Source organism: Drosophila takahashii, chromosome 3R (assembly GCF_030179915.1).
Source record: "Drosophila takahashii strain IR98-3 E-12201 chromosome 3R, DtakHiC1v2, whole genome shotgun sequence".
Classification (NCBI taxonomy): Eukaryota; Metazoa; Arthropoda; class Insecta; order Diptera; family Drosophilidae; genus Drosophila; species Drosophila takahashii.
In genome coordinates this window covers 15967501-16183372 of record NC_091681.1, presented here as the reverse complement: position 1 = coordinate 16183372, position 215872 = coordinate 15967501, and the positions used below count along the sequence as shown (strand labels likewise).

General features: G+C 38.9%; 14 protein-coding genes and 2 long non-coding RNA genes across 34 annotated transcripts; 6 read left to right on the top strand and 10 right to left on the bottom strand.

Annotated features, from left to right (window-relative positions):
• The first annotated feature begins 29079 nt into the window (after positions 1–29079).
• LOC108055553 (uncharacterized) lies at positions 29080–30869 on the top strand. Of its 3 annotated transcripts, none has more exons than XR_006412368.2 (3): positions 29080–29475; positions 29546–29627; positions 29962–30869. It is a non-coding gene; the product is annotated as an uncharacterized lncRNA (long non-coding RNA). The 3 variants fall into 3 exon arrangements; XR_011419452.1 differs by having other exon boundaries at positions 29546–29909; XR_011419451.1 differs by lacking the exon at positions 29080–29475 and having other exon boundaries at positions 29489–29627; positions 29962–30068; positions 30129–30869.
• A 1739-nt stretch (positions 30870–32608) lies between these two features.
• LOC108057546 (myophilin) lies at positions 32609–39520 on the top strand. Its single transcript, XM_017141844.2, has 3 exons — positions 32609–32721; positions 37632–37952; positions 39117–39520. The coding sequence occupies exons 1-3, from the start codon at positions 32716–32718 to the stop codon at positions 39297–39299; spliced, it is 510 nt and encodes a 169-aa protein (XP_016997333.1). The 5' UTR covers positions 32609–32715; the 3' UTR covers positions 39300–39520.
• Positions 39521–74071: 34551 nt separating this feature from the next.
• On the top strand, positions 74072–119313 carry Nlg4 (Neuroligin 4). 6 transcript variants are annotated; one of them, XM_070216404.1, is made up of 14 exons: positions 74072–74140; positions 75671–76104; positions 81312–81742; positions 82153–82370; positions 82876–83025; positions 83139–83572; positions 84076–84453; positions 87157–87593; positions 89192–89310; positions 92132–92449; positions 99467–99976; positions 100661–101236; positions 111875–112385; positions 117698–117837. In XM_070216404.1, exons 3-13 carry the CDS (start codon positions 81492–81494, stop codon positions 112342–112344), a joined length of 3861 nt encoding a protein of 1286 aa, XP_070072505.1. In that variant the 5' UTR covers positions 74072–74140; positions 75671–76104; positions 81312–81491; the 3' UTR covers positions 112345–112385; positions 117698–117837. The 6 variants fall into 6 exon arrangements, with proteins under 6 accessions (XP_070072505.1, XP_070072508.1, XP_070072503.1 ...); XM_070216407.1 differs by having other exon boundaries at positions 74077–74183; positions 75792–76104; XM_070216402.1 differs by having other exon boundaries at positions 74077–74183.
• LOC108057545 (uncharacterized oxidoreductase YjmC) lies at positions 78286–79926 on the bottom strand. Its single transcript, XM_017141843.3, has one exon. The coding sequence runs from the start codon at positions 79843–79845 to the stop codon at positions 78505–78507; it is 1341 nt and encodes a 446-aa protein (XP_016997332.2). The 5' UTR covers positions 79846–79926; the 3' UTR covers positions 78286–78504.
• A 4605-nt stretch (positions 119314–123918) lies between the features above and the next one.
• Positions 123919–171331, top strand: cic (Putative transcription factor capicua). Of its 10 annotated transcripts, none has more exons than XM_070216397.1 (19): positions 123919–123988; positions 124812–125030; positions 154810–156027; positions 156097–156237; positions 156894–157585; positions 157738–157962; positions 158744–158868; positions 161796–162539; positions 162851–164145; positions 164847–165063; positions 165140–165442; positions 167554–167705; positions 168074–168473; positions 168541–168865; positions 168925–169091; positions 169161–169253; positions 169393–169592; positions 169658–169853; positions 170281–171331. In XM_070216397.1, exons 3-19 carry the CDS (start codon positions 154954–154956, stop codon positions 170298–170300), a joined length of 6369 nt encoding a protein of 2122 aa, XP_070072498.1. In that variant the 5' UTR covers positions 123919–123988; positions 124812–125030; positions 154810–154953; the 3' UTR covers positions 170301–171331. The 10 variants fall into 10 exon arrangements, with proteins under 10 accessions (XP_070072498.1, XP_016993502.2, XP_070072500.1 ...); XM_017138013.3 differs by having other exon boundaries at positions 123955–124095; positions 157750–157962; positions 169408–169592; XM_070216399.1 differs by having other exon boundaries at positions 123955–124095; positions 157750–157962.
• Positions 129301–131049, bottom strand: LOC138913284 (uncharacterized). Of its 2 annotated transcripts, none has more exons than XR_011418954.1 (3): positions 130955–131049; positions 130114–130355; positions 129301–130034 (listed from the first exon to the last, which is right to left on the bottom strand). It is a non-coding gene; the product is annotated as an uncharacterized lncRNA (long non-coding RNA). The 2 variants fall into 2 exon arrangements; XR_011418955.1 differs by having other exon boundaries at positions 130114–130321; positions 130955–131031.
• A 2468-nt stretch (positions 171332–173799) lies between the features above and the next one.
• LOC108054904 (uncharacterized) lies at positions 173800–174626 on the bottom strand. The gene is made up of 2 exons (XM_017138006.3): positions 174444–174626; positions 173800–174381 (listed from the first exon to the last, which is right to left on the bottom strand). The coding sequence occupies exons 1-2, from the start codon at positions 174615–174617 to the stop codon at positions 173863–173865; spliced, it is 693 nt and encodes a 230-aa protein (XP_016993495.2). The 5' UTR covers positions 174618–174626; the 3' UTR covers positions 173800–173862.
• Positions 174627–175361: 735 nt separating this feature from the next.
• Positions 175362–182381, bottom strand: CCHa2 (neuropeptide CCHamide-2). 2 transcript variants are annotated; one of them, XM_070216882.1, is made up of 4 exons: positions 182246–182381; positions 178396–178476; positions 176275–176531; positions 175362–176099 (listed from the first exon to the last, which is right to left on the bottom strand). In XM_070216882.1, exons 2-4 carry the CDS (start codon positions 178469–178471, stop codon positions 176013–176015), a joined length of 420 nt encoding a protein of 139 aa, XP_070072983.1. In that variant the 5' UTR covers positions 178472–178476; positions 182246–182381; the 3' UTR covers positions 175362–176012. The 2 variants fall into 2 exon arrangements, with proteins under 2 accessions (XP_070072983.1, XP_016993506.2); XM_017138017.3 differs by lacking the exon at positions 182246–182381 and adding an exon at positions 179817–180052.
• Positions 182382–184022: 1641 nt separating this feature from the next.
• On the bottom strand, positions 184023–184367 carry LOC108054334 (vitelline membrane protein Vm26Ab-like). Its single transcript, XM_017137632.3, has one exon. It carries the CDS (start codon positions 184365–184367, stop codon positions 184023–184025), a length of 345 nt encoding a protein of 114 aa, XP_016993121.2.
• Positions 184368–186012: 1645 nt separating this feature from the next.
• LOC108055159 (cuticle protein 16.5-like) lies at positions 186013–186374 on the top strand. Its single transcript, XM_017138792.2, has one exon. It carries the CDS (start codon positions 186030–186032, stop codon positions 186372–186374), a length of 345 nt encoding a protein of 114 aa, XP_016994281.2. The 5' UTR covers positions 186013–186029.
• A 368-nt stretch (positions 186375–186742) lies between these two features.
• On the bottom strand, positions 186743–190640 carry GILT1 (Gamma-interferon-inducible lysosomal thiol reductase 1). The gene is made up of 4 exons (XM_017143581.3): positions 190437–190640; positions 187975–188109; positions 187535–187894; positions 186743–187151 (listed from the first exon to the last, which is right to left on the bottom strand). The coding sequence occupies exons 1-4, from the start codon at positions 190506–190508 to the stop codon at positions 186966–186968; spliced, it is 753 nt and encodes a 250-aa protein (XP_016999070.2). The 5' UTR covers positions 190509–190640; the 3' UTR covers positions 186743–186965.
• Positions 190641–191455: 815 nt separating this feature from the next.
• On the bottom strand, positions 191456–191980 carry Dpm3 (Dolichyl-phosphate mannosyltransferase subunit 3). The gene is made up of 2 exons (XM_017144793.3): positions 191747–191980; positions 191456–191669 (listed from the first exon to the last, which is right to left on the bottom strand). The coding sequence occupies exons 1-2, from the start codon at positions 191894–191896 to the stop codon at positions 191535–191537; spliced, it is 285 nt and encodes a 94-aa protein (XP_017000282.2). The 5' UTR covers positions 191897–191980; the 3' UTR covers positions 191456–191534.
• A 183-nt stretch (positions 191981–192163) lies between these two features.
• Positions 192164–194062, bottom strand: yellow-e3 (L-dopachrome tautomerase yellow-e3). Its single transcript, XM_017142361.3, has 3 exons — positions 193700–194062; positions 192961–193357; positions 192164–192682 (listed from the first exon to the last, which is right to left on the bottom strand). The coding sequence occupies exons 1-3, from the start codon at positions 194045–194047 to the stop codon at positions 192195–192197; spliced, it is 1233 nt and encodes a 410-aa protein (XP_016997850.2). The 5' UTR covers positions 194048–194062; the 3' UTR covers positions 192164–192194.
• An 839-nt stretch (positions 194063–194901) lies between these two features.
• On the bottom strand, positions 194902–196688 carry yellow-e2 (L-dopachrome tautomerase yellow-e2). The gene is made up of 3 exons (XM_044394118.1): positions 196672–196688; positions 196314–196567; positions 194902–195956 (listed from the first exon to the last, which is right to left on the bottom strand). Exons 1-3 carry the CDS (start codon positions 196686–196688, stop codon positions 194902–194904), a joined length of 1326 nt encoding a protein of 441 aa, XP_044250053.1.
• Positions 196689–200394: 3706 nt separating this feature from the next.
• On the bottom strand, positions 200395–206467 carry yellow-e (L-dopachrome tautomerase yellow-e). The gene is made up of 3 exons (XM_017139975.2): positions 206348–206467; positions 201725–202548; positions 200395–201259 (listed from the first exon to the last, which is right to left on the bottom strand). The coding sequence occupies exons 2-3, from the start codon at positions 202534–202536 to the stop codon at positions 200479–200481; spliced, it is 1593 nt and encodes a 530-aa protein (XP_016995464.1). The 5' UTR covers positions 202537–202548; positions 206348–206467; the 3' UTR covers positions 200395–200478.
• A 5563-nt stretch (positions 206468–212030) lies between these two features.
• Positions 212031–215021, top strand: Ir87a (Ionotropic receptor 87a). The gene is made up of 3 exons (XM_044394117.1): positions 212031–213859; positions 213929–214451; positions 214521–215021. The coding sequence occupies exons 1-3, from the start codon at positions 212031–212033 to the stop codon at positions 215019–215021; spliced, it is 2853 nt and encodes a 950-aa protein (XP_044250052.1).
• The last annotated feature ends 851 nt before the right edge of the window (positions 215022–215872 follow it).

Here is a 215872-nt window from a genome sequence, read left to right as displayed (position 1 = left end):
TCTTCATCATGGTCAACAACTTGACTCCGGCAGGAAACAAGCCAAACAGAATGCAGTGAGAAGGGGAGTTAAGAATAAGAGCCTGACACTAGCTGTTCATAATCTATGCTAATTTTCGCCTTCTCTATGGCCAAGAGATTGTCGGACAGTTTTCATTTCTTTATGCAACACACAAAAAAGACGGCGAAAAAGAAGTGGCATTAAAATTAATGAAGTTGAGACGGCAACAACAATGTTATAAAAGGTATAAGAAAGTTGTTGAATAAAAAATACCTCACAAGCTAAATTTAAAAAAAATAAATAAAAAACAACAAAAAAAATGTAAATTTAAAAATAAAATAATAATATTAAATAGATTGAGCAATATATTTAAAAATTTGGCGTCAGAAAATGTTGTAAATTGTTTAGAAATAAAATTTATATTATATTATTTTTCTGGTATATGTTTAGAATCTAAACTTTGGATCACTGATCATAGAAAACTAACATTATTTTAAAAGACTATGCTAACCTATCCTTCTTATAGTTTGATTGATGATATTCACATTTTAAATCACCGAAGGCTTCAATTCACCTTATTTTTATTTTATTTTATTTATTTTATAAGTCATCCCAACGCGCTAGTCACAAAATTATTATCTTAACTTTACCTCCGAAGGCTTGGCATACTCCTAGATTCGACGATTACCTGGAATACAAACAACAACAGATGAGGACAACAGTGGCCAGGACTTTAGTCCTTTGGCGAGCGTGTTTCCACTGCTGGCTGAGGGGAAAATCTTAATCGTGATCTTATTACGCGCGTTAATTACGAAATACAGCAAAACCGAGACAAAAAAAATGTGGAGAAGTAGTAGAATAGCGAAACTTGGCAGGATTCCGCTCTGGTTTATGGCCAAAGCGGCAAAATTAAGATGCCAGTCGTTGGAGTCCAGTGATGAAGAATCTCAGGGATGAGGAATATTTCCCCGGCGCCGAGGGATGGTAAGAAAAATTAAGAAAATAGACGGCGCATAGATAAGCAAGTGCAATCTAGCACATTTTGCGGGCTGTTCATTTATCCATTGTTGTTGCTGCTGCCGCCACTGCTGTTCCGGTTGTTGCTGCACAAGTTTTATGACCCGCCGAGCAACATTGTTGCCACTGGCCATTTTTCATTAGAACAATGCAATGGAGCTGCAGCAATATTCCATGCACAGCGATGGCAAGATGGCAAAGGGCAAACAAGAAAAACAACACACACACACAAACTGCGAGTAACTTTAATCAAAGTGGAGAAATGCCCGGGAAATGGAGAGAAAAGAAGCAGCAAAATTCAGATTGAAGGCATTGGAATGCAATGATCAATGAACCGAACCGTTTATTTCTTACAAATTATGAATGAGAAAACTATGAGCAGTGGGTCTTGTTAATAAACTTCTTAGAGTCCTTGGAATTAACTGAGAAAATTATTTATAAAACTAGGTATATTTTTAGTTTGGATAATAAGTATATTTAATGTGCACTCTATTTACAGATTTAATTATTTTCAACTCTGTGGTTTCTATAACTTTATTTGGGCAAAGCTCATTATCTAGAAACTATTATTTAGTTTGAGTGAATTGGGATGGACATGCATTATTTATGCTGAACAAAAAATACACGCCATTAAAAAAACAATGTAAATGCGAATCAAAAACTCAAGCAAAGGCAAACAATTTGGCAAAAAAGTAAAATAGTATTTCGTTGACCAGGCCAGTAGTCAAATAAGCAGGAAGGTGGGACAATTCAAATAAACCACTGGTCGGGATTACACATATAAGCGGCTTGGCTGTCACCGCTAAAACAAGCGATGCCACAATAAACAGGACAACTGAACGCAAATAAAAAAGTGGGTTAAGCCTTCCCAGCCAGCCAGGCAGCGGTTTGAAATATTTATATGGACCGTTACTGGAGCGAAACGGATAGATCCAAAGCCAGCGAATAACTCACCCGACCGGGCCACTTAAAGACCGGGGCCAAGGATATAAGGATATAATTATAAATCACGGGCCGTCGTCCTTAGTCGCAGGCTCCAGGCCGATCCGCTTGGCCACACTCAAATAACTTAACGCCAAGTTGATGCATTCAACGCAGGATTTAATGCCAAACAGAGTTTGAAAAGCCATCATCAAGTGCATGTAACCGAGCAGGACATGGACGGCCAGGACGAGGAGGAAGCGAAGCAGATATTCGAACCAAAGATATACATTGCCTGGACATTGAACGACAAGTATAAATGCTTGACCATCAATACCAGATACCAGGGTGGACGTGGTGGAGCTGGAGATGGAGCAATGGCAAAGGGCCCAGCACCGAAATGAAATTGGCGTTGACACAACACATCCACAAACATACAGATACACCGAGAAAAAAAATACAATGAGCAATATATTTTTTTTTAAATAACAAAGGTTTATGTATATGGTAATAATTAAGTTTTCATTAGCAGAAAAAAATTATCCCTTTTACATAGGGTAATTTCTACCTTATTTCATATTAATGAATAGCCGATGTGATTAATGTCAAATTTATGACTCACACATACCAACTTGATATTTTATAATTTCATTGAAGCTATAAATATACTATTTTTGACCAAAAATTTTAAAATTAGATGAACATAATCTTTATTTATATCAAAATAATGTGACTTGATCTTTAAAAAATATTAAATATTTTTTGTCTACTGTCTGTCTACTGTTGTTAATATCAAGAAACCAGTTTAACCTCTTACTCTATTTTTTTGCGGTGTACTGGGAACATTGGGATCCTGATAGGATAAATGGTCACAAAAAGCGCAACAAATGGACCTGCCATGCAAGGCAATGCGATGATGTGTATCGCCAGCTCTTTTAATGTTTGCGGCTGCGGTCGAGAAATGTTCTTGCGGCCAGGACAACTGGGGATAGGGATAGGGTTATTTCCCATCAAACTCCACCTCAACACACATTTCCGGAGCGGACAAAAGTTCATTTTACGTTGATCAAGGAATTCAATTAGCATTTGCTTTATGCATGAAACTGAAAACCAAAAACATTTCTTTCTTAAAACGAAATACCCCGACTTCGGTTTACCCCCGCACCACCAATTCTCACCGCTTTCTCTCTCTGGTTTACTGTAATTGCCCTACAAAACTTTGCTATTTGTATTTATCTTTTGGCAACTTTGAGACGCACGTGGAGCACGAAGGCAAAAGGGGGTCCGACGACTCCATACATATGTGCCAGATGCTGCACTCCACGGGGCGTATGCGTAATTTTGTGCCACACTCTTTTTTTTCGTGCTTTTCCGAGAGTTTTTCTCTCTCTTCACTGCGGGTTTTTCTTTTCCCCAGCATTTTAAGTGTGGGTGTGGCCACATTGTAACGAAACGTGGCGAGAGTGAAGGATGGGATAGTGAAAAGCATCCTTTATTTCCTTGACGCGCATAAAAATGTCTCTTATTTTAATTGTCAGCCATCTGCAGGTTTTTCCCTATAATGAGTTTCGCCATGATTAAAAGCGTAACAAGAATAAAATTTAAAAACAAATAAAGGAAAAAACATTTAAAATTAATTAATAAGTATTTATTTTGCATGGCAACTGAACTATTTAAAATTTGTAGGTACATCTCGATAGGCAGGAAAAACACTCCAATCATGGGAACTCATAACTATTGAGGCTCATGTTGAAAAACCTCTGCAAAAACATAATCACAGTTCCGTTTTTGCTGCCAATGTCCTGCTTTTAAATTGATGAATGCGTCGCCATCGACAGAGGCGGTGAAAACGCGTCTATGTTTTTTATGTGGAAAATTGTGGAAAAAAATTGCCTTGCATGCGATTTGATAATCAAAGATGGAGGCACAACAAATCTGTTTGTCTGTGTTGGTGCTTTGCCGTTGACAGCAAAAAACAGAAAGCAGCAAATGGAAAACAGAAAACAGGAAACTTTTCCATGTTCTGTGGGGTTTGGGGGTGTGGCCGACAATTGTGATGCATGTAAACAATAAAATGAACAAATCAACATTTTATGGATTATTGACAAGTGATATCAATCATCGTGGCTGCTTTTGCCGCCCCCTTGCCGAACCGCCCCCCTATATTGACCATCTCTCGTTTCCAGTTTGATTTTAGCTGTTTGTGAATTGCATTTTTTTCTGTAGCATTTTGATGCTTGTTTTGCACGATTCGCTTGATTAGCTGCGAAGTTGTTTATAGCCTTTAGGACTCACACTGCTGTTATGACCGTTTGTGCGGCCTTAAATTCGGGCTATTAAAATGGACCCAATCAAATTAATGACATGTGCCATTCTAGGGTTATAAATAACATAGAACTTTCCATAGATAAAGAAAAAGTTTTCAGAGGTTAAAGACCCCAACACAGGTGCTTAGAATTGGGAATATTACAATTTTAAAAGGCAACAGTTGGGGATATAGAAAACTAACGAAACTCAAACCAACAAGCCAAACTACCGGAACACATTGAGCATGTGTGCAAGCTGGAAAAGTAATTGGAAAAATAAGTGCAAAGCTAGTGCAATAATAAGAATGAGGAACTTTGGCAGCTGCGGCGACGGTAAAATGTTATTATGGCCCGAAACTAAAACCAAAAGGGCAACGAAAATATTTCCATAAAACTAAAATTAAACACAAGTACGATTTGCAATGAGAGGAGAACTCTTTTGCCAAATGTTTTTTGGCTAATTAAATGGCAGTACACAGAATCTAATCAAATTTAAATACATAAGCACTCGCACACACCGGCACTAAAAAGTTTGGCAAGCATTTTCCCCGAAAATATAATTGGCAAAAATCATATTTCGAATGGATGGAGAATATGCACCGCAATTTTGGGCTCATTTGGCACGCACCGAGCAATTTTATGCCACAATGCGCAATTTGAAATTAAAAATACTTTGGTTTCCAACAGCTACACACAAATATTCCGTTCACACGAGTTGTATCTTAATAAAATTAAATGAATTTCGCCAAACAAAATTTACCTCGCTGGCAATATTTGGTTAATTATAATTGCGGGTAAATAATTGCTGGTTAATTAAGTTTCATGGTCACAAGTGCGGCATTTGTTGTTTGCTAGTCCACATAAATAACAGAGAAGTGAGCAAAGGCTTTCTATTACTTTGGTTAACTTTACACCGCCTGCACAGAAAAATATTGTGTGTGTGTTTATTTGCCTGGCGGGACTTTATAAATTTCTGGCTAATTTGTATATTTGTAATATTTAAATTAAGGAGAACGTCTTACCTCAACCAACGGCCCATCGAAACTGAATGTCGAAAAATAAATTTTTCTGAAAACCAAGGAAAAATATGTTGTTAAGGTTTATTTTGCAAGTCTTATTTAAGCAGTTTTCTAATATTTTGTTTAGTTTTGTTTCAAATTAAATGTAAATGAAAATTTTCCCCAAAAAGTGTTTGAAAATATTTCAGGTATTCCAACATTATTCCCGGTTCTTCAAGGTGGCAAATATTATGTTATTCTGTGGAAATTAAACTCAATTCCAACAATTTCATTCCTTAAATTTTTGGGTTAAATTAAAGATGTTGTGCCAGTTAAAAATTTGGTGTAGATGTTGTGCAAATTGCTATTTCGAATTTACATAGCACTAAGTTAAAGTACATATACACACACGGGGCATATATACAAATGAATTGCTTCCGCCTGCGCTTTGTTTCCGTTTCCCTGCCGAAAATGGCCAAATTCTGCCGCAGTCTCTGGCCCCACATCCTTGGCTACTACCGCCCAAAACACAGCCCACAACCCACAACCCACCACCCGCCGCCCAACGCCCTCTCCAGTGCACTTCGCCCCTCGAAAGCCCCTTGTCTGTCCCTCACGTTCGCTTCGCTGTCACTTTTGTTTAATTTTATTTGTTTTGGCCGACGGCGCGTATACGCAACGCACTGCAATATTGAAAAATTCCTTTGTTGTCATTTGCCTTACCCTTCTTCCCCGATTTCCACCCTAGAATTTCGTTTGCGCTCCTTGTAACTGGCACCGTTCTCAGTTTGCGACACTGTCGTTGGCTTTGTTTGCACTTGCTTTCATTGTACAAGTTTTTGTGTCAATGCAATACAGCCATTTGGTCTGGCATAGTTCAAATACATTTTTCAAATATATATTTCAGATTGTTGATGGCAAATATTGACACTTAAAGCTATAATTAGTAGTGACTAAGCTATCTAAGATGAAGGAAAAAATATTTCTGGACTTTAAATTTTCTAGTTGCGATTATTTAAGAACATTAAAAAAATTGTACTTGTAAGACATTACTTAGGGTGCTCAATCACAAGCGCATTAAAGCAATTAAATTTAATTGTCGCGGTGGCCACTGTCATGCAATTTCGAGACGATTCCCCAATTCCCCCAAAAGCTGGCCCAGAAAACTTCTATAAATACCTGTGAGCGAAAGCAAAGTTCATGGGGACACAAGGACAGTGGCCCATTTGCGATCATTAATCATGCGGACTTGTAATTTATCTTGGCACTGGCTTTTTATTTTCCCTCGACTTGATGAGTTCGCAGCGCAACCGCTCCCACCTGCGGGGAATGAAAAACTTTGTTCCCCCAGGCGGCTGCCTCGAAAATACTTTCTAAATACTTTTTTAATAGCTTAAGCGCATTTCCTGTTTTTATTAAAATGAAACCGAGACGGAGACCCTACCCGAAACATATGCCCAACAATTTTTTGTCGCCTTAAGTAGGGAACTTTGTCACCGCGCAAAGTTTCATCCTGAGGCGTTTCATACCGCGCGGCGATGGGGACTTGCACCTGCAGCCACATGCCTCGATAGGCAAGTTTTGGCTGCTTGGCTGGGCACTTTTATGTAAATCTGCTAAATTAAGTGCCAGCCGCTTGTCATCTCCCCCCAGGTGATTGTCGGGCGTCCTTGTGAGTTCCTCTCTGTTCTTTGCCTTTTGCTTCCATTTCATTCCCTTCTCGCTGTAATTTTTTTCATTAAGGTAGAAAAATTTAAATGAAATATTTTGATGGTCTCCGTCGACTGTGCAAATAGAGAGCAAGGGAGAGGGCGGAACGAACTAAAAAGAAATTTAATATTACATTTCAAAAATATTTTACCTACGGGCAAACCATTTCTCTAAGGGAATACTCATGAGGGGTAATAATCCCTGGAAATGTACTGGCCATTCAACCTAGCAACCGGCTCTCAATTAACTCTGTTTGATTACCTTAATCTTGGGTTTTGTGTTAACCAAATTTCCTTTACTTCGCACTAAGCCCCTTTACAAATTTAGGAGCCGCTTAAATACCCTTCACAATGCCGCCGGGCTAATGACTAAGCCCGGCCAAAGGCAGAGAGCGGAAATGCAACAAATAAATACAAAAAGGCGACTTAATGCCACCAGCCGCAGTGGAAACTGAACTGAAATAAAGTTGTCACAGAGCCGGCGAAGCCTTTGGGCCAGAGGCAGAGGACCTCGTCCTGGCCACATGCTCATTTAGTTGGAGGGTCCAACCACCCAACAAGGCAAAAAAATTAAAAAAATAAGAAACAAAAACAAAATAGAGAACAAAACAAACCAGAAGTGAAATAAAATTCTCGGCCAAGAGGAGGAACAGGAACAGCAGGCGTTGCACGTCATTAGGGCAACATGCACGGCTGAGTTGCAAGGCCAGCTGAGGGCCACCCACAACCCACCGCCCATCGCTCCACCCACTCCCCCCCCTTCCCCCGCAAACATGAAACTGTTTGGCTAAAGTGAAAATTTTATTTTGCAATTTTCTGTTTAAGGATTTCTATTTCCGCCGGGCCCTTCGGCCAGACAGGCTAGCATCTCCCTCTCGACGAACTTAAAAAAAAGCTAACAAAAATAACAGAAAAGCCATAAACAAATAAGAGGGGAGATGCGGAGAGTTGGAGTTGCAAAAAAGAAATAAATAATGTATGGTGTCGCCGGCATTTTAATAGTTTTGTTAGCCTTTTTTCTCGACCGCCGCCAAGCAACGGAAGTAACTTTTATGCGCGGCCTTAAAAAGGGTTTTCGCCCATGGGGGCGGTATCGTGATGCAGTGGGTGGCAGGATGAAGACGGGGATGGGGCGCTGCCACTGCCGCTGGCTGTGTCTTAATGGATTTTGCGGTTCTTTTTATTTGGCACCATGCAGAGAGCTTGAATTTCCTGCGGCCATCCGCCGGCTTAAGGCCTGTCCTACGATATTTCTCTTTAAAGTAGGCTCAAGGGTTGGGCTTATTCCAATCTGATTGGGACTTTATGGTTGGTTAGTGAACTCGTTGATGGCACATTGAAAAATAGGAAAATCAGAATGTGAGTTTACTTTTTTAAAATTTACTTTATTCTAAAAAAAACTGGACGGTTCTCTTTTAACTTTTAAATTCTGTACCTAAGTTATTTTCCTGTTTCTCTTTTACATAAAATATTGCTATTAAAATAAGGATTTTTTCATAGTCCGTCGATCTACATAAAATACTCTTATTAAAATAAAGATATTTCCAGATTCCACCCTTTTACAGAAAAAAAATCTTATTAAAGTAAATATATTTCAAAATTTAAAATCTATTTTATGGTTGTAAAATATGGTACAAATTCATCCATACTTTGGTTTAAAAAATTAGTTATATTATTCTCCAAAAAAAAGTTCATGGTTAGTTAGTAAAATCTTATGGCTTGGATATTTCACATTGGTGATGCTGGTGATCTTCATCCAATTCGGCATCGAAATCCCGTTGCAGCGACTGAAAGGCGTCCGTGGGATGAGAGTAAATCTCAGATCTGGACCGTTCCAAGCTAGGACTCTCCGATTGGAGCGGCTCTCCTGGTCGAATTCTGCGTATTTTCTTGCTCCAGTAAATACGGACCTTTGCCAGAAGCCCCATTTTGAAAGCAATTTTCGAAGCAAGAAATTATGAGTCCAAAGGCAAGGCCAAGGTTGAATTTGGAATTTGGGAATCAAAGCCTTGGCACTCTGAGCCGCTTTTCTGTTTCGAAAACACCATGAATAAATAAATGTGCGTATACATAGAATTCCCAATGGTCGGAATACACGAAAGGAATGTGTCAACTCGCATGTTTTCGCTTTAATGGCGGAAAATTCTCTGGGCGCCAATTGAAGTGACTGACACAACTTTTTCAGATGATTCTTTTTTTCTTGTTTTTTGGTTTTGCTAACTTTCTTGTCAACGGCGAATAACATGTAAGTTGTATCTGCTGCGCTGCGAGCCAACAAAAGTCAACTCTCATAATTTCGAGTAGGTGTTGCCTGGGTCTGAATGGCCACGGAGGGAGGCTTTTGTGTGTGCGTCGGGTTTGTCGAGTGGTGGCGATAAGATTTCCATTTGAAATGCATAAGAACCTGATGCCACTTAAAAGTTGGCAAGTGCCAAGCGGTTCTGTAACGCATTTTGTCACATTGCGCGGCGACAACTTTTCTAAGCGTCTTTTAATTAACAGCCATCAAGTGCAAGGATTTCAAGGATCTTGCAAGGCATCAGCCACCGCACTCAAAGGCGGAAACACCCGGACATACACACACACACACATTGAGTTACGACGCCATATTGAAATTCATTAACATGGCGTCCTTTTCGTCCTCGTCTCCTTGTCTCGGCTTCTCATTAATATGGCAAGTTAAATATTTATAGCATAATTCTAGGAGCTGCTACATCACCAGCGCATTGTCTCATTCATTGTTGTGGCGTGGCTGTGTGTGTGGATGTGGATGGCGCGGAGAGCGTGTTAAAGAAATTAATTAATATTCCGTTCGCCACACTCACACACACACAGAGACGACGGGTTTAATAATGGCGCATGTGTGACGCGATTTCCTCTCGCCATTTTCCTCATCTCGTGCGGTTCGCCGAGGTTTCATTGCCGCGTCCCCTTTTTGCGGATTACTTGCCATTTTTCGTTATAGCGCCTCAAGTCTGACGTCGCTCATTGTGTTTGTCACTATATGGAGGGCACACAGATAGGCAGCCAAGGGTGTACCTTGGGGTTTAAAAAAATTTAAGATCAAACACACAAAACTCTTAAAAGATTAGGTCCTAAAAATTATTTTAAAAATTGGCATTTTAAAAAAAATTGAAACCTTATAAATGGTATTTTTCCTAAATTACTTACAGGGGCTCTTTCGATTTTTAAAAACAAATTTACAATTTTTAAGCAACATGTAAGCTACAAAGATATTTTTAGAAAAGTTTCTTGTGATATTATTTTAACATTTCCGTATACCATCGAATATTTGATTTCTTAAAAACTAAATATTAATTAATGAAAAATGTAGCAAAAACTCTCAGAAAAGTAAATTCGTATTTTAAATTCGTATTTATTAAAAAAATTCAAACCTTTCATAAAAAGAATCTATTTATTTTATAGGGTTGCATTGAGTCCTAAGCTGTGTTACATGTATGTTTTACTGGTTCACCCTAATAATGCCCATAAACAGACATGTGTGTGCATACAGCTTAAGGCGCTTTCGTGCTGTTCGGCTTGTTTTAATCGTGACATGCCCGCAATCCATTTTTATATATCTCATGGCTTCCAAATTAAGTTATAAATTAAAAAAGCACTTTGTCTTGCGTTTGCTTTTGCTTTTGAAGCGAATTAGACGTCGACCTCAAAAGGTGGCAGGGAAGGGATTAGCAATTCCGGAAATGGCTTTCTCTTAATGAGCATCATTTCCAGCGAAGATTAAGATGAGAAATCTCTGTGACTTGTGTGTGCCTAATGTGTTTTATTTTGCCCTCAGCTTCATTCCCAGTCCCTATCGAGTCAAATAAACCCATTTGGAGTCTGAAATTGACTTTGCCACGTATGCAGTACTTATGTATGTATCTTCAAGTGCAACCCAACCTACTTGAGGGCTGATCTAGCCTGAAGTCCTTCTGAACAGCCGGCACTCGACTCCCTTTCCCACTCGGCAGCTCTTTGGAGAGTCCAACCCTCGCTAAGCAGACAGTTTAACTTAATTACAGCCTCCGCTAACTGGCGCTTTCCACCGTGCTAGCTGACACATCAGGCGTAAATGAACGGAAATGAATTCATAAAATGTGAGGCGCAAAACGCGTTGCAAACTGAAAACGAGAAAAAAACTCAACGTGACGCAACGTTGCGCGTTTAAAAGTGTAAATAATACGTATGTGTCACGTCGTTTGCTTTGTCGCCTTGCCACAAAGGTACATATAAACACAAACTACTAGGGGTGGCCCAAAAGGGCGCAGAGTTACGTGGCTGCAACTGCAACTGCTGGTTAGGTATTGAAGTTGCTCCGAGTTGGCAGCCTAAAAAGCCCAATCACATTTGGAATAAAGGCAATGAACAAAAAATGCCGCAAAATGGCAGCAGACGGGGTGACGAGCGAAATGGCAGGTCACACGGTGTCACCAAATTAAAACCGAAATAGAAATGGAAACCTCCCCCGCAGGAAGTTGCATTCAAATGCGTTGACATTAAACCATTGCAGTGCAGTGTAAATAGGAAAATTTTCACACAGTTAACTTTGTGTGCAGTTTGGGCGGGTGGTAAATGGCAAACCAATTGCCTACGGGCAGCTGAGACCAGTTTATAGCAGTTGGGATTTATTTTACTTAATTTTAAACTTTAGAAATTTCAGACTATATTAACGAAAATTTTGGAAAATATTTTAGAAAATTGTTTGAGCTTGATTAACTGTGACTTCAAGCTACAGCTTTAAATTATTTACTACTATCTAAACACCAAAAAAAATTGATCGATTGGACGTCATGTGGTATTAATTTCGACTTGATATGCGTGCAACTCAATTCGATATGCTTTAAATGTAAAAAATAAAGACAATTCGTAATTTTAGTTTATTTTAAAGCAGCAGAGAATGTAACTAAGCTTAGATGAAAATAGGACTCAGTCCAAAGCTTAATTCATTCAAATTCCTTTCGCATAGCACAGTGGCTACAATCTTTCATCATTACTTACTACACTGTAAGCCGTTGGAGAAAAGGTTTAGCAGTGAAACTTGCAGTTTGCTTATCTCTCGCTTGTTGCCTGTCGTTACGTGAGCCTGTCATCCCGGATTAAGTGCGTATCCTCGAATGCTCATTTGGCCTTTTGTTTGGCATTGGGCGCCGAGCCGAGCAAGTTGCTGGCGAACTTTGGCCCCCAAAAAAGTTACCTTTCTCGCAGAAACACACACACTCGTTCATATATACAACGGCTTTTCACACATGTGGGGCGACGACGCGTGTAAAAGTTTTTGTTGCATAAAATTAGGCGCGGCAGCAGGATTCAAAAAGGACCCCGGGATGGGAGCAGCTGCCTCATCGTCTTTAATCAGCGGCGTGCGCTCGTTTAACGCAAATTAAATTTCTGTTGTGCAGGAAAACTCCACTCCACGCTGCTCATGATTAACGCATTTTCCTTTTAATTTCCCTCAAGCCCACACACACACACAGAGCCGCCTGCATTTGTTGATAAGATTTTAACACGCCGCGTAGGTTTCTCGCAACAAGCCCGAAAAAGTTTTCCCGTCCGCCGCTGGCTGTTTTCCTCCTGACAACTTTCCGAGCCGGGTCCTAATGCGCGTGGAAAGGCACCGGAAGGAAGGTGAGCGGAGGACGGGGTCCCGAAACCGTCTAAAGCCTTTGGCGCACTCTCCAACCCGCAACAGAAACTGAGAGTGCCCTCGAATGATACCCTTTGAGACAAGGAGTAGCTGGAATGCAACTAAATGGAAATCGGGAGGACCAATTTCGGAAAACTTTAAAACCCATTAAAACTCTTTGATTGACTTACATAGATGTTGTAAATTGACTTTGCTAGTTTTCGATATTTTTGGGTCTTTCTCCACAGTTGTAACGAAATAAAAAGGCTTTAATTCATGTTTTATAATAATAAAACAAATAGCAAAAATAAATAAATAATAAATTTCCAGTTAATGCATTTTTTTTTTTAATGTTAGGTATAAAACAGAATTTAAAAAAAAACAGATTACCATCATCAATTGTATTTTACCTTTATTATTTTAATTTGTTTTAAATTCATTTGAATAAGAAAATCTTTTTTAAAAACAGGTTAACATAAATAAATGATTAAAAATTAATGATATAAGCTTAAAATGAATTTAATAACCCCTTTAGACTCATGTCCTCATAAAGAGTATTCTCCATGTCACAGCCCTTAAATATTATAAACTTTTCTGCTCTTTTGCCCAGCTTACTTGTGACTTCTTTTTTGCTTGTTTCGGAGGCTTGTGTGGAAAAATCTCAAAGCTGTCTTAAAATTTCAGCAGAAAAGTTGTGTGAAAGTGGGAAAAAAGTTCCTGGTCTCCTTTGGACCTGGCCTGTCACACGAGCAGATCAACAGATTAAATGAAAGTTTCTCTGTTTTTTTTTACCCCCTATCTGTTGTTCTGTTCTGGTTGCTGTTAATTCCCCTGGCAATATTTAGGTATGCACACAAGGCATAAAGCATTTTATATTGTTGCTGTCATTTGGCATAAAATGTTCGCTGATTGCGGTTAATGATGACACCGAAGATAACCCGTAACCGTAACCGTAAGCGAAGCGGCAACAATGGCGATGGGGATCCGGACAGGTGGGTTCGGATTTTGCTGGGGGAATATTGCGGCCGATAAGACCTTTGACAAATGTGCACTTTTTAACACCTCGCGGCTCCTGGGAGTTTCGGTTGATGTGAGCTGCAGATTGCTCTCAGAGCTTTGCAGCATGCAATTAAGATTTGCTAAATTGCCTCGGGCACTTTGCATGGGCTAGATAGCTAAAAGCCTTGATGGGATTCTTTATTTCTCTGTACATAAAGTGTTTTTGTAAATGGAATTATTTTTGTTTTAATTTTTAAAAAATTTTAATGGATTAGTTTACTAAAAAAAATACAATTTTTAATGCATAAAATTATATTTAACGTTCTTTTAATAATGTAGATTTTAAAAGTTTCTTATTAGTACTCCGACTTTAATGCATTTTTAAAGATTTACGAATTAGAAGTGTTTGCTGAAAGTAAACAAGAGTGAATCGATTACCAGTTTGTTCCGGTTTCATTTAATTATGCATGACAAATATTTGATCTTCCGAATAGCATGAATTGCAGCTCAACTCATCATCTGTCGAAATGAGAGCTGCTAATAGCAGAAGCTGGGGAAATGGAGCTACACCTATGGTAGTAGTACCACCAACATGTGTATGTATAGAGCACAGAGGCCGACAAGTGCACTTTGACACCGGCAAAAGGGGCGGCTGCGGGGGCGTGGCACGTTCAACTGTGTGTGGCGGCAACATGTGAGTTGCGTTTAGCTAACGCCAACTGTCAGTGGCGTGAACAAGTGCCATTGAAGTATCCCGTTCACGTTCATCGCCCCTTTCCCATTTCCCTAGTCCACTTTCCCCTTTCACCGGACTACGTGAAATTGTTTCGTTGCTGTTTGTGTGATTGTGTGCGTGGAGTGGATTATAATGTTAATGGAGGGATGAGAGTGCAAATGTCTGCTCATGACATTCATTTGAGCAACAAACACACACACACTGTGTACTTTCAGGACTCTATATCTATCCGCATGTTCAACAAGCAACATTATTGTCATTATCATACGGATTCAAGGACGCAGCCAAATGGAATAAAGAAAAAATCCACGAAATCGTGCACATAAAAAAAGGGGAAAAAATGATCTGATATTTCTTTTATATTATTTTGTTTATAATATTCTCAATATTTTTTATTATTACTTAATCTTGTAACTAACAAGTAGCTGATTTACAAATAATTCTGATATTAAAAATAAATGTGGCATTTTTTGTTTCATAGTTACAATAAAAATTAGTCTAATATATATAAAAATTTAATTTAACTAACTAACTAACTTGTTTTTATACTGAAACACATTTTTTCAGTGCACACACATAAGCGTATATAATTAAGGAGCCGCTCAAATCCCGAAACCGCAGGAACCGCACAATCAATCTCAAGTTGTCTGAGTGGGTAAGCCTCCCACAACCCCGTCCTATAGAGCACGCAAATAGAATTATCAAGAAAGTGTTTCTGACTCGGTCCAAATATAATAACTTCAAAGGCAGCCGAATGGTAGAGAGTCCTTTGGATTTGAAGCGACAGCTGTGGCAGCCGCCTGAAATCACGTATACGCCGCGTGCACACCGAAGTTGTCCTGTAATTGAAACTATTTACTTTCTGGCGTTTTCATTAAGGGCAATTTTCGTTAAATTTAACGCACTTCCTTGCAAATGTTGCCCTGAAATTGGCAGCATCGGCAGAAGCCGAAGTGCCTGAGGTGCGGGGTTGCTAATTACTTGGAAATCAATTGTCGCAATTCATTTTGAGCTCGGGTTTCCGTTGCCCCATGGGTGTACGCTCGCCCTTGGTATTGGTGAGTGTGCTGTGTAAAATTAAGTATGTTAATTTAAATTTATCGTTCCAATGATTTTCATTTCCTTTTCGCCGTTTCCCTTTTACCCAATCCAACTTGCATATTTCTTCAAACGGACTTTTCACCCACCCCCAAACCACCCACCTTTCGCTGTGTGGATGGCAATGATTTTTGCAAATGGCCTTAATGAAGGCGTAGGCAGCTGCTGCCTTACCCTTTCCACTTGCCATCCTACCGTGTAATCAACGGCGGCGAAGCCATGGCCATCAAATTAGCAAACGTCGCTAAATTAGTGGGCCGAAAAAAAAAACGGAAATACCAAAGAAGAAATGTCTACTCCTCTAAGAGCTGCTGGCCTTGTATAGGGTTACAAATGAAGCCATAATTTGTGGACGAAAAGGAGTATAATTGGATGTGATATGTGAGAGATTGGGTGGTAATCAGCCAAATCACTCGAATCGTTTGCTTTACTTCCCTCTTCCGCCTCTCTCCTCATAGATACCCCCAAAAGTGTTGCCATCCCCATAAATAAACTTTTTGCACAACTTTTATTTCCATTTGCTAAATGCTTTTCCTCTTTCTATTATATTCTAGAGGACTTTTTTTTCGTGTCCTGGCCAACAGCCCATGGGACTCACACACAAACACATGAATTTAGTTTGATTTTATTTTCCTAAAGCATTTTTCGTTTATCAATTCCTTTGTGAATGGCTAGAAATTTACGTTTTATTTGCCCGAGTGTTGCGATTTATTCGGTTTTTATTTTTTGCAAATTTAATTTACCGAAATGCTTGTATTTTTACGGCTATAATGAACAGTTTTTGCTATCACTGGGGAAATCATAAACAGTTTTGCTTTTGATTGTTTGAAAATAAGACTCAAATTGTGGTTTAATGTAAATTGGGAAAAAATCTAATTCATTTTACGATTTCATTTCAGTTTTATTCAATTCATTTGCCGGTTTTGACACGATTTAAATTTCACATACAATTGAACAATTTAGCCAGCCATTTCCTAATGCATTTGACACCTAGTTTCCGCAAACAAAAAAGAGGGAAAATGGCTTTAAACAAGTTAATGACTGGATGGAAAATCAATTTTTAATATTTTATGAGTCTACTTTCTAAGGGGTGTCACATTTTCACGCATAAAAAGACAAAGGAGGGTAACGACGCCAAAGGAAATTGCTGCGAAAGTGAAAGCTGTGCTAAGTGCTTAAGTTGCTGAAGAGGGAAAATAAAGAAAGGGGACTTGTGGTTGCTTATTCTCACCACATATGCTCCACCCCAAGTTGCTTGGGTTTGTGCGGCCATATAAATGCAAATGGCTTATGAAAATAATTTGACAGTAAATTACAAATTTATGGTAAATTGCATATTGAGGGATTTTTCTTGTTGCCATCTGCTGTCGCTTCCTCATCTTCTTTTTTCTCACTTAAGCGCCTTCATTATTGTGGCGTAATAAAGGGCGCCTCTTACCTGTCGTTACTACCTGTACCTTTGCCTATGCCTTCTGGCAGCTGGGAAATTCTCCTCTGCCTTCTTATCAACTTGATTGCGTTAAATGGAACATTTTCATTTTCTTTCTTTTTGATATAATTGGGTGTTTAAGGTGAACAATTTGCGTTCTTCTTTATGTCTTCAGGAAACCATTACAAAGAAAAGGGAGATTCCAGGGAATGGGTCTGGATGGTAGGTAGTAAGCAGTAGGCAGAAAAGGCTTAAGTGCCACGCCCCTGCTGCCAGTGTCGCCCCATAATAAGGGGGACTGTGCACTCGACTGATTACTGCAAAAATGTGACGGCATTTTTATTGAAAAGCTGAAGAGAAAATCCATTAAACCCATTCTCAACAAAGGCTTTAGGTGGAGTGGTGGCAATGAATAAGATAATGAGTGTATTGGGGAGATTAAAATATTGAATATATAAAAATCCATTGGTTTTTGAAAGTATTTAAATTGTCGAAAAATAGTTAACACAGGAAATATAATTTATTTAACAACATTTTTATTATAATATTAGATTGTAATATAATTTGTTAAAATATTTATTTAGTACATTTATCAAAGACTAATAGAACTTAAAAAATAAATATAAATTCAATATTATATAACAAAACAAAAAAACTTCGTTAAAGTCAACTTATAATAATCAAGGACATTAAAGGCATCCTTGGTGTTGAGACCACTGTTGTTTGCTTTTCCCCGCTTGTTTTTGCCAGCTCCAAAAGCCAGAAAGAAAAGTCAATTTCCATTTGAAAAATCCAATTTCTTACGCTCGAATCTGTGCTCGGAAACGTTTCTCGTGTATCAACAACCGCCAGCTTGCAGGATGCAGGATGGAGGACTCAGCTCATCTGTCTTGGCCAATTCCATTGAAAAGCAGCTGCATCGGTCACTTGGTCTGTTTGTCTATCAATCCGGGTGGCCAACATCTGTTGCCAAGGCTAACTGAATGTCTGGCTGGCTGGAAGCTGCAAACCTCGGATCCTCGGAACCCCAGAACCTGGGGCTCCTCCTCATTGCCCTGATTTATCCAATCCATGGAAGCACCTTTAACTTTCCGTTTTTGCTGGTCAAAGTTTGGTGCAATTTTCCATGCTGTTTACAGAATGAGCGAAGCAAGAAGCAAACAAAACAAATTGCAAAAGAAAACTTTGTACGTTTGGCTCGTTTTTGTTTCGTCGTCGAAAAAACAGAAGGGGAGCGGAGGGGCACAGCGAGAGAAATGCAATTTTGTGCAGGCGCTTGGGGTTCGCAGAAAGATGTTGCAGCTGACTTGGCATTGTTTCCCCCATTTCACTCTGGCCAGGTGAAAGTATTCCTTTGTTGGTCATTAAATTACACTTTTCCTCTGCTTTTATTCGGGTTTCATTTCGGCTAAACCACGTCCGCGCTGCCTTTCAATTGTAGTTTTCAAAGTTGTTTAAGATTCAGGACATCTCACTTTGGTCCTCTCTCTCACTCGCCCGGCATTTTCAATTGCAGTCGTCAAGTGTGTACTTAGTTCGGGCAAAGAATATTCCGAGAGCTGAAATTACTTTCACAGCTATCTGTCTAAGGGCAGAGTCTGACACTCTGAACCTTCTACCACAATGCACTGGAAATTGCAGGCGGAAGTGCAACAGCAGGTGCGAAAATAAAACGCAGAGCTAACCAGGCGTATTAGCGATCCATTGATGTGCAAATATATATGTGAGTGCTTTTCTGACAAAAAAAACTGCAACTTCATTGGCCAGATGTTTCCACATAATCGGAAACAGCTGGCGGTTTAAAAAAAAACCATGTTTAATTTTTAAATTTATCTACTTTCTGGTCAAATGTTAGAGACAATAAATCCAAAAAAAAACTTTATATAAAACGATGATCAATTTGATATTACGTTGAATTATGTAATTATGTATTTTTAATCTCGCTCCCACTCACGTAATTTAAGTCGCCATATTGCTTCTCTTTTTCGAAGTCGGAAAATCTCCGAGAGATAGAGAAATCGTCAATATGATATTGTTTGATATCATACTAGTAGTTTAGGGTAAAAACGATATTCGTTTAAATGCCAGAAATCTACCATGCGCATATCGAATTATTACCGGCGTGTTTTTGGTGTGTATCAAGAAAGTCTGAGCAACTCTTAAAATCTAAACCAACAACAAAAAAAAGAATATTTTTAATAATTGATGATATTAAGAGCCGAACTAAATTACGCATACGCACTGTAAAAACGACACATTCGGAAAAAAAACCAAAATGGAATTGGTTCGACTTCTTTCTGGCTTTTCTTTTTCCCATTGTAGACGGCCAACAGGTATAGGATTAAAACCATTCCCAGGCTAAAAGGAATCAGATACCAAAATAAGAGTAACTGGAATGCTGGACATATGGCAAGAAGAGCCAACCGAAATGGCCAGACGTGGCATTCAAATGCGATTGGAATGCTTTTTGTTCCCTGCTCCAAACATCGTCTGCCGGAGCAATTGAAGCACCGAATGGCCTCCATTGAGGCGTTAAACTTGGAGGAACGATTCCGATTCAACAGAAGATGTGAGGGAAAGGAAAGCCAGCCGATGGGGAAAAATCCAGTTGAGCTCCGAATTGTGATTCAAAAAGTTTGACACACGCGCCGTTACCGGCACTCGATTCTTAATTGAATTCGTACAGAAATGATTAATTTACCTGGATCTGGATTCGCCACGGAAGCCGCCACCTGCCACTGTCACCACTTGATGTATCGATGCCGGCAAAAGGTTATTAAGCGAAATATCCCCCGAAGCGAACGCCTTTTAACTGCTGAAGATCAACTTTATTATTTCCCCAACAAATTTCAGCTAATGAAATACGTCAAAGACTTTACTTTGTGCGCCACGTTTTATTACACAGCTTGCATTTCGCCGGAGACGCAGTAGTCGAAAGTAAACAGCGCAGGATAAAGAGCCAACAAAGAAAAAAAACTCAGTTTCTTGGCTCGAAGCGACAAAAGACGTCGTCGCATCGTGTCGTTCCGTTTGTTTACCTGTTTCCCTGACTTTTTAATGTTTTCTTTATATAGCGTATTTTCGTTTTTCTGTTCAGCTTGGCTGCTCTTTATTATTATATCCGGTTTACGTGGCGTATGATGAACACGTCTATCGGTTGCCAGGCATTTCTCTTACCATTCCCATTTCCTGGGCCACATTGCCATCCAAAGTGTTTGCCTAACCTCGAGGTGTCGGCAAGTGTGTGCGAGTGTTGGCTTATTGAGTTTCGGGAGGCGAAAAGCACATACACAAAGCCAAACGCACACGTGTGCCGAGGACTGTTGTTATTATTAAAATACCTTATTATATTCGACTCCGTTTTAAAGTGGCATTAAAATCGCACAAAGGCCATGCGAAAACGGAAACGCCAGTCGGCATAGTTACAAATTGATTGGTACTAATTCCCCCATAGGTCCCGGCCATTTTCGACCAGCTTTTTGTGTCACGGTGCTGAAAAAATGTAAACTGACATTTTAAGACTCGAATAAAAAAATGTAAGCCTCATTACCTTTTATAGTAATTGTTTTTATGAATGCATTTAAGTACAAAGTTTTATTTGGTTTGTTCGTCAACATTTTTGATATTCACTAAGAAGAGAGTGGTGCTTTTGTGCTGAGAGGATCCACTACGTTTCGTGACAAGAGAACCGACAAATTAATTTCTTTTTTGGTAGAGACAATTACTCTGATTTAATTTTCCTCAAAAACATATAAAATCAAACAAATCAAAATCAAATAAAATTTTAAATAAATTTAGCAATAATTTTGCATTTTGGATATATACTAATCAATATTTGTTTATAAAAATAAAAACCATAAAAAAATTAAAATACATTTCAAAAGAGGAAAAACGACACTTGTTCCAGAAACAACTACGGTCTATTCTACCTCCCACATGCCACATATAAAGTCTGGAGAAGCTTTATGGCCACCAGGTTGTGGTGTTGAATTTCTGAATTGCGGCTGGTAACTTGTCTTTGGCCCCTTTGGGAAATGTTAAGCCCGCTTCGACAGTCTGCAAGACATGCCTATCTATCGCGTTAACAGCATAGACAAACACGAGGCTTAACTGCAAAGTGTCAGGGGTCACACGGATGAACCCGCGATAAAACCGGGAACCCTAAGGAGGGAGCTAAGAAAAATCCTAGCTGACATTGCCATTAATGACACGGCGATAACTTTAATTTTTCATTTTGGGCTGCAGGGCACATTGCTGCCATTTCCGTTTCCGGCTGATGGTGACACACGTACACTTCCGCGTTGACACTCGACAATTACAACACGTGCTGAGGGATTTTTTCCAGGGTGCCCTTCGCCTTTTCTTGCCTTTCTTATTTTTTCCCTCTCTTTGAGATTTTAGGCACAATTCAGTCGACAAGTTTTCTTCAATGGCGTCTTAAATCTCACACAAGCACATGAATTGGCGAACACCTTGATGTGTGTGTGTGTGTGAGTGCTCGTTTGGGGGGAAAGAAGAAGGATGACAGGGAAGGGGAAAGGAAGGGGGGCACCTAAGTTGCCACCGTAAAATATTCAAATTAAAAGGACTTATGTAGGCACTCAATGTTACCGCCATTATGTTACATTGTTGTCTGCTGTCAGGAGGGTGAGCAACGACCAGGAGCCAAGACCAGGACCTCGACCTCCGCCTGCTTCCTGTCTTCAGCCCCTCGACCCCACCTACACCCCCTGCTCCCGCTTCTCCGTCCCCTGGCATCTGCTCCACTTGCATTGTGGGGACGGCTTCCGCTGCTTTCAGCGCTCAACTTGCCATTTTTTTACACTTTAGTTGACAGCGGGAGCCATTTGTGGCAACAGCCACACCCCAAATTTACCCCACCATCGCCCATCCTTTCTTGTTTTTTCCACACCGAGAAACAAGTTATGGAAATTTTAAACACCTACTCAATCACAATCTGTAAATTATTATGCCAAAAAGCTGAGTTTTTATGAATTTTGTATAAAAGATTAGGATGATAAAATATTTTAAGGACATTAAAAATTTGTTCTTCTTAAAAAAAAATATTTTATGTGGTATTTCAGTAAAATTTGTATTTAATTAATACTCCCTGTACTTTTTTTTAAAGCGATATATATTTTGTTAAAATTATTTTGTACGACATAAAATCTAAGAGCTGTTTATATAAGTATATATATTCGAATATAACAATTTTTTTTAATTTTCAAAACACTTATTTAAAATGAGTATAATTTGTTGGGATATTTTATATTTTACAAGTGTATCCTTGCTAGTTGTCCTTGCCGATGCTCTTGTTGTTGCTGTTGCTCTTGCTGTAAACGTATATATGTCGCATTTTCCGGGTAATTTACATTCTCATCACAACATTGCGGGGGAGGCGGGAGCAGGGGGCGTGGCGCACAGTTCACCTATACAAGAGCAGCGGGCAACAACAAATGACAGCGGAGAAATTTCTCCTTCGTTGCTCCCAGTGACTCAGAAGGTTTTAAAATAATAAAACAAGCATAAAGTATGTCAATGTATGCGCGCAACGACGAGGAGATGCCCTGTAAGCGGAGATGATGGATGGAACTTTGGCGCATTTCAGACACCTAGAAATAAAGATAAACACCTAACCGATTCTATGAGAAAGTGAGTCCAAAATAAGAGCTCACTCTAGCCTGCGATGCAGGGTAGCAAAATGTAATCGCTTTTTATACGAAGCCCCACGTTATTTGCTTTTATTATTAGTTGCTGTAGTTTCGCATTTGACATCTTTATGATTTTATTACATCTGCTCCGGCTATGCATTTTATTACCGTAAAATTAAGCGCATCAATTCGGGTGCCCCGTCCAGGGAATTTGATGAGTTTATTGAAATGGTTTGCATAAATTGCAGCCAGCCGACGGCAAAAGTTTAAATTGAAGTCTAGGAATTCCGGGGCAATTTTCGTGTTTCATTTCCACGAATGTCAAGTGTAAGTCAGAGAAATGGAAAATCGGCATATCACATTGGATTCATTATAAATACAATTTCACAGCGCGTAGTCTGTCCTCCTCGCAATACAGAAACTGAATGAAAATTCAGGAGAAAAAAAGGGAATCGGCTGGATGGGAATATATACATACTAAAAGGCGATTCTCAAGCGGTTGGTCTGCACTCTGTTTCGACATTTCGTTCGGTTACTTTTTGCGCTTCTTTTCATGCTTTTTGCCCCGGCAAGTGAAGCGCACTCAAAAATTTATTGTCTGCAACTCGAAGTTCGACATGAATTTTATTTATTTGCATGTAAATCGGATTTGTGTGACCCCAAAGACGTTCGAGCGTGAAATATACGAGCAAACAGCCGCTGACCGCCTCTCTGGCTTTTCCTTTTGCTATCTGTCCATGAAGGTGAAAGGTGCAGCAGCATTCGACGCCTGAATGAGCCCGAGAATCAGAGGCCTGCTTTTCGTTTTCCTCAGCTTTTGTTTTCCATTCGGACTCTTGGCTTTGGCTTTATTGTTGAAGCATGGCAACCTTTTTGTTCGGTTTCTTCGTTCCTCTTTTTTTTATTATTATTTATTCCCCCACACCGCCTGTCTGCCTCGGCCTGCCTTTATCATTTTAAATGTAGTCGGACATGGACACGTCGTTTCGGTTAGGCTTGCATGATTCCCAGGCATTCTCGGACTTGGACTGCTACGTAGTATTTCCTCCTCGGTCGACTGGCCACTTTGGTGTGTGTTTTATTAGCTATTATGCCTAAAATATGGCTTACGTCCCGTTTATTGTTATTTATAATGATTCATTTTGCACGTTTTTATGGCTGTCAGGGGCTGAGTAGGGATCCCACCGAAGGCCCATTGGATAATGTTGTGCGGTTTGTCTGCCATCCGCATTCACTCCAAGAAAGTTTATTTGCTTAATGGCTTTCTCCTCTGCCGCCCCAAAAAAGTAGGTGAACTCCGGAGTCTGCTCAGGAGGGTTATTGATATGTTCTCAAATTATCTCCGTAATTGTTTTAATGGCTCTTCAAAATGTTTTTAACTAAATAAGCCGAAGGTTGATAGCCTGATGACACCTTTGGCTGGAACCGTTTATAAAAGTTTAACATTATTCGATTTTTTTCTATGCTAAATAACACAATGAATCGGATTCTGAGAAAATGGGCCTCAGAGTTGGGAAAAAAAGAGCTTAAGACCTTAAAATGTGTCTAGCTCCTACATCATTAAAGATTTCGGAAAATATACAGTACAATTTTCTTTGCTTTATTAATACCTATCGAAATGTAGAATTCATTTTTTAAATCGTACTATTCATAGTTATAGTTCATAGTTATGAGCAAATAATGAAATTCAAATTCAAGAAATTCAGCTGAGCAATGGGTGTCTAATAGTCGGGTTATTTAAATACTTATTTTAAAATTAAACTGGATTAAGGATGATACCTTATTTTAGTATTTTGGCGTTAATTCAAATATTAGTTTTAAGTTATTTCAATTAACAAAATAAATATTTAAGACTACAAACACTTGCTTCTTCTACGCCAACGCGTTGCAAGGCAGCGATCAAAATTGTTTCAAGTGCCTGAAAGTATGCAAGCAATTTGAAAGTCAATCAAGCTGTATTTGCCGTGACTGCCATTTGCAATCATTTTCCTCCTGGCTAAAGTTTAATCCTGCACAATCAATTAGGGGAATAATGTAATCTGCCAGGGACACTCCGTACTCCGATCTTCCCATACCCTGCAGCAATTTCGCTCTTAGTTTCCCGTCTTGTGCCATACATCATGGCTTGCTTATGTTTTGAATAATTTAGTTGGATATCCTCGTATGTGTTTTTTGTGCTATTTTGTTGGATTTTTTGCATTTTGAAAGCGATTTTGCCAATGTAAAACGTGAAATGCAAAACTGCCAGCTCCAACACATGAGCTGCGTTCGCATGTTGCAGCTGCTGCTGCTGGATGCCAGGATGTTGCTCCAACAGGAGCAGCCTCAGCTGCAGGACATCGAGGAGCGTGGGCGTAAGCTGGAGAAATTGTCGCATAATGATGTCTACGATAAATTTTACAAATCCTTGAGCAAGTTTATGCCGCTCAACGTCTTGTCCCCGACTTTTCCCCAATTCCCCGTCGCTCTGCTTTAGTTTTATTTCATTTACTGACAGCCCACCCATCTCTAGGTACACTGCGTTGCCCAGAGAATCTGGGAGCGACGTGGCTGTGGCAACCTTTAAAATATTTTGGCAATTTATTTACTCGCACACATGTGCTCCTCCCTCTCTCATACACTTAGCTCAGTTCACATATGCAAAATAAAGTGATTACAAAGATACACACTCTGGCACACAAGACGCTGGGAGGTGGAAAAGATGGCTCATGCATGTTTTAATGCACTTGCTTGCAGGAAGACAAGAAAATTTCATTTGCATTTACATACAAACAAACGCATTACTTTCCGGCGTTTGTGTGAGAGTCCTTTTCGATTTGTTTGCTTGCGCTCGTCGTGCTGCCTGATTTTCCACCCAAATATTTATACACTCTGCTCTAAACACAAACCATCCACATACCATCAGATATATATTTTACGCAAAATTAAACGTTTTCGGAATTAAGAAAAACACTTAAGCATAAATCTTGAAGTGAATTTCAGGAAATTTCCATTAATTTCACTATAAACATTACTATTTTTAGTATTATGAGGTCATTATAAATTTACACAGAAATAAAAATGTATTTGGGTTTATGATAGAAATATATGAGTTCCTAAAATCATTAAGCCAAATCCCAAACACATAAATTTAAAGACAAGTCAGTTTGTTTATGCATAAACACAAGCGAAAGTTTATGCTTAACCGCAAGTAGTAAACAAAAAAAGTGTAATCCAATATGTAAGCAGAAAAATAAATATTACAAAAATCAGAGAAAACAAAGCTTTAAATTTACAAATTATATTATTTTAAATTGTCGGAAAACCATTTTCACAATTTACAAATTAGCGAACACAAAACGTTTTTGCTTTAAATTTTTAAGGCTTATTTTCTTTGGATCAACACCAGTAAAATAATAAATAAACCACCTCTTAAAAATGTCATGTAGACAGTTCAGCACAATAAATGTCAGAAATCGTAAAACGCCAGCAAACAAAGCGAACAGTGGAAAAATTAGCTACATATGAAATATGCACACGAAAAAACATCTTATACACCCCCACTTTTATTCAGAAATAGAAGGCATTCAATGAGCCCAAACTCGATGCGCAACACATGCTGCCTGTCATTAAATTTGTGCCAGAATACCAGGCAAAAAAATAAGTCCTAGAAGACTTTGCGGATCCCACACAAAAACGGCTCCCGGAAATGAGTGGCAAATTCGGTGGGAAAACACAGAACTGAGTATAGAGAAATACAAATGTTTACTAATAGGCGAAATAGATATCCAGAAACTGTTTACACGCTGCACACGTTGCACACCAAGTGTGAGCTGAATCTACAATTCAAATCGAGGCAATTGGTGGGTTGGTGGGCTGGCTTATTAGTAAACAGGCCTGGGGTAAAATATGCTACGTAAAGATAGCAACCGAATGGCAAAAAATAATATTAGGCGAGAGCACTGCATATAGAGGAAATAAACTCCGACTTTTTTGTATACTTCATATATACACAAATTCGTGCATTTTTATGAGTTTATATCGCAAATTGTTTGCGTGTTGCCTTTTAATGCCAGCGGCTAGAATATTTTTTCGCGTTTCCTTTCGCCCGTTACCATATTTTTCCTTCTGTTTTTTTTTTCTCTTTGCATTTTAATATCTATTCAACTATTCTAGAAGAAAAGATGTGGCAAACAGTGTTCAAGATATGCAGAAGGAATTATTTAAATTGAAAATTGTTTGTTTAGCATTTGTTGGCGCCGGCCAAAGATAAATTTTCTATCTGGGAATATTTAGTTGTAGCATAAACAATAAAAAATGCACAAGAATAAATGCTGGGACCCTAGAACTAGGACATTCAACCTTCGTACAAAGGAATTTATTCCTATTTTACAGCTACCAACCGGGCGAAATTCATTTATGGCTTAACCATGGAGCTCCGACTTGAAACTTCAATCTTTTAATGGCCTCTGTGGCACATAAAGCAGAAATAATCGTTTCTACATGTCTGTTGACTCCTTGTAAACAGCAATCTTTGTGGAATAATGGATATGGATAACGGGGAGACCAAAAAACCAGCTAAACTCAAACTGCGTAAGCAAAAAAGAAAACCTGCTAAACCAAATGTACATTTCACTTATTTTGCATACAAAATTCATTTACGACCCTGTTCGGAGATAAAGCGAATGGAAAATGTTGAGCGTTGGGGTTTCAGTTGGCATTTCCAGAGACAAAGAAAAAGCATTCCTTATATATCAGATGCGAATGCAGATAAGTGGGAACTTTATTTTATTTCGTTGCCACTAAGCATCGTTGCACCCTCGATGGCAATATGCATAATGAATTACTTCATTTTACGCACTCCATGTTTGTTTCTAATTAACGTTAAATTGTTTTCACTTTGTTCAACCGAAACTAAAGCTAATGGCGGACTAACAACTACTGTCAGTCCTCACAGTGCACCAATCAATTTAATTAAATTGCTCGTTTTCCCGTAATTCAATTTAAAAGTGTAATATATTGAGCGCAAAGCTTTAAATTCCTGGCAGTTAAATTGCCTGATGAAAAATACCATATTTAATATTGGCCTTTAATTCAAAGGAATCCCTATCCCCATGTAAAAGTATCACAAATTTCCGCGAATCAATAAAGAAATTCAGACCAAGCCAAGCACAAAGAATTAATTAGCACAGATAAGTGGTTAGAGAAGCATGGAAGGGCAAGGATGGTAACTGAAATCCAATCTGTGGCTACTAAAAATTGCTGGATGTGTCCAGAAATACAAAATTGACCTCGATTTGCTCAGCCTTCGTCTGCCTTGAACATAATTATCGGCAAGTGTTCCTCCGGCCACAAAGCTGCTTAGCTCTGTTTCTCTCTATCCGATTCGACTGTTGTTCTTTAAAGCCCATTTTCTGTTGCTTATTTATGCGCAACAGTTGGCCTGTTGTCTTGGCTAAAAAACAAAAGTGAGCCGCCTTGTCTTTGATGCTCTCTGCGGCCGCCAGAAGTATTTCATTTTATTGACTTGCGACCGCGATGAAAGAATAATAATAACACGATGATGGGGAATATTCAAATGAAAATCGTAAACAATTTTCTATACAAAATAGGAAAAATATTTGCACTCGAATAATATTTTCAATGAATTTTTTTTTCTGTTGCTTTGATAGGTATTTTAAACCAAGATGATTAAAATTATATATAGATAATATTTACATAAAAACTAATAAGTATGAAAATAAAATTATTAACTGTATATTTAGTTTATTAACTTAGCTCTTAAGAATTGCTTTTAAATTAAATTTTTCTCTTGGTTCAAAAGGTATTTTAAATCCAGTTGATTGAGATGATATATGGACAATATTTATATAAAAGCTTTAAAGAATGAAAATTATTTTATAAATGGGTTATAAATTTCATACTTTATTTCATCATTTAATTATTAAGTTAAAATTTAATTTAAGTTAAATTTAATAAATGTTTTTCAGTATTTAATAGAGCATTTTCAGTTCGTTATTTGCTACTTATAATGGAGAGTGCCCACCCCCCTCCAGTTCTCATAATTCAGATGCTTTTTACACAAAACGATTTCGAATGCCAGATCTTGGCTGAGCAAATGCTGAGTCTTTGGGCCATTTTTTGTAGGTCGCTGTGTTTTGGTGGACGGTCGCCCACGCCAACGCCTTCACTTTGACATAGACTCGCAGCCTCATAGACTCATTCCCAAATAAATAGATGTCCACAATCACATTTACAATCACAAAACACAAACACACGCACATTCTGCCGACACTGAGCTCCGAGCTGCTCAATTAATTTTGATTGCAGCCTTGGCAGCTGTTTTTGCTTATTTTCCGTACACTCATAGAAATTTTTACCTAAATACTAGAAAAGTCGCCCTAAAACCGAGGTCGCCCTAAAACTACGAAAAATTTTCTTATTATACGGGTGGCTAGCCCTAAAGTTACGAAAAATCGCCATGGAAAATATTTTTTAGGGTTAGTTTTTCCAAAAAGGCCAATTTGCCCTGTTTTTTAGGGCGAATTTTCATGAGTCGACTCCAAAAGTAATTCCTTATTTTTAGGGCGAAATCGCCTTAAAACGTTGAACAAAATAGCAAAAAAAATGTTCTGAAATTGCCCTAAAAACAAGGAAGAGTCAAACGAAATTTTAAGACGCAATTAATGGATACATATGTAATACATGTGTGTATGTGTGTGTGGTTGACAGGTCAAAACAAGTGAATGTGTGTGTATATTAGGGCGGACCTTTTTCTATGAATTTTGATGCTGAGCGCATTTGACTTTAGAGAAGTCCACCCTTTTTCTTCTTCTTTGCTACTTTTCGTCCGCTGCAGTGGCAAGGGTGGGGGTAGAAAGAGTTGCATTGTCTAGACTTTGTCATAATTTTTCGGGCGCTTGGCGGCGAAAGACGTGTTTGTGAAAAAGTGAAAAATGTAAACGCTATTAAAGGACTTGGGAGGCGATTCCTTCTCTGTTTTCTGGTGAGTACATACATATATAATTGTGCAATTTGGATATTAATAACTAATTGAATTTACATATCTGTAACAGAGGAAAATGCAGCTGAAACTTAAAAAGATTTGACTGGAAGCAGCGGTCCAGATGTAGAGTTTTGGAAGTGTGGCAGAACAAAGTAAGAACATTAATAAGAGTATACATATATGTATGTGTATATGTAAATAATGCTTGAGGTAAAAAAATGATGCAACAGAATATACACATGTATACAGATGTATATATTTACCAGAAATCTGTATTTATGCACCGGACAAACCGCATTCACAAGTGCATATGCCAAAATAACCCCCAAATTTCTATTGCGTCATTTCGTCAGTAACCGAAATTTGCTTTTGTTGCTTCTTTTTTTCCAGAAGTAGCAGCAAACGCAATCGCAGGCTAAATGAAAATTCTGACTGTTAGTAGTGCATTTTTATATTAATTTCTAACAATTTTATTTCTTGTTTTAGATTGAGAACGTCTTTGAGATCCAGCTTCCGCAAACCACTTTTCGCACTTTTTAAAAGCGAAAGTAAGGGAATAAAACTGGTCAAATCTTTGGAAAGCCACGCTGAAGGTATGTGCTTTTTCTCTTTTTCTTTTCTCATTCAATAAATAGACTGTTTTTATTTAATAGAGATACAATCAACTTTAATTTGGCTTGCGATCCATTCAGTGTTGGTGCGACAGCAATGACAAAAAAGGACGGCGGGAGCAAGAACGCGAAGCACACCATTGCGGACCCGCGAAGCCGTTTCTTGGTTTGGAAGGCTACTGTTGGGGAACTGCAAACACATCTAAAGGCATTGACGGAAAATTGCTAATCCGGAAAGCCGAAACTGCAACCATTCAGCTGCAACGTGGGAACAAGTCCTTTTTGACCTTGGTGAATTTCCAGTTTACCTATCAGAGGTTTATTTATAGAATGCCAACCTTATTGAAAAGTATTGATGTGTGCTTCAAAATATTTTTTGTTTTAAACCACGACATTTATCCAAAAAATGTTTTATGAAATTCATTTAGAGTCTGATAAGAAAGGTAAAGCTTTATCCGAACTCTTGAAGGATTATAAAACCTTAAAACTGTAACTATTTTAAAGAAACAATCTGTTCATTCCAAAAAAAAATATTATTTCTATGCATTCAATTAGAAGTCAAATTTGATAATCAGTACTTATTGTAATAAACCTTAAAAGACCTAAAATTCCCTCCGGCGGAAGCACAAAACCTAAGGACCAAAAAATACATTAAGCCAAAACATTATTTTTAAGATCGATGTAATTCTTTTAGCAATAAGAATAAGTAGAAAAGTATGTAAATGTATATAATTAGAAATTGTGTAAATAACAACAAACAAAAATATAAAAAAAACAAAAAAAATATAATGAAATCGTATTTTTATTTATGAAAAAAAGCCGGGAAATTTTGGGGAGCACTTTGCTTTTTTTAGGGCAATTCGCCTATAAATCCAGAAAAACGCCCTAAATCTATAAAAATCTTCCTTTAGTTTCAGGATATTTTTTCATATTTCTAGGGCAATTTGCCATAAAATCCAGAAAAACACCCTAGATTTATGAAAATCTGCCTTTAGTTTAAAGGTATTCTTCCGATTTCCAGGGCAATTCGCCTATAAGTCCAGAAAAATCGCCCTGGATTTAAAGGAAACTGCCTTTAGTGTAAGGGTCTCATTTCCTATTTTTAGGGCAATTAGCTTTGAAAATAGAAAAATCGCCCTAGATCTACGAAAAATCGCCCTAAATGTGTGACAAATTCACCCGTATTTTTAGGGCAATTTGCCCTAATTTTGTTGCCTAGTCGCCATTGACCCCCGTTTTAGGGCGATTTTCCTTGTTTTTAGGGCGATTTTACCGGAAAATTTCTATGAGTGTAGGTGTTTTGTTTGTGCTGCCGCCTTCACACTTTTCATCGAGGACTTTCCACAGCCACAGTTCATGGTGAAGTTCGTGTTCGCTTATCCATAAATTTTCATATTCGAGCATTTTGTTTTCGTTGTGTGTGAAATAAATAAATAAGAAAATTATTCATTCGGTTGGGTGAGAAAAATTCATTGAGCGATCTTAGATGATGCGTACATATACCACAAGGTTGAGGTTTATCAAAGATTCCGTTTTTCATTTGATATACGTAGAAAATGCAATTAATTAAACCAAAGTGAATTTATGATGTGAAGCGAATGATTTGGTAAACTGTGCATTTACGAGATCAATAAAATGGACACTGCTGTCTTGAATTTTCTAAATAACTTAATAAACTCAGAGGGTCACGCCCAGCTAGAAACGTCAGAAATTCACAGATTTATGAGCTTCAGGTGTGAAAAGATATATGTACACATTCACGCACCATGCAATTTGTTTATGTTTATTTCGAAGAGATTTTATGGGGCACCTTGCCTTTAAACTTAAACTTGAACTTGGCCGTGCTTTTGGCTAGATAATTTAATTACACTTTCGCATGATGCAGCGAAATAAACAAATGGAAGCTTCAACTTTGTTGTGTTGCGGCGTTTGCTTTTAGCCAAATTATTTGCTGCCAAAAGTTTGTCATACGAGCAAAAGTTTTAATGTAATTACAAATTGATTTTAGTTTCAATCTACCAAAAAAAAGGAATGAAAACCTCCATGGAAAATCTAAGAATAGCAAGTTATCGGCACTAATTACCCAATGGAATTAGTTTCGAGGTATGCAAACAGCCCACGCAAATATGTATCTTTGAGATACAAGTATGAGCTTTTGACTTAGCATAATTGCTGGCAAATTGCTTGAAATTTGTTCTGCCAAGCATGAAAGCGAAAGGGAAAAGACTTCAATACCAGATATCTGGCACACTTCTGTCTGAGATAATTTTCAATCTTTCTTCGCTGCCCCCTCTGATTTTCCCGAGGTGACGTCACAGAGAGTTTCCGCCGTCGCTGTTGGCATCTAAATTTGTTTTTCCCGCCCCTTATCCGCCATCCTCCTCCCACACTGGCTTTATTTCGGGCGATTTTGGCATCGGGGCAAATCTATATCTGCCTGCTGACGTCGACAGAGGCAGCGGCAGCGGCATTAGCCTAACCTAAAAACATTTTCCGAATTTTCGTATATTATCTTGCGGCTCTTAGGCTAAATGGAAAACTGTTTCAACAAACCTGCGTCAGTTGAAATTTGTGTTTCAAACGCGCCACACACTAATTTGCATTTCACATTCAAATCCAATAAAACACAATGGCTGTAAGTCTCTTAAAACTTTGCAAAGGATAATCAAGTATCCTGGGTGGATTAAATAGGAATTAATAGAAAATAATACAGTTAAATATTTTTCTACAAAGCTCAGAATGCAAGAGTATTTTTATAATTTGATTTATTCAATCTCGATTGCATTTTTAAAGTGAGAATAGCATAAACATAGCTGCAAGCAAGCTACAATTGTTTATAAAATAAAATTATTAAGTTCCTGAAAATATGAAAGTCACGTTCCGAATAAATATACTCAATCAATTAATTTACACACTCGTACACTCGTAGAGGTATCAAATGAAAACGGCGTAAAAAATTAAATCAACAAATTAAAGTGAAGCGAAAAAAGTGCCAAATAATTATAAAATATATTTTTGAAAAAGTGCAAAATAGCAGCGTATTCATTTAATGTGAAACTGCTTATTAAAACAATAAATTGCCCGTTGGTTTATGCCTGTACATACTCTTGATTGTATGTATATGCAAAAATCAGCACAGAGAAATATATACATAAAGCAATCAATATTTGTATGTATTTATAATTAAATAAGCAATTAAAAGACAAAATATTTAATTGCAAACAGCGCGGGCGATTTAATTAAAAATTTCTTAAATTGATTAAATATTTAAATAGTCAATTAACAGTTGGCAGATGCAAGTAGTGTGTGGACATACTACCATAATCGCCAGATCCTGCCCGAGGGCCTTAGTAGAATTTTCTGGCCGCCTTTTTTTCGGCTACATACGCCCCCTCACAGCAGCTGCCAGATCATAATTCATTCTCATATATCGCGTATTTGTGCCATTAATTTTCCCAGTTTTGTTGTTTCGGTATATTAAAATAAAAAATCACTTAGTTGACAGGCTGGCCGAGGGATGACAAAAAATGCCCTTGGGCCCAGCTACTGCCCACTAGTTAACCAGCCATAAATTTGTACCGAATCGATGGGAAAAAGAGCGGCCTCAATTCGGTTGCAAATCACTCAGCAGAACAGGACTTCGCAAAAAAACACTTTTCATGCATAAGTTATTTGGCAGATTCGGAATTCCTTTTACACTTTCGATTCATAATTCATTTGCAAATTTTCCGCCGTTGACATTTGTCTCTCAATAATGCTGACAAGTTTTTCCGACAGACATTCACAGCCGCCGGGGCATAACTTTGTTCTTAATTGAAGGGAATTATTTTCTGAATTATGGCGAGCGATGGCACAGATGCATAAAAAACATTTGCTGAACTCTGTCTTTGGGGGCCATGGGTTTTTCTCTTTGCCTTTGATATATTTTTGTTTTCATAATTAATTCCCGGTGACTTGATGACAATTTGTGCCATAAAAACTTTTCAATTTGTGCATACAAATTAACATGTGATAAATTTCTTTAATGGCACTGTGCATTTGTTATGAACAGTTGGTTTTTTTGTTCTTTAAATAAACGCCATATGTTTATAATATATTTAAAACCAAATGTATCCACTTTTTGTATGACCCTTTTTTGTCAGTAGGAGCATGACATATTTTAAATAATGCCTTTCTATTTGCGGGCTTTGATTTATTGCATTTTTAATGGAAAAATCTGTAAGGATGACTTCATGCTGAAAACAGAATTTGGAATATTTCAAACAATTTCAATGTTTATAGCTGCGGAAAAACAAACTGTTGAGCCAAAATATCGCCGCAAATAATCAGCCAGAAACCCAAACAAATTTTTGACGCTCGTCTGCCGTCCTTTCTTGGCAACAATGCAAAGGCCATAACCATAAAGTCCAAGGGAAGACGCAAAATTTTAATGCACTTTTGCATTGCTTAGCTCGCCTTTTACAATCCACTCAAGGCCAGAAGGCGGCGCCTGTAAAAAATAAACTTTTCATAAGAAACGAATGATATAAAAAACACCAAACAAAAAAGCCCAACTGATTGTCAGCCCCCTTGTGTTTGGGCACAATGTTCATTTCACTTGCTTTTTGGTTAATGTTGGCCAGCATCCGCCAATTGGCAGCCGGCCAAATGACAAATTGAAATAACAGCAGCAAAAATGAGCGTTTATCTTTATGTGCAAATGAAAATTTTTATTTGTGCCAGCAGCCGGAAAAAGGCAAAACAAACTAAAAAGAGGGCGCCTTTCAGGCAAACAAAAAAATATACCCACCAAAGCTGAGGGTTATTTGAAGGTCAGGGGAAAGCAAAAAATATGTTTTGAATAATTCTGATTTAATGAAATATGAATACTTACTTAGGGATACTTGAACTCAGCGTAAAATCTTAAGTCAATGCTAAAGAGTTTGGGATCATTTTACCGAATTCTCTTTCGGAGAATCTTTGACTTCGAAAAAGAGACGAAAAAGCAATATGGCGACTTAAAGTTACTTAAGTGGAAGCGATAAAGACACATTCGAAATTCTATATAGCCTACTTAGAACTTGTTCTTTACGTTTCAAGAATATCTAATTGAGATGCCGCATATCAAGTCAATAGTTTAAGTGGATATTTTTTTTGGGTGTATATTTTATAATGAGTATATATTGGTTATCATAATCAACCAAGGACAAAAGATTAAATATTTTCATCAGTAGCAGTTTAAAGAAATAATAAAATATTTTTTTAATGAATTTTAATTTTGACCAGCTCTGATTTAAAGTTTCAAAGAACGCGAAATTATTTCCCTTGGCTGACTTTCATTTCCAGAGCGTCAGGTTGAAATTAACTGCCAGTATTGGTAGTGGCTGACCACAATCGATATCACTTAGCTGTTCATCACCTATAAAATGATTTTTTAATGCAGCGAACTGGGAACGGCCGTTCATACAGAGAGTAAAACCAACTGTCAAGCGGCCAGCCAGATAAACCAATTAATAATGAGAAAACAGTGCCAAGAGCCAAACGTGAAATGCAATTCTATCAGAAGATCAACAACAACAACAATTCCTGGTTTGTTTGTACATTCAATTAAAAAAAACACCTGAAAATAATATAAAAAACGAGAAATAAACTCGGCTTCGGAATCGAATTGGAATTGAAGCAATTGCGAATGCAAATTGACGTACAATTCATTAAAATCCCCTCGGCTCATTGGTTGCCATTAAAGCGTGCCGATGGCTCGGTTGCAGCTCCAAGCTCAATTTTTATCCATAAATATATACACACAAATTTACGCATAAATACATACCTTAAATAAATAAATAATTTCCCTTCTCGAAATATGAAAATGTGGCGGCTTTTATGCCATCGCCGCGAGTGTGAGTGTGCAACAGACTGTTGTGTTGCACTCAAACAATACCAATAAATAAACAGCGAATAAAATTGCAAAAGTAACAAAAATATCAAGCCCAAAAAGCGCAAGTCAATTGGATTATACCCTGTGAACACGATTAGAATTAGAAAATGTTCAACAAGGTTTTTTAATAATTTTCTTAACAAAAACACTTCTTTTCGCTTTTTACGCTACACAGAAAAACAATTAACAAATGATATTCATATGCGCAGGTAAATTGTATATTCTTTAGAGAAGTTCTTCGTATAATTTTGATATAAATCTTTATATAGTATTTTATATGATAGTTTGAGTCATAAATTAGATATTGATCATATCGGCTTTTTATTGATATGAAATAAGGTAGAATTGACTCTATTTCATATAAAATTTATTTCTATGTAACTTGAAGGTGAAAATGTTGTACTTTTATTTAAAAATGAACTTAAATGTTTTTCACTTTGTCCCTCTATTATTTCTTTTTTGTCTTATTTTAAATTTAGATTCAGAATCTTATAAATTGAAACTGATTTGATTTGTATTAAAAGTAATCCTTATATACCCCGGCAGACCTGAGGTGAAAAGGCAAACACAATGTTGTTAAAATTAAATTGTTAAAAATTATATGTTCGGCTACAAAATATGGCCACCCCTTCTTTATGTTGATGCTATTGAATGTTATTATTTTTTAATGTTTGCACTTTGTGTGCAATTTGACATTTTGCGGGCATTTCGGTTTTTGGCCCAAAAAATTTATTCGATCCTGAACGCCGAACGCTCGGCCACAAATCAAATGACAGCTTAAAATGTACAAACAAAAAGCCGCAATTGGCCAGCAAAGCAATAAAAATAAAATGAAAATAAAAATGAGAATAAAAATGAAAATCACCATGAACAATGCACGATAAATTAGCAGAAATGCGCGAAATATTAATGAGCCTAGATGCATATAAGCATCGGATTTCAATTACGAAAATATTTCAGTCGGGGTAATTGTTGCACATAAGCACTGGCTGGACACGGGATAAATATTTAATGCGCAGATTTAGCATTGTTTTTAATTAGCAATACTTGTTCGGGGGTCAATTCGATTTGTGTGCGCCGCAAAGAGGGGTCGACATTTCTTTGCCCCTAATCAAATTTAAAGCACGCCATTCAGTTTGGCTGAATGAACTGCGTGCGATGGCAATTGACCCAAGAGTGAATTTATTGCCTTCACGTAAATTCCAATTAAACAGTTAGTGGCTTTCGCTGTCAACTGTCCCATAAAATGGTCGACTGCCCGGACAGAACTCGCGGTGTCGGAATCAAAATTAATTAATTGGAAAATGAATCTATTTCTGGGCCAGACCGGGCTCCTTCAGGAGCTTCTGCTTCTGCTTTGATTTGGGCAATTTCCAAGTGGAATCACACGGCCCCCACACGCAGGACACTAAGCCCCCTTGCTGACCTTTGAACTGCGGGGCAATCTGTGCCGGGGATTTAGCCTGTTTGTTTTCTGAGACAATTTCATGACCCTCGGCTCGGCTTGGCTCGGCTGGCCTTGTTTGTCCTGCAATTGTCTACGATTACAGCAAATTGATTTGCCTGGCACTTAGCAGCAGCTATCTTGTTTCAACCGCCTACATCCACTTTTCCACTCGAATCTCTCGTAGCCACGCAACAAGGAACAGGAACAGGAAGTGCTCAACTGGGTGTTCGCCGTCATCGGTGAGAAGGTGCCCAGCGGCCAGTACGAGGACATCCTCAAGGACGGCATCTGGCTGTGCAAGCTGGCCAACAAGCTGGCCCCCGGTTCGGTGAAGAAGATCCAGGAGCGTGGCACCAACTTCCAGCTGATGGAGAACATCCAGCGCTTCCAGGCGGCGGTCAAGAAGTACGGCGTGCCCGAGGAGGAAATCTTCCAGACGGCCGATCTCTTCGAGCGCCGCAACATCCCCCAGGTCACCCTCTCCCTCTACGCCCTTGGACGCATCGTAAGTTTTATTGTAGAGATGGTAAAGATACTCAACAGGAGATTTCTTATTTGTATTAAATTTTATTTTTAGTAAAATTAAATTAATTTAATTCGAAAAAAACTAAAATTTTACTTTATAAACCAAATACCCCATTCATTTAAATTTATCAATTTGATTTTGATAAGTCAAGATAATTTCATAGCAATTGCACATCAAATATTAAAATATATATATTTAATTAAATTAAAAAAAAAACAAGAAAGGAAGCTAGCTTCGGCCAGCCGAAGCTTATATACCCTTGCAGATCATTCCTATTAATTAACAAATCGCAAAAATGTTCAATTTTCTAATATTTCTCATTAATTTTCCGATTGTTCCTATGGCAGCTATATGATATAGTCGTCCGATTTTGATTAAATTAAAATTGAAATTCGGAAATATTTAAAAAGAGTCATATCCTAGAGTAGAACATAATACAATAAAAACCAAAGAAGCTAGAATTTATTTCCTATTACTTTTCCATTAATTTTCCGATCGTTCCTATGGCAGCTATATGATATAGTAGTCCGATTTTTTAAATAATTAATTCGAAATTCAGAAATATTTAAAAAATAACATCCCCAAAAGTAGAAGGTAATATTTCAAAAAACACCGAAGCTAGAATTTTTTAAAGTTTTTTTTTCCGATTGTTCCTATGGGAGCTGTAAGATATAGTTGTCCGATCCGGTCGGCTCCGACATATATACTACCTGCAATAGAAAGAAGACTTTTGCGAAAGTTTCGTCCCGATAGCTCAAAAACTGAGAGACTAGTTTGCGTAGAAACAGACAGACGGACAGACGGACGGACAGACGGACATGGCTAGATCGACTCGTCTTGTGATGCTGATCAAGAATATATATACTTTATGGGGTCGGAAACGTCTCCTTCACTGCGTTGCAAACTTCTGACTGAAATCATAATACCCTCTGCAAGGGTATAAAAAGTATTGGCTTTATAATTGGTATAAAATTGTATGACACTTTGGTAAAACTGAACTTTACCTAATAAATTAGATTATTTAAAAAATTTGTATGCAACATTTTGAAAGAGAAAACCACTCAAAGGTTTGCAAAGTTATCTCCCAGACTAGGATTTTTTCTTCAAAATAGCCTCCTCAATATTTGTTTCCTTCCCCTGCAGACGCAAAAGCACCCCGAGTTCACCGGCCCCGCCCTGGGACCCAAGATGGCCGACAAGAACGAGCGTACCTTCACCGAGGAGCAGCTGCGCGCCCACGAGGGTGAGCTCAACCTGCAGATGGGCTTCAACAAGGGCGCCTCCCAGGCCGGACACGGTGGCTTCAGCAACACCCGTCACATGTAAGACGGTGGAATCTTATACCAACCACCAACCCAGCCGAAATCCAAAAGGAAAACACAACAACACTCTCAACACCACACACAAACAAACACCGGAATCTAATTAGTTCAAACAAAAAATGGATTTTGTATCTCGTGCGTTCTGGCGTATGATTTAAGCAGTGCCAAGCTCTAAATGTAATTTATATAATATGAAACAAATAAATTAATTAATTTTAATATAAATGTCAAGTTGTTGTGTTCCGCCCGCCTGCCTGGATTAGCATTATGTTGTTGTTAATTAGCGGACGGAGCTGTGCGACTGTCGGCAGTTAGTCGAGCGGTTTAAGTGGTTTTCCCCCCTTTCCCAACCAAATGGGGCCATTTCCAGCTCACCTCGCATGAGACACCTTTATTTCTCTGTCAGTGGATCTGCTAGCTCCTTCGAATGCCGAGGCTGTTGCTTTTCCGTTGCCTGGTCCACCTGAGATTACACAAATTACAATTTCAACGCCTGCACTGACAGCGATAAGCATAAGAAATGTCAAGGCCATTTGTATTTCTATCTGTGCGAGTGTGTGTGTCCATAGAGACTGAGAGACAAAGAATCAGGTGAGCTGGGAAAAAGCCTTGGAAGTCTGCTTGATTTTCTGCACACTCTGGAAAACTGGGGGGAAAATCTGCTGAAAGATTTTATATCAAGGGTTATTTTAAGAATATTGTTTTTGCCCGAAGAAAAAAATAATTTAGAATTCCTTACACATTTTAGCTTCTGATCTTAAAACGAAGAGTATTTTATTAAGAACTGTGTATTCTTAGATTTTTGCTTGAATATTTGAATTTTAAGATATTTTAAGACGTAATTTAAAAACATTTATTTACCAAATTAAGTTAAAAGATAATTTAAAAACATTATTATATATTTCATAAATTACTAAGTATTTCTTCTATGACATATTTAAAAGTTTCAATTTTAAACGTTTCAATACTACAACTATTATTTTTTATATTTTATTTATTTCATTTTAATTTTTTTTATTATTTTTACTTTTGGAATGTGACCTGTTTAAAGAACTTTCTAACTGTATTAATACTTAAAAACAAATGAATATATACATACTTACAAGAAAGGTTTCCCAGTGTAATCGTTACGTTCAGCACCTTTGAGCTGCAACCGGGAAAAACGTTTATCTTTTCTTGCCTACGCTTCGGACAAAAGAGCAGCACAAAATAAAGAAGAAATAAAAGAGGCAGACGAAAATCGGGGAAAACCACAAGCAACGAACTGCGAATATAATGATGGCCACCGAGCAAACATTCGAAGGAAGAATAAGACGAAGGGAAAACTTATCAGACAGACAGTCAAAATGGCGAATGGCTTACTGTGCATGTGTGTGTTTGCTTATGCCAATGATCAGCCAAAACGGAAATGGAATGTAGGATGGTGTGGGTGTTTGGATGTGTGGGTGTATTGGGGTATTGGGTGCGTGTTTAATTTCCACTTGTCGAGGGCGCAAAAACAAAAACACAAAAGGGCAGACAAAGCGAATGTGCCAGTGTGTTTGTATTAAATGGTCACTTTGACAGTCAACTGACAGCCAGACTGAGCTTGTTCGTGTGTGTGTGTGTATGTGAGTGTATGGTGTTTATGCGTGTGCGTTCCTTACTCCATTAATTTAATTTTATTTATGTTGACAATTGCTGTAACAAACACGCATGTCAGCATGCCCACAGTGAACTAGGGGCCATGGTCATAGATATACAGGGGGACATTCCCTTTCAGCAATGCTGATTGTATTACAAATACTTTTGCAACCCCCTCCACAATGCTCACACATGCTGACACGCTTCAGCAGAAAAGTATACTCTAATAATGCAATTTATTGGCAAGCATACAAGCACAGTTGACAATGACAATTGTTGACTTTCCCTTTTTAGTCGTCTCTTTATTTCATTTGGGTTTTTTCCTGCAGCTTATGCATTCCATTGCCCTATTTGAGTTGTAGTTGTTTCATTGAATTTATTTAATTTATATTTATTGTGGTCAAAAATGACAATTTATTGTCATTTGTATTTATAGCTGGCTGAATGCCTTTCCATTCCCGCCATTTCGACATTCTCTATTTTTATTTTTCTTTCAGCCGCGATTTCCGTCGAATAGGTACTAGGATTATTATTTATTTTGTGGCTCTATAGAATTGATTTCTATGTTTTCTCTCATTTTTTGCCCACTAATTTGTGTAATTGCTCGTAAACGGAATGCGATTATATTTCATAATGTCAATTATGTTGTGCACGCTTCGGGACTTTGTGATTCATTGTACCTATTAATTCTTTTGATTGTGCAATGATTTATTTTCTTGGGAAATCTAAGCAAACAAAAGCATTTAGGCTTCTTAAAATATTTTATTTATTTATGTGTTTAAAATTGTAATTTAAATTTCTTAAAATCGATTTTATTTGTAGGCCATTTGCCTTTGCCTAATTAAGCCAGGAAATAATACAAAGGCTTGCTTCAAAACTGAAAGCCATGGGGATGGAGGGCATTTCAACAGTGGTAACTACGACTTTCTTTATTATTATTTGGCCTGAACATGCAAGCGCATTTATTTTACTGCTAACCAAGATTCCTTGCCGCGCAGCAGTTCGGTTTAGTTTCGTTTCGGTTCGGTTTCAACGGGCCAAGTTGTACAACATATTTCTACCTAATTGCTGAAACTTTGCAACAATTTATAGCTGCATTGCAGTGGCTGGATTTCCACAGGCTCTCGTCCCTTCACTGACTACTGCGGTTAAGTAACTAAATGAAAGAGTTGATATTGGGCATAAATTTTGCCAATGGCAGAAGGTGAACCCGAACCCGAACATTCAAGGTGTGCCGGGGCTCTTGAGCGGCTTCCGCCCATCTGTAGTCCAACTTTTCGGTCACTTTAAGCATATTTCATGCTCAACTGCACACAGAGCACGACTGTAAACAAAGCATCGTGGCAAATGACACTAAAACCAAGCGCATTAGGTTGTCCTTTCTCTTTCTGAGTGCCGGTTTCCCGTCTCTCTCTCTCTCTCTCTCTCTATCTCTCTATTCCTCTTGCAACAATAATTGCTGCCGAACCGCTTGCTGCAATCATAAACAAGCCAAAGCAGAAACGGGTTCCCAAATCCGAATCCGAATCCGTAAACCAAACGAAACAAACCGAAGCACGGCAGAGCAGACTCCGACAAATGCCAGTTGAGAGGCGTAATAACAAAGCCCCAAAAACCGGACAGCAGCTAACCGAATAACAAGTGTTGGATAGATTAGATAGATTTTTTGATGCTCAGCAATTTTTAAAAAAAACCTAAAGTTGAAAAAAATATATATATAATATTAAACTAAAAATTTAATATTATTCATATTAAACTAAAAATTTAATATTATTAACAAAAAAATAAACACGCCGGGATCAAATCGATATGTGCATGGTAAATTTCTGGTATTTACACGCATATATATTATACTGAAAATGTAATATTATTTACAAAAAAAAAACACGCCAGGATCAAATTGTTATGCGCATGGTAAATTTCTGGTATTTACACGGAATAGTGCGGAATAGTGCTATTTTTACGGAATAGTGCTTAAGTGCTTAAAGTTAAATGGAAGCGAGAAAGACATTCTTCACATTTCGAGCATATCAAATTGACATGCCCCATATTAACTATTTTAAAAAAAGACAAAAAAAAAAATGCTACAATTCTAGAACTTTAATATAAACTGAGAGAAATCTTGTTTAACAAGATTGCTAGTCAAATTAACCAAAATATGTCCGTGCCCAGATATGCATAGAAATTTGCCGAAAAAGGCTCTACATAACTATAAACCAGCCATTCTTTATATTTACGTGTCCTTTACAGGGTATTTAAGTCCTGAATTACAAACAAGCTAACAGACTTAGTGCAGCTGCTCGATTGCTTGCGCTAAACACACACACGCGCGCTGCTCGGAAGCTTACTTCATATTTATGCGGATAGTTCCTCCGGGCGGCGGTCATTAAGATGCAGGCTCCTTGCCGCTTTGCTCCTCTGTCCCTCCGTTTGGCCGCCCGAGGATGCAGTGGAAAATGATTTGTGCCGGGCATAAACTGCGTGAACTCACAGTACAAATTGACTTGTTACAAAGCGCACAAAAATTCACCTGCCACTGCGGGAATACGTAGCTTTTGCCCGGGGAATGGAATTGGGGCGAAGAGAGAGTGTGCCTGTGCGGGTTTGTAATCAGCTTTTGGCTCGGGGCTCTGGGTTCTGGGTACTGGGCTCCTCCACCTGCAACACTTAGCCGCAGCTAATCCGAGTTCGAGTTTGGGGCTTTGGTTTCCCAGACCTGCCGCCGGCCATAAATCATGAAATACTTTTGGTCGGGCATATTAATAACCGAAAGACAGTTGGCTGGCTTGATTTATGCACGGCGTGGGATTTTTTTTCAATAACCACACGCTAAGATGCTTACCGCTTTTATCGTTTATCGCTGGCATTTCTCTGTCTCCCACATGTGTCAGTTTCGGTGGGAATTTATTCTTTATACCGGGGATCAGTAATATCTAAGGATTATGCAATTGACCACCGAATAATTGATGTGGTGCCCCTTGGTTATTGGAGCATTTTTGCCTTGCTGGTAATATTTATGAGCAAATTAAAAAACCAATTATAATTAATTACCATACAGAACTAGGACTCTGCACAAAATTTTTAGCAAAAATAATTTACATATATTTGGCGAGGGAAAATCAACTAATTACATTCTGAAGACCCCAACTGAACGCAACTATGAACTATGGCGCACTTTTCCGCCGAGAACCCCCTCGCCCATTTAGCAGCCATGCGAACCGACGCAACGCGGCGTATACGTAATCTGCATTTTGCGACGCTTGCCTGCACAAAAAGTTATCGATTTAATTGGTGTTAAAATTTATGCGCACCAAAAATTGTGGCAGCCAATCCCTTTTCTCCTCATCCTTGGGAAAAAAGTTTGTGAAATCCCCGCAAATCACCCTACCAAAAGCCATCAAAGAGCGCTGCGCCAACATTTTTCAAATTATAAAGCCAAATGGTCTTTCATGGCAGCGCAAAATGTGATAGCCCGGTAGGTTATGCTCTTTAATTAGAGTGCATGTAAGATGCATATGATAGTATCATTTACAATTTGCAGGCATTTAAGGGTTTTATTTTACACATCATTTTGAACATATCAATTATCTTAATCTAATCGTAATATTACTTAAGTGTCAAAATTACAATTTTGCAACACTACTTAGAAATATATTTGTATTTAAAGTCCAATCTTTGAACAAGGAACCAGAATATTAGTAAACTTTTTTATATTTATTGAGTGGTCCAAATGAAAAGTAGTGGTTGCCAACATCGTTTTTAGTTAAATTACTATTTGGTGAGTTTCGTAAACGTTCATAAATTTGCGCCCAATTAACTGGGATTTTTATTTCTGCTAGGCCATTGCAAAAAAAGTTTCCAACTAAAATATTTTTCCTTTTCATTTTTCAGAATTTCTCATTGTTTCATTTCCAAATATTGGTGTTGCTGATGGGTTGGCATTTATGGTTGGGCCTTTTTTAATGAATTCTCACGCATGTTATTCAACATTTACTACGAAATTTATACGTTTGATTTTTATGTGTTTATAAAATCAATAAAATTAAATTTTGTTAAATTAAGAGTTGAGAATTGAATTAAGAAATTCCAAACTTAGAGAATTATCAATATTAACATAAGAAAATTATATTAATTAGATTAAAAAAATAATATTTTTATAAACTATCCAATATAATAATTTTTTAACAAATTACAAGCCTTGTCACACAGTTTTCCTGTCATTTACGGGGTAATTCGAAATCATGTTGTCAATTTGAATGGCAAATACCTTTGGGACATTTTAGGGATTGCTGCCAAGATTATGACTGATCAATCAATGGGCAAGGCAAACACGGCTACGGCTCTGTTCGCATACAAATTGAATCCCCGACCAGACGGCTGTAAACGGCTGGTAATCCCCGTAACTGCATCATTTTAATGCAGCCTGAAACTGTGCTGACATTTATTGCAGTCAATAAATTTGCAATTAGCGCTCGAGCCGTGCTGGCCCATTCGCCATTTGTGTGGGCGTGGCCGCACTCCCGATATACATATATTCTAATTGTAATTGCATTTGCGACATTCGAGGATGTCGCTTGGCTGTATGTGTGTCTGTAGAGAGTGCGGATTTAAGTGGGGCTTTCGAAAGGGATTCCCATTGAATGTCAATGCGCCAACGGCTTTCGTCGCCTGTCAACACAGCGCCAAGTGCCAAGGTGCAGCTGTATTAGTCGGTAATTGCAAATGTGTGAGTGCGCGGGGGGGAGAGCATTTCAAATATATCGCCCTGCATCTAATGAATATTTAAGTATCATTTGCCATGGAAGCTGATGGAATTTCCATGCCAAGTCCCTCGAAATGAGCATTTCCGTGCTTCAGTTCAGTTCAGCTCTCTTTCTTTCTAATGGATTCCACTATATTTTGGATAATTAAATTTCCATTCGTTTGCCTATTTATTTAGCGTCGCTTTGTTTGCAGTCTCCTGCAGCTGAAAAGCCTGAATAGAATGGCTTTGTTAATTGAATTGTCGTTTATTTGATTAAATGCTAAATGCAAATTTTGAATAGCAATGCGCGCCCGCAAGCGTTTGTGCCCATATTTCAATTTTTTCTGAATAATTTCAAATTTGAATAAGTGACACTTTGACTTTAAATATCACCACAGATTTTTAAATATCTAACAAATAAATTTCCATTGCTGATTTAAGAAAAAAATAAATTTTATACAACTCATACAATTTGACCCAATAACGTACTCAATTTCGCTCTCGAAACGGAAAAAATCCAGGGAGCTTTAGAATTGCAAATTGATACTAAGTTCGATTACTTTTCTGTGTAGTCATAGTCTAAATTATTTGTGCCATCTGGTTGGAAGCACAATAATCACCTTAAATCGCATCTGAAAGTATGCTGAAGTTTTAGCCAGAACCTCCACCACTGGATTTTACTTTTATGCATTCGTTTTTGTTTTTTTTGCCACTACTTGTGAAACTATTTTCGAACGCCAGGCGCATACCAAAGGCGGCGATAATGATTCCGTTAAAGATATTTTCGCACCATCGTTCGCCCGATGGCCCAGGAGAATGTTTTCTAATGTGTTTGCCACGGTTTATATAGCTCTGTGTGGTGCTGTGGTGTGTGTGTTTGTGTGTCTGTGTGAGTCTGTTCGATTGCACTGCTGAGGTCAAAACTTTGCCAGGTGCAAACGCGCAAAATCAGCGAAAATATTCGCGCTCAGAAAATGAAATGAGTTCCCCAAGCACTCGGCCCCTGAAAATCCCCACTCCACCTCCGTGAAATTTTCCCCAGCGAGTTGAAGGGAGTTGTGGCTGCCATTATGCGGTCTTCAGGCGAAGAACACTTTCGCTCGCGTTTCACCAGCTTTTGATCATAATTGCGATGCGCGTTGATGATGCAGCGCGATTATTGAGTTGGCAATGCAGGGGTGGCCGTGGGTTGCCGTCGGGCTATGCAGATTGCTGCAACCCCAACTCCCAAAGAACCCAATGAAAGCCAACCTAACTAGCAGCACCTTTTTGTCCTGATACTCTCCGGTACATTACAAAAAATACTAGGTATTATATATTTCTAAAATTTAGAAATCTCGCCTTTGAATTGCCAGCCTTTGGAAATGGGCAAAAAATTATCTTGTTTTTAGTAAAATTACCTTTAAAAATAGAAAAGTTCTTGATTTATAGACAAATTTTCTAAACAGAAGAAAGTTTTTTGTATATTGTATATTTTCTTTTTATCGATTATTTGTCAAGTCTTTTTAAGTCTTTGCGAACTATTAAAAGAATATGTTCAGTGTTGATAGCCCCCGTCTGAGTTGATGGCCTGGCTTTAAGGTAACCTATAAAAGGGGATCTTTGGCGCTGATTCACAAAAGCACTTTATGAAAGTCATAATCATGGCGCAACCAATGGCCAGAATAAATTGCAATTAGCTTTAAGTTCCTTTAGCTTATGGACAATTTTGTCAGACATTTACTACTGGCTTACTAAGTGAGTAAAATAAGTTGAATTTTAAAGTCACTGGGGAGACTGCCGGGCTTGTCAGGCATTCTCCCCTTATCACAGACTCACACGCACACACACTCGAACCGCGTCGAGTGGAAGATGAATGGACATGGACTTAAATGAATTGTCTGAGTCTTGAGACAGGGGCAACAACACGGCGGCGGCAGCAGCAACACATCGCAGTGGCAGGACACAGCAGCAACACATCAGCAGGGGACTTGCCACGCCACGCAGACGTCTCGGGCAATGACAGCTGTCAAAAATGCTGGGAATAAGTCGTTTGGCATGCCAAAAATTCCACCACCTATGTAGAAATGTATGCATGCTGCTAACTGCATGAATAAGTGGCCATATGTATGTATATAGGTGTTGTATGAGAATTGTCTCTAGTTTCGTATTCACACCCATATCCAATTTGCATGTTGACTGTCAAGGCGAAGCGAGTTTTATTTTTCGGCAGAGAGGTGTGGGCATGAAAGCCTGACATTGATTGCTGATGGGGGCGGAGGTTTTTTCGGGGGCTTTTTCGGACTAAAACCCAAAATCGAAATGGAACACAAAAGACTGGACCTGCGGTTCAATCTGTTCGATGGAAAATACCCGCAGTGTCCATCAGCATTTTGCAATTACTTAAGAATATGCAAAACATTTCAAAATTGCATTCCGCAAACAAAACATATATGTACATGCACGTACGCCATCGCCTGACCAGCTCACGTGCCAAGGTCCTGGTTTCCAGGCATCCTGGCATTCGGATTCAGGATCGCAGGCGAGCTGCATGCCAAGTGCCAAGTGCCAGAGCCCCACCACCAGGCAAAAGTCAATTCAATGTCTCCGCCTTGAGAGATGCCACAGGACACATGCTTCGTTGGCCGCAAGTCTCAGTTTTAAACAGGACCGAAAAGGACGAGATACTCGTACAGGAAACGAAAGCGCAGTTCCCCCTCTCGCTATATATCAAAAACCAGAACAATGTCCATTGTCGTAAAATGGGATTTTGTCGTGGAGAGCTTTGAGGGTTATTGCGATTGAAGAGGATCTGTAAATGATAGTACCTATTAAATGAATTTGGATCTCCATAAGGTAACAAAGTAATCAATTGAGAATGTGGTAAGGAAAGAGTGTGGGATGGCTGTCACATCGAGTATTTAAACAAATTAAACTTTGAATTCTTTCTATGCTACAGGGGAAGCTAAAAAAACACAGAAATAATTACATATCAATAAAAAGATATATCAAATTTATAATTCAAACATATCATATCATATCATTAAACATATCAATTATATCAGTTATTTTATAATAATTATATAAATACTATTTTAGAATACCAAACGCAGTACATTTTAAACAATTATTCATATCGAAATGAATGAAATAACGTGATCTTTAAAAAATATATCATTGACCTGCAAATATTAATCTGATCTTATATTAATTTTGTTTCTGTGTAAACTACTTTATTGTATTTCCAAAGGTCCCTTAGAGGGCTAGAAATAAAAAACTAAATAAAACAAAATACCTGAATTTATATATGCAATTTTGAATACAATTTTACCTCTATTTTATAGTATTGGCATTTAAGGCATGTACACATTTATGTGCAATATCGATGTGCATTTTTTCCAGCGCCTCCGCAAATATTTAAATAATCCATAGACCACAAAATGCAAATTGAATGAAATTTAAGCAGACATCGCTGCTTTAGGATTGCGCAAGGGCATGCTTGAGTCCTGGAGTCCTAGAGTCCTGAGTCCTGGAACAGGATGCTGGCTGGCTGTCTGTGCAAGGTAGTGTGTTGGCCGCAAAACAAATTACGCTGCAAATAGACAACATTTACATTGGCATGGCGACGGGAGGGCTCTACACCGATGGTGGCAAGAAAAATTGGCATCAAATATTTCACGCTAGCCGGTTTTTTTTTATTTTTTGTGGACCACCACATACATTTATCTTAATTTAGGACCCGCTTGCAGGTTCAGGTGGGAATTTTGTGATACGGGGGAGGAGACCAGGCGAAGGCAAACCAGGCAACCAGTTGAGGCTTATAGGCAAGACTGCTAATGGCGTTCGCCATCGAATCCTTCACGTGTCCTTGGCATGTGCCTCAGACCCTGCTAACGGCCTTTATGTCGGCCAAAACTGGAGTGTATTTACCCCGAAAATTTGTCTCGTGTGTGTATTTTACACGCACACCCTCCAAAACCCCCAACCCCACGACATTCCCACCTTCCCGCCACCTGGCCTAAGGTCTCACCTGCATTTATAATAGAGTTTGAGCAGCTCGGGGCACGAAATACGAAAGGAGCCGCAGAAAGTTCGTTGCCTTTGTCAGCCGCAGGCAAGCCGATGTCGATGCCTTACCATGTGTGCCATATGACGCACCGAAAAATAAAGATTTTTTAAAATTCCATCTTTTTAAAAAACATAAAAAAAATTAAATAAATGTTACCAGTTATACAATCGGTTGAAATCTTTGGTAGTATCTAAAAAATGTATTATTATTGATTTATTAAATGTTAAAACTTTTTGAATAGTCTTTCAAAAATTGATTTTTTTTATTCTTTTGGACCGCTACAAAAATTACTAAATATAAATATTTCCTAAAAATACAAATTACTAAAATAAATTTATGGCAAATTAATGAACCAATATCCAGCTACTATAAGTTAAAATAGTTTATAGCAAATAAGTGTTTTGATTGTAAGTTCTTATTAAATTAAATAAAAAAGACAATTAATAATTCCGATTTTTTTTCATGATTTTAAATAAAGCTTTTTTGCTTAGTGTAAAAGTAGCCCACCACCCCAAAAATTAGCTGTGCTGTGTAGAAATTGTATATGCCACACATGATTGGCATTGCAATGCAGTGGAGGGGAAGCAGGTGAAAAGGGGTGGCAGGTGAAAGGGAGAGGTGGGCGTAAGGGGCGGCTGCTCGCATACAACAAAATAGCGCACATGACACGTGTAGCCAAGCAGCTGCAAAATAAAGGGGGTAGGAAAGGGGCGGGGTTTTGGTCATGCGAATGCGGAGCAATTTTTATTGATTGCATTGATTTTAGTGCTCGATTTGTTGCGTTCCAAGCGACCGATATTGTTGCGCTCCCCCGAGGTTTGCCTCAAAGTGGCCTCATTAGATTGGCTTAGTGATGGCATTCCCCTCCATTATTCACGATTTTAGTTGCAATTATTTTTCACTTAACCATGGCTAATTTAATACTTTTTAAGACCCCAAAAAATATATTTAATTAACTGTAACAAGATATAAATTTTACCCAGTTAAAGGAATGAAATTAGGCCGCAAGGCAAATTGTTTTTCGTTTCTTGTCAAACTTTCTGTCCTTTCCTGTTCCCTGCTTATTTTTTTCGAACTTTTACATAGAAAAGGTGTTTGCCTCTAATTGATGGCCAGAAAATTAATTGAGTGGCATTTTGGAGCCAGTCGGGCGGCACGCCCCGAAAATGTTGTTGTCCCCTGTTTTTTCTGTTTTCCATGTAAACCAGATTTGTTTAGAACTTTTTTACGTGCAGATTCGCTTTGAAAGTTGCTAGAAAACTTTCCCTGAATTTAATTTTTATTTATTTTTTTTTTGGTTTTTGTTTTTGCCATTTCAAACTCTCCTGCTGTAATTAACTTTATCGATAAACATTTTTTTTCGACTGCCCCTGGATGGCTGCTGGCCACCTATGAGTTGTAAAAATTTCGGGTTTTACGGAAGTTTAGCAGCCACTTGACAGCGCTTGCTGGCATTTGTTTGAATTATTAATTAGTTTGTTGGCTGGCTGGTTGGCTGGCTGGTTAAAAAGTTGTGCCTTTCAGTTTGACAGATTGCACAAAAGGCAAATTCAAATTCACGGGAACGGCGGCGGCGGCGACAACAATTCGGCGGTTTCGTTTGTGAAATTCGTTAACAATTGTTTAACAAGGGTGTAGGGATGGGTGGTGGAATAGTGGGTGGTGCTCCAGCAAGGACATGCAACGCATTGCAATTTACGGTTCCCATAGCCAGGGCCATAGCCAAACCAGACCCCAATCCAAATCCCCCATGGCGAAGTTGCCTCGAATGGCAAACAGCAGAGGAGGAAGGATGGCGCCGGCAACTGGAGCAGCGGTAAATACTCGGGCGTTTGTTGTATAATCCCCTGGCAGCTAACAAATGTGCGCACATCCGTATCCCGGCCACTAAAACCCCGCCTGCAATCCCAGCGCCGATTCATAGCAAACACGAGCTCCACTTCTCTTCCACTACCGACCAAACTTAGCCAAACTCAACCCCATTCTCAACCGAACCGAACTCTCGACTCCACTTTCCTCGCCTCGACACGCAAAATGCAAACATACGCATTGCAGTCGAGGCAAATGTGTTGAGCACACAGAGCGACGTTGTTTCTGGTCCATTGCCATCACCTGACTATAACTCCATCTGTATCTGTATCTGTGCTATCTGGCGTTATCTGGGCTATCTGCAGATAGGTCCTCGGGTCAGCACCGGCTTGTGCCTGGCGCAAATTGCTTAGTGAAAGCAAACAAATTAATCAAAATCAACTGGAAAGGTGTGCCACAGAGCCCCGGCATCAAACAATGTCGACAAAAGCTGCAGTTCTAAGCACTCACTCCTTCGGCACCTTTTTTACAGGAAGAAAAATATTCAAGATTTCCTAAGCCCATCTAACGTATTATTGTATCACTATGGACGGCAGTCCATGTAGTGACGAAGCGCACCAGGAGAGTGTGCGAAGGCGACTACTATATATACACGAAGAAATGAAAATCTGCTGTGATAGTCAGATCGTAATGAGTAATACACCAATCGAAAGGTATTGCAAAAACTTAAAGGATTGCATACCAAGACTTCAAGAAAATCAATTGGCTTGGGAGAGAGAGCGGTGAAAGTGAAAATGTAAAAATTTAGAAATTTGGAGCTGTTGGGGCCGGTGGGGATAAATGCCCCCTCGCAATGATTTACTTGTATTCCTTTTGAAAATACCCGTCGAATGAGGGGTCATTTGTCAAAATCCGACGCTCCGTTCAAAAGTTATAGCCAAAATAAGATTTTCTTCTTCTTCCCAAAATGAAAATTTAATTCTGTTTGTCAGTTTGTCCACTTGTCCACTTGTCCACTTGTCCACTTGTCCACTTGTCCACTTGTCCACTTGTCCACTTGTCCAAAACATGTTTTTTAAGTTCTGAAAATTTGATATGACGTTCATCACATCGATATAAAAAACTTTTGTTCTACCACTTTTGGAAAAACTCGCTAGTTTAGCGGGAAAACAGCTATAAATAGCTAAAATTCGGAAAGCCGTAACTTCTATACTACTAAAGCTACAGACTTGTGCTGCATCTCGTTTGAAAGGTATTTTGAAATGCTATAAACGCCTTCTATATGCAATTTGTGTAAATGTAATAGTTAAAAAAATATGAACAAAAGACAATTTTTTAAAACTTTTTTTTTAGCTTTTTTTTATTTTTCTCAAAAACGGCTCTAACGATTTTCTTTAAAACCTTAAACTGTATAGCCCTTGAGATTCCTTAAATTTTGGTATATAACACATTACTGTAAAAAGTCACGTTTAATAGTTATTTTTATACGAAAATAGCCACTGTTGCCAGCTCGAACAATTAACGCTCCCTGAGTATTGAATTTTGTGGGAGGGTATCCGAACTGTATTTTAGGGTCATGGAATCAGTAAATTTGCACTTAAGAGTTCCATATAGGAATCTTTTGTTCTACGACTTTTGGAAAAAGCCGCTACTTTAGCGGGAAAGAGCTAAAAATAGCTAAATTTCGTTAGTTTGTAAGTTCTACACTACTAAAGGTACAGACATGTGCTATACCTCGTTTAAAAGGTATTTTGAAATACTTCAACGCCTTTTTAACTCAATTTGTTAAAATACAATAGTTTAAAAATTATGATTGACCAATTTAAATTTAAATGTATATATTAGCTCCTATGAGAGCAAAAGTAAACAAACAAAAACTTCTGATATCAAATAAAAACACCTCTTAACGAGGTAAAAAACTAGTGACGACCGCACCTTCAACATACAAAAGTTCTGATATCAACATTTGTGACGAAAAATTATTACACTCGTCATTAAATAGACTTTCTAATATTTTCTCATTCGGCACGCTGCAATAGAAAATGCCTGTGAAGGGAAAAAGGTTGGAATAGTTTGCTAGGGCGGGCCGAATGAGAAAATATTAGAAAGTCTATTTAATGACGAGTGTAATAATTTTTCGTCACAAATGTTGATATCAGAACTTTTGTATGTTGAAGGTGCGGTCGTCACTAGTTTTTTACCTCGTTAAGAGGTGTTTTTATTTGATTTGTAATAACAGAGAAAGAACTAAAATTATAATGCATGGTAAAATTATAAATAGTATTTAAAGAACTAAATATTATTAGTATCATATTCGGTTCATGCTATAGCATCTACATATCTATATATATATCTATATAATCTATATAAAGATTTGCAGTGAAGTTTATTCTTTTATGTTGATTATTATTATATTATTTTGTAGTATTATTTGTTATTTTTTATAGCGTACATTTTAGTATTCTTACTATTCGAGTTGGCTTTTAAAATTTATTTCATACAAATTTGTTAAAAAATCTGTTTTTCTTAATATAAATCTTATATAATAATGTTCATATATTACGAAAGTTAAATTAAAATAAATAAAATTAGTTAGACTTAATAAAAGTATATATATATTTTAATTAGTTACTTAAAAAACCAATATTTGTCTGTATATAATCCAAAACATTTTCTCCCAGTGCATGTGCATGGAGTCATCAGGGATCGGGACTCACAGTTCGCATCCCACGTTCGAGTTTTCCCTCTTATTTGGCCAGTGCCAGCTGCAGGTGAGGCGGAGCCGATTGAGGTGGCTTGTGGACGGGAGTGAAAGGTCTCCGGAGAGCTGTTGGCATGGGGTTAACTAACGCAACGATTGGCTTCGTTAGGCAAACCGAAAAATTGAGGTTTGCGGAGGTCACTTTGTTTTCGAGTGGCGCCCATATTGGCATTTCCTAGCCCCACAAGCAGTTCAGGTAGCGTGGAAAGGAGCCACTTCCCACCTTATGGGGCCATAATATTTTTGAATGCATTTCGGTGCATTAGGGAAAAGTTTTGTTTGCTCTGGGCGGTGTTCTAAAGGCCAAGATAAGTTGAGAAAGGTCAGGTGGCCAGAATTCGGAGAAGCTGGCAGTTCGATTGGGTTCAGGGAAAGGTTCCTCTGGATAGTTTGGAGAGGTAAGATGGATTAGAAGCTGGCGAGGTTTATTTATTTATTTTAATTAACATTATGATGTTAGTGATATTTACAAGTCTAAGAGTGAGTTACAAACTGGCGAGGTTAATTTTCATTCGCAATAATTTTAGAGAACTTGAAATCTAAAAATTTTATTTTGTTAATTTTACATATTTATAATCAAACTAAAAATTTTTGGTTTTCTGGATTCAGTTGAATTTATAGCAAAGCAATATATTAATTTAATGCAATCACTTAAAGCTGTAATAACCATTTGCTTAGACACATTATAACTAAACACTCCCTAGGAACTCCCACCAAAAAAAACCAATCACTTCCCACATTGGGAGTTGTTGGGAGGTCTACCATATGTGCACATGATTTGAGGGAGCCCTTCCTTTCGAAGCCGGCACATTAGACTAGGCAATTACGTCACTTTCCCTTGCCCACCTCCAATTGGTTTATTTTAGGCAGGTGGCAGTGGGGTAATATGTGGGTTAAAAGAAGCGGGAAACACGACCCGCAGTTTTCCATAGAAAAGCGGGTCCATTGATTGTGCAACAATTGTGCACAACGAACCGAAAGCAGCTACAACAAAAAATCAGGGGGTTCAGGCGAGGTCAGGCATATTGGTTCGTCCTCTCACCTGACTTTACCGAGCCGGCGTCTGACGTTTAACCTTTTTTGATGGGGCCCCGGAATAGCACACGCAGGGCCATCCTCTTGAACCTGCGTGCTAGCCTGATAATACCCTCTGGCTATTTTTCGCATTTGCCGCATGTCACAGGCGCCGTTTCGATTGTTTTCCGGGGGTGGAAAAACAGTGGGGAGAGGAGGAGGGACAGGGCAAAAGGTACCGGCTGAGCCGCGACAGCACACGCTAATTGCCATGGATGAAACAATTTTTGTGTTGTCGTGTGCTGTCGGCCTTTGGGCGCTACAACGGACTAAATGGAGCCGTGGCCCGGAACACAAGTGACCTGCGGCCAACTTCCTTGTTACTACGGAATCAATTTTTGGCCCAGCCTCCGACCTCTATCCTCTTTGTGTTTTTTTATACACTTTCTGAAAAGGTATTCGGAAAATTATCGAGGGGATATAACAAAAGTAAAATATTAAATATAAAAGCCAAATAAATTTGAAAAATACATTTGTTAGTTTTAAAAGATAAAATGATGTACATAATTTATATAATATCAATTTGTTATTTTAATTTTTATTTATTTTGTTAACCAGCATTTCCTATTAATATTTTTAGCTATTAAGAATCTATGTATCCAACTTATAAAAACAAATTTTATTTAACTGTTTGGTTATAACATTTTTAGGGTATTTGTAGGTTTAATATTTTTTCCAGACAGTCTTTGTTTTTTGAGGATTGCTGATTTGATAGTTTGGCCGCTGGCTTTGATGCTCAGCAGCTGCTTGGGACTTAAGTGTTGGCATCAGCTGTGGTGTGTGGACAGGAAGAGCGGAAGCCGAATTGGAGAAAGATGCTAGAAACCCTCTCGAAAAGGGAAATGCAAAAGTGCTTTAGCCAAGTTCTAAGCTTGGTTTCCGGGCTTCGTTTTTTCCCTTTTTTCACGACCCTTAAAGAGTGTCCCCTTTTGCATTAAAGCCCTTCGGGGGGGCTGCATACCAAATTTATATGGGAGAGTGGCCCGCATTAAATATGCATGACCAGAGTGGATCCCCAGGACCAGACAGCGCATCAACTCATCATCTTCGGGGGATGCGTGTTTGCATAATGGGGATGCGAGTGCCAATGTGTGACGAGCAGAGCCAGAAGCCCGAAGCCCGACACATGCCTGCTTAATTAGCCAATTTAATAGTTGGCTTTCTTGTTTATGGGGATTCGGGGGCTCTGAGGATGCTGCTCAAGTCGCTGGCACGCATGCCGAGGACATGAAACTCTAATTAAGCGACAAATATAAAAGTCTGCTCGGCGATTATTTATTATTTGCCATCGGAATAAGAATTCGCCGGCTTTTCTTTTCCGAAAACGAAAACGGGAAATTACGCCCCAAGGAGCAAAATTTTCTAATTAAAGCGAATGCGGCAAAAATAAAAAATAAAAGGAAACGGAAAACGAAAATAAAACGAACGGAGCAAAACAACCCGAAATGTTTTCTAATTAAAATGAAACACAATTCGAAACATGCAAAGAAAGAAGGCAAAAGCCAAAAGAAAGCAATTTGTGTGAGAAAAATGAAAATGAAAATGAAAAGTTAGCAGCCGAACAACAACAAAAAAAAGTGAAAACATGCTAAACGAAGTAAAAGCAACAAATCATTGAAGAAGGTAGGCTTGGGCCATCAAAGGGAGTGGGAGTGGTTCTGGACCACGCCCACACACACACACACATACAGGCGAGTGGTCAGAAACTTTCAAAATTAATTTTCAACTTTAGTCTGCAGCAAGAGAATAAAAAGAAAAATATAATAAACAAGTCGGCAATCAAAAGCACGCACACCCCGGCGACAATGTGTGTGATTGTCAGGACAGGTCGTCCTGTTGGAAATCCCTTCTCCACCTCCCAAAGCAGCAACAAAGGCACAAAAATATCAATTAAAATGGCAGCTTGACTTGAGAACTGCTCCTAAGCAGGCTGTATTTCTGTTGTTGTTGTTGTTTGTGGTATGGTGTGGTTATTCTTGTACTAGTTGTTGACTCAACAACCGCATGGAAAGAAACTTTAGAGTGCGAGGAGGAATGGAATGGGGCAAAGTTGAAGGAACAACTCCCCACTCGCCCAGCCAAGCTTAAAGTTGTTTCTGCTGCTGCGGCAGACAGTTTTGATAGTTGCCAGCAGTGCCCCCCGACCACCCAATCCCCCACAATTACCCATCCTACACCCTACAATCAGTCAGCCAAAGTTGAATGGCATCTCGGGCAGAAAGTTCAAAATGCAACCCCTGCTGCTGAAGTATTTTCCAGGCTGACGTGAAGATGACTATCAATAAATCCATTCACTCATATATGTTTGCGTACAGTCACAGTTAAGATAATAAAAGCTTCCCGTAAAAAAAGGAAAAGGCAGTATAAATATCAAAACAATTTAGAGTGAAATATAAAAATATTTGTTTTTTTTTTGTATTTAATTTTGAAAGAATCTATATGTTATGAAGATTATTTTTTTATAAATATTTAATAAATTATTTAAGTTTATAAACGTTTTTTGGATTTTATGATAATAAATACATAGAAAATAGGCAAATAAATTAAAAATAAATGCGTATAAAATAGATAAATTAAATATAAATGCGTATAAAATAGACAAATTAAATATTCCAAATTTTTAATACAACTTTTTAATAATTAAATAAAATATATCGAGTTTTAGTTGGTTTTACAAACCATTACTCATAGAATTTAAAATTAGTGCTATTCACGAATTCATCACTACATTTTTAACCACAATTGTGGGTAAACATGTTTGAAAGCAAATTGCTGCCGTCGGCGACATGGCGTATGCGCAACGCGCAGTCGGATGCTAAGTTAATTAATCATACGCACCGCATGCAGGCATTGCCAATAAGTTAAATTGAATTTTCAATAAAATGTGCGCAAAACAGATTCAGGAAAGTGGCAGAGCATTTGGGAAGACCCAAAATGAAATCAATCACAAATGTACGGAAGTCGATCAAGTAAAGGGAATATTTAAACGCCATTAAACTCAAGCGAAATTTGAACGTAATCGTCTTAGGAAATGTGACTTTAATCGTAAATTATAATTATCTAAAGTGTTTTTGAAGATGCATTTGTTTAATCGATGGTTGAAATCCTTGCACAGATTAATTTTTGATTAACATATTCCTTAACTTCTACTGTAAATATACAAAATTTATTTTTATTCCAATAACATTAATTTGTTTGTATAAATAAAGTTCGATTTAATTTCTGAAAGAAAAAATGCTCCATTAAATCGAATGAGGTAAATAAAAAGAGGAATTCGAGTTTAACGTTCCGAATAAGGTCTTGGTAGCTTTCTTCACCATGCTGAATTTCCTAAATTTACGTCGGCTGTCATCGTATGACCCCCGGCATCTGTGTCACTTTTCATTTAAGCCCTGGCCGTGGCTCGGCTTTTCCTGGCCAACCGACTTTCTCCGTGGCCCATTTCTGACGTTGCAGCTGCTATGCACGATGTGATTTACTCCATACAAATTGTGTACGGCAGTCGGTGCATCAGCAGGAGCAGCAGCAGCCGGCGGAGCAATCCAGAAAACGGAAGGCGGACTATGGCAACAGCAACAGTTAAATGAATCAAATCCATTTCAAAGCTATTCATCAAATGTCAGCGCTTTTGCTGGCCAACCGCGCACCAGGCGAAAGCCACATCCAGTCGCAACAACAACAGCAACATCAACATAGAGATGTAGATTTGGCGAGGGGAAACATCGGGATAGAACGGATCCCAGGGTACGGGTACTGGTCCCTCAGCTTCGGACGTGAAGCTCTGCGGAGTAAACTCGTTTTATAATTGAATTGATCCCATTATGTAGATGAAAACGTTTTTACGTTTCGTTTCGTTTCGCTTCGTGCAAAATGGCGGACAGTGTCTGGCAGTGCAACTTCCGGCCAAATCCGAGGAGTACGGTTTGGGGGGACGGGGCCACCATGTTGCTGCCTGCCAAAAGCATAAACACCAAATGGAAGTTTAGCTCGGCTAAGAGCAAATGGCTTCCCTGTTGTTGTGGTTGCTTAAGTTACTTTAGTTATACTCTGTTCTTAACGAAGTAATACGTTTCATGGAAAAATAAGTTTTTAATGATTAACTTAGTTAAGTTGTAATTAATTAGTTGTAATTTTAGCTATAAAATTAGAATTGGGGTGATTTTTTAATTCAAGCTAGCGTACTTAATTTCAAATATTATTTCATTTAAGTTTTAGAGAATTAATTACATTTCCTAGATTTCATGTGATATTTCTCTTAGAATTATCATGTAAAACAAAATAAATTAAGGCACATTTTCTCGTCTGGTTGTTAAATTTAAAGTAGGGTTAAAACAATAATTTCCCATACGATTTCAAGGTTTTAACCCTACTTCAAATTTAACAAACGGACGAGAAAACGGCCCTAAGACTTCAATACAAATTATTGTAACTTCTTTTTAGCTGGAATAAATTTAAAAAAATGTTTACTAATTAGAACTTAATTGCTTTAGATAATATATATTCTTGTCTTCAAAAATATAGTGCCACAAAAATTGTTAAAACAATAAATCAATATTAAGCTAAATTTATTGCTAGTAGATATATGGTTCAAATTAATGAAAAGGTGTTTAAGCACTTTCCATACAATAACTTTCCTAAATGGCCTTTTCATACATTTAGAGAAGATTTCCTGATAGTTTTATCATGAATATCAATTAATTTATGGGCAGCAAGAATAGCACTTGAACACTTCCAGGCATCAAGAAATTCCCAAAGCTTCACTAGAGCATTTGCCTTTCGTAGTTTCATTTTCAAGGAAATCATTTTCTCCGCTTCCACTCTGCCGTCTTTGTTGCCTTTGGCCTGGCTGGGAAAATCAAGGAAAGGATACAGTTTGAGCAAAATAAATTGAATTTAGTGCTTATGTCCTGACATTCGCTTTTAATTTCATTTGGTCTTAAGCCAAGCCACCCTGAAAACAAACACGGCCCCCCTTTTAACTACCGCCCCTGTAGATAAAACGAGGTAAATCCATGGGCGTTGGGGGAAAATGGGAAACGATTCGCTGGTTCGCGTTTAATTTGCCACAGTTTCCAGCGTTTTCCGTTGTTGTTTCTGTTGCTTTCGCTCGCTTAGTTTGTTTGATTGCCTCGGTTGCGAATGCATTTTGCACTGACAGCTAGACCGCACCCAATATTCGCAGCCGCAAGCGCACTGGAAAAAATGATTCCAACTACTAATAACAATAAAAGAAAACTAACTAACATTATTAGAGCTACTGCTGGCCCTTCGCTAAAGTAGGTTGACAATGATAAAGAAATAAAAGATAGAAAAGAAATTGAAAGCTTTAGTCGAGTACCTCAACCCGTTTTTAAGCTAAAGATAGTATGAGATATGCATACAGCAAGGCGACTGCTTGCACTGCTTTAATTCTATTATTTGCATCTTTTCACTGACTTTTTAATGAATGGTCCGATTTTAAAAATGTATGTAAATCTATTAATTAATTTATAATCTTCATTAAATCCTGATATTTTATTTTTAACAATAACATTTAGGAATTTTCTCCTAACAAAAGTAATATAATTTTTTTTTTTCGTGTACAAACAGAAACTTCGACACACATCCTGAGGGCAAGATATCCTTTCTGAATTCAGCAGTTTAATTACAAATTTCCAGCCGGTAATTCTGTTAGCGCTTCCTGGCTATGATTTCTAATTGGCATTAAAGGTGAATCTGAAAAAAAAATCCCTCCGAGATTCTCTATCCACATTAGCATCTCGAGTGATGGAATGATTTCGACCGACCATGTCAGTCACGTATTCGGTCAGCCGAAACTCTTCTGTTCTTCTGTTCGAGTGCGAGTGCGAGTCCTTATCGATATATGGGTACGGTTATGTGCATTGCTGCCGCAGACAATGCACAACTCAACTCTTTCAACAATGTGGCACATTGGAAGTACAAAATGCATAAATCATTTTGCCCGCTCCTCTGGCAGCAAACTACTTTTGCATGCGGCACCAAAACATAAATGTTTAAGCGTGTTTTGTTCTGTTTTGTTTTCCCCATAATGAAAGATACGCACACATACACACACACGCTCTGGGAAACACAATGCTATTCACATCTCGAAACAATGTGCAAGAGGCTGAGCAGCCACGAACATTTTGTTGCACAAAACTTTCAATGGGGGTAAATCTGTTCAACAAAATCGATGCACAATAAATTTCGTTGCAACATTTTTGCGACTGGAATAAAGTCTATCGAGCATGTGGAATGGCCAGGAACCCTCCTCCTTTTCGTCCTCTCAAACCCTCCATCAATTCGGAGCAGTGCGGTGCAGTGCAGCTGCCCTCGTTTCTAGGTTGAGGTCTAAGGATTATCAATGTGGATTTTGATGTATTACAAGTCCTGGCAAGCTCATTGATATGCAGCAGCAAACGGGACTGAGCTGCCCTGTAATCGCCGTCAGAGGACCACTGGCATTGCTTCTAATAGAATAGAATTTGAATTAAAGTGGGTTACGTCCACGGAGACCTCAGTTTAAAAGAGAGGCGCAAAGCTTTAGAAATGGTATTTATTCCGTTTTTTAGTAATACATTTCTACCTTATATTTTTTATAAAAAGCTTTTGCCTATTTTTTCAGTAAAACTATGAAGAGACAGAAAAGTATGATGTGATTATTAACTATTTTAATTGATTAAAGGATTCATTGTAAATTTTTAAATGATAATTTGATAATGATATATAAATATAATTATAAATACTTCACCCTACAACAAAATAGTCCAAAGAAGTATAAATAAATAAAGTATTCAAAATAGATGTACAAAAGCATCTCTTATTCTTAAACATTATTAACATTATGGTAAGCAAAGGTGGTACTTTAATTATTTGTAGATTTTTTATACCTTTTTTCGCTCCCACGCCCGGTAAAATAAATTTGTAAAATATTTACATACTCCCGTTGAAAGCTGGTGGCCAACAAATCAGGGTCTGCTGGCTGGTTAGCTCGACGCCCAGATTCCCACCTGATGGCACCATGATTGGCCTTAAGCTACATTTGTCTTTGACCAACACAGCGATACGAATGCATCATGTAGTAGTACATACATGGCTCAACCTGCAGGTCGTCACGCGTTTTTGGCATAAATTATCCATGGCATATGTGCCATAGCCATGTTGCCAGCACCAACCGAATGGCTCTATAAAAAAGCGTTCTCCACTCCGCCTTTCCACTGGTTGTTCAATCCCTCGCCAATCTATCGTGTCATGTCAGCAGCTGCTGCTGTGTTTAATTTACGCTCCCCCCACTAAAACACAGGTAAATCCCGTAAAGCGTTTCCACAATGCAAAATGCTACACCGCCGGACTGCATCCATATCCATACAAATGGCCAACGCACACGGGCGGACATGGATATATGTACCTTATAAGGGGGTGGATAAAGCGGGTATAGCGGATATATATGTATGCATCAAATATCAACGCCATTATTTGTGTTTTGCTTCCACTGATGTTGTTCCCTGTTCGCCGTTCCCTGTTGTTGCTATTTGTGTTGCCGCTGCTGTTCCTTCTATTGAATAAGCGGGCTGCGTAACTGGGTTAATTTATATATATCGCCTGTGGGCTAAGCTGTTGATACACAATATTGGGATATAAATTGTGAGCGTGGCGGCGTGATCTCAACGCAACTCGATTAAAGCGGAATTTATGTTGTTCAGCTACTAAGCGTGCAACTTAAGAATATACGTAATATTTTAAAAATTAAAACTGCTTTCTGTGTTTCATATTTTGAAAAATTTTTAAACTATTTAGGTCAAAGTTCAAAAAGTAGTGCCCAACAAAAAGCAAAGAGTCGAATGTCAAGTGCTGTTAAATTGCATTGCTTGTCTACCTTTTTCTACCCACTTCGTCTTGATTTTCTTTATTTCGCAAATATATCTTGCTCCCTTATTCTTTTATAAATATTTTTGTTTTTATTTTTTGTGTCTCCTTTTTTGCCAGCTATTTGTGCCCTTCCAAACTGACTGACTGACTATAAAGAAAAGCGGCCTGCAGAGCTGAGTCTGACTGCAAAAGTAGCTATAAAAAGGAACCAGGAAAAGGAAATCTTATGCGAAACGAAATATTTGTACCCTTATGAAAACGCAAAAATGCACAGAGAGAAAGTTTACAGCTTTCGAGTTTAAACTATGAAGGGCATCCTTAATTTTATTCCGTAAAAAGAGTAATAGATATTTCCAAAGAAAACAAAAACAAAGTAAAAAAAAGCTTGGAAAAGCATTATATTGATATTAAATATAATGTATTAAATATATAGATACGCAATTAAGTAAAGCTACCAAGGCACTTACAACTACTTAGTTAGTTTGAAAAAAGGGGAACTAAACCCCTGTTAAAGGGTATTAAACTAAGCTAGCAAACTTTCACTGCCAGAAGGAACAGCAGCATTTCTGTACAATAAACGGGCCAATTTTCAGTACTGGCCAGACAGACAGAGATGGAGTGAGATTGGAACGGCAGGCAGGCAGACAGACGGACATCTTGTCACATTTAGGGGCCAGTCACAGTCCAAAGACCGAAGTCCACTTAGGAGCAACAAAAACGGGAATGAAAAGCGCGACACAAATTGAAAACGAAATACCCCAACTGATGCCGGAGAGTGAAATGCCTTGCTTGTATTTATTTATTTTTCCCTTATTTTGTCCACCCTCGTTCTCTAAATATTTTGATAAATTCTTAAATGGCTTAAATTGCAGTCGGGGCAGTTGGCCGAGTGCAGGGCTAAAGGACTCTTCGAGTGGCCTGCATGTGGAATTTAAGCCATGCCATTTTCCTGACTAAAAAAGGGCTCCCAGCACCCAGCCCTCTTGGTTCCATCGAGTTCATTAATTTTATGCACATTGCCCTGCCAGTCACTCAGTCATCTGCAGCTTCCTACCCGATTTGCTTCTCGTTCTTCTCACTGAAGAGCTCGGGCAATCAAATTAAAGCGTTCGACAATTCCGAATACTGTGTGCGGTTCATTGGGTTCTTACCCACTCTGATACTTGGCCCAAAAGACTCGAATGGCTTGCCGATCCGGCTGAAACTGCCACTGCCAACTGGAAGTGACAACGAAACTTCAGTTGCACTTTTCGTTTTGATTGCATTTAATTTGGGTTAAAGTCCGTGCAAATGAGCTTTCCAATTGAGCGCCAATCAAATTGCCGGTGTCAGCATTTCTCTGTAAGAATATCGATGCTGCTTCCAATTACAGTCGTTCACTATTGTCGGTAGGCAAAGAAAATATTGGAATTTTCTTTATATTGGCATTTTTTTATCCGTTTCTCGGCATGTAGAAGAAAAATTAAAAATCGGACCAATCCTTAAAAAATTATAAACAATTATTTTAATGCAAGCAGTCAGTTTTCTACTTACTTAATTTTATTTCCCTCGCACTCACTTTAGCTTAGTAATGGGTATCTAATAGTCGAGGTGCTTCACTATATGCTTCTCTAAATCTGACTTATTGTGGCAGCACAGTGAGATTTAAAAATATTTACTAATAAGGTAATGAAAATAATTCGAATTAATTTTAGATTAAATTAAAAAATAAATATATAACAAAATCGATTTATAAACATATTAAATTGTTAAATCAGGTAAGTAAATTCAACGAAACTTTTTTATGGGACCATAATTTTATCATGATTGAAAGGTTATATGTTGAAACAACAGTTAAAGTTTTCATACAACTTCTAAGAAGCAAAGGCTAAACTTCTTTTCATTTGGATTCCTTGAAAACCAGAGAAGGTTTAAGCCCCCAAAACAAATGTCCTTGATGAGGGTTCGAATGCGAATCGCTGGGGTATTAAATTAACAAGTTGCCAACAACAGAAGGAGGCGCGAACACTTTGCCAAGATTTTGACCAAGACGGAAACGCAACTGGGACAACTCTCGGCTTCCGTCCGCTGCCCTTCGCCAGCCTCAGCCTCCATTTGTGTCCCTGTCGCCATCTCCGTCTCCGCCTCCTGTTGGTGTTGCTCTCTGCCACTTCCTGCTGCGTTTGCCAAGATTAGAGCCGCAGTGGTCGCGACAAACAGGCACTGGGAACTGGAAACGCACACACAAACACACACACACACTACTTGAACCTATTTCCGTTTCCGGTTGGCTTTCTGAATACAATTAACTGTTTGCGGGTAAAATGGCCTGCCAAAAGGATTGGCTGGCGGAGGGAGCGACTCACAAAGGCCTTTGCGTAAATTATGAGCAGGGCCGCCAGATAAACGCGATAAATTATCGGACAGACATTGCCAAAGTGAACCGAAAATGCAATCTGCTGCATTTCCACATGCTTTCCTTTTGCATTATCCTTTGTTTGAGTGTCAAGAAAAAGTACAAGCACACACACACCAAGCCACCGCTTGTCAAAAGCACCCACACACACACACACTCCCACATGTTCTTTGTTTTGTCTTAAGTAGTATTCTGCCTCGCCTTGTTGTTGTTATCGTTGTTTTTGCCATTTCGCCGGTTCGCTTTTTATGGGCAACGCCTGACAGGAAACGGAAGTTTCAACGCGCAGGCGGAAATTATTGTTTAGCTTTATTGTTTAGACTGCTTTAGAAATTTGTTTGCCAAATTATTTCTGTTCAGTCATCGCTTTTGGTAACGACGGGCGCTGCGCTGCGTTCAGCGTTCCTAATTCGCTGGGCGTGTTTTATGCTCGCCAAATTTATGGATAGTCCGAAATGTCTGGCTTCTCTCAATGCGTATGTGTGTGCAAATGGAACCGCACGCACACAAACACAAAACGAACAAACACTCACACTCGCACACACAAATAGAGCTTAGACAATGCTGAGCCCATAAAATAACAGAAAACACAAGCCCAACTCACATGCAGACAACAGCTTTGCATTCAAAATAGTTTTCGGCCAGGCAAGTTTATGGAAAAAGCCAGAGATTTTTACGCATGCCCTGGCAGACGGTAAATTTAAAGTTGAAATTCTCCAGAATGCATATTTGCACAATGTTTATGTAACCCTTTTACTTATGCTCGATTTAAATTAGTTTCGCAAATATTTTGAAACTTAATTGTACATAGTATAGCTTCACATTTATAGTTAGTTAGTGTATTTCGTCAATTTTATTTTAATCTCTTAAACATCTACTAATAAATTTATATTATTTTATAATTGAACTTCACGTAAACTAAAACAATTTTAAAAATTTTGTAAAGTAAAATTCTTCTTTTAAAAAAAAATTACTATTATATGCCAATTTAAATTCTGTTTAAATCTAAATATTTGGCTCCCAAAAAAAACGTTAGTTGTGTAAATGCAAATTAAGGGAGACTTGTTTCCCACCCTCTACAATTCAAAATTGTACTTTTCGCTCCTCCCCTTAAATCGATTTATTCAAATTAAAATTGCCTCTCAAATTGTCCGCATAATTTAATTAATTTTAAGACCCTTAATAAATACAAAACTCATTTAATGATAAAAGTTATGTTTGGCATTAATAAAAGTCTGAAAAGCTTTCAAGGTAATTAAACATTTGTCACGCCAACAAGGCCGCGGTGAGAAGACAAAACAAATGCTCGAATAAAGTGTGGCTTTGATAAGGAGGAGGAAAAAGGAGGAGGATGAGGAGACGGTACCCAAATATATATGTTTATGCATGTATGCAGGAGGCATTCATAATATTTTTTAATGCATTTTAAAGGCAAGCTTTCCGGGCGACAGGCAGGTAATGCAAAGATTATGAGCGCAAACAAAGGCGCATGGAAAACAAACCGGAAAGCTTCGCGCTTTCCTTTTAAGCAGAGAGCCTATTAAAATAAATTACAGTGCAGTTTTTTTGTGTTTTTTGCGCCCCTCTTCATACAAAAATTAACAGCAACAAGAAGAGAGAATATAAAAAAAACAAAAAACAAAGGAGGGGCGGGAAAATGTGTGTGGGCGGGGCAGGAGAAGCAGAAGGACTACGCACTGAATAATTCATGAATGTCGCCGACGCTGGCAGAGTATAGTGTTATATTTAATAAGCTGCGGGAGGGGGTGGTGGGGTACTTTTACTTTACTGGGCAGCAGCTGAAAATCAGACACAAAGGGCATGACTATCAAAAATTCAAAAGTCCCGCCGCCACCGCTCAAATTTGACAAATTTCGTTGCCTACTTTCTCGGGGTCCTCGGCCGATGCTTTAACTTAATCATTTAATAAAACTTTTATGCTGACGATGCCAACGCCGCCGACATCGATGTCGCCTCCTCCATCCCATCTCCACTTCAATTACTTCTGTTGCCATTTTTTGTTCGCCCCCCATCGAAATCCCTGGTGTCGGACGAAGGACACTTATTAGCCCACTGCTGTCCTGTGCTGTCCTGTCCTGTGCTGTGCTGCCTTTTTATTTTTCGGGGCATCTTTGCCGCCCCTTTTGCCGCGTTCTTATATTTTAAAATTATGTCAATTTCTTTTGAGCATAAAGCGCGAATATTCAGCGCATTGTCCCAGGGACCTGGCATGTCCTGGCAGGCGGCAGGATGACAGTTGGGGGCTCTGGAGGGTTGCCTGTGCCTGAGCTGGTTGCAAAGGGTCGAACGTTTAAGCTGATTGTGTGTTAATCGCGGTTAACTTGACGGCCGACGCCATAAAGAGGCCAAAGTTTAATTATAGCCTGTCGCTGGCTGAGAAAACTTTTGTCATAATTATTAAGTTGGCAGAGCGGAAAAGCCTTTTGGCTTAATAAAGAAGAAGTCGTACTATCGATATGTGTTTAGAAAATATTATAAAATATTTAACCACAGCAGGGATGCATATACGTACAATTAGTGTGACCTTACTTTAATTAATTGTGTATAATAATGGTGTGACCGAACTTTAAGTATGTATGTATTAAAGACCTGCACGAGTAAGTAAAAATATACTCGATTACAACTCGGCGATGCCGATTCCAACTGTCAAATCTGGAATCGTGGCATCGTAGAATCGTAGGCATCGGCATCGTTTTACTCATATCTGACTCGTGTTTTTTTATTAAACAAAATCAACCAAAATTCTTGTCAGAACAAGAGGAACCAATATACCCAAGATTTCACAATTGTTAGTCCTATCTACTTAAGACCATAGATTAACTCTTTGACAATATGAGACCGCGAATTTTTTGGAACAAGAGAATTTTTTTTTATGTTTTACCGTCTGTGAACCCGACATACACAAAATCTTAACCAAAATGAGACCGCGAATTCTTTGGAAGAAGAACCAATAAAGGACCATGTCCAAAACACGTATGGATTTGTTGTCTTTAACTATGGTTTTCCAATCACGAATTCTAAAAAAAATGTACCCGCGAATTCTTTAGAAGAAGAGGAAATTTTATTGAAATTCATTTTTAAATGTCAAATTTGAAATTTGTTGGCGATGCTACGATGCTACTCGTACGATTCTACGATGCCGAGTATACTCGTCATCGTTTGACACGATTACATGATTACAAAAAATAATCGTGGCATAGCCAACTTGATTACTTTTACTCGTGGAATCGGCATCGGCATCGTATCGTGCAGGTCTCTAGTATGTATGTACAAACAGCTGCTTAGGAATATGAGTGTGTGTGTATGTCAGGATGTTACACTAATTATGTCAAAACCATATATCATACAGGATTTCTGGTAATTAGATATCTGCCTAAATATATATCAGTTAATTCAATTTTAGTTCTCTATTAATCCTCGAATTAATAAAAAAAACAAGAGAGAACGCTATAGTCGGGTTGGTGTCCCGACTATCTAATACCCGTCACTCAGCTAAAGGGGGTGCGAACGCTGTACTCGGGTTGGTATCCCGACTAATAATCGTAACTCAGCTAAAGGGAGTGCGAGGGAGATAGATATATAAATTTTGATTGCGTATAACTTTTTAAAGAATGGTCCGATTTGAAAAATGTCTTCTACATTTCGATAGGAATAAATATACACAACAAAATTGCATTTTTACTTTTCGGAAATTTTTAAAGATGTGGGCGCAGGTCCCATTTTAAATCGTTAGTGGGCGATTGTGGGCGTTAGAGGGGGCGTGGCGCTCGGCTAAAATAAACTTGCGCTGCGTAGGAAGCCAAAGAATATATGTGGGAAATCTCAACCTTCTAGCTTCTAGTTTCTGAGATCTCAGCGTTCATACAGACAGACAGACGGACAGACGGACAGACGGACATGGCTAGATCGACTCGGCTGGTGATCCTGATCAAGAATATATATAGTTTATAGGGTCGGAAACGCTTCCTTCTACCTGTTACATACTTTTGCACGAATCTAATATACCCTTTTACTCTACGAGCAACGGGTATAAATATGATATAAAATATTTTCTTAACATTCTAATATGTTCTATATATTTCCCAAAGTTAGTAAAATATTAATAAATATTTCAATTACTCTGGCCCTCAAGTGTACTCACAGCGCTGCTCTTTCAGTTTGTTTTTTTTTTTTTGCTGCCATCGTAAACTGTCGAAAAAATGGAAATGCTACGAAATTCTCAGCGTTCGGAGGAAATTCTACAAATCCTTGCCATATAAAATATGCAAATCCGACTCACTTAGCTAACCCCCCATAGTAGTTTTCTCCATCTTCTTCTTCTTCTCTGCGAGAATTCTTCCCCAGCGAGACGGCGGAGAGAGACACCTGAAAATAACTCAATGACTGCCACAAATTTGCCATTTTTATGCGACTCATAAATACTGGCAGCCATCAATGGGCCCCAGGGCCTCAGCCAAGGCAAGTTAAGAACGGGAAATATGCAGGGGAAGCACGCCGTTGCAGGTGAATGTTGTTGGGGAAATAAAAATAAAGCGGAAGAAGAGCAACGTCGCTTGTGCACATCACGCATACGCACTGTGGCACTTCGTGGACAAACATATGCAAAATCATCGACTCCGTATTTGCATACAAATGTCATACATATGCCTGTGTGTGTGTGTGGCAAGTATTTCTGTTGCAATTTCCGGCTACTATAACCGGAAGTGAAGCTGCTCAAAAATTCATGCAACCGTAAAAGGAGCAAAGTGCGCCAATAAGCAGAAGGAGAAACCAACGCTCGACAGTCGGCATTTCGCCGGTTGGCATTTCATATTTTTTGTTTCGCCTCCCTTTTCGCAATACATTTTTTTTCACTCCTTGCATATATTTTCAAAAGTCGCCAGAAATCGACGGGCGTCTCGAGTCTTCCTCCGCAATTTACATATAAAATATTTTGTGCGAATTACACACACATTCGAGCATCAAGTGCCTGGCATCGCATAAATCGCATTTGCTGTGTATTTTTTTATTGATTTATGACAGAATTTTTAATAGTTTGGAAATGGTTGTCGATAAATATATTCTATTTATGCATTATTGCATTTCTTGAATCATAAATTTAATGCCACACACAAAGTCCTGTGATATATGAGTATGCGAGTGGTAAATGTGTTTAAAAATGTGGATTTAAATATGTATCCCTAAGACCATCCAACTTGAATACAAAATTCTCTGTTGTTTCACAGTATTTTTGTATCTTGATGGAAACGAACCAAATGTTTATTCGGCTTTATTTTATTCGAATTTTACACAAAAGTTTTTTTTTTATTTGAATAAATCTCTCATGTCCGCAGCCCTTTGCCAGTGAAATCAATTCACTTGTGAACAGAGCGACAACCGACAGCAGAAAGTGGAATGTTTGCCATAAGAATTGTTCGGGTTCACGGCATATTTAAATGGCCCCGCCAGTTTTTTTCAATTTCGGCCTCAAACAAATCAGAGAAACGGAAATAATTAAATTTTTGGCGTCGGGGGAAAAATACAATTTTTCGCACGGTTGCCAGGGAGTACAGGCAAAAAAAACCCCATCGGAAAAATGCAACGAGTCCTGGTAGTCCTGGGAGCTGTCCTTGTCCTGGTTGCTTCGGATGCCTGATGCCTATGAAATGCAGCTGCTGTGTAAAATGATTTTTGCTCCCTCATTCATTAAAAAACAATTAAATGTGCGACACGCGAACTTAATTACACTTTTATGTGGCCGGCTCGGATGACAACAAGCATGCTGGCAATGTCGACTGGCTCCACAGAAGGATTCACCATTCAGCTCCTCATCTACAACCCAGCCCTGTCCATCCCAACATCAGCCTGCCATTTGTGGTTTTTAGTGCGTGCCCGTCGTGGAAAACTCTTCTTCAACTTGAATATTTTATGGCCTTGCAACGGGCCACGGACCACGGACCGTGGGATCTGCAAGGGCCTTCCATGGGCATCAAACAATTTGTATAATCAACAATTAAAGTGCGGATCGGCTCGTGGCCGCGCATTAAGTGAGCATTGTCTGGTGGCCCAGCTTCCCCTCATTCCGACCGCCTGAAGGGAGATTTTCCAATTTGTACTCGCAGCAAATTGCAAAGTTTTGTTTTGCGGTTGTTTCCATCTCGCCGGGACGGACGAACGGAAAACACAGACAAGGCAACGCATTTTCGGACGGCTGTAAACTTCAATTGCGCGTTAAAAATCAGACCCCCGTCGCTTCACCCGTCTGCACCCATTAAAACATGCCTTGCTCCTCCGCGGATCTCCTCGTTGTTATTAATGGCATTAATTAAAAATTAAATTTGTTACAAACCCGTTTAACGCCGCTTTGTCTGGAATTTCGCGTAACATAAATTGTTTTGAAATGCTGTCTGAGATTCCGTGATAGCTAATGGTATTATTTTTGGCATCCGGTTCATATTTTTGACATTTCGCTATGCCTAATATGTATATTTCCTCCAAGTAACTTTTTTCCCATTGCGAAAATGTGAAAGCTGAAATTTCGCGTTCCGAGCTTTGCATACAAAGCCTATAAATTAAGCCAACCCCCCACACACATGATGTTATATAAGTATACTGGTAAATATATATAAATATCAAGGGTTCTAACACGCGCAGCTCGTAATCATGGCAGATGTCCATGGTGGGCATGGCTCAACATTTCAGGAGCCGAGAACTAAGCTTCACGGCTTTTGGTTTTTATCAGAGCAAGAAATCCCAAAATTAAATAGAAAATAATTTGATTTATGCCTGTGTGTGCAGGCCATTCCAGTGGCTGATTAGCCATTGTTATTTTTGAATATTTACGACCATGGGAATGGGTGAAACAGACACCGACCGAGAATTATTTGGAATGGGTGCAATAACCTCTCATTAATCCAATTAGACATGAGACATCCAGGCATCAAGCATCACGCATACGCAGTGTGGACCGTCCCGGCACAGCATGATTTTTGCTGCTACTTCATTAGACATCGCTGCCTGCCCTCTGCTCCCTCAACCGAGAGACTTTTATTTATACATTTATTTATCGGACATTTATCATGAAATTACTGTAATAACTTGGCGTGCCATGATTTATGCTGGAAAATTATTTCCACTTGTTTTTCACCGCCCTCTGAAGGTTTCCTCCCCGCCACGCCTTTCGCTTTCAATTATGTCCCCGGATTCTTTGTCCTTCGCCTGGTGTATGGATTTTCGATGATGGAATCTCACGAACTGTGCGGTCAAATCGCACGCACGCCTGGCTCGGCAGCATTTAGCTAACTGATTTGTCGCCATTCATTGGAGTTGTCATTGTTGCTCTCGGGGTGGTTTTCGCTTTTCTCGGCATTTTTGATGATGACAAAGGAGCTCGTGGCTGGCGAATCTGCTGCTGGTAAGCTGGTTTGTCTTGTTAGCGTTCTGCCCGTCGACATGTGTGAGATTTCCGGTGCTGGGATTTATGGGGCAAAATATATCACAAAGTTTTCTGCTTTTAAGCTTGCCACCATTTACGGAAAGACGTTCTATTGTTTCTCTACTATATTTTGCTTTTATTATACCGAAAGAATTAAAATCATTTATTTTAGAAACTTTTCGATATGGAAAGACTTTTTCATTTCTTTTGGGTTTAAATAAAAAAAAATTTGTTCAAAATATAAATCGATACACAAGTAAAAACTTTAAAAACTATTTTAATATTCTTAAAGTAATCGAAAACATAAATCTTATAAGCCAACTTAATTTTATTCCTATATAATTCCGTTTTTATATTATAACAAACTAAACTACCAAAGTTTTTATTATACAGGTGCTGATACATATACCATATTTATAACATTTCAATCTACAAATGACGTAGCAGTAAGTTTTAATAATTTTGACTTATTTAATTACCTTTACCCAGTTATACGCAGTTAGTACCGATGTTTTTGCCTCTATAAGCCATTAAAATGTGGAATAAAAACTCTGTCATTCGTCGAATAGGAAGCGGCATCGAGGAACCATTACCTGCCCCAATAAAAGCTGAGTGGGCCTGTCGCCATGTGACTACGGTAATAACGACGGCATTAAATTCGTAGAAGCGGAGAATCAAAGCGCAAAAACAAAAGAGAGTTCCACAGATGGGGGTGAAGTAGAAGAAAAATAACAAAAAGAGAACCGCCACCAAATTGACTTAATTCCCAATTGTTATTTTGGTTTTTCGACGTTTTTCTTTTTTCCGCTTTTCCGGGAGAGGAAAATCAGCCAACAGCTGATTCGATTTAAGAGAGAGAGAGCTTTAAATGGGTTCCACTTCCAGGCAAACGCTCTCTCTATCTCTTCTTTCTCTCTCCAGGAGAAGCATAGAGAATATGATTTTTGGGAGCTTAACCCACATTGCCGAAGAGGTCTGAAGCCTGGCCAGCGACGAAAGGCATCTTCAGTCGTTGGAATAGACTCGTGCGTCGTGGACACAAAAATTCGAATCGTTCTGGCGACGGAAATTTGCACGTGGCAAAACGGTACTTTTACTCCTATTCTCTCCTCCCCGCTCGCTGCGTGAGTGTAAGTGTGCGTTGTGCGGCTGTGTGAGTGTATCACATCGCAAGCTGTAAATGTGAGCAATTGAAAATGTGTTTCAGGCAGAAGTTGTCCTTTTATCTATGCGAAATTAAAGCGAATCGACAAACACATCTACGTTTTTCTGCCTCTGTGTGTTTGTGTGTGTGTGTGCGTGAAATGTAAATGTATGCCAAGGCTTAAGAATCCGTTATGGAGCCGCGTCATCTTCTCCTTTTGTCTGCTGCCTTGCGGCATTTCTCCATCTTTATTTATTTTACGCTTTTTCTCGTCTCACACACTTCTTTTTTTTGTTGCGTACAAGTGTTTGCAGAATCCCGAAAAAAAATATAGAAATTGTGATGGAAAAAGTATAACGTTAGCCACATTCCACTTAACGGTCATTGACGCTCCCTTTTTTTTGGGCGGGGGTTTCCAAGTTGCATGCCTTTTATTTGCCCCGTCGCAGCACGACTTGCATGCAATTAGGCTCTTGTAAGCTTAATCGTCGTGGATGGAATAATTAAGCCAGGCAAACGCCAACGACACCGTAACCCCTGAAAGTAGGCAAGCAAAAGTTTCAATTGTCGGCAGTTCAACTCGACAAAAGCCAAGGATCGCAATTATCAACTACTTCTGGCTGACAATTTTGTCAGTCATTTCGTTTTAATTTGCTTATTTTATTCGAAAGTATTATATTTTCAGCAATGAGCGAGTACACCACCTAGTAAAATTTAATCAGTTTCAGGCATTTTGTTTTCCCTTTTTCAGCAGTAATATATTTTTATAAAATAAAATCTTTGTATTTATTAAAAATTGATTGATTATAAAAATCAATGATTTTGTTTTACTTTTTTCTATTTCATTAGCTTCTAATTTCAATTATTTATGCCCTTTTTTTTATTTCATTGCTAGCCTTTAATGACGATTAACATTGAAACCAGTATTAATATGACTTCGCTTTCGGAAATGATTAAATATGTTTTAAGTGGATAAGATTACCTTGGTTTCATTTTATGCATTTATCATTTTTTTTATATAAATTAAATATTTTCGTTGGGTTATATTTTTTTATTAGGGATTAAAAAGATTTTTAATATTTAATCTCTGGTTATGTCATTGGTCAAAAACCAGGCCACTAACGTGCTGAAAAAACCGTAAATAAAAAAACCCTGTAATTTTACAACAGGGTGTGGTATTTTGCTTTTTTGAAAGCTTCGACAAATACCGTTTCCATTAATGAATAATGAAATCCGAGAAATAAGTAGTGAATCTTTTATAAACATTTTGGGTTGGTCGCAAATTCTGCCGGAACGAAAAACGATTACAAAAATAACGTTCTTTTATTTATTTAAAGCCATATGAAACGCATTAAAAAAAATTCAAGCAGAGTGGCAATTTTAAATATAAATGAAAACCCAATTTTTAAGTCCCAAAAACAAAAATTAAATGAGACAAATAAAATGTAGCAAACGAATCATTTTTCAACAAAGGATCTAACGAAAAACGGAAAGCGACGACAGCGAACAAAGGCAAATAAAAGCGGAATCCTGTGAAAAGTGAAAGCAATTGAAACTCGCTTCAAAACATGAAATGAAATATTTTTCGGTGCAGGATATATGAAAAATCAACAGAACGGTTTCCCAATACGATATATACCAATAAGTGTGTGTGCGTGTGCAATTGTGTGAACACCTACAAAAGAAATAAAAAAGGAAATAACAAATAACGAATAAAGAATAAAGAAGGAAAAAGGATACGCGAGCTTAAGGCAAACGGACTTTCGACTGTCCCATCTGACCATCGACCAAGCCGAAGTCGAGGATTATTATATTCGCCAGCAGGGAAAACAATAAAACTGCCCGAAGTCATAAAAGCAGCAGCAATACACATGGATGCGTGTATATAGATCGGTGACTTTCGCACGGTAAGTCGAGCATAAAGAACGGAGCAGAACAGCACAGCAGAGTGCCATAAGCTTAAGTTGTCAATTTCGCAAAGCCAGGATATGTCCAAAATAAATAATCGTGTCCACTTTCCCTGGGAGATCATCGAATGATTTACCCATCACGGAAAATTTGTGCAGCCAAATTCCCGGTTCCCTGCTCTCAGATCAATCACGTTGTTTCCTAATTTACCCAGCGTCAATAAAATCAATTCAATGAAGATAAATGAGTTCAAAGTGAAAACCGAGACGCCAGGCGTCCCAATATATATATTTAGAAATCCCCAGCTCTGTGGTCTCTCCACTTTCACTAGCGATTGGCAGCGGTAATAAGCGATTACAATGTCATGAATCTAAATCCGAGTCGCAACAAGGACGCCGCAGTCACGTGCGCTGGGTAAAAGCAGCCGCAGGACCTCCTCAATAAGACGCAGGTGTTGCGTACCCAGGATACCATAATACTGGGAATAAGAATAGGGCCATCGACTGGCGACGACAACGCACATCGTAAGATGTGGTGGTGGCCATAATTTACCCCGCCACCTAGCTGCTGTCATAAAAAGTTTCAGCTTATTACTCATACGCCCCCGCGGCCAGACTCTGATGAGCTAGGAAATCATATTAATCATTCTGCCAATGATTGGGATGATTTCTTCTGCGACGGCTTCCTTTATCGATTTGGGTACTTGGCTATGACAGACACGCACACAATTACCCCGAAAAAAAACCAAAAAAAATACCTGAGTTGCTATTTTTAGTTGGCCCAGCTGTTGGGCTCCCACTTTTCGCGTCTCTAAGAACGAGGTGCGGTTTCCGGGGAGTGCATAAATTAGCGCAAATAATTATGCAGATTTTTTCCCCTTTTTATTGCCGTGTGCAAATGAACGCCGCCAGACGAAGAAAGACGGGCTTGTTTTGAACTTTTGAATATTTTAACGCTCCATAATTAGTCGACGGGCAAGGAATCCACTTGAAAATGCTCCCCTTTCCTTTCCAGAGGTGAACAATTGCCGAACGAACTTTGCTAAATTTATTTCCATGAACTTTGGCTTCATTTCAAGGCACCCAAGAGAGCTGTCAGGCTGAACTTTAATTTAAATTTGTTTTAAAGCATTGCGAACCAATGCCAAAACATTGTTATTTTATTTTTAAAATGGTTTACAAATTTAAAACAAATTTAGTGAAATTGCTAAATCGGTTTAAATTGCCCATACCTACACTCAGGGAAAAAATTGTTCTGATTGTGTCTGAAAACGTGTCTGTTTGAGTCTCAAAAATAGCTTTATACCGTTTGGTATCATTATAAGAAAATATGGTATTATTTTAAGAACGGATTTTTAAGACCGCTGTTCTTACTTTAAGAACGAAACGTACTTAAATTTATATTTATTTTTAGTAAAAAAAATAAATCTCTTTGAATGCTCCTGTAAGCATTCTGCCATGGAAGAAAATAATAAGGCCATGGCCCAGGGGCCAAGGTGCTGGATTCTGGTATTATTTTGTGTTTGGGGGTACGAGGTTCAATTCCCGCTCACAACACAACTTATTTTTTTTTTTTTTGTAATTAGTAAATTAACATTTTAACTTTTTTAATACATTTTTGTTCTTAAAGTTATAAAGGAAATGTTAATTGAAATACATTTGAAAAACTTTTTACTTACTTTGACTTATTCGGTTTTTGAACCGGGGTCCTCTCGCATCAGAGGCAGACGCCTTACCAACTGGGCCATCGCACCGTGTTTCGCGCGCGTGCATAAGTTCAACTTAAATCTAAATTTACTGGTTTGCTGGTCTTAAATCAATACCCTTTGGTATCAATATAAGAATATGGTCTTAAAAAAATAAAAGAACAAAACGGTAGTAATGTAAGAAATTCGGTCTTAGATTTTTTCGGTCTTTTTTTTCTGGGTGTACTTATATTGCTTTTTAAAATGAACACAAAGGATATTTAATTAAAATTCCCATTACATTCGTCTAATTAAATTATGGGCTTTTGTGCATTTTAATTGATTAGGTACAGCTGGTTTTTATATTCACTTTTTAAATGTTTTTTCAACTTCAATATTTATTTTTGCAAGCCTTTCCTATAAAACAGTAATTGATGTTTACTTATATTTGCGCATCGTCTGCTTTTGTTTAAATCAAACAAATATAAACAGCATATTTGCACATTAAACCAGAAGGATTGTGAGACAGCACAAGATAAAATATCTTGAGTAAAATATGTTTTATCCTGTGCTATCTCACTTCTGGTTTCCATCATATATTTTCCTTGTTTTAAAATTTTATTTAAGACTGTGTAATATTTTAATTAAATTAAAAATGTTGTCTTCGCTATTTGACTATTTAAATCAAACAAAAATCAAGTTATGATAGAGTTGCTTAGGCCATTTGCAGTTCCTCACTTGGTTTATTGCCCTTCATCTTTAGGGGGACGATGCCGAACTTTGTGGCCAGTTCTTCGAGAACGCACAGAGTGCAGGGTGACATTGTGAGTCCGCCCTGTTCGTCGACCATTTTCATGTGCTCCATCTCCTTGTCGCCCGGCACCATCGCTGGTTTGCCCACCTTGCGCGGCATTGCTTGTCTCAGCAGCCGGTGGAAATCGCCCAGTCGGTCCTCGAAGGAAGGACAAAAGCGCATCGGATCGATGGCCACATAAACTTGGCCCAGATCCGCCGGGGCATTTTCCGTACTATAGACGCCTCGTCGCTGGATCTGATTTGCATATCGAGCACCTGTCATCACACCGCACAAAATGTCAACCATGGCAGCCATGCCGAAGCCCTTGTGCTCGGGCTGAAAGGCTCGGATGCGTTGGGCCCTCAACGCCTCTTCCGTGGAGGTGGTCTCCCTGCCGTTCCTATCCAAAGCCACTAATTTGGGCACTTCCTTTGACCAGCCATTGCAATAGGATAGCTCCAGTTCCTCCACCGAACAGGCAGCCATACCGAAATCAGCCAGAAATTGTTCATGCACCCCGGAGGCGGCGCAGGCAATCGGATTCTCACCCAGTATGGGTTCGATTCCTCCGGCGGGCACCAAAGTGGGAGCTCCGTTGGTCATGCAGAGTCCAATCATTCGCTGTTCCAGCGCTTGACACGCGTACCAAGAGGCGAAGCCAATGCAGTTTGAGCTGCGAGCCGAAACCCAACCGATTCCAACCTCCCTGGCCTTTTGCAGGGCCAGATCCATACAAAAGTTGGCCACCACGGGTCCAGGAGCATTGTGGCCATCCACCAGGGCGATGGCCTTCTTTTCGGCCACAATTCCCGGCGTGGCATCACCCGAAACGGTGCAGTTCAGAAGGTCCGCTGCAATCGCCGGCAATCGATGGATGCCCATCGAACGTTGGCCTATGTAGTCGGCGGCTATCAGGGCATCGGCCATTTCACTGGCCGCCTGTTTGGGCACCTGCATGGCGGCGAATACCTGGCTAACGAACCGCTGGGCCTCCAGGACATCGACCAAACGGCACGAGTCCTTCATGCGCTTCTCATCCTCAACGCCGCCGGGTTTCTTCTGGCCGCCACAAATGAGCAGCACCCTCTTGATATTCTGCCAGAGCATTTCGGATCCATCTGGTGTCTTTTGTGGGGTTGCTGCCTGCTCATCATTAAATTTAGAAGCTGCCAGGCTTTTTGCCACCTGGTTGGTGTTTTCCATGGACAATTTAAGTCGCACCTTTCGCAGGGCATTTAAAAAGTTCACCATTATCCCCATTTTCTCTCGGGGTTTCCCTATTTGTTATTTACTTTTGAAAAAATATGTTCCGATAGAGTTTGTTGTATTTTGCTAAGTTATAATGATCAGGGACCGTAATTAACAGTTATTTTGTACTTTTATTTTAAAATGACTACTGTAATGTTTTGTTTTATTTGTAATAAATAATACTCAAATAAACTATTTTTTCCATTTTTTTAGAGTGCGTAAAAATCAGCCAAATTATTGATTAAAATACCTAAAAATCCCAGTGGTCCTTTTAAAATAAAAGTCTTAAATAACTGTTATTTAAGGTCACTGATAATAATAAAATATAAATTTATTTAATAATTCTCTTGTTTTTTGCGCTACAAGTATAACACTAGTTGATCGTTATGTGTTTAATAAATTTAATACGTTTGCATACCAACCTAAACATTTTCAAACAAATTCCCACCGCAGCTAGTTTACTTTGCTATTCATCACATTGTTTTGCCAACTGTTAGCTCTTAGGAACAGCTCACATTTCACATATGTATATTCTAGTGTGCATATGAAAAGATATATATATTTTATACATATCCAAATGAGCTACTTTTGCAGCCACCACTCGCTGTGCGTACTTGAATTGTCAGCGCAGAAACAACGAAATATCAGCACACAAATAAGCAGAGTAATGCCAAAAAGCGAAAACAAATGCAATGCAAAAGCTTAAAAAATGCACACAAATTGCGCTGGCACAGTTAAGGATGTGTAAAGTAACCTTGAGCCAAGCATACACCACACAGATACATAAATGCATGGATACAGATACATTTCGAGGGTACCAGATGCACATTCAGTTTTCAGGGGATGGGTGTTTTTAAAAATGCGCCGGTGACCTTGTTTATTCATGTTGCCGACCAACTCGGTTCGGATAAAAATAAAACAGCACTCAAATTTAACACTTTCTCCACACTTTTATGCAGCAGCAGGTTTAATATGGAAAATAAACGTATTATGTTTGCATTTCATATTCATGATAATAAACGACCAATTAGTTCGCACGGTAATTGGTAGAAAAAAGCTGATTGAATTAGTTATCAGTCAACAGTTGGGATCTGAATTTAATACCCAAACAAAGAGTTTTTTTTAATAACCAACATGGTGCTCTATTTTCCATCTCTTTTGTATTTAATTATAAATAAATAATATAAGCTTATTTAATTCTTTTATTTTGAGGTTGATTTAAGACTATTTTAGAGATTTATTTAATTAGGAATAACTAGGATTTATTTCCTATTTGATTTTTTAATGACAATTACTAACTAAATTATTTTTATTATAGATCAACAAGTGTTGCAACAGCAATATACTAAATTTCCTTAAGAACTAAAATATTATTAATATTTTAAATGTAACTTTGGCTTAACTTAGTTTTATACTTTGTATTACTTTAAAGATCGTGATATTAATATTTTACCTTCCTATAATTCCCGATTTTCCAGATCAAGATGAAATCCAGTCAGTCGGCCGCTAGTCTCGTCATCCCAGCCCATCAGCACAGATAGTTTAAATGACCAGAAAGAAATCACGTCAATCGAGAGCCACATCGAAATAGGTGAAGACAGTTTGAGGACCGATAGCTCGGTCAGATCGCACAACTCGAAGCTCCACTGTGTTGCGACATGGGTGAAAGTCAGCTGCTGCTGTTGCTGCGGCTCCTGCTGCTGCCAACAGTCCTTGTTGGCTGGATGGACTGTGCGGAGGCCTCCACGGCGGACATCTACAAGGGCGCCCGCCTGGGCCACCGCATCGTCCAGACCCGCTATGGCCGACTGCACGGACTCATCCTGCCGCTAGACAGCTTTCGCTTCCTACGATCGGTTGAGGTCTTCCTAGGTGTGCCATATGCAACGCCACCCACCAAACAAAATCGGTATGTAGGAATGGTTTATAAAATGTTTTAATTTATCATTTAAACATATTACTTTCTTTTTAAATATATTGATTTAATTTTTATGTAATTATTTATATTTGGATTTGTCATATGGGTTTTAAATTATATCTTTTTCAACCAAATTCAAAGACCGCTTTAACTCCATAAAGTCAAACTAATTAGTAGGCTTTACTCCCAAACTAATGAAAAACTGTTTAGATTTTGTTACACTGAGGGATTTTTTAGTTGGTCGTAAAAATATAAATAAACGTAAATACCGACATTTTTTTGTATTCGTTTTACATTTAATAGTACCTAAATATTCATCTATTTTTGTTTAAATTTAATATTGAATTAAATATGTTTAATTTATGATCTAAAAGTTAAGTTCCCTGTTTTCATTTCCGTAGGTTTAGTCCCACGAGAGCACCGGCGCCTTGGGACGGCATTCGGATATCGGATAAGTACAGTCCCGTGTGTCCGCAGCGGCTGCCCAATATCCAAAACGAGACGGCGGCACTGGAGAAGATGCCCAAGGGTCGCTTGGAGTACTTAAAGCGACTGCTGCCCTTTCTGGAAAACCAATCCGAGGACTGCCTCTACCTGAATGTCTTCTCGCCGGTCAATGGTAAGTTTCGCCCAAAATAAACTTTAAGACCTTGCTCTCGAATTCCACAACCACAATTTAAGCACACAAAAAGCTAAAAAAGCTGCACATAAATCTCATTTAAATTCAATTAATTAAGATTAATCGTACGCCACGTAATGCCAATAATTTCTACGCAAAAGAAAACCGAGAGCTCACGTAACCGCTGCGCAAATCTTATCGCAAGTGCCACCCCACTAAGCTCACAATCCAAGGGGCAAGCCGGATCCGGGGGAATCGGAATCGCTAATCTGAAGCGATTCCTCCGCCGAAGTGCTGGCAAAATCCGCTTTGCACGCAAACGGAAACGTTTAATGGGTCATGAGCGCTCTCGGGCACTTGGCGGTGTGTTGAAAGGGAAAAACGCGATATCACAAGTTTGAAATACAGAAAAGAATACAACTAAAATATTTGTATCATGATTTTACCGGCTGATATACATACTAACACTCACCGTTTTGTTCACTCCTTTTTTGTGTTTTGTCAGCCGGAGCCAATGAGAAGAAATTGCCGGTGATTGTGTTCATACACGGCGAGTCCTTCGAGTGGAGCAGCGGAAATCCTTACGACGGCAGTGTCCTGGCCAGCTATGGAGAAGTGGTAGTGGTGACACTCAACTACCGGTTGGGAATATTGGGTAATATTAAATATTTAAATATATTAAACTATTTCTTGAGATATATTTGTAAAAAATTAATCTGAAAATCGAATTTTTAAAATATATCTCTAATATTTTTCATTACCCTACAGGTTTCCTCAATGCCAATCCCAATCCGCATGCCCATGCCAGGGTGGCCAACTACGGGCTGATGGATCAGATGGCCGCTCTCCATTGGATCCAGCAGAATATCCAAAAGTTTGGCGGGGATCCCAACTCGGTGACCTTGGCGGGTCACGGAACGGGAGCGGCCTGCATCAATTACCTGATGACCTCGCCCACAATGGTGAGGGGTCTCTTCCATCGGGCCATTCTCATGTCCGGCTCTGCCTATTCATCCTGGGCCCTGGTCGAAGATCCCGTGCTGTTCGCCATCAAGCTGGCCAGGGAGGTCAACTGCACCATTCCCGAGGACATCAACCGGCATCACGAGCAGATTGTCGACTGTCTGAGGGATGTGCCGCTGGAGGACCTCTACACCGCCGACATTCAGGCTCCCAACTTTCTAACATCCTTCGGGCCATCGGTGAGTTATAAAAATAAGTAGAACTCTATTTAAATCAGTAGAGCTAAAAATTAAATAAAGTAAATCAGTAAAATCAGTCATTATTAAAATGTTTGTTATTAAAACCATTGTCTTTTAAAAAGAAAATTAATCAAAATGTATTTCACATCCTTTAAAGTAATTTATTTCGAAAAATCATTTATAACTGTCTTTTTTCGGAGTAAATTTTTAAAATATCTACCGAATTTAAGACATTCTTTTAATCATTTTTTGTTTGTCTGCCAAGCTGAAATCTGTACTTCTTGATAAAATTCAATGGCATCATAGAAAAGATTTAGTCATCGCAGGACACTCATTTAAAGCCATTGATTTCGCTTTTTTGCGGGTCTTGCTCCTTTTGTTCGGTCCTCGCTTCAATGGACTTTATTACTTACTTACTCCCCTGCTCCTCGCTGTCCTTATGCTTGGACCACTACTCCTGTCATTTACTTGCGATTCCTTTTCCCTCCTCGATTTCAATTTAGGTTGATGGCGTTGTCATACGACCCGGACATTCCAATCTCGATATCGATGATTTAATGGCGCGCAACTCGAGGCGTTCGTCAGCGGACTCCGGCTTCCAATCGTCCGGCGGATCTGGAGGTGGTGGAGGTCCAGGGGGCGCAGCCGGTGGCTCCGGATCTTCGTTCGGCGGCGGCGGATATTTTGGAGGCGGCGGTGCGGGAACGGCCAGCATGGGCGGTCACTATGACGTCCTCTTTGGCGTCGTTACGGGCGAATCGATTTGGCGCTTCAGTGCCCACGATATACAAAACGGTTTCGAGGGCGACAGACGCGATAAAATTATCCGCACCTACGTCCGCAATGCCTACAATTATCACCTCAACGAGATATTCTATACGGTGAGTGGTCTTATTTTTTCAGAATTTACTTATTTTTAGTGCGGGAAAGGGATGTCTGCGATTGGAGCCATAAATCCTGACCATCTGATTTATCTTCTCCCCTCCTAATGACTTCGGTCTTCGGTCTACCAGTCTGCCATCAGTTTAAGCTTAATTATTGCCCTTATCTTGGAGTTTACTTTTTGACTTGAAAAGTTTTTGCTTAAAAACTTTATAGACAGTTGGCGGATGAAAGAAATATGTTTCGCCACAGTGAATCATCTATTTTTCTTGCCATTTCTTTTTTGGTTTGAATTTTGTATGCAAATTGGGCATTGACTAGACTTATGGATGCTTATGCAAATTTGGACCCACTGACTTTTTTACACTTTACATAAATGTTCTAAATCAACACTTTGTAATAAAATCATATAAAATAATAAAAAAAATGTAAAGCTGCTTTAGCTTTTATGTAATTCTCCTTTTGTTAGAAACTTAGGTTTTACTTATTTGTGAAGACAAATGTAGTAAATACTAAAAAAGTAAAGTTTTTAGATTTTTGTTCTAAGGTCTAACATCAAATGCTGCTTTGACCTGACTTTATTAAGCCCTCTTTGAGTATCCTTCAATTCTAATCCATTAAAATGATTAAACCCCCTTTCGGTGGTGGTATATAAGTTCATATTTTCTCTAGGGTAATTGGCTGAAAGCAAACACTTTTGGATCCAAAGCTCAAACAGCAACAACGACTGCAACTGAAAAAGTCAATTAAAATGTTGGTACTCTGTTTAAGTGTGTGCGAGTGTAATTATAATTTCACGTTGCGTATGGGTAACATTCGCCACTCGAAACAGAAACACACGCACACGTACAGTGTGTAAATGTGTGTCTCATGTTTCAGGGCATTTGCAACTTTTAAACATTTTTTTACATTTGACTGTTGTATATATTTATTTTATGCTCCCTTGCTGGCTTGTTTTTTTTTTTGGCTTTGTTTTGTTTTTATTTTTGTTTTGTGCAAGCGAGCGAAATGGAAGGCAGTTAACACGCCATTGCTGCCAAAACATTAACACGCTTTATTTGGCAAATGTGTGCAAGGACATAGGCACACACCCACACATGCACGTAGACGTAGTCGTATACGTAGTACGTACGTACGGAATGTATGTACAGACACACATGTACCTACTTAAAAGCGCACAAGCAGCACTTAACCCAAATCACAGCAAACAGCAGCAGCAGCGGAGAAAGCAGAGAAAGCATCCAACGACAACCGTCACCAGTCGACGTCTGAAACTGAAACTGGAGCTGAATCTGAATCAGAATCTGAATCCGCAGCTGTATCTGTATCCGTAGCTGGTACACAGCTGTATCTGAATCCTTGGTCACCATTCGCCGCATTAACACACACGCATCGTGAATGGGGTGCACAGATATATGAAAATATATATATATTCACATATACTCATTTATCAAGAAGTCGTAAATTGCCGGGGCATATATCACGATTATAGCGCTTAAGTCCGTATTTATTTTACTTCATTATACTTTTGTATAACTGCAGCGCAATCCCCTCTCTTTCCACTTTATACTTCGTCGTAAAGCTCAATTTATATGGGTCACAGTTCAGGCCTGACTGGCACTCGCGGTTGAGAGCCTCCAATCGAAACCGCAAGCTAATCATGACTAATCAAATATGTGCTTTTAATAACTTAAAAAGTAAAAAACTCAAAACGGATAGAATAAACTTTTCGGAAACCAAAAAATCAATGCTATACCAAAAATAAATGCCCGGGAATGGGTTGTCGAATAACCATGTAAATGTATTCCACACACAATTGTTAGAATCGGTTTCTGTTCCATTTTTTTTTTTTACTTGTTTGAATTTTTTCTTTTGTTTCCTTCTTTATGATAGGGTTCCTAAATTATGCATGACATCGATTTTACAGATGCATTTTGCGGTCGTTTATTTTTCGCACACATGCTGGGTAGAAATAATCATAGTGTGGTGGTAACAACTTCTCCTTCTGCCCCTTTTGCGGTGGCGAACGACGAGCGGCGAATGGCCACCGCAAACAAGGACAGCAAACAGTTGCAATCCGCTTGTAATCCAGCCAGGATTTGACTTGGCACACATGCAGCCAATGCAAATCTAAAATTCCCCTCGCTCTTTTACACTCCACAAAAGGAAAGCCAGAAAAATCGCTGTTGAATTCAAAATGTTGTCACATTTTGAAAAAAAGAACAGAAAATTCCTAGAATCAATTTAAAAATACCCTGAAGCTTTAGTATTTAAGCCCTAGCACAAGATTTTGAAGGACTTAAAAATAAAAAAGTCACTAACTTTACATAATAATAGAGTTTCAATATTTAATTTTAATTAATACCTATTAAAAAACTAAAATGATATATAGTTTAAGTATTAGACCATTTTGACCACGCATCATATTATTTCATAATTTACTAAGAAAATTTTATAAACTTTGTTGTTACAATTTGTAAAGTGTATATTGGAGGATAGGTTTCCTACGATTACCAAATATTTCCCAATAAAGATATAGAAATACCTTATTTTGTTTAATTTACACTAAGTCTTTTTCCAAAAAATGAGATTTTTTATATTTTGGGAAACTGTTCTGAAATGTAAAATTAAATCTTTATTTTTTGAGTGCACTAACTTTATTTGTGAACCAAATCTAAATTGGAAATCCCTCTGCCCTCCAGATCGTCAACGAGTACACGGATTGGGATCGCACCTCGCAGCATCCGATCAATACCCGGGACACGGCAGTGGCCGCCCTGTCGGATGCCCAGTTTGTGGCTCCGATTGTCCGAGCCGGCGATATCCTGGCCGCCAATTCCCCGCCCCCCGTGAGCTCATCCTCGCCCGCTGGCTCCTCGGGGGCGAATGCAGCTGCCTCAACATCGGCGGGCGGCTCCACCCAGCCCTCCGGTCGGTGCTACTTCTATGTGTTCGATTACCAGACGAAGGACGGCGACTATCCCCAGAGGATGGGCACCGTGCACGGCGAGGATTTGCCCTACATTTTCGGTGCCCCGCTGGTCGATGGCTTCAGCCACTTTCCGCAGAACTACACCAAATCGGAGACGGCTCTTTCGGAAGCGGTGATGATTTTCTGGACCAACTTTGCACGCACCGGGTAAGTTGACGGGGAGCTTTCGGGCGCCCAAAGTGTCTCTGAGCGGTCTTATAGCACCTGCTGTCCGTTCGGCACTTTTAAGCCCCACTTAAACGTCTTACTAACTTATGCACTGCACACTGGGCCAGCCGATCAGATTTTTGGCCAAAAATACGTTTTTCTTTTTTAAGAAAATGACCAAATTGAGTTTGGGATCCTTTTTATAATACATTAAACTAATTTATGCCAAAGTTTCAAAGAATTCGGGCAAGTAGTTTTCTTTTACCATATTTTCAAAGTGAAAAATTCATAAAATATTGATGGAAATGAAAAAAAATTTAGAAGTCAAAGATGCTGATGTTGCTGTTCGACTTCTTTCCGAAACTTGCAGAAGGGATTATTTTCAACAAGTAAAAAATATAATATAGCTCGTATGTCTTACTTGTTTGCTAAAATAAATGTAATTGTTAATTTTTACGCTTTTTTTCAGCAAATGAGTACTTTGCTTTTCGAGTGCCTTCGAGTGCCATCCCCAAATTAGTTCATTCCTTCAAAAAAAAATTCGTTGATCAATTTACTAAAAGCGTAGCCCACCGACTCGATGCGGTTTTGCCTTAGTTTTCGGTAATTTAAGTTTTAATTGAAGGCTTAACTCGAAGTCGAGTTATTTTGAAGAGCTTATCTAAGAGAGCCCAAGAGTATGCCATACTTTATTTCTTCAGGTTTTGGTGAACATTTTGCGCTCAAAAATTTGATTTTAGTGTGACTAACATCTAAAATCTATTTTTTACGTACACTAATCGATTATGGTATTTTCCAAACCTATATCTATCTATTTAATCAGGACTATGCAAATAAAAATGTAGCATACTTTTGTGATGACTTCAGAATATGTCAAATTAACATTAAACAAATCAAAAAACAATATTTTTAAACAATTTTTTTTACATAATTTGATTATATAAAACTTAAAAGGTTACAAGAACAAAAAAATAGAAATCTTTTTTAAATCGATTGTTTGATAAACGTTGATGTGGGAGCCTCCGAAAGTTGCACTTTTTAACGGTTCATAAATCTTAAATGACATAATATTTTTTAGTGATGTTAATTTTTTTTAGTTTGTTTTATCTCATACTTTATTGTTTTCGAAAATTGAAGAAGTGCGTCTTCTAGTTATTTTTTTAAAAATAAAAAACCGAAAAGTACGTAAAATTTTCCGACTTTGGTCTCGATTATCTATATTATATAAAATTCCAAGAAATTTTACTTTTAGTTCGTTGGAAAGTTCAATCTTTTAAGAAAAAAACGCAAAAAACTGCATCCTTCTAACTGTCCTAGGAAAGAAATTACAGATTTTTGGCCAAAAAATTAACTTTCTGGCCCAGTGTGCACTGGGGGAAACAGTGTCAGAAAAAATCTCCAACAATATGAGAACCGTGGAAAAATAATTATGGAATGATGAACTTTTAGTTGGGAAAAAATTAAATAGTTTAAAATGAAAAGAAATAAGAAAATCATATACTATTAATTTTTAAAAAATATTGGTTCGCTTTTTTGTACCTATTATATTTATTAATTTTTTAACAGTGTATTCTCAACACTTCCTTTCTGTTTTCCAGCAATCCTAACGAACATCATCGCCAGGACTCGTCGCTGCCGGTTTCAAAGGAGCGCAACCGCTTCCGCAGCATCACCTGGGAAAATTATGATCCGCTGCACCAAAAGTATTTGGAAATAGGTGAGTCAGAAGAAACTTTCTCCCACTTCGTGTGCATTTTCCTTATTTTTGTGTGAATGGCTCAAACAGAAATCTTTTCGTAAGCTTCTAACGAAATGGTTGTTTGTTTCTTGTTTTCCCAATGCAAACGGAGAAACTATTTAAAAGTTTAATACCTCTGAGAAAGTTCACTTGCTCGTTTTTCTTTTCAATAAGGCGATATTTTTAAATGGAATTTGAGTTGCTTGTTAATATGCAAGTAGCTTTGGCTACAAAACCATTTCTTATAATTCGCTCACCCCAAAACGTTGGCAAAATGTTGTATGGCTACTTTGGCATGCAGTAAAAATGAATTCATGGAATTCATGCCAAATAAAAGCTACAAATTTGCAAAAAAAAAAAGAAAGCAAGGGAAAGGAGAATAACCTAAGCACACACAGCCAGCTAAACAAAAAAAAAAGACGGGAGAATCAAATTTAATTTGAATTTTAAAGAAGGCAGTGCCTGAACATGCTTTGCCTGCTAACAACAACAAATTGGAGGGGCGGTTTCGGTGGGGGGGAGGTTGGAAAACGAGGAAGTTAACACACAAGTACTTCAACGAAATGTGAGTGAAAAAAAAGAAAGCATCACAGCGGCGACTGTCGGTATATTGAAGCAGCAGCAGCAGCGGCAACAGCAGAACCACCAGGTAGATGAAGGGCAATCAAAACGCCCAGAGATTGTCGAAACATTACCTGAAGTGAGAAAAGCGGGGAGAAGGTGAAAGGTGATGAGCTCTCGGGGGTTCCACAGGGGGGATCCTGAGGGGTGGCGAGCGCATAAAGCTTTATGTGTGCGTTAAAATGGCACCGTTGCTTCATGTCAAATGTACGAAAATGTTATTAATTTCAAATTTTTCACACCTTTTGTACGCGAAGGCGACAGGTAGATGGTACAAGGTGAAAGTCGATGTAATATTATTTACATATTGTGGCGATTTTTGAATGCCCTGGAATACCTGTAGAATTTAATAATTATTCGAATAAATTAATATTACATTTAAGGAAAAAAACCTTCAAAAATTAAAGTTCTCAAGAAAATATGGAATATTTATTTTCAAGCTCTATTAATGATCAAATGATGAATAATCCTGTTACCGTCGTTCTCCTGATGATTTAGACAACTTTTTCAATAAATTTATCAAGATAAAAAATGGATTAATGTCTTTTTTCCTATTCCATGGAATCAATATACCCACTTGACACACAACTCGGCGAAGATAGCGACAGATATGCGCGCTTAACGCTTTATGAAAATTACGCACAGGTTATGGCAATGGATTTGCCTTACATTGTGCACACAAGAATGGCTTTTTTATATTTTTAGTGAGCTAAGAGGTACAAAAGGAAGGAGGGTGACTGAAGCCTGCCGACACGCACTTTACGCACATGTAAGCACTGAAGGACGATACGTATCAAAAGATATGTCTGCGTGCATGTAAAAGGCTCTCCTTCTCTATATTCTTCTTTTTTCCCCCTGATTTTAATTGAAACGACACACAGCGACAGCTGACATTCTATACCCAGTATACAGTATACCCTGTACTCCACCCTTCAGCGCCTGCACTTTGCATAAGCAAGTTGAAAGGATTCCGCCCGTGTGGAGTGGCGGACACAGTTTTCATTTGATACGCCAGGAAACTGAAATCGAAATCAAATAATGTTTGTTGGGGAGGAGCTGGCACAAAAGGATCTCCGGCACACAAAGGCAGCTGTCACACATATGCGCCAAATATATCATATATATAAAAAAATATATATAGATCGAACTATAAGCATATCTTATGTAAAAGCTGGCTTGTATGAAAGTTCTGTTGCGTAAATTATGCATGCAATACTTTATTTGGATTTCGGATTTGCACTTGCGATTGAAGATTGACGATTGCAGGTGGATAGGTCCTTCGCCCGGCAATCACATTTTCTTATGAATGGTGGGGCATTGGCTGAGGACTAAGAGTTCAAAGGTGTATGAAAACTTTCTGAATATTTGAGAATCATTCTTGGTACTTTTCAGATATTTTTATAAATACGTGCAGATATGAGGGAGTATTCTCTACTATACTTTCGCCTGTTTACCCTCGAAGGAAGTAGGCTACCAGACTTTTTTGTAGCTCGGCTTAGCAAAAGAAGTCGGCAATATTTGGCTACACTTAGATAAAAATTTAAATAAAATAATGATTTAGGATTATTTAGCAAAATTAATAACTTAGAATCAAATTAGTTTCAAAAGGTATTAAAAAAGGTTCTTAAAATATTAAAAAAAAATTATTTTCAACTTAAATGAGGTTTATTATTTATATGAATTTTTTCTGAATAAAATTTACATATCGAAAATCGATTTATTATTTTCGCACACATAAAAATATATTCTTGGCCTTCCAAGAATTTCCTTGTAGTGCATAAGGCAGGCTCTTAGTAGGAATAGCTGGGGGCATCAAAAATTAAACAGTTATGTCGCTTTCACCCCGCCAAAGTAAACAAGACATCAGGTCTGGGAAGTGAGGGTGAAGTTCTGAAAACCCAGAGCCGAGAAGGAGGTCTGGCCTCAATTGAGCCAAGTGTCTGTCGCTCACCTTTTTGGCATGCAAATGACTCGAAAGTGGCCCAAAAGCAGAGGCAACGGCCAAATGGAATAGTTTAGCATTAGAGCTATTTGCATGCATGTTTCGTGTGCGGATGAGTGTGTGTTTTGGTATCTGTCACATGGAAATGAAAATGAAGATGTTTACACTCCGACCCCCTTTTTGTTTTTCCGGAAGCACCTAACTCACATTCACATTCGCATACTCTTTAAATTCCAGGAATGAAGCCGCGCATTAAGAATCACTTTCGGGCCCATCAACTCTCGATTTGGCTGCGCCTGATACCGGAGCTCCATCGCGCCGGGATGGAGGATGTGATAGCCCGGCACAATCTGTTCCGCAATCACGACGATATGGACCTGTACGAGGGACCCGTTAAACCGGATCCGTTTGGCATATCGTCAGCAGGCGGATCAACCGGCGGCTCCTCATCCTCATCGTCGTCGTCATCGCGGCTCCTTCTCGTCGATGAGCAATTGATGATGAAGAAGGGGCGGGGACTGAACGCCTCGGCCTATTTGAACGGCATATTGGGCGGTAAGTAGCCTTTGACTTTGACCCAGCCCCATCCGAAAAGCAAACACAGACAGAGAGACAGACGAGGAGGAGACACACGATTTCATACGCTCGCTGCGGCTTGTCAATGTCACTTAAATACCTAAAAACAACAAATAAGCCGGGGCAAACCGAGCCCAAAGGAATAACGCCTATTGCCTTTGTAGATTGTATTTCGGTTTCGGTTTGTCGTCCCTTTTGGCCCTTTTGGCACCGTCTGCAGTTGTCGTTTAATACGCTTGACAAAGGCCAGGCCAAAAGGACACTTGACTGGCCTTTGGGCCTGGCTTATTTAATTGCAGATTCGCCGTAAGTCTGACAAATTGGAATAAGGGTGAAAACGTCTTGCGATTTATGCTTCAACGGTTTGTTACTCTCTCGTTTTGATTTTAGGGTGATATTAGGTTACTCCTTAAACTTTTTTATATTATTTATCAAACAAAAACACATCTTAATGATGTATAAAACTAGTAACGATCGCACCTTCAACAAACAAAAGTTCTGATATCTAAACAAATACATTATGGCTAAACCAATAAAGTTCTAAAATGTTTTAGCATAAAAATTTGAAGAGAGTAATAATACCTTTCCATCGGTGTATCAATTGTTTCAATCGGACTATTCTCGAGCATGCTACCGGTGCGATTCGTCACTACGTGGACTGTTCCTAATATTCGTCTTGTAAATTTTGATTAAATTAAGGATAACTATTTACAAAGTTTATGAGTCAATCCCCACTTTAACATGCACATCACATCTCAACTGACCTCAATTATTTTTACCGAGGGCATTTAGTTTGTTTTACCAATATAACTCATACGCCGCATGGATGATCTACCCATTCGAGATCCAAAGTCAAATATTTAAGATGCGGCCACATGTGCGCATTTGTTTAATAACTCGACGGCAAATGAAATATATATTCCACATAGCCATGTGGGGTCCCAGTCAAATAAAACGAAATTCAAAGGAGAGAACCCGTTCTATTTATTTGGCTCCTCTGCTTCCACTTTTTTTCAAAACGAAACGAAAGGTTAGTTTGTTGGAGAGTGAGTTGAAAATCAACACTTTCGGCAGCAAAGATTTCTGTTTACTCTTGACGTTGGCCTCGGCCTAGTCAGTGTTTACTTCACTTTGTGGTCTCGCAGCAAGTTAAATTGCAAAGTTGGCATTTTTGTCTAGGGGTTGGGAGGGGCCCCATCATCTCAACCCCTTTGCTGTCCCTGGCATGACATTTCCATTTGACCCAGCCCCGAACTTGGACCTCCAGCTGGGACTCTCTGGTTATTGAAATTGCGTCCGGCCCCGGGATACTATGGTTTGGCTTTTGAATTTATATTGTGTCGAGTGCTGACTTTTGGAAATGCACTCAACTGTAATCTCTATAAGCATTAAGTGTGTGTAACCTTTTTTCAAACATCCCTCCCATTTATATCCCTTCCTCGAACCCCCCGACTGTCTGTCTCTGGCATAAATTTCTCGTTTACATTCTCGTCGGGGCTGCAAAAAGAAGAAGGAGGAGGAGGACGAGGGGTCTTTCGGATGAAAAGAGGGTCTTCTCTGTCTAAGATGCCACAAATGTAAATAGCGCATAATTTTAATGCACTTGCCCCATTCGCATCCTCCTCTCTTTTGAGATGAGGGGAAGTCATTAAACCAGTTTATGTAAAACTCGTTGGCGGAAACTTTTTCAACACTTACTTTAAATTAACAGCAAACTTTGCTGCTTGTTTTTTCCCCGCTTTCTTTATGTTTTAGCCATTTTTAATAAACTGTCCCCGCAGCTGGGGCAAAACTGCAGCTGCTTTTCTCTGGCAAAAAAAAATAGAAATGAGAGTGAGGGAAATCCAACTCAAACATCAAATGCTTATATGCTGTGGGGCTGTGGGTCTATAGGGGCGGGGGTTCCAGTGCCTTGTGGGCGTGGCCTTGTTTCAAAACCATCATAGCGAACTACTTCGACTTACTTCCACCGACGCTGGCTTATCTCAAAGTCAAAACTAAGACAGTCAATTTCAGGCAAAACTTTCTACTTTCCCCTAGCCAAGCTACTAAATGCCCCAACCCTCTTCTAATATCCCGCTTCTTGCCAAGTTGGCCAATGCAAAATGCATTAGCTTCTGGGGGCGAAGGGGCAGAGGGGCGTGGTCGTGCTCGTGGGCGTTGGCGTGGCAGTCGAGAACGCTTTCGCTTGGCAAAGTCGGGTAAATTAAAAATTATTGAAATGTTGACTTTGCCCGTTTTGGAGATAGCGCTTTTATTCTTTAGATTAAATGGATAATGCTTGTTCACACTGAAATTCCAAATTAAATAGTTCGATTTTAGAGACGATAAAATGCATTTTACTGAAAAATAAATTGGTATCTACTTTGAGAAAGCCAGATCTTAAATGTTTAACGGAAATTTTGCAATATTTCATGGTTCTAGAAATACAAAATAAATTCAATATTACATTAATTTAATTTTTAAATAGAACTAAAAGTTTAAAAATAAGAACTATTTCATTGACTAATATAAAACCCAAATCATATTATATTTGAATCATATTTGATAAAATAAATTAAATAGGGGTTAATTTTATAAGTATTTAAAAATGTTGAAAAAAACAAAACTGATTATTTCGTGGTTTTTCCCTTGTGCATCTTTAAATCTTGATGGGAACAAGCTGCGTTTAAATTTAATCTCTACTCTTCGGTTTTGGCAGACAAACAACTAATCTGTGACCCAAACAAACAAACTGGCGAAGGGATGGAGGTCAAAGGGCGACTTGTGGTGGCTAATGTAGAGTGCTGATGAGACAGAGAGAGAGAGAGAGCGAGATGGTGTTGGACCACAGACAACAAATGTTCATTTCAATTAGTGCAGGGCCCAGAAAATGCTGCAAAACTAAATCCGGCCATCAAAACAAGGACTAAAAACAAAACGCAGATGGAGATGGAACTGAACCGAACTGAACCGAACCGAAGAGCGGTAGATAAAAGCGAACTGGAGAGGGCAAAAAGTGGAAATAGAAGATGATAAAATGCCTGAAATGCGACAAACAGCTGTCAGGTTGACAGGCGACGACGACGCAGCCAGGCCACAAAAAACACCCAACACTAGCTGGGAAATTCGGTAGGTGGTAGGTAGGTGGGTAGGTGGTTCAAATGGGTGGGGAAATGCGGGAAAATCACAGGAGATTGGAGAGCCAACGACAAAACCCCAGACTCGCTGCGAGGCAGCGACCGAGTCACAGTGTCATATGGACTCGACATACTTTGACATGCTTTTCATTTAAGCGTTGACTTTGCCAACTGTGCTGCCTTGTCTTGCCTTTCTCCAGGCATCCCCTATTTCCCCTTGATTTCCCTCCCCGCCGCTTTTCCCCTGTCATCGCTGGCGTCATCACCTCAGCCATTGGTTATACAACTTGGCCGGAACGGGGGCGACAGAGATATGCAGCCAAAAAGCCAAAAAATCCGCAAGCCAAACGAGACTCTCCGCCGTAAACAAAGCAGCCGCAACAAAATACAAATCGAAAGACGTGCAAAACTAACAAAAATAACCAAGGCAAAACCGTATGGATAACAACTTTTCCACAAGAAGTTTAAGTCGGATTGCCAAAGTGTTGAAGTACTTGGAAATTTCAGTTTTCCATGGTTATTGTTTTTTTTGTTGGCTGACGTTTCTAATGGAATCGTCAACTAACTTTTTGCCGCAGGAGGCGACGCTGTTTTCAAATTTCTAGTATATTTGTTGGGATTTTAAATGGATGTGCAAAAATCATTGTGAATACTTATTTAAAGAAAAAACTGCAAATGAGTTTTTAAAATACATACAATTTTATGGCAATGAATTCAAATAGGGGTTACATTTACCTTTTTTTTAATAATCCAATTTGTTCCTATATTTCATTAGCTGCATAGTTTATTTTAAGTGAATAATTAGACATCGGATTGAAGATGAAATCGATATTTTTAAATATAATTTAAAGCTACATTTGATTAGTTACACATTTTTTACAAAAAAAGCAAACATAAGTTAGGCTTAAACCAAAATGTGATTTGATAAAAAAGTGTTGTAATGAAATCGGATTAAAAAAAATTACTTTATTTAATAATTCATTTGTAAAACATTGCTAAATGCTATAAATATATACTTAAATCACAAAAGGCTTTGATTTGATCGCTAACAAATCGGAACATTGTCTGATTTAAGTGCGTATATACGGCAATACACCGCAATAATTACGGCTGCTTTAAGAGCTCCACATTCGTAGCCCAGGCTATTTCTCCGAACTCATTTTCAATCCAGCTGAGAACGTTTTCAATGCTGTTTATCCCATCATCAAGTTGCCTGCTTCTTGTCTAAGCCTTGCTTACCAGCTTTCCAGAACAAAAAAAAAACGAAGGAGAAAACAAACAAACCACATCCTTCGCTCCGACACACACAAAAGTGAACTCTGTGCTACTTTGCCTGACCCGGATTCCAGCGAAAAATGGAAATAGAAAGGAAAACCAGGCTGGAGCAGGGCAGGGCTCACCTGAGTTATTTGGCAAAGAGATGGAGATAAAGCAACATGTGGAACCAGTCTTAGCCGAAAGCCTACTGCGAAAATCCTTCGCCATTTCGCCCACTGATCATTTGCATAATTCCTGCGATTCGTTTTTCTCGGGATGCTGTGAAGCAGGGCTGATTAAGCTGGGAAATGTCAAACTATCAGTGAAAATTGAAATGGTTCACTTAATAAATGCCAGAGTGTCCTTCGCAGGATGGCAAGCTGAGCCTGAGCTGATGCTGATGCCGTTGCCCCGGCTAATATCTAATTTATGCAAGGACATTTCGGCCTCAAATATTTTTCGCTTTCGTGGCTCAAAAAGCTGGGCTTTCGGTTTGATTTTATGGCTTGGGGTCGCCTCTACTTCGTCCTCCCTAAGTTCTTATTTTTCTTCTTTTATTTTTGTGATTTCACTAATTAAAGCCACATTAAGCATTGCTTTTGCCTCCCTCCCCGAGCCTTTTTGGTTATCTGTCTGCCTCAAGCTGGGGCCATGTGTCCTCGTAACATAATTATCTGGGGTCCTTGAACGCATGCGGCCCCTGGTAAAAGCGAAATGAAAATGGGGAATAAAAATAAAAATAAAAAGGAATTAAAAATAAGATGGAAATGGTGAAGGGAAATTCCGAATGCTGCAAGTATTTGTACTTGCAAAATTAAATGCAAAATGGGGCGGAATGATAAAGAGCTTAGTGGCCAGGGTCGAATCTGTTGATGGGGGGATCACAATTTATCTGGTTATGCAATTTAGCAAAAGGGTTGTCCCCCTAAAAACACACACACACAAAAAGAGTGAAAAAGGGTCTTAAGCATTTTCCTGAGTGAACTCAAGTGACAGGTCGAGAGTTTTTGAGTCTGAGAGCCGGCCGCCTTTGCCATCATGATTGATGGACAAAGTTGGTGAGAAATTATTATGTATAGATAGGGGCTAATTCCAAATTGGATTCCCTGGCACACGCCCACCAAAAAGAAGAAAAGTTTGAAGAAAGAGAAAGGGCGGGCTCACCTGATGCTTTTCCGACCAAACAATCTTGAGTAAATTAAATGCCACACTTGAATGCAAATTGAAAAACCACTCAGACAAAGCAGCAAGTGGTTGAATGGCAGCTGCAAATCTTCACACGATTATTGACACCCACTTTTGCGTTCATTTCTACCCCTCCGCCGATTATTACTGGGGATTTATTTGGGAAATATTTATGCAAAATACGTGCACAAGTCTTTAATCTTGTGAGACGAAGAACTCTGGCGGAATTGTTTGATATGCAGAAAATTGAAAGGCAAAACTTTGCAGACAAACAGCCAGCAGTGCGCACATTCATTCATTTACCCACACTTGATACAAAACAATGCCAAGTGTAGGAAGCACTTGAGGGGACTGGAGAACAATGCCAGGACACTTACAGCACAATGACAAATACATTTTCAAGGGGAGCCAGCGGCCTGGGCTTCAAAGCCAGCGACGAAACCCATTTGTTTTCACAGACATTTGCGCTTCCAACTCCTTCAGTCGCTTTCAAATACCTTGGCAAATACAATGGCGGCCAAGTGGAGCGCGAAATATTCCAGCGCTCTCTCATAGGAAATGGAAATAATTCTGTATTCTGGACATTTCAGACAAAGGGAAGAAATGTGGCACAATAGACCCTAAGACAGGCTAATCCGAAGGCAAAACGTGTACATTACTTGCTCAAATATTGAACAATTGTGGGGGTTGAATATAATAACTTTTGTTAGATTTTTTCATTTAAAATAAAAATGGTTTTAAATATTGTTTTACAGTTTACAAAGCTTCTAATTGACGTCAAAGCAACAATATGCTTTTTCTGCGGGTTGATTACAAAATAAAGTCTTGTATTGTTGTACAATTTAAAAAATAATTATTCATTTTAATTATTAATATTCTATTATTTATTATTTGACGGGGCAAACAAAAGCTAATGTGAAAATAATTATTTTTAGTCAATTTTTTTAATATTTGCACAATAAAGTAATTGACGACTGTTGTTCTCTGCAGCTACGAAAATAATTTGATTCCTCTTTCATTGTAACTCACTTTGCTGATAGCATAAAAGGTAACCTGGGACTACGTAGATACCAATTAAAACACAGGCATTTACTAGAATTACACAATAGCTGCAGGCAAAAGTTGCTCTTTGTTAGGTGCTAAGCGAATTATGTTGTATTTAATTAAATGGCAATATTGAACAGCACAGCTGCAAATTGCCTTAAGAAGTGTGAGCTCAACATTAAATTATGTCACAAGATACGAAGGGAAAATATCTTCAGCTCCCAATCAAGCATACGCCCCATACGCCCCATATAAATAATTTCGTCCTGGCCAGCGGGCATTACTCATACGACCTGTCGACCCCCCGCGAGCGAGCAAAATGAACTACAGCCAGTCCCAGGAAGATTAATATGCAGCCCACTCACCCACTTACTCTTCTCTCCACTTGCAGTCACCACCGTTGAGCCGAACAACATGTATACGACCTGTATACCCATTGGAGGAAATTACTCGGGCGGCGGCGGTGTCTTTGCACCCACCACTCTGGCCAACGCCTCGTCGGATACTTTGGCCTCTGGGTTCGAGGCAGCCGGCTATGCGGCCTATTCGACGGCCCTCAGTGTTACGATTGCAATTGGCTGCAGCCTGCTGATACTCAATGTGCTGATTTTCGCCGGCGTCTACTATCAGCGCGACAAGACGCGGCTGGAGGTGAAGACCCTGCAGAAGCAGTACCAGCAGCGCAATATGCACCAGCAGGTGCCCTACCCACCGGAGCCCATCAAGCACGCCCACTACCACATGGGTCACTCGCAGAGCTCGGCGAACGTCATCGTGGACGTGGAGAGCCATCAGGACCAGGCCGGCCAGGCCGCCATGCTGCTCCAAGCCGCAGCAGCCGCGGCGGCAGCAGCGGCCAACGACGTCAAGCCACCGCCACCGCACATCTGCTCAAATACAGGTAGGTGGGAAATCTAGGTAGACTTGGAAATGTTTCGTTTATGTGATAATACTTTAATTGAACAGAACAAGATTTTCCATGGTTAATTTTATATTTCATTTTTATAAAAATATCATTAAAAAAATAACAACTTAAGTTTTTTTTTTCAAAATGGACTAAGCTTTAGAATTATTGTACACAATTGTAAATAGAGTTTTATATTCTTTTCACTTTGGCAAATTTGGACAGCCCTTGTGGATAACAAAGAAAATATAGATTTATTTTTTGTACATTTACAACACAAGTCTTTTAAAATAAAAACTCAGGAAGAATCCATCTCTGGATCAATTTTTTAGTGCCATTTTACAATCAGAAAAACCATTTTTTAGTCAGAAAATAGTCAAGCCTTTAAAAAAAATTGTTTAAAAACAGCTATTTAAAAACAACATTTAACATTAAATTTTTCGTTTATAACACTTTTTAATCAAACTGTGGAATTTATAAAATTTAAATATGTTAGCACTCTTGTTGTTTCATTAATAAAAATGTAATGCATTTTTAATCCTTAATATAAAAATGTTATTTGAAATTTAAGAACATCAAATAAATGAAAATATTAAAATTGCCTAATTCTGATTTTATCTTTAAAGTCAATTTCAATGCTAATCAATTTATTAACAATTGCTATTGACTCTTACCCTACAGGTATGCAACAGCAGGTGGGTGGCGGCAGCGGTGGAGCCCTAAATAACGGTGGCATCGAGGGGTCAAAGGTGACCACAGACAATCTGGGCAACGTCACTTACAGCACCAGCTCCAAGCAGCAGCAGCAGCAACATCAGCAGCGTGAGCACATGCAAATCAAGGGAATGACCGGCACGCAAACCTTCGCCCGAAGTGGCTCCGGATCAGGGGGCGGGGCAGGAGGCGGAGGAGGTGGAAGCGGTGGTTCCGGTTCCGGTGGCGCCTCCGTGGTGGTATCCGGCAGCAGTGTGAGCTACAATCCCGGCATGATGACGCTGCCCAAGTCGGGGGGACTCCATCACGCAGCCACTTTGAATTATGCGCGCAACACGGCCGCCTTGAATTTGTCGGGCGGTGGAACAGCCCTGGTGGATAGTCGCGGCAATGTCCTGCTCACCAGCACAGCAGTGGGTCCTGGAATGGGCGGTGGCTCTGGCGGCGGAGGAGGAGGATCCAGCGGTGGCGGAGGCGGTGATTGTATGACCCTGCCACGCAATCTAAGTCTGGCGGCCGCAGGACGACACAATCCCACGACAGGTAAGTCCCAGAAAACCGAAAAAAAACAAATAAAGTACAAACGAAAAACAATCCGTAACTTGAAGACGCAACAGCCAAAGGATATGCAATTGAATTGGCTTTTCAGCTCTTGCCAAAGTTGCAAGTTTGTTTCACGCTCTTCCACTTTTCCGGAACTGGGGAAAATCCAGCAGCAGCAGCAGGAAGGCAACAATATTGCGGGCTGGCAGCAATCAAGCTGAAATGTGATAAGATTTCATTTCATTATGAAGTGCTTGTTTCCCCTTCGCTCGTAAATTGTATCTGGTATCTTGTATCTTGTATCCTGTATCTCACTTCTCGATTCTCTGTCTCTGCGATTCGCTCCAAGTCTGCTTATTTGATTTCAAGCAAATGAATTCGAGATTGAAAAGCTTTTGTAAGAGTTCACACTTGGCAAGCACTGCAAATGGTAAAATACAGTTTGCATTACAATCAGGCGGAAACTTTGATGCGGTTGGAAATAAGAGTTTATTGGGTTCTGGATAAGTTTGGCAGGAAAAAAATCGAACTCATTTCAGTTTGCCACGGCAAAAAGTCACAAAATAAGCTCTTAAAATAAAACTTGTACAGTTTTCTACAGTTTTATGAAAAATATTGTTTTATTAAAATTAAAGCTTGAACAATTCTTCATTAAACTTTGTTTAATTTTTGTTTGTATATAATTTTTAGAGCCAAAACATTTAATTATGCAAGAAAACAATTTGAGAACCTAATTTATTATGGGTTATTTAAGACTTAATTGCAAAAATGTTCGATTATACGCAAAAAAAATCACATCTTCATTCAGAAACTGTATATATAAAATAAATAAGGCATTTCCTAAGGACTATAACTACTCTTTAAGTCCTTAAAACCCAAACAATGGGTTAATGGATGACCGAAAGTTGCCCCAAACTGATTGTCAAAAAAAAAGACTGGCATGACTTTGGAATGTTGAACCTGTCATGGGCTCTACGCCCACATACACATAAATATCCTGCTAAATCATCCCAAACAAACGAAAATATTGCTTAATCAAATTGAATGACCTTCGTGCCCAAAGGTCCTGACGTTGCAAAAAGCCAGAGGCAACCAAAAGCAAAAAAGAAAAAAAAAGAAGAATGTCCGCGTGAAAATTGAAATTGTTCTAATCAGCCGACGAGGAGGTTGTTTCGCTCTTTTTTTCTGGGCCGGCTAACACGTGTTATTGAATCATTGGAAAGGAAAAACGGAGCACCAAGAGGAAAAACAAGGCGAGGACCGGGAAAAACATTTACGCTTCGCTGGGGTTCAACGGACTTTTGACTTTTGACCACACAGAAACACAGACACCCAAGAAGCCCAACCGTAATCCCGGTTTGTGGACTTGGTCTGCAGCGGAAATTGTTGTACAAATTATGCTCCACTGATTGCCAAGGTTTTTAGTGTGCTGTTCAGGGAGCAGGGAGTCCAACTTCTGTTGCCTGATGAGCTGTTAAATGCGGTGGGTGGGAAAAGGGGGGTAGCTATTGACAGTTTTTGCCAGCCATCACGCAATAAAGTCGTTATGGGCCACTTCAAGAAATATGCCCCCCCTACCCCTCGTCCGTCTAATAAATCTCCAATATAAACGGCAAATAAAATAAAGATTCGTTTTGCGATTGTACAAGTATCCTTCTGCCATTGCAGTAGTCGTTCCCATTACCATTTTCCCAGTCACGACATGATTTTTATGATAAGATTTTCAATTTCAATCGACAGACAGAAATGTAACGATAACGATAAAGAAAATCTACAGCTCCGCCATAAAGGTAGCGTCCGCCGTAAAACAACTGAATGAAAACAACCATGATTCCGTGAAGCGTATTAAGCCAATAAAAAAAAAAATCGCATAAAACTGTTGGTTTTAGTTTAGCATAATAAAATGTAAACATTAACCCAGCCAGCGGTGCAGAATAAGTTGTGAATGGGAATGGAGGAATGGGAATGGAAATGGAAATGCGGTAAACCCCTCAATCTCTACATGTGGAATTATGGGTATTTTATTGCGGGTCCCGCACTGCAAAGCCCACACAATCTCTGCTCCTGGCCAAAATGTCGCTGGCATATTTGTGCGTAAATACATTTTTAGCCATCGATGGCAAATAAAACAACCATCCGATCCGATTCGATTCGATGAGGTGAGCAGATGACCAGGTCGGCAAACTCCAATTGTTTTTTCAAATAACAAAACTGTTGTTATTTCGGTTCAATTCAACCCTGAATCTGACAGATGAGGGAACACGTTTTAATTTTTTCCCAAAAATAAATTAGGGTTGAGCGCTGAAAATACCGAAAAACATACACATTTTAGCATGGGTTTGACAGATAATTTATACAAAAATAAATTGGGGAGGATTTTTAGACGGAATTTAAAATTGAAACCCGAAGTGAAGATACATATTGTATTTAGAGATTTTGATTACAAAATAAATACATTTTCAGCGGAATATTTTTTTTTTCCATAAATATTTCTGTTTACCAATAAATCCCTAAAATGTACCCAAAATTAAAAATCGATTTTATCTTCATTATAAATTTGAGATAGATTTTCTTGTAAAACTTTAATTATTTAATTAGCCATTAAATAAATATTTATTTATGGCCGAAATATATTCCTTAACATTCACATTTACTTTGCGATTTAATAAGGAATTACCAAAATACATAAACTTAATATTTCTGGATGCACTTCAAAAGTTGTAGAAACTAAGAAATTGATTTAATCAAAAATTTGCACTCCATGCCCACTTTCAACCCACTCAAATCGCAAAACTTTTATCCGAGAACCAATTTTCATAGACGAGAAGTTCCCTGGGAATCCAATTTTTAGCTACTTGAACAGGTTTATGCACTTATATTTTCTCAGGTCTCTAATTGCTGGTCGATAACGGTGAAAAAATAGCACAGAATAGAAGAGGCGAAAGGAAAGCTTGAGCCAAATACACATTTTCCATCGGATTGGCAAGAGCAGAGTGCGTTCCTTTTTTTATATTTTTGTATTTGCATAGAATATTTTGTTGCTGATTTAATTTTACGCTCGCGCCTTAACGGAAGCGGAAATTCGTAGTGGTTAAGTAGGATGGTGGGCGTGGCACTTGACGATGTTCTCGCCGATGATGATGATGATAATGATGTCGCTGCCATCAGGTGGCGACGTTGTCGGAAGTGGCGAGTGTTTCTCTGCTGGCATTTTGAGCGCTCTTTGCATTATTTATAATTATTGCGAATTTTCATATAATTATGCGTGGGCGCATATTTTCAGCATCTCCCTCCGCTGCTCAATTTTCTTTCTCGACTCTGCGTTCTGCATATATTTTGTGTTTTTTTTTCCCGTTCGTTTCTCCCCGCTGTCATTTATTTATTTAAGCAGCAAATTTTTTTTTCTGCTTGCCGCCTGCGAAGAGACTATAAATATTAAAGTCAACGGTAGTTTGTGTCTGGGCGAGAATCCTTGTGTAATTAATGTTTGTTCTGAGATTTTTGCTGGCTGGCCGCTCGCTTGAGGCACTCAAGTGGCACATTACAGTCCTTGTTGTTGCCGGTTGCCGTTTGCCTTTACTTCCTCTTACTTTTGTGTTTTCGTTGCGAAGGCCTGTGGATTATGTGAGTTTGCTGACATTGTTGAACGGCAGTTAAATGCCTCATTAGGTTAAGTTGCCTGCGCTTAAATTTGTTTCCGGCTCAGGTTTTCCTCGGTATATTGGCAAAAGATTTCATAATTTAATTGAAAACCATTTAAATTGAGCTTTGACCTAAATTTCATGCTCTGCCAGGAAATGTTTTTTACAATATTTTATTTGCTGTATATATTACAGAATAATTTACTTAAAATCTTTATTATTTATTTTAAAACGAGTGAATATTGTTGTTTGCTTGGCAAAAATTCTAGTTTAAATTATAAATTGAACAGAAAATGTATTCAAATATTTTTACATTTACCATAAATAAGTTTAAGTAAATCGGTTCAATTATTTAGATGTTCTCAATGCAAAATACATTTATATTTACTTTTTTGAATCAAAAATACAAGTGTTAAAGTCTTACCTTTTCCCATCCCCTCATAAATCATCGGGAAAAGCTTTATAGACACAATTTACACACACACACACGCTAAACGTTCAATTTACAGACTTGCAAAGTGAATTGGAAAATGTGTTGGCAACTTTTAGGGCCGGAATGCCGCCGTATTATGTTGGTGTAAAAGGGAAACTTTGTTTGCGAAAAATTTTGATTAGAGGCAGACTTAAAACTAAGCTGGCCCCATGCATATATGAATGGGAATTGGGAACGGAACTTGGACCCGTTCAATCGATAAAAATCCTTAGTCAGCCTTTTTTTTGTGGCCTTAATCATTTTCGATATATTTCGCTTTTTTGGCTTTAGATTTTGTGTGCAATGGGCAACTGGGCTCTGAGCTCTTTGAAGCCAGCGTTAAGCACTCAAAGTGAGGCTATTTCATATTTGGTTTTTTTCCTGGTGGCACTTTTCAATTTATTCAGATTTATACTTTGCATAGAGCGAACTTTTGGCGGATAAGCGCAGATGTGGAGCAAAAATAAAAGAGCCGACCTCAGACAAAAGTAACAAAATTGGAGAGGCTGGCAAGTGAGCGGGAAAAAATCAACAAAATTGAGTAAAAACAATGAAGCGTAAACGATTTTTGCTGACATGTGAGGGGGTTGAGGGAATGTAGGGTGCAGCAGCATAAATATAATAAAAATAAGGCAGCAAACAAAAGGCAAACGCGAGTTGCCTGTTAAGCACCCCAAACAGGGACAAAATAATATATGGTGGGTAAAATATATAGAGAGGGGTTCCAAAAGCACCTTATCCGTGACGTGACATGATTGTCATCCACATTGTCAACGGCAGGCAACCGCAGAACAACAGTTCCCTTTGGCCGCCAGGACATAAACAGCTTCATACAAATGTTATTATTGAAATTTCAGCAGGAAAAACAGGAAAACAGGGAAACCGAAAGACAGAAAGGAGAGTGCAAAAAGTGTTTGTCACACATACGCCGTGTGTACGCAACGGAAAATGACAAAAAATTATGAAAAATCTATTTGCAAACCAACAACCCTGCCGACGACTCTGACCATATTTTTGCCCCATGCCATCAGCATATGTTGGCCGTTTCTCCCCCCGAAAATCCCGATCAAAAAAAAAAGGGGCTTTCGAGGGGCAGAAGAGCAAACCAAACCAAACATTATTCGAACCCATCGATGCCGTCGTCACATTGTGTGCGGTTATTCTCCCTCCATATATATTCGATTGTCCCCAGCTCTGTTTACGATTCGCCTTCTTTGGTTTTATTATTTCGTCTAGGCATTGACGATTTCCCCCGAAAAATGATAGACGCTCGCCAAACTGCGGGCATACGAATAATACATACCGCCCTTACCGCAGGGTAATCCCCCCTGGAGTGGGGGATTTCCGGGTGGGCGGGGGCTTATTCGGTATCACTGTTAGTGGTCAGTTGGCTTTCAGCTCAAGTTGTTTGCCCCTGACAAAGGGTCGCAAATGGCGAGTAGTGAAGGAAAACGGGTGGAAAAAGTACGTATGAGAAAAGTCCCTATGATTACTGGTAAAATAAGGAAGATACACATAAGAAATCACACTTTATTTGACCTTTGGAATTGTTTTGCATTTTCTTCTGGTTTTATTATAAAGAAAATCTGGGGATCTTTAAATAAAATCTTAAATTTTTCTTTCAGAAGTTTAGTATTTTATTTTTTTATATTATTTTTATAAAAATTTACCTTTTTTATGTTATTCTTCACATTTGTAAAATCATATAAAGCATATTTGTTTAAAGTACTTCTTTTCTTTCTTTTTTATTATGCACATAATCACATTCTAATTTATGTTTTCATATATTTTTAGTAAGCATCTTCCAAAAATATTTAAGAATATATTATAAGGATATTTAATCTACTTTTAAATTTTATTTTATTCTAATTACAAATCCCTTAAACCTTAAAAATACAAAGGATCTCATAGAGACAACAACCCCATTTCGAGCAGCTTTCAAAGCAATGATAAATGATTTCATATCCACCGGAAGTTGAAGAACTTTTTCCGCGCGGCCATTTGTCATCAATCAATTAGAAGCATTTCCCCTGTCAAATGTGTCAAACTATTGCATAAACTAACATTAACCCCGGGCCAACTATGACCGTCTGGATGGGCTAATAAATTTTTCAGACTCGCCAAACGCTGGGCAAACATAAATCTACATGGCCATTGGCCAGCGAGTCGTACATATTTCATTGGGACGCGCTTCTCGGCGATTTCCCACTCGAGTTTACATGAGCGTTCCTGTTCCTCAGTTGCTGAGTTTCATTTCCTTGGCACTTCCTTGCAATACTTTCCCTTTTTTAATATGCTCATTCAATTTACTTGCGCCCGACTCCTCCAGCTCCTCTGCTCTTCGATTATTGATGACATGACAAACAAGGTACGATTTCCGCTTGGCGTTCGGGAAAGGAGAAGTTCGAGAATCATTTTTCTTTCAGCTCGATTGTATTTGTATGCGCATTAACTTCATTTTGCAATCATGCGCGCCATAAATCCAATTTAATTGTGCTGCTCACCCAGACACACACACACACACACACACAGGGACGTTGCTCACAGATACAAATACAAAAACACACGCATGAGCTGCTTGAGTGCACGGCGGCGTATACTTAATTTTTGCTCGTTCGTGCGCTCAATTCCGCTTCCTCGCAACTTCTAACTCAATGCTAAATAGAAGCACATAAATTTCCGTTCCCACCCACCCCCTCGATATCCGGTTTCAGATTTCCTCGGATTGCATTTTGAAAAATAGATTTTTTATACTGTTGCTCCTTTGGGTTTTTATCTACCTGTCTCCGTCTGCGTTTGCCTTTCTATCCATCTCTGTCCCCCATTGATTTACTACGCACAATTTTGTACCTTTTGAGGGAAAACGGCAAAGGGAAATGGGAAATGGCCGAGGTCTGCAGGTCTGCTGGTCTGCAGGTCCAGTTCGAGTGGCTCGTTGTGATTTATGTTTGATTGAAATGCTCTAAATTGTATGCTAATCTGGACTTTGACACAAAGCTCATTTGTTGTTGCCCCCGCACCCCCTCTGCCCTATCCCATTGCAATCGCATTTAAATGTTGTGCTTGGCTTTTGGCAGTTTGCCTAAGCGTTTGCTAATTTGAAAACCATTTCGGTTTCAAGGGGTTGCTTCTTCGAATCATTAGTCAGGCTTTCCAGGGTTCTCGCTTTCGATTCGATTCGACACAATTAAGTTGGGCGGTTGAGAATTCCATGGGAAATCTATTAATTGCCGAGAAATGTTCTCTCAAACTTAAAATATTCCAGAGAAATTTCGTAATGTACAATTGATTATGGGCTTGGAGAGTTATTGAGACTTGTGGTCAATAAATTGGAAAACAAATCACAGAGAAGCTGTTCTTAAACTTAAACAATAAATAAAGATAGTTATACCCTCTGGATGCTCCCTTTAAAATGGAAAATCACCCCTTGCCGGCCATATAACCCCCTCATAATCACGTAGCAGCCATCAAAAGTTGATGTGATTGCCGTCATTATGTGCAGCTGGCTGGGCGCGGTGGCTTCTCCATCTCTTGGCCATAAATCCCCGTAGATTCCGATCCCTTTCCGCCAATTTCCTGTCGCATGCCCTGCTAAGTATGCTATATGATTTTTTTTTGTTTTTAATAAGTCCACCAAATGTCAACCGTCGAGGGGAAACAGCTGAAAATCAGCAATAAATTGCCGTGAGTGAGTCAGAGAGTGGAGCATGCTTCATTAATGCGACAAGCGTGAGGGGCAGGCCCTTTTCACCCCTTAACCCCTTACCAGCCCATAGTGCATCCTTCACCCCACAACCCTCCACACACACAAACAACCGGCACAATTGGCTGCACTTGTGTGTCCACTTAGTTGGGCGAACAAAACCCACAATATCCACATGGCCGAGTGGTTGCACTCACGCCCCCCACTTTTGACCCCTTAACCCCTCACTGCCGCCACCCTTAACCCACCACTGGCCAGTGGCTCTTCATGTCGGTGCGGTTAAGTGAGCTCCGTGCGGCCGGCAGTTCTGTTTTATTTTTGCCTTTTTTGAGTTATGCGCGGCATTTCCGGTCTTGTCATTTCATACTAATCAACATCCGTTGAGCGCGCAATTTTGGCCAAGCACTTTGGACTGCATTATTTGGAGGCCATATATATATATACATGGATAGTCCGATATTTTTGGGGTAATATTTTCTGGCCCGCATTATACGCATTTGTTGCAGCATTTGGCATTGTAATTGCAACAGTGCGTATAAGTGATGTGCATATAAATTAGATTTGCTTCGCTGCGGGTTGCCTGGGTTGCCCAAGCAAAAAGTCCAGCTATGGAAATTGAAAATTTATTGCATACCCCGTGGCCAGGCACTCGGTTGGTGGTGTGGGTGATGGTGAAAGTGGTGGTTTCGGTCAGGTTGGGTCTTTGGTCTTTGGTTTTTCGGCCTGGCTTTCATTACAAATTACGCATACGCACCGTTGTTAATTTCATATTCATAAATGATGGCCGCACTCCTTGGGGAAATTGCATGGAGCACTTCAGCTTTGCGGTCCTTTATGCCACAGGTCCCATTCGCGCTCATGTGTGTGAGTGTGTATTATTTGTTAGCCAAAAAAAAAAAAGAAAATAAAAGGTTAAATTATGCCTCAGTTGAGGGCTTCTTTCGCCTTTGATCTCCGCTCCCTGCTAGAGCTTTGTGGCAAATCTCTGCTTTGGCCTACTGCAAACTAGCCAAAAGCCAGAGCCAAAGGCAACCATAATCCGGTACATTTGAGTCTGAATGCTCTCTTAGGTCCAGTCCATTTGGCCACTTGAACTGGCCCCCAAAAAGCGGAGCTGCCCATCAAATCCCCAGAAAGTCCTGGCCATAAACATAAAAACCAAAAGGGCACAACTCTCTGCTAGTTCGCTCGGCCATCGAGTACTTTGTTGAATTAAACCTCTAATTAGTGAAAGCGGGTTTTTGGCCCGGGATTAAAGGTTGCCCAGGGACATCTTGAATGACTAATGAAAATTTCTTTGAGTTTTTTAAAGATTTCCGCCTCTAGGAAGGGGCTCAGAAAAGCTGCAGCCAGGCTTGATTAAAAATGTTCATTAAGCTGGGGGAGCTTAAGCAAAACAAGGAACAGCTCCTCAGCTCTAGAGACGAAAATGGTGGAAGTTATGGATTTGGGAAATTCGTTGGCGCACGGTACATAATTCTCTGATAGCCTAAGCAGTACAAAAAGGTTTTATAAACTCTTAGGGAATTTGTAGATTTTAGGAACAGAAAAATCAGTCAGAAAATATAACTGTATTTTGGTTTTAAGGGAACAACAATAATTTCAAAGAATTATTTGACAATATAGATTAAATAATTATACCTTAAAAACAATTTTTCTATTTATAAAGAAATTAAATTAAATTAATAAAATTGAGACTAAAGTTAGGAACTTATGAAATAAATAAAAATAATAATGAAGTAATTTAAAAAGGCAAGGTTTCAATCAATTCTTGATCAATATTGATATCTAAAAGCTATTAAACTCTTTCTTGATAAATCCACCTTATAAATACCTTATGCTACCAAGAACTTATGGTCCTTTTCGCTTCATCTTCATGACATTTAGCACTTGCCCGTTACCAACTTCAGTTTTTATTACACGACACGACACTCCATTCGGAGCAGTCTGCTCTTTTAGTGCCGACTCACCAATAAAACTGCATTGTGTCTATAGAGCCCGGGCAAACAAATTAGTTCTGGCCCAGACACACACAAACACACACGCTCCGGAGCAGAAAAGGGGCGTTTGGGGGCATCAAAATATTAGACGCGTCAATAGCTGTGCACATTTTGCGCTTTTGCATTTGGAAGGCAATCGGGGCGACAAGTTGAACGACATCGAAAGCTGAAAGGCAGGAGGAGGAGGAGCCAAAGGAGGAGCAGCTGGGGGTAGTACATTGCCAATTCAATGGAACAAAAAGTGCAACCAACCAACTGATGACGATGACGATGAGAATGAGGATGTCGATGTCGATGATATGGGAATGTGTGTTTAATGGTTGACATTGTTGTTTACAAATTGACTTTTTGTTGCTGCCGCTGCTGCTGCTCGTCAATAAACATTTGCCTGATAATATGCCAACATATGCATAACGTTCATAAGTAGCTTACGTTCCATACCCTAAATTCCCCCTAGCACTGGGAAATATTATGGATTTGTCAAACGACATGGACTCCAGTATAAAATTTATTATAATAGATCTAAAATACCAAATAACAGAAAATATTATTTTCCAAGAGTTTTAGTTAAATAAGATAGATAAGTCCAAATTGAAATTAAGAAATTTTTCTAAATTTTTACAAACACTGTTTATGAAAAGAAGTAAAGATCTTTAATTCAGATATTTCAAAGAAAAAAAATTAATTTTAAATAAATGCTTTAAGAAGTGAAATTTATGGCAGATTAGAAAATATGATCCACTTGACTGAAGCATTTTTGTATTTTAAAATGTATAATATAATTTAATACTGATTTTCTTTGCATTTTTTCTCTCTGTGCAGCCGAGCTGCAGCAATATCAACAGCAACAGTCGGGCAAACATCAGGCAAATGGAGCTGTCCTCACTGGCATTCAGTCGCATCACATACGCGGACCACGCCCACCGCTCCGCACCGCCTCCTCGACGACAACGAACAGCAGCAGCAATAACTCCGCCATGGGCGTGGCCATGGGCGGGGGCGGTGGTGGTGGAAACATGCTGCTGGACCAAACGCCATCCGGCGGCAGCAGCAGCAGCGGGGTGAGCAGCGCCCCCAGCTCCTCGAAGGGTCACCACACCCACTCGCACTCGCATGCCGCCCACCTGGTCCACTCGCACGGCGACGGCCTCGTCCTGACCTCCGCCTCACCTGTGGGCGGTCAGCAGCAGCATCAGCATCCGCAGCAGCAGCAACAGCACCCGCAGCAGCATCCGCAACAGCAGCAACAACAGCAAGTGCCGCAGGCGGCGATGGACGAGATGCGCGTCTGATAGGTATCGGTCTTTGAGTTGGACTTATAGTCATCAACGGGGTAAGTGATGAAGCCTTTATTATAAATATAAGTTCCTTTTTCACCTTGGATTTTGTTATATATTATTCTTTTGGCATAAAATAATCATAGATACTTTTTTAATCTTATTTAATTCCTTTATTAAACGATCGCTGAAATTAATAATTTTATGGCGGGGGTTTAAAAAGGATTTTTTATTTTTTAAGAATTGTGAACTTTATAAATATTTGTAGAAAAAAAATCTTTTTTAGATTATTAAGTACTTATTAGGCAAACAAAATGGTAGTCTTAACGGTAGGATGATAATGAAAATAGAAAAATTCAATATTTTATCTTTATTAGACATATGAATTCAACACTTCGTTATCAGGCGATTTTTTCACTAGTGTTTCTGTTGAATCTTCCTCCAATTTGAACATTATATCATTCTGTTCCGAGCATTCCTCTTCGTCATCATCCTCCTCTTCCTCTACCTCCTCATCATCCTCATCTTCTTTCTTTATGAGGGGATGAGAACTCAGGGGATTGTCGGTGAACTCGTATGTAATTTCTCCAAACGAATTTATTTTCGCATATTCATACAGATAGTATTTATTATTCATTTCGCGTATTATGCCAAAGCGTAGTCCAACTTTGAGGGCCTTCTTCAATTCTTTGGTGTAATATTTGGGACGCCACGTGGCGTTCAAGGTGGTAAGGACGAACTCCAGGATGTCCTCCCAATCGGTTGGTGGGTCAAGTTTCTTCAAGGCGAGTGTGAGATAGTGCGATATAGTGAGTCTCTCCATTTTCCTTCTTTTTTTGTTTACTTTCTAAAGAGACAACAAAGATATTGACAGGAAAATAACAGAAAAATGGGAAAAATTTAAAGTCGATTCTGTGAGAAATTTCCTTAAAATGTAGTTCCCCTGGCAAATAAAGAATGACAAACATTTTGAACCCTTTAGAGAGAGCCGAAAAAAGCAAAGGTCGTGACGGGACATCGAGAAAAGGTAAAAAATAAAATATCTGCGCACACAGGCTCTGATCAAAAATAACAAACGGCATGTCAAACATGCGGCAGCAAAAAATGCTGGCTCTTTATTTGATAAAAAAAGAGGACAAATAAAACATAAATATGCATGGAAAGCACGGAGTTCATGGTTCAAGGTGGACTCAAATGTCGCAGTCACTGGCATGGAAAAATGCCAGAGAGAGTGGGCTGGTCGCCCGAAAATTCCCCCAAAAATGTGGGAGCTTTAATGGGGAGTTTTTTTTCGCAGAACTCAACGTGAAAAACAAGTAACTACAAATTAAATATATACGTGGGTAATAATGCCAGCAGAGCCGAGGAGAGTGAAATTATAAACGAAATTAAAAATGGAACCACCAGACCCAGCCATAACAAGTGGCAAGGTGCAAGGCAATTTGCGGCATGCAACTTGCAACCGGAGCACCCAACTAATTTATGAGCCCCAATGTCGGACTCTGGAAATTCGAGCTAAACCAAATTAAAACTGCAGTGTGGCCAGGAAAAAACTTAAAAATTGCATTAACTGGAACCCCAAGCTGTGTAACTGGAACTGAGCCCCAATTGCAATGCTGTCAACTCGAAAGGAAATGGAGAAACTGTGGAATTATTTTGGCAGCAAACCTTTGGGTTGAAAGTAAAATTGGTTCTCCATAAAAACCACACTCAACTGGGATTTACTGAGAATATTGTATAGCCTAACAGGAATTTATTTGTTTATTCAACAGACTTTTAGCTTAGATATTTTTTTGACTTAATAGATTTTTCATGTAGTTAAAAAATCATCAACAATTTTTAAAAAGTATTATTTAAAAATATTGATTACTAGGCAATTTTCCTTTAAGTATTTGATGTAAGAAAAAAGACCAAAGCAATACAATTTATTTATTAAATCCGCATCGAAGGAAGCTCTCTTCCGCACCTCCAAAAAGCTGGCCGAAAAGATCAAGCCACTCACAGAACATTTTATCATCTACTTGGCTGTCCGCTTTCAGCCACTTGGACATGAGTATGTGTGTGTGTGCAAGGGTGTAAGGTGTAAGTGGGTGTCTGTGTGGGTGGGTCAGGACACTATTTCACCTGGCGTACAATTAAATTTGCATTTCTTTCCCTCTTTTTGCTTTTTGTTTAACCCACGCTGCCGCCTGCACAGCCTCCGCCTTGGTTTCCTTAACTTTTAGCTGATTAACATTTCTGCGCTGTTCTCTTGGCGCGGTGGAAAATGCAATTTTCCCTCCCGACTAAAGTGAAAACGGGGGAGGGGGAGGTGAAGAGAGGTTCACAGGGCCAAATGGCAACTTTTATGTAAATTTACACCCACAAACACGCACACAGGTTGCTGTGTCGAAGTGTGTATGTGTTAAAAGCGCAATAAACATTAATTTCACATTCTTTTTCCTTAAGCCACTCCACTGGCTTTGAGCTCCTTACACTCTGCTTAAGTTCCTCCTGCAGTTGAATATTTTTGGCACTTGTTTAAATTATGATCAAAAGGTTGGGGAAAATGGTTTTGGGAAAACCAACAAAAGCTATGATGGCCAGACTCGGACAATTTCTTTGATTGCATTGCGTGAAAGGAAAACAAACAATCAGAGGCCGCTGCTTAGGAAAATTCCTTTGAGCATTCAACAAATTAATAGTAAGATTTCCGAATATGCAAATGGCTAAAATTTAATCACTAGGCAAATTTGACAATTTCTTAAGCCTGTGCTTTCATTTAATTTGGCCAGCAAACATAAATAATTTCAATTTACTTGTTTGCATTTCTGCACAATTGATGTCACCATCTTACGCATAAGTAACCAATTAAGTAAACAAATTGACGAAAATACAGCTCGAATTTCTCATTAATTTCGGTTAGTCCTTAAACTTATCGTTTGTGGTTACCTTGGTTGCCATCGTTTTGCGATTTTTGTGTAATTATTGGCTTAAAAGGGAATCTGTTCGCACACAAATTTTCTCCCAAAGGCTTGTATGCTAAATGTGTTGTGTAATTAGCGCAAGTTGCATCAAGCACCCAGGAGGTAAAGATTAGGTGGATATGGTTTAGGTTTCGGGTTACGAACATTATTTTATAAAATCTAAAACTAAATTAAAAAAATTATGAATTAATTAAGTTCATTCTATTTTTTCCCATAACGCAGCTAGAGAAAGCATATTTATTTACTTTGGTTAATATTTTAAAATATTTCCTATCTTGAAAGTTATTATCGTGTTTATGAATAATTAATTTATATTCCCTACTAATTCTTTTCTTTTTATTCATGATAATGAATTCTATGAACCTGAGCGAATTTACGACACTTGACTGATGTTTATTATTTCATGGGAAATTTAAAGCCCGTCAGTTGCCTCGATAGACCACTCGGTCTCCCTGGTTTTCTCCTTCTGAGCCGGAGTTTTCACCCCTCTTTAGGGGCACAAGATATGCAAAGTGGCTGCACAAACATGCGCGTAATACGTTAATGATGGTCTCTGCCCTTCCATACCCCCATCTAACCATAACACCCCCTCAACCCCTTTTTTCCACCCGTAACTTGCACACATTGTAGCAACGATTTGCATTACGCGCATTACTCAGTTCACTCATTTTGCCGGTGCTTCTTTTTCTTTTAGTTTTGGTATCTTGCAAGGAGAAAGTCTAAGCTGCATAGCTGCAATCCCAAACCCCCCGTCAAAACCACTCATGCCCCCTTTCCGCCTCCGCCCATGAAGCCCAGTCAACAATCTGCGCCAAATTGTGCGCTCAACTGTGCAGCAGCTATGCCTCCTCCTGCGCTCCCACCCCCTTTTAACTTAACCCTTGCCTCCAAGCCGCCCAATCTAAGAACCCACCTTACACCAGGAACCCCCATACCAAGCCATCCCAACTCTGATGGCCAAAGAGCTGGCAAAACAAAAGGCAGCCGCGCATTTTTCGCAACTGCACTTTACTTTGCACTTTTCGCTTTCTTTGCATAAATTCTCGCCCACCCGAGTTTACTGTACTGCAAAAATGGGCACGCATAGCGAAAAAGAAAGAAAACAAATTGGCAGAAAAGTGTCGCGGGGAAGACTAAGAGATACCCTTTAATTTTGGGAAAAAGATTACCTACTCTTTGAAATATTTCTTAAATTTTGAACCAGTTTTCTGGGAAATTTTCTTTAAATTTACCTCTAGTATTCAAGAAAATTATAAAATAAAATTTCCCAAAATAATAATAGAAGTGGGAAAAAGGGATAACATGCCACAAGATGAATATAGAAAAAATATATATCTAACTTATTTTCAATCGTAAAATAAACAAAAAAAAACAAGCACTAATTCGAATCACCCCTTTTGAATTTCTGGAGTACCCGGTGCAAAAACACAAACAGCGGTAGTTTGAAGAAAAAGTTGAGGAAGAGAACCTAGGAAAGAAAGGGAAAAAACGAAGAGGAAGCTGAATAAATATGGCATGCAGCTGCTGCAGAAGATTTCCCGCTGAATTTTAAACTAAACACAAAAGCATAATGGAAAATGGAAAGCGCCAACAGAGCGCAATGAAGTGTACGGCCATGAGAACGGCGTAACATCAGCGAATTCGTGAATCCGCGACCAAATGGAGCCGAGTTCCACGATAGGACAGATACGCAAAAGGGCTGGCTATATAGATATAGCGCGGCCAACTGAGTGGCACTGATGGGCATGCACTTCTGGCAGGCACTGTGTCGTTAAGGTTCAAGTCGCAACGGGGGGTGTGAAAATGGGGGAAAAGTAATGGTTGCAACTGTCAGTCAGTCAGTCGGTCGAACTAGAAGTGTACTGAGTCCTTTTGAAGAAAGTGATAGATACAAAGTCACTCATAAAGTCATATTACATCCAACCGCGTTACGAAGATTTTTCCAAACTACTAAACAATAAGACAACTCAGTTCTATCGATTATTTCACACTCAATAAACACAAAATACTTGGAAGGAATTGCATCTTAATAAGGTTATAAAAAAATATAGTAAACAAAATTCCTTTTGTCTAGCCTTAAATTACATTTTAACGCGCTCAATGAATATCAAATAAACTATTTAAAATTGGTTTATTATTGCCGAACCCTCTAAATTCAATTTGAATATTCACTAGATTTATTTTAAGGTTTTAAAGCATAGCCTCATTAATTTGAACATGAAAACGATAAAAATCATAGGTCTTAAATCTACTTTATTTAAACATCTATGCTTTTTTATTAAGGAACTCTTTATTTAATTTACAAAAATCATGAATATTTATGAACCGTATTTTGTCATGAATAATTCGCCTATTTTATTTAAAATTTTAAAATTTAAACCCCAACATTTGTGTTGTTGCAGCTCCATAGAAACCCTGCGAGCGGAAACGCCCGAGGAGTTCTATGCACCGAAGCAGGCGGATGATGACGGCCAACTCAATGGGACACCAGCAGATGCAGCAGCTGCGGAGGGCGATGGAGCGGGAAAACCCGGAGGAGGAGGAGGAGGAGTAGGACCACCGCCCATCAGTGACCACAGGCAGCGACAGCAGCTGAAGAAGTTGCGTTTCAAGCGGGAAATGCACGCCTTGGCGCTCGAGGGTGGCGATGTGGCCAGGGGCTACTGCTCCTGCGACGAGCAGTGGACCAACTCCTCCTCGCCGACGTCCACCATTTCGCCAACGATGCCAACTGCCGGAAATGCCAGAGGCGTAGGCGGCGGAGGGGGAGGACGCCTTGCAACCGGAAACGGGCCTGGAAACTCCAGCGGCAGCAGCGGTATTGTCAAAATGGCGGCTGCCACGCCAATGGCGGCGACGGCGGGAAAGCGTAGCGGGCGGCTCAAGCAGCAGCATCATGTGCGCTTTTCCGACGAGAAAAACTTCTCGGATTGAGGGGGAAAAACCAACTACTAGACTGCACCTAATCTCTGTTTAGTCATAGGCGAAAAAAAAGTCAAAAACAAATCATCAGAAAACCCTAAGAAATTATATTACAAATCGGTAGATAAACGTAATCAACTAAGGATCCTGTAAATATAGTTCGAAAGTGTTAGTTAAAATATCTGTGTTTAGTTGCTCGATAGATCTGTTGTGAAACATACATATATATGCGTATATATAAATAAAATATATATGTATGAGTATAATCAAGTAATCACGTAAGCGTAGCACAAATGCATTTTTTCCACTCATCAGCTAATTGAAAGCAAATATTGATGGAGATTGTTGATAACGGAATTCTGTTGACGGCATTGTAAATATTCTAGTCAAAATAAACATAAAATGTGGTATTATTTACTGAAAGTAAAACGATGAAAATAAAATTAAAAAAGTACACTTAAAATGAAAAAAAGAAACACAAACATGGCTCAAAATAGATTAGATTAACAATGAAAGTAATGAGAGGCATAATTGAAAACAAATAACTAGTTAATTATTTAAATTAATACTCCGAGGATGGAAAGTAAACAAGTGACGCTTTTTTTTACTGTGTACAAAGCCAGCCAACACACTGAAAAATAAAAAAAACAAAATGTTTAATTTAAAGGAAATCGAATTAATTGTAAAACACACCGAAAATTGTTGCAAGGCTTTTAAAATATACGTTTGTAATTCTTTTCCTTATGAATTGATCAAGAACAAAAGCACATTTTCTTTTATAAAATCCTACCAACGTAATAGTTACCTCAACCTAACAAAAACTGCCAATCAATCAACTGTTTCATTTTGTTTTTACTTTGGATTATTCTAATAAGTCTGTCTTAAGTCTAAGTACTCTTCCAGTTAATTTGTAAAACATTCTGACAAAAACCCATAAAAAGCGTCGCCAAAAAAAAAACAAAATATGATATTTGTATTTTTAAGACTACATTTATAATCGTCTAGTTTAAAATATGAAAAAAAAATGATTGCAGACATGCAAAGAACTTAATTAAGTGATTAATATGAAATAAAGTTAAACTAAATGAGATATAAACAAACCATTAAACTAAAAACAATAAAAACTAAATTAAATAAATACTAAAACAAGAGTTTTATTTTGTGGTAGCAAAATAATAATTAATTTAAATTTTCTGTAAATTTAATTCTGATCTTTTTTCGTGATTAAAATAAAACATGCATGCTCGTAAACAGCACCATAGGTGTATCGTTTTCACATCCCATAACCAAAACTGGACCACTGTTTTTCGTTTCGCAATTTATGAACCTTGGGAATGCCTGCTAACAGCTAATAAAGACCTTAAGACCCCGGTGAACCCGATCTAACCCGGAGGATTGCGGGATTCATTTCGTTTTAAATGCTCTTCGTTTATGAGCAGAATTTTCGTTCGGGCCATTTTAATGGCTCAAATTTTTATGGCAGCCAACAGCGGTTATTAAATCAAATTTTATGTCTGGCCAGCAATATGGCGGAAAAGGATCTCCGAGGGAGGGGGCAAAAGTTTGCTAAGTTCAGGCGGAAAATTCAAGGTTCTTGGCGAATTAATTTATATCATGAAGCTCACTTGCTGGCAGCGAACACATCAAATATGTATGTAGCCAAGCCACGCCCCTCCAGCCCCCGGAAAACCGCCGCACTATCTGCTCTTGAAGCTTGTTTATGTTTGGCGAAAACTATTCCAATTAACTTGGCCAAAAAAGAAAACAAGAATGGCGGAAAAATAGAAAATGAAAGCTGAACAAAAAAAAACAAAATGCCCGCTGGTCATTTTGTAACTCTTTTGTGGACTGACTTTTCCGCCCATTTCCCGCCCAGTTTGTTTGTTTTGTTTGATGTGTGTTGCATGCAACTTTGTTTTTTTTTTTCAGTTGCCTTCTCTTTTACTCGTTTGCAAAATGCCAAAGTTTTATGCGCAAATTTCATTATTTAAAATGTGTTGGTAAATGAGTATGGTGATGTGTATCGCGGCAAAATGGCTGAAGAGTGTGCAGCATACATATAAAAAAGGAGAGCTCGCGGGCATAATTAATTTAAAATTAAACACACTTCACATTCGTTAAACCTCTTTGATGAGCACCAAATTTAGAACTGCTTTTTCGTGCTCTTTTTGAAGTGACATTCTGTGCGCAGTTGTTTAGATAGTAATTATGTATTTTAATTACTTGTCAAAAGTGTTAAATTTAATGGCTATAGAAATTGCGGTTTAAAAAAAAAGAGTTTTATTGCGAATACAATTAAATTTTAAATTTTTATCAGTTTAGTAACGCTTTTACAGTTCTTGGAAAATTAATGAATATATCTACGATTAATTTAAGATTACCTAACATACAAAAAAGTTTTGAATATAGAATTAAAAACATTAAGTGGGGTCCAATTATTTTTAAAATCCCCTAACATGATAATATATTACTAAGAAATATTTAAAAATCCTTAGGTATCTATAGAAAAAAAAAAAATATATATATAATATATTTTAAAACTAAAACCCCCCAAATCATTAGCTATTTTCCGCTCTGCAGAAAAACTCCATCAGCACCCCAGAAAAACCAACTGAACGCCCCTGGAATTCTCCCCACTAACCACAACTTGCCGTAATGTCGGTTTTGAAGTGAATATTCGCTTTTAATGTTTGCTTTTTATTACAAACTAAATGCGAAAAATGTGTTGGCCAAGAGATTTATGTATGTGAGAAGAGCGGAGGATTTAGAGGTTCGGGGTGTCTTCGCTTGACACTTGCTACCTTTTTATTATAAATGTTTTATAGCGGGGAATTTTACAAATTACTTTTTGTGAAGCTTCTCGGTCGCACACATGCGGACATAAAAACTTGATGACAGGTGTAGCAAATTAGGATTATTATTTTAAATACCGAAAAAGCCAACGACGAAACCCCCTGCATCCCAAATGCTAATTAATGCGTTGAGCAAACTGCAAAAATTTGATGATGAATTGTAGCATGGTTTTTATTGAAGTTCTAGCATGCGAGTGTCATGAAAATCTACTGATTAAAATATATAAAAATTACTGCAGTTTTATGTTGGTTGTTTCTATAATTTATTTCTTTTTTAACGATAATCCTATTTTATGTACTTTTAAACACTGTCTTGTTAAATGCATCTTGTAATTATTTATTCCCAAATCCCAGTTTGCCCTGGAATTTGCCTTCTCAGCCGCAGCATCTATTAATTAATTGAACCCAATATATTTGGGCCTTCGTCTCTCTCAACTTGCAGTTTTCGGCTCATTAAACTTCGAGTGTTACATTTTCGTAGGCTAAACTCGATGAAGAAGCCGAGCCTAATTCCCTAATTCAGACTTGACTGCTCATAAAAGTCTAAAGTTATGGCAATAATAGCAGCAGCAGCAGAAGGTACAACAATTTGTTTTTGCCGCTGTCGTGTGGGAGGCAAGCACATTTATATGTTTTCCCACGGTTAACACGACGTATGCGTAATTTATGTCGCTCGCCGGCAGCAGCAGCAGGTGTACGGGTCACATAGCGCGGTTTTTATATTTCCAAAGTTCCGGCGCGAATTTGATGAATGTTTGCACTTTTTAACGACGAATCCATAGGAGTGACTCCCATTTGAAGATAGTGCATTCATAAATTACCCACTCAAGAAGGTGCAATTTTATGAGAAATCATTAAGCGGAAATGGATTTAAACTTGGCGCGCTGCATTTGAAGGTGGTATTCTGAACGGCTAAAGCCACACTGAAGTTTAGGATTACCTAGCTTTTTTACTCTGAAGAGATATTATAATTGAATTACGGTATTTTAAGTGGTCTCCTGCAATTTTCTTGCAATAACTTATTTTAAATATGTCAGTCCAAAAAAAAAAACTAAACAGGGTCAAACTGTAGAAGCTGTGTTAAAAATTATTCTTTGAAAATATTAAATTCAGAATTTTATTTATATTTATACTTTGCCCATTTCTATTGGACTCCAAAGCAGATTTTAGGTACCATTCGTCACTACGAGGGCGACCGTCTTACTTTTACATTGGATCTACATATGAAGTTCCTTTTATACCCGGAATGGCGCTTTATTCAACTTTGTAAACAGTTTCGCGGAGTTGCCAGACCAATTTTCCGGTGGTATCTCAACAGAAATGTTAAGAAGGAGGGTGACGCGGCTAAGATTAGCGAGGACACTGGTTTAACATTATGATTTTAAAGGACAGTGTCATACCGGGTTTTTGAAACATCGTTGGTTTCCCAACTCTAAAAAAAACCAATCCGGTTCGGAGTGGTTCACAGCCCTGGTTAAGATACAACGTTTTCTTACATTGGCAGAACTGTTGCGCCTCTGCCGCTGCTCTGCCAATGTAAGAAAACGTTGTATCTTAACATTGCTGTTAGAAAAACCATGAAATCTAACATTTAGGAGCGCCAAATTGGCGGAAGGGGGAGACTGGTTTAAGGAAACGGGCGCCCTCTATGGAAACATTTGTGAGCTGACAATTTTAGGGGGAAAGCAACATTTTCATCTGGCAACACTGATCAATTTCAACGTTAGAGCCGGGTTACGTATAGGGATGTGAAATATTTTTAAAATATCGTATCGCTGATATATTTTCCTTAAAGCCTAGTACTCAGTACGACGAAAACTGCTAGCTAAGCATAGGAGTAAGCGAGAGGCAAATAGGTAGCTAAAGCCTTTAGCTGGGACTTTTTTCCACCGCGGTACTCAGTTGAGCTAAGGAAATAGTGAGAAAATACCACAAAAATACTAGATTTAGCGGATGAACTCCGATGAACGCCTTTAGCCGCCGACCAAAGAATAAAAAATTTGATCTTTGCCTGTGTATGTGCAGACGCGGTGTGCCAATAACAAATTATAAATGGAAGGAAAACCCTAAAAACTGCCTGTAGGAGTTGCGGCAATACATATCTCCATGCCAACAGCAAATTTAAAGCTTGCGACCCAGGTCGGCTCAACATTTTGTAACATTTCAAAATTGGCGCCAGTTGATTTGTTTGCTGAGAGTAAGACCATGCTACATGCATTGCGGATGAAGTCCGAAAACTTCGGCCACACTAAAAGATTAATATTTTTCGACTAGTAAAACTCTTAGCCCAACTGAGTACTAGGCTTAAGAAAAATATCAATATGATATTTAATATATCGCCAAAAAAACATTGATATATCAGATATATCAGATATTTTTGAAATTTTTTTTATTTGAATTTCAAAATTTTAGCCGCGTATATAAGCTAACAACAAAGACTTTTGCCCTAAAATTAATGTAAAAGCACTAGAAAAGTATAAACAATATAATAAGTTTTATTAAATTTCTTATTTTATTAGTTCCACACATAAAAGTGTTTGATTTTCAAGTGGGATAACATATTTTATGTATTCCCACTTGTTTTAATAGTTTTAAAACAAAGTTTGCACTTAGTTTGTTTTTATTAATTTCACCGAAATAAATTTTAACACACTTCCTTTTTTTGTGCACAGATGAGAGAAAGATATGCAAATATCAAATAATATCGAAAAATAAACTATCAATATATCACGATATAAATATTTTGTTTTGCAAAAATATCGATATATTGATATTTTGATATATTTTTGACATCCCTAGTTACGTATAAAAACTTCGTAACAACAATGACGGAGAGCCGGGTTACGTACAAAAACTTACGTTAAAACTTACGTATAAAAAAACTTCGAACGCAGGCGGACGTGTCGCGGATGTCGGAAGGTGGAGCTTGTGAATTGTTCTTGTGCCGTGCCCCGCGCACTCAAAGCCAATAAGAGCCGAGAGAAAATAAACACGGGCTGCGCCTGCTGCTTTTCGTGCATTAAACGGTTCGTGGCCAGTCCATATTTTTTTCCACTTTAAGGAAACACAATTTCCATTCGTTTGCAAATACAACGCACGCACGCACACCCACACACACGCACCAGGCGAGTGCGTAGGTGTGAAAACAAGTGAAACAGAGTTGGGAAAACAAACTGGGATACTGGCTAAAAATATTGGATTAAAAATTAAGCTCGAATAAAAGTCAAAATAATAACAACAACAGCAATCAATCGAAAATGCGCGTGTGACAAAGAGAGGGCGAGTGAGGAAAAGAGAGGGAGAGCAGCCTACACACACACACACACGCTGACGTCGACGCGCTGTCTGTTCAGTGGAGCAGTGTTGCCAGCCCACAAACAGCTGCCCGAGAATCCCAATTAAATAATTAATAAGTTCAAATCAGAATTGGAGTATCTGAGGCCGATTTTGCATACTTCATTTCCCCAATTCGGCTTATTGGCATTGGGGCTCTGCGCTGCTGCTGCTGAGTTGGCAACACTGGCCTGGCCCCCCAAAAAGAGAGCGAGCGAGCGAGAGAGCAAGCGCGAGAGAGTCACATGCTGGGGCGCTCATTTCAATTTTCCTCAATGAACACTTTTCACGGTTTTCGGTTCGTCGGTTCGCGTTTTCCACAGTCGTGCGTTGTTTTTGCTCGTGGAAAAGTTGTAAGGCCCAGCCAGCCAGGCAGCAAGTACATAATATAGCCAACATTTATTCGCAGTGCACGCAGCGCGGGAGAGCGAGCTGTTAAATAATTTTTAAAGTGTTTGTGTTTTTAACGTGTACAACCCAACAAAAAAAAAAAAAGAATTCTATGCCTTTTGCATAACAAAAACAAACGTAGCAAATAAAAGAAAAAGAGCCATAAACACACACACTCGGTTAAAAATACAGAGAGAGAGACAGAGAGACGGACGCCTACGTCAATAAGTGAAAAACGGTAAGTGCAAATTCTTTTTCCCCATGTTGTGTGTGCTCGCCAATTGGAAAATTTCTTACTTCCCCTCCCGCTTCCGCTCTCTCTTGTTCTTGCTCTTGTTCCTGCTCCCCCCTCTTCCTGGCTCGCTCTTACACTTGCTTTTACGTTGTTGGCAAGCAGCGCTTCATTCATTTCCACAAACAGCATATAAACACACATACCAGCACACCCCCGCTCTCTCTCTGTTCGGGAGAGCGAGTGTGTTTTAGTGTGACCGTCTGTATTTGTTGTAGTTGGTCAGGCCACAAAATTTGTATTCGAGAAATTCTATTCGCCTTTTGTTAAAAAAGTAAAAAAACGTAAGCCATTTGCACATCATATTGTTCATAAAAAACAATGGCTCATAGAATTCAGTTGGCGTGTGTTTGTGTGCATTCTTTATCATTGATATGTTAAATGTGAAATGTTGAAATTCAAATTAAGCTCAGCGTTTTTGTAAACAAAAACAATGGAGTGAGAATCGGCTACTGAAATTAGCTAAAGATAAAAAGTTACTGGTTTTCTGTGGGTTTCATTAGGGAAATCATGATTAGTATATGGGATTTTGTTGGCAGTGTAAAGGGGAAAAAAAATGATGATAATATTTTAAAACTGCGAGAACAGTGAATATTTTTGGAAAAAGCTAAAGGTCCTTTTCTCCGTGCAATGGTCCCACTGTTACCAACTGAAGTTAACCGCCCCCACCACCCCCTCCTGTCCACACACACACAGACGCACTTGCACTCTGACTGGCTGGCCATCGTTGTGTGTGTGTAATTAGCAACAAAACTCTCGCTGGCAACTGCATCGCATGAGATTCGATGCTTTTGTTATTGTTGCTGGTCCTGGTCTCTCTCTCTTTCTTTCTCTCACAGCTCTCTCCCACCCTTTCTACCGTCTAATTTACATTTGAATGTGCGTGAGCGCGCATTTGTTGATAATTATCAGCAAATTACTAGACGCACTTAGCAGCAGCAACAACGCCAATGTGAAAAGTAATGCATACACACAATAAGCTTGTACAGTGGTTACTGCGAAACATAAAACAACAAAAAAAATTGAACCCCAAAATGGAATTCCCATTTTAAAGTTCTAAAAATAAAAATATGTTCATATCTAGAGTGGTTATTAAAAATCTTAAAATCTTGCTTTGTACTTCATGTTCTTAAAATTTAAATATGTAAAATACAGAGGTTTTTAAGATCTTAATAATATAATAGAGTTCTTAATATTAAAAGTTCTTAAAATAAAGTTATTTTGTGATTTTTAAAAACCTTAATTAGAAAAAAAAGAGTTCGCATTCCGAGTGACCACTGTATAAAATTCATTGTATATGAGTACGACAGTAGGGCGTGTATAAATGACATTTATAATGCAGATTTCACTTCTATTGCTGGCCTTAACAAAGTTTTTTTTCCTTCTTGCTAATACACATTTTCTATAATTATTTTATTGTCATTCGCTTATACGGGTAGGTGGGGTTATTGAATAATTAATCAACGGCAAGAACTTTTTTGTTGCTAATTGGCAAGTCGTTCTGTGAATTAATCCAAACACCGATACAGAAATAAACCCGTTGCTATGTCTACGACTTTGGCTGGTACATATATATATAAAGTCTATATAGTATATATGGCAAATCCAACTTTGGTGGCAAAAACTTAGTAATTCACTCACACGCACACACACTGCAAAAGAAACGCGCACGCCGATTGTTTATTAATTTATTTTATTTGTACAAATTTGGTTTATCGTTAGCGGCAAATGTTTCTTTTTTCATTTTTATTATTAACTTCATTATTCGAGGCATAGCACGTTTTTCTTGCCTAGTTATTTTTTGTTTCGTATTTTATTACATTGTGAGTTGATGGTTCGTGAATGTGAGTGTGTGCCTTTTATGGCCAGGACAATGAGCCAATTTTGGTATTGAAGCTAGTTTCTCAATTAGGCCAATGCACTGAAAGAAACTCTGATACCAAGCCAATCATTGGAAACTAAAATGTGCAGAGTTGGTGAGGAAGTTACTGAGATAATTCAAGTTTAAATCATAACTCATGTTGCATCATTTATTTTCAACACATGCCTTCATTTAATTGTCATTAGTTGCTAGCCCTAAGCATAATACCCGAAAATCTTGTAAGAACCTTGAGGAAATCATCCTATGCTTTGACTAGGAAAAATAAAACACATTTACATGATATATGTATCTCAAGATCTTTTGTTTACATGACCAACAAAAACTGAGATGAGAACCATTAAAAAGTTGAAATAAGCCACAAAAGCTGCAAACAACAAACAGCCAAAAACTTCAATAACAATCCATCAAAAAGTTGAAATTGCCCAAATCCAACACAAAACCAGATCATGTAGAGCATTAAAAAAACCCAGACAGAAGGGCAGGCAGGCAGCCAGGCAGATCCCCAGCAGTCATGCCCAGATCGAAATATAAACACGAAATGAAAAGAAAAGCATTTGTAATGGATGGTCTTAAAGTTCTGTAGTAGAGACTACAATGAATCGGAGTCTTTATTCCCGGCATATGGTCGCAGCCAAAGTTCGGTGCCAAGTAGAGTTGAGTAGATAGAAAATAAAAAAGAGGGAATGGGGAGTAGTAGTAGGGTAGCAAATGGCTATATCATTTATACGATGGAGTTTATATAAAGTCTTGATGCTTGGACTGAAAATAATCCAATAAAAATATCTGAAAAAAGGAAAAAAAAAATTGTATATTTTCAAAAAACTTTTTGTTTATTACCAATATTATCTTAAATCATAATTCTAAATCTTTTATTCATTTAAAATGTGAACCAAGTCATAATTCGTTCCAAAACCTCAAGCCGAATTACAAAGAAATCTAAAAATACTAAAAGTCGAAATAACAATATAATAATTAAAAACCATTATTAAGTAAGATGACTATTTAGATAATACGTGGTGAACATATAGAGTGTACATCTTGGATAAATGTTGCATATTATCACCCAGCCAGAGTATTGGAGGTTTTCCCTTCAGTCTTGCACACTTAATCCCTAGCTACTGAATTCCGAATGTGGAGATTGTACGAGGAGGGGGAATATATCATATCACTGGCACTTGGGGGCTTCTTATTCTTCTTCTTTATGGGGCTCTCGGTGTGCAGGCTGCACAGATGACGATCGTCCGCGAATCGAAAAAGTACATGCATATATAGTATACACTGAGCATTAGCGTTTAAGAGTCGTCGGGTGGGAGAGAGGGAGGGGGAGAGATGGGATGGAGAAGAAAGAACTCAAAAGGCGAACGATAAGAAGGAAAAAAGAAGGCGGCGCGGCGAAGACGTTGTCAGCCAGACATGGCGTATACGCAGCGTTGTACGCGCGTATATTGTATAGGTGTGGGTATACATATAGCATCAAGTGTATCTGTGTGCTGCTGCTGCTGCTGCTGGCTGCTTTTTACTACTATGTACTACGGGTTAACACCAGTAGCTGTCTGACGGCTTGTCGTTGTGTTGTTTGTTTCTTCGCTTTTATTTGTTTTATGCTGGGTTTTTGTTCGATTTTCATCGTTGTACTTTTTGAAGTTCAAGAATATGGAAAGCAAAAGAAGGAGGTAGATGTAGATTGGTGGATGTGAGAGTGTGTTGTGTGTGGAGCTTTGTAGAGTCGTCTCGTTTGGCGTCTGCTTCTCGGGTCTCTTTCTACAAAACCCCCTTCTGAAAACCCCCCTTCCCATCCACAGCAGCGTCTTCGTCTTCTTGTTTGACACAAACACATGCTTAGGTGGTATATTGTATCTGTGTGTATGGGCAACACACACTGATGTGTAACTTGTTGTTGTTGTTGCCCCAGACCGGTTTTCATGTTGCGTTAGCTTTTGTCGTTGTTGTTGCTGTTGTTGTTATGTATCTTGTAGCACGTCTTGCAGACTCGCCCCTCGGCATTCTACAAATACTATAAACATCGAGTTGTAGTACAACTTCTTATGGCATCCAGTTGTGGAGTCTGCAAAGATATTTCTCGCTTGCTTTTTATTTTTTCTCATTCCGAACTCAGTTCCACATAATAGTATATATAGTATTCCTTTTGATGATAAAAAAGAAAAACATATCACCGGAAAAAACCCCACAGTGATTAATATAATACTTTCGTTTAGCATTAAAAATGATTCAATGAATATTATGAACTGTAAGGAACCACTTATCTTCGCTTTTGTTTGTTTCTTAATTCTTAAAAAATTCTTTAGAATAAGTCACAGTAATTAGTAATTTTTTCTGCCGCTCTTGAATGGAACGCAAATTTATTTCAAACTTAGTCGGTAATGTAGTTTATAAGTTACTTTACCACAAAAGCGGATAAAAGTTAGCTATTTATATATTTTTACTTATCTCGGTTACTCTCCCATTTTTATTTTAAGCTTTCGCTTGATGATTTTAAAGCTTGATAACTATTTAGGATTTGCATTTTAAGCTAAAAATATATATATATTTTTTGTTTCCCGAAATAAAAGAGTTAATCTGTAAGGAAGTGTACATTTTACTGCCGAGCCTTATTGATGCGAATTGACAAACTCAATCTCGGGCTCCATTCGACCGTCTGACCTTTTACCTTTTGGTATTTCATCTGCCAACCGGCCAAACAGAAAAAAAGGTCCAAAACATGCGTTTGCCCCTTCATGGGTTTAATTCTGCTGTTGCTGCCGTCGTCAACGTTTTCGGGATCATTAATTACGTCTGCTGGGTCTCGGCCTCTCCATATATCTCGCTCTCTGTCTCTCCGATTCTCCCTGCACCCTCTGCTTCTGGCCCAGAAGAATCCAAAGAACCGGAATGTTGAAGAAGGAAACAAGAAGTTGTCTTTGAAACTCTCAGAATTGTATTTGCCTTGGCTGGCTCGCACTGAATCAAGCTTCAATCCTCTCCATATATATTTCTTTTCTTTGTTAAATCCGTCTAACGTTCATGTTTCATATTAGAATTTGGTTTATTGTGTGGCGATGCCCAGATGCCTGTGATAATAATAGGTATAAATATGAATCAAGAGGCAGCGGTGGCCGAACTGGTTTTTATAAACTATAAAAATAATACCTTTTCGTTGATATACTGCTTCTGGGGGATTTGCATTTTCCTCTACCTCCTGTTTTTCGTAGGAATGAGTCCGCCGGACTCCACCTCCTTCGGCATCTTCGATGAGTAAGTCGTCGTCTTGGCCTCATTAGCGTTTCTGGTATTACTCATCGCATATATCTCCACCCCTCTCTCTCCAGTTTAAGATCCCCAGACTCCGCTCATTTCCCTATCAAGAATTGAGCTGTTTGAGCTTTCGGTTTCTGTGGAAATGTGTATTCAGACAATTCAATATATTCAAATTCGATGCGATAGCTAAGCGCTTATCCTGTATTATTAAAAACACGTTCCAAATAAGCCGGCAAATGTTTGTTTGTTGGCCCCAACAATGGCACACACGGCGCAAAACAACATAAATTGTGGTATTTATACTGGAAACATTCCCAAACCGGTTCACAAATCTATGCTGTAATAAAAAAAACCACCAAACAAACCGGAAAAAATTTTTGGTTTTCTGTGGTTTTTTGTTTTTTATTTTTTTTTATGCGTGTACCGCTCTAAATGCTGCTGACTGGGGGCTACTGTTCCAGTCTCGGTATCCGTTTCAGTTTCAGAACCGGCCTACAGATCCGAATCAAGATCAAACCAGATATTCCTAAGCTTTTACTTTTCTTCATATAAATATATGAATAAGCGGATTTATTACTTATTAAATAATCCTAAAGGCTTAGCATTTCATTTACTTTATAGAGTAGAGTATACTTAATAGAGAGATCAGTTCCTTTACGAATGTTTATAGTGACATTTAAAATGTTTCCATTCATATAAAGGTTACTTGTCAGCCATTTAGTAGAAATATCACCTAATCAGAGTGTATATCATCATATAGTATCCATATTTTAAACATTAAATGGATACTAAAAAATTCAACAAAATAACTTAAATGTGTTAAGAAAATGCAAAAGTGTTGACGAGGTAAACAAGGCATACTTATCAACCCATACAAATACCTAAGAATTCAGTTATAATCAACATGAAGAGGTGAAAAGAAGCAGAAAAAAGAAAAAAAAAGTATAGGAAACTCATACACACACACTTACCGAACGCTGATAAGTCAATATGTAATTTAAATTTTTGTATTTTAATAATGATAAGCCGGCAAAGTCACAAACACACGTACATACATATTGCGACGAGCGAATACACACACTTGGGAACCCTTATTGATTTTCATCAGACAGTCAGTCAGTTTGTCAATTGGTCAAATACTCGCCTTGCCAACTGGAATCGCTATCAGTTTGTCAGGCCTTAATACTTTTATATTGATGTAGATATTCGAGAGTGTGTCTACACAAGTCTATTTGTTCCGCACTTTCGAGGGCAGATGCAGATGTTCGAATTCAGATACAATTTCCATATCATTTTGTATTATTTCACTTTGTCGAACATATAATTTCCTCTGAATTTGTTTATTTATTTTACTTCTCGCACACACCTCTCTCTCTCTCGCTCTCGCTCGCTTTGCAGTCAGTGAGAATATCTAAAAGTAATGCATCATAGATACGTATATATACACGAGATTCAAATAGATAGATATTCCGACAGGGCAGACATTCTCCAACTAAGCAAACAAAACGGGCAAACGATTCATTCTTAATGAAAAACACATACATCTGCATTTGCATTGGTACTGGTACTGGTATGTCTGTCTCTGTGTTTGTTAACAACAATAGCAAAAAAGGCTCAAAATAAAACACATTTTTATCTGCTTTTGAGGCGAAATGAATGAAAAGGCAATTTTGCAATAAAATTTATTACTTTCTGGCTGTTTTGTGTAGTTTTTACTCAAATACATTTTAAAGTGCTTCGCTTTGTTGGCGTCTAATGAAAATGATCAAACAGCTGTAGCGGGCAATAATAAATTATACTTAAGGAACTTTATTTGCCTATTTTATGTGAATGAGCCGAGAAGTTCCAAAAACCCAATGAATCAATTAATTGGGCTATGAACATTTTGGGGAAATTATAATTCCATTTCTTATTTATAGGTAATTTATTTCAGAAAATATTGCAAATATAAGAAAAAATCTTTATAGAAAATGTGTTATTTTATGTAAAATAATAATATTCAATTATTTCATAAGTTTTTCTGACTAAATCTGGTTTCAATATTCATTACTGGCATATTCGCTACCGCACAGAGGCTCTTAATTTAGATAGGAAATCTCTACAAGACCGCAAAAAGTTGACAACTCAATGTGAATATTTTAATGTTGATTGTTAGTTTTAAACTGATCACACAGTTTATTGTTTTTTTGCACGTTGAAATTAATACTTTTAAGCTTTCAAGTTTCCTTGACAATCTTGTGCGTGCTGATGGCCTGCCGAAAAAGCAACTGGGCTGCGTAACATTTGGGGGCTAGATAATCTATATAGTTATTACTCACGGCACGACACAACAAATATAAATAAAATACCAGAGAACAGAAAAACTCGCTAAATGCGAAACAAAGCGAAGCGAACCGAAAACTAAACTCGAAATTAAGATATGCTAAAAAGGGGAAAGAAACTTGGTTGATTATTACTGATATCGGTGGGGGCTGGGCGGTGGTGATGGGAGTTACAGATGTGTGGGGTGTACGTTTAAATATATATGTATGTTAGCTGGTTTCACTCGTTAACTTGTTGACAACAACTTTTGTGCAAGTGTTTGTAGTTCTTTTTTCATTTTTTTTGGGTGCTATTGCTGCTTGAGAATCGCCTGTTATTTTATCTCCATACGTACATATATACCTACATATATATTTCAGTAGGTTTGGGCTCGGTGTTGGGGTTGTAATTTGTATTCAGCGTTTTACTCTTTTTCACTGCTGATATGGCATTTAAACCATTATATTGTGTCGACTCTTTACCCATATCACACACTATTAAAATCAAACTTATAAATATACACATGCATGCGAGTACAGTGCGTTTCGAATGTGTTTGGCGATGGAATGAAGTTACCTTAAAATGTAAATAAGAAAAAACTTTTTCATATGTTTTAATAGTTTTATAGAGGTTATCTTCTAAAGAAGACTAATAGAGTTGTATAGTTCATAATTAAATAATAACTATTTTTCTCTATTTTGACTGTTTTTCGGTTTTGTTATACACTGTACTGCTATATGGTCGGGGTCTCTGATTAATCTTAACTCGTCTGGCGGTCGGTTGCTCTGTCATTCGTTCATTCGCTGGTTGATTGGTTGCTCAGTCGGTCAGTTAGTCACACAGTCGGGCAGTCAGTCATTCAGTCATTTAGTCAGTTCGTACGCAGTCATGTCATTCATTTGCCATTTCAAGTGCTATACACACTCATGATTGTGTTATACGAACTGGGAATATATCTGTATAAACGCTCAGTGTAGTTTTGTGTGCACTGGATGCCGGCTGTTGTCGATATGTACAAATGCACGTATGTACGTTTATAAAGAGTGTGTTCCGTAATAAGCTTAAAAGTGTAGCTATTGCTGGTGGAGCGTTTGCTATTCATTAATGAGTTGTTTAGCTGTCAACTGTCGGTTGTCATGCTCAATCCATTTTGTATATACCGATTGTTCGGATCTAGTATAGATACATGTGCACTATAATGGATATCATTATTAATTTTCATTATGCAAATGACTTGTATCATTATTGGAGCTACAGGAATCGAAGCAGCTGTAATCGACTGACACCTAAATTGTTATTCTGCACACTATAATTGTTTTATTAATGGTCTATATGATTATGGTTTATTTATGGGATATATCTCATATTTTCTTACATAACCCTATTAGCTTGAATTCAATTCATTTTTAAATACCCAAAAATCAGGCTATCCACGATCCCAACTCTTTGTTTACTTTTGTGAACCGCCTGCTGATTTCAATTAATCTTGAATTTGTAATCACAAGTGGGAGCAGGTGTGTGATATTGCTTGGGGTTGGTTGGGGGATGGCTGATATCTTCCAGGCTGGGCATTATAAAAATTATCGTGCACCTCACTCGCAAGAACTTCATCAATCAAGTGGCCAATAAATCAAGTAATAAATTTGTTGATATCAAGACAAAGTCATGTCAACTTAAACTCCAAAGGAAAAATATTGATGGAGAGAGTTGGCCAGTTTATTTAATATTTTGGTACTTTTGTCACTGAACTTTAAGTGTGTTTTCCCCAGGGGCTTGAATAAAATTTACCAATTGATTATGGAGATAGTGATTTTTTTTAGATTGTAGTTTTTTGTATGCGGTCTTTAATAGTATTTCCCCATTAGGTTGATTAATATGTATCATTGGAAAGTACCACTTGAATTTCTGCTCAAACATATGCAGGCAGATAAATGTTTTACTTGATTCCCTGGGAGTCCCCTTCCATTTCTACCATTCCCCTCCCCAACCCCCTTAACAGATACATACCTCACTGGGCTACCTGTTAAATTGTAAGGTAAATAATCCACATGAGGCACACTTTTGAGTAAACTACCAAATTACACACAACCCTTCACCCTGCCGCTTCTATCCCGCTGTTCCACTCAAAAAGCAAATAAACCTGAGTGCCTCCTCCCGCTACTTAATTCGATTTTAGTGGTATTTGTGGTTCGTGCTTTAGTTATTGTTGTCGTTGCCGTACGGTAGCCCCGAAAATCGTATTTGAGTTTGCCTTTTAACTTTGGGCCCTGAACTACCCATTAACGTCTTCGACTTGGGGTACTTAAATTGGTTAGAAAGGTTAAAAAACAGGTTTATTTTTTATGATTAATTGTAAATAAAATTGGTTGAATTTGATTTGAAAGTACTTAAGTTTTAAATAATGTTATAAATAAATAATAGATAATTTTAAAGGGTAACTTCCAGTTGCAACCCTTTGGATCAGAATAAGACTCACCTGTTTATGTAATGCTCACTCACGAAATTCACTTAAGTAAAAGCGTCGGAAAATACCAAAACAAAAAACCAGAGGAAGAAAAAAAAAAACGCGGAATGAAGAACAAGTGTAGCATTATTAGATGCCTTTCTTTGCATTTCTTCTACCTTTTAATTTTTTTTCGTTTCGAGCGCTTGAAAATAATATTTTTTTCTTTTGTTTATTTTTTTACTTAGGTATTATTCAAGCTTTAATGGCTAAGAAAGAGGGAAAGATACAGATACGACGGCCACATGCGTGTGCGAGACTGTCCGGCTGTATTTGTATCTCAAAGTTTGTTGTGTATCTATAGTAAACAAATGCGCGTAAAAGGAAAACATGCACGTAAGAACGGCAGAAAAATTGGCTCAAAAGAATGGACTGTGGGTAGTGGTAGTGGAAACGAAAACGCGAAATATAATGAAAACCGATGGCACAAACAGGCGGAGGAGACATCGTTAGCACTGGCCGATCCGATCCCATCCCATCCAATCCAAAACAAACTGAAACGACGAGTCCCGCTGTCAGCTGCCCATCGAGATACAATGCGGGTGCGGTTTGGGGTTTGGGGGGTAATGTAGGATGGTTGGTTCAGGAATGGTTATTATAAGGACTGCTCTGCTCCACCACACACACGTATGCGTAAAAATTCTTTTGGTTTCGCGCTCGCGTAAAACGTAAAAAATAAAATGAGAATGAGTTGGGAAAACACGTATATATATATTTTTCCTCTTCTCATACAATACGGCTATATGTATACCCCAATATGTACAAAAAGAGGAAAATAAAACAACATTTGTTGCTATTCAGCCCCACAGGCATCTTCTCAAGGAAGGAGACGAACCAGAGGAGTTCTTGTCTCTGGATTTTATATTCATTTATGTGCAATTTTTATGTACTTCTCTGTCGCTTTTGGTTTTTATTTATTTTGCGCTTTTCTCTCACTAAATTGATTTGTTTGCGTGCAGGAGTTTTCTAAACCGGTTGCAGATGGATATTTTCTGTTTTTACGAGCTTGTTTATTTGGTATTTGCCTGGCTAGCAACAGGAATTGGTCAGAAAATTACGCTTTTTATTACCACAGCTTATCAATACCACTACCCCAATGAGATTGCAATATATATACATTTATTTCAGCAAACCTTTTGAAATTGCATTCATGGGGGATACATACGTTTATATATTGGTCTCACTATCAGTTTACTAATAAGTCAACATTTGAACTGAGATAAATGCATTCATTGCATACTTGTTGACTTATTAATAAACCATTTTTATCTTGAGGAAACTTGGTTTGCATTTTATGCTTTACTTCTTGTTATAAGGTTATAAGAAATAGCGGGTTCGATTTCGTATGAACAGTTCCTCGATTGAGAGCATTGGTGATAAGGAAATCAGAGACCCACTGTGGTTTCTTTCCACCGGTCCTATCTAAATCCGCCCTCCCCGGGGAGAATTCTACTTCTCGGACGGCGGGTACTCAAGGGAGCCCCAAGAAATCGGGAAATCGGGTGCCTGACTGAAATACCAATCAACTCTGTTCAATTATGCGACATCGCACGATAAACAGCACAAAAGAAATAACTTTATAAATAAATATATATACATATATTTGGGCAGTGTACAGTGGACGCTTAGTACGTGTGCACATTGCCAATCTATAAGTAGAAGATGAATATATAACGCCAACGTACAACACGTTTTGTTCATTTTTATACCCGTTACTCGTAGAGTAAAAGGGTATACTAGATTCGTGCAAAAGTATGTAACAGCTAGAAGGAAGCGTTTCCGACCCCATAAAGTATATATATTCTTGATCAGGGTCACTAGCCGAGTCGATCTAGCCATGTCCGTCTGTCCGTCTGTCCGTCTGTCCGTCTGTCCGTCTGTCCGTCTGTCCGTCTGTCCGTCTGTCTGTCCGTCTGTCTGTCTGTATGAACGCTGAGATCTCAGAAACTACAAAAGCTAGAAGGTTGAGATTTCCCACACATATTCTTTGGCTTCCTACGCAGCGCAAGTTTATTTTAGCCAAGCGCCACGCCCCCTCTAGCGCCCACAATCGCCCACTAACGATTTTAAAATGGGTCCTGCGCCCACATCTTTAAAGATTTCCGAAAAGTATAAATGCAATTTTGTTGTGTATATTTATACCTATCGAAATGTAGAAGACATTTTTCAAATCGGACCATTCATTAAAAAGTTATACGCTTTATAAATTGTCAACATATATCTATCTCCCTCGCACTCCCTTTAGCTGAGTTACGATTATTAGTCGGGACACCAACCCGACACAGCGTTCGCACTCCCTTTAGCTGAGTGACGGGTATTAGATAGTCGGGACAACAACCCGACTATAGCGTTCTCTCTTGTTAATTAATGAAACTTATTTCGAGCTGCGACCGACGAGACACAGACAAAAATAAGGCAAAAATAATCAACCAAAACAAAATTTACTAATGGAAAGAAAAATAAAGATGAGAAAAGGATGGTTATATATTCGACTGCTAAATACCCTATATTCCAGATTACGAAAAAATTATTCAATTCATTGAAATGAAAATTACACAATTTCTAGAAAGGTTAAAGAAAAAATCCCCAGTAAAATTATTGGTTGTGATTTAATTGAAGACTCGGTTAGATCGGTATTTTCTAGAGACTATTAAGATCACGACTTTCTCAATTACACGGCAGGTATTATGTTCTTCATATCAAGAGTTTATCGTTTGGTAATACATGCTTATCAAATGGGACAATTTATAGAAAAGATAAATAAAGTGTTTAATTAATTAATTATTCAAAACTTTAAAATATGTTCTCCTCTGGAAAAGTTCCTTTAACATTTAGTTTATTTCACGACGAATGCTATAATCCAAACATCCTATTATTCCCTTTGTCTGCACACATTAGTACAAGTTGGTCTGTGTTTTGTCTGTCGGCTGTTTCTATAGCCTCCATATATATTTCTACTTTTCCGCATAAGCACCAACACATTGGCTTGGCCATATCTGCTGATGGGTCTGCCTATACCAACACAGCACACTGAATTTTATCTCTATTTCTGGGAAAGAGAGCCAAAATCAATTTATGTCGTGTGGTTTTATTCTAACACCCGAACCGAATAATCAGGCAATTTATAAAAAAAAGAGCAACGGTGGAGAGGCCGCTCGATAAGGCCGGCCGTCGCCTGCCTGAGCCCCCCCCCCAAAAAAAAAAACAAATGAACCGAAAAAGTAAAAATATTTTGCTACCAACGTCGTATAATTTTTTCATTCATGCGCTAATCGTTCGAATCACACACAAACACACCCAGTGTTTTTCTTATAAATCTTTCTCTGTATTTGTATCTACACACTCGAACGTAGTACGGGTTTATATGGCCGATAAAAGTATATATATATATATATTTACACACTTTGGCCGCTTTCGTACGCTCCACACGCGTCAATGCGGCGGCCTCCCACCGCCCACCGCCCACCGCCCACAACCGCCTTCAACCCAACCGAAAAAGAAAAAAAGAACGAAAAGAAAATAACACCACCCATATATCCCATACACCTGCCAGTCCGAAGCTCTCCGAAAACATATAAACATACTTGTGTACGTATTTTGTACGGTTTAAACACATTTTAATGCTGCGTAAATAAAGCAAACAATCTGAACCATCCACGTGCTTTCTTTCACCGCCCCGAATCCCCAGCGCACCACACACCTTTGAAGCTTTTTTTGTATTTCGGCCCAACTATATTTATGAGGAAAACGAATATTTTCATTATAAATCTATGTGTATGCATATATTTGGGGGATTATTTTTGCAAATATTTTCTCGTGCCGAAATAAGTGTGATTCTTGTTGAGTACACATTTGCCTGGGTGCTCTTTACGTGATTAAATTAGCATTATGGTGGGAACAAAACGGAAATGTAGTGATACAAATATGTTGGGAAAAACAATTATGACGTAAAGAAATGTGTAGTGATAATATCTACGAACGGGAAATATTATAAAATTTATATTAATATACTTAAGCTAATCTAATTGGCTATAACTCGGGCTATTAAAAAACACGAGCATAAGATTGTGTTTTTTTTAATCGACAACTAAATGTATAGGTATTTAAGTATAAATATAACAAAAAATATCTATAAAAGCAATAAAAAAAATGGTCTGTTGAATAAATTCCAATCTAATCATTTTTATTAAATGGTTTTATTAAAATTTCTAGCAAAGCTTTGGACGAAAATGTAAAACAATTTCAATTAAACAACGTTTTTATATTTAAAAGGAGAAAAATTACATTTTGTTGTAATTTGTTAATATTCCGTTTATAATTCTAAATCTTACCATACAAGTTAAAATATGTGGAGACCATAAATTTTCCCCCATTGTTTGTTTTCTTTAATTTGCGTTTCAGTTTTGACAAAAGTTTGCAGAGCCAATTCTCACTCATGCGAAAGAGCTGGAAAATAAAAACACAAAAATCACCGAAAATTTGCACACATCATAAACGATAGATTGCGGTTCTCGAAAGTTATTAATTCGTTGGCGCCACTCAATCAGCCACCAATGGCAAGAACAACAACGAAGGCGTCGCGGTGTCGCCATCAGTCAAAGTTCTTGTTTGATTTACATGTTTATCTTTATCGGGTTGTCTGAGTGTGCTGAATAAATTATACAACAAATATTCCAACATTCATGCAATATCTCGCCACATATCTTTCTATCTGAATTTTGTTGTTTGTCCCCAATGCCGCCTTTTGGTCAAATTGAGTTGTGTTAAGTTTCACACATAAACGATATGAGCAACAGCTGCTTTATATGCAAAGGCAAAAGCGAAAAATAAAGTTGGCCAAATACAACTCTCGCCCTGTAATTAAAAGCCACAAAAGGCAAAAGTGCTATTAAGTGAATTTCTCGGAAATTCTGTTAAATCAAACTGTATACACAGCCCATATCAATAAAGAACGACCTTTAAGAGTATTTTTTTTACGTTTAACCATTCCCCCAACTGTCGCCGGAATTTTCCTCCAAACGAAAAGGGGTGAAAACGGATATAATTATTTCTTAGCGTCTGTTTGCACACTCAACATAATACCTAGAATCGCAGCTGTTATTTATTCCATTTAAATAAACAATAATGTACTTATACATTTCTAAATTAATTTTGTATTATTTTCTTTTTTCTTTGCAGGTATGCACTTTCGGTTCGATGACAATGTAATGTAATATCTAAGATGAAGTTTTCCTAAATAAAGTTTAAGAGAATGAAAGGAATTCGGTAAATTCTAAAGTACCTTCAATTTAATTCTTTAAATAATTATAGGCAAGGCATTTAGAATTTAATTTAAAACAAAAACAAAACGAAAACCGGTGAATGTTTGTTCCAGAACATTTTTGCCAGCTTGTTTGCGCTGATAGATTATTTGTTTAGAGTCTAGACCCTAAGTTCATCTATATAAGCGAAAATTGCATTTATATAGCCATACAAAAGCATTTAATACAGTTACTGAAACTGAACTGATATGATATGTTGATTCTCTCGGTGAACTTCGGCCATTACATGGGCACGTTTCTTATATGCAACCTTGATTTTCCAAGCGCATTTTTTGTCGCATTTTTTTTAAGGTCTTGTCATCATTTTTCATTATTTCACATGCATCAACAAAATGCACTTTTTGTGTCTTTCTTAGCTGCTATATTGTGTGTATAGTATTATGTGTATATATTTCTTTATTTCTTTTTTTTTGTTTTGCCCAACCTAATCAGTTACAAAAGCAAGCGGCAGCGACGTGCTTGGGTTTGTCGTGATTGCACTTTTAATTTACTACGGTCGTAGTACGAAATCGTATGCTTATACGCTGCATATATAATAAATATAATACTGCACACAACAGATATGCGAGTTTAAGCACAAACCGGCCGGCCCACGCAGGCAAATGTGAATACATGAATCGGGTTGCCAAGTCGGGGCCCCAGTTCCAGTCCCCCAGACCCCAAACACCGATCCTCCGGCCTACACAGAAACCGCTTGTTCTCCGCCGTTGACACGATTCCCGACGACCCTCGTGGGTTGATTGGGCGATCGGAGGGGGTTGGGCTGGGCTTAGATCCAATGAAATTAATTAATGAGTGGCTTGTCCCAAAAGCGTGGGCAGTTTCTTTTTTCTTTGTTTACAACTATTATGTTGCTTTTTTTTCCACATTGCCAGGCGCCTACTGTCGTCGGCAGAAGCTCACTGAATTTTCGCGTAGGCGTGTTTTTCGGGCTCAAGTTTATTGTTTTCACTTATCGTCTCGTGAAAAGGGTCTTAAAAGCTTTGATTGTAAAATATAACTAATTTAACATGTCAAAACGCTCAACGCGAAGATCCGGCACGATTATAAAATTGATTTCCAAACGTGATAGATTATTTCTTTGAACCATTTATTTGTGCTTTTTATTTGTAAATAAAATCAGCTATTTTAGATATTTTATTAGAGTGGCTAAGGCATTTCTTAGAAAGATTTTGTTTAAAAACTACGCTTTTATGTTTGTAATAAATACTCAGGTTAATACAATTTCTCCAGAGAATTTGCTATCCAGAAAAAACACACTTAGTTGTGTATTTTATACCTTTTTATTATGGTGAGAGAGGAGGTGTTTATAGTATAATTTTTTTAACTAAGAAATTTTTATAAGAAAATAAAGTCTATTCGTGCAATAGATTGTTACAAAGGAAATTGATTAGATTTCCATGGCTTATCTTAACTAAAACACCTATCCAAAAAGTTTTGTGGATCAACCCACTCGCAGATTTCCCTTGAAAACCCAAAACCCATTTATTATTAATTAATTTATCCCAATGCCCACACAACAAATCGGTTTTCTATCGCCCAAGTTTCCACTAATTGTGAAATTCGAAAATAAGACAAAGGAAACTGGTGGGGAGATTTCTTGGATATTGACTAAGCATCGGGCCAGAGGCGCAGCCCAGAGGGGGTCGAAGCCGAGATTATCTGGGAGTGGGGAGCTGTCGCAAGCCCCTACCCCCACCACCCCCTCTTGGGCTACGCACCTGAACCACTGAGTCAGCAGCCACCTTGCCGAACAAGTTGGTAGCAGTAGCGAGTTGTTGGGTTTATGAAAATCAAAGCGTGTCATGAGTCAAGCGCGGTCGGAAATTTCAGGAACGTAGTAATAAATGCCGTGCAACGCCACACATGTGAAAAACATTTTCATCTGGCGATATGACCAACCTACGACCTTTCCAGCTGCAAAGTCCCTGACATTATCCTTTTGGTTCGCACTTTCCTGTTTGCTCAACGCGAGAATAAACAGAACCAAGAGGGACCAAGACCAACCGGAAAAAAAGAAAAACCTCAAAAATGTTACAACTCGGGGTTGGGTTTTGCGCTTAGGTCCACATATTTGTTTAGGTCTCTCGGTCAATCAACGAAGAGAAAAAAAGAGGGAAAAAATGAACTTGCCATGTTTAAATAAATAATTTTCAAGGTTTATTTTTAGGCCATCCTCTGCGGCAACTGGGCTCACAAAAGGCCAGTAAGCCAATTACCACGGCTTTGCAGGGGGATCGGTCCAAGTGTGTGGCCATTTTGGGAATTCAAATCAATTGGAAATTGGGGTTGCACAGTAATGGTAATGGAATTGTCAATCAAACTACGCTTAAAGTAATAGAAAGCTCTTGACAAAAGGGTAAGCGAAAGAATAGAATTTGTGGGGATCTGTCATAAAATGTTGGATAAAGTAAAGTAGCTTTACTGAGTATAAGTTGATAAATTTTTGTAAATATTAGGTAACACTGAACATGATTTAAATCTCATGTTCTTCTTTTTTCAACTGTTTGTTGCCCATTCTTCAGCTTACTCATTATTTCTTTTTTTCGGGGACTATTTTCTCAATGCCTCGTGCTCTGATCTGAAATTTGAGATAAGCCACGCAATTAGTGGCTATATAAACAGACGGCAGAAGCAACAACCAGACCATCGTCTCCACATTGTGGTCAAGTAAATAGAGTGACAAGCCCGCGCGTCGACAACCCGGTAAAATGCCTTCAATTTTGGTTTATTTATTTATACCCATGTACATATTTCCTTGTCGTGCCAGTGCCTGTTGGAAGGGTCTAACCCGGGTCTTACCTTTCCCCCAGACTTTGTAGAGATAGCATGGAAATGTAAATGGGAATGGGAATGGAACCCAAAATAGGGCCTGACACGATGAGGCATACACGCATTTTGCTAAGTGGTGTCAAATATTTACATGATATTACATTTCGATTTTCTATTTACCTCGACACAAGTTCACTTTTGACAGTCAATTGGAGAGAAGAACGTGTTCTCTAAATGCTCTTATCTATTTTGGGCTTTTCATGATAAATGATTGGATTATGTAAAATTAATAATATATGACTTAAGTTAATTATTTTTATTCAGGATCCTTACTTTTGATGAGCCACGGAGTTTGCTTTACCCCTCGTTAGTGGCGCTTTATTTGTATGCGAAACGCTGGTTATTTATAGTTAATTGAGGTGTTCGAGGTGGCGCCTGTTGAGGCCAATTACAGCGAGCTAACTTGGTTAGGGCACTTGGCCAGCTTAGCTGATGACGCTGACCAGGAGCACTCTCGTCCTCTCAGCCGATGCCATCCTTCAACGCACGCTTCAGATATCTGCCCCCCGGGGTCGAAAGGTGAGGCACAAAGCGCAAAGAGAATGGTCGATGCCGAAGATTGCTGGGAAATCGGGGAAAAGAGTGGGGAAATAAAAAAAACGAAGGGGAAAGCCACTTAGCCAGCAGCTGACGCACATAAAACTCTGCCTCTGTGGGTGGTGGCATCCTTATCCTTGAGAGATTGCCCATGCTCATCGCCATGCCAGCGCACGTTCCAAACAGGGAACCGTTCCTTCCTCTCGGCCAGTAGGCAAATGAATTTTCCTTTTCCCAGCTTTTTCCCCCTTCGTTTTTCTTAGCTTTTTTTTTTTAGACCTAGTGTTGTGCCTCGGTTTGAGTAAATCAATTTGAGGCCCCGTGTTATGTTAAGAAACGACTACAAAAGTGTTGTTCACAGTTCATTCCTCCGCCCATCCAATAAAGCTGATGAGGATGAAGTCCTGGCCTGCCTTTGACACTTTTGGCCATAATAGTTTGCTCTGAAAGCCGGTCCCCTAATCATTTTTCCTTGCATTGCCAACCGCCCGCCTTCCTTGCCTTCTTCGGCTTTACTTGAGGAAAGAAAACTGAATTCTAAAGATTTTTCTCCCCTACGCTAGGGGTTTTCTTTTAGCCTTTATGGTTTTTGATATACATTTGTCGGGGGAGAATTGAGAGTGCTGCTTAGAAAAGGGTTAGTAACGAAGGATAGGGGTTCTCTAAGATTGTCATTTGAAAAAAAACAAGAGAGATACAAGGGGAAAAATATTTATTTCCATATACAAGAAAGTTGAAAAGATTTAGGTTAATTACTAAATGATAAACCTTTAAACTTATATCTAATTGTTGTTTTTAAACTAAATTATGGTCATATTTTATTTTAAAAAAAAATTTGTACTAAACGAAAGTTAAAATCTATTACGTCAAATCCGAAGCCAATAAGCAGTCCAATTTTCCCACTCAATGGCCAAGTTGGTTTCCTAACAGTTTTACCAACTAACTTTTATCACTTTGCTAAGCTTACTTACCCCCGTCTCTAGACCCCAGCAGAGTTATCGGGACAAAGTTTTGCCTTAGCCTCATTAGCGTTGTTAGTTGGCCCAAAGTTGATAATAATAAAGTTGAACGGGGCGTGTGCGTTACCTTGTTTTTCACGACTTTGGTATTTTATTGATTTTCCTTAGATTCTTTATTGAGTATAAGCGAATATCTGCGATTTGTAAAATTAAGAGACAGCGAATCCAATTATAAAATATGTTAATGAAGCTTGAAATGGATACCAATTGTGAAAGCTTAATGTTTAATTTGCCCCCCCCCCCCCTCCCCCCACAAAGTGTTTAAAAATATCTGGCAAACAAACAAAACATTAAAGAAATTTAAAATATAGTATTTTCTCTAAGTCAGATCTCTTATCGTAGTTATGCGTTGGTTGTTTTGCGCTGAGAAATTGTGATTTTGTTTTAAACATTCCAAACTTATCTGTCTTTACTTACTACTCGTAAGTACATATATGATTCACAAATGCAGAGAGAAAGAATTTTATTTCCCACTTTACTTTGAATGATTGTACAACAAAAAAAAAACATTTCCGTTTTTAAACATATTATAGTATATTTTTTTAAAAAAATATTATTAGTTTAAATTTCTTTATGATTTCTCGAAGTTTTTAAATGTTCTTTAATGACTTAAATACCATAACCTTATAGCTTCGAAGCCGGCTGTACACAAATTTGTTAGCCTACACACATCCCAAATATATTTGCGATTTCACGCATTTATAACAATGAAATCACAATACTCCAAGGCACTCAAACTGAATTTGCATTTAGAGCTCAATCAAATGCATTTTTCATAGAACAAACAACCAAACTGCCATGCACACACACACATACCAAATCATGTGTACACATATATTCGCATTTTTTATGCAGTTTTTTAATATATTCTCGCTTTTTTCTGCTTTCATAAATATTTGATAGTGAAAATTGCATAAGAACAGCAAAATTGCAACGCTTAAATGAACGCAAAAGTAAGAGCAGGGTTGCCATCTTGATTGACGAGTCGACAGAACAATTCCACATTCAGAGGCGTGAGACTGTGGAAAACAAGAATTGTAAGGCACATATTTGATAGACATCGATTTCGAATTACGGCAATTATTAAAGGTTTTCCGAAGTTCCACGGGATACATGGGAACATTCTCATGTGCTGTGTTTGTCGGTCGCGTTGTGGTTCCGATATAATTTGAATTTTAAATTCAATTTGCAATCAAGTCATTAAGTTGGGCGTGCCTTTCAGATTTGGTATTTGTATTGGTAGAATAAGTTCAACGCGAAGGTGTTTTTGAGAAGTGTCAGAGTTATTGAATTGATTATGCTGGGAAAATTGTAAAAGTTGGCCAGTTATAGTAAACGGATAAATAGGTTATAACTTAAAGATCAGAATTTGTACAGTTTCATAAAAACAAATATGGATTACTTTTGAAAAAGGCCGACTCAACTAAAGCTTCTTACACGGAAATTATTGATACATCATTCTTCCATCCCCTCATAAATCGCCAATTTACTTCTTTTTTAGCTTTTGCAGTGATTTATTGTTTTCTGTTTATAGTTTTTATGGTACAATATCTCCAAGAGTAATCTCATATCCTCATACTTTGTTTATTATGCCCGTTTTCGGCTAATATTTCAAATGAATTCCCCATGATCCTAAATCATCAAAGTCGGTAAGCTAAGGCAACAATGTGGCCAGCAACATTTCTGTTTACGCAATTTCTGTTTACGCCAAAATGTTGCCGTCCTAAGCCAAATAAAATTTTGTTTTTAACCCACTCGCAGGCAAACACAAATAAACAAAGAGTAGGAAAAACAAAATCGGTTTGAGTCAGGGGCTGACTTAGGCACAGTTCCAATTTCTTTGTGGGCAACCGAGAGCTATTGACACGAACGAGAGATGCCGACGCCCGTAGGTTTTTTCCATTTTTTTTTTAAGTTTTATTTTTGTTTCATCCGCAATCCATCCTTATACAGTAGCGGGGTATAAAGCATAGAGCTTTGGCTGTTTATTCTTTTCAACACATTTTTTCTGTTTATTTTCATTTTTTTAGCTTAACTCTTTGCTCATGCGCCTCAACACCCCCTCTCCAGGGTTCTTAGCTCTACTTATCAGCATCGTTGAGAAAAAATGTGGATAAATACATTTTTTAAAAAACTTTAACTAAGCTAATATAATTGCTCCATATATTTAAATTTAAAAGTACTGGATTTTTAGATATATTTTTGTAATTTACAAAATAACACAAATTAAGGAGATTTTTCAACAAATTTATGCCCAACTTAGGGAATATTTTTCTCCAGTGTACGTCCCTCTTTGGCATCGGCGGCATATTGCATTGAAATTTGCAACACATTTCACTTTGTTGGCTCTTTGGCTACCGTTTGACGTTTGAGTCGGGAAAGGGGTGAATAAGAAGAAGGTGGTGGGAGCTGGAGTGGGGTGGGAGGATGCCAAAGGGGCAGACAAGAAAAAAAGTCCAAGAAAAAATAAAATGATTTAATGCAAATTTTATGCGCCATACTTTTCCACAGCCCAAAGGCTCCTATTGTTATTGTCGTTACTGAATCGCCGTCTCCGTTCTGCATCGTCATATTTAATCATGATCGCGATCATGATCGTCAGCGGGTTGTCATTGTTTGTCAACCAAAACGATGGCAACATTTTAATACATTTTGCAACGAAGCTTTGAATTGCCCCTGTAATGCTTATTTATTCAGAACTGCAGTTGTCTTTGCTTTTATTGAAGTAGACGGGTGTTTGCATTGGAAATATTTAGAAAAGGAAGGGGTTTATATTGTGATAAATTGAAATTGTTTTGGGTTAGGAAAAAATAATATTTAAATAAATAAATAATAAGTTAAATAAGTAAGTTATTTATGAAAACCTATTTTATAAATATTGTTAATGGGATAATGATAAATTATCGTTGACTTTATATAACTTTCATTTACTAAGGTTTCTTATCATTAGATTTTAACACTTTGAAATACATAGGAAATCTATCAACTTAAAGGCAACTCACACGGTACTCATGCCAAGTGCAAATATACTTCACATAATGATAAGTTCACTGATCTTTCGCTCCACACTCACACACACAAGCCTTCTTCACCCGAAGTGCAATGTATTTTAAGTACTAAATTGTTTCTTAACTGCAATTAGCTGGAAACACCAGGCGACAGAACGACCAACAACAGCATTAGCAGCTGCAATGTGGACGATGGTGATGATGGCCAGGAAAAATTCTTGCGCTGACTTCACTGGCGCTAGACGAAGGAACAATTTTAATTAGTCTGTGGGCCTAGGCAGAAACTTTTCGCAACATTGGCAAATTAATCGAAATGCATTAAAGCCAATTAAGAGACTTCAGCTAAAGTAGCAAGGAAAATGCACTGGCTTCTGGAAGGCGCCAAAATGCAGTTTCCATTTTTGTTGTTGTCTCTTCTACTGCATTTGTTGTAATCAAGAAGATGTACAAAAACCCGTGTGGCTACCGTTAAGTTGTATTCTTTTTTTTTTTAGGTTTTAGATCGAGCTTGAGAATTTGTGGAGTGGAGGAGCCCACATCATCGAAGGCCTCTCTTCGGGGCTTACAGTGAAGCATACTTAAGATTATTCAATATCGGTTCTTAAAGCAATTAAAATTCAGAACTTATTATCTCTTTACGTACAATTTACCTAGAACTTAATCTAAACCATTATCCAAAAATAATATTACCAATATAATTGTTTTTATTTTCACAAAAAAAAAATTATTCAAATAATATTAAACGATTTTTAAAAATACGGTTGCAGTTATTTAAAGTTTATGTCATTTAAAATATTTTTGAGAAGTTTTTTTTTCGCGTTCTTGAGGTTGTACTGTCTTTTCTTTTTTCTCTCGCCATTTTGCAATATTTGCCCCGTCATCTTATCGTTTGGCCACTGCAATCAGTCGTCGTCGCCCGCGCTGCTCCACATTTCAATTTTACTTCGCGAAACAGTGAGACAGACGGAGGGAAAGCAAACAAAAAAAGAGGAAAAATTAAAAAAAATCTTTGGTGCCTGCTCTGCCGCTTTTCTTCAGCTTCAACATTTTCGCGCGCTTCGTGTTGCCAGGGGCAGACTGTAATGGTATTGGTATTGAGCCCTTCGTGTGTCCCCAACGTCGTCTTTACAACTCGACAACAACAGCCAAACGAGCGAAGGAACCCGACTAGTTCCCCTTCGTCAGCATTCAACATCCAGCATCAAGCAGCCAACGTACCGCATCAGCCTTTTTCATTCTTCTCCACTGCATTCTTTTTTTCTCATAGTGCAATTGCAACAACAGGAAAAGCAACAACAACAACCGCATAAGCTCAAGCACAGCGCATACAAATAATTTACGCCATGCAAAAGCGAAAAGCTAAAAATGAGTAAAGGCTGCAAAACACACACAAATACACACTATGAAGCGTAGAGGTCACAGGCGACGACACAAAAATGTAATGAATTAAATATAAAAAAAAGCATTTGAACTTAATTATTCATTTAGTGGTACTACCAGATATTTACATTTGGCGTATAGAGTTTTGCAACCTTAAGCTTAAAAGAATTTACTTTAAAAATATTTTTCAGCTTAAATTCCCCTTCCCTACAATTACAAAAAAAAATTCAACAATTGTACAAACTGTATATTTTTAAGCCTGTGACTAAAACAATTTAATTTTTTTGATTGATTTATTGAAAACTCAAAACAGTTTGAAAGGCTTTTTATACCCTTGCAGAGGGTATTATAATTTTGGTCAGAAGTTTGTAACGCAGTGAAGGAGACGTTTCCGACCCCATAAAGTATATATATTCTTGATCAGGATCCGTCTGTTTCAATACCGTTTGCGAGCTCAGTTTAAAAGCTAGCGCCTTGAAACTTTCACAGTCGTCCTAAAACATGTGTACGCAGATCAAGTTTGAAAGCCGACCCGATCGGACGTCTATATCCTATAGCTCCCATAGGAACAATCGGATATAGCTTTCACAAAAATGAAGATATTTCGCTCAGTGTAAGAGCTATTGGCATGAATCTTTCCAAATCGTATTTTTTTGTGCGTACCTTTATCAGGGTAAAAGCGCGTGCCGATCGGATGTCTATATCTTATAGCTCCCATAGGAACGATAGGGTGAAATCGGTCAAAATTTGACGTTTTTCAGGATATTTCGCGCAAAATATTAGCTATTCCCATGAAACTTTCCAAATCGTATTTTTTTGTGCGTACCTTCATTAGGGTAAACGCGCGTGCCGATCGGGCGTCTATATCCTATAGCTCCCATAGGAACAATAGGGTGAAAAATTTTAAAATTTTATTTTTTCAATTATAAAATATTTTGTTGTTTATTAATGCATGTTGCTAGTCTAGTCAAGTTTTAATTCGTAAAATCTGCAAGGGTATTAAAACTTTGGCTTGCCGAAGTTAGCTTCCGTCCTCGTTTTACTATCAATTTAAAACACTATTTTATTGCATACTTATCAGCGTTTCTTTTTGGGAAAAAAGGATATTCTTGATGTATCATAGAACAGGTTAATTGATTATAATAATTATTTCTAGTCAAAAGATTTAGCAACTAGTCAACTTACGAATTTTCCTTTAACAGAAAAAAGGCTTGTCTATTTTTGTGACCACTGGTGTTTATCACTGTTACACGCGCCGATGTAAAATCATCCTCGGCTGCTACTGTTGTTGTTTTTGTTGTTGCTGCTGCTGCTGCAGCACATTGTATTCATGCGTGCCCGTGTGTGGGTACGCAAGCTCGTGTGTGTACGTATTGTGGGTGGGGAAGGGGGAGTAAGGGGAGACGAATGCACGAGTTGTTTGCATTTACTCTACGCAAATGAGCGGCATCGGCGTTCCTCGTTCTCTGGCTTTCCTGGAGAGGAAGGGAGGAGAGGGAGAAGAAGGAGCATGCCAAGGAGGGGAAGGAGCTGCTCCCTGCGCACAACTCACTCTCACTTGATGCTGCTGCAATATTTTGTTGTTGCCTGCTTTGAATGACTAAGAGCGTACTTTTGATTTTTTCCTTTTTGGTTTAGGTTGATTTGGAGAATGGGCAAAGGGCTGTTGACGAGTTGGCAACAGCATAAAATACAACGTAAAAATGGCAGAAAAAATATGCACAGAAAAATCACAGCAAACAAATTCACAACGCTAACTGCACTCCCCCGCTCTCCTTCTCCTACTCACTCTATCTCCCTCTTTCGCTCGAGTGGGGTTACTGACATTGCAGCAGCCGGGCAGCGACGTCGACAGCGCCGTTGCTGCGTTTGTACCGTTGCTAAGTGCAATGAGTGCGGGAGGGAGTGACAGGGGGAGAGCGGGCGGAGTAGTACAATGAGTGAGTGCGGAAGAGAGAGAGAGAGGCAGGAGGGAGTAGAAGAGTGAGTAGTGCGAGATTAACTTTCTGCATGGACTTTTCGGCTTGCTCTCTTCTTTGCTCGTGTGTTCTACACTTTTCGTTTCGTTTTCGATTTGGCGCCAAAACAAATGACCGTTAGGGTTCAAGGAACTCTCTTCTAATTACACACTTCCATATCCATAACAAATTTGCACTGAAAGAAAAGCGAATGATCTAGGAGAAGATCAGTTGGATGATTTTTTATCCAAAAAATTATTAAGAAAATAAATAAAAATTTGGATGATGGGTGGTATTTAGTTATTTACTAATTTTGTTGGTAATTTATGTTTTCTCTACTTCCGATTTTGTTTTCTGTGTAACAAATGCTCTACACTATCGCACACACACTCATATCATTGTCGTCTCGTTCGCACGCATGTTTTGCATTCAATTTAGCACGACTGCATTGAGATCGATCAACTAGGCATTAGTATTAGTGTGTGTGTATTTGCATCATAAAACTGAATATGCCAATTAACAACAGCAGCCAACAATAACTAACTAAAACAATAACAGCAAAAACCAAGTGCAATGAGAGCACAAGAAATTGACATGCATGCCAAATGCAGTTGCTGAACCACATCATAAAAAGCAACAATGGCAACAATAAAGACAATGCAGATGGAAATGATGGCAATTGAAACAGCCACACTCACATACACACACACCAATATCAAACACATTACACACACAAATGCATAACAAAAATTGCAGAAATTTTGGCAATGGTGACTACAATAAACAGATAACTGTAATAATGCTCACATTGCATTGCAAGGTTTTGTTTTTCTCCCCAGTTAAATTGCAAGGAAATCCCATTGTTTGGCAATTGAACAGATGTACGTCCCCAGAAAAGTTAATCATCAATGAGGGATAATAATCGTTTATACACTTAAGGACTTTGAAATGTTTAGTAATACATTTTGTAATTTATAAAATGGTTGTTGGCAAGCTTTATTCACTCGTAAGGACCAAAGACTTAAGGTAGTAATATTACAAATCTTTAATGAAAAACGTTATTAATTTTGAAAAATTTAAACCTAAAAGATATTTGCGCTATTAAGAGAGTATAATGCCATTTGTAAATGTTTGTAAAAAATGCCTTTACTTCTGATTTTTTATTTATTTTTATTCCGAGTTAAACAGTTCCTAAAGTTTTTATTTTTGATATTAACATAAATGACTTGAAGAACTACGTAATTAGTGATCTTGAGATTAACATTGCAATGTATACTTAATCCCGGTCATAAAGTACAACTTTCCTATTTCACCGGCTGTCTGAAGCTGGGAATCTCACACGAGATCCGGATTCCGGATTCTCAGCCATCCAAGTTAAGTTAAGAGCGGTGGATATGGCTAGATTTACTTAGGCACGCATCGGTAGCAACATTCCTACCATTTCCCCCCGCCTTACACCGCCTTTCCATCCTCTCTAATGTCGTTTTCTGTGACTGAGCACACAGACACGCAGAACACTCCCACACACGCCCTATGCTGCAACGCATGAACAAATATAGAAGATATGCAGTTATTTACATAAAAGCTTTATAAATATGTGCATAAGCTTGCCACTGTGTTGTGCGGATGTGACAGTGTGTGTGTGTTGGAGGATGGGTGTAGGATGGGGGAGGGGGTAATGGTATGTGCATGTGTCCAACTAATCGCAAACTCAACTCGCTGACGCCACAAGTCGAGTTTTTAGTCCGATCCTGAGGCTGAGCCTTCATGTGAGGCATCATATTCAGCTTACTGCCATTTTGATGGAGAATTTTCTTCGTTATGCTAGAAGCTGACAAGGACACTGAGAGAAATGTTAGAGTATATCGAAGTGTGTAAGTCTTAGCGAAAATAAAGTCACAAATTTAAAATTGGAAAGCTATTTGTATGGGACCTAAATTCATTTTCATAGAGGTACAAATTACTTACATTTATTAAACGTTCTTGAAAATGTTTTAACAACACCAATAATATTTAAACAAAAATTGTATGAAAATATAGAATGGATTTATAACAACGATGATTTGATCTAAACGATCTGTTAATTTGGAATTTGTATTTTCCACAAAACTTAAAATATAATCTATTATATTGCTTTCAGGCAAAAAACCCACATTTAAGAGGAACATTTTTCCTTCATTTTCTTTATTTTTCACAGTGGGCCTTTGCATTTTCCACGCTTGCCCTAACAACTGTACCAGACACCGTGTCTGCCACCTTTCAGCGTCTTCTTCTCGCCTCTGCAACGCCGCCCTTGTGGATTTTTCCTAACAATTGCAAGTCGCTGCTGGCAGCCTAGCAGCCTAGCAACCGAAAGCGCGAAAGCCCTGGCCGCAGTAATGAAAAGCAAAGTTGTGAAAAACGAGCTGGAAAATAAAAAAAAGATGGTTGAGGGGGAGGAAAATAAAGCAATCATTGCACTTGTCCCGCGCAGCAGCAGCAACAACAACAATATGGCCAAGGCTGCAGGTTTTTCCTTTTTTTTTTTATTCATTCCTGGTTGCTACGTTGCTTCAATTTAGCTTCGTTTTCACTGTGTTTGTGTGTGTTGCACGGTATAGTACTAGTACTAGTACCAGTACCTGTGTATGGGTTTAAGAGCTCGCCCACAATGGGCGTGGCAGTCATTTCCCGCAATTACGCCTACACACAAGCGACCTGAGTTGGGGGCTATGATGGGATATATAGCGATGTAGAGAGATGGATGCGGATTGTGGATGGGAAATGGAGAAGTTGCTCCTGCGATAAGCCGTATTTGCAGCAGCTGCCAGTCCATCGAGATGTGGCAACTCTGGTTAACGGTATATATCATGCCCAGAAGTATGCAACACTTTTGTCAGCCGTCGACGTCTGATGAATTGAGAGCAAAAATGGGCTGAGTAAATAAATTGGAAATAAGATGAAAAGGTTAAATTTATTGAATTTTAAGTTCAAATTTGTAATAATATTTACCACTAATTTCTACATAAAAAGAAATAAAGACCGTAAAGAAGTTATTAAACACCAAAATGCAAATAACCTCTATCCTTTACCTTGCAATTTACTGAATGAAACGTAATATCCTCATTCAATCGTAATGAGATGATTAAGTTTCTTCGGAAATACTCGTTGCTATGGGAATGTGTAAGCCATCCAGAGCTTAACCCTGCACGCAGCTACCTTTAACCCTTTAGAAACTCGAGGCTGCTGCAGTTGCCTCCACAATTGGGCCTCTTTCGTTGTGTGTATTTGTGGTTGCCGGATGATTTTGACTTTTTGTGCAACTGTACGTCAGTCTGTCTGTGTGGCTTTGGCTTAAAAATGTTTCAAGTGTCATTTATATTTCATTTTTACCCTTTTTTTGTGTTGAATGCCGCCTAGAGCCACGCCCAACACCCACAGGCCAGCCCAGACCACTGGACGTCTGTGCAAATTAAAATGTTTCCGTTGTCGTTGTCGTTGTCGCAAATTCCCACACAGACAGAGAGACAGACAGACAGACCCATAGTTGGGCGAGATTGAATTTTATGGCCTGACGTCGGGCGCCGGAGTTTCTGCGAGTCCTGCGGATCGTGGCAGGATGTCAGGGTTGTCCGGATGCGGATTACACTAATTATGAAATGACATCGACAACGATGGCGTCGTTGATTTTAATGGTTTTCTGTTGTCAACTTAATTAACAAATTTTCTCGCCTTTCGCTTCGATTGCAGGAAGGATGCTGCTGATGTCACCGTTGCCGTTGCACTAGCAACACCAGCCAGTCGAAGGATATAAACTGATAAAAAAAAAGAAATCAACCCAAACTCTCCTCTTCCCCGCAAACAAGCCACACACATGTTGCTGCCACAACTAAGATGCTCAGCGCTGCCAATGCAACTGCAACAGCAACACATGGAGGAGCAGCAGCAGCAGCCGCGATTGCCGCAGCCGAGACTTATGTCATAACAAACAAGCAACAGCAACAACAGCAACAACAACAGCAGCAGCAACAAGTCTTTGTTGTTGCCGCCAACAAAATGGTGATACCAGCAACGGGAGCAACAATCGCCGGTATACCAACAGCAACAACAACAGCTGCCGCCGAGTCAACAGCAACGCAGCAACATCAACAGCAGCAGCAGCAACATATGCAACACCAGCAACATGTGCTGTTCCAGCCGCACCTACAAGCAACAACAACAACAACAACAGCAGCAACCAGCACACCTCAGCAACAGCAACCACCTCAGCCGCGGCAGCATCCCAAGAAGCGAAAGTTCGATCCAGCCGAGCTGGACAAGACCGAGCAGCATCCCCAGCAGCAGCATCCTCAGCAGCAGCAGCAACTGAGTCTGCAGCAGAAGCAGCAGAAACCCGCCGATACGAATGGCAACAGCGATGGCCATCAGCTGCATCGCATGATCGTGAGTTGCGGTGCAGGCGCCGGCAACAACAACAGTAGCAACAGCAGCAGTAGCAGTAACAGTAACAGCAACAGCGATATCAAGCAGCAACATGCGAGCGGTAGTACTTACAAGCAACATGTTGCCAGCGGCAACAATAGTCACGCAGCCACAATCAATCATCAACGCACACACACGCCCACAACCGCCGTCTACTATCCACAGCAGCAGCAGCAACAGCAACAACGTTTTAGCTTTAACTCAAACAATCAGCAACATGTACAGGAACAACACCAGCAGCAACAGTCGCAACAGCAACACCAGCAGCAATCCCTGCTCGATCTCAGCGAGTGGAACAACACGCGTGTCCTAGCCAAAATCCACAATCACTATGCTCCAGGGATAATACGCCAAGTGCAGGAGGCGTCTCCCGACTCAATACTCGTGGAATTCGATTCCACCGATTTGGGATTGCTGTTGTATCCGGACGTGTTGCACCAGGGCCGCAATCATGTGATACTCGATGCCAGCCCGCCCATGGCGGATGTAAGTAGTGAGACTATTTTTTTTGTGGCCAATCATTCTAAAGGAGTTTTCTCTTCTCCCCCCGATTAGATTACCCTGGATGCCCGTGTCTGTGTGCGCCAGCGGGTGGAAGGTCGCGGCTCCGGCAGCTTCGTCTACGTGGAGGGCATTATTACGGACATCAACCAGGCCACGAAGCAATATAGCGTGCAACTGATTGGCGACGAGATGGTGAGGCCATTGAGCTAGCTTAAATAAAAAAAAATATTTTTAATTTAAGGGCTAGTACTCAACCCAACAAAAAGTCGTCCAAAACAAAAACTTCATATGAAAACAGCGTCAAGAATTTTTTTTCATATGAAATTTTTTATTTTGGACGACTTTTTGTTGGATTGAGTACTAGCCCTTAAAAGTAATATTTTGTTTGTCCAAAGTTACCCGAAATTAAGTGTTTTTTTTGTAAAGGAACTTTTGAAAAATGTAGATTTTCTGGGCTAAATTAAATACTTGCCAGAAACTAGAGAAACTTTAATCAGAATTATATTTTATGTGCAATTACATCGAATTTAATGATCTGATGTCTTTAAAGAACATATCCTTAAAATATTTTACTTTGAAAAAATCTTCAAAATAAATTTTTAAAATTCTTTTAAGTTACAAATAATAATAATAATATTCATTTTATATCATACCAACTCACAAAGTTTGTGACACAAACCTAGTAAATTCTTAACTAAAACAATTTATTTAAGAAAGTATTACTTTTCATAGAGCACATTTTAAAGTTCACTAGTATCTTACAACAGTATTCAAGATTTCTTAAAATATATTAAATAATTTTTTATTGGTTTTAATCTGTTTTTAATAATATTACCTACGCTTTTCAGGCCACCACCAAAGTAGTCCGTCGCGCCGATCTGCGGCTCCTGCAGCCGCCGTGGTGGGATGAGCTCAACGAACTGACGCCTTCGGGTGGAGCCAGTGCCCCCGCATCCAGTGCCAAGCGAAAGGTGTCGGCGGGAGGATCAGGAGCAGCGCCTGGCGAAGCAATGGCTGTGCCCAGTGGCAATATCGTTTACCCCAAGGCGGCCACCGGTGCGCCATTGACCTTCGTGGCCACCCGCTATGACGGCAAGCTGCCCACGGCGCCACCCACGCCCACCCACCAACAGCACCTGGTGAAACAAGAAGAGTATTATCGGACGACGGCCACGTCGCCCTTCCAGACGCGACCCCAATTCGCCGGCCCCTCCCACGGATCGGAGCAGGTGGCCCAGGCGGCGCAGTCGCACCCCCAGCAGACCAACGGCCTGCCGGACATCGTGATCTCCCCGGGCAGCAATGGGCAGCACCTCAAGATGCAGCAACAGCAGCAGCAGCAGTCGTCGCGGGGCTACGACGACTACGACTCGGACGACGAACTCAAAAGGGTCGGCATCGGATACTCACCAGCGGCCGGCGACCTGGACACGGAGAAGATGAGCGCCTGCAGCAAGCGAAGCAGCATGCAGAGCCGCGGCAGCACGTCCAGTCTTCTCGACCAGAGGCTCACACCACGATCTCATCCAGCAACACCAAGGTGAGAAAGAAATCCTCAAGAAATGAGGATAAACTAATTAGGGAATTTTTGTAACTTATATAGAGTCACTCACTTCATTGATTTACTAGTCATTTTAGCCAGTTTGTTATAACTTCTCCCCTATCCTTTACCGCTTGCTAATAAACCGGCAGTGCCATTCACAGATCTCAGGCCACCACGCCGCACCGCTTCAAGAAGGGAGACATCGTGGAGTCGGAGTCCGGCGTGCGCAAGAAGTACAACGGGAAGCAGTGGCGTCGCCTGTGCATGCTCTGCACCAAGGAATCTCAGCGGCGCGGCTTCTGCTCGCGGCACCTCAACCAGAAGGGCAACAACAGCGCCCTGCCCTCGTCGACGGGTCCGGGTCGTCTGCTCAGGTAAGATATCCATTTAACCTACCTAATAGGTATCAAGGTCACCTGATCTTGTACTAAAAGAAATGTGATGTTAGTTAAAATTAATAACAATATGTGTTTGATAAAGAGCTTTATCAAAAGTAATTACAAACAATTGGCTAATCGACATACAAATGTATTTAGATTTCAAAAACTCATGTTATAAGCCAAATAGAGCTCATTTAAGGCTAGTACTCAACCCAACAAAAAGTCGTCCAAAACAAAAACTTCAGATGAAACAAAATTTTTTGACGTTTATTTTCATATGAAGTTTTTTGTTTTGGACGACTTTTTGTTGGGTTGAGTACTACCCCTTAATTGTTAATTGTACATAGAGAGCTATTCTTATAAAAGTACATATTAGTACAAATGTTATACTAATTTTGAAACTATAAGTTTTAAATCTACAGTCAGACGATAACGAAAAAATTAATTCGTTTTAAATTTTATAGCACGATCTCCGAAATACCTTAGTCATCCAAGTTTAAAATCATAATACTTAGGCCCGTTTTCTCGTCCGTCTGTTAAATTTAAAGTAGGGTTAAAACCTTGAAATCGTATGGGAAATCAGAGATTTAACCCTACTTTAAATTTACTGGGCGGACGAGAAAACGGGCCTTAATGACTTAACCCTAAGTGACACAGTAATTTTTATAGAAGAGGCTAACAAATTTTGAATAAAATTTAAAGGATATGTTTAATATATATATTTATTGTTTTTATGATTATCAGTTAACCATATATAACCTATCCCATTTAATAGTGACAGCCGATCGAGCAGCAAGACGCAGATCGATGAGGACACCTCTCGCGACTCGGAGACGTCGCCCAACTATCGGGTCAAAGGTCGCTACGATCAGGAGGAGACCGATGCGGCCGTCATGCTGGGTAAGTCTCTATGAAGATGCTGTGCCACACCATCACACCTCTTGACTCTTTACGATCCAGCAGAGGGCATCATAAAAGCATTTAAAATTCCGTTTTCGAACTCGGGCTCAAACAATTTATTCATAGTTTGTAGCAATTCATTTCAAGGCTGGCCTTCCCAGCCCCTCGTGCCGTCCCTTTCCGACCTGCGCAGCGCCGGCTTAACCGTTAATCTGTATCCCGCTTCACGCAATTAGAGAGACAAGGCCAGCAGGCAAAGATATTCTTCACGGCGCTTCTGGAAAAATTTCTTTGATTTCTTTGGTTCGGGGCAGGAGAACTTTTGAACGCCCTACGCAGCGCATGGAATCTGTTCTCCAATCCCCTTTAACAGAGGTCCCCCCATTAAAGTATTCCTTTGGAATGCTGACAACACGAAGGTCTTTCATTCAGTGCAGAACCGGATTTCTTAGGCACTGAAAAAAGTCTTCGTTAAAAGACCATAAAAAGCAGGCCTAAAATAAAGGGCTTGTCAAGCTCCTTTTGAACATTAAATTCGGTACAATAAAGAGTTTTATTTGAGCGATGCGTAAAGGTTTTATGATTCAAAATAAATATTTTTTTCTTAGGGCGAGGGTCTTAAACAGATAATATAATCGATATTAATTTAATATTTGATTGCGTACCTTTAGATTTTCAAGGACAAATCGTGCGGTTTTAGGGCCGTTTGTATTACGCGATTTAAAAGGGATATAATATATATTTATAATATTTCAATAGTTGAATGTTTTTATTGACAACAAAGTTTTTAAGCTGAATAACTAAAATAACAACTATAAAGTTGTGGATAACGTAAAAGGTTGAATTGTTGGTAATTTGGAAAAGGTTAGCGCTCTTGGCCGAGTCGTGACGACCGAGACCTTTCTCATCTCTTGTTTTCTGGTTCGATGCATTTCCAATTCACCATAAAATGCATATCATAAAGTTTTATTGTGGCAGCGCCGTAGTTCTTTCTTTTTCCCTCTACCTCTCCCTACCAACCTCCCGACCCCTGTCCATTTTTCACACACCTCAACAAAGGTCGTTTGTCCGTCCCTCCGCCGCCTGTCCGCCGCTTTTCATGAAAGGTGTCGCTGCTGCGGCGCAAAGGTCGTGTCCGATTCCAAATTTGATCCCAAAAACGAATCAAGGGTTCCATTGTCCGCCGGAGAGAGCGAGAGATCTGCCCTCCCGCTCCCACTCCCACCCGCTGGCCACTTGAGAGTGTGACCGCAGCGTGATTTACACGCCAGACGCACCGACTGCGCAGCAGCAGCGGCGGAGGGAGATGCTTTGACAGTGACGTACGCAGGATTTTGTTAGGGGGCTTCAAAACAAAATTGTATTTTGTTAAATGTTCATTTGTTTTATTTTGTTTTTTAAGATGGAAGTGTTTTTTTCCAGTGTGTTTTTCCAAGCTATCACGGTACAGTTTGGTTTAATCTTCAAAAATATAAATCAGTCTACTTCCACACGAAAATGAACCAAATTCTCATACTTTTATAGGATTTACTTTAACAAACCGAAAAAAGGGGCCTAAATTATTAAAACCTATAGGAAAGAAACTTATGTTAAACTGATATAACAAAAGATTTAGGGTTTTAAAATCAATCGAATATTTATACTTTTAAGTTTTAACATTGATATTTTTTAACTCTACAAATCTTTGCTACACTGTCTTATTTATCACAAACCCATCAAGCTCTTCTTAAAATTTAAGAGGTTTGCATTAAATAGTCTTGAACTAAATTCTCGTACTTTTATAGGATTTTTTTAAACAAACCGAAAAAATGTGGTTCTTAAGATGGTCTTTAGTTATAGGTAAAAACTCTTATTAAACTGAAACTACAAAAGATTTAGGTTCTTAAAATCTATTGAATATTTATGCTTTTAAGTATCAACATTGTTTTATTTTCTAAAACTCTATAAGTCTCTGCTACACTGTCTTGTTTTTCTTGAACCTTTTAAACTCTTCTAAAAATTTACGTGTAGTGCGTTTAATATTCTTGGGGGATAGATAAATATGGTGGCCCCTTAAAGGAAATACCTTATAGATCTTTATGAGGGCCCCTGACTCCCCAGGAACCTTACATATTTTAGCCCCCCTTTCCACACCACTGTGCCTACGCATTCCTAAGCACCTGCAGAAGGTAAAAGACGTCGCGATCGCAGCAGCAGAGCCACTTGAGACGAAACAAAGCGAGGGCAGCGACGCCGGCGTCGGCAGAGGCTGCGTGCGAAGCGCAACAGATTCTTTTCTTTTATTCAGCTCTTTTCTTGTTATTTGCCCTGCCTTTGATTCGTTTTTACCTAAACAAAAAATGCACTTGAGAGCGGCCATACACGCACACACACACTCGCTCGTGCTGCACACCTACACGACAGGTAAACAAACATGGCAGCGCCGGAGAGAGAGGGAGAGAGTGGAGGAGAGGGAAAGAGAGTAAGAGCGGCGCTCGATCTCGATTTATGCTGCTGACGTCGCTGCCCGCTGCCCTTGGAAAGAACGTCGCCGAAGAATCGACGGCGATCGCCTCGCCGCATTTATGCTGAAAAGTGGGAACTGTCAAGAGCACGAGAAAAGTGAAGAACCAAGAGCAAGCAACGGAAAAAGCAAAGCGATGCGAATGCAGCGGACAAAGCGAACCAAGTGACAACACACTACACACTGCAGAACAGAACAGAAAAGTGTATTTTAAGCAGCGGAGATTTCCGTGGAAATATGCTCGAGAGGAGCGAGCAGCGAGGACGTCATGAATGCGTTCCAGGACTTTGAGCTGGGGGCCAAATTGTATTTGCAGTGCTTATGTAATGCCAAAAAAACGAGAGAGAAAAATGTTTAATTTAAAGCAAGGTTTATAGAAGGCAAGAAGTTAATATTCTGTACTTTCTTTCCATATATTTTCCAGTATCGCTGAGCAGCTCGCGATCTGCCACGCCCTCGTACACCTCGCCTGTGAACCACGCCGGAGCCTCGCCGCTCAATGCCATTGCCCATTCGCCGGTTAATGTGTCCGCCACTCACAGGCAGAACTTTTTCACGCCCATCGCCAACCAGTCGCAGCAGCAACAACAACAGCCTGTGGCCGTACCGCTCGACTCCAAGTGGAAAACAACACCCAGTCCGGTGCTCTACAATGCCAACAACAACAGCAGCAGCAACAGTAACAACAACAACAATGGCTGGGAGCCGAGCAGCAGCAGCAACAACAATACTCATGTTGCAGCCACGGCAGCAACATCAACCCCACTGCCGCCGCAAACAACGCCCGTTTCGCTGGTGATGCATGCCCCACCGCCGCAGCACCACCAACTGCAGCACCACCACCACCAACCGCCTCCGCCGCCACCTGCCAGTTTGCCAGCCCCATCGGCACCACCCACCAGCAACAACAGTGTGGGTCATGCCACCAGCGTTATACGCATTTCCAGCAGCCAACAGCAACATCAGCAGCAGCAGCAACAGCAGCACCAGCAACATCCACATGTGGTGGTGTCCGGCGGTCAGACCTTTCATCCCGTGATTGTGGACGCCACTCAGCTGACTGTGCCCCTGCCGCCCACAACGGTTTCATTTCATCAGCCCAACACGCCCACCTCAACGGCGGCCACAGTGGCGTCCATGGGTCAGGAGAAGATGCTGCCAAAAAACGGTGGGTTAAACAAGAATCCCTGTGATCTGTATAAAAAGATAAACTTATATTTTACACCCAAAAAAATAGTCAAAGAAACGAAACTATTGAGTGTCAAATTTGAATCAATCAGATGAGTATATTAAATGAAAACTCTTAAAAGTATTAAATTGAAACTTTCGGTGTAGAAATGAAACTACAAAATATTAAGTTTATACTATTTCCTATGAAATTAATACTAATGAGTATAGAATTTATACTATTTAGTATTAGTAGGTAATGTTTGATTTTAATTAAACCATATTTTACATTTTCTCCTTCCTTTTTTACAGGCTACAATGCGCCCTGGTTCAAGCTGCTGCCCCACATGACGCCCATGAGCAAGGCGCCACCAGCTCCGGCCACTCCAACCTTGACCACTTCGGCCAGCAGTTACAACGTGGTAATGATGCAACAACAGCAGCAGCAACATCAGCAGCAGCAGCAACAACTGCAGCAACAGCAACAGTCGCCGCCCCAAATGCCGCTGAACCACAACAACAACCATCTGATTGTGCCCGCTCCACTCTGTTCCCCCGGCAAGCCGCTCAACTGCTCCATGAACGATGCCAAGGTAGCGGCAGCAGCAGCAGCGGCCGCAGTGGCCAACCAGAGGCAACAGCAGCAGCAGGAGGAGGCGGACGATCAGCTGGACGATGATGTCTTCGAGGCCACGACGCCCGGGATAGGAAACAACAGCAAGAAAACGGCAGCCATGCGCCTGCCCACGCACAACAGCAACATACGCAAGCTGGAGGAGTGTCATGATGCGAGCGATGGAGTAGCCGGTGCACCAGCCACCTCGGCAGCCAAGCGGAGGAGTCAATCGTTAAGCGCCCTGCAGCAGCAGCAGCAACAACAGCAGCAGCAGCAACAAGCGGGAGCGGCAGGAGCAGCAGCTGGGCAGACGGCGAACAAGAAGATCAGGCGACCCATGAACGCCTTCATGATCTTTTCGAAGAAGCACCGCAAGATGGTGCACAAGAAGCATCCGAATCAGGACAACCGAACGGTTAGCAAGATCCTGGGCGAGTGGTGGTACGCTTTGAAGCCAGAGCAGAAGGCGCAGTACCATGAGCTGGCCAGCTCCGTGAAGGATGCACACTTTAAGCTGCATCCGGAGTGGAAGTGGTGCTCAAAGGATCGTCGCAAGTCGTCCACTTCGACGGCCACGCCGGGTGGAAAGGGAGGAGGAGCAGCCGACGCCAAGCAGCGACTGGTCTCAGTGGACGGCTCCGATTCCCTGGAACACGACATGTGCCCCTCAACGCCGGGAGGCAGCGGCAGCCAGGGCATCACCTCTGATCTTCAGGGCGACATTATACCGCTGACGATCGACAACTATAATAGCACCTGCGACGAGGCGCCAACTACGATCTCGATGAAGGGCAGCGGCAGCGGCAACGGCAAGCTGATGAAGAACGAGCTGCCCTCCGACGAAGACGAGCAGATGCTGGTGGTGGAGGAGGTGGAGCAGACGCAACAGCCAGCAAAGAAGATCGACCTGCATTGCCGCGAGCGAGTGAATGACTCGGACATGGACGACGCACCCTTTGACTACCGCAAGCAGCAGCCAGAGGCGAATCAGGTGAATACATCATACTTAGACTCGTTTCCTAAACAGCGTAATTTAACAAAGGTTCAAAATTTAACATTAACATTAATTTATGCTAATAACATGAAAAAATGTTTTTTACAGTGTGAGCAAAGTTGTTGACATGTGTGTCAAATACAAAAGTGCTTATTGCTTACTGATTTCATTGGTACTTAGTTTAAAACGGCCTATCTTGTCGCTGAACAAAATATTCTTTTTTTAAAGTAGGACATTTTTTACCCCTCAACATTTTTTAATTCATTAGATATTTGGAAAAATTGTCCGTAACCAAAAACATATAAATTTTGTATAAAATAGACACATTATATTAGTAACGGTAGGCAGAATCAATTTACACGCTGTGTAAAAAACTCGTCGTGTTAATAACACGTTGTGTAAATAACACAGATGACATGTGTGTGTTATTTATGTTTCTAAGCACATGTCAATAACTTTTTTTGAACTTAACACTTTAGGGCTAGTACTCAACCCAACAAAAATTAGTCCAAAACAAAAAACCTCATATGAAAAAAACGTCAAGAAATTTTGTTTCATATGAAGTTTTTTGTTTTGGACGACTTTTTGTTTGGTTGAATTCTACCCATTAACATTTAACATGTTAATTACACAAGTTATTTACAGTGTGTGTTATTTTCCGAACTCTGAATTTAACTAATGTTTTTACTATATTTTAGCGTTCGGCGGAGGACCACAATACACAAACCGGTGCCAATGGCCAGGCCATGAACGCACCGCCGCTCAGCGGAGGAGAGCGCGAGATCACACTGAAACCCAAGGCAATCAAGGCCCATCCGGTGCTGGAGAGCAACATGCCATACACCCAAATGTCCATCTACACGCAGTACACTAGTCCCAAGAATCCAATCGGTGTAACACCATTCCAACCCACAGGCGAGCAAACCCCTGCTAATTTACGTCACAACATTCCATGCTAATCGAGGGATTCCCCTTCAATTTTGATCCTCAGGCGGCGCCTTCAAGTCGATGCCCATTAGCCCCAAGGGCAGTGGTGGCAAGCCAGAGGACGCTGCCTCCCTGCAGCCACATATCAAGCAGGAGGACATCAAGCAGGAGCCGCCATCGCCGTACAAGCTGAACGGTGGCTCCGGATCAGCCGCCTCCGGTGGGGGCGTGGTCAGTGCTCCGCCGCCCAGCAGCGGCAGCGTCGGTGCCATCTTCAACTTTAATGTGCCAACGGCGACGGCTTTGAGTCAGAAGCAGTTCCACTACCCCATGCACCATCCCCATCGCAGTCCCACGGATCTTAGAGGTGAGTTTGAATGGAACGTTGAACATACATATAAGAAGATCGAGAAGATAGAATTTAAACTACAGGCTGTTTTAGGACTTTAAGACAGTTAATTTATCTTTGTAATATAATACACATATTTTAAAACACTTGATAATTATTTTAGAACTGTCTTAAAGGACGAAAATAACCTGCCATAGATTCTAAAATGTATTCTTTTATTTTGTAATTTCATATTTTCAAGATAAAATGGAAACTACAGGCTGTTTTAGAACTTTAAGACAGTTGTAAAAATTATAAACCTCTCTTAAATAATTAAAATTGTTCTTGTATTATAATACAGATATCTTAAAACACTTGATCACTATTTTAGAACTGTCTTAAAGGACCAAAATAACCTGCTATGAATTCTAAAATGTATTCTTTTATTTTATTATCATATTTATTGATTTTAACCTTATTTAGTGTTAGCTAGAATTGGCATTATTTCTACTATGATTTGTTGGCGTCATATGATTTTATTTACGTAGCGTTTTGAGTTGTATTTTGGTGCCAAAAACCGAATTGGCGACAGACAAAATTGGAACAATCCCAGCACTTGCATCGATCGCCTCACTCCCGATCCCCACTTATCATTTAACATTCGCAAGCTCATCAGCAAAGTTTTTTCAACGAAAGCTTTCTTCATAACATAACATCTTTCTCTCTGTTTCTCTCACTTTCTCTCTCTCACACAATTAACACACACACCCCACTATTGATCTTCCTTTGTCGCGCTGTCATTTTCGCTGTCACCATCTCACCCCATAACAAAATCAATCAATCGATTGTAGAAGATGAGCCAAATGGGAAAGATAATAGAAAGGGCGGCAAGTCGGGGGAGAATAACGATAAGAATAATCCGGAACCGGAGGAAGAACAGGTTGATGAGGATGTGGACGATGATGAGGATGAGGATGACGATGAAGATGACGACGACGAGGATGATGAGCAGTTCATGCAGGAGCTGGCCAGTGTTAATGCCGGCTTCGATGACCTTGCCCCCTATGCGATGCCCAAAACCGTCATTACGCCCACTCCCACGCCACCGCCAGTTGCCACCACCATTGTGACTCCCATCAAGCGCAAGCAGTTCACCATAGTGCGATCCTTGACGCCGCTGCAGCCCTCGAACTCGCCGCACCAGCAGCTGAAGCATCTGCACCAGCGTCGCGGGGAAACGCCGCCAACGGTCATCACCCGCGTGCCCACACCCACCATCAATCACTTCACCATCATACGAACGCAATCTCATCCACATGTCCATCCTCACAACACTCCGCCGCCGTTGTTTTTCAAGCAAAAGGTTCAGGGATCACCAGTGATTGCCACGGTCACATCCACATCCGCATCATCTTCATCATCCAACAACTCAGTCAGTAACAACGAAGCCCCTAATAAATTTTCCAATTTTCCAATACAACACCAACCAACAACCACAACAACAATAACATGCAATACTAACAACAATGCCACGCCAATCATACGAAAATTGCTAACGCTGCAAGAAGGAGGCGAGCTCGTCGGAAGCCACAAGGGCACAGGACGAGCGGCGATCCTTTATGATGCCTTGGTCCTGGACACGTTGCACGGCCAGGATGAAGAGGACGAGGATGATGAAGGGGAAGGCGAAAGGCAAAAGTCGGAATCGAAGGTGCCAGGTGGCAAGGAGCAGATGACCCAGCCTGCGACAATGCTGCTGATCACCGATGTCAACGCGTACAACCAGCAACATGTTGCTGGTGGCACGGCAGCAACACCCGTTTCGGGAGCAGCCACCCTTCGACCCGTGTCCTTTATCAGCATCAATGCCTGTAATAAGATCACTTTGCCAGCCAATGCTCGCATCCTGACGGCGGCCACAGCAACATCCACGTCAGGCGGAGCTACGGTTACCAGTCAGGCGGGAGCAACTCTTACCGTGCTTACGAAGGCGTCCGCAAATCATAGTAGTAGTAATGCCAACGAACTAACCATAACAGCAGCAACCTCAGCTGCTCCCGTGGCCACCAGTGGCTCCTCCAGCATTGTCATGATTAACTCGACCACAACTCAACCCTCCTCATCCTCCAATTCCACCTCTTGTTCCGCAGCTGCCCACCAGGCGTGTGTGCCATCGTCGCCGGCGGGCATGGGATTGGGTCATGCGGCCAACATTGCCACGCCCCCGGCATCGGCCCCCGCCCAGATCATGGGAGGTGGACCGGGGCAAGGCCAGAAGATGTTCTTCGCCATGAGCAATCCGGTGAGTAGAATGAAGCCTTATATGCAGGGTTTGGAATTTGACACACATGTTAAAAACATGAAAAATTGTATTTTACAGTTGTTGACATGTGTGTCAAAAACTCATTGTGTTAAAAATACGCTGTGTAAAAAACACGTCGTGTTAATAACACGTGTATATAACACAAATAATATGTGTGTGTTTTTTATGTTTCTACAATTTTTAACACACATGTCAATAACTTTTTTTGAACCTAACACTTTAACATTTAACATGTTAATAACACAAGTTATTTACAGTGTGTGTTATTTTCCGAACCCTGCTTATATGTACATTACATTTATATATTAACTAATAGTAATACTAACTGATTTTATACTCTTTCTTAGTACCCCTTGCTGCCGCGCTCCCACCAACCGGGCACTCCGAGTCTGGAGCACTTGCAGCTGGACGCCTTTGCGCCAGGAAGTTACATATTTAAGAATCACAACGGTCTGTCCTCATTGCCGCCGCCTGTGAGTGCCCAGCCCACGATGCTGCTGCATGGATATACGCCGAGCCACAGCGCCGAACCGCCAGCTAGTTCGCCCTCGTACAAATCAATGCCATCCACTCCCAAGTCGGCCACGTATCTAATGAGTGCGCCACCGGAACGCGGAATGGATCATTCATCAGCGGCGGCGAGTGGAGGCGATGAGAGCGATATGGATGCCGATGGTCAGCAGTTTATACTGGCTCCTACTCCTGCCCAATTGGGACGAGCTCCACTTCAGCGGCGCAAGAATCTATGTGAGTGTTCTCTTGAAATTAAGTAATTGGTAAACAAAAATATAACGCTTATTTTTTATCCCCTCAGCGCAAAGCAAGTCGGAGAACAATGTGTCCTTCGGAGCTAATCTAGGGGCCAGCAATGGACAGCACATTAGCCGCAAGCTGCACTCGCCCACAATGATGGAGGCCTCGTCGCCGATCATAGGCCATGTGAACAGCAGCAGCCTCAGCTCTGCCCTGCCCACGCCCACATCCTCGACAACTACGCCGAACAGCGATGAGCAATTGCCTCTGACGCCGACCACTAGCAGCGCCAACAGCAATATTCAGCAGCAGCCCAAATCTCCGATGAAGGGAGCGCCTGGATCAGCGGCAGCGGCGCTCAAAAAGAAGAACGATGAGATGAACAAGTAGGAGGATTGAAAGTTATAGTTTTTATATATTTTTTTAACCAAATTTGCATCCACAGCAGTGTGCTCAAGCAGGTGGACTTTGAGAAGAAGTACAAGGCCCTGCCGCAGTTTCAGCCTGAGGATTGCCAGTCGCCCAGTGCCATCGCTGTGCCCTCTTCGCCGCGCGTCTATGGCACCAACTACCGCAAGAAGAACACGGCTCCGCCGCCAACTCAGAAGCTAAGTGAGTTTAAAAATGGCATAACCCATTTAAAGTACAAATTACAACTATTATTTTACTTCTATTTTCCAGTGTGCGATGACGACTCCATTGACGAACCAGCTTCGGCACCGCCCACAACCACCCAACGTTTCTTTGGTCCTGACTTTACCAACGAGCTAAAGGGTAAGCGTAATTAAAATATTTCAGTCTATTAAAATTTTGTTAGAAAAAGTTTCAAAGGCTTGGAATTATTTCAAGGGAAACACATTTTAGATGACTTTGAATTTATACCTTTACCTTTATTTTCAATCACCTAATAAAGACGAACGCCTTGCAGAACTGGACAGCTCTGACCAAACGGGCCGCTCGCCCAGGACGCCAAAGACACCGCTGCAGAGCGCTCGTTCGGATGCCAGCGAGAAGGGCCACCGCAAGGTGCTGGAGACGCGTCGCCACCTGGTCATGCAGCTGTTCGCCGAGCACGGTAACTTTCCCACTGCCCAGGCAACCATAGCCTTTCAGGTGAGTCATGAACAGAACAATCAATCCACAAACTAGATCAATAATGATCTTTTTCTTTTTTCCAGACCAAGCACATCGATGTCTTTCCGCGCAAGCAAGACCTGCAGCTGAAGATACGAGAGGTGCGCCAGAAGCTGCTTGGCCAGGCATCCTGCACTCCGCACTCGGCGGGTCCCAACACGCCGTCCGACTCCAACTCGTCGTCAACCACATTGAGTGCCAGTAGCGGCGGCTTGAATGTGCAGGCCACCAATGCAGCAGGTAATTAAAAGCTGTTTTTGAATGTTTATTATTTATATTCAAATTCGTATAATATGTAATATTAATTATTATTTAGGTAAAATCGTTTTTTTTTAAAGATTTAAAGCCACATTTCATTGGTTACAAATTTTATAATTTGATTTAGGCAAAACTTAATTGAGGTTTTTGTAAAAAAATTGTAACCAATCAATTGTGGCTTTAAATCATATTTAATAAAATCGATTTCACCTAAAATCCGATGTCTACTGATTTATTTCTTTAATTTGATTTGATTTTGATTTCATTTTTGTTTAAACCTTGTTTAATTTCCTTTACTGTTTCCCATATTTGTACTTAATTAATTTCCTTTACTTTTATCTTTAATTTAAATATATATTTGAGTTTAATTTTGATTTAATTTCCTTTTCTCAATGAAAACATTGTACAGATGTTTTTCAATATTACTAAACGACAGGTGGTCAACAACAACAGCACCCTGAGCAGCAGCAGCAGCAACATCCCGCCACCAAAGCCACTGAATCTGATACCAAGTACAAGTAAATTGGAGTGGACAAGGACGAGGACGAGGAGTTTGGCGGGAACAGGACACAACAACAGATTGTTTGCTGCAAGTGACAACATTACTTAAGGATAGTAAACGAATCGACAGCAACAACAATTGCAGCAACGCACACTCACAAAATTAGAAGGGAGAAACAAAAGAGCTCACACTTTAGCTACAGCTCATGCATGAGATGCATGGTTAACTAGTTTTTATTATTAACTGCTAATAGCGAGAGAAGTTACACAGAGAAAATAGAAAAAATTACAAATTTTTAATTACAATAGGCATACAAAATATTTACAAGCAAAGTAATTTGTGAGTAGAGAGGAGAAACTGATTACGAATGAATTTATTAAGCAGCTTAATAAATCAGGAGCAACCAACGCAGAGGAGAGGTAGAAATTTTGATGAAAATTTGAACTTTTGAAGCACATATGAAGTACATACATAAAAAACATAAAAAAAATACATAATGGAAACATTGTATAATCCCCGCGTAAAGGCTTAGGTTTTAATTTACTTGCGTAACTGCAAATAACAAATTGGAAGAGTTAAGAAAAACTACGGAAATAGATGTTAAGCCTTAACTTAAATTGCACATTAATTTTGAAGTGTATCAAGCACAAGCAAAGAATTGTATAAATCGAACAGTAAGAAACTTGAAATGAACACTGTAGTTGTATTGTATATTTAGTCATAACATTTTTAACGAGAACAAATCCCCAAAACACACCCACATTAACACCCACTCGCACACATCTAAATGCTTTTAAACTGTTTGCTTTTGTTCTCAAAGTTTATGCGAAAACAAACCTTTTTAAATTGTATGTACATTTCCTTGAATTGGCTTTTTACACTGTTGTCTAATTGAATTATAATTTATATATATATATTTTATTATTATTATTTTAGTATAGCCTGTTTTTAAATTGTACACACACCGAAAAATAAACTTCAAAAAGAAAATAATTGTAACAAATTTATTACAGAAGATGATTGAAAAAAAAAAAGAGAGAGAATGAGAGAACTAACTGTCTTCCACTGTTGCTGCAATATACTTTTTAATATTGTTTACCATTTCGGTTGAAATAAATTTAGTTGTAAATTAATGTTTTAAGTATGTGACTGCATTTTATTCGTATGCAAAATTCTGTTCTTTGTGAATTGTTAATTATTTAATGTTGTCGCTGATCTATGTGTTTAATTATGTGGTTTTCTAATCTTAAGTACTTTATCAAATTTTTCTTTCACTCAGTCACACTTTTTACGAATCTTTTTTGTGTTTTCCCCAAAGGAGCAACGGTTGCGAAAAATTCGTAAAATTAAAGAAAACTTACAGATATACACTCAAAATACACAAAAATAACCTAGTAATGAAAAATAAATTATAGTAACCATATTCACATTATAGTTATCACAATCATTTAAAATACGCAATAATTAAAATCATCAAATACAATATGTGAATTAAATTAAATGCCGCTTCCATTAAGTTCCATTCATGCTGGACGCTGCAATTATAGAAATTAACCAGAACAATAAAATAAAAAATCAATAAATTTGTAAAATTTAAAATCAACTCACGTAGTCGTTTATAATTTTATTAGTTTCGTGTTTAAAAATATTTTAATTATATTATAGTTTCTTTATGATGATAAGTTTTAATTACCTATTAGTTATTTGTATTAATTAGTGAACAAACGAAATTTTATATGATAAAAAGCGAATGAGCGTAAAATGTAGTGTGTTAATGTTAAAAAATACAAATAAAAAACAAAAATAAAACCAAGTTTATAAGTAAATTCGAACCAACGTGTGAACTTAATTGTGGTATAAGCCACACAGAAGATTGCTTTTTATTTCCATCAACTCCTCCCGAACTCCTCCCCCCTAGCAAGCAAACTTGTGCCAATGACAAAGCTTAACTAACAATGTTTAAATATCGAATCCCCAAAGAAGATAAGTAAACAAATGTTTGTCAATTAGGTCAAGTGAAGAGGCAAAACAAACTTTTTGACCTGTACCAAGTTCGAAAACTTATACAAACGAATAACTGATACAACAAAGAACATTTTTGGCAACCAACCATTTCGGACTAAGAAAATTAAGCACAGAAAAAGGAAAACTAGCAGGAAATACTAAACAACCTTTGGCAATTACAAGATTGAGAACAAAAAGGAAACAAACTCAGTCAGCAAACACACAACAAAAAATGGCGTTTCGGATACAAAATTCTAAAATTCAGGTATTACAAAAAAGAAAACAAAAATACAGATAGTGTTGTATAATGTTAAAGACAATTTTTGAGCAAAGTAAAAATAAAAGATGAACTATTTAGCTATTTATACAAGCGAGGCAAGTGAACAAACTTTGCGAGTACGTGTAAAATTTATTAGGTGCTTTTATAACAAAATATTTGGTAGAGAAGCGAAGGACCTCCTCCCCCACATTAATATACTAAAATATATACATCTATTTTTCTCGAAGGGCATCCACTGTATTTTAAAATGCTTTTAAATGGAGGAGATTTAGAAACGAAACCCCGAAGAGGGTTCAAAACTCTTGTAATTCAGTTGTGAGCGATTCGCACATTTTGACGATAAAGGGAGAGGTGTTTTTTATAGTTTTTAATCGAGGAGGGCATTTTAAATCGTAGCTGAACTCTCCTCAAAATATAGAGCTAAATTTATATCTACATTCATCTGAACGATGACATCTCTAGTGGCAATCGAGGTTACATTAAACACTGTTGTTTGCGGTTTGTTTAGTTAATTGTTAAACGATAAACGGAAAGCAAAATAATATTCTTAAGTCAATGATTGAACGGCACAATTCTGAAGTTACCACGCGACATTTGAGTTTAGTAGTGAAATTTCCCAATTTATTATTTGCAATTGACTTTTGAAGGCTTTGTAAAATATTAACAAAAGAATATATATATATACATACAACTTATTTGTGAAGTTAACTAATAAGCCAGTTATTGTGAAACGTATTTTGTAAGCCACGGAACACTTAAGACAAATTACGAATATTAAATTATAATATACAAATACGATCATATACAGGATAGCGTAAACCAAAACCAAATCCAGAACAGAATATTTAAATATTGAAATGTGCAAATCTTATTCGATCGTTAAGAATACGTCTGAGACAGGGGCTTTCGAAAGAAAGTATTTAATTAGTAGTATCCATCTGAAGGGAGGAAGGAGTGCGTAGCCCTTGAACCTCGAAGACAGTCACGGTCATCACCAACAATCCACATACACAAACACTCGAAACACACACATATATATGTATAAATAAATATATACGATGATAAATTTATTGAATAAAAGAAAAATATACATTCATAATTATTTGTTTATTGAACTGAACACATTTTCTTAGGTATTAATATGGAACTTAATGAAGGATATACTAATTAATTGAGATTAACAAAGTGGTTCGCTTGAGACCCCATTAAGCTGATTCCGCCACTTCTACGGGAACCTCCTGAATGATACTTCTCGCCGAGGACAGCACACTGATATCGGCGCAGTTTATAAAGGTTTCCTGGGCACCGCATCCCATGGCCCCAGTTCCATCCTCACAGACGCCCCAATTATTTCCCGCCGTGTAGGTCCAGCGCAAAACACAGTGAATGCAGTTAAGATCACTGGGAATTTTCAAGATTACCTTGATTTCGCCAGTGGCTGTGTTGATATCGTATTTCTGGCTGCCATCGGTGAAATTCAAGGGATACTGGTTGAAGCAATTTTCCGACTCGCTGCCGTTTTCATCCAGATTGCAGATGTGGAACCGGAAGTAGCCCAGATGGTTTGCCGTTATCTTGACAGTGATTTCCGCCTCCGTTAAGCCAGCGTAGCTCTGAACAATCACTCCACTGCCGTACTTTCCGCCCAGCTCATTGGGACGCGGCTGATCCAAACTCCAATCGTCGCCACAAAGTCCACAGTTTCCACCATTTTCGGTTTGTTTCTAGGGGATCAGAAACATAATTAAACACAATCACTTAGGTAGTTTTCCAGAATCAACCTTACCCAGAGGCCTCCGCAATATAAGGCATTGTCATCGTAGTTTGTTGGCGCCGAGGAATCGTAACGCCAACGCGATGATCTACCTGCTGGACTCAACATCATGCCATGGCCTTCCAATTCGCCCAGCGAGCACAAAATGCTCAGACCCACAATAAAGATCACCTCCAAGAACTGCATTTCGCTTTCACTTTCGCTTTCTTTTTGGCCTGAGACCTCCTAACGGAGGGCTTATATAGTCCATATTCCCAAAACCTTATCAGTTGCCGGGCGGTTTATGCTTGTTTTTGATTTTTCGCCAAATAACCATGAACGCTTCTAATCGCTTAATAATCTTCATTTTGTTTATGGTTATTGGTAGTTAAAATTTGGGAGAATTCGTAGTATCTGACCTGGGAATTGGCAAAACACCTATGACACATTCTATAAACAATACGACAAAAATTGGTAATTGAATCATTATAATTTCGAAGTATTGTTTATTAGCCCATTGGTGTTTAGCGCACTAACGCCAGGTTGATAAGAGTTCAATGCTTAGGAAATATTTCACGGTTAGGAAAAATTTGTTAACCAAGGTTAAAGTGCCTCAAGTACCATAGTACTCATTCAGGCACTGAAGAGCAGTACATAAATCAGCCAAAAACTCCTCCTGATGGGGTAAAAAACCAGTATCGGTTGGCCCTTCAGCTTACAAAAGATCTGTTATCATATTTGTGACGAAAATTGATTTGAACCCAATAGACATCTGAGTTGAAGAACGCGAAAATGGTATTAAATTATATTTATTTAGTTCAATTTACTATAATTTTTCGTCACAAAATATGATATCCGATCGTTTTGGATGTTGAAAATGTGAATAAGTTCGGAGACCATTTTATGCCAAAATATAATCAGGGAAATGCATAGATATAAAAGCCAATCACACATTTTGTTGCTTTTATAGCACATTATCTTATTTATTTAAACAAGCATCTCTTTATAAATAAAACTGTTGTCAACAATTTGTTTGTGTTGCGCTGCCATGATATAAATATACACCTATAATGTTTAACATACACAGTTTACAATGTTTTCCAATGTGGTATGCATATACTTTTTTAAATTTCTTCTTGGAGTTAATATATTTATTTTTTCGTTTAAAGTAAAATTACAACTACATATAGTCTTTCGCTTTCCTCGTAAATAAACATAAATAAAATATATATACTTTATATATTAACATTGAAACACGCTGTCTTTGCCGTTTTCTTCGATTTATTCTTCGTCGTCCGCTCCTTCTTTATTTTTTTTTGACACTGAAATCCTTACCAGCCCCTAAAAATTTCAGTTGGTTTTTTTTTCTTGTGTTGGATGTTTATGCAATTAGCTTGAAAATTGACTGTTCGGTATGTGTAGACATTTATCAAACATTTTATACAAGTTGCGAAAGTAATTAACATTCATAAGTAATTCATGTGTTGTTGTTGTTGTTGCTGTTGATGGTGCTCTTGTTGCTCTCCTTCTTGAGGTTTGTTCTTGTTGTTGTTATTTTCGCTGTGGTTTGTGGATATGTGTGTGGATATATTTCAGCACGCCTTAGTTTAATGTATTCATTTCGGCGGAATTGGCCAAAGGATAATCCAGTTCACCTAGGCGAGCAGCCGGTCGTCGTGGTCGATTAAACTAAAGGGAAAAAAGGAAAGTTTATTGTAAATGCATTTTCAACCATAATTCCTAAAGTCAATTTATAATTCAATTGTGGTTTTAAGATTTCAAATGAATTTTTTAAACACCAAAAGTCATAAACTGATGCATTTCATGTTAAAATTTGGTTACATTAAGAATATAGAGCACCTACCCATGATCTCATGATTTTGTAGAGCACCTGACGGGCGGGATAGTCATTAAAGTCGGCCTCGGGCGCCACCGCACCCTGTTCATTCGGCGCCATCATGGGCAGCAGGCCATTTGGACGCACGAAGTCCTGTTCCTGCCCTCCGGAGGCTGTCTCGCCCATTCCCACCACGCCCACTCCCGTTCCGGACCCGGATCCGGTGCTCAGGGAGCGCTTGCCATGACCACCGTAGCACACATGACCGTAGGCCTGGCATCCCTCTGCAAAAAGATTGAAAAGTGAATAAGTCAAGCAGAGTTTAAGGTAACTCATCAAAAGCTTTTAAAGAGTATAAATAAGGCAGCCAAAAAAATTAATATAGTAAAAATAAAATAACCATTTAATTTATGAAGTTAAAACATGTATGCTTTAAAAAAAAGAAAACAATAAATAGAAATAAATTTATTTTTGGTACATTTAATAGCAAACATTAAAAATTCTAAAGTATTCCCAAAATTATCTAGTTAACCAGCGATAAATTGGCTAAAAAGGCATTCAACAAATGAGAAATGTCACTGTTCTGGAACCTAATCGATTTTAGGAACCCCCTGCCTTTCACCTTAAGTTCTGCCGATGGGTGTGCATTTCCCAACGCACCCACCCCCAATATTTCCTACATTACTTTCAGATAGACTGCTCTGCTCCCATGGCTTTCGTTACTGCCGAAATCTTTAATCGCTAGCCAAAAGCTCAAGAGAGACATCCGGCGATAACCATTTGACCCCATGACGGTTCAGTTTCATTTTGTTTGCCTGCCTGCCTGGCTGTGTGTGAACAAACTTTTGACTTTCTGCTGTTTTTGAATTTCCGCCCACACAAGGCAAACATAAATTTTCCTGTTGCACACTTGGGAGTTGTCCTTGACATACGCAGGATTTAAATTGAGGTAGGGGAGCGGCAGGCAGGACTTGGCTAAGCTGATGAGTTTCTGTAATCTCAAGGACCTTGGTTATTTAAGGAAGCCCCATCGAGTCTGAGTGCCTCTGAATAAATAGAGTTTTTATATTTTTAATTTTTTATCAAATAAGTTTTGTTTTAATCCGTTTCAAAAATATTTTATATTTGAAAATTTATTCTAAGGTAAAATTCAAATTAAATAAATAAGTTAAAAATAAATGTTTGGCTGTTTTCTTACATTATTTAGCTATCCGTTACATCCTTGATTGCCCGCCCTACAATATTGCCCATGTAATCGCTTGGGGAGCTCTAAATAAGTTAGCCTGCCAACATCTTAAATGCCGTTTCAAAGGCAATCAAATCACAAACTTTTGGCCATAGAGAGCGAATGGGAAAACAGATGGGTTTTGGATGGAAGCGGATGTCTTGAAGTCAGAAGTCTCCTCGAGTCGCCTGACATTCACTATTAATAATTTCAAGGAAAACGATTTCGCACATGGCTCGTGTGTCTGAGATAGTTGCAACCTGCTGAGGGAAATGGAAATGGCTCCCCACTTTCCCCCATTTTCACAACGCCCTATTACGACGAACTTGTTGTTGCCATTTAACGTTTCCCACAGCTGGAAAAACAAAGACGCCACGTTTGTTTGCGTTGCATTAAACTGCAACAATTGATGCTGCCTCGATGGGCGGCGAGTGTGCGGATATCAAGCCACCCCCTTTGACACCCATTTATGGCTTTGTTTTTCGCGCTTCAATTTAATGAATATTTCATCGAAAGTTCACCTGCATATTTTCAATGTGAGAGCTTTAAGGGCAAGTGCATCAGCAAAAATATGTAGGTGATATTTAAAAAGATAACATCATAAAAAGGTTAAAAGTGTAAAATTATGTTTATAAAAAAAAGCGCAAGTGTTTTTATAAAATAAAAAAATATTTAAGAAAAAGTTCCTTTCAATTATTTTATGATATATTTAATTTAGTTATTAATTTGTTATGATTAAATGTAAAATGTATGTTATTGCTTAAAATTAATACTTAAATAATTTAAAATAAAGATATTACCCCATATTTAACAAAACAAAAAATAAACAAAATTAAATTAAATAATCGTAGTTCGCAGAAAAAAATCTTAAAAATAAATACTAAATTAGCTTTGATCTTGTTAATTAGCCAATTTGTACTCACTTTTCGCTTGGCTCTGTTGCGCGGCCAGGACCACGGTGCAGATGACGACCAGCAGCAAAGAAATGGTGGATTTCATGTTACCTGCAAGAAAGGAGCGGAGACAAAGGGATGAGCACCTGTTGAAGTCTGGCATTCTGGCGATGACATTGTGGCTTTTGGCCCTTGGGGCGCTACACTAATTAGGAAATCCGAACACAGCGCGGCGAGCGAGTTGAAATCGAATCCGATTCCTAGAGTCCACATGCAGTTAAGAAGCTAATCCTGGGCCGCAAAAACTTTTGAACTATGATTTATGTAACGCCCACGCAGCCACACAAAGACAATTAGCCTGGGCGTGTATGTGACTTGAGGGCTAAAAGGTGGAAGTTCCACAAACATTTGTTTATTACGTGCTTTGAATTTTCCAAGTGCTCATCATCTTGCGGACATCTTACCCAAGGATATTCAGGATATTCATAGATAAAAGATAAGTCATTTAATTGGTTGGGACCTGCATGAATATCCCACTAAATTCGAGTTTGTGTGTGGGCCTAGGACCGAAATTAAACCGATTAAAATTTGGCAACAGCTGATGCTCCTTCATAGCATCAATCATACGCCATGTGTTCGTAATTAAGTATTTTATTAGGTAACGAACCTGTTTTCTTAGAGAAATTTAGAGAAATTAAAAAAAAACAAGAGAGAACGCTATAGTCGGGTGCCCCGACTATCAGATACCCGTTACTCAGCTAATCCGCCGTAACTTTTTAACGAATGGTCCGATTAAAAAATTGATAAACACAATAAAACTGCATTTTTACTTTTCCAAAATATTGAAATTTTTAAAATCGTATATAAGCGATTGTGGGCGTTAGAGGGGGCGTGGCACCGTTTTGAAATAAACTTGCGCTGCGTAGGAACTCCTAGAATCTGCATGCAAAATTACAATCTTCTAGCTTTTATAGTTTCCGAGATCTCAGCGTTCATACAGACAGACAGACGGACAGACGGACAGTCGGACAGACGGACAGACAGACGGACAGACGGACATGGCTAGATCGACTCGGCTAGTGATCCTGATCAAGAATATATATACTTTATAGGGTCGGAAATGCTTCCTTCTAGCTGTTACATACTTTTGCACGAATACAATATACCCTTTTACTCTACGAGTAACGGGTATAAATACTTTAAAATATCATTCAGAATAATTCCAAAAAACGAAAACGAAACAAAAAGATCAAATATTATTAATTTTTTAAGCTTTAAATAGCTAGTGATTAAAAACAGAATTCAGTTTTAAAGAGCTTAAGATATTAAGCAAAATAACAGCTGATGATAGGAAAACACATCAATCATACGCCCCGTGAGCGTAATTTATTTTATTATTGAGAACCGAACCTGGTCGCGTGTCGCCTTTAACTGCAGCTTGAATAACTCACCTTAATCAGACTGATTAGCTGTTCTGGGTTTTGTGCACTTTATACGGCAGTTTTCTTTGTTTTTTGCTTGTTACAGGGACTATCAGTTCGAGTTAGATGGCCACTATATAATCACAGATATGTATGGTTGGGGCGGATGTTTTTGCCAATTCCCGTTTGATATGGCAATTCCACCGTCCGAATCCCTGAGCGCGATTTCACATTTTCAAGCTCCCGCCAGCGACTGAGGCCGAGCTATAGAGTCGCCGGATCTATATGCCGGCATCGAAATCTCGACCCGCTGATAAACGGCGATCTTACCCGTAATCTCCGCTCAATCCGTGTCACGCGCACTTACGCCCACACTTTTCCATTTTCCCTACCCCCAGATCTATGGACTATTTTCAGTCACTGGTCGGGCTAAATTTATGACCAGCCGATAAGTGAAAATTAATATGTAGAGCGCTACTGGCGGCAGACCAATAAAAATCAACACAATAAATGCAGGCAGGGCAGCCCACGCAGTGCGAAAACAATAACAGCATTCTCATTACACGAAAAAATATATAATAATTGTTTACCAAGGCGCAGGGTCGGCCGTGCCAGCACTCGACCCTTGGGCTTATCAATTTTCCCAGCTATTTAGTTGTGATAATAATGCCTTAATGAGCTGTTGCCTGCCACAATTCTGTCACTAATACCCGTTCAAAAAGTCGTAAATCGCTGGTTTCAAAAACTTTCCACAGGTGCTGGTGTTCCCTTTAATATTCTGATGAGCACTACAAAAAAACTAGGCTACTAATTAAATACATTTACAATTTACATTTTCAAATATTAATTTACCAAATTTTACTTTAATCTGATTACAAGTTTTTTATGCTTTGATGTTTCGTTTACTTTTAGTTACTTTAAATCTTTCTTAAATTTTATGACTTTTTTCGAATGTATAAGTATTTTGTTTAAAATTAGAATATTTTTTAAGTACACCACCGAAAGCAAAGTTCAAGAGCTGCCGATCGGTTTCCGTGTGAAATTCTCTAATCACAGGCTGATAACTCACGCAAAGACAAAAACAAACAGCTGCGAACCAGGTCATCCAATGGAAGCGTGCCTTTGGCACAAATCATTTCAAATCGGATCAGATCAGATTGTTCTCGCCGCGATAAGGAGATACAGAACAATGGGCAATAGATTAAGTACACTCAGTCAAGTGGAAGGAGACACCAGGAAAATCAAATTAAAAGCGGCCAGAAGTCGGGTCAAGAGTTTGAGCGGTTTTCCGCGGCTTAGCAAAGTCTGCAGCCAAGTTGAAAGTTGAAAACAGTAGTCTTGTGGAAAGTTAAGTTAAGAGCAGGTTAACTGGTGGATAGGCTACTTCAAAATTGTATCCTTGTGTGTATTAAATGCGATATAAATAATTTTATTTAAAAAATGTTTGTTTCCATTTTGTTGATTGCAACTTTGTCTATTTAAAGTTAAAAAAGCTTTCTATTTTTATCTGCCAAAAAATATTTTGTAGGGTTTATTTTCAAAATTATAATATTTTATATTTTTCCATTGGACATTCTTCATATTTCTCAAAAATGTTGAGTTAAAATCTTTATTATTATTTTTTTTTTAATTACATTTAAAATGTTTAACCCTGTAAGTGTAATCCATGAAAAGGGAAACCCCTAAAGTTAAAGTCGTTGCGAAGTTCTCTTTTCCAACAGCAACAAGTTGTTAGAAAATGCTCATCTGTCTGTTATCCTCCGCTTAGGATAAATCATGATTTATACAGCTGCTTGCAGGAATCTCCTGAATTTTAATATCTTTAACTTTGTCTAAGGCAAATTGGTGATTCTACAGCGATTTGAAGTTTCCTCTTTGAGCGAGGAAATCTAGCCAGCAGCGTTTAAGTGGGAGTTATTAAAAATAAATCAAAGCGGATAAGGAAGTAGCAAGGCCCCCTTCGCCATAATTATGGCTCCAAAATCTAATTTGATTCAATTAGATAAGACAAATAAACAAAAACGGGCAACATTGAAAGCGTACCGTAGGGCATTGGCAAATTAATTGACCAAGTCAAGAGGCCAACAATTAAAGTAAACAAATGTAAACGAGAATGGGCGGGTATCTTGGGATTAATTAGAATGATTAACTGATTTAGGAAGACTTAATTTTATTAAAACGTTTTAATATTTATAGTCTTCTTATAATCTTTTAGTTCTTAATATTCGATTTTTTAAACTATATTTTCTTTTGCAAAGATTTGAATTTTTGTATTCCTTTTTGGAGCCTGAAGTAATTATTTTAACCATATTTTTGGACAAAAAATTTCATGATTTTTTCGAATATTAAATCCAGTAAAAATACAGCTTTTTATTTTTAATTTTAATTTTTTTGTTTTAATTTTTCTTTACTTTCACACAAACTTCTAGCACTTTTTGGTCAACTCGGGCGGCACTTACTTGCACTTAACTGGTTGGCTACTGTCCAAAGGAAATGTCCTTGTCTTTCGTCCCGGTCGTCGACGTCCTCGTCCTTGCCAGATGGATTCGCTGGGCTGCCGCTGCTGCTGCTGTTCGATTGCAAGCCGGAGTTCTTTTGGTGCTGCGAAAGGAAAAGCGTCCAGCTTTATAGCTGCAACATTGACTCCTAGCCGTGTACGTGTATGGGTGTGTGGGTGAGTGTGCCACTGTGTGCGTGGGCCAAATGCTTAAACGGCCAATCAGAAGCGAGCAAAAAGCCGAGCGACACACGAAGCACATTTGCCTAGAAGTATGCAGCGATATTTTTGGTCGCTCGAAAATTCACTTTATGCGTGGGTGCAAAAAGTCGAGTAAAAAAGGGGGTGAAAGGGGGCGAAGTAAGGTCGCTTCGGGGGACGTCAAATTAGCAGCGCGCTCAGATTTATTTGCTCGACATCGCCGAAGCCAGCGGATATGAATGAATTCCCATCATTGGCAGTCACGAGTGGCTGCTGACGTAGTTGCCAAAATCGCCATTTGGACCCAGTGCACTCCTAACCCTCCCCAACCCCCCGTAACACCCATTTAGCCTCAGCTTAGAGGTCTGCCCAAAATCCGAACTCAGAACTTAATTACGCCTAAATCCAATTGACCAAGTCCCCAAGCGAAGGCTTTACAGATTCCCTTTGAGCTGCTCATGCATTTTAATTTTATTTATATTGGCTATCTCTTACCCAAGAAACTATAAGGGCACATCTAAGAATTTCCAGTTACCAAAAAACCTACCACTTTTAGTTTAAATAATTTCCTAAGAAAGATAAAAATGATTTGATATTTGTTTTTTTAAGTTCTGGGTTTTGAATTGATTTTTATTTATTTTATGGTACCAATAATTACTTGAAAACTTATTATATTGAGTTTGCTTAAAGCTTTTTTATTTTAAGGAGCCAAAATTAGTTATATGTACATTATAAATTAGCTATAACGTTTTAATACACCAATTTTTAACTTTATTGTGTTGACAGTGACAATTCGATTTTTAGTAATAGCCTATGTGTTTCTTAACTTTTCGCTTTCTCAGCTTTTAGTTGAAAATAAGCCTTTAACCAATTAATTTTTATTTTAATAATTATTAATATTACTGCAAATTAAAATCTATATTAGACCTTTCAGCAATAAATAAAACGATTTTTTAATGTCAGTTGCTGTTGAGTTCAGATGCAGTCAGAAATTTAAAGTTTTTCCCTGGGTCATCAAATCTCGTTTGCACATCAACAGGGCGAGCAAATTGATTCGCCAACGACTTGTTTACAACAATTGGCACCTCCACCTCCGATTCCATGTCCATCTGGTGTAATCTGTCCGCTTGAATGCGATTTAGCCTCCGTTTGGCTTTAGCCTGTTGCTACAGTGAATATCCCCTATCTCGCCCATCTCCCCCGCAGCTTATCGCTGAGCACCAAAAACAAATTAGCCGATAAGCAGCTGACGGTGCTCGAACGCCCGGCGATCAAAATATTTGACAACAAACACAGGGGCAGAGTTAGAGGCCCCGCAATCGATGACTTTGCCCAACGTTGATCATCTGTCATCTGGAAAATGCCAAATCCTTATCAGCGAACAGCATCATCTGACCGACTTTTAATTAATGGGAAACCCCATAGATAGGGAGACATACTTCCTATTAGGGGATCAAAAATGATACACCTGTGTATTTACTTTGAGTTCTTTGATTTCATTTTTTATTTAAGTGCATTTAGGATAGATCGAGTCCTTCTTACTTCTTCTTCAGGATGGAGCTGACGACGGCTGGGGCGGAGTAGGTGGTGATGGGGGTGGCGAAGGCGGGACCAGCGGCATAAGTGGCCACCGGAGCGGTATAAGCTGGAGCACTGTAGGCGGTGTAGGCAGGAGGGGCAGCAGCGTAAGTGGAGAATCTAGGAGCAGTGTAGGTGGAGTAGCCAGCGGCATAGGTGGCCACAGGAGCGGAGTAGGCCAAGGGAGCAGCAGCGGAATAGGTGGCTGCATAAGCAGGAGCTGCGGCATAAGTGGCCACTGGGGATGCGATGAGGCCAGCCTGGGCGGCGGCAATGCAGAGAGCCAAGACGATGAGGAACTTCATGTTGATTTGGTTGGTTTGGGTTGGATGTTCTGTCAGTGACTGATGCTGTTGCCAATTTCGACAACCATTTTATAGGACCGGGTTTGAGAAGACAAAATCTTAATTGGAACACAATGGTCACCGAAACTCTTTTTCTGCTGACTAACGTTCACTGAATGTTTTTCGTCTGTTACCAGCGCATGGCGTTTCAAATCGTTTACTTCATTGTCACTTAGCATTATCCCACTTGGTTTTATAGGTAGGTTTATTAGTACTTATTCTATACATAGTGTTTAAGCTTAGGTTTTAATAATTTCTTTCTCATAAATAAAATTCTAGTTATACTTTTTATTTCATAAGTAATTAATATTTAGTAAAAGTGAGGTAATAGATTAATGGTTAAATTTTTTGGAATTTTTTTATTATACCCTTGCAGAGGGTATTATGATTTCAGTCAGAAGTTTGCAACGCAGTGAAGGAGACGTTTCCGACCCCATAAAGTATATATATTCTTGATCAGCATCACTAGACGAATCGATCTAGCCATGTCCGTCTGTCCGTCCGTCTGTCCGTCTGTCCGTCTGTCCGTCTGTCCGTCTGTCCGTCTGTCCGTCTGTCCGTCCGTTTCTACGCAAACTAGTCTCTCAGTTTTGAAGCTATCGCGATGAAACTTTCCCAAAAGTCTTCTTTCTATTGCAGGTAGTATATAAGTCGGAACCAACCGGATCGGATAACTATATCTTATAGCTCCCATAGGAACGAAACGTTAAAAAAATTCTAGCTTCGGTGTTTTTTGAAATAAAACCTTCTACTCTTGGAAATATTATTTTTTAAATATTTCAGAATTTCGAAAAAAATATTTTAAAAATCGGACGACTATATCATATAGCTGCCATAGGAACGATCGGAAAATGAATGGGAAAGTTACACAGAAATAAATTTTAGCTTTTTTGCTTTTTATTGTATTCTCTTCTACTTTAGAACATGACTCTTTTTAAATATTTCCGAATTTCAATTTTCATTTTATCAAAATCGGACGACTATATCATATAGCTGCCATAGGAACGATCGAAAAATTAATGGGAAAATAATTGGAAACAAATTATAGCTCCGTTGGTTTTTATTGTATTCTCTTATACTTTTGAATTAAATTTAACAAAAATCGGACGACTATATTATATAGCCGCAATAGCTGCAAAATCATATTAAAATAATACGAAATTTAAAATTTTTGCGATTTGTAAGTTAATAGGAACGATCTGCAAGGGTATATAAGCTTCGGCTGGCCGAAGCTAGCTTTCTTTCTTGTTTTTATTGCACTCTTTCCAGAAATATCAATAATATTTTGACAGCAACTTCAGCCAATTGATATTTAAATATGTAGGACAAAACCACAAAGTGCCCAAAGCAGAAAAGTAGCTTCCACCTATTCAGGCGAAAACTTGAAAGAATTAATCCATTTGATACGCCGCTGGTTGGCAATAATCGAGGTGCGGCTTCCGCGTTCAACGAACATTACGCACCAGAAATCTCGGTGCGGAGGCAATTGTGTTCTAATTAGGGTTTCTGAAATCGCAAACCCGTTTGGAAAAGTGGCGACAATTGTCCTATAAAATGGTTCAAACTTTGGAGCAAAATCATCAGTCACTGACAGACCAATCAACCCAAAACAACCAAATCAACATGAAGTTCCTCATCTGCTTGGCTCTCTGCATCGCCGCCGCCCAGGCTGGCCTCATCGCATCCCCGGTGGCCACTTATGCCGCAGCTCCTGCTTATGCAGCCACCTATTCCGCTGCTGCTCCCTTGGCCTACTCCGCTCCAGTGGCCACCTATGCCGCTGGCTACTCCACTTACACTGCTCCTAGATTCTCCACCTACGCTGCTGCCGTTTCTGCCTACACCGCCTACAGTGCTCCAGCTTATACCGCTCCGGTGGCCACTTATGCCGCTGGTCCCGCCTTCGCCGCCCCCATCACCACCTACTCCGCTCCGGCAGTCGTCAGCTCTTTCTTGAAGAAAAAGTAAAAATAACTTACCAGCTGTACTTGTTGATCTACCCAAGAAATGAAAAAAACACAACATTAAAAAAATAAATCATAACACTATAATCGATTTAACACTGATTTTTGTATACCTTGGGTGAACTAAACTTCCGAAGCAACCGATAATCCCGTGTTGTTAATAGTAATGCGGCCCAAAAATTTAGAATTTTAACATACTTTTCGGCGAAACAATATTCATATACGTCGCTCTTTGACTTGTTGACCCATAATTAAAATGAAAGATATTATTGCTTAGAATCAAACTAAGTTATTATCTATTCATTTCACTTAATGAAATTTAAAAAACACCATAAATAAAAATCAATTACACGTTTTTTTATAACTTTATTAAATTGTTTCATACAGATAAGCTCTTGCAAACTAATTTAATTTCTGATACACATATTCGAGCTGGATAATTGGACGGCTTGCGTTTCAATTGGCCTAAAAACAAACCAACAATGAATTCAAGAGTAAATCAAAGCATTAGGTGATGAGATTCCCGATTTGGCCAGAGGTCTGAGCTGAGTTGGAAGAGTTGTAAGAGACAGTGAAGAGTGGAGCTTAGATTGGCTTAGCAGAAGGAGCGTAGAAACCAAAGACCCAGCAGGGAGCTAAGGACGCCGCTTACGCTGGCCAAGGAAGGAGTGGAGGCTCCATTGTGCTGGTTGCAGATGCGGGGCTGCGGGGCGGATACGTATTGGCAGATGGTGCCGACGAAGTTCACCTGGGCGCGCTCATTAACCTTCTTGTCGAATTGCTGTAAATAAAAGAATAATAAATATATTTCAGGAATTAAAAAAAATTATTTGTAACTTTTTTATCTACATTTCTTAAAATACACTGTCTTAATTTAAATTTTGAAAAGGTCTTATTAGGATAGTAGTATAGCATTACAATTTTAATTAATTTTATTAAAAAAAATTTTAATTTATTTAATTTTTAATATTAATAAAGTGAATGAGGGGTATATATTTATTTGAAGGGAATTTGTTCAAAATATTTGTGGTGTTATTTAATTTTAGTGAAGGAAATAAGAATCACAAAAATATATATTTTAAAAAAATTAAAAATATTTGAAACTCAAATAAGAGCTAAGGCCCTTTTATTATTTTATTTACCAACTTATTATAATTTACTGACCTCATTGAACAAGATGGTGGGCACGCTGGTGAGTGGTTCCTTGAGTCGCTGGGTGGTTTCGCCGGCCTTCTTGAGGAGGGTGCTGCCCTCGGTGGTGTTGGCGCAGGTCTTGATGTTCTCCCAGCTGTTGATGTGGTTCTCCGAGGCGCATCGCTGGCCGGGATAGACGTTGTCCGGGAAGTTCTTGCCCGCCTTCATCAGGCAGTTGATGAAGTCGATGGTGAGCGACTCACGGGTGAACTCCACCTGGTAGGAGTTGGCCTGGATGTGCTCGATGGCGCAGGCATGCACCTTGTTGCCATAGCACTCATTCGGTCCGTGGTGGCAGGTGAAGGACGTCTCGGCGCCCTGGGTGAAGAACTGCGGAGCAAGGAGCCCAAAAAGAGCCATGCAAATGAGCCATTGTCCTGCCGACAAACGAAGGGCTAGAGGCCACTCACCTGAGACTTTCCGAACGGCACGAAGGTGAGTTCCACCACATCGCGCAGCTCTCCCTTGACCGCCGGGTAGACCTGCTCCGTAATGAACTTGGCACTGTCCGGACACAGGGACTCGTAGTAGATGGAAATGGGAACCTTAAAAATGCAACAAAGTGCGGAAAATTATAAAAATTTATTTTAAAATTAAAATGTATACTTTTTTATAATTAGTAATAATAATTTTAATTAAAGAGTAGAACTTTCGTTACTTAAAGGCGAGTAAGAGTAAGGGTAAAATTTCTCCAAAAATGTATTTTATACCTCGAAGTCTCCATAACTCTTTTTTGGGGTTTTGAAAGTTCGACATCTATATTAAAATAATATATTTTAATTTAATTTTCTATTTATCAAAATTTACGTTTAATTCGATACATATTTCAACTGCATTTTATTTTCTTTCAGTGAAATACTTGCACTCGTTTCAATTCCGATTGGGGGTGCATTTAGTAATTTGCATTTTTCGAGAGTGCAGCCAAGCCAAGGCATGCAAATCACATGCGGCTGACTGGACAGAGTCCAAATATTTTTACTCTTTGTTTATCAATTGGGGACAATTGCCACATGCTCCAATCAACAAGCCAAAATATTGTTGAACTTGAGCCGGCAAGCATATGCAAGTTATAAATAGGAGAACTGTATACATGTATTGTGTTCAGGTGTAGAATAAATCAAGAAGTGATTTAAGAATCAGATTTAATAGTAATTAAAAATCGAAATGTTTATGATTAGGTTTCTAATTTGTTAATTAATTCTTCCCATAAATTTATCACAAAGAATTTCCAATGCTCCACCCAGAAATGTAAATTTTTTGTTAATGTTGGACTCGTGACACATTTGTTTGTACATTTGCTTTGGGCATATGGCTTGATATCTTGTGTGTACTCCCTCAATTGAAAATTAATTCACAAATGGCGAAATATATAATAAAAAAATTCCCTAAGGCAGACAACCAATGCTGATCTCAGTTTTAATTCTATTATTGATCAATCGATCATACTTTTATACTAGGCTTTTGTTCCGAGCATCATTAAATGCTTTAATTTCAAAGTTACGTGCTTGTAACACAAATGTTTATTTATTAGTGATTTTTCAAACAAATGACATTCGTTTAAAGTAATTTTATGTGATTATTTTACCCTAAATTAAATCTGTGTGTCTGATAAATGTGAACAAATTGAGGGGGTTTGAACAGAAAAAATTACATTTTATTCTAATACTTATTTTCAGCTCGTGACCAAAGCTCAAATGCTTGAACAATGCCAACCAAAATAGCAGAGGAAAATAAAAAAAAAATAAAATAATAACAAATGTGTGTATATACCAGCGGTCGGCAGCGCCCTACTAAGTGAGCATAGGGTTTTGTTCCGTCGGCGCTCTGCTCCCACACGTATAACGTAGAACAGCGGTCAGCACACAAATATAAAACAAAATGTCAACGTATGTGTGTGCCGACCGCTGGTATATACGCAAATGCAAATTGCTTTTGCTGGAGTTGAAGTTATATAAAACCTAATGACACATCGCTGAAAGAACCCGCCATTCTTCTCGATCTAAACAACAACAGAAGCGGCCATAGCTGAGTAAGTAAAGATGTTTGTACCATATGTGCACAGAAAGAAATAAAGCTACTCTGGGGTGTGATAATAAATATATTTACATATATTAACAAAGTTGTGAAAGGTAAGGTATATGGCAAAACATGTACCTGAATAATGTAAAAATCTATCAGCCAGGTATTTATGGAGGAATTTTTCAAAAAATATTTTAAAAATGTTTATTTTTAAATTGCTTTATGTTTTAAAAGTAAAAATAAAAAACGGTTGATAGTAAAAAGTTATAATTTTTATATATTTAAGAAAATCAAAAATATATCAAAAAAGGTTTGAAAATCGGAATATAACAATATGGTTGCCATAGTTTAACCCCTTTTTTAAGATCACCTACAGTTATCACAAATTTGTTCTGTGTAGAATGAAGTTGCAGTGGGGCTGCCGGCTATGCTCAGCACCGGTTCCCTCTGTGAGAAATCGAAACTGGTCTCAGAACCGGTTCTTGGGCCCGAATGAAAATAACAACAGAGCAACAGGGCGCTCTGCGGGTCTTATTTATAATGTCAATTATGCTCTACGCTTTTCCACTGCGGCATTTTCCGATCCGCCTGGTGGCACAGTTCGTTAAACTCTCGAAATGCCACTTGTTGCTGCCACGAAAAGGGTGCAGCTTTTCTATGGGTTTATTTTTCCTATGTACTACCACCACTACTTAGTTTTCCAACTTAATCACGTCTTCGCCTAGATGGTAAGTCGGTATTTCGGTGCCCCTGACACGCTTTGCTGTTGTGTAATGATTTAAGTTTTGCCTACTGATTTTTTCGCTCGTCTATTTGCGGGTTGTTGTGGATTTTCCCTGAGCCGGAAACTCACCTTTGCAGCACTGTAGGCAGAGGCAATCAGGCAGCTCATCAGGAGGCACACAGCGGCTATTTTGTGACTCATTTTCAGGCTTCTTGTTCTGAGAACTCTTGAAAGTGCTTTTTTATTGTATATGTATAAGCTGCTGACCACGTAACGAGCGGCAGACGTGATGTGAGCGGTTCGGTGGCTGAGCGCGAACTGTTGTTTGGTATAGAGAGCTTGGCGTTATAGACCCAGACCCCAGCTCCCCAGCGGATTTCCAGACTGGAACGAAGGCGGCAGAGAAAGAGTCGGACCTGCCTGCACAATTTGGGCTTGGCTTCGTTCGTGTATATACACGGTAATATTCCAGAGTCACGATCGAGAGTTATTCCAGTCAGCGATAGAGTTTAAGCTTAGGCAAGAGGAAGCTCATAGCAATTGGAAGTTTTAATTGGGTTGAGTGACAGATATTTTAAATACCTATGTATTTTAACAGAACTTTATAAGCAAAGTTTTGCATTTAACTTGTTCCATTTTTAAGTGACCCTAAATACTTTTTTTTTAAGGTTGGAAAATAAGGATTAACATTTTTCATAGCTAACGACCTCAGCTAAAGATCATCGCTAATTTTCAAAATATTAATTTTTAAAGAAAATTTTAAATTTTAGAAAATGCTAATTTTTAAGTTCGTAATGCAAATCGATTGGAAACAAAATTGTTAATTTTTTTTTTTAGAATATGTCAGCCAAAATAATGAATTTAAAAGAATGAAAGTAGAATATAAGAATTTTAGGGCTAGTACTCAACACAACAAAAAGTCGTCCAAAACAAAAAACTTAATATGAAATAAGATTTCTTGACGTTTTTTTCATATGAAGTTTTTTGTTTTGGACGACTTTTTGTTGTGTTGAGTACTAGCCCTAAAATTGTTACGAAAAGTCTTTTTTTTGTAATGCTAGGGAATTTCTTTGTTGTTAGAAACTTTTCGGCACCTGGGGGAAATCAATTTTTACAAGCCGACCGGCCCCACAAAAAGTGGTCTAGAGTACATTTGCGTGAGTTTTTATAAATAATGGAATTACAGATTAACATGCACAAGTCCAGGGAGCTTTTAAATCTCTCTTCCTAATCGCGAAACCGAAATCCCTTGGCGATCAAATCTTTGCGTGCTTCCAGAATCTCATCCTGAAGTTCCTTGGCGGCCTCGGGACAATCGTTAAAAGTGAGAGTTCTATAGAGAACAGTCCAAACGGAATAGATCTGGGGGTGAGATATTATAATAGTATAATCACAATTAGTTACTTTGTTATCTATTAGCAATATTTCCGAGAACCTACGCCGAAAATCACGAGGAGCAAAAGAGGTAGAAGCTGAATATGCAGGAAGTACTTGCTAGTAAATGCCGTTTGCACAGTGCCCAAAACAATCGAAAGATAGGGCAACGCAAAGAGCGATGCGTAGAACAGCCAGCGTTGCAGGTTTGTCATATTTAATTAATTTTCAAAGATAAACAAAACTAAATCCAAAATAAAAACACGTAAACATAAAAGTGTGACCGCGGAATTATCGATAAATTATACCGACCGGCTTTAATAAATATACCAAAAATATTCCAAAGAAGGGTGTCTTCGCTGACCTAGCGGATACACACGCCTAAAATAGCAGAGACACCCTCCTTTTTGGGGTATCTCCAATTGGAATTGGAATTTCGCACCAGTCAGATTCGGACAGTTAGCATTTCAAATTGATAGACGTAGTTTAAAACTCGTTAAAACTCAGATTTATTTAAACGTTGGTGGGCGTGGTTTCTGCTGCGCCCACTGTGCATGGCGTATTGGCAAGCAGGTCAGCCGTTCGGCAGCCAATTATTTGGAACTTGACCTCGTTCTCGGGCAAAGTGCCGCCCACAAAGAGTTTCGGCTGACTGCTCAAGGCCCAGAGCTCCTCCTCTCCTTTGGAATTCCGGTTGATCTTGAGGCCCGTGACGAACTTGATCTTGTGCGGATTGTAGGCCACCACTCGCAGTTCGTCCGCCGTGTAATTGGAACTCTCCTCCTTCCACCTCACCAGGGCACCCAAACTGATGAGGCTGCAGAAGAGATTGCCCGACTCATCCATCACCTCCGATTCGCACTGGATTCCCCGGGTTCCCAGGATGCGGAAGTGATCTTCGCTGGCATTCGGCGATTTCCAGTGGGTTTCGTTGTTGATCAGGGCGAGGGACACCTTCACCTCATCGAAGGCGTTCAGCGTGTGGAAGTACAAAAAGCGTTCTGTGAAGAAAGATTATATTTTAGGAATTATTATTATTTTAAAACTCCTTTTTTTAATTGGTTTTCTCGATCTCAAAAGTGATCCAAGATCAACTAAATCTCAAATTTGAAAAAAAAAACCACTTTTGACTCAACTTTCGTTTGATTTCAATTACTATTCTTCTTAAGATATGAAAAGACTAATTCTTAAATTGAAAAAATTTATGTTAGTTGATCTTGATCTTAATTTTTTCTGGCCGTATCTTATGGGTTTTCGGGAAATACAATTTTAATCTCACCTTCCACTTCACTGGGACTCAGGCTCACTGTGAATATTCCCGCCTGCGAATTGCTGGAGCGGGCCAATCCCCCTAAAGGAGAAGGCGGCTTCATGGTCTCGTGCTCAATGCGCCAGGATCTACCCGACAAGGAGTCGAAGACGATCAGGCCATATCCCCAGGCATCAGCTATATAGGCCTTTCCACCCACACAACGATTCGGAGTCCCACTCTCCGCCAAATCAACAACCAAAGCGGTGAAGATGGATACACTGGGGGTGTAGGATTCGGGGGGAAGTGAGTGCCGCTGTATAAGTTCGTCCTTGACTAGATCAAAGGTAAGAATTTGGGAAGGACAAAGCTGCAGGGAGTTTACCTGACCAGAGTCCACCACCCAGAGTCGCCAGCATTCGTCGATCTGTAAAATGAAAAAATTGAAAAAGAAATTAAAAAAAAATACTGTGAAATAATTAAATAATATGGATTTTAAAATTTAGTTGGAAGAAAAGAACCAAAAGTAAAATTGGATTTTTTAAAGAAATGTTTATAATTATCAAAATAGTAGCAAAAACTTTCGCTTGGCTTTAAAAAAAACAAAAATGATAATATTCTGTATCTGGTCATCTCATTACGAGCGTTAATGGCATACGAACTCCTCCAAAAATATTAAATAAATTATCTTAGGCCAAATAAATATGGCAGATATTATAGAGGCCAAATATCTCTAATATTTTAAGAAAATAAGATTTACAGCACTCACATAGGTTCTGATGGCCGAGGTGATGCCCGAGCAGTTATTGGGCGGCACATGCCACTCTTCACTGGGATACGCCTCCAGCCGGGGATTCTCCACCACCGCATTGTCTTCCGCAACCACGGTGGCCAGTGTAAAGGGCGTGGCCATGCCAAGTCGCGGAATTGTTAGGAAGGTGCGATGTCTGCCCTCATCGCCGTATTCAATGTCCACATCCACCGGCAGGAAGCGATTGCCCTTGGACAGATCGTCGCCCAAACTGAGGTTCGTCCATTGGTGCAGAGTGTGCAGCTCCTTGAGGACCAACTGCTGGCCCTGAACTGCACAAAATAAAAACAAGCAGAGGGCAATCATCACAAACTAACTGAGGACACCTGCAAAGTGACAGTTCCTCGCGGTTCAAACGGTTTCCGAAGACTGAAGATGCGCAGGTAGACCCAAAAGTTCTTAGCCCTTGGTAGAAAGTACACTCAAAACAATTACTTTAGAAACCATAGTATTTTTATATGGTAAATACAGAAAAAATATCGATTTAAAATGGTTTATGGACTTTAACTCCGTCTAAACACCAAATTTTTTACGAATAATCTTATAAGTTTTCAACATTTAAAAATCCTAAATGCCAAAACTTTAAATAAATATTTTTTTAGGGGTTCCCGCCACATTACTAAAAAAAAATGTTTTAAAAATGCATATCAAATTCGAACATTTGAACATCCTAAATGCAAAAACTTTAAATAAATATTTTTTTATGGGTTCCCATAAATTAAAATATTATATTCGATATTTTGAATCCCACCACATTACTAAAAAAAATGTTTTAAAAATACATATTAAATTCGAGTTACAACTGGTCATTTATTTTGTCGAGTGTAATTGACCATCAAAATCAAAGACAAAGGTCGTGTACCTGTGGCGGCCAAGCAAACACTTTCGAATAGTCCCGAGATTTATGGATGGACATCTTTTATGACGGCTTTTAAGAGTGTTTACACAGATCTTAAGGGTCTCCGATGCTGTGGGCATCTAAAACAGCGGTCGGCACACACATACGTTGACATTTTGTTTTATATTTGTGTGAGTAATTTGCACTGGGCAGCTCATCGATGTGTGTGTGCAGACCGCTGTTCTACGTTATAGGTGTGCGAGCTGCGCGCCGGCAGAACAAAACCCTATGCTCACTTAATAGGGCGCTGCCGACCGCTGATCTAAAAGCATCCCCGCCCCTGTAGCAGGTCGTCAACATCGCATCGCAGCACCCGATAATTGATTTCCCCGTAGTCGATGGTTCCGGCAAATATCTTCTGCAGACGATCCGACAGCAGCCACAGTTCCTCCCGTCCATCTGACGGTCTCCGGATAATCTTAAGGCCACTCACGAACTGCAGGGTAACCGGATTTAGGGCTAATAGCTGGACATTTTCCCGTATATAAGGTCTTCGTATGTCCCAGCCAAAAATGCCGATGGGCTCGAGGAAGCCACAAAACCAAAATCCTTGCCGGCTAATCGCATGCGAGGCACACTGAACTCCTCTCCTGCCGAGGGTCACAAATTCCGATAAAGAGGACCCAAAACCCTTTTGCCAATTTGTGGCATTGTTTAGGATATCCAGGGGAATGGCCAGCTCCACATCGTTGGACAGGGCGTGGAAAATCAGATGGCGACGCAGTCCCAGTCCCAAAGGAGTCACCGCCAGGGCCAAAGGGCCGTCGAGCAGCTCGAAACTCTCACCGGCCACCGTGTGGGTTCCGAATTTGGCATCCGGATAGGTGAATTTGTTCTCGATGCGCCACGAACTCTGACCCACCACATCGTACACCACTATGGCCTTGCTCGTGGGATCCGCCAAGTAGGCAAAAACATCCTTGCACTGCCCACTCGGTGGTGGATCCCTAATATCCGAAAAGATATTCACAAATCTGCTCACACCCGCTTTAAAGGAAGTTGCGGGCAGCCGATAGCGATGAATCAACTGGTCGGTGGCCAGATCAAAGACCACCACTTGGGGCGCACAGTGCTGCACGAATTCAATCTCTCCACTGTCCAGGATCCACATCTGACCACAGGCATCGATGTGAACCCGATAAACGGAGGTCAGCCCATCGCAATTCGCTCCGTGGCTACTGTGCCACTGGTAACTGGGATACGCCTGGATTTCACTGCCATTTTCACGCTGCACATTCGTCACGTAGGCCAAGGAATATGGAACTCCCTGGCCAAAGCGGGGTGAGGTCACAAAGTGACGAGCTGGACCGCCATTAGCTGGGAATTTAAGTAAAAAATATATAATTAATAAGAGATCATAACAAGTAAAGAAAATTTACCACATAAATAATACAGTTTGTTTAAGGAAAAAAAATATACATTTAGTCATAAAGTAATTTTACAAATAGTAAAAAGTTATATAATTCTAACACCTACTAACAAAGTAAAGAATTTGACGAATTTATTTTTAATCATAAAAAAGCTTTAATTTTTTAACGCCTACTAACCAAGTATAGAAATGGACGGAAACAACGGTGTTATTTATAAATATCGATTAAACCAATCTATCAACAAAATAATTCGTCGTCGTAATCCTCTTTCTGTGACTCCCCGAAATATTTATATTATGCTTACGTGGGTAATAAACATCAATGTCGATGGGTATGGGACTATCCGGATTATAGCGACCATTTCGCAACACCTGCTCTCTTTCTTGTTCACTGGGAAAACCATATTGCAGGTTCTTCCATTCGAAAACTCTTGGAATGTCCTTGAAATCCGAGGGAAACTTGAAATCCGAAAAGCTTGGCTTGGGTCGATTAATGTGATATTGAGCCAGGCAAATATTTGGAAATGCGATCCACAGAATAAGAGCTAGTATAAGTCGCCTAACGAGAAAAAAATCGTTATCACAGAATGATTACACCAAATTAAGTAGTTTAAGATTTACATTTTTAGGTTTCTTTTTTGATGCTCAGTGAGTGATCCTTACTCGAGGGCTCTTGCCATTATACTAAACTACCAGACCCCAAAAAACCATACAAATTGTGAGAAAACAAAAACAAAAGTCATTTTAAGATGGTATATCTTACTTGCTCCAACTGGTTTTTAAAATGTATATTGTATCAGTTTGGTTGTTTATTTTCGCTCATTTCTCTAGAGTCTCTTCTTTTGATTTCATACTCTGGGTAAGGGTATTTCGCTTTTATAAGAACGTTGGTAAATATGAAATTATGTTTATAATTTTGTTAATATGAATTTATATCATTTAATTTATTTATTATTGTAATTTAATTTATCAAATTATTTATTTTCCATTTTATCTTTAATTCTTATTCATATAAAAAGTAGGTATGAAATTTGATATACCTTCGTTGCTAATTCAGTTTTATAAAGAACCTATTCAGCCATTAAGAGTAAAAAATCGTCATCTTGTCGAATTTAGAAGATTTATTAGACTAAGAAACAAACATAACAAACTAGAGTTCGTCAGGTACGAGAGTGTTGATTTAATGTATTGACATTGAAAATATCATGGACAAGTCATGGACTGATTTATGTCAAAGCTCTTATCACCTGTCTTGCTAACCAAGCTTATGAATATCCAAATGCCCATGATTCAGCCAGTGGGATTTTATGGTTTATTGGCCTCAACAGATGAGGGCTACAGGCGCATAGTCATTCTTCTTCACCTATCCACCTATTTAATTTAAGAAGTGAACAATTCTTGTTATCACTATGGACGGCAGTCCATGTAGTGACGAAGCGCACCAGGAGAGTGTGCGAAGGCGACTACTATTATATAGCCGCAAAATTGAAAATCGGCAGTGATAGTCCGATCGTAATGAGTAATACACCAATCGAAAGGTATTGCAAAAACTTAAAGGATTGCATACCAAGACTTTAAGAAAATCAATTGGCTTGGGAGAGAGAGCGGTGAAAGTGAAAAATTGAAAATTTCGAAATTTGGAGCTGTTGGGGCCGGTGGGGATAAATGCCCCCTCGCAATGTTTTAGTTGTATTCCTCTTGAAAATACCCGTCGAATGAGGGATCATTTGTCAAAATCCGACCCTCCGTTCAAAAGTTATAGCCAAAATAAGATTTTCTTCTTCTTCCCAAAATGAAAATTAATTTCTGTTTGTCAGTTTGTCCACTTGTCCAAAATATGTTTTTTAAGTTCTGAAAATTTGATATGACGTTCATCACATCGATATAAAAAACTTTTGTTCTACCACTTTTGGAAAAACCCGCTAGTTTAGCGGGAAAACAGCTATAAATAGCTAAAATTCGGAAAGCCGTAACTTCTATACTTCGGCACGCTAAAACAGAAAAACATTCGTGTAGATATTAAATATTTGCTAAAGCGGGCCGAACGAGTAAATTTTAGGTAGCGTACTTATTTAGTCGCATCTAAAATTATTTTTCGTCACAAAAGTTGATATCAGAACTTTTGTACGTTGAAGGTGCGATCGTCACTAGTTTTTTACCTCGTTAAGAGGTGTTTTTATTTGATTTTTAAATGTAACCGAAAATGTATATATTTTATAAGAGATATCGAAAAAAACACGTGTTAATAGGCTAACATTTTTGTTTAACTGTCATTCATTCGCCAATCTTTTTTATATTCAGGTTGTAAAAAATAAATACTGATTAATCTGATAATAGATTTAATTGCTACATTGGTTGAACAAATCTTTTACAAATATACATAAATTTTTAGATTAAAATAATAAAATACAAATATTTAAATAGATATTAAAATTTACATGAGTGATGTCAAAACCATGCTAAATGAACACATAATCGGTAATGAATAAATCATTGGGTGTTTATGGGTTTATGATCAGATTCGGCTTGCTGCCTTTTTATATGCAAACCAAAGAGGTGGGGGCGCCGACCACTAAGAATTATACCGCAAACCAGAAAAATGAAGAAATCAACTCATTAAATGTGGCAAAAAACTAGTTGGCCTGTCATTTCACGCCTCATTAATGTGGCAGTTGAGTGCAATGGTTGTGCATTTGCCGCTGACTTGTTTTAATTTGTCTAATTAATCAAAAATCATTTTGTCGATTGGGACATTCTGTCCACTTCGCTCACTAAATACAACTTTTTTTATTGGGCTTTCATAATGCTTAAACAAAGCTTTATTGTCAGGGGCTTATGGATTAAATTTAAATGAGCGCAAAGTCATAAAATGTTTATGGGTTCGATCTCGTCACTAACTTTTTCCTTTAAATATTTAAAAATAAAATTTAATGGCAAAGAGGGAATCTGTTTGCGGAATTTATATTTTATCATTTTACGATAAGTAACTAACTCAAAAAAACCCGTTTTATCATTATCATGTAAGCTAGTCTTTTACGGATGTATTGATTGATATTGAAGGAAGTGATTCTTCTGATTGACATCATACAAATAAAATATAATTGCAATCACAACTTAATAAAATATGTAGCAGATTTCCTGGTTGCTGTTTTCTAATAACAATTTAAATAAATTTTGATAAGTCTCGAGTGATCCCTATAAAGACTCGAAAATAATGCATATCCAATAACTGATATTAGAAAGTGCTTCAACTGATTGCTCCCCAAAGCGAATTCCTAATCAATTAGCCAATCCCACATGCTTGACTGCATGCAAAAATCGCCATCCAATCTGATTTAACATACAAATCTGTCCACCTTGCCCCTGTACAATTTGTTTCTTGTTTTCCCATCAATTACTGCCAGCAGCAGGCGATACTATCTAATCCCACCGACGCCTGCCGTCAACCGGTTTAAATTTAAAATTATTAATGGTATTTAAAGGCGAATATTGTGTGATGACCGAAACTGGTCGCTTAATTTGGAATTAGCGAAAAAATAATATTCTTTGCACATTTCATTTAACCTTACTCCACTTTGGCTTAAATCCAATAAACGTGCTAATATAGAAATAATCATTTTCCATATGAAGTAATATTTATAGCCAACGATGCGTGAAATGGAATATCTGCCGGAAGCCAGAGTATCACCTTGCGAATATTTAACAATCTCTAATACCCTGTTCCAGATACGTTTGGCCCGATAATGTTACCACACTAATCTGCAACAGGTGGAAGACTCGTTCCGATATTATGGCCAATGTCTTCGTTAATCAACGAAGCTGTGACACTGCCATTCAATGCATACTAATGCGAAAATAATCCACGCTAAAGTGTCGCCGCCGATCTTAACGTTTAATTAATTGGTTTGAAAGTCATAAATAGTTGGCTTTATTGGACAGCATTAATCACGCTTTGTAGCTTTCTTGCGGCAGAGGAAAAACTATTAATAATTTGGTTTGTAAGTTTAAAGTTGAATGAGGAAAATTAATAATACATGGATTTCCGGAACAAGGATATATTACATTTTGTAATATTAATAATTAATAATATGTAAAACTATCAAACATTTTTTCCTGAAGCGAAGTCTTATGCAAGCAACCTGCAGTTTAATGAAATTTATCTGGCTTCAAGGCATTTAACAATTTATTTTTATATAGTAATCACAGACTTGCACCGCGGGAGCTTTTGAAATAAGCTGTCAAAATGAAAACCTCCAATTTTAAAACCATGTGTTTAGCTTTGGCAGCCTTTTAAATAGTTAGGAAAATTTAGCCAATTTTCTAAAAAAAAAATATATAAAAAAAACCTCAAATTCAGGCCACTCTATATTAATATGCACGCGTAACTTTGTCATTAAATTAATTTATTCAATTTACATTTATAGAGATTTATTTACATTGCGTATACGCGGCGTGTGCGCAAGTTGTTTCTCACTGCTGACCCACGGATCTCGTGGCTCGCTGATAGTAGTAGCCACTATGGCGGTGGCTGTAGGCGGTGGGTGGCACCGAAACCACTCGGGTGGTGGCCGCCGGGGCAGTGGTGCCCACCAGGGTGTCCAAATAGGAGCGCTGATAGTTATCCCTGGTCGCTTTGCTTGGCGGAAAGGCCTCGCCCTGATTGAGAGCCGTAAAGGGATTGCGAGCGGCATAGTTTACGATTCCGCCCGTTTCGAACTTAAAGGGCGACTTGGTGGTGAAGGGCGTGGTCAGCGCCGGACTGGTGAAGTACGTCTGCAGGGCACTCGTCGAGGTCTGACCATGAGTATTATAAAGTCCATAGTTCAACAGACTATTGTGAGTGGGTGCCGGCGGCAGGGCAACACGATGACCCAGCAGCGAATTTCCAGCGGGCAGTTCCAGCCTCACAATACGGTTATTAAATTCATTGGGATTCAGATTCTTCAAAAAGAATCGATGGAACTTCGAGGCAATAGCATAAATAACACCAGGTTCCGATTTTGTAGTCGTTATATCGGCCACAAACTGCAATTGATCGCGATCGAAGGCCAACACCGATTGCTGATTAGTCGTCGGATTCCACGAGGCGATGGCTGTCTCACTCAGCGGACTAAAGATCAGACTGCTGTCGAATGGCGATACAGCGAGTCCAATGCCCTGAGAGCTCTTCTTGCCCACCAGCTTCACATCCAACATCTTGCCATCTGGCAAGGGACCCGCACGCAGGACATTCTTGTGAACGGAGAAGACTCTGGAAAAAAAATTAGTTTAAGAACGTTTTTCTCTACAGAATATTATTTTTACAACAATAATAGCGTTAGTAACTATTCTCTAATTTATAAAAATTAATTGTTTTGTAATGACATTGCAATTTCGATTATAATCGAAACTGGCCTTAAATATTTAACAAAGCAATAAGTTAATTGGCTATGGCCTACATTTATTTAAATATTAATCAATGACAAGCCCAACATAGCTTCAAGTTTATCGAATTAATTTAATGTTTATTAAACGTTTCTGTTTTTGTAAGGTAATGAGATATTCACACCTTACTGAAATTAAGTGATCGATTATTTAAAATCACTAAGTTTCATTTTATGTATTTTAAGAGTTTTTGGATGAATTAATTTAGGTCGTAATAAAAAAGTCTCTCCCTCCTTTGGCCTTACGTAATTTCGAAAATACTTAAGATACTATTTCTTTATAAATGACTCACCTATCCGTCGCCAAAGGCTGGAAGTAAACCACACCAGTGCGCTCATCGAAAGTCAGTCCCACCACTCCGTCCATGAGAACAAATTGATGCTCGTGGATCTCCGATTGAGCAAAGTCCGGGTCGGGATACATGGCTGGGTGGGAAACCCTCCAAGTGACGTCCTTTCCACTATCGTACACAATGATGCCTGGCTCCACGGTGTCTGTGATATAGACGAATACATCGTCGCATCCCTTGGCCGTCGTCTCATCGATCACCATGTTGGTGAATAGGGACTCTCCGCGCAGGACTTCCGGAGGAAAATCGATTCGCCGCACCACGCGATCCGTGGCCAAATCCACCACCAGGATTTTGGGCGGGCAGGTGATCTCGTAATCCTCCAGGGATCGCGAGATGCCAGCATCCAGCAGCCAAAGGCGATTGCAGGAATCGAGACGCAGGCGATAGACGGAGGTCAGGACGAGATCGCTGCAGTTGAAGTCACTGCGTCCGGTGTTGGAGAAGGACCAATCCGGATACGCGTTCAGGATGGGGGAATCCCCGAACTGGGCTTTCGAGACCCAACTTACGGTTGAGGAAACTCCCGAAAAGAGCTTCGGCGTGGCCACAAAGATCCGATCATCCGTCACGGCTAACCCGGTGATTAGAACATTTTGAGGATTATAAAAGTTAGGATCGCTGACCGGCGCCTGGGGCTCGAAATTATAGCGCAGGAGCTTCCACTGCTTGGCCACCTGCAAGCCAGGCGTAAGAGCCTGGCTAACCGGCGACCAAAGGACCACGCAAATCACTCCAACGAGGATGCGAATCATGGCAAGATGCGGCTGTAAAATAAGAAGAGAAAACAAAACCAGAATTACTTGATGTTGCAGTCGCTGCAAGACCAGAATCCAAACTGCTGCAACTCGGCTTCTGCTTGGGCTTATCTATCTTTTCTATTTCCGGACTTTAGGCCCAAACAATCGTCATGGGAGGAAATCGGAATCAGAGATTTTCCCAACATAAAAATTGCCGCTTATTGTATTTATTGGTCATTGAGAATTTAGTATGTACAAAGTAATACCTTGATTAGTGCTTAAACCTTTTAAAGCACTATGAAAAGTAAATGATGATTAAAACCCATGATAAAATTAAGTTTACATGAATTAAAATTTGAAGCTTAAAAACTATGTAAAATAAGAATTTCTAATTTATTTGCATATTTTTATTTTTTAAATATTATTTGGTTTAGTCCTTAATTTCCTTATATATATATTATCTCATTTATTTACTTTTTGCATATTTTATTGATTTTTCAAATAATATTTTCCTTAGTGTATCGACATTGGAAATCACAGGCTATAAATGAATAATCAATCAGTGAAGTACCAGAAACCCTGGTTCGTGCTACTGAATGAATTAGCTCCGAACGATTAGCAAGTCGTTTTGAGCAATTGCAGACGATGCATTTCTAATTGGTTTTAATAGATTTTTAATCTGCATACAATGCAGTAACCTATTTGATAGGATTCCCAGCCAATTCCATAGATTTAAATGGAACCAGCAAGGTAATTGCCTCAGCTGTCATATCAAAGCCCTTTCTAACTCGATGAAGGCAATGATATTTAAAGACGGTAATCCAGATTGCATGTAAATGTGACAATTCCGGTCTCGAGATGCCGGTATGCGGATTGCAGATTGCAGTCTGCAAACCGCGTTGTGGGCTTGGCGATTGTATTCAAATGAGTTCGCAATGCAGCCGGGTCAGTTCAGATTGAAGTGTCCGTATCCATCAGATACTTGCGCTTGCAACTGCGGCGTGCTATAATTTCTCACGCCAGTCGCAGTATCCCACTCGCAGTCACGATCTCAATAAGCAGTTGCGAGAGCTGCACTAAGAAAAACATATGTACAAATTTTCCTTTAATAGCCCGTTTTGCCAACCCGTTTATCAAAGCAATTTGATTATAGTTTTTTAGGTTCATTTACATAGGTGTTTGTCAGGTATGAGCTTTGATTTTAAATTATATTTTATTATAATTACAACATGGAAATTTACAAAGCACCTCTAATATAAAAAAATAAATATAAATATGTAAATACTATTTTATATTCAACACTCAAAAAAATAATTACTATTTATGACGACTGACAATTCTTAAAGAAAAAAACAATTAATATTGATTCTATCAAAATATATTATTTTATTAAAAATTTTTAATAAAAAAAAAATTCAAAAATACTAAAAAAAAAAAACAAAAAATACAAACAAATATTATTTCCGTCTTACTTTTCCCTCTGTGTACTCACAAAACACATGCGTTTTTTAATTGCTTGGCTAACTTTTCCCCTGCACTGACACAAGGAACTGACACTTTAATTTCGGCTTACACCGGCTAGAGAGGCAAACTCAATGGTCGGCATTTGAATATTTTGGCCAATTCGCTGTGGGCAGTTGTCTCCGATTTCGCTCAAATCATATACTATTAAATGTCGGAGCCAACTCCCAGACTCGTTTGGATCTGGCAAATTGCAGGCAAACACGGCCAACGTGCTGCATGGTAACTTTCATTGGCGCGTGCCACGATAAGCAGTTAAAGATAATTGAATTTTTGTAATTTTCAGGCGAGCAACTAGCATTTGATGAATTACATAAAAAACAGAGCTTAAAGTCAAGGCTGATCTCGGCGCCACATGCGTAAAAAGAGATTTATTTTCATCGCACTTGCGCACTTTATATAACACTTGTGCAACGCCAAGCGGAAACCCGAGCAGTTTCCCAAAAAATACAAAAAATGAGAGTCAAGAAAAGAAATGAGGAGAAGAAAACTTGAGTGGTGTTTTTGTCACCAGAGTATTGGGCTCACTGGGCGGAACAAACAGCTAACAAAAAGTTTACAAGTCAGGAGTTACAAGCCGCAAAACACGAAGCCACTTGTCTTTTTATACATGTTATTATAATTTTTTTTTTTGGTTAAAGTGCGCATTTTGCTTGATAGCCATTCATGATGATGAGCTATGGCAAGCAATGAAACTTTGCTTAATTTTCGTTTAATTTTTCTATTAAACTTCGGCACGAAGTGGTTCGAAAGCGGCTGTTCAAAACAACTTGGCTGCACGAAAGAAACCTCTTTGGAAAAATAACTAAATACTATGTAGTGTTTTAATCAAATGTTTGGCTGAGTAACCTTTGGCAAATTGGTTGTTTTAGCTTTGAATCAGATTTTTTTTGTAACAAAGATAACAAAAGTTAATAATTAAACAGTTAAAAAGGTTACAATTGATGCCCTCTTGAAATTGGTTTTTTATAAACCTTTTAAAAGTATTTTTACTGTTTTAAGTGCTAAGTCAACTAAGAAAACTTATTCAATTTATTATTATAATTATTAAGTAACTACGATTACTTTGTTATACAAAAATATATCTTTATAATTCAGGTTCATAGGTCTCTGTCATAAATTGCATTGCAAAATGTAAACAATATTTTGAATTAGTTAAATAAATAATACGAAATGCCTAAGCCTCCAGAAAAAAAACAATATCCATGAAAGCTTAGGCTTAAAATAATTTTGGAACAATGGCTTAATTTAGTTTACTCCATTCATTTGAAACATAAATCTTTTCGAAGACAATTCGGTCAACAAAAGGAATTTATGCTTTGTGGGCCGGATTTAGACAGGCCATTTATTAATTGGTCCCTTTTGAGACAGACGCAGAGCAACAGTCTCTGATGCAACGAAATGTGTGTGATTCACCTCTTGGACGCCAGAGGCCAATTAAGAAAAATAACTTCAACCTAGTTGCACTAACTAGATAGTACTACACAGAGCCATTCGATCGTGTGTTGTTGCCTTATCTGAATCACAATGTTTTGCACCTTGTCGCTCAAATCGGCGAATTCTCACGCGTTCCGACATGAGACCGAAAATCCGAAAATGTTTAATTACAATTGAGTTGTACTTTAATACTTTGATCTTATTTGAATCGGCTACTTTTGGAGTTCTCATAAAACATAAAGTTGCGGCGGAGTTGAGCGGAAGGCACGTTTGCCGAAGGTTGATTAACACCTGCTTGTAAATTTCGCGTTTTTGCCAGCAGCGGAAAAGGTCGCCGTCACAGCTTCCTTAAAGCCACAAACACATACATGTCATAAATCCAGTCTAAATCAGCAGTCACGTAGAAGTGGCTGCACTTTGCGGCAGCGATCGATTTTAATTGGGCCCAAAACGTACAAAGTAAAAATCGAAAAAAATGCGTTTGCCAACAAAACATAATTAACACAGTTCCGTTCTCCGGCCACAGCGGCTTCTTTTGGCCAAAAGCCTAAAACAAACAACTCACTGACACACGCGATCTGCGAATTTGGCTAATAATTCACAATGTGCAACCGAGTACCCTTGGCTTCGGCTATTGATTAGCCAATTAAACCAAACCGATGGGCTCTATATGTTATTTTTCCATTTTCAAATTTTTATTCGAAGCAGTGAGAGTGGCATTGGCAACGCCTCACAGTTAACTAAATGCACGGCAATTTGCACTTTAACCGTTAGAAACCGCACTTCGCGACGTTTCGTTCGCGTTCGTTGCCTAAGTCTTTTGTTTTTGTGGCCAGGCCAATTTGTGCTTCATCTGGCATTAGCTTACTTTGATACACTTTCGAGTTTGCTCGATCTGGTTGTTGAGAAGTTGCTGCTTTGGTTAACTTTAAATTTATTTGGATTTTCTGTACTGATCGCGCGACACGTCTGATCGTCGTGGTTGCCGTTTTGCGACTGCGTTTCGTTTGCCAGGCGCACCGAATTTTATAAGAGTTGGCTTTTTGTCTAACGTATCAACTTGGACACCTCCTGCTGCAAGCCGCCGATTGCCGTTTGCAACTCTTATACTCGCTGGCCGGACATTCGGAGCAGCTATGTGCTTCGTGGCACATATCGCTCATACGCTCCGTTGTGCCAGCTTCCGCACATTTGCATTTGAAGTCTGCAGGTTATGGCGGCCAATTGTAGTAAGTCAGTTGTTATTTTTTGTTACTTGCAGCGGCAATTGGGGTTTCTCTCTTTACAAGTTCATTATCGCCAAGCCAATAAATAACTCATTCGATTTTATTTTCGCATTTTCGTGAATCTCAGTATTTATATCAGTGTTTATCAGCGGCTGTTTTTGTCAATGGAGAGTCCATTGTACCGCATGGTGATGAGGCGGAATTTAAGGTAAACAGACAGTTATAAATTAAATGTACTCGGCGGGCAATTAAAATACCACAACCAGTTCGAAAGGCCTGTTCTGCTTAAATGAATATTGGGTTTTATGAATATTTTGGGAATACTCAATATTGCATTTGAATTTTCAGAAATTTAAGATTTATATTACGCCTTCTGTGAACTTTAAACGGCTACCTAGTTGTTGGTAAAGACTGGATTTGGCATACCGTGTATTTTAATTTCCAGAGCCCCCACAATTGATAAGTAATTGGCCAGTCAAAATAATGATTTATATTGCGGCTTTTAAAATTATTTACATTTATTGATTTGAATATATTGCCGACACCGACTGGATTATCATCGCGTTGTCCAGCTAAGCTGTATTTAAATTGGAAAAGCCCCCTCAACTGATAAGTGATTGTCTGTCATATATTTTTATTCCGCCTTCTGTTCTGAGACCATATATTTAATTATAACTAAATTTTAATCTGTACACTTGTGCATTCGGATAGTTGTAAATGCAAGAGGACAGGTGATAGAGCTTAGCACACTAACTTGATTTCCATCGGAGTTGTCCAACTGAGCTGAACTGGAATCGAGTTTCATAATAACTGCATGCAGGAACCCATTTACATTTGACCAATATTGCAGCCAGTGAAAGCCCAAGAGTCCAAAAGAGCCGGCTCTTTGGAGGGACCAGCAACTTGTTTGCACCCAATTGAAAATGGAAAGTAAACCAAAACGGAGCGATTTGAATTTTCGGGCCTCGGTGCCCCAAATTGAAAATCTAAAAATGTTCTCTGCCGCCGATTTTCGTTTGCTGAATCGCTGGCTGAACCCAAAAAACGTGAAAAGACCCACTTAAAAGGGGTTATGCAAAAAAGGTGACTGCAGCAGCAGCCGCTATATCGAAACTGGTTTGCGGGCAGAATTAGCCAAGTTAGCATTAACTGACTCGGTTTGGTATTTGTTTGCATTGTGACACATGGATTTTGTTTACTTGCTCTCGAAATAACCAAGCAGCCAATGCGTGGATGAGTGCTGGCCGGGCTGGGGAATTATCATTCGGTGATTACTCCAATTAGCATGTGTAAATTCGACATTCACTTTGTTATTATTGGCTCTCCTTCTTAATTGGGGTGTTGTTTCGGAGAACACTTGGCCCCAGGCTAATACCAAAGTAACGATCTTAATAAACGTTTATGTAGTACCGGTTCTAAGCACGCCAGTTCAAGGCTGTGGCCAATGGCCAATGTCAGCCGATATGCCAAAGCCGGCATCCAAGTGGTACAGGTGATATAACCGAGTAATCCGAGCCGAAAGACCAGCGCGAGATGTTACGACATGTAAGCCGGGCGGAAACGTAGGTGGCCTGCGCCTATCCCGGGGCGATTCGCGGCTATCAAAACTATCACAACTATCACAGCCACATATCACAGTTTCCTTTCACAACAACGCCCTGGACCGATGCTCATTAGCCGTTTGGCTTGGCCATTTCGAAAGTAACCAATCCGCGGGGAAACAAAATCTGCGGCAGGTCTGCCGGCCATTCGCTCCATAAGTCTCGGTGACGATGAACACTTGTAGATTAATAGCCGCAACGCCTCGCGATGGCTTAAGTCCAAACACCGGGGAAAATTATGGTGTGATAATAAAGGGGTTGTTTTGGAGGATTTTTATTTCGATAAAATACACGAAATATAAGAAATTGAATTAGAGAAATATTATTAAAATGAGAGGATTCTAAAGAAAATAGGATTTTAATAATATAAATAATCTTATTTATATTAAGCAATATATAATTAATTGGGCAAAACGGAAGTACTAAGAATAGTTCCAAAACAAAAGATTTAACAAGATAGATAGTTTATAGTGTAATAGATAGTTGAAATAAATATATATATATTATAAAAAAAATATTTTAAAATTGTGACTTTCATATAATTATTTTAATTAGTGGAAAATTTAAGATTAAAATTAAAAAGTGGTGTGTCTTTGCTTAATTATTTCTATGTTATTCCTTTAAAGGTAAACTGATTTTCAATTAGGGATATTTTTGGTCTTGAAATAAGAGATCTCTTGATTAAAGATAAATTTGTTCTCCCTGTACCGTTAGCAATAAAGGCATATCTCCTCTTATTGTGTCCATTTCGAAATTAATTTTAAATATGTTTCAAACTGAGGTTTTCTGGCTGTCCGCTGGCATTCTCCAAATGCCTTGTCATCGTCAACGTGCAATTGCTTCATTTGCGCATTCTGTGCGCACAAATGTGAGTTTAATTGAATCAATCCAAGCGGACGGAGGCGGCTCTTGTCGCCCGTTGACAGTTTCATTACCGGCTCCGTCGACGACGACAAGGTCTTGATGAATTCGGTAAACATTTTGGGCACTTAGCTGGGTTTTCGGTTTGGGTCTGGAACCTTCTAAGCGCCGGTTGGCAATCAACTAATATCGCGATCAGGCACTAATTCTAAAGCGCTTTTAATGGGCCTGCTTAAGTGCTCGCCTTTTGGTTTTCCATAAATGCAGACCATTAAACCAATTAGGCCAATGTGGCTTGAAGGCTCCACCTCCGCAGAGAAGGTGTGCCGACAGCCGGTTTCCCACAGACACTTGCAAAGCCAGAGATACAATGGGTTTTTGTATGATTTTGTGTGGCCCATACTTTCGTTTTCCGTCGATTGTGAATACCACCGGATTATCAATATCCTCCAATAGTATTCAAGCACCATACTGCGGTTGGAGAGTTATTATTACTCGACCATTTGCTCAATAAATCAGTCATGAAGTATATATGGTTAATACTTACCCATACAGACAGAGAAAAAATAAATGAGGGTCATTTGGTATTTTGCATTAATGAAATACCATATGTCAGTCAATTAATTAAAACTATTTTTGGTAATTGAATATTCAATTTTTTCTAGTTTTTTAATTAATTTGTATACACTTTCTTTTTCTGAAGCTTGTTCTTTTTTTTAAGGTGCATTTATGACCGTTTGTATTCTCTTGACGAAGGTCAGCACCATGCCAAAAGTGCTGCAACTGACTCTGAATTTGACGCCTGTGGCCAATGCGAAGTATGGCAGACTGAACTGATCCGATATACTATATAAGAATGGGGACAGAGGGGTTGAAGTGCGCTGGACATGCAAGCTGGCTTTGTTTTCAAACGTCAGACTAATAAATTGCCCGAAATGCACGCTTGTGGCATAACGAAATTCGAATACCTTTTTCAAATGAGTCACTGAAATGTTGCCATACTATAGGCATAAATATAAATTGCAGCTTAATGAGTGGGGTGTATAAATTGAAAGATAATTCTTAAATGGGTCATAATACCAGCTGGAAAGTAATATTTAAAAATAAATACTTAAATCGCAAGTCAGAATATACACCAAACATAACATGCTCTTGACTTAAAAGAGTAAAATATATATATTAAATTTATGTACTTATTCATTAATCCCCAATCTGTATTCAAAAGTAAAAAACAAGTCTTTTTCCTTTGTGCCAAGACAGAAATATGTTTTAACAAATTACCATACCGACTAGGCAAGTGATTTTTCGTTTTATTTTGCGGTACATACGCAGACATTTCAAATAATTTAATTTATTATTAATAAAATATCAGACGGGAGAGCGTAGACATAACAAAAGCGGTCACTAATTCGATTTACTCGCCTGGTAAATGCATTTGCGAATATTCCACATACTTAACATATTTTGTAGCTCATGACCACAGAGAATACGAAACTGGCTCAACTTTTACCACGAGCCATGGCGACAGAATCAAACTTGAATTACTGCCTGATTGGAAAATTATTCAATTGATTTCGTACTAAAATACATAGTTCGCCCAACAGTCTTATCTTAATTGACTCTTGACTGACTAATTGGGAGTTTAATGTTTCTGGCGATTTAATAGTTCCCACTAAGAATTGATTGTTTTTTATGTTTGTGAAGGTGTTGGCCATAAAAATGTAGCAACTTTGTGTTCGAAATTTATTGGCGACCAAGCAAACCGTGTATGGAAATTAAAAATTTTACGATTTGCGCAATGCAGACCGTAAAAAAAGTGCGTTTATGAAATATGGTGCCGGCCGAGAGAGATAAATAAAAATGAGGGCAATTTGCTGGATTCAAATCTGGTGCCCACCAACATTTTGCGATTGCATTGCATGTGGTGGTCGTGTTTTTCGTTTTTTCAGCACACGCGCTTTTTATTCAATTTGTTTCTTTTTCACATTCGATGCAATGTTATTTATGAGTCCAAAATGTCAGGCCTTGTTAATCCCGCTGCCAGCGTGTCTTTAACTTTAATGTCAACTGGGTAAGTCGCTACCCAACAATGAGAAGGAATGGTCTTAGTTTGGACAGTGTTGCCAAAATTTATCTAGCAAAATTAAATGGTTAGATTTTTAGAAAATAAGTGTTTTTAACATTTTATACTATATACTACACTTGTACTATATAGTTTAGTACTATCAGAAAGTTTTATTTAAAATAGGTTAAAAATAGGCTCCTTACTTTCTTGTAAATGAGAAATTTACTTAGATTACATTTTGTAAATATTTCCTAATAACACATTTACCAGTTTTGAATCAAATAAATATAAAATAAAAGATTTATTAACAGAAAATTATTATTTTAATTGTAAAATCGGTATCTCTGTTTATCTTGAACTTAAGAACTTTCAGTTTTTGGCTAATAAAAATATTTGTTCTATTTACCTATATTAACCAACAATATATTTAGCAACAAAATAGCTAAAATGCTAGCACTAACTTCGACTGACTGAAGTTGCAGGCAGAGCAGCATAGTATTGGCTTGGAGAGATTTCAGATAAGACTTGTCGCAATTCAATTGGAGCGTCATTTGCTTATGACGGGTCCATAAAAAACGTGGCCTAAAACAAACAAACCAGGTGGAATGGGGGGAAATATTATTCATGCCCAACAGTCACAGCCGAGGGACCAAATCAGTCCAGAGATTGAAAAATTAACATAATTGCAGTATAATAACAGAGTCGGTCCCTCGAGGGGCTGGGAGTGCGTGGCCCGCCCTCGAAGGGCGTGGCCGGTGGGCGTGGCCGGTGGGCGTGGCCTCGTCAGTCGTTTGCAGAATGTCAACACTTGAGCAACGTTTTTGGTTGGCAACCTTGCTGTTCCTCGTGAGTCAGCATTGCGGAGTCTACGGATTCGGAATCAATCTGATGAAGGTGCCAACCGAGGACAAAGGACAGGAAGCTTGCATCCTTGCTTTGCTACGGAAATATTTCGATTCCGGGGATGGACTCTCCGGCTCTGTACTTTGCATCAATCGAAACTATCAGTTGCCCAATATTCAAGAGCAGTTGCTAAGAGGCATGAACACGTTCGCAAATTATCCTTGGAGTCTTGTGATTACAAACTCCCGGGAGGGTCCTTCGTCATCAAAGTTCCTTATGAACGAGAAACCGCAGTGCTATTTTATAATTGTCGAGAGTCTAGACGATGAAGATTTGGATGAGATATTCGAGCACTGGAAGAGCATGCTGAACTGGAATCCCCTGGCCCAATTCGTGGTCTATCTGGCCAGTTTGGAGGAAACCGACGAGGAGATGACCGATCTCATGGTGGAACTTCTTCTCACCTTCATGAACAAGAAGATCTTCAATGTGAATGTTATCGGGCAGAGCGAGGAAAACGAATTCTTCTACGGAAAAACCGTGTTTCCCTATCATCCGGATAATAACTGCGGAAATCGCGTGATATCTGTTGAGTTACTAGATGCCTGTGATTATCCAGGTGAAGAAAAGGAAAATAAGAATGAAGATTCCAGCGAGGGAGAAAGCGATGGAAGTAATGAGGAAGAGACTGAAAATGAAAACAGTCAGGAAAATGGTGATGATCAAGATGGATCGGAAGGTGAGGTTCCAAGAAATAGCACGGAAAGTGAATCAAGCCCAGATAATCAGGAAAACGACAAAAGCCAAGAACAGCAACATAATGATTATGAAAATAAGAGTGAAGAAACAAATGAGAAAAGTGGGAATGAAAACTCACATGATAAAGAAGGTACTGTATCAAGTCGAGAACAAGAAAATGATGATTATGAAAATCGTATAAATAAAAGTGAAGAAGGAAAAGGAGGAAGTGATCAACAAAATTCAGATGACGCTGCAAGTCAAGAAGATAATGATAACCACGATAACGAGAACCATGAAAACATAAATAACGATGAAGAAAGCATAAATTATAACGATAACTTACAAATCCAAGAGGATTATAATGATAACTCACGGAACACAAATAATAAGATATCTTCAAAAACCAAAGAAAATTTGTTGAGGGTTATTAGAAAGGTTTCACTGAATGACTATTCTGATAATTCTCTTAGCGATAGCAATGAAAATGTATCCGATACTACAACTGAATCAAGCATCGATGATCAAACTCAAAGATCATCGGAGATTTTAAATCAAGATAAAACTTATGAGTCCGCTGAAAGTGAAAGAGGCGATGAGGAACTTGAGAACAGTTTGAGTTCCAACTCCTCAGAACCAGAGGCCACTATCGAAGAATTCTATCGCGCCAAGTTCGAGGATAAGTTCCCCCGTGATCTCAGTGGATGTCCTCTGACAGCCTCTTTTCGTCCTTGGGAACCATATATATTTCGCAACAGTGAGGATGAGCCGGTGGAGGACTACTACTATGGTCTGCAAGGGGATGGGGATGACTACAACGACACTGCGCCCAGTTACGGGGAATCGGAGGACGAGGGCTACGGTGATCCGGAAGAAGAGGGTGACAACACCATCGCAGACACTGAAACCCAGTCCAGTGGAAAGGCCAAGTTGAGTGGCATCGAGTACCAAATGGTCCAGACCATCGCAGAGCGTCTGCATGTTAACATCGAAATGCAGAACGAAAATAGCAATTTGTATCACCTTTTCCAACAGCTTATCGATGGGTGAGCATAAAATAATAATTTAGAAATTTAACAATAAATTTACATAAAAAAAAAAAAATGTTTCTTCAGGGAAATCGAGATGATAGTGGGTGGAATAGACGAAGATCCGAGCATCAGTCAGTTCGTTTCCAGTTCCATTCCTTATCACCAGGATGAACTCACTTGGTGTGTGGCGAGGGCCAAGCGAAGGCATGGTTTCTTTAACTTCGTGGCCACATTCAATGCTGATGCCGGATTCCTGATAGGCCTCTTTGTGGTCACATGTTCTCTGGTGGTTTTAGTGGCCCAACGCGTCTCTGGCTTTCGACTGCGCAATCTCAATGGATATTTCCCAATTTGCCTGAGAGTTCTTGGTATCCTGCTCAACCAGGCCATTCCAAGTCAGAATTTTCCCTTAACCTTAAGGCAACTCTTTGCGCTTTCCTTCCTGATGGGCTTCTTCTTCAGCAATACGTACCAAAGTTTTCTGATCAGCACACTCACAACTCCACGTAGTTCGTATCAGATCCAGACTTTGGAGGAGATCTACAGCAACCGGATGACCATCATGGGCACCTCCGATCATGTTAGACATCTTAACAAGGAAGGCGAGGTGAGTGTTAATTTAAATCAAATTTTGCAGAACTTTTTTGGAATATCTTCTATTAATTTCCATTTTCAGATCTTCAAATATATACGAGAAAAGTTCCAGATGTGCTATAATCTAGTGGATTGCCTCAATGATGCCGCTCAAAACGAACACATCGCAGTGGCTGTTTCTAGACAACACTCCTTTTACAATCCGCGAATCCAAAGGGATCGTCTTTTCTGCTTCGATCGACGAGAATCGCTGTATGTTTATCTAGTGACCATGCTGCTACCGAAGAAATATCATTTGCTGCACCAGATAAACCCGGTGATTCAACACATCATCGAATCGGGTCACATGCAAAAGTGGGCTCGTGATCTGGACATGCGACGCATGATCCACGAGGAGATTACAAGGGTTCGCGAGGATCCCTTCAAGGCTCTCACTTTTGATCAGTTTCGAGGAGCTATTGCCTTTTCTGGAGGTCTTTTGATGGTGGCCAGTTGCGTTTTTGCCATAGAGTTGTGCTACGTTAAATGGTTCTTTCGATCCAAAAGGAGAAGGATGCCAAGAAAGCCACGTAAACAACCATAGTTACACAAAATTATATAATATTTATGATTTTTGAAACTATTTATATAAAAAGTATACATTTTTTAGACCAATTTTTAAGTTTATCTCTTTCAAAAGTGTTAAAAATACAGAATTTGATGTCATTTCTGCCAGAAAGTATGCCACCATTTTTATAGCCCGTGAGATTGTTTTCTTATTGATCTAATATCTTACTAGTCTTATAGATATTTAAAATAACCCTATTGTGGTTTCTGATAGTGCGAATACTTGATTTTTAGTACCTATTGCTTCGATTTATTGATCAACCATACGCCCTGTGGAACCGAACATGTGCATTGAATTAAAGGCATTAAATACAAATTAAATATTAAAAATGTCAAAATATTGCTAGAAGAGATTCATAAATATATGCTTATATATTAATACTTTCTTGGCACAATATTCAATTTAAAAATACAGTATTGCAATACACCGTGGAATGCAGTCTGCTTTGCTGCTGCACAGAGAGAAATGTTAAAAAATTTTCAATGAAATATATATTTGAAAAAATCAATAAAATATGATGGATCTTATTTTTAGGGGCCCTCTTTAATTGAAAACGTGTCCACATAAAGACACCTCATATTGTTGAGCGAGGTCTTTTGTAAAGGCTTTTTGTTTTTAAAAAAATGCATAATATTTTTCTCCGTGATCGGTACTCATATCCGTAGAAATACCCGATGCGGCTGGTTGTCAAAAAAGCGAACAAGCGCGCACGCCGCCAACGTCAAGCTGTCGTCGCATTCTAGCATTCTGCTCCGTTGCTTGGCGCATCCTTAAAAGGTGGTGGCCCAATGTTCCGACCTGGTCTGTTCACCGCTTTTTTGTTCTGT

What these genes read in the sequence shown, in the direction of transcription:
- cic (XM_070216397.1), top strand. Translation starts at nt 154,954, where the DNA reads ATGCTCAGCGCTGCCAATGCAACTGCAACAGCAACACATGGAGGAGCA. An exon ending in AGGCAACCATAGCCTTTCAG is followed by an intron (nt 169,593 to 169,657) that starts GTGAGTCATGAA and finishes TCTTTTTTCCAG; the next exon opens with ACCAAGCACATCGATGTCTT. An exon ending in GCAGGCCACCAATGCAGCAG is followed by an intron (nt 169,854 to 170,280) that starts GTAATTAAAAGC and finishes AACATTGTACAG; the next exon opens with ATGTTTTTCAATATTACTAA.
- Dpm3 (XM_017144793.3), bottom strand. Translation starts at nt 191,896, where the DNA reads ATGACAAACCTGCAACGCTGGCTGTTCTACGCATCGCTCTTTGCGTTG. An exon ending in TGCTCCTCGTGATTTTCGGC is followed by an intron (nt 191,670 to 191,746) that starts GTAGGTTCTCGG and finishes TCTCACCCCCAG; the next exon opens with ATCTATTCCGTTTGGACTGT.
- LOC108054334 (XM_017137632.3), bottom strand. Translation starts at nt 184,367, where the DNA reads ATGAAGTTCCTCATCGTCTTGGCTCTCTGCATTGCCGCCGCCCAGGCT.
- LOC108057545 (XM_017141843.3), bottom strand. Translation starts at nt 79,845, where the DNA reads ATGGGGATAATGGTGAACTTTTTAAATGCCCTGCGAAAGGTGCGACTT.
- GILT1 (XM_017143581.3), bottom strand. Translation starts at nt 190,508, where the DNA reads ATGAGTCACAAAATAGCCGCTGTGTGCCTCCTGATGAGCTGCCTGATT. An exon ending in CTGCCTACAGTGCTGCAAAG is followed by an intron (nt 188,110 to 190,436) that starts GTGAGTTTCCGG and finishes TGCATTTTTAAG; the next exon opens with GTTCCCATTTCCATCTACTA. An exon ending in CCACCATCTTGTTCAATGAG is followed by an intron (nt 187,152 to 187,534) that starts GTCAGTAAATTA and finishes TTTTATTTACAG; the next exon opens with CAATTCGACAAGAAGGTTAA.
- Ir87a (XM_044394117.1), top strand. Translation starts at nt 212,031, where the DNA reads ATGTCAACACTTGAGCAACGTTTTTGGTTGGCAACCTTGCTGTTCCTC. An exon ending in TTCCAACAGCTTATCGATGG is followed by an intron (nt 213,860 to 213,928) that starts GTGAGCATAAAA and finishes ATGTTTCTTCAG; the next exon opens with GGAAATCGAGATGATAGTGG. An exon ending in ATCTTAACAAGGAAGGCGAG is followed by an intron (nt 214,452 to 214,520) that starts GTGAGTGTTAAT and finishes TTCCATTTTCAG; the next exon opens with ATCTTCAAATATATACGAGA.
- LOC108057546 (XM_017141844.2), top strand. An exon ending in TCTACGCCCTTGGACGCATC is followed by an intron (nt 37,953 to 39,116) that starts GTAAGTTTTATT and finishes CTTCCCCTGCAG; the next exon opens with ACGCAAAAGCACCCCGAGTT.
- CCHa2 (XM_070216882.1), bottom strand. Translation starts at nt 178,471, where the DNA reads ATGAAATCCACCATTTCTTTGCTGCTGGTCGTCATCTGCACCGTGGTC. An exon ending in GCAACAGAGCCAAGCGAAAA is followed by an intron (nt 176,532 to 178,395) that starts GTGAGTACAAAT and finishes ATCTTTTTGCAG; the next exon opens with AGGGATGCCAGGCCTACGGT. An exon ending in ACAAAATCATGAGATCATGG is followed by an intron (nt 176,100 to 176,274) that starts GTAGGTGCTCTA and finishes TTTTCCCTTTAG; the next exon opens with TTTAATCGACCACGACGACC.
- yellow-e (XM_017139975.2), bottom strand. Translation starts at nt 202,536, where the DNA reads ATGATTCGCATCCTCGTTGGAGTGATTTGCGTGGTCCTTTGGTCGCCG. An exon ending in CAGCCTTTGGCGACGGATAG is followed by an intron (nt 201,260 to 201,724) that starts GTGAGTCATTTA and finishes TTTTTTTTCCAG; the next exon opens with AGTCTTCTCCGTTCACAAGA.
- yellow-e2 (XM_044394118.1), bottom strand. An exon ending in CATTGATGTTTATTACCCAC is followed by an intron (nt 195,957 to 196,313) that starts GTAAGCATAATA and finishes TTAAATTCCCAG; the next exon opens with CTAATGGCGGTCCAGCTCGT.
- Nlg4 (XM_044394005.2), top strand. Translation starts at nt 81,492, where the DNA reads ATGGGTGAAAGTCAGCTGCTGCTGTTGCTGCGGCTCCTGCTGCTGCCA. An exon ending in TAACATCCTTCGGGCCATCG is followed by an intron (nt 83,573 to 84,075) that starts GTGAGTTATAAA and finishes ATTTCAATTTAG; the next exon opens with GTTGATGGCGTTGTCATACG. An exon ending in GCACATCTGCTCAAATACAG is followed by an intron (nt 99,977 to 100,660) that starts GTAGGTGGGAAA and finishes CTTACCCTACAG; the next exon opens with GTATGCAACAGCAGGTGGGT.
- LOC108055159 (XM_017138792.2), top strand. Translation starts at nt 186,030, where the DNA reads ATGAAGTTCCTCATCTGCTTGGCTCTCTGCATCGCCGCCGCCCAGGCT.
- LOC108054904 (XM_017138006.3), bottom strand. Translation starts at nt 174,617, where the DNA reads ATGCAGTTCTTGGAGGTGATCTTTATTGTGGGTCTGAGCATTTTGTGC. An exon ending in TATATTGCGGAGGCCTCTGG is followed by an intron (nt 174,382 to 174,443) that starts GTAAGGTTGATT and finishes CTGATCCCCTAG; the next exon opens with AAACAAACCGAAAATGGTGG.
- yellow-e3 (XM_017142361.3), bottom strand. Translation starts at nt 194,047, where the DNA reads ATGATTGCCCTCTGCTTGTTTTTATTTTGTGCAGTTCAGGGCCAGCAG. An exon ending in CCTCGGCCATCAGAACCTAT is followed by an intron (nt 193,358 to 193,699) that starts GTGAGTGCTGTA and finishes TTCATTTTACAG; the next exon opens with ATCGACGAATGCTGGCGACT. An exon ending in GAGTCCCAGTGAAGTGGAAG is followed by an intron (nt 192,683 to 192,960) that starts GTGAGATTAAAA and finishes CTTTCTTCACAG; the next exon opens with AACGCTTTTTGTACTTCCAC.